The sequence below is a fragment of the Sparus aurata genome, chromosome 5 (genome assembly GCF_900880675.1).
Source record: "Sparus aurata chromosome 5, fSpaAur1.1, whole genome shotgun sequence".
In the NCBI taxonomy this organism is placed as follows: Eukaryota; Metazoa; Chordata; class Actinopteri; order Spariformes; family Sparidae; genus Sparus; species Sparus aurata.
The window spans coordinates 19,793,724-20,035,990 of NC_044191.1; the positions used below are offsets into that span (position 1 = coordinate 19,793,724).

Sequence of the window (242,267 nt, forward strand, 5' to 3'; positions counted from 1 at the left end):
CCGGAGCATCAGAACTCTCATCTGTTGTGCAATATGCCACTTCAAAGCTGCCGTGTAGGTCAGAATTTCAAAGCTTGGCTCAGGCATGGTTTCTCATGCAAAATGAAATAACGAGACAGAAATTAACTAACAGACAGGGGGAAGTGGCGGCTCAGACTGTCCTTTAAAAGGCTGGAGCCATCTGAGTTGATTGAGAGTTTACAATTCAGTCTATTTATCAGCCAGTATACTCCACTGAAGGTGAAGCTCAAAAGAGGGACTCACATGTCCCTCACTGCAAACTCACATGTCCACGGCTCGGTTCTCAACTGAAGGAGCGGGATTTCCTACTGTGAAGTTTTTGTTTATAGCAACATTTATTGTAACACAATCTAATTATGTTAACAAACCTTCACTAATGCTTTACCTTATAAAAGATGATGGTCAGAAGCTCGCTCCACCAGTTTTACCGGAACTGAAATATATGGAATATTTCAGCAACTTTTGGACGGACTGATGATGATCGATGACGGATGAAATGTGGTTCAGATCCTCTCCCTTTCTTTCTTTTTTTTTTTTTTTACAGCGTCTTGACGTCAACATTTTTAATTTGCCAAACATATTTTGGATAACAAGCAATCACCTGTTCAACTAATGACACCTCCATCTGCCTCAGCTGAAGTCTGTGTTTAGTTCTAATACAAATGCTAGCATCCTGAAATGCTAAACTAGACCGATGAGTAATTAACATCATACCTGCTAAAGTTCGGCGTGTTAGCATGTCGATGCTGCACAAGATTAGCGTTTGTACTGTATGATATGTATTTGTTGAGTTTTTTATATCTCAAAGGCCCATCTAGGGATCGATGGGCCTTAAAAATAAGCATTAAATAAATTGAGCAAGATGCCCTGGCAAAATTTGCATCAAGCATTTCGGCATCATTTTGGTGTGCAGATGTGACTTCACATCTGTATAATTAGCAACAATAAACTTCACTTTTTAGAGGTTGTCAATTGCTCATATTCACTGCTGCTCTTCTATGTTCAATAACTTAGTATCTTTGACATCTTTTGGAAGGTGATTAAACAAAACGAGCTGTTTATGGATCAGCAGATTTACTGAAACAACCTCTCTCAGTGAGACAGCAATCACCGAGCTGTAGCCGGAAAACTTTAGGCGTTCACAGTGTGCAACCAGCTGCTGCCTGCGGCCGTTCATCGGTACATTTCTGCACATTTCAAACTTCGCAACTCTCAACCCCACCGCTTTGTTCACTTTCATATTGACACTTTATGCTCTCAGGGGGTCCAGCAGCTGCGATCACAGCTATGTTCCGAAGCATACAGATATAATTCATGTTCAGCAATTCAAACGTTGTACCTTTCAGACATAAAAGCTAATTTAAAATCAAATTATTCAAGGTCACGAATAAAAAAGAGTTCACAAAAACTGAACCACAAGAAAAAAATGAACACTAATTCACAACTGAAAAATTAGAATCCTTGGAGGCAATAGAGGCACGAGGCAAATAGCCTAGATGAGATGATGGTTATTTAAATCTGACAGGCTACACCTTATATTAATTTGTTTAAATGTAGCCTATTGATCTAGGGGTTAATTGTCTGTAGCCCATAGTACACGCACCGTGTGTCCTAAGTCGTTTTTTTTTTTTTTTGACATATCGTTATAAATGCTCATTTTAACTAAATTACATTCTCATTTGGAGTTTGACCAGGTTTGGGGTCAACGGCGCGCTTCAAATTCAATTAACTTGTGCATTTTAAACTGAATCCTCAGGAGCGTAATGTGTGTGTGTGTGTGTGTGTGTGTCCTCAGCATCGGGTGTTTTTGCAGTGGGACGCAGTTCTGGCCGTACTGCCAGTGAAAACCAGTGAAATGCGCGCGGCTCCGAACATCTGTGACCTGCCCCGTTCACTGTCAGCGTCACATTAGACCTCGTTGTTGTTGTCGGTGTTTTTTTTTTTAAATAGCTCTCTTGACATTCCAAATAGAGCAGCTGGGAGAGATCACGGGAGGATCTCACTCAACCATTATCCTGTTAATCCAGCTCTCATCCCACCCCCTTCAGTCCCGACGTCACCGCATCAAATACGCACGGACTCGGCTGTAAACCGGCCACTCGCGCTCCGAGCGGCAGTCTGAGCGCATCCTGTGCCACATGAAGCGCTCCGCAGCGACGCACATGAAACCGGACTGACACTGCACACCGCGGAGTGGACGGAGCCTGACTCTTTATATATATACATATATATATATATATATATATCTCTTCTGTGTTTTGTCTTTCTCCTTGATCTATGTCTCATTCCGAGGAAAGTGGACGTTTTTTATTACTTTTATTTTCCTCAGAGCGCACAGCCCGCCGTCAGCTTGATTTGAAATAAACCAAGGTAAGACAAGTTTATTAGCCTTAATAACTGTCAACACTGCACGAGTTTTTAACAAATGGGTATTTATGGCATTCATCCCCCCCCCCCGCCAAAAATAAAAAATAAAAAATAAAAAATATTTCGATCTATTCTCAATCGGACTCCCTGAATCATTAAACAGCTTGTTTCAGGCTTACGGACTTTTTCTTTCGCGCGTCCACCCTGCGTCCCATCCAGCCAGCTTCCTCTGTTTGATGCGCCGATTTCTACTTGGACACAGAAACCTTTGTCCATAAGCGGTCAGTCGTGCGTGCTCTTGCGCGTAGTCAGCTCCCCAAGTTTGCATCTTGGTCACAATCACAATTTATAATACTACTACTAATAATAATGCATTTTATTTGAAGGCGCATTTCAAAGCCCTCAAGGACACCGCACATAACAACAACAGTCCAACTAAAAACAGGGGACAATTTAGTGCAAATAAACATAGATAAGTAAGAGGATGCAATTATATGGTGCCAGCTCGGTACAGAATCCAGACTCCGTAGTCCTCACCATATAGGAATTATATGCGCAAAGCTCCCAGAAGAGGAGAGCAATCGGAAGCAAAGCAACTCTAAAAAACGTTTTTTTTCCCCCCCATGGGCGCATGTGAAGTGCAGCAACCGCTATGCGCGCACGCTTGGGACAGAATTAATCTATATCTTCTCTGTTTCCCCTTAGAGCTGCTGAAGGGAAATTCAAGGGCGTAGGTACAGTACGTGTTGGTCACTGAAGGCTGGGGGCTGAACCTGGCTGAGGAGAATCTGGGGAGTGAAGAAAAAACCCACAAAAAATACTGTTCTCATCTTCTAGCGCCTCAAAGGGAAACATAGTGTAGGTCAGCCTGAGATATGAGTAGAGTTGATGCATGCAATTACATCTAAACACCCCCTGGCCATTCTCACTGCAGAGTCATACAGCCTGGGAATCACTGTGGTAATTTTTTAATTACATGCACGTTTTAAATTGATGCGAAGCTGAATTTGCAAGCAAGTGATGGATTATTCATGTAATTCAGTGTCTTCAGGAAAGTTTAAATTATTCAGTAGATTAAATGAACAGTGATTGCCGTGGATCAATTTTAAATTCGTCTGCACAGTGTTTGCTTTCAAGCCCGGTCATAAGCTGTTGGTGAAGTATCAGGGACGCTGGACATAATGAGGAGCATGTAGGAGGGAGATCATCCGCTGATGCCCTCTTATGCTGGTTTAATTACAGGATTTAGTCAACAGGAGTCACTAAGAAAGCGTTCTCAGTCCTGCGGTCCTGCTCTGGGTTTAATAGGTCTAATGACTGCTAATGAAAAGGCTCCAGTGGGTGATTTATGAGCTTTAACCGACATGCTGGGTAACACGAGTGCCTTCAGAGATCATACTGTGCCTGCGCAGGTACATCTCGTGTAAAATTTCAGTCTGCTCAAATAAAAATTCCAAAAACATAGAATGTTTTTGACCTCTTCCCCATGGAGCACAATATATGAGCGTAATGCCGCACTCTGACATGCGGTAATCTTTCATTCGTTAAGTGCCTCTGTTACCAGGATTATAATCTCCAACATGTTGAGTTTACATGGCTCTTCCCCCATTCCACCTCCAGATTTAGGCTGCCTATACAACCAGAATTTTCACTCAACCTGGACAAGTGCATAAAAGCTAAATGAAGGCCATGACTCCTTGATTACTCCTCTGAGGGTGAAAAAAGGCTCTGAAACCACCTTTACTGGATACTAATGATTTCCAATAAAGCCCAGGGAGAGGCACACATTACCACACAACACAGGGACCGATATTCTGAGACAACCATTACCATAACCCACTGTAATGATTTCTCTCTGGTCAAATAATTGGTATAAAAATTCACCAGCGGTGGGTGAAAGCGCAACCCCAGAAGCAACTCGCTGAATCTTATGAATACGAAAAGCAATGAGGAGAAATGTGGCAACGCAGTGACTTTAAGATGAACAAACATGAGCAAGATTGTGCTCTACAGTAGGATGCTATTTGATTGAGCTCATTGTATGTATTTGAATGGCACCCAGTGTAGCACATACCTCCGCCAATGCCCCACACTCCCCCTTTTCAATCAAGCCTAACACATTTTTACCGTCCATAACTGCGTAATCATAACCATTCCAGGAACCAAATCAGATTGTGCTCGCTTACTTGTGCTCGCTCACATGAACACCAGCCGCCCAAATACGCTCTCTAAATACGTCAAGATTCATCGTTCCCTGAGAAATGAATGAAAATGTTGAAAAAGTCCCTTGATCAGTCCCTTTTTCTTTTGATCAGTTTCCCTAAACTTCAAAATTACCAATCTGAGACATCAATCTTTAAAATTCCAAGTTAGGTAGTAAATGTACTTTGTACAGTGCTTTGGCTCAAGCATCCATCGACACACTAACTCTAGATTTAGGAAAAATACAAGTAAAGCGAATCCTTTTCAGTCCAAGAGACTTTCAGCCAGTGTTGAGGACAACTACTTTAGGTCAACTCTAAAAGCAGCTTAGTATGACCCATCCTTATCCTTCTTGTTAGGCGTCAAACTGTGGCTGAAGTCATATAAAGAGCTATAAAGAGACAAGGTTAAAGAAGCACAGAACTTTAAACCAGTGTCAATGGGGAGTTCTTTTACTTATTAACGTAGTGAAGTCATGTTACATGCATAAGCTGACTGAAGTTGCTGTGTAAACTGTGTAACTGAAGTCACAGACGCGAACTAGTGTAGTTTCCAGGCTGCACGAAAACAAGAGGCATATAACACAAAGAAACTCTATCTACTTGTGTCCAAAGGATGGAGCAGGCTTTTCTCAAGAGATTAAAAAAAAAATCTCTGAAAGTATAATGTTTTCTCACACAAATTAAGGCCTATCCCTTCGCCTCAGCTCTTCAATTCTCATAAACACAGCATCCCACTTAAAGACCGACAAGACACATCTACATTTCCATGAATAAGTCATTAATACAGAACAGTTGGGTGCACATTAAATAGCAACACATGACCTCTTTTCTTGCCCAGTCATGTTTAATTCAAACTTTGTTTTTTATTCACACTGTAAAAAGCAGCATGCAGGACACTGTGGTACAACTGTGAGGTTTATCACCGTCACTGATGTGAAGAAGCGCTTTCTTCCAACTGAATGTTGCTACTGTTCTCCGGCATTGGCACATAAGTAGCATCCAATCATTACCGCACTCGTGATCAGACATACTAAGCCCGATTCAGAATTGTAGCAGTTATACTTATTTGATGCAAATCGAAGCTCTTTCATTTGACAGGTAGAAACCATCACTGCAGTTTATTTTTCTATTGATTCGGAGGAGAAATCCACTTTAAATCATTTGTGAAACTTGGAAACTGCTGTTGGAGACAGAGAAATATTATTTTTCAGCTTTCTTCTGATATGTTCTGATGTGTCACTTTCACTTTTGACTCTACGCTCAGACAGACTCTTCACATTTTCGCAAGGACAACAGACAAGACTGTGAGAAAAATATGGCCATGTTGAAAGCAGTTTCAAATTCCTGAATAGACTGGAGTCATTCAAACATTGAATCATTCAATCTGCTTTACTGAAAGGAACTTTCATCAGAAGTTTGAGTCTGTGACAGACGTTGCCGTTCTTTTCTGCACATGGGGTAGTTTGAATGTTTGACATGCATACCAAGCCTTCCAGTGATTAACAGAAACACAATTAAAACAGACTTTTACTAAATAATCCACTGTGTCTCAAGAAGCAGAAAGTAGAATTTTTTACACAACCCCGGTTCAAAAAAGGTGTGGATGCTGTGTTAAGTGCAGATAAAAACAAAATGCATCATGTTTACCGACATTCCAGAGCCAGTGAACCCTTGCTTGTGAACCAATGACTCTTTTATTATCATTCATGATGCTATCACCCATTGGTGTCATTCACACTGGAGACACGTCCCCCAAAACCTTTTACAAACATAATTTATCAAAAAGTGTTCTGGACGATAGCTTGCACGGAGCAATGTTAACTCACCAATGAGAGCGCTTCATCTCCATCCTCACCTGCTGAAAGTGACTGCTGCTGTCTCCTGTTCCAGATAAATTCCTGTTTGCATGTTGATATTCAAATTGAGTTATGATTGGTTGAAGTTGATTAAAGATCTCATGGGTAAAAAAGAAAGTACATCTATATAGTATTGAAACAGGAGTTTAACTTACCAATGAAAGGTAAGGTTTCCTTGCTATCTGTAGCTGACATTCTGAACATGATTCCTCTGGTTGTGATATTGGATACTGTTATCACTGCTGACATGCACTCGTGCCTTCTGACAGTATAGACGTCATATTGCCATTGTTGAATGACAAGGTGTTGCAGTTTTCTACGTGATCCATATGGATGACTGTTACTTATGTGATCCTGTCCTGTCAGTTTATGCTGAGTGTTTTGTGATTTTCAACTCTGTATTAGCCTAGGCTTTGCCATTTTGATCTACTCTAGCTTCAAACGACGTAACCTTTCCGTCAAAGAAGCTAAACATTCTGTGTTCAAGCTTCTTAATTGTAAAGATTTGCTGCCTTTTTTTAAAATCTGTGTTTTCCGCTCAGCCTTCCCTGGGCATATTTACGGCTGTTGAAATATTTTTGGCAACCCGGGAAAGCATTTTTTCTTTTTCTTAATCTGTACGATACCATCCATGATCGATTAACTAGTGGACGATGTGCACCCACTCTACACCCAGAGAGAGAGAGAGAGAGAGAGAGAGAGAGAGAGAGAGAGAGAGAGAGAGAGGGAGTGAGGGAGAGAGAGAGAGAGAGAGAGAGAGGGAGTGAGAGAGAGAAGGAGTGAGGCTCTCTCTGGTATTACATCCCTGCTGTAAACACACCGATTGTGATGCAACCTCTCTTATTTAATGTGGCTCACATGTTTTTGTAAAACAGAATCGTGGGTGAAAAATCAATTCAGGACACATTTGGGAAAACATAGCCAAGGACAACTGAGCGCACACACAGGGAGAGAGGAGCAAAAATGAGGCGAGGAAAGTCAGTGTGTGGACAAAGCAACAATATGTAAGCAAACTTTTTCAGCGATTTTGGAGCCTCATTCCCGTGCCATCAAATACCATCACCTTTTGGTTTGTGGCTCGGGTCTGATAAATCAATCAAACTCAATTAAACAGATCAAAATGCGATCCAAAATTGCTGCACAAGTGAATGAAAAAGAAATAACATGGTATAAAAACAGGTTTAGAGACTAATGCAAACCAGTTGCAATTAAATAAAAACTTGAAATTATAAAAGATGAGGTACAAAATACAAAAACAAATACATATAAATAATGATAGACATTTCTTTAATATTGCACAAACATTTTTGAGAAAAAATGTTTTAAAGGCTCATTATTTTGAATTGACACTCAACAATCAAAATGGAGGCGAAGACACTGGTTTGTCTAATGATGGAAGATAAACCACAATGCGTCGCAGCCCTCCTCCCGTGCGAGTCTCTCTCTCTTGCTTCCAGTCTTCTCTCAGGGGAATAAACAACCCCACTGTGCGTTTGTTATGATTCTCTCTTCACCTGCACATACGCAGTAAACAAGAAAAGCTACTTCTGTGGAGGCTGGCTCATAATCCCAAAACAGTAGCATACACAGAGAGCTGCAGATGGGTCTCTGACATCACCCTCTAATGTGAGACATGCCGTCTGACATAACGATCTGCCAGAAAGGCTTTACTGTAGTATGTACCACTAAACGGCTTTGTCCTACGCGATTTAAGAACAAATGTAATATTGTCAGTGATCTAACAGTTGTTTGGACACTTAACCTTTGGCATGAACTTTAGATTGTTCCTACTATGATGCTTTAACTGTGACGAATGTAAATGCTGGGACTACATCATACTGTAATTAAAAACGACTTCCAGTTCAAACTTGAAGCTGTACTATTCAATATTTTTTATTTTAGCAGTGGGGTGAAATGACAGCCTTTAAAATGAGAGGCTGCTCAAGGCCACATACAAGGAGTTTTCTCCTGACTCTGCGGTTCTCAACACCCTAGTGTGTTTTAGTTTTACTGTTTTGGTTTATCCTTGCATTCTCAGCACAGTGATTTCCAGTCACAGCAGCCAATTGTCATCAGCAAAACTCCTCTGATAAACCCTCCGTTCACTCCCTGCCTTACCTAAGAAAGCAAGAAAATAATCTGATTCGCCACTAAGTCGTGTCTTCATCTGTCACTTCCCAGGTTTAAAATGAATGAAGGACTTGAGAACAACTTGACTCAACTCTATGACAACTGGACATTTTACAACTCCTCCCTGGTGTCCGTCATACCCAGGAGCAACATCACCTATGTGGGATTTTACCTTCACCAGCCGTCCACAGCAGCCATCTTCATCGTGTCCTACCTGCTGATCTTTCTCGTGTGCATGGTGGGAAATGGAGTGGTGTGCTTCATTGTGCTGAGGAGCAAAAACATGCGGACTGTCACCAACTTGTTCATCCTGAACCTTGCTGTGAGTGACCTCCTGGTTGGGATTTTCTGCATGCCCACGACTCTTCTTGACAACATCATTACAGGTGAGTAATTAGAAGCTTTCAATGCGATGCTCAGTGTCACAACTAGGAATTGAATCCATGCAGGCTGCACAGTCAACATCTCCACCTGTCCAACACTTCAACAACTTAATTGCTGACAGCCACAGTTGTAGTTCACTGTTGAGGTGGCATGCTAACATGCTACAAAATCTTATCTACGAACAGAAAAATTAGCGGATACTCTATGCAAAACATCAACGGGCAATGACGGTCCAGAGCAGAACCCTCCATCCATTCTTTGGAGATGCAGACTGAGGATTAATCAACTCTAATATCTTGCAGTCTGAGGGTAACAAGTACATAAAACACTGTAAGGTTCCTAATTAGGATATCCTAAACCATCTTATGTAAGCTTGTTGGCCTTGAGCGTGAACCACAACTTGGGCCTGCACCCCATTATCTCTAATTATTTCTCTTAATTTCCCACACTGGGAAGACCAAACAAGACAACATCAATTTTCCTGAAGTTACAGAGCGAAAACCATGTTGATGAAATATTATGGATGATCCTCGGACATCCCATTCCTGGGAGGGCAAAATGGAGCAGCTGCAGAGAGCTGACAGACACACCAAAGTAAAGGGCTGTTGCTCTGGGAGCAATATACCATCTCGTCTAGCTGCATTTCTGTAAACCGGAAGCTCTCATGTTCCAGGTCACAACTCCTTTAGCGTTAATCTTTGGCATAAACTCAAACGCCCAGCAAATAAACCTCAACAGCCCCTTTCAAAAACATTTCCTCCACCCAGTTCAACGTCCTCTGAACTTCCAGCGGAGGAACGCTGGTCCAAGAATTAGATCCAACACAGTACAAGCGAGGTTGATGGATGATGAAATGAATGTGACAAGGTCAAACTCTGACTAATAAAAGCTGAATCGAGGTTGATTCAGCAGAGCTGAGTCTAATGAGCTCAGCCTTAGGTATCCTAAAATGAATAAACGGTTATATTTTTCTTCTGGTGCCACCCTCAGCTCCACAGGACTGCTAGACTCGTTAATTCTCTGATGAACTTGACCCTTAATATCTTATCATTGATATCATTTAATTTACTGGAAGGTGAACTTGTTTTTCCAGTTTAGGCTCACATTAATGTGCACTACTACGGTGCACGGGGCCATGCCACAAAGCATGAACCTTGTTGTTTTCTTACCAGCCTGTGGCAATCAAAAGTCAAGAAGGCTCAGAGGAGCTGACTTTGTGATTCATCATGTAGGTGACAGTCTTCCCTGCATGCATGAACAAGACCAGGGCTTTTTACACATCGTGCTGATTGGACTTGACAGATGGCTCTCGATGACACAAATCTCACATGAGCAATTCTTAAGGCGAGTGATAGTGGCTGCCATTTCAGATTGTTAATATAGGCAATCTTCGGTGGCAGCAGTGTTCTCTTAAAGGTCCATTTTGTCAGAAAAGTAGATTTTTGAGTGTCATTCCCAGCTCATCATATTTTGACGCTTTGTGTTTCAGCGTCAGTATCTGATGAGCTGTGAATGATACTCAAAAAAAAACTTTCCTTATGGTGAGAAAAGTGTTTCTTCTCAACTGACTAAAATCAAGACAATAACTTTCAAAAGACTCACAGGCATTGTGAGGCTTTTTGAAATCAGTTTGATATTGATCAGGTGAAGTGAATGAAAAAGGAATTTTGCACTGACTGTGGAACAGCTTAACTGCCGTATTCAGAGGTTTACTTACGATTCAATATCTGATTAAAGGGGCTCTGTAGAATATCTGTGTTGTGCTGAAAGCCGGTCCTAAGTTTATGTAAGCCGCAGATCGACAACTTAAACAAATCATACACAGGCTTGAATAGGCAACCGAGAGAGATGGGGAAGGCCTAATTTTTTAAATCATGTTACAATCTGCTTACATATGGCCGATAAATACATGATTAAAACATGTTAATTGCTACAAAATGTTGACTATAAATTAGGGCTGTCAAAGTTAACTTTATAACGTATTAATAACGCAACATCCTCTTAACGCCGTTAATTTTTTTAACGCGCGATTAAAACTCGGTATTAAAAAAAAAGAAAGAAACGCGCATTGTTTGATTTACGGCTATCGGTGGCACCTGTAGTCTTGATCCAGAGGGTGGCAGAAGAATAAGAAAGGGAATCAGAAGAACAAGAAGCAGGGTTGGCGTTTGGGAAAAGTGGACTAAGAAAGCAAAAGTGAAAGTAAATGGAGAAAGGACTTACGAATGGCAAATTCTCTTTCAAAACATTGCCAGATGGGGCACGCAGGTGGTCGAGTGGTTAGCGTGCATGCCACATACGCAGCCGATCCCGGTTCGATTCCGGCCGGAGGTCCTTTGCTGCATGTCACACCCCCTTCTCTCTCCCATATTTCCTATCTGTTCTACTGCTTAATAAAGGTGTCTATGCCGAAAAAAATCTTAAAAAAAAAAAAACACTGCCAGATGGTTTGGTCCATAGGACAAAAGTTATCTGCACGTGCTGTCAACATGAGCCTTTTATTTTCCTGCATGATTTGAAGGGTTGAATAAACATTTTCATAAAGTAAGCATATTTGCCCTTTCTTATGTTGTTAAAAGTATTAAGAACATGAAAAAAATACATTAAGGTACATTTAGAACAGAAAGAAATGTGCCAGAAAAATTGCGATTAATCGCGAGTTAACTATGGACAAAATGCGATTAATCGCGATTAAAAAAATTAATTGTTTGACAGCCTTACTATAAAAATATAAATAATTATAGGCCATCATCCATCTATTGCCTCGTCACAGGAGCAGCAAATATTGTGTAATCAGTCGTTGTCTGAATGAGAGACATGCCCGACCCTGACATAGAGTTTGTGGAAATCCAGCTGGCAGAGTGCTTTGTATGATTAAATCCCCGCTGCAATGACGTGACAAATGGACAGCTTGCAGCCACCAGAGGTAAACATGGATGAAAGCTTATTAGCTCTGCAGTAGATTATCGCAAGTAGAATCATGCAAAGTACTACAAAACCCTCTTTGGCATATAACCATGTCTATAAATATATAAATATATCACCTTAGTGAAATCTACAGAAGGGTTCCATCAAATTTACCTGATCAGGAACAAACTATTGAGCAGGCACTTAAACCACCACTTACTTAGCACACAACAACTTTTCCAATCAGTTGCATTGACCAAAGTGTTTGACTATGGGGATTTCTAAAAGATAAAATCATAACAGACAATGAGCTTCCTACTAAGCAAGCAGTAGTTCTTAAAATGACTAAAAAAAGGCACAAGAGAGCACTGAACAGACTCCACTGGGCTGTAACAACAATCCTACTTTTAGTTTATTAAGTGTATAATTTTTCCTGACAGAATGCTATCAAATACCTCAACATTTTACCTGCCATATTGTTTGAGACAAAATAACACTAGAGCTGACCACACTCTACACAACAATATATTTGATGCACACAGACAGTTAAGTGAATCGTGGGGTCAGGGTAGGATTGGGATAGAACACAGACTTGACTTTTAAAGAAGAGTGGCAGACAGACACTATGATCTTAACAATATTAACTATAAATGAAACATTTTTGATGGGAATTGTTTGATGCCTCTGGCAGTTCACATTTCTTTCAGAATTTTTTCGGTCATGTGAGATTTTTCCATATTTTTGGAGATTATAGCTAGAATACAGTATGGATCGGATACCTTTGACACTTCATGCAATCGAACGGGTGAACGATCACATTCCTTGTATGAAACGGGAATATCTCAGAAAAACACAGGTATAATTAGAATTTCAATATAAGTTCAAGTTGACTGCGTGAGGATGGTTAGGCATGTTGAAGGAATCTGGCCCAGTTCACCTGTTTAACCACACTCACTCCTCTCATGTCATGTCAACACACACACACAAACTATTGACTCTTTTGTCTAGACATCAACATTCCTTCAAATTCCTCTGAAAGGTGTTGAGATGTTTTTTTAATTGGTGCTCAGCTGTGGCCAATTCCACTGTTGCTCTAGACTCATAAAAACCCAGCATGTGTCTGTTAAAAGGTCCACAGCTGCCAAAAGTATTTGCATATTCATGTAGTTTGGACTTTAAGTGAGCAACAGAAGATTAGGTGGTTAATTACATAGAAACCAAAAAAGTAATTACCTCAATATGTTTAGAAAAATTCCCCAAAATGATTTCAGAATAATATTTTACATGTCGATTGGTCAGTAAAGTAATTTTTTTTTATTATTTACATTTTCACCAATGTTTTTAATTGCAGTGTGACAGGGAAAGAGCCTGGTTGTTGGACTGGTGAGAATGTGAATGGTTAAAAGATGTACTAAAATGTCCTGACCTGCAGGAAATGAACAGAGACTATTTGGAAACTAAACTGAAACAATTCATCATGGTAATTTTGTGGTTAATTTCAAAGCAATTTCAAATATGTTGCTAGCTAATTATCCCCCACTTACTGTAACTTTTTCACTGTGAGTGTGTTTCCGAGATCTGTAAAGGAACATTAAAAGCCTTATCAAATAGCCATTTTTTTTGGTTCTGCCATTTGTTTGACATTCAGTCCAGTAAGTCATGTGGTATACAGCAGAGAGGTGAAGATTATACATGGGGAGGGGGAGTGTCATTGGTCATTCCAGTTGACTGACATTCAACGGATACTGAAGACCTTCCTCGGGGAGGAGAACAAGAAGTGAAGGATCATAGGCGAAAAATTCTTGCTGGAAGCACAACAGTCAGAAAAGCACTTGTGTTTGAGTAACAGTGAAAGTGACGCCTTGAGAAAAGGGTCAAGTCGAGTCAGGCTGCAGTTTCAAAAAGAGGCACATAAAAGACAGAGAGCGCAGGAGGTGAAATACTTGTTGGTGTCAAAGAGATGAAAACTCAGTCGCTCAGCTGGAACATGAAGCCCTGTGTCAGTCAGAAACTGGGCAGAGCTAATCACCAGTCTACAAGCATCCCCACTTGAAGGATTTGTGATGACAGGATCACGCTGCGCAGGGCTTTTCAGCAGCAGGGAGTGGGACATCCAGACAGTCGATGACATTTGATCGGGTTGTGAACCAAACATTAATAGGATGGTGACACTTGGGGACAAGTCTTTGGTTCAAAATGCAGTTTTCTAGACTTTGGTGCCTTCACAGAAGGGGTACAATTGGCATTTATTTCTGGGTGAAATGACTCTGCAGCAGTAAAAGTAGTAAATGTGTAAATGCAACCACTTTATACTGTCATTGGCGCTTTTTCGCACACCAGAAAAACAACAACAAAAAAATGAAAAGACAAACTCGACAGTCAGTTGCCTATTTTTAAAGGTACTCCAGTGTGGTTAAAAACACATATGTATATACTGTATGTATATATGCAAATTTGTGGGTAAAAATAGGATTTGAGAATTCAAATCTCATTTGTACATGTTAATCACTGTGGTGATGTGTGTGTCCTTCTGCCTCTGAGTGTTATTAGGGTGTCTCCTGTCTGCTCTTTTAAGAGTGGACAACTTGCAATCTGCCATTGTCTTTCAAAGACAGCTTTCATCTGATGCCCAATTTGGATGTTTACGGCGCATAATTGAAGATGATGGGGATTTGTCATCTGCATCAATGCTGAGTGGCCCGCCGTAATTTTTAAACCACTTGAAAGAAGCCTTGCAAGTTACTGAAGATGGATCATGTACTTTTTAATAAGATATTGTGGACAGTGGGACTGCATATCACGCTGCATATCTGCTTCAAGCTTAATAAAGATAACTCAATACATTTTTCTCAGAATAGAACCACTTTCCTATCAGTATTTAAAAACCTTTGCAATTATATATCTATATCTATATCTATATCTATATCTATATATCTATATATATATATATGTGGAGCATCCCTGTGGGCTGTGCAACCTCATAAGCACATATCTATAGTCAATCTGTTCCCTACCGTAATTGCTGATCAGCGCAGCCTCAGTCTGAAGAAGTAGAGAGCCGCTCCAGCCCAGACGCTCAGCTTTGTACTGCAGTGAACGGATCTGCGCTGATCGGTGATTACGGTAGGGAACAGACCAAATATAGTACTTTATATAACCCCACTTCAAAAAACCTGAACTATCCCTTTAACGCAATGGTAATGTGTATGTTTTTGCCTACAGTGAGGAAGACATTTCGTAAAGCAGTATGGCTCTGCTGTAAGTCCATGGTTCAGTCTTGACAATGGATAAAGAAGCTGTTTGCATTCCAGCAGAATAAAGACAAAAGAATAACATGCTTACTGTGAGAAAGAAAAAAAATGAATAGGATGAAAGTATAAACAACAGTTGAAGAAAAAATATCCCACATAACTCCCACCTCTGTGAAGCTTCCTGTGACAGTGTTGGTCACAGAGATAGTGTGTTGAGCTTGATACCAACACATCATCACATCATTTACATAATTTATAAAAAAAACATTGTTTAAAGATCAAACTGGAAAAATGCACACATGTACCTTTGAAATTAAACCCATCTATCTCTGGAAATTGGGAGATGATGTCTCCACCTTCTGGTTGGACATTCTCAGAAAGGTCAGCAGTGACCTTCAAATAATTTGAGCTGCAGAGCAGGGTAGTGGAAAAATATGGGCAGTGGAAACAGCCAAGCTGTGCTGCCTTAAGCTCCAGCATTATTACTCTCTGTATTGGAAGATAAGAGCTGAAGGCGACACAAAGCTCACATCGATTGATAATCAACTTAAATGATATTTCTAGTTACAGTTATGATTGTCCTGATACTGACAACAGTATTGGAAATACACTATACTGCCTAAAATGTAGGAATTGGTATCAGCGCGTCTTTGCACTGATGGGATCACACATCATTTACTACCAAACACCTGTATGCAGAGTTTTTCACTTCACAAGCATCAGCCGATAGACACATTCCATGTTGGAATCAGTATGGGTAGGGAAGACATTGTGTTGGAACATCTCTAGTAACAGGTTTGTCTTCTCAAGGGGCTCAGACTAAATGTATGCACATAGCTATGTAAAACTTCCCTCAACCACATAGTGAAAGACCTGTGTAGACAGCTACTGTTTTATGCATGGTCAATCTGATCTTATGATGGCGTGTTTGTTGTAGTCAGACATCATGCTGCTTCAGTTTGCAAACCACAGACAGGGATTTTAATAAACAGTGGGCAAAATTGAAACACTAGAGGCAGAGACTGAGTAATTATGTACTTTCTGTACCACCATGTCACCACGTCAATACCTGAAACCAAAAAGGTGCTAGTAAAAACATCGGTTGTCACTGGCGACAATAACCCAGATGCAAACCGACGCCTGAGCAGAAGAAAAACACTTCTCCAGTGTCAGTCAGTGATCCAGTTCACAAGAACAATGAGCAATTGGAGTTGCCATATGTAATTACACAAACACTTAGAATCATCCTAATTAAAAACACACACAACTCCAGCTTGTAATGCAGGCTGACAATGCTGAGTAGCAATGCGTGCAGCAGGTAAATTGAATATTATGTCTAAAATGTCTTTATCCCCTTCACATCTTCTCCCTATACTATATAAACAACATACAGTTGTATAACCACAGCTATGAGCTCTCAGAGTGCTAAATGTATACCCCCAGTCACCCTTTGTTAGAAAAGTGTATGGTAATTAATACAAGCCAGGGTTACACAAGCTGAGGGCCACACTGAGGAAAGAGCGCAGTCTGTATTCATTTTGAGACAATAAGACACCTACACTGTGAGCAGCTCTGCTACAAGTCACCAGCAGCCCTGATTAAGTGCTGCAAAGAAAAGGATTGTTCCCCCCTATGGCACAATACATCACATCAAATCCCTCCTGTACTCTGATGGGTTTGTGTGTGTGTGTGAATGTGTATGAGTCTGAACAGGTGTTCTGTCTTTATGTGTTGACTTAGCGGTAAATCAGCTGATTGCATCTCTCCCTTCGATAGGATGGCCTTTTGGAAGCCTGGTCTGCAAAATGAGTGGCATGGTTCAAGGGATCTCAGTGTCAGCATCTGTCTTCACGCTGGTCGCCATCGCTGTTGACAGGTACAGAAGTGTTTTTTTCTACTACCACTTGAACACAAAACAGTACAATTTCCTTTTCCAGGCGACTTTCACATTTGAATCAGACGTCACAAAAAAAGCACAATCCTATAAATTTATGAGAAAATATTTTAAAAAAAAAATCACAGTCATTAACGTCCTTCTTAGAGCTTTAATTCATATTGGAAGCTTCACCGCAAACTGGCACTAAATGTGTTTGTGTTAATGCAGCACGGTCCTCAAATATGTCATAGGATTAAAGTTTTGTTTATTTCTTTGTTTCCTCATTTGTGTGACAATACAGCCAGAGCTTCATCCGCAAGTTTTGCAGATTCAGATTTTACTTTCTGGAGAATGCACCTTATGGTATGGCCTACAAACACAGAACATAACAATATAATAGCAAACAACCAGAAACAATATTTAGCACAAACAACACCATTTAAAGAGAGGCAGAAAAGCATCGAGTTTATATGCTATCATTCAGTTAAGTTTTACTATGGATGGGTAAATTACAGAGTATTATGGCCGATACTTATTTCTTTTCTCAACAATGCTTGTGTTTTTACGCTCATGCAAAGCATGATAATCATCCCACAGGCAGTTGTCATCACATTAATTACTAAATCTTTTAATCCCTTCAGGACCTTTGTATCTTCCTGTTTGGTGTCATAATTATAATAATAATTTGCATGATGTTTTCCACTTTGCAGAAGCAAAGAAAAAAAAATGTTTTTTTTGTGCGAGCCTGCTGACAAACCAACCGACAAACTGGTATGATGAAAACACATCCTCCTTGGTTGAGGTAATAGCTGCCAAGCTCACTGACGTCAAGAGGGCATTCAATGCGTCAAAAGGACAGTGCATTTTAGAGACATCCATCCCTGAGATAAAGGCTATTATCATAGTCTATAATCACTATGGTGGCTAGAACCTATCCCAGCTAGTCCTCATACAGCAAGTGTACCTCTGGTGTAGAATATGTTAGCACAGATTTTTTGTCCCCAAGGTCATATGTCCTTGAATCTTGAAAAACAAATGACCAAAATCAAGTCACTTGATCTTTGACCATTTTACTTAATTTTCTAGCCCTTGTCAAGACAGACAAATGACCAGGATTGTGCAGATTTCTCATCTTTATCTGATACTCACCCTCTTTTTAACAATTGTGCTGAATTGCCCAGTTGTTCAGCGAGATGGAGGAGGCAGCAGAATCTCACAGCGGGGAGATTACTGTTTGTCGCTCACACTGGAGCCAGGCGAGGTAACACAGCCAGTAGAGTTTACAACCGCTCTCTAAGCTGTGAAAATGAGAGTGCTGGTATTTTATCGTCGTCTGGTCCTCAGGCCCCCAGCAAGCAGTGCAAGGCACTCTGTAACAATTTGTAATCGCTGGAGGGTGTCTGCGCCTCTGGAAAGGACAGTTGGAGTTTGAAATGCTTTGACATCCAAAAGCCAAAGTCACCTATCTATCAGACACATGATTAGAATTTGATTTGAAGGAAGGGAGGAGATCAAGAGCTGTCCCGGCCGCTCTTTTGGACAGTGTGTTCATGGCACGGATAAGCCAGACCACTAAAGAGTCACAATTTTATTCTGATGTGACCTTATTGCTCTCATACCATTAGCAATTATACTATTATTCTAAATAGTATGTTGGGATGGCATTGGCTTGATATCTTACAGTGGTAAAGAAACACCACAATAACACCAACTAAAGTAATTCAGGAATACATTTCTTGGTCTGGATGTCTCTGCATGACTCTGTTCGCAAACTAACAATCACAAGATTCCTTCTCAGTGAGAGCTTGTGTCAATCCGCCTCCTGCCTAACACGGGAGATGCCAGTCGAGTCTAATGATAATGATTCCCGTCTCTCGCCTTCGATGTCTCCAACTGATCTGCTCGAAAACAAGCAAATCTATATTCAAATCAAGTTTAAACAAGTGGTTTTTCCCTCGGCGTCTTCACTTCATCGCTCTCCTGCAGCTGCTTCACAGTGAAGGCTCTGTTTTCTAATACACTTCTTATCACACTGGTCAAATGTCAGTATGTTCCTTACAATCGTAAGCTAAAAAAATATACGTATACTTTACTTCAATATTTCTATTTTCTAGCTTATACTATAATACTCAACTACACTTCATGGTGAAATTGAAAATTTGGATATAAGTTACTGATAATACATCTGTGCCGTGGTTGAATTATGATGAATACAGGACTTTTTCTTGAAATTTAGTATTTTGTGTTGCTTCGGAGCTACTTTTACTTTAGTTAAGTCCCACAGCACTTCCTCCATCGCTGGAAAGTCGGATGAAATTTCGTAGTCCAAACAACATTTCTGACTATTTCATCAGCCTGGTTCAAAGAGGCTGACGCAGATTTTACAAAATGTTTGGCAATTCAAGATCAAATGAATAGATTATGAGCAGAGAAGTAACTAACTGTAACTAACTATTTATTCATATAAATTGTTGGTCAATAGAAGTCATAGACGACAGCTTGTGAAGGGCAGACGCATTTTTCGAAGGCCTGAGCAGTAGCGATTCACAAGAAGGAAAACAAAAATACCTTGACCAGAGGGTCACTGATTTGGTTAGTCATGCACATTTTCAGCACTGCACAGTGAGAGAAATGAAGATGGATGGATCCTACTTCAAAAGGAAGGCCAAAACGCGTATCAGCCACCCCGACAGCAGAGTCACAGCTACTAGGACGAGAGGTCACACGGTCCTCTCTTACTTCACAGATACACTGCTGATGGCCGGACAGTCACAGACTGCATGATACACTGCAAGAATAACATAAAGCACTTCTCTAACTGCTGATTTATAAATATCAAAATGTGAACTCGGTGCAAACATTTACATTTTTCAGAGAGATTCAAGTTTAGAAACGCTGTGCGTTCGTTGAGAAATCTTACAGACTGCAACAGAACAGTCCTCGAAAATCTCAAGTGCACAATGGCCTGTTCATTCCATCCGTTTGGCAAGCACAGCTTGCTGCTGTCTGTCTGGTCTTCTAAATAGGAACCACAAAGACAACCTTGTGCACAATTTGGCATGTTCATAACATACCTTTTGTGAACAGATGGCAATAAAGTTACAGATTACAATGAAGGTACAAAGGGGAGCTGTGATAATTACAACCCTTTTGTTTTGAAATTGATCTGCAGTCCTGCCCGAAGCTCTTATTCCTGCTCTGACTGGAGTGAGGCTCAAGGAGCGAGGAGGAATCTCTGAGGAATAACGAGCAAGGACACATGAAACCAGCTGACATGACCCCTTATGTAAAACAGTAACTGTTTGGAGTAAAGCAACAATACTAATAAATCATGAGCTCCATCCTCCAACTCTGAGCACCATTCATTTATTTTCAGTTGGTTTAATTTCTACTGGAGGGCTTCTTCTGACACAGTCACATAATTAGTTTACCCTTTATAAGGCATTACAATAAATGATTTGTTCAATGTATTATTATTATTATTATTATTATTATTATTATTATTATTATTATTATTACTAGTGCAGTGCCCATAAGAAAAATGTATTCCTATAGAAAAGTGGCAGGTTAAGTAGCTTTTTCATGGATGGCCAAATGAGGCTGTGTTTGAAGGTGGGACGTCAGGGATATTTAGGTTTGTTGTAAAATCCGATATTACAGGGTATAATTGGTCGTTTGGACTATTTTTGATTTTGCCATTATATTTCACCTTAAAAATTATTTACTTGGTGTCATTATTTTCAGCACAACCTCACATGTGTGACTGTACAGTTATTTTTTTATTTTGACATACTGTATTAACACAATGGACCTAAAATCACAAAAAAAACCATAAAATCTGAGTAGAAAGTTAGATTTGTTTACTGTGAAAACCACAAATATGTTTAACAAACCATTTTTTATTACTTATAATGCAAATATAAATTGTTGTTTGATAAATATGTGCATACATTTAAACAATTTACAAAGTTATATGTAACTATTTACATTTAAATGCAGGCAATGCTCATTCAGCAGTCTCCTCATTGTTTTGACTCATTAAACAAAAAAACGACTCCACTACACACTAAACACACTACACCAAACACTACATAACACACTAACTACACACTTCAAACACGCTAAATGTCAAAAATCTCTCAACTCTCAATATCGCTGTCTATACACCGACCGTCGTTGCCAGTCAATCATCCGCCTAGGTCCCTCCCACAACTTCCTGTTCCTCAACAACCAAACTTGCTGCTTGGACACTTTCGTGACAAAAGCCCGTTTTTACCGTTTCTTCCTGCACCAGACACAGAGCAAACGTGACGGCAATGTTCATGAAAAAGTGTGGTGGATTATTTACCCTAAGTCATGTTTTGGACGTGCCGGTGCGTCCAGTCTGTCGCCTCAGGAGGTGGGCCGTGTGGGTGGGCTAGCGGCTAGCAGCTAGCTACACACGAACATCCACAGATTCCGATTCCACTTTGTTGTCCGCGCGTCTCCGGATCTCCTCAGACCCGAACAGACTCGGTCCGGACTCTTTTTGTCTCATTAATACACAACAGTCAGTTTAGATGCACAGAACAGAACGGGACCGAACCGCCGGCAAAGTCCCGGTCCAGCTCGCGCTGCTGCAGGTATAAAACCGCTTGTTTCTTAAGGTGGGGGGTCACGGTGGGCTCTGCAGTGATTGGCTGTGGTGCGCATGTGACTGTGGTGGCTCTGGTGGACAACGCTTGCGAATTTGTAAAGCATTAACGGCATCATTGCAGTCCAAACAAATGCGAAGTCGCACACCCTTGAACCACGCAACAGCCATGTTGTAAGTCTCAGGTCAGTCTGATCCTGATCCGCAGAGATATTTGAGGAACACACAGACAGAGAGACAGACAGACAGAGATTCCTTGCTTTTATAGAGAGATTATTATTATTATTATTATTTAGTATTACTATTATTTTGAAAACATATAAAAAGTCCCTTCATACTTTTTTAGGGTTCACTGAGCCCCCTGAACAGGCGCAAATTTCACCTGCCGAGAAAACACTGCTTCTCCGTACTGATAACTGTGTGCCTCTATTAGCGTTAGCACAGTGCACATGTGTGCAGAGTGCAGACACAAATTCTTCACAAGTATCTACAGGTGTTATAGGTGAAAGACAGCTGATCCCAGCTGTGATCTCTTCATGTGATATTTCAGAGGCTGACATTTGCCATGGAGGTCAGTGTTTGTGAGGTTGTGCACATGTGAATGCATGAACAAGTCGATGCTGTGCTAGCTAGTAGCAGCTATTGCAAATTCATGCTTGTTCTCATGTGCACCTCTTTACCATAGGACTCTGTGGTCCCTGACAACATCCCCTCCATGTGATAAGAGCCTGGATGATTTACAGTAACTCTAAATATAAAATGTTGTACCATTTAAAGTAAATGTTCTTTACTGTCACTCAATTTCTTGTGGAAAAACAATATTTAAAAGTAGGTTCAATTTCACCTTGCATCTTTCTTATCCAGTCTCTTCTTGTAATCCTTTTGCAGATTCAGATGTATTGTCTACCCATTCAAGCAAAAGCTGACCATATCCACAGCCACCTTGATAATCGTCATTATCTGGGTTCTGGCCGTATCCATCATGTGTCCCTCTGGGGTGATGCTACAAGTGACCAAGGAGCACCGCATTCGGGTGTTATTGGGCTACGACAACAAAACAAGCCCGTTTTATTGGTGCAGAGAGAACTGGCCAAACCAGGAGATGAGGAAGATATACACCACTGTCCTGTTTGCAAATATCTACCTTGCTCCTCTGTCCCTCATCGTGATCATGTATGCCCGGATTGGCATTACGCTTTTCAAAACAGCCGTCCCAACGGGAGGAAAGCCGGGCCACGACAACCGCCACACTGTGTCAAAGAAAAAGCAAAGGGTGATTAAAATGCTTCTTATAGTTGCTCTGCTTTTCATCCTCTCCTGGCTGCCTCTGTGGACCCTCATGATGTTAAGCGACTATGCCAGCTTGACTGAGCAGCAGTACAGAATCATCAACATTTACATTTACCCCTTTGCCCACTGGCTGGCCTTCTTCAACAGCAGCGTCAATCCCATCATCTACGGTTTCTTCAACGAGAATTTCCGCAGAGGATTTCAAGCTATTTTCAAATTCAGCCTGTGCACGGCCGACGGACAGCGGAGGAAAACCTACTCACACAGGCTGCAGGGAAACTCTGTGCTCCCAGCTAACAATGCACAAACCTCCCTAGAGCCCATTTCCCTCAACAGCTTAGATAAGAACACTTCCAGGCGTCTCAACCATGTCACTGAACAGGACTTGGTCATGGAGGACCTGGAGAAGGCATCTTGCAGCAGCGGAGGTGTGACAGCAGTGTCTATTTGAGGTGACACGTAGAGACAGTCTTCTAGGTGATAAGTAAAGGTGTTCACACTACAAAGAAACAAGCCTCATTATTTGAAAAAAAAGGCCTCCACTGTGCTGATCATAAAGCACAATGTTTTTCATTCCCACAACTGTTTTTACATTTTAGAAAACCAAACTCTGCAGAGGCATATTGAATTTAAGGAACTGATCAAGGCTTTCATCCTGTTAAATCATCCTGTCAGCAGTTTGTCCAACAGACTACAAAGAATAAACCCAAGTTCATTTGATAATCAAAGGTTCTTCAGCACTGGCAATCCATTTGAAAATCATACTTTTAAAGTTCACTGAATATAACTAACCCTTGACAATGCAACCTAGTCTCTAGCTGGTCTGCTGCTTGCAAAGCATGCGGTTGAACAGCTTTTTAGGCTACTTATATTACTTCACAGTATTAAACATATTTTTTTTTTTTTTTTTTTTTTAGAGTTACTAGAAAATTTTTTCAATTCTTTACAAATATATAATTATAAGAAAATATGGCAGTCTAGTGAAGACAGTTGGGAAGTCACTGTTGTTTCATTGCCTTCAAAGAAGATCTTTTCAGTTTTTCCAAAAAGGTGAAACCTGCACCACTGGTTTTCTGTCTGAATTATTGGATAAAGCGGTCTTATCTGTCCATATTATAAGAAATCATTTTAAAATATGATTTCCTTTTCACACCATAGTTTTTTGTTGTTTGTTTTTCGTTGGCTAAACTAAAAATATTGGCAAATATGATTCCTAACACCACGCCAAATGCAGTATGGCAACTGCTGTAGTAGAAGTTGCTAAATGTCTCGCCATTGGCAAGTAATTAACTGTTGAACAATTAATATGGTCAATATTTGTTGAAATGCAGAACCTTTTCTTTGAAAAAGACTAACACAAGCCATTGTTAGTTGTTAGCCGGTTAAAACTTCCCCTAGTGATAAAATGATATCAGATCAGAAAGGCAGGAAACCAGATAAACTGTGAACACAAATGTAAAGGGCCAGACCTGCAGGTCACACAAATAATAACACGGTTTTATCAGTTTTCTCATTCAGGCTTGAAAGGCCTTTTCATGCAGAGCGGGCAGGGAAGCTATGATTGTATTGTACGTGAAGCATATACTGCACATACAAATGAACTCTTCATCCATGCTTTCACTCTGAAATCTGCTCTTCAAATACGTACATAAAATGTAACTATGCTGAATTTAATCTAATTTATTCATGATATCTCATGAGCCTGTTATGAATGTGCCATGTAAATCTCAGACGACAAAGTGTTTTGCTGTCATTTCATTTTTTATCTCTCTATGAACAGTCTTGTGCAGATGACCCATGTAGAAATTGGGAAAAACAAGAGGGCCTGCATTGACGCCAGAACATGTATCGTCTGGTGTAAGTATATGTCACTCAGTCTGAAGCTTAGATTACAAGTGATAATGTGAATCTGTCTTTGTGGGGTGGTGTACTAAAAAACCTTTGGTTAGGTATTTTACAAACTTTGAATCTCTTCTGTTGGACGGGAGCATTTTTAAACTTTAAATGGCTGATTTAGATGTAAAAATTGTGTACAAAAAAAAAGAAAGAATCATCAGCACCAGTACGGCTAACCTGGACGCACTGTTGAGGAGCAGTGTAAGGCCGTCACATGCTATCTCTATAAATAACATGCACACAATGACGCACATTTTACAGAGAGTGTGATAGATTCAGTAGCAAGGTTGAGTCTTAAAAAACCTGGCAGTCTCTTCTGAAAACTGACAACGTGCCATATAGTATATATACGTTTGTTTACAGGCCTGTAGTACAGTTGTGGTTGTAATGAGTGGTATGTAACTGGACGTGTGATCAGATCTGTTTGCTCCATCACACGTTCTACACAAATGTGAAAACAATGGCCGCTTTTTGCCGACGTTTCTTGTGTTACAAGCAGAAGTACAGCGGCCCGTGTGGTAGCTGACGCTTTTTGACTGTTCTTGGCTGATTACTACAACCTTTTTGTCAGGGCAAGGCTGCTCTCATTTACCTGCAATTGTGTTTATTTTTCGTGATTATAAAATAAGCAGCAGCTTGATAACGACTGCTAGTCATTAAGGTATGAGCCAGGACTCCATTTCATACTAATTATCAGACGGCAACAACAACAACAAAAAAGCAAGTGTAAACAAACATGTTGTGCATTTGGCTGCATTACAACACAGAGCAGCTGAACTAAACAGAGTTTTTGCTCTTCTGGCTCTCTAGAGGTGTGAGGACAAAGTCAGAAAGTAATTCCATGTATCATTAAAAATTCATTCAAAGTGGATAAATACATAAATACAGTAATTTATAAACATTCCAGCCTCAACAGCAGATTTTACTCGTCTGAGTCACTGAGAGTTATGCGCTGCTAATGCTCACACTGGGGGAAAAAAATATGTCTCAGCCAGCACTTAATGGTGACACTTGTCATAAGCGGATACCTATAATCTTGACAAGTTGTCCACTAAGATTCTCCAGGTCATTGGATATCTGGCCCTTTTGACACTCATCCAAATGGCTGCATCCCTTCTATTGACTGAAAGGGCCTCAGGCACTTTAACCCATGTGTCATTTTGGTGTCACATGAGATTTGCAGAGGTCACACAGACACATATAAGACTTAACTGAGTCACATGATGAGGAGTAAGACCAAGACCAGGTCAGTCTAAATGCTGATAAAAAAAACAAAAAACTGTTAAGTTAAGAAACAGCACAGGGATCACCAAACGACTTCCACAGAGGACCTCCAACATGGCACAAGATGTGATAGCTAAGAGATTTTTCTAACACCTGTTAGCCTCTTAACTGTATTCAGTTCTTTGTGCTTATAATGCTGGGCCATGTTTATGTGCTCTGATCTTGACCTCGCTGCTAAAAGGGTTCATGGCTTCCCTTTCAGTGTGTCTGACACATACCGAAGAGAGGCCCCTATGTGACCCTGCTTTGACCGCTCCTCATTGAACACTTGCAGTGAGTGTTCCCATCTATTATACATTCTGAGAGATTTTACTGTCCCATGATTTTTTGGCTGACTGACAATCTGGAGACCTTGTTCATATTATCTGGCTCATAATTAGATGTAATTCCTATAAGCTACTGAGCATTCTGAGTGCATCCATAAGTGATTTTCTGTATGCTGCAAAGCACTGTGGCCCACAGGTCATGCCTGTGAGTTTGACAGCCATTAATTGAATCTAAACTGAATTTTATTTAGTCCGATTTCACTGGATTTACTTTGTTTTAGCTTTCTGAAATTTTAAGATGAACTTGAGATATTAGGTATTTTACTAATTTAGTACCTGGATCCAAAGTGGGACCAGCAAGTAGAAACCCAGCCTCATTTACAAGTCTGAATTAGGAAAAAAAAAAAAAAAAAAAAAAAGTAATGTCACTTTGCTGCTCTGTTAGCCTCGCAGCTTTGGCTAGGTATTGTAAAAGAAAATGTGTTGGTACTGGTCCAAAGATGATAGCATTGCCAACGCCATATTTGGAGAAATGTATGTTTAAACCCTTTCCATCATTTAACAACCTAAGCCAAACTAAAAACAGCTTAAAGTTTCCTGATTTAGATGAGGAAACAAACTAATCAAATAATAAGTCAGCAGTCCCAAGAATCAAACCAACCACATGATGGCAACTTTTGACAATCGAAATCATTATTTTTTGGGACAGCTAGAAGTGTCAAGGGGTGAGAGACAGAGAGAGAGAGAGAGAGAGAGAGAGAGAGAGAGAGGGGGGAGGGCATGCAGCCAGAAGCCTCTGATGGAATCAAACTGATGCCGCTGCTGAGGACTAAAGACACAAGCTCTACTAGGTGACCTATCGGGTTGGGTGCCCCCAATCATCTGTTTTAACTCAGTGCTAATAAAAGGCATCAGTACTTACTCATATGGGAGCAACAAGGTTTAGTGCCCTGCTTTATTCACAACTTCAGCTTGTAATTCAGCATTTCTACACCGTAAGACCAAAAATTGTCATTTAAATCAAAACAAAACAAAACAAAAAATGTATTTTTGTTGTCTGTTTTCTAACAGCGGTGGTGATTTCCATGGATTTTAAGCAGCCATTTGCATTGACTTATTCCTGCCAAAGACGTCAGGGGTATCTACAGTAATTTAAACACTACAAGGTTCAAGATAGCATTTGAAACATTGCTCATGAGACTTTTGGCACAGGGAAGATGTGAAGAAGAAGTTTAACACTGAATGTAAAGAAGTTGTACTTTATGGTGCCTGTGGTGAAAAATGTTTTTATGTCTGCTTCAGTTTTCAAGTATGTATGTATGGACTAATTACTGTGAACTTTCTTTGGAAACTAGAGACTACCTTTGTATAGTCTGCATGTGAATATCTTGTGTACTAGCATGTGTGTTTTTTGTGTCTTCTCCTACATGTTCTGAAATAATGTTGAACAACAATTTTAAAGATTTCTTTGTTGGGACACAAATGTTGGCTACAGGTTTTACAGGACGTAATATTCTATAGAGAGTGAGAGAGTTAATGGTGTCCTATTTTATTTGTGAAGGGCTATTCATCACATTATCTCTTACCTCTGTGATTGTCTGCACAAAATATAATTACATGGTCTATAGTCAGGGTTCTGAGCATCAACAAAGGCTTTTAATGCCACTGCTTTGTGGCGTTCGCTTAATTAATATTTTCTCTGCAAAGAATCTGCCGTAATTTGCTATACAACTAGGGAATTTGAAATTTAATTACACAAGATCAAAAATGATTAAAAATGTACATTTACATACAGTGGCTTTATTCGGTTTGCCTGATAGAGGCAAGAAACTGAATATGATATCAAGGAAAAGAGCATTAATTAATCACGATATTGTGTCTATGTTACACACAGCAATCTAACAGTTTGAGAACATACAGTATGTTCTTTCACAGCTCCGTATTATACACTGCAGGGAGCTGTGCTGACCAGGGGGTGTTGTTTTGGTAGTGTGAGACAACGACATACATTACAAAACTATTACTAGCCAGAACACAACACAATGGTTTATATCACCTACAGACACACTCTCTAACTCTGGAATTGATGGTTTCGAGGTAAAAAGTAGAAATTCTGTCACCCAGTGCCATGTGAAATCGTGTTGAAGCAAAATTCGAGCCTGGGCGACCTTGCCTCGCCGTCCAAGCTGCGTAACTGAACAGACTCCTTTTCAAATGAATGCGAAGCTGTGTTTTATTTTCACACAGGCCACGAGACGGTCTGAATGTGGCCTTACAATATTTGCTAAAAGTAAAAAGAAAGAGCATTTGTGGGAGAGTACTAAAGGGTAGCTGACTCTGCAAGGAAATGTAGAGGGGCCATAATGTAAGCAATGCACAGTGAGGTGTTCTGATTCAGATGAGAATAACAGACGAGGTGGAGCGTGGAAGAAGTATTTCCTCCGACTGGATTCTTTTGTTCACATATCAGAGCAGTTCAGAGTGGATTATTGCTCTTTTAATGTGGCAAGTGACCAAAGAGAAAGGTGGTTTCTTTTTCAAACTGTGTGTTTGTATATGGCTTATTGTTTGTTTTGTCCGTGGGAGCTTGCCTGTGTTGTATTCTAATGAACTTCTAGTTGGGCATCTGCAGTTAAATAAATCTTGCACATTGATTTACACCAGCACTTAAACCATTATAAAAAAACACAACTCACGTGATGCCCGATATTTTATGTTAATTGAATAATTTAACAAGCATCCAATGTTAAGTACTTGGTAAAATAAAATATTCTCATGAAGTGAACAGTCAGTCCATGTTAATATCAGTGAGTGATTCACCCAGGATGTTTGGAAGCAGAATAGAATAAAAAGAACCATGTCTCCTAGTGACTTATTCAGGCCAAATCCTCTTTTACAACCCAGTTGTTCCGAAAAAGCATTTATGAATTAGAAGCCATTTTACAGATTATACGGTATTGTTTAAAAAAAAAAAAAAAAAACGTAGCAATTTCTCAAATGAAACGCTGAGATCATTTGAATCTTGGCCAAAGCAAAATAAACCTCCTAAAATGTATTGCATGTTACTGCAGTTTTGCTCAGAAATGTGGACGGGACAAACATTTATGTTCTTTCACTGTGGTGAAAAAGATAAAAACAAGGAGCCACATCTGTGCGCTGAATTCCTCCTGGCATGGTGCTTTCACTCTTTGAAAGAGTTTTTTTTTCTTTCAATATCTAAGAGAAGGTCAACACGGCTCTATCGGACAATTCCTATTGTTGTATTATGTGTTTTTATAAATTACAATGTTATTCTGATTTTTTTTTTTGTTTCTGAGAAAGGGCCCAATGTGTCATTTATCTCCAGGGGAACAATAAGGCTGGGCCTGAGATCTTTCACTATTCAGTCTGCTCAGTGCTTTTTGCCAAGTGGTGTCCAGTTGTGCAGTGATAATTAGTACATACCCTAATCGTTCTGACACTACCCTGCAGCATAACCTAAAAATTTGGGACATATGGTTAGTTTCAAAGCGCCATGTACCACAACAGAAATTACTTTCAACACGGAGCCAGGACCAGAAAATGGCTTATATGTCTCAAACAACCAACACATGATAGGCTTTATAGTGAGCGATTTCTGACTCAAGCTATTTTTTAAAAATTATTTCCTGCTTTCCTCTTAGTCCGCCATGTTGTAAAGCTTGGTGCTTGCTTTCTGTCCTTTTTTGTTCCATGTATATACACTCAGTGACGAGAAAAACAGACCCCTGTTTAGAACCAACTTGAACCACTTTTGGTCCTTGTGAAAGCTCAGAAGGATTGAACAAAACAAGTCTCCTTTAACATCCAGGTAACAAAAATGTTGCCTGCAACTGATGATTATTTTCATAAACGATTAATCTGCCAATTGTTTTCATCAGTGAATCCTTTAATCCATAAAATGGCAAAAAGAAAAGGTGGAGCACGGCCATTAAAAGTTCCGGGCCCAAAGTGACTTACTAAAACTGCTTCTTTTGTTTAACTAGCAGTCCACCCCCAACTCTCCGTTTACTATCATAAATGACAAAGACAAGCAGCAAATCTTCATGCATACCCAAGGATGAAGAAATATGAGAAAATTATGATGGTAAACCCATTGAGATTATTTCACATGAATGTCGAACCATTCTTTGGACACTGCTGTCTTAAAACAGGATCTGATGTGTTTTCAAAAGAAGATGATGAGATTTTCATTTGCTTCACAAGTTCAAATCATAACTGGATGTAAAATCTATGTCTTTTTCAAGGCTTATGTTCTGTTCATGAAAGATTCCTAAAGAGGCAATACAGTTTTCAGTCTTTCCTTGAGAAATACATAATGTTTATGAGTGGATGAACTTTGACAGATAACTGTCAGACCTTGTAGAGGAATAAATGGTCTTCTGTGGGGGAAAATGTTTCATTTCTCTGCTCACTGAGTGTATTTCCTATTTGATAATATGTAGAATAATAAAAAAAAAACTATTGCAGTATGCTTTGTATGCTTTTAAAAAATGTCAAGCTAATTTCTGTATTGCCTTTGTTATCAAGAGATATTTCAATGTGCCCAAAGTGTGAGAGGGTGCATATATGTTATTGTGAACAGCAAAATGTCCTAATGGTCATTAATAAAGATATTGGTCTTAACTCATTTACAATAAAGTACTAAAATCTCTTTCTGGCAAAGTTCTCTGGCCAAACAATACAAAGAAACTATGCAACACATTGCAGTTTATGCTCATTGTAAATTAACATTTGACCGGCGATATAATGTTTCTTACAGTATATATAAGGTAAGGTTTTGCATTTCCTCTAAAGTTTCAGGTATGGCAACCTACTGTGAAAGCTGATTTACCCCATAACCCTACAGAGCTGCCTAGTAATTAAATTTAATTCTAATGAAAGAGGTTAATTGTCACATAATCTGATGGCTTAGGCACCATTTTGACCCATATTTTAAAGGAAAGATATGAGTAGTATAGCCTAAATTTGAATAATACATTTGTGAATTTCAGAATTGCAGTTGTTAATTGTAGCACAACTACTGGGCACAAAACAAAAACAAAATAAAACAGGCAAAGGTTTTGAAGTGCCGTGCAAGGAGCAAGTCCAGATGGATCACATGAAGACTGAAGGAAAAAGGAATGGCTGGTGATGCTTCTTGAGAGAAGGGGCTTCACCGTAGGGCAGCTGCTGCACAGAAGTCAGTGAATGCAACTGGAAATTGACAACCTTCTGTGGAAAAGATGTGATCTGAACTCAATGAGCTTGTGAGAGTTATAATTTGCTTCCTCACAGCACATTTTTTTGATACTCACTTCGGTTTCAAGGGTCTTCCTCTTACCAGCAGGGAAAATGGCTGCTTTTGGCAGTTATCCATGGCGCTAAAAATGGGAAGGTCATGAAATGCCAAAAAAAAAAAAAAAGAAGGTTGCTGCATTGTTAACAGCGGTTTCTATAAAAGTATTTTTCTTTCTCAAAGCCTTTCCAGCTAAGATTTTTAGCTCTGTCTAGATGACACTTTTAATACAGATTGGATGGATTTTGCAAAAGTATATAAATGTTTGATTGTCAAATTTTAGTATAATAACATATTGAATAAATCTGCCTCACACTGATTTGATTAACAGCTGTTACTCCTGGAGCAGATCCCCTCACCCAGCGCGTTTAACATATGAATTATAATGCTAATATAGCTTTTGTTGACGTGTGTCGTGAGGTTGCAGTCAGACTAAGAGCCTTGGTACATAATGGCAAGGAAACGACTGTGTGACATAATGCAGAGAAATTAAAATAATTACAGTTCATTTCCTCCATTCATCATGGCTCCATTTTTCACCCAAAAGGAATCATACAATGCACTGAGTCACGCAGTTCGATGAAAAGGTTGTTACATCTTGTTCAATTAATTTATAAGCCAGTAAACAGTATAACTAAAATATTTGGGCCTCTCTGTTTCACAGATCTTGATTTGTTAAACCCTAAGATTATGGTTTGTGACACTAAACTACTGACTACTGGCAGCCATGTCTGGACCACAGCTACTCATTTTTCTTCACTGGGCAAACAAGTCCAGTTGCCTACGATACAGCACCTAGATGTACCGAGACCTGGATGACTGAGAGGCTCCATCAACATCTCACTGGGTAAACAAGGAACCTCGATGAGCTTAATATTGTTTCTCTGATTTGCATAAATGGATCTCATAACATCAGATCAGGAAGAAAAATGACATCATCTGCACCACACACATAAGCTACGTGATGAACAGCTGGTCTCTCCAACTATACACACAATTATGTGGGCTTTACAAAGCAATCTACGTACAGCTGAGTGTATTCCAGCTAAAAACCAACCTCCCACAGACTGAAACATTTACGATCTGATTCTGTCTGCTATCATTTTACCTGATAAACTAGGTTTTAAGTCTTCAGTCATAAAGTGTATCGTTGGTGCTAAAAATGATTAGTCGATTAATAGATAACGGTCTTTACAAGGCATCATTTGACACAACTTTTTTGTTAATATTGTTGCCAGTTTATCAAGCAACAAGACAAGACGACAGCCAGACTAACAGCACTGTGAGTGTGGACTTTGACCCAAATGCTCCTGTAAAGTCATGACAATGCTACGTGCTGTTGTTTAGCTTTAAAATTTACAATGTGAACCATTTAACATTTTGCATATTAGTGTGGGTATATTGAATAATAGGCACATATCAAAAAAAAAAGAGGAAGAGGAAGAGGAAGAAAGGAGAGGTAAGTCAGCGTATGTACAAAGGGCGGACAATTACAGCAACGCTATGTGATGTTGGCTTCTGAAAGAAGCAAGATAGACAAAACCTTGAATAAATCTTCCTTAAATTGCACATTGTGGGGTTTTGGGGTTGAGGTCATGTCAGGGTTGGCGTTGGGGGTGTGATTAGGAAAATTAGGGACAAGTGTGATGGTTACATTTCACTACTTTGGAAACTAGACTAAAAGATTCATGAAAGCACAATTGAAAACTCAAATAATCTTTAGCTTCAGCCATTGCCACCATGTGAGCAAATAGCAACTGATGTCAAGCCATGATGGTAAGCTTTTTTTCCTCCCAAGAGAGCGTTTTGTCTGTCCAACCCTGCCCAAAGAAGCTGTTTTGAATCAAGCCATTACACTCCAATTACCATAATGGTCTGACAGAAATCATGTTATTCTGCCTTGGTGGTTTTAAACTAAGTCAAAGACGATCCAGTGGCCTTTGCCCACCTGCTGCCTCAGCACAGAAGACAGCTTCCATTTGTCAGGAGATGGACAATGGAATCAGACCTGAATTTCTTTTTTTTTGCATGGAGAAGGGATGTTCCTTGTCTGCAAAGGAGTCCCCTGGGTGCTCCAGTCTCTCTATATTAGTGCTGAGATCTCTAAATTGCAGTGTGCCATAAAGTCAAATGGAGGTAGAATAGTAAATTGTACAGATGTGACAGCTCTGTGAAGCTATATAATAATAATAATAATAATATATAGCTACAGCATAATGTTCAGCAGGTGAAATCTCATTAATATGCGGGTATTCTGTCATATCAACCTATGAAATAGTGTTGTGATCCCTCTGATGATGAGAAATTACCCTGTAACAGCAAACCAGACCATAAGCAAAAAGACTGCTTTCATTCTATAGTTATCATTAATGCCTGTGCTCTACTCTGATCACATATAATGCATATAAAAATCACATATAAATATGTACCTTGTTGCGATCCATCCTGCGGTCTCTCTGTCACTTGCCTCCAAAACAAATGTATGTGTTGCTGGAACGTGCTATCAAGATCTTAACAACCGATCATCACGTTTCTGTCCAGAGGGGTGCTAGTATCAACAGAATCTGAATGTTCCTTGTAGTTACCATAATTAGTGTACTTATTTCTGTGTGTGATGTGCAACTGTTGGGCCATAGAAAAGCTCCAGCTAACTAAAAGAGCTGATGACTGCTGCCCTATAGGTCTCAGCATGACTTTGGTATGCATTAAACAAAGGCAATGCAGCAAAGCTAAACCATCTTATTGCCAGGTCATTAGGCTGACCTTGAATTAGCTGTGCTTTCAAGTGGGAAAATAAAAACTGCAAACAGATAAGTCTTCGCTGGCTAAACATCAACCCCAACCCTCTTTTTTGAACACCATGCAGTTGAATACCGCCACAGCCGATCAGATAACCAACCGCAGCTGAAGCAAGTATGTCTGCATGCAGCCACTGTGTCTAAAATACAACTGTAAACATTAGGAGTGATTCCTCATCACTGCACAATCCCAGCCACAGTGCTGAGGAGGAGGGAAAGCTGATGCCTCGAGTCAAACAGCATCCTGGGGAAACGAGCGCTGGAGGAGCTAGAGAGGCAGCAGCTAACCGTGTCCGATATGCAGATACTGCCCAGCTAGGCCTGGAGAAACTGCACCAAGATGCCACAACGAACAGGATCTAGCATGACCTGTGGCGAGCACTGAACCACAGTGATCATTGTTTAACACCATATCAGCATTTTGGTAACATTTTTGAGCAGAATTATCAGTACAATCAATTTCATACTAGCAACTCGGTCAGGGCAAATAAACAAAGTCAGGAATTTTCATCACTGTTGGAGAAACTTGAAAAATGTCTGCCACAATACCCTTTAACAAAGACCTACAAGAAATTGCCTTCCCTGTGTGGCCCTGTCTGTGCAATTTCCACAATTGGATGCATTCTGCGGAATACAATCGACAAAGCAACAACGGCGTGAGTGACCTCCAAAATCAAGATCTCATCCAGGACACAAAAGCGCATGTGCAATTCCACCAGAAATTAACTGGCTCAATCTGAAAGAGATTTCATTCCATTTGATGAGGGCTGGTTATGACTTTCATCCCATCAGAGGATCAAAATCATTCATAATCCAAGGACATCATTCCATTTTGGTAAAACTTTAATTGGAGAACAATTCATCAAGCAAAATATTAGGTATTATCAGTGTTTGTATAAATAAATAAATAAATAATCAGTCATAAGGAGAGTAAACCTGTCTACAGTAGGCTACATATCACAAGCTGTACCACCAGCTCGGCGAAACAGATACAGATTTAGCTTCATCTGCTGTGAATCTCTTCCAACAAGTACCTCAACGCTTAACTCTGAAAACATTTTCTTTAAGCGAAGATTAGCGGCTTCCTTTCAGTCATTCTGGGCAGACAAATTACTCGGTTGCAGGATTATATACTGTAAACATCAAACCACACAGTTAATTTACAAGCAGGGGAGAGCTCGCCCTCCAGCAGGCATACAGCCTACATTCTCCATTGTTATACAGTCAAACCAATATAATTGAAATAAAATTGGTCAAAGTAAAATGAAAGCAGCCTGACACTCTGTAAAGTGAAAACTGCCCAACAGTCCACCTTTAATCCAATCAAGACCATAATCCAATATCAAACTAAATAGCTCTGTATCACTCTAACTGTCAAAACACCAGAACTGCTCAATTATATTTTGCTGTAAACTCCTTCCCAAAGATCCTTGCATTAATCCCTGCAATCACACCACTTTGGTTGAAGTAACAATATATATATTTTTTTAAAAAGATATTTTTCAAGGTATTGTATCAAAGTGAGGTATTCAAGTATTGAAAATCAATATCTCAACAGAATAGTTAGTATTGCTTGGCTTCAGTCTCCACCATCACTGTGATTTTATTCCCCAAAAAGTCACCAGAGTAATAACTCATACTGTTTGCAGATGGAGGCGTCCTGTCAAGAGTTTTACAAACGTCTTGTTTATAACGGTGGTCTGCTGGAGGCTCTTTCAACAGCTTGCTGAATGTGGCATCAACAGAGTTTGTTGTTCTGCTTTGTGGAACAGCTTTATTAAAAGCATTGCAGCAGAATTTGGAATTAATCGATGTAATGTATATTTGCAGTATTCACAGAACAGAATGTGCTCGCCTAATGTACAAAACCGTCTGCTGCCGTCAACCTGGCTTTCAAAAATGCTCCTTTTGAAATTTGTGCTCCTTACACATTGCCTGGTCCGGCAATAAAAGCGATGCGAATTTGAACAAATTGGTAAAGGATTGTCATTGAGAGCCACCTCGCCCTTTTCCGACACAACTTGCAAGCAAAAAAAGAAAGGGAAATATCAAGTAAGAGTTTCCATTGCATGTGTCCAGGACTGTGTGAAAGTGCCTCAGACTCAAATTATGTGCAGAACTGTGTTTATAAATTACAGACGATTTAAAAAGCCATGTGTACTGTATGTAATGTAATGAGACACATTTTCATTTTTATTTTTCTAAAATATCCAAGATACAAGTTCAAATTAATTCGGTATCTTCAGTCACCTCATCAACACTCAAATCATTAACTAAAATAAGTTTACAAAGAATAGCAGGGGTATTTGGAAGGTGCTCAAATATCTTTGTGTTTTCCCCTGTAAAGAGTGTGATGTTTATTCCTTTTATCCTCATTGAGCCCATTTATCCCTGTAATCGTCCCTTTTTTTGCACCTTATGCACTCAAGTCATTGAGTGTGATTTAGTCAATTATTGGCCTTGATGACCTGTAAACCGTCAACAAGAATGGATTGCTGTCTTAACATATACGACTGGAAATGCACTGATTTGTAGCTAGTTAGCAACGGACCTGGGAGGAGGAGTAAAAAACATTTGTTTGAGTGTTGAACCACTCAGGAACCCACTTACAGCTCTGTACAGCTGCATTTTACACCAACTGATAAAACATTAATAGACTCAGTGGATGGAAACTTTTTCTTGTGCTCCCGAAACAGCGATGGATGACACCGCGATGCCCCAAGATACCGTATGACCTCATTCAATGAAACGGCTGCAATATTAAAGTCGTTTTGTCATGTTTTATAATTCAAAGGGATGTGCTGGAGCTGGTGCCCTTTTGAACCTAGAAGACAGAGCAAACATAAACCAAACCCACAAATACGGAAAATACACATGTCTTACAAACCACAAAGGGCAGTTTTTAAAAAAATTTGGCGGATTGACTGGAGCTTTACTGTTCTCAAACTGTGGTACACGTACCAACAGTGGCACTCGGAGGAATCAAACAAATATAACAACAATGAAAAATGAAATAAGTAACTGAAATATCATTTCAAATGAGTTTAACATTAAGTAAACATCTTTTAAGGTTATGATTTTTTCGACACAGTGTTCCTTCGCAGTTCAGTCAGAAATCCTTTCTGGTCACATCTGATTGTATTTCATTAATAGAATGTTTTTCTTCATGTAACTTCTCTAAAGAAATTAAGTGACAGATGAGGAAAGGGTAGGAGTTCAGAAAAAAGTGCAGATCTGAATTCTATAATACTGGTAGAGCTGATATAAAATTCCTATTATAAGAAGATCTGATTAATGGAAGTTAGATGAACCACCATGAATTGCAGAAGGAGTCTGAATCGTGTATATAGGGTCTTTTAAAAGCCATTACCAATTATATACTACAAAATAATGTGATCCTGTATGATTTAGTCTTGACCTCGTCTCTGAGCAGAGCTGCAACAGAGTGCAGGAAGAAAGTGCGGATGTGGAGCCTTCATGAGATTTACAAAAGGTTTACTTTGCTTTTCAATACATGTTTCAATTGAGTATGTTGTTCTGGGTTTTTTCAGGTGAACAGGTATTTTAGCTGAACAAAAAGTTATTGTATGTATGTTTATGTAATGTTTATGCATTTATGTGTGTTTTTTCCGTGATGGAAAGCAGACTTGAGGCATGATCATTAGCAAGACGTCTGATAAAACAACCCTTGTCTAATTTAAAAGAAAAAACAAAGTTTCCAATTAGCAAGATAGCCTTGAATAACAAATGTCCAAGATTTTTTGCAGGTTATGAAGAAAACTGTTGCCTGGTTCAAATTAAACACCTTTCCCACATTAGTGATTTGTCATGCTCTGCCATAAATCCCAACTAAATGTGTTGCAGCTAATAAAAATAAAGTCATGTACACAAGGACACACATCTTTGAAAGGATACATCATCCATTTCATACAGCTTGAAGCATTTATGCAAAAATAAATGTCAGGTTCCCAGCAGGTATGAAAAATTATGTTCACCACATGTGTGACCATGATGGTCAGTGCATCGCATGTCAGCTCGCCCGGATGCAAATGTGTTCAAATAGTTTTCAAACAAATGCTTTAATTCAAAATCATGTTACACCGAACAGACGTTTTAGGATGTAAGGGCATTACAACCGATGGTTAACTGTTTGCTCATAGTCTGTCTTGGTATTGAAGTTGCTCTCTTCAACTAATTAGCATTAACCAGGTTGATATATATCCTAGTTAACTTATAGCTGGAACTTTTAGTTCTAGAACTGGGCTTAATTCAGTGTACATTACAGCTGGCTAAGATTAACTTGCCTTAATGTCCATTAGCCAATTTTGACCAACTAAATATGGTTTATTTCTTTGCTAACAGATTAGGCTAGCCTTACCAAAGTAACCCAGTAAGAAGACTGACATTTTAATATGTGCATGCATTTAAGATTATAAATTAAATTATTTCTTATGATAAAACTTGAGAATACTGGTAGATATGTCAGGCAGGTGTGCAGATGTTTAGAGCTCTGGCATGTGCAGCAGATGACCCTCAGGTCACATCTGATTGGCAGCCAGATAGGTGGAGTCACCAGTTCATAAACATGTGGGTACATTGTCAGTTATGAACATCATCAACTGCTGAACTGCTCCACACAAGAAAATGATCCATTGTTATCCTTGTTACCCGCCTTCACATTGGCTTTCACATTTGGTGTGTCACAAATTAACACCACCTGCTTGAATGGTGAAATACTGGGTTCCCTATCTAGATTTTTCTTCAGGTTGGTCTACAGAATTTGCCTCTGTAATGGCAAATAGTAAATTAAGACCCCTTTTCTGTTACTTGTTCTACAGTTTTAGATTACAATAATAGCATTGTATGGTTATTGCAAAATCCCATGGAACACCTTTGTTACATTTATGGGGAGTACTAGATGAGGACCCAAATGCAGACATACACGGGAGGCAGGATTGTGGGGGGACAAAAAGCAGGTTTTGAATTTAGCAAAGCTGAATGTACAAATACCCAAGGAATCCGAACAAACAAAAAGCAAGTCAAAAGTCAAAAAACAAAGTATCAACAAAAGAGTTTAAACAAAGTACAAAAATCAATGGAAACAATAAGATGCAAAAACTGGTGCCATACCATGGGGGCATCACGGGGAAACATGGAGTATGATGGAGTGAACTGACAAAGACATGAGGGAGAACAGAAACTATATACATAGACACACTAACGAGGGGATCAGGAACACAGGAACAGAAAACAGAAAACACAAGAACCACAAGACACTAAACTATGACAGCCTTGCCTCTTGCCTCCTCATATCCAAGTCCAGTAATCATTATCATCATCTTTGCCTTATGATCTTATCTATGATCTGGCGTTATGAACTTCTGAATCCAGAACTTCTTTCAACAAGATAGAGTAAAGATTCTGGCACAGCTGTATAATTTGCAACATTCTGTAAAAATTGTGGCAGTGTTGCATAATCATTATCCCATTTTCTGCATTACCTCAGCTGTTCGTGCGCGACCCACAGCCGTCAGGATTTGGTTGAACGCTCAACTCCTCCTCGACATCAAAACTGAGCACCCTGGTGCGCATAACAAATCCAACCTTAATCCTTCTCTCAGTACACGCCCCAGCCTTTTAAATTTACATTCATGCTATTTGATATAATTATCTGATTACAAATGTCTTACACTTGAGCTGAGCTAACATAACAGATTCATGGTTATCAAATTAAAACTAATTTTTGAAGCCAATTGTATAATGTTGCATGTATTTTGTTTCATCACTTGTGTGTATAATTTCACACTGCAAACATTTCTTTTGATCCCTTTTATTACCTTCATAAAAATATAATGAATGTAATTAAAACATGCTTTTTTTTTTAAGAGGAGTTCAAACCAGGAATGCATTGCAGGGTTATCTTTTCTGTAATTCTACTGAACTCCCACTAATACAAGTGAAGCTTCATAACAGACTTAGACACAGTATAGTAACATGGCTCACTACAGTTCATCTAATAACCCAGATTAAAGAGAGGCTTTATGCTGCAGGGGACGAGGGTGGGTGGGGGGCTCGGTGCAGTGAGGCTGAATTGATAAACCGAGCGGATGAGCACCAGCTCTAATGGTGTGAAGTCAAAGCAGCCATGCAAGCAGGATTCCCAACCCAGCTGACACTCCCATGTAGACTATTCAGTCTGGGGCCAGTGGAGTTTACAATCACAGTCACGATTCAGTTTTGATGAGCCACGTTTAACAACGATCAAATGATTCTACATAAAAATGTCATAAGGCAGCTGTTATCAATATTTTTAATGAGCCGACAGAGAATTACAGCTCAAATCAACTCCCTTCAGCTCTATGGAGCTCTATAGTGAGTTGAGCTCATTGTTTAACTCTCCGGCCGCCAGTTTGACCTTTTTTGCTTACTCTCACTGCTCTCATAGCGTCATTTTCAGCAGCATCAGTTAGAGATGGCTAGAGGTAGCTTTTAGACGTAATGGAGCATTAAGCAGCTAAAGAGCTAAATATTTACTTCATGACTTAAAACAGAGCTAAACAGGTATATATATATGTATTGGGCTTACATTATTCAGTGGACAGAAACATGACGACAAATGAATAGTAAACTGCTGGATAAGTAAAAAGCTATTTACTGACAAGTGTATCCTGTCAACTGTCAAAAAGGGGATGATATGTCATCTAGATACATGTCCATTTCACCCAGGAGCATGGCCAAGTATTCTTGACACATTAATGGATTCTTGTTGAAGAATCCACTGAAATCCCATCAGGAAGTGATGTTTTAATGAGCAGTAGGAACAGAAGAGAAGGATGCAAGCAAGACCTGTTCTAATGCTCACAAGGGCACCTGACTATTGTTTTAAGACTTGAAAAAGTGTGAGCTTATCCTCCAGTTGAGGCAGACAGAATGAAATGAGACACTGGCCCGAATATATTTGGTGAATTTCAGCCCGATGACAACACAGCTGAGTAGACACACAACACTGTGCCCACCACAAAAACCACAATGGACCACAGTTTACTGCCAATGAGCATGAGAGTCAATGCCAGACCTCCCAGTCTGCAGGGGAGTCATCTGAGCACTGAGACAACAGGAGAACAGTACTCCCCGTTGATTTATAATTTTTTATAGTGAAGCAGCTTGTATCTTTCTTTTTGATGATGAAAATCTATACCCAGGTGCTTTGATGTCATCTTTGAGCATGCCGAAGATATGGCTCGTAATGAGCTGTAATTTATTTTTTATAGACCACTACATCAGTCACTGATTTCCCACATCAATCTCCCTGAATGAAATTTAACAACTCCCTAGGTATGAAAACAAAGCTGTCCATTTCAATAAAATGTTGATGCAAGAAGACATGAATATTTAATGAGCACTGGGGCATTTATGATTGCAGCCACACCTTAAGTATTGCATTATGGTCCACCGAGGCCACTGTGTGTGGATTATGAACGCTGATACTGTCATGACGAATTTCTTACCATAAAAAAGGGTTGCAACAGAGTTGATGGATGTGAGCTTAACTGCTGTGATCCACTAAAAATTGCATTTAAGTGAGCATCAAAATATATATATATTTTTTTTACATGCATTCTGCGGTGTGTGAGGCTGATCACTTATTAAATCCAACAATAACAGATGATTTTTGGAGCACGGTGAGGTGAGGTTACATATTGTAATGTAAGATTTAGCCAGAATACCAGTGTGAATATCCATTTTTCAGTCATCTTGGTTGAAAAAATTAATACCCCTTTCCCACTGGACACAAACCCACGAACACCCACTGACATCTGGCTTTTGCCTTTGTATTGGGGGACTACCATCCTTATCCGTCAATTATTCCACTATCAGACCTTGTAAATCTGCTCATAGGTTAAAATCCAAATTAAAGACAAACAGCTCTGAGTCTAAGTCCCATTCAGAGGAGAAATCCGCTCAGAACCTAAGTCCAGACCAGAGGTGAAACTGCTCAGAACCTAAGTCCCAAAATCGCTCCAGGGACTAAGTCCCAAAACAGCTCCAGAGCCTAAGTCCAAATCAAAGACAAGGCAGCAGGTCTTCAGTTCAAAAAGGTGTTTATTCCAAGAAAAGTTATAAATCCATGAGGTACCCCGGGGCAACTGAGAAATCTCCCCGGATCACCCCCTTTTATATCTGGGGTCAGTGTCACCAACGCCCCTCTTGGACCACCCCCCTCGTCATGATCACGCAAGACTTTCATCTTAATATTATTTAATATCTTCCCTAATGGCTGCAAAGTGTCTTACCCAGGCCTCTATCTTGGCCTTGGGTGGGCTGCGGCGTCACCTGTTGCTTCCTCACTCCAGCCCTGTTATTATAAAGGGAGTATCTGACCTTGGTCTTACATCAGGCTCATATTCACTGTTAGCACACAACTGTAAGTTGTATTTCTCAAATAAATGTATATGCATGATCATGACCCAGTTTATATTTGCCACTACACCTTCACTGGAAAAAGGTACAGTTAGCATTCACTCCAATGTCAAACGCCCCTGCAGGAATTACAGGTGTACATCGGCCCCAACTCCCATCAGCTGTGATGGAAACATGACAATTAACAACATGACAGCTCATTTTAAGCATTTTGCAATTGTGTGACATGCACTGAAACTAAGGAAACTGGAACAAACATACTTTTGCATCTGTCGCCTTTAAAGCAGAGACCGAACATTGTACAGTCAGTGTTGAGCTTGAAAGAGAGAGTGAAGTAAAAGATATAGAAATAAATGCTATAACATTACTGATCTCCTGGTCTGCACTGCGCATGTGCAACACTTAAAGGTTCTATATTATACTGTTTGTCATCAATTTCACACAGCTGTCAGAGGTCCAACAACACTGTATTTGATATGAATTGTCCCAAACCCATCTGTGGTCCTGAATTTCAGCTGTCTAAAAGTTGCTCAAGTGAGCTCTACTGAGAGCAGGCTGTTTCTGTGACTGTACCTTTAAATGCAAATAAGCTCAGTCTGTCAACGCCTGCCTTGCCTGCTATGTCCCTCTCAGGGAGTGGATGCCGCTTACGCTAGCGGTAGCATGTGCTAATGTTTATGGTGGATGTAACGCTATGGCTCGCCAAGATGCTGTCACTCAACTATACCAGTTTGACCCAGAATCGGACCCAGAAGGAGAGGCTCCTGAAGAGATACAGACTCTGCGGCTGCAGCAGGACGTTTAAAAAATGGTAAGTGTGTCTGAATAATATTAGTTTGTGAGTATGTGTTGTTACAGTTTCTACCATGTAGCTAATGGCTAATAGCTAGCGAAAGCTGTGTTTGTCTCCATCACAGTCTCCAAACTCTTGGACACTGTTCGCGTAGTCTCTGTCTCCAGTCTGCACGTTTCCAGACTTTTTACTGTGACAACCAAGCTCCATCGTAATATTAACATTTAACTCGCTTTAAACGCCATTGCATAGCGGACTGAAGCAGAGCTAACTAGTTAGCCAATTTCCAGCTGACTTCACCATACTTGCAGGCAACTGTAAGTGCTATCAAAAAGTGGTGACAATTACCTGTGGCTTGGGTGCAGTTGCTGGGTCCCGTATGGTTGGTACTGATCCTTTTGCGAGGGTCAGTGTCGAGGCAAAGCCAGCTTTGTACTGACCCTCGTTACAGAAGCAGTCCAATGTGAAGTGGTTAGCACACACATACAAGCTAACACGAACCGCAGCCGGCATGTTGTAGTTGAAAATTAAACACAACCACTGTCTCTTCTGTTGTTCTGTAGCTGGGACAGAATATATCTCACTGCTGGACACACCGAACTTCACCTCGGGATGAACACTGCTCTCTTGGATATCTCCTATTACCGCGCAGAGGAGGCCGGCCCATGAAAATGACTCCTTTTGTTACTTAACGAAAGGATCTGAATCTGAACAGCCTGTAGGAGCACCATCTTACCAGTGGGTGGGCTGCAGAGACTTTTGCAGGAATCGTTTGCTTTCCTCATTCTGGGAGTTGGCAGGCTTAGGGAGGACCAGTTTATACATGTAGAGACCAGAGAAAAAGTATTTTTTTTTTATAATAATAATGATAATAATAAGCAAGTTTTTAAACAAAAAAATTGAAAGAAAACAAAGTCATCAGCCTTTGCATGGAGAGTTTATTACAGACGAAGGAGAAAGGGCCTCTTTCCATCTTAATTGAGAGCAAAAGGACCTGTCAGCCTCTTCTCTCAGCAAACAAAGGACAAGCAGTCACTAGTCAAATCTCAGTTGCTGTACCACACGAAATGATCATTATCTCGCAGTGAGTTTGACAAAAAAAAAGAAAAACCTTGCGTGTCCTCGAAGCCACTCACCCTCATTTAGAGGAGCTCACACAATTGGAGTCACTGTCATGGAAATGTTCACACCGGCTGAGCCCAATTGGCTGCCTGCCACTAGGATGGACTGTTGCTACGGCTGCGAATACGAAAACATCTATCCATTCCCAACTGGATGCATACAATTACCACAGCAACCATCAATTCATAAGTAAAAAAAAAAAATCTTGGTAATTACATGGGTCACGTACATGTCAATGTGACATGTCGCCCTGAACAGCTGTGACAAAGTGTCACTGTCGTCAGTCTTCTTGTCCGACATTATTTGTTACTATAAAATGTGTGATGTCGTGATTGATGTGAATTTGATACTGCGGCTCCACAGCCCACATCGAAATTTAATCCAGCAAATAACATATTACAGTAGAAATGATGATTATTGTTGTTATTATTATACTTTCTGTACAACAATCCGAATCAGACAACAAAAACCTATTTTTTTCATACCCAGTTTTCTGACCTCACTATCATCGGGGACGAAGGCGTTCATCTGCGGCTTTTAAAAGACACGGTAATGACTTGCTCAAATTTCGAGAAAGGTTGTGGTTTGGGTTCGAATAAGGGAACAGGAAATTATATTTTCCAATGTTTTGCTGACCCTTACATTCACATTCTGTACACTTCTTTCTACCACGCACACTCTGCCACTCCATAACAACAACAACAACTGACTTCCTCCGGTGCTCTCGTCATTATTACTACACCAACCAAAGGGCTTCGTTTGAACATGTTTGAATGTAAACAGATGTGGCTTTGGGGCACTTGTTGAAACGACTGATGATGTCTTGCCTCACGCGACGAAAGACTTTTTTTTTTTTTTAAAGTAGTGACATTGAAAAAAGTAAAATTCTGTTATAAAATGCCATGCCATCGGTAGTTACTGATTCACTAAGAGCCATCTGTTTCTGTTATCTTGAATTAATGAAAGCTATTTTTCACAGCCTGAATAGTGATTTCTTGTCATGCCGAGTGCAGCTCCAATAAGCCGCCATTGATCACACGGTCAATATTGGATCTCTTCAGATCACACTCTTCGTAAATAAGGTCTGGATTGCAGTCAGCATTACTGACCCCCATGAATGAACCCCAGTCTCTGGATGGTGAGTCCAGTTACCCAAGCCATCCTCCTCATCCTCCCACATCAGAGGAGCTCTTCAAGAAGTGACGCTACAGGAATACCTACAGCATAGAAGTTAGAATTTAGAAGTGTAAGACCACTGACCAGGCTGCTGTATTTGACACGTTCGGAGTCAGAATGAGCTGTGCAGTCCAGTGGTTTTGAACATAGAAGTTTGGTTCCCTCCAAAGGGTCACAAGATAAATCATAAGGAAGAGAGAACAAAGCCTCCGCTACAGAATTTATATTCATTTATTTGTGGGACCTTTATGCTTTGGTTTTGCAGGAAATAGCACATAATTTGGGCCTCAAGGAATTATTGAAATATAGGTCTAGATGTCGTAAAGAGTAAGTCAACCATCGGTTAAAAGGCTCGTGGCTTTTCTACTGTAGGCTTTTGTCAGAGTTCCTCGGTAGAATTGCCAAAAGCAGCCACTCAAGTGCAAAGTAGTTTAGAGTGTGTCAGCTCAGAGGATGAGCCCTCATCAGTCATGCGGAGTAGCTGCTGGCTCAGTGTCAGCCGGCTGTTCTGTGAGCACTGTAGAAAAAAGCAACACTATGAAAGTAAGTTGTATAATGCATTGCTGGCTGCTCATTAAAAATACTACTCTTGATGAAACATAATTACACTGGAAGGGCCAAAAAGAAAAACTCAGCTGACTTTGATCAGAGTGGCCGTCAATTCTCTCTGCTCATCCCATTTCTCATCTTGAGAGATTTATATGCACTGATGTTTCCAGTGACCGGACCTCGCTTCTTCTCTGCCTTTTCTATTATCTATGGAAACGTTTTCGACATGTCGCTCATCCCTCCTCCACTTTTTGAAAGGAGCTGCCGATCAAATTTATAATGATCGCTGGAATTCTATTGTAATTTTTTAGTGTTTGTGTCTGGGCAATTTTGTTTTTTTCTCATAATCGTATCTTACGTAAATCCATTTTGCAGCAAATCTCTGCAGAACCAATTTAGAATAGCCGTCTGCAGCCATACAGTGAGGTGTTTGGATGGAAAAAAATGACATCGTTGCTGGAAATAATCTAGAGCGCTATTAAAAGGTTGAAATAGCCAACCAGACTAATCCAGTGGTGGATTATATAGTCCATATTAGCTGTATACTATATATAGGATTACAATGTAAGCAATTTCATGGAGTGTATGAGGATATTAATACCAGAGATATGCTTGCTGCTCTTTAGCATACAGGTGCACTCAGCTCTTGCTGCTGCTGACGGAATTTTAATAACCACAATCTGAATCTTGCTGTGCAGGCAGATGGAGAGATGTGCACACATCGTACTTTGTTGTAGTAGAATTAAGAAAATAATAATAATGAGGCACCGAAAAGTCAACAGCCAAATGTTGTTAATGACAGATCACTTGATACAGTATAATTCATCAGACAGTTAAATCTTTAACCTTTCACTTTAAAGAATAAAGCTGGTCATTCAAATGTCTGAAATGTGTCTTCGCAAGATGTAGAAAGCACAAACCGTGTTAAAGATTCTAAATGTCAGTCAGCCTGCTGTAATTATTTACTGTAAATGAATTAACTTATGTCTGAGATGTGATTAGTGGAGCAAATGTCACTTCATTTTGAAGAAAGGGAGGAACCTTTGTGTAATTATGTGAAATGATCCCTGATTTAACACTCATGGTTACTGATGAACTTTGCTGTTTATCTACAGCCCGCAGTATTCGTCCATGTGGTGCAGATGACCAAACAGGATGCTTTTTTCACATTTAATTCATTCTGACATTTTACTGTCCTGCTCCAACTGTACTACAGTTTAATAATGTGATGCATGCAAATGGAAAATGACAGCGGAGTAGTAGCTGAAAGGGCGTGTGACAGGATCTCATTTACATTGATTTTCCTAGTAATCAATCACCCAGGCTGGTGCTGGAAATAAGGATGCTGTGTGATTAAACGAGAGTCAAGGAGGATGAAACAGCCCTGCCAAATCACACTTCTTTTCATTTTAGAGTAAAAATGATGGTGCTTGAGTAATTATGTCTGACATTTTCATATAGACAACTGTCTTACCTCTCACAGCCCCTGATGTACATGACAGTGATTAATGCAGCAGTGTACCATCTATCAATCCATCCATCCACCCATCCATTAGAAGTGTCACAGGACTGCCAGACACTTTAACTGACAGGACCTCTTCACAGCTCTGAGTAATAAATTAAGAAGTAACTCACTATGTTACATTTTCAGTATATCAGTATATGAGTTATTTTTTAACCTTCTATTAATTTCAGTTATTGCTCGTTTAAAATCTTATTCTCCCCTTTCAGAAATAAAGTCTATTAATTAAACCCAGATCTTGTACGTCTACAGCAAATGTCAAAAGAAAAATGTTTTAAAATGCTCCATAGGACTTTATTCTTACAATTGTTTGGGCCGTCTCCAAACCCCTACGAGTTGCCATAAAAGAAAAAGGCTGATCTCTTGTTTTCTGAGTTTCTAGTTTTTGTTAAGAATTTGTAATAAATATTTTCAATGTTAATCTTCTAAACACAAGGTTAAAAGTGAACGTGCTCAGCCCCGAGAGGAATTTGTGTGTTTGGGCTACAGTTATCAAACTTAATTTGACTCAGGATGCAGTAAATAATGATGGAGAAAGCCTGAAAGCAGGAAATCAGAGTAGTTAATCAGATCTTTTATTGCTATGTGCTCCCCATTACAACAAACAGCATCAGTAGTGTACACTTCGATCTACACAAATACATAGAAAAGCAAATAGAGCAGAGAGTGACTGACAGTCATGACAATCATAATACTTCAATGCACGGATAGCACAGGGGTATTGATACAGTACATGGAGAATCCTATGCAGTAATATCTGTCTGAGGCTCAGGGATTGTCAATGTAACAGCTACAGCTACCCTATCTTTCATTACAAACTCTGCATATCAAGCAGCAATGTCGTTTAGGCAGCAGATAGGCTAAAGGATGTGAAGAGGACTAGGGAGGAAAATGTCAAATGGTTAGACAATACTGACAACTACAAACAGCATTAAAAACAACATTACTGTTACTACGCTAATAAAGTTTTATTGGTTAAAATAAAGCGTTTGTCTGCCAGTACATGTTCACTGATTTAACAGCTCTGTTAACAACCTCTACGAAACAGCTGTGAAAAGACAGCTTTCTGACGACAAGTAAAACATCTCAAAATTGAGCATGTATATTTACATCTAATTGTTTGCAAACAAAACAATGTCAATTCTAGTCTATGGTGTTTTTTTTTTCTCTTTAAGTAGAAAGCCTTTTACATTTTGAAATTGTGGCTGATAAAAAGAAAAGGGCATCATGAATGTGGTCAGTTTTCAGTTGTTTAATGGCTGCAGCTTATTGACCAGCTGGCACTGCACATACCGTAAAAACAAAGCAGAATCCTTTAACTCTCAATAAATATTTATGTACTCAATGCTATATACATGTATTATACATTGGCACACAGGAGTGAGTGTGAATAGTTGTGAGCTATTTCTTTGCTGAAAACACAAAACTGTGTCTTTGCTATTGCAGTCAGATGCATGGTGGTTGTGAGGAATGTCTTGAATTTCTAAATAAATAGCTTTTCTCTCCTGAACCTTCTTCTATCATCAAAAAAAAAAAGCCATTTAGGAAACACTTAGGCGGAAAATAACATGTTCCACATACAGTAATACTCCTCTGAAGGTCCAGCTTCTTGTGCTTTCAGTGAGGCTTTTCTTGCTGTAAATACAATATATTCAGTACAACCTTGTTCAGACTGAATGTGAAAGAATGTAATGAGCTTAAAGCTCCATTAAGCGAGATTTTTGATATTAAAAATTGGACTAAAACGACTCTGTGTAATGGTAAAGGGTCTCTCACAGTGATGAACCCACTGAGAATTAACACCTGACTCCGCAGCAGTACACAGCTCAGAGCACATTGGTTTCACCCTTGTGAACTCCAACAGATAAATCAAAAAGCTGAGTGTAAGTTAGTCAGCACCAAACAGCACCGAGCTGAGGAGACAGATTTCCCTCAGGAGTTGGTAAATACCAGATAGGAGTTAAAATGCGAGTGATCATTTATCGGGTGGACACACACAGGTTTCAATCAGACACTCATATTGCTGTGTTTCTGCTGGATGTGTCGACCAGTAACACTCTGATAGGTGAATGGGCACATGTGGACTGTACTGCAAGTTTGTTTGAGAGTCTTTCTGCCCCCTAGTGGTCAAAAAACGCTTAATGAAGCTTTAAGTTTTTGAAATCTAATTGCTAACTTAAAAAAACGTAAAAACCGGAGCACATTTCAAGTTGCGTGTTTGCTTCTTGTGTGGTTTCATCAAAGTAGAACAGAAGGACACATTTCAGTTGCATAGTGAAAAGTCACATCTGTCCAAGCTGAACAAGAGCCGGCTGTATCTAATATACAGTATTTACACGTGACACGTATTGTTAAATATGTTCCCTGGTTTGTTCTCTTCTTTGCCCTAACAACTTCAACCTTTCTGAGCAAAGACTTTGACAAGAGGGCAATACAAAGTGTAAAAAAGGTTGCTGGCTAGCACCATACATATTTCTGATTTAGAAAAATATAAAGGCTGTGAAGAAGTAATGGGAATAGTTTGACATTTAGGGGAGTGAACTTTATCACTTTCTTGCCAGATGTCGTAAGAGAATATGAAAACCACTTTTATTTCTGCACAACAAACATAAACTGACAGCTGGCCTGGCTCTCTCCAAAGATAACAAAATATATTTGTGTTGTTTTTAAATTTCAGTTTTGTACGGATTAAACAGAATATAACAGATTAATTATTGAACTAGTGCTTCTAGTCTTTATGCAGAGATAAGCTACCAGTCTCCAGGCTGAAGTGTTTCATTGACTGCACAGATGTGAAAGTGGTACCAATCTTCTTATCCATTCTGTGCAATAAGGCAAATAATCCTATTTCTTAAAATGCTGAACTATTCTTTTAAAACATTACCAAGAGCACCTTGTGCCAGCATTTGAGTGTGTAACAGTGACTGTTAATGTCCATTCAACACTGCTGCTGAAAATGTAAACGTTAGAAATAATCATATCACTAATTGATTAAAAGGGTGCTTGAACATATCCTTAGCTTATTAAAATAATACTGTTATTTTCATGTACAGTATTTACAGGAACCTTTATAAATACCCATTTCCATACAAACTGTGGAGTGCCACTAAACAGACGTCGCTGGTTATGAAACATCTATACAACTGAAACCATTTTCCTAATGGTTTTAACTTGTTTACCTCTGGCCACTTTCCATATGTGGCCACATAAAGTCCGGTGGATGATACTGTATATGCTAGGAATCCTCAAGTACTGGGAAAGCTGGATTCTATATGCGCCCAAGCTTAAATGTTGATTTTTTTTTGGCAAGACAAAGGCAGTTTGTTTCAAGTAAAAAGGGGCTTTTCAGCTGCATTAAATGATCTGTTGTCATGAACGTTCACATTGTCACTTTAATGACTGGACCTTTTCTCTCTCGCTGTCTGCAGAGCGTTTGCCGGAGGACCTGCTGCAACGCTACGCAGACATCAGGGCCTGATTCATTAAATGATAAAACCAGAGAAAAGACCAATCAGAGGGGAAATGCAAGGCTTCATGACTCACTTGTGTCAAAAAAGTCAAGAGTTCGGTTGGAATTACACAACCAGTAACATTTACTGACATGTTTGAAGTTTGGAGCAGTGTAGAAAAATAGATTCTGTAATTCAATTAAATCTGTCCTTTGGCTATTTTGAACCACTATAATTATTCACTATGAACTACTGCAGCTGTTTCATTAAGCTTTTCATTTGACACAGATGGAAATTACCTTTGGACCATTTCCCACTTTACCTTAATATGATTGTAACATTTTCTCCTCTTAATATCAAGTATGAAAGTCAATATCAGGGGCAAAAGGAAAAAGGGAAAGTCTTAACAACAAAGTGAACCAGCACTTTTTCTCTCTTTCTCTCTGTTTCTCTCTCTGTGGTGTTTTTGGTGTGAAAAGACTCAGGATGAAGCTGAATGATGATACTACTGTACATTAAGAGTTCAGATGGGAAAAGGGCATCACTTTCATCTCCCCACTTCAGAATATGTAGGCCACCGACTATCTGTCAAGCTGCTTGACCTCTGACCCTCAGCCGGGTCTGCCAGGGGGAGTGTTGTCATGGCAGGCAGCTTCCTGCCAGTGAGACCGATGTGTCGTGGTACCCGCCTTGGTGCTTTGGTGATCTTTGCTGGGGTTTTCTTAAGTGGAGCAGGGGTGGTGACCTGTTTCGCGGCTTTGCCTGTTGGGGCTGATCCTTTGCCTGAGCCTTGTTTCCCACCGCGGGTGCCGTTGGCCGCCACAGAGGCAGTTAATGTCTCAAGCAGCTGGGAGGCTGATCCAAATCGAACGTGCTCCTCCGTCTCAGCAGCATCTGAAAATAGAGACAGAGCTCCACTGCGCTTGCTGCAGGAGTCACAGCACAGTTTGTTGTAGCCTGGGATAGAGCAGTACCGTGCTAGGACCTCCATTTGGCAGAAGATGGATTTGTCTCCATTACACGGCTCATCTGAAAGGCACAGAGCATACGGTTTGAGCCAAACACGTGAGACACAGCACTGAAAAGTGGTGAGGGAAGGCCTTGAAAGGAGATCAAAAAAAAAGTGGCGTGGAAATGGATGCATTACTGAGCACTACAGCATTGCTTTTAGGAGAGTGACGGCTAAGTGTTTGTGCCACAAAAAAAAATTGTAGAACATTTCGTGCATAGCACATTCAGCAGAAGGTTGAACTCTCTGTAACGATGAGCGCTGTGATCCCAGATCCCTACCACTGTACATACCGCTGGCAAAGGGCAAAAAAAGTGATGCTAGTGCTCCCCTTATTCACATGTTGGCGAGATGCAGTGCAGTGATAGATAGGATCTCTTTTCTAATCACACATACAGCCGATCTTTAGAATGACCTCATGAATTTTTAACAAAAGCCTTAAATATGTTCCTGGATAAGCGGGATGTTGCTTCTTCTATAACAATAAAGGTAAAAAGGCCGTAGACTTGTGTGATGATTGGCGGGGAGGATTTTTTTTCCTTATGCCTGCAGGCAGCGTGTGTCTTCTCATTACTATACATCAAACACAGAAACAGCAGTGATACTATTAGCACATTTTCTTGCCCAACCCGCTTGCCGAGAAAATCTAACAGATGCTGAAGTTTGTGAAGTGCAGCGTGATCATAAGCACCGATAGTTAGTGCCTCTCATGTGTTGACATTAGCATCACATTCTAGTAACATTCATGAGCATCTGTTTCTCATTTGAAAAAGGTTCTTGAGGCTTACGCTCTGAAGGCTTCCAATGAGAAAATTATTTTGAACCTCTTAGTTGTGTGACTCCAAATCCAGACAACGATGGTAGCTAATGCCTGAAATCTTTTTTTTATTGTGCAGTGGACAGACACTGTTGTTGCTGAAAGAGTCTTTGAGGATGCTGATGCAAGAGAGGAACAAAGTGAGCGTAGTTATTATACACAATATGGCATAGGGACAGTTTGGTTGGCTTCTCAGCTTAAAAACAAAACACTAAGGAAAGTAAAAAAAAAACAAAAACAAAAGAATAATAAAAAACTACTGGAAGCAAAAAAGATATGTCGACATCTTGAGTTTTAGACTCCTCATTCCTCTGTTTTAAAATCTTGCTTCTTTTTATTGACCCTCATATTTTGGATGGTATGAATGCACCACAGTGTACTGCACGAGAAGTTGTTTGTTTTTAACTGAACTCACCTTGTCAGCATGCTCAGTTAAATGATGAAGTATCCACAATATATATGCACGTCTATCATGTATGGATTTGCTTTAATCATTACTCTATGTATATGTAGTGCCATAGTAATTTTAAAGCTCTCAGAACCCTGAAAGTAATATTTTTGAACAGCCACGTATGCTGTGGATCAATGTAAGATATACAGCGCGTGCTTTTATGGACAGGAGAGAGTGTGTGGCTTCTGCGTCGCCTTCCTAGTCTATCCCCGTAGCTCGGTTATGAATATCAACTCAGCATTTACATTTTAACGAAAGGATTGTATGTGCATGTGTAGACATTTGAGGATTACAATCATATATTAAACTGACACTAGAAAATCCTCTTTTTTAAAGGAATGCTAGAAACGATGTATAGGCTATTTAAAGTTGAAATGATTCAAGTTAGCTGTTTTAAAGCATCATCATTAGACAACCTGACTTACAGTAAGTAAACCTGTCTCCTGGTGAGGAGCTCTGTGTTTACTCCCTGTTTTACGGTTAAAACCCTTGATATTTTAGTTCTGTCCATGCTTAAATGTAGCATAACAACAGCCGAAAAAATAAAGTCACCAAGCTGACTTGGAAGACTTCAGTTACACAGGAATATCTACCTCAAGTTTGCATATTATTCCTTGTGTGACTATAGTTCTGAAAGGAGTGCAGGCTTTTCTGGTAAATATGTACTTGCACTACATTTACCATCCAACATTAATGGAAGTAATTAATGCTGACTTTATGTCCACTGTGATAAATCATGGGTCGGCCTATTTTTTTTTATGCCATACAGAAATGAATGAAAACCAAAGGCTGCCTGGAAGGTTGGAAAAATACATGATTCATAGTTAAGGAGGTTTTGACTTTTGGAAACAAATGACAAATGGTGTATTTTGTGGTTTATTTTGGAGAAGTGTTCAAATAAATGTTTACTTATTCTGAAGAAGCCAAAATGTGCTGAAATATTGACCCATAGACTTAAAAAGAAACTTCATCTGTGCTGCTTGAAGAGGTATTCATTTGTCCTCAGCTCTTAAGAGACGTTGTTTTTACCATGGCAGGGTCCCGGTCTGCACTGTCTCACATTTTCAGGTTTGTCTCCATTACACTGATCTCCAATCCGGCAAGTGACCAGACGCCTCTCCATTCCCTCTCCGCAGGTCACAGAGCACTGTGGAAGAGCACAGACAGTGGCTCACTCACATATCGTCAAAGAACAGAAGTGAAGGCAGCTCAAACAGCCAACAGGAAATGTCAGGATAGGTGGGTGGGATGGTGAATCGACTTGAGGTCCAAGAAACATAATGTTTGGCTACACAGTTGACCTGGCAGAGACATCACTGTATTTCTCCGTGAGTGTCAACACGGAAAGCTGCAAGAAGTAAAGTCTGTCGCATACTGCTGAAACATTTTGTCCCATGGTTAACACGAAGCATACTTTATTGTTGCTTGTTTGGACTGTCAACTTCAGTTTACTTCATTTTTTTGTAATGTCACTGTAGAATTAAAAAAAAGCTGCAATACATATTAATTTTAATATATCTCCATCTGGCAGCTCAGATTACACACACACACACAGTGATATCCCAAATCTAATCTGTGAAAAATAAAGCTTTGCACAAACATGAGTTGGGTTTTAAGCACATCCACCTCACAACCACTGATCCCATTTAAACGTATCATTTGCTTGAGTGCCAAACACATTAAAAAAAAAAACCTCCCTCAGAGTAGATGCGCCTGCCTCATAGATTTGGTTGTATTTGCACCATGCATTCAAGAGTTAGTACATGTCAGACACACCTACAAGAATTTGTCCTCCAACTTAAGCAACACATTTGGGCATCTTTAAAAACACTCATCCTAATATGCCATGTGCAAAATATGCTGGAGTCTGAATAAAATTTGTTGGAGGGATGATTGAGAATATCTGGCAGAAATGTACAAAAACCTATGCTGACAAATGTTGCTTCTCTTATTTTATTCTACCTTCTACTGAACTGCATGTTTCTTGTGTCCTGGCTGAAACCATCCCATTATCCATTATTTATTTCCAGTTCCAGCTTCAAATTCTCTCTGTCTTTCTTTGTTGCCACAGCACTGCTTCTGTCTCGTATCACTAATACCATTGACACACAGTCAGCTTAAAGGGATAGTTCGTTTTTTTTGAAGTGGGGTCATATAAAGTACATATCAATAGTCGATCTGTTTCCTACTGTAATCACCGATCAGCGCAGCCTAGGTTTGGAGAAGTAGAGAGCTGCTCCAGCCCAGATGCTCAGCTTTGTACTGCAGTGAACGGGGTTCAGCAAAAAAGCGAAATTAACCACCTATAACAAGGCTCACCTAAAAAAATTTACATCAGGTCAAGTGTACGTTGTATAGGTAAAATTCACACCGCTTTAAATTCACACTGCAGAACCCCCGTATCCCTACGCATGAGCGCTAATGTGGAAGGATACGGAGAGATAAGTTTCGTTTTTATCGAAAGTAAACCTCTCGTCCAGCAGCTGGGCCTCGCGCTGTATTCTGCCGCTCGCAGATCAGCTGTTGCCCAGTTACGCTAGTGCGTAGGGATACGGGGGTTCTGCGGTTGAGAAAATGTAGTGCCAAAAGAAAGCGCGGTCTGACTGCAATGTAAAGCGGTGTGAATTTTACCTATACAACGTACACTTGAATTGATGTAAAACATTTTAAGTGAGCCTTGTTTTTGGTGGTTAATTTCGCTTTTTTGCTGAACCCCGTTCACTGCAGTACAAAGCTGAGCGTCTGGGCTGGAGCAGCTCTCTACTTCTCCAAACGGAGGCTGCGCTGATCGGTGATTACGGTAGGAAACAGATCGACTATAGATATGTACTTTATATGACCCCACTTCAAAAAAAGCAAACTATCCCTTTAAGTGTTGATGACAAATATGAACACCTTTTCCCTTTTTCATTCAGACTACATGTATAAAGGAACACCATGGCCTTTTAAGAGATATCAATAGAAGAGTGTTACACAACACCGTTTGTACTGTGAAGACCATATCTTCGTTCGTTCGTTTTCTTTTCTGCTTTTCTGACAGGGTTGCGGGATGTTGCCGCTTTCTATCCCCCCGTGGGGGGTTGCGGGGCTTACTGGGGCCAAATCCAGTTCGACTTATGGCCGAAGGCCAGGGTACACCCTGAACGAGTCGCCAGCTCATTGCAGGACCCTTACTGATGGCAGTGGCTGCTCTACAGGGTGCCAACTGCACATCAGGAGCAATTCTGGGGTTCAGTATCTTGCTCAAGGATACTTCGGCATGTAGCTCAGTCCCACCCCAGGGGAGCAGGGGATTCGAACCAGCGACCTACTGATCACTGGTCCACCAGCTCTGCCCACTGAGCTACAGCCGCCCCTTGAAAATCATATCTAACGCTAACAATTCCTTGGGGTTATCAGTGAATGGATGTAGCAATCCAACTTTACATAGCGTCTTTCAAACAAATCAGCATGCAATTCCTTATGAGACTTACAAGGGATCATGTCCTTAGCTGTTTTTGTACCAGTTCTAGAGCTTCTTAATGTAACTTTGATTTGTTATTCTGGGTTGTGCAAATAAACTTGATTTAAAATTGGCCTACTCCTGAGCAGTGTTGGGGGGTAACGCAGTACAAGGTAACGCATTCCTGTAATCTGTTACATTGAACTTGTAATTTGCAACTCACATTACAACATTATTGTTAAACGCAGTTTAGATGCAGCATAAAGCTGATAAAAGGAGCATCTTGTGTATGTCCCGCCGGGATATGTGGGCATATATCAAGTTTAACATGAAAGTTGCAGTGCATACAAATGTGATACATAGTAATGAGTAATGTGTAACATGATTAAATTCAAAGCAATTGTAAAATGTTGAATAAACTCTGCTTTTGTGAATTATTAAAAGAAGAAAGCTAAACCCCTTAAGAAGTAAAAATCATTTTTATCATTAATTTCACAACAAACTACTATCATGCTTAAATGCTCACACATTCGATGAGTTATTCTCCAAGCCATGCTATCAGAAATCTGACCACAACTCAAAAATGAACTGCTGAAATGAAGAACTGCATCTTATTAGCTCTTATCTGCTCTTTGCCGCTAAGCTTGATGTCTGGTCTGATCTATTGGATTTTTTCGAACGGTTTCAAAGGTCTCATTTGGATGCAGGGAATTGGTTAACTGAGACCGCTGTGTTTCCGAATGAGATGCAACGCTGCTTCAAATAAAATATCGGATGTCTCGTGCTCTATCTTTATAAGCGGCCTTGTCATGTTAAGGATATCAGGCATGTAAAAGCTGCTGTTGTATTGACACCTATTTACAGGACAAATGGTGAGCTGATAGCGATTAAGCCAACATAAGTTGATTGGAAACAAGACTTGTTTCCAATCAACTTATGATGGCTTAATTGGATCAGCCAACATAAGTCCGATCCGATTAATCGGATGGATCTGTGGCTAAATCATCAACACCCAGGTGAAGGAAGTACAGAGTTTATACATAAAATCTCTCTTTCAAATAGATCATGTGGATGCTGTACCTCTGACCACGCTCCGGTCCTCCACTGGGCCGGACATGGGACTCTGTTACAGGGCCTTCGGCTCTCTGGCTTCTCTCCGCTGCAGTACTTGCTGTGGACGGAGCGGTTGGTGCCGTCGTGGAGGAACTGCACACACCGAACTGTCCGTATCTGAAAGCCCAGGGTGCCGCAGGTCTTGGTACAATGCTCCCATTCCTCTGAGATCCATCTGGAGAAATCAAAGTGAGGGTACTGCTGAGGATATGAGCTACTTTTAACTACTTCAAAAACAGTTAATTTAATGAGTCTAAAACCCTGCTAACAGAGTACAGCAGCAAATTCTCACGTTTGATAACCTGGAATTGTTTTTTTTGCATTTTTTGCCTTCGAACTGATTAATGGTTATTATAGAACAGATGCTGATTAATTTTCTGTTGATTGACAACTTGATTAATTAAATAGTCATTGCACTTCTCCTGGAGAGTGTCATCTGGCAGCAGGAACCAACTTCTCCCTGCATGGGAACATGAGTCTGATTCGCATCAATACAAGTTGTAGTTTCAGTAAAAGCTGAGAATAATCTACTCCAGTCTAAAGTGAGCAGGAAAGTTAACTTCAAAAGGCTGATCGAGGACATAATACAACTGTAAATATTCAGAAAGGCTCTTGGACTCCATGTTGCTACGTGCTTTTCTTTGTCTTCACGTTTGTTGTGTTTAATTTGATGGAATTTGCCTCTGGATGAATTCAAGATCGGAATCCCTCACAACGTTTATAAATCTACAATCACATCGCGGTGGTTGAGACGGTAAATGGGTCTTCCTAAAGGGCGACAAAAGGCGAGCACAATGGAAAACGATTCTTTGCAGGCCAGCAAAGAAGAATTGTTTGGAATTCAGGAGCAGGTGTGAAGAGCTTTAATCATAGCATTCACTGACGCAGGATAGAAATACATACGGAGAAATGGCATGCAGCTATGACATATTCACTGAGGACAAAGCCTGAGTGCTCTGAACGCAGATTAAAAATTCTCCCAAAAGTTTAGACTCACCCGACACCTCTCACACATAAAGCAACACATCCCTTTAAAATGGTGAAAGCTGTCATGCTGACTGACTTACACTCTCAAATAAAACATTTGTATTAATTCCCAGAAAAACATCAGACGCCATCTGTGTGACTGTCTTCTTCCCCCGAGTCTGTCAATGAAGTTGATTTTCCCAGAAGGACTGTATCTGTCTGTGTGGGCGTGTGTGTGTGTGTGTGTGTGTGTGTGTGTGTGTGTGTGTGTGTGTGTGTGTGAGGTGAGGCGTTAATATTCAACAGAGGATAATGACATGATGTGTAGGTAATGGAGAACACTTGAATATGTACTTGGTAGCACTGGAACTGACTCATTAGATTCTATTGAAATGCAGCTTGATCAGCTCCGGGTGTATTTATAACAAAGGGTTAGTCCACTCACATCAGAAATCCACTCCAGTGTATTTTCATCAAACATTCAGAGGCTGCAGTACTTTAGGGGTACAGAATGTTAACAGTGGTCAAAACTCCTTCAGACTGACGAACCCATTTGCTTAGTTGTTTGTGAGGATTAGAAGTGTTTGTTCAGAACTTCCTCTGAATATTTCAATTATGATGGCAAGTTTTTAATGCCTTACACGGTAGCCCCTTTTTCTCACAGGGGTTATACATTGCTGTGTGTTGGAATGTGCGTCATCATGGAAAAACATGGTCCTCCAACAGCTTTTGTAGCGGGAACTAACGCAGCTGCCGTTTTGACAACTTGCCAGGTTCGAAAAAATGTGCACAGTCCTACCCATGAGTGCTGAGATCGTCTATGGAGTGGTCGTGGGTCAGACCGTGGACATGTCGAAGCTAGTCGTGATCAGTCGCTTGCTGGTGTGTACAAAATGGTCTGTAAATGGTGTAAAATCTATATCCCTCGCACAGTATGCTGCTGCTTATTAAATCTGACAAACTGCTACATCTTTTTCACACAAACAAATGCAAATAGGCAGAACGACAGCTGGATACACACACACACACACACACACAGGGCAAAAACATCTCCAGCCGATGCTCTCCCAGCTGGTGGTACCCTACATCGTCAGGGTCCCACTTGAATCATTTTTAGGCACACGGCCCTACATCTTCTCCTTGACATTTCTTATCTCCTCTGCCTTTGCCTCCACTCCTCCTCTCCTCAAGTTTGCCTCAAATCCCAGTCATGATGCAAGGCGGGGAGTCTGGCAATGATGAAAAAAAAATTTAGGCTAGCTATTGAGGGAATTCACCTTTCTTTAGGGTCTGCCTCCTCACACGAACCAACTCAGATATCAGTACAGAGTACAAAGTCAGTGAAAGGAAAAGTAGAGCACATACCTCCACCCAGGCGGCAGCTCTCATAATCTCTCAAATTCTTTGATTTGCACAGAAACAGATTTTAACCTTGGTTTTGACATGACGCTTTAAGTCCAGGAGGTGCGCTCAAAGAGAAGTCAGTAAAAACATGAGAGAAATACAGTTTCCTTAACAGCATTGAGTGAATCCATTCCATCCAAAGTCAGATCTCTCTCCTCTCTCGCTGCTTCGGTTTGAAGATGAACAGGACTGCCCGTGGGTAACATTAGCACATGTGAAGCCTTGCATCATGGCTATGTATTGACCTAAAGAAGCTGATGCACATGCAGCTGTAAGATTTTGATGGATGCTCTTGGGTGCAGTTTTTCCTTTTCGTTTTTTCTTTTTCGGGCAGCTGCCTTTAAACTTCCCTCTCGTCTTGGTGCATTCACAGCCTGCGCCATCAATCAGCTTATGCAGCCCTCTTTAATCACCTGCAGGCCTTCTTTTTTCCAGACCCTGCATTTGGACACCCTCACCTCAGTCGGCACATACAGTGGAGCAGCCTGAATGTGTCCTCACCCAGAGAGGCCATGTCGCCCTCACAATGTCTCGTTTCTGTTCTTGTTTGGTAAAACTTTAAAGCAGACTGATATCTTGCAACAAAGCTCATTCTCAGTCAGGTCACACTGAAAGGATGTATTGATTAAAAAGTAGACCTGTCTAGACACACTGCACAGGAAACTCTGTGCAAACTTTGAGAGATTTACTAACTGGCTGGGTCTCACAAGGTTTGAGTCCAACTAGATTTAAAGCAGCATTAAAACAAACATTAAGAGGTGAGTATAAATAGAGATTAACACTGCTGCTTCAGGCGCAGTATGTCAAATGGGAATCACTGATATAATGTGCTGGAGACAGGAAACTTTCTTTCTGTTTTTGTCAGCTTAATGTCAAAAGTATAGAAGAGACAACTTAATGCCCCATGCAATGACTCCATTGAGCTAGAATGATTCGATTCGTTGTTTGATCACATTTTTTCCCAATATTTCTGATTTAATCCTTGATGCAGTTTGCAGGTTTTTGTATTATCAGCCTATTTTAACACCTTTAAAGGGGCACTATATATTTTAGGAGAACAAATTCAAACGTTTAATATTTAGACTGTTAATGAGGTTTATACAATCTCAGAAAAGTTGGAGAGGGAGTGCAAAGAAAATTTTGACTTAGATCTCTGAATACAAGACACACCTACTGGCTGACGGTCGCAATTTAGCAAACTTCCTCAGAAATTCCGCTGTATGTATATCTTCTTGTGAATTTGGCAGCAGTTACACAAGGTGTTCAAGATTTCTGAAACTTTTATCCCACTCTTTTATACTCTCAGTTTATAACCCCATAATGATCATACTTAACCTCTTGATGTAACAGGGCAGATTTTGGAGAGCCTTCTTTCTCTCCATTGCCTCTAAATTGCAGACACCACAGTGAAAAAGAAGCTCATTCAAATTCAGCTCACACTGAGAGGAGACGCTTAAACATTTTATCTTAATAGACTGCAGCTAAGTCCCAGTTTGAATCTAATCAGCACTTGTAATAACTCCTCAATATATTTTCCTGTGAGTGAAGTTGGGAAGTGTGCACTCACTGAGGCTGTGTGCAGTCCTGAAGATTACACATTCTGCGGATGGGCTTTGGCTTTTTGCTGGCGTCGCAGTAGCCTCGATGGAGCATCTTTGTGTCCCCTTTCTTTCGACAGCCATACTTGGTGTACTGATAACCTGCAAAGGAAGCACAGGTGAAACAAGGGAACATATAAAGAAGCAATTGGGTACATTTCGATCATTACCCAGCCATTTGCACAGGCTGGAAATCAAACCGTATCATAACCTTTCAAGTACCAGAAGCTGTGGAGCATTGAATGCTTGCTCAGATTTGTGGTCTTCTTTATTATTATTCTTCTTGAATGGCGCCGAGAACGGCTGTGCTTGCAACTGATTCTCTTAATGCCATTGTCTCGAGAAGACAAGTGTAGCCACTGATTGAAGCTGATCAACATTATTGCTCAACGCATCAGAACGTACTTAAAATCTCACTTGTGTGTACACATACTTAATAAAGCCATTCGCAGACCCTTCAGTGTGGGGAGTTTCTTCTCTAGTTCTCCTGTGCCAATAAGAGTTCTTTTGGCTGTAGCTTACTCAACAGTTTAAAATGACCACTTTATGTACGCCTATCCCTTACAACAATTAGCCATCATATACATACCCTCTTATCAAATCACTAGGTAAAACATCTTTTAAAACAAATATCTAAAGTTTATAAAAAGTGTATGTGGTTTGCTCTGTTACTCCCAAACCTGGCCTGAGGAGCAGTGTGTGTATTTCGCAATCCGCTCTTTTGAATCTAAAGAATTCATTTCCTCTTATCAAATTAACTTGTTATCTCAGAAAATCGGCTGTTTGTCTACTCAAGATAACAAGATAAATTAACCTGTTACCATGAGAAAATGAGCAGCGTTATCTTGAGCAATCGTTAACCCATGACGTTGAGATAACAGCTTACAAATAAAAGGATTGCAAGCGTGGCTGTTCTTAGCTGCTTCATTTACCCAGTTTCCGACTATATAATAATTTAGCTAAATAAAGATGTATGTTCAGCAACATTTAACACAGATAAATATTTATCCATCTAAAAGTATTGGAAAAAGTGCATTGTTGATCAAATGTTAAAAGAATTTCAAAAGGTACCTATTTTTCCCCTTGTTTCACACAGCTAAGTTACATTTTGTAGCAAACGTGGTGTCATTTTCATAAAACATTCATATAGACTCAAAGAAAACTCTCATTGTACTTTCGAATCATGTGTCGACAACTATCATCCTTACCAAACAGGGAATACACTGCAAACACTGTATCGACTGACTAACCTCTAAAAAGAACACATTAATAAGATTATTATTATATGAGTCAAGCAGATGTGTGGGAGTGTGTTCGTGGCGCCCTGCCAGTTGTGGGACGGGGGATTTGCTGTATCCAAAATTAACCAGAAATATATAAGGTGTCCATGTTGCAGAGAGATGCCACTCATAGTACAATCACTAATGTCAACACTGTAAAGACTGTTTTTTTAAATTCCTGAATGCAACCGCCATGAGCATGTGTCTACAGACATACGACAGCACCTCATTAAAACACACAGCTCTTCTTGTTTATTTCAGGTCGAATTATCGTTAATTTGAAAGCTGCCTACGCCTGTGATATGTAGAAAAATGTTTTTGTACAAGAAAAAAGAAAAGAAATGATTCATCTGTTCTCTTCTAATTTGATGGTAATTCTTCCCTTACCGCCGGCACAGGGTTTGGAACATGGAGACCAGCTCTTCAGAGCCCACTCATACGTGTCCTCCTGGATGACATTGTTGTTGTTGACAGGCACTGAATCTTCATGGATGATGTACTTGTACATTAAAGTGGACCGTGTCTCATTGTCCTTGGGTATAATCTGCAAACCAGAGGAAGAAACACATTACGCGTATATCATCATCCTCTGTGTGGTGTATTTGCATTAGAATACTTGCAAAATTATTGGATATAAATGAGTTATGTTTAATCTCAAGAGCAGGAATCATTTTCCATAAACCCCCCTCGAGGTTGTTATACATCTTAGAAGAGTTCATGGACAAAAGAAGACTGAACCCTGGTCAACAAAAAAAAAAAAAAAACCTCATCTGCTGTTTCTGAGCTTTTCTTTCGATCAGGTTTATTTCACAGGGTTGTTGCAGGGTTCAACTCCAAAAGGAAAACAACTGGCTGAATAAGACACTCTGCAGGAGTGCTTCGATTGAGAAACCTTAAAGCGGGTTTGGTTGTGGGTATTCGGTTTTAAGAGGTTAACACACATACAAATTACTTGAACTACTCTACCATCAATGCAGGCTGAAAAAAATATAAATATTACACATTTCCTATCAAATAACTTGGAATTATATTCTTTAAACTTGTACGAAGGAATTTCATCTAATGTCATATCAAGGTATTATTTCATGGTGTATATCATACATTTTATAACATGATATCGTTAGTCAGTGTCCAAATGACTGATAGGATCTGTCGGGCTGATGAGAGACAAAGCAAACACACTTGCGCTGTAGAAGCCAGAAACAATTTTCTTGTGGCGACTTCTAAGACCCCTTTAGCATCTCTCCGACAATTCCAGCAACATTTTGACCAGACCTTAACTCCTTTCCCTCAAAGAGAGTCGGCAATGGTTCTCAGTGAATGTGCTCTCATATGGCTGGCTCCGACTCTCAGTGGGTGAGAGGAGAACAACAGCATGCTAAGTTTACCAATTATCACCCAGACAGAATCATCAATGAGCTCCAATCACTAATCTCAATCATTTTTCTTCTTGCTTTCTGTTTTAAATGAAATAAACTGAATTTTTCTCCAGTGTCACATAATATTTTACTTCAACAGTCTAAACAAGAACCATTGCACCATTAAAGGTTTGGAGATCAGGTAGATTTAGATGCATTTTGATGAGCTGATAGCAGTTATTTAGAAACTTAAGCTATATAAGCTTGACATTGATAATTTTTTTAACTTTAATCTTTTAAAATCTTGTAAACCTTGTCTTTGCACAATCATGAAAGCAAAAAACCATACATTTCCATTTTTGGTTCTCTTTCTTTTCGCTGCAGTAAAACCACGTCACTCAACTTCAGTTTGACCGTTAAATACTGGGTGTGATTGATATGAGTAGCTCTGATCGCCACCGATTTCCTGAATCAATTCCATTCTGATTCAGCAGGTTATGTTTCAATTGCATTTTTGATTGGATTCGGTTTAAGTCATTATCGACTCAGTTTTGCTTGGATATTAAAGATATTCTGGGAGAGTCTAAAATGTAAATTGTACAAGGTCGGTACTCTCTAACCTGCTCCATTATTAAATATATTAATGTTACAGCATTTTGTGCCTGCCTGGTGCTCTCTTCGTACCCTGTACATAGTCACAAGACCATGAATATATTGAAAGATTCGTCTTAGAATTAAAAAAATGTATGTTGGATTATTCAAATGAATTAACCCTATTAACCCCCTATTAACCTTGCAAGGTATTGACCTTGAAGTAGATCTGGTCTCTGCAAAAAGCATAGTTGACTGTTAAATGCACAGGTGCATAGTAAACTGCTAATAAATGTTTAATAAAGTGCGGTTTCATCATTAAAAAAACAATAAAAGGTTTAACAGGTGACATACAAAGTTACTTAGTTAATGTGTTTGTAATATCATTATAAACAAGTATAAGAAACTCATAAGACTGTTATTAGTGAACTTATGCGTCTTTAAACTGTTGGCCAGTTTCTTTGAAGTGCTTATCAATATATAATATGATATGATGCCTTTATTAAAAGCTATATACAGTAGTCTTATCTATCTATAATACACGGAATCTCTGTCTGTCTGTCTGTCTGTCTGTCTGTGTGTGTGTGTGTGTGTGTGTGTGTGTGTGTGTGTGTGTGTGTGTGTGTGTGTCAAATATCTCTGCGGATCAGGATCAGGCTGACCTGAGACTTTAAACATGGCTGCTGTGTGGTTCAGTGGCGTGCAATTTAGCATTTGCTTGGACTGCAATGATACCGTTAATACATTATTTCATAAATGCTTTACAAATTCCATGAGCATTGTCCACCGGAGCCACCACAGTCACGTGCGCACCAGAGCCAATCACTGCACACAGTGGCCACGCACGCACCAGAGCCAATCACTGCAGAGCTCAAGCCCACGACATACCTGAAGAAACAAGCGGATTTATACCTGCAGCGGTGCGAGGTCCGTTCTGTGCATCTAAACTGACTGTTGTGGATTAATGAGATGAAACAAGTCCAAGTCTGTTTGGGTCTGAGGAGATCCGGAGACGCGCTGTGGATGTTCGGCCCACCGCCCGAGTCGACGGAGCGGACGCACTGGCACGTCCAAAACTGGATTTAGGGTAAATAATGTCCAACATGCTTTTTGCGAACATTGCCGTTACGTTTGCTTTGTGTCTGGTGCAGGAAGAAACAGTAAAAATGTGCTTTTGTGGATTTATACCTGCAGCGGCGCGAGCAGGACCGGGATTTTGCAGGCGGTTCGGTCCCATTCTGTTCTGTTCATCTAAACTGACTGTTGTGGATTGTAATGAGATTAAACAAGTCCAGACCGAGTCTGTTCGGGTCTGAGGAGATCCGGAGACGCGCGGTCAACAAAGTGGGATCGGAATCTGTGGATGTTCGTGTTTAGCTAGCTGCTAGCCGCTAACCGACCCACGCGGCCTACCTACCGAGTTGACGGAGCAGATGCACTGGCACGTCCAAAACTGGATTTAGGGTAAATAATGTCCAACACGCTTTTTCGCTAACATTGCCGTTACGTTTGCTTTATGTCTGGTGCAAGAAGAAACAGTAAAAATGTGCTTTTGTCACTAAAGTGTTCAAGCAGCAAGTTTGGTTGTTGAGGAACAGGAAGATGTGGGAGGGACATCGGCAGATGATTGACAGCCGCAGTGATGTGTTGGAGACGGCGACAGATATAGCGAGTTTTGAGAGTTGAGAGATTTGTGACATATAGCGTGTTGGGAGTGTATAGTTAGTGTGTTATGTAATATTTGGTGTGGTGTGTTCAGTGTGTAGTGGAGTCGTGTTGTGAGGCAAATCAAGGAGGAGACGGCTGAATGTGGAACAGGCAGGAATGAGCTGAGGAGCCTGAGGCATTGCCTGCATTTAAATGTAAATAGTTACACATAACTTTGTAAATTTCAAAAACTTATGCACCAATTTAGTAAACAACAATTTATATTTACATTATAACTAATGCAATTGGTTCATTAAACATATTTGTGGTTTTCACAGTAAAAAAACTAACTATTTCTACTCTGATTTTATGTTATTTTGTGATTTTAGATCCATAGTGTTAATATAGTATCTTAAAATGAAAAAATAACTGTACAGTCACACATGTGAGGTTGTGCTAAAAAAAATTACACCAAGTAAGGCAAGGTAAATAGTTTTTAAGGTGAAATATAATGGTATAATCAAAAGTAGTCAAAAACAGCCAATTATATCCCTGACGTCCCACCTTCAAACACAGCCTCATTTGGCCATCCATGAAAAAGCTACTTAACCTCCCACTTTTCTTTAGGAAAACATGCTTCCTACGGGCAATGCACTAGTTAAATTAAATGGACAAAAAAGAAAGGCCCTCATAACTAACACTTATTACAAGTAAATCAATATCAAACCTCAGCATAGGGGCACAAAGGTGAGATGATGTGTTTTGCTCAACAAACATTTAATAAGAATAAAACAGTTATTAAATATATTACATGTCTCATAAGGCATCAGTGGGATCAGAAATCACAAAGAAATCACAAAGCAGAACAAGAAGAAAACAAATGATTAATCCAGTTAAAGTTCGTCTTGTCTACTTCATCATTCTTTTACTTCTTTCACAAAAGAACCTTTGAAGTTTCCACTGATCAGATCAACAGGATGTTATGACAGATGAAAAACAGATCGGTTCTTATGGAACATTTGGCAGATGATGCACGGTGATAGCCACTGGGTATTTTCCCTATTAATAATTGTACTGATTTTTCTGTGTGTCTGCTGCTGGTTATAGTTTTATCAGGAATTGTACCTGGGGGAACTTTTCAAAGTGTATGATTTGAATCCTGTAGCAAAGCAACTGGTTTAACAGACTTTTACCTGAAAATCTGAAATCCAGCTCTTTTGGGCAGTAGCAGTAAGTTATGGCTTTTAAGTAACATTTTGCAGTTGTCAGGTGCTTCCTGCCCTTCTTCGCTTTATCTAGATAAGCAGCTACTTAGCATCTCCTTCAGAAGCCTTGTTTCGATTTATTTTAATTAATACCGAGTTTTTGAGAGTTAACATGCACATACTGTCTTAGTGTCACCTTGAGCTCCAGGACATTTGTATGCAACTTTTCATTGTTTTCTGATAACAGACAAACACATTTGACAAAATTAATTCATCAATCAAGGAAATGTTCTCCAGATTAACTGATAATGAGCATAAACACGAGTTGTGTCTTCCCTCATGCCCAAGTACCTGAAGTGATTTTAGTCATATTTCATTCAACAAAGACACGTGACCAAGATCAAGCCTTTTTTTCATTGGCAGACCTGGAGTAGGTTATCCATATTTCGATCTACCAGGTTTGATTAATGCAGTAACTCACTCAGGTCTCAGCGGGAGAAATACCTCCCGAAGTTCAGAGAGCTGTTGTCTGACTACTAACACGCTCCAGTAGAAGTGACCAGATTACCCCAAGACTCCACTTCCTGCCTGTCCAATACTGGATTAAATTCAAAGCCTTTACTGAAGGTTCTGACTCCTACTTATTCTATAGCTGTGATTTTGTGAGTTGTCTTAGTGTTACTGCTGCCTGATATTCTCCGGTTGTGCCCAAATCTTGCCTTTCATTTCCCTGGACCTGAGTTTTATCTTGTGTTTTATTTTGATAAAATTGTCCCAAAAAATTCTCTTCACTATTTTTGACCAGTATAAAAAAATAGTTTGTTATTACTGGAGTTTAATAAATTTAATTCATCCATATTTAACAGATAGTGAAAGAAAATGAATGAGAAGAATGGAGGGCTTGAACTCGATGGCTGACCTGATTCTTTTATAAAAATGAATACTGTCTGTTTGGTTTAATTTCAATGGAAGCTTTGATAGAGAAGGAGGTATCATTACCAGAACCACCACGGGGTCATGCAGAGGTCCGTCGGTGTGCAACGTCTCCACGTCCTCCTCGATGATGTAGTGCCACTCAACGCCCAAGTCAATGAAGCTTCTGGACTTGACCTCCTCTCCTTTTCCATTCAGAATGTAATGCCCCGTTGCCTGGTTCTTGATTGCTGTAATCAGTAACTTGTTATGAGATGCTGACAAAGTTGAAATTGCTTTCACTCTTTTGAAGTTTTGAATTATTCACAGAGAAAAAAGCCTCAATTTACGGTCTCAAAGGGGTGATTAATAGAATCCTATTACCCAGGGCACTTATTTGGAATAATTATGTGTTAACATTACAACCTCTGATTTGTTCTCTAATTCATTCCGAACCTGCTGCCAAACCACTGATAAAAGGAAACTTGTCAAAACCGTGAGGCTGAAATGAAAATGGGTGTGTTTCGTGTGCCAAACATGCCCATGGGGCAAAGTGAAAAGCTATTTCGACCCATGGATCATTCCGTCTGGTGGTCCAGTCTTACACTTCAACTGCATTTTACTGAGGGATAGCAAGGAGGGATTGTCCACATGTTAATTTCGAAGGCAAACATGACTCAAACTAACTGCAACTGATGACCCATTATTGGCATCAGGTTCTTGAGTTATGTCCTGTATGTCATATGATAAGTAAACACAGTAGTGTTAGTATCAGCCTGGAGCACCAGAAAATATGATTTTAAAAGCATCAAAACATTCTGCTTTCCTTCCCAACTTGTGCCTTCAAGTTTTTAGATTCCAATCTAACTCTGAAGTGATGATGAATACATTTATGTGGTTTTGCCTTAGTATACAAGATATGTTGAAGGACAAACTGACAGAAATGCAGAGCTAACAGCAGGAAACCTTGAAACGTAAGCAAGTCGGAAAAGTCTACAGTGATCCATCGGCACATGTCATTTCAGCTGATAATGACAGTGGCAGAAGGGCGGATGGATGCTGTTTTACAAAACTATAGAACAGCAGAGGATTCATTCGGAAACTTTTTTAAATAAACCTTTCTTCAAGCATAATATGTCAAATGGTCTGAAAAAAGCCAGACATACACAAAACCTTTTTATTCAGGGCTGCATTGTGTATTCTTTATCATTCTCTCTGTTGGGAACAGCATCTGCAGCGCAGACTTTATTTTTTTTCTCGTCCAGAGCTGCAGGGTTTGGTCAAAATAAAGCCAATCACATCAAACAGACATTTCTCGGTGAATGATGCTTTGTGATGATGGAGGCTATTTCATCTGGCACAGTCATGCTCTCTCCTGAAACACAGAGCCAATATTCCTTTTGCAGTAGCCACCAACACTGGGCCTTTCAGCATCACGATAAGGCAGGAGACTGCTCCATCACAGATGGCTTGAGAAAGCAACACTAGAAAAAGAAGGATGGATCAACAAGATCCGACTTTAACCTGCTGTCTGTGTTTGTGTGACAGTCACAATCGTACCTGTGCATTCAGCGTGACAACTTAACTTTCTGCTGCTGTGGGGTCAATTATATTTTTCTGCTATAGAATGTGTGCATCTTTTTTCAGCTGATTCCAATGAAATATGTTTTGCTATTTTTGTTTTGAAAGTTTTTCTCTCATAGAAAATCACTCCAACTGCATTAAAAAAGAGCACATATTTGTTGTTGCACTGTCTAACTTCTGCACATATAGTGCAGCTGGTGACGCTGGAGGGCAAAACTTAGTACATCTCCATTTTAACAAGCCACAATCCGTAAGGTTTGAATGCAACAGAACAAATTGCTCCTATTCTAGAGGATTTACATAATCTAATAAAGAGCTATTACCAGCAACTGCAGAGTTTTTCTGGTTTTCCCCCCAGTGATACACCAAAATAAAGTATTAACAAACAGAATAAAACCTGCCTTTCCTTCAAGCGTTCATCTTTATATACACAATAAAATCTAATGCACATCGACCTCCTACCCTGACCCAGCTGTTTATGGAATTTGATTAAATTGTTTCCGAAAGGTCAAGCTTTTTTTAAGAAGTAGTTTAGGAGGGATTTAAGCCTTCTTTAACATTAAACAGTCATTCTAAGGGTGAGGTTATTACTATAATCCCTATTTTCAAAAACCTGAAACAGAACTAGTTCATGGAAGACAATGGTTATACGACCCAACACAGGACATACATCAGCACATACATGCCTATAATACTTTAGGCATATTGTGAAAAAATTGTTTTCCTTTCTTCCCTTTTTTTTCATCCCTCTTCTCATGTCTGACATAAAAATCAGTGTCTCTTCAGTATATGCCAGCACACCCTGGAATTAACTTCTTGGAATATCTGTGATTGATTCTGATTGGAGATTGAGCTGGAAAACTTCCCCCTGTCTGTCAAAGCTTATCACCCATCTACAGTTAGGGTGAGAGCAGCTATTAAGGGACTCTGATGCATCATCTTCACCCCAATCAGCAGAGGTCAAAACCCTCTGACAGAGTTTTTGAACACAATAAACAATGAATTTAATTGCATATATGAAAAATGGAAGGTGACTGTCACCATGCCTTGGAAGTGGATTATCAAGGGTGGCAACAGAGTGGAGGGACACACTGTTCCTCACCAGTTGTTGGAAGAGATAATAATCCCAGAGCAGGGAATAATAAGACAATGTCGCTGGCTCAAGGCAGACATAATTCATACATCACTGCAAAATAGGAAGTGATTATTCAAATTTTGCAACAGTTAAAGTCCCTGGTAGCGAATTTGTGAAATGTGATTTTGGGATAAATAATTAAAACGGATTTGACTTGATTAGCAGTCAAACTCTGAGAAGGGAAAGAGGTCTTATTTGATAAAGCAGTGCTGGTACTGTTCCTGGAACATTGTTGTTGTTGCAAGTTGTTGAGACTGGGGTTTGTATCCCGTGTATAACATAATGTTTTACTGTTCAATTACTATTTTACAGCATTTTACTGATAATTCCCATTTTTACACAACAAAAATACTAAAAAAAGAATAAAATGCAGACAAAAATGTGCAGTTTACATGTCATCAAACCATAAACAAATTCAAATTTGTAGGCGTCATATGTACCATATTGCCATTTGTACAACACGTTTCCTATCACACGCACATTAACTCAACAGTATATGAGTTCAATTTTACTTAGGAGGTGGAGGGGTGGTGGTGGACCTACAGCTAGGTGAGGAGGCGCTGAAGCCAGTGACCACAGTTTAAAAGGTCACACCATTGGATATTTTTAAAGAGACTTTGGGGTAACTTCTTTGTGGCGACAGAACCAGGTATTCTACACCAAAATAGGATTTTTTTCTTACTCTAACCAAGTGGACTTTGTGCCCAGCTCTAACCAGTCTGTAAACAAGGCGTTGTGTCAACGTGAAATTGAAAACGGAACCTTAATTTGCAACATATAGAAATGAGAAGTTTCAACATTTCTGTGGTTTTTAGAAATGTACATTGCAAACATTTATTCTGGTTATTGCGTTGAGTTTTCATTATACACTACATTACATGCCGTGTGAACAGAAAGCTTGGCAGGCTTAGCAACAGTGACTCAGACCCCTACAACATTTATCCTTTCTAAACCAACCCTTTTATCTCAAAGACTCTCCACATCAGTTTGTTTTACTTCTTTTAGTTATGTGCAGAAGATCTTTATCTTCTTCCCTCCTCCCTTCTAACACCATCACAGGACAGGGGTGTCAGATAAATTACTGAAGCATAAATAATTATTTTACAGAGAGTTCTTTTCAAAACACACTGCCTCTGGCTGAGGAAATCATGCTGACCCGTTTCACCTGGTGCTGAATAAATCATGCTTTCCTCGGGCCACTCACAGAACAAGAAAGAAACAGATTCATCAGCTCTTTTATGTCTTCAATCGCCTGTCAGACAAATCTTTAGAGGGAACCTGGAGGGTTGTTTTCCATTCTCTACAGCTCTGCATTCTCCGCAACTTCGAATGCTTTTACTAAAACTTTAACCATTAAAGCCAGTGTCTGATTGGCCAACAGGAGTGCCTATCAATATATGGTCAGACGCAGCCTGGTACCCATGAATAGTATACTGCACCAACCACTTCTTCACTTCAAACAGCAAATAACATTGCTTACCCGTAAAGAAATGATCTTACAATGCTATGGTAACATTTTGGCTAGGTTCAGACACAAACTCTACAACTCTAGGGTTAAGGAAAGATCATGGTTTGGCTTTAAATACATGCTTTATCAAGTCAAAAATAACGACCACTGGGTCAACATGAGGAGTTGACTATTGGTAGGTAACAGGGCCGAATAATGCAAATTCCTTCTGAAAATGCCTGAGTATGACTATGACCTCACCTTGCATCGAGAAAAACTCAACACCAAAGAAAAAAATTAAATAATAATGCAGCCAGATTTGGCAGCAGAAAGAGCCCACTACTCAAGATCAATGAATAATGAATGAACAATATGAAGACTTATTTTCTCAGCCTGGGAGGTGACGACTATGAGAATACATTATTCATAGTCTATAATCTATGATTTTACACTATAGCCTGTGTTTTTCATTAGGCTTTAAGGGAAGCATGAGGAAGAAGGTGATGAGCTGTTTTATGGCATCCTCTGATTTCATGCATGTGATGGTGTTCGGGGCGTTGGACTTACCAAGAATTTGAGGGGAGGCCTCATGTTCTTGGATGATCACATGTCTAGCTCCAGGAGGAATGAGAAACATCTTAAGGTAACCTTTGTTCAGTTCGCAGCAGCGTCAGCAGAAGTAGAAGAGGGGGGTTAGGAAAGATGAGAAAGAGACAGGTAAGTTAAGCAGATACAGAAACAATCTTTTTCGTTTGCAGTGGTGGACATCACCCATGTTTCAGAAGTTTGGTCCACTTTGCTCTACGAAGTGGTTTGAGGGAGAAAAAAAAGAAAATGGTAAATGTCTACGTCAGCTTTCCTCTGCCCTGTAGAAGGCTGCAGCTAAGAGTTTCATTGAAAACGGTCACTCATTCACATCCACCTTTTACATAGAAGGACTTTCAAAATATAGAAAATACATATCTGTACTGCTACACATGTGAAAGCCATGACAAATAATTCCTTTAACCTTGAATTCATATTGAATATGTGCAGACAGGATGTGAATGAAAAGAGCCCTGAGGCATGTTTCAATGAGGCAAAAGAAAGAGGTTTTTCAGGCTAAAGTTCAGCAAAGTCACCTTCTGTCTGGGATGTCCACCACTTACAAACCTACCGTGACTCACCAAGTACATTTCTAGAGTCTTCTGTTTCATTTAAAAACACATTCCGTGCTCCTTTCGGCAAAGAGAAGGCTCCTCTGGTCTTCCCTTTAAAATAAAATCAATCAGTTAGTTAGTCACACAATGTTTCCTCTCCTCTCCAGTTGACCGTCTCTCTGTTTCTCTGCAACACATCACCTACAGTGGAGGCATATTTAATTGGCATAGCAGGGACCAGTGGAATTCACAATGGATGAGTAGCCAAACCATTTTGGCTGGCAGGGTGACGCTTGCCAATCACCAGTAGTGAACTACTGGTATGTAATTACTCGCCCTTAGACGTGACAGCCACCTGATGCAGACTCGGCGGTGCTGCAGAGTTGATTATGAATGCGACTGACACACTGTCCCAAGGTTCAACCAAGGTTACAATAGGTGGCAGAAAACCGGTGCTGCTCACTCTAAATTATATTGAAGACATAAATTGCAAGCAAAATCACAAAAGATGCTCTGTCATGTCTGGGACAACATGATTTGACAGCAGCCAATTTCAGAACTCCAAGCAGCCAGAAATTACAATCTTTAGAGTTTTTTTGGTAGACTGATAAGCTAGCTGTCTGAAGACCCTTTGGGTGGGTGCTTGGGTTGAACCGAATACAGCGTGCCAGTTGAGGTTCAATCAATCAGACTGTAAATTGCCAACAAAATCCCAGACTGCCTCCAAAGGTCTGCAGTTTGATTTGATGTGACACTTTTATCTGCACAAAGACTTTAAAGTTAGTTTGTTAGGCCGCACAGGAGACATTTACATTAAATGACCACACGTATCGAAAGTATTTGACAGTTTAAAGAACCCGTGACAGCTAAGGCCGTTGAGTCAGACCTAAACAGACACTTGATTAGTAACATGGGACAGCAGACACAGCAGCATATACAGTATGACTCGTGTCTCTAGGTCGCTACAGCGTTAGGCATCCATGTGCACTACAAACTAATGCTAGCAAAGAGGCTGTGAGGGATTCGGGGACACTGGATACTTGCATATTGTGTTTTCCAACATAGGAGTTTCTTTTTGGGCTCTCTTGCTTAACTGTTTCCCTGTTGAAAAACGTGAGTGTTTAAATGAGAGTGAGATGCTAAGGGAAATAAAAAAAAGGAATGATCACAGTTTCAACAAAGCACAACCTGGACCGGTTTTGATGAAGCCACCATGTCCAATATCTCAGAAAGTACATTTTGATTTTTCTGTGATGCTCTCCATGATGGCGTTATGAAATCGATTTGAGTTACTCCCTCCGTGCTGACGGTTTAGGTGAAGACATAGTTTCAAAAAAGGAAGTAAACCAATTTCTCACACTCATTCAATTTAACAATGCACAGCGGTGAGTTTTGCATTGGCAAGCGAAACATTCAGCTTGTGTTCGAGAGTTTATGTGTGTGTGTGTGTGTGTGTGTGTGTGTGTGTGTGTATGTGTGTGTATGTGCGTGCGTGCGTGCGTGTGTGTGTGTGTGCCGTGTGTTGCTGCAGAGGGGAGATAACCAGAAGGAAGACCCTTAAATTAAAGAAGTCTGTATAAAGCGAATGCATAATTTATTAATTTGCTTACAAGGATGATTAAAAAACTTACTTACTCCATCGATAGATAAATAAATAAATAAAACGGGAGCTTAATTAATTCTCTGCTAATTAGTCAGGGTCCTAATCCAGGGCAAATCCAGATGAAGCCAGCAGTTCAATGTGAAGGCTGTGCGAGCTGTCAGCACACCGCCGTGTCACTCTGCACCTTCCTTACAGAGTAATTCATTAGGAGGAGTGCAAACTCTGATATGATCAAATTGAAATGAAATAATCTACAGGAGGTGGAAGCTTTTTCGTCTTTCATCAAGCTCTACTGCAGCAGTTAGGATGACAAATGTATTCAAGAGGTTGTTTTTGTGTTTGCTCCCAGTTGTATGAGTGCACTGCAGAGTTACCTGGCAGCTCCCTCACAATTTCTCATTTCAGATAAAAGACAGATGGTTAAATTCTTTATTTCTGTTCAGCTGCACCTCAGTGAGCTCAATGATCAGCAGCTCATCAAACAAAGCTCAAATGTAAATTCTATGACAGGCAATGACAATTATGACAATTTTTGCTCTGAAAGGACAGGAATATTTTTTTGGTCCACGTCAGTCATGGTGACAGTGAGTGGGTGACAACAGCCTCATCATATGAGTGTAAATCAGGTGTTCTGATTGGTTGAATTTGCACATTTGTATGTCTCTTTGGACAGAAAGTTTAAATGCAAATGTACAGTGCAACATCTTCATGTCTAATTAAGGTTAATTACTCACTGTCAGTGTTTGTCATTGTTTATTAACATTCATAGCTGTAGACAGTCTGCTGAATGAACAAACTGAGAAAACATGCAGGGAAAGAATTAGGAGAATCTGTTCATACAAAAAAAGAAACTTTGGTCCAAAATGAATGTGTCTGTAGATGCTTTGTTACAACTCGTTCCAAATGCGCTTACCAGGTTTTTTTGGCGTTCTGGTGAAGGTTCCTTTAACGGTGCGGCAGTGGGAGTTGTCTCCACCACAAACGCCACATTTGTCCTCAACTTTGATGGAGCCAATCTCTCTGTCGCAGCCGACTTTCTGGAGGGCAAGAAAACAATTAGCCAGATGAGCTGAGATTCAGTTTAAGTCTTGGAAATGTAAAACTCATCTTTAAAGAGAGAACGACCTGTCAGTTGACTTCATCAGTTATGTACATCCTAAGGACTATATCGTAGGCAACTGGACTTGTTTCAGTTTCTTGATGACCTTTCACCTCTCATCAGAGATTCTTCTTCTGTTCTAACTCACTGACATAGATGGATTCTTTTACTCCTCTTTCAAATCATCTGTCTTCTCTGGCCAAGATGTTTACATTGTTGTCCTCAAAGGAATGATTTTTCTCCTTCAGATGTAAGTGGACAGCAGAGTCTTGACCTGAGGAGTTGACCCTCCTGTGTTGTGCTATTCGATTACGGAGAAGAAGAATCAATCCATGTCAAGCTGGAACAACCTTCTTTGAACAGAGGAGGTGGCCTATGACATTACTTATCATCCACTGACAATGCAGTGCTGAGTCTCTCGCTTTAAGACTTCTACTCAAGGACTATCCACACGGGTGACTTCAATTCTTACCAAAGTTATATGTAATACATTCACTTTTACTCAAGTATAATCAGACATTCAGAAAAAGAGTGAGTGCGTCATGATCTTTCTTAGGCTGGATTGTTTTGTGTTAGGGAGTGTTTGCTTGACAGCAGCATATTTCCAAAACGTGTTGACATATATTAATCACATTTTACTGTTGGCCAATAAAGAAGTAATAAAGATCCAGTTGAAATGACACCAGTGTATGGGCATTCTTAAGGTACTTTATATCATATATTGTAAATTATTTCCCGTCTCCTTCCATAATGATGCATCAAATCATCTTCAAATTTTGTATTCAACATAGCTGGTATTATTTCTGTTTAACTGCCTTGAACACACTGTATACAAGCAGTTGCACGAAAAAAACAAACAACATGAATAACATCTACATACAAAGGAATCAAAACATGATCATAAAGCTTCTATATAATAATGTTGCTTCTAAAACAGCAGTGAGCGAACACTCAGGATTTTATCACACCAAGTTTGAAGCCGTACCGAACAGTGACCGGTGACCAGTGTACCAACATCACCCTATGTCATTTAATGGAGTCCCGCAGTGCTTTGAAAACAGACTGCAGCCGTTCATGTCCATGTTAAAACACTTCCTTACCACACATTCTCCACGCACGCAGATACTGTAGGCGTCTTTGTAGGAGCATCGTGTCCCATCATGCACCAGCTGCTTCATGTACGCCACGTCTCCCGTCTCCTTTGACTGGCAGTACAAGTGGCATCTCTTGTTGGCTACAAGACATCAGATTCGATTATTAGGTTATTGGATTGAAGATGCAACTGGGAAAATCAAGAATATCATGTCCTTTTTAGATAATTTTTTACATACTTTAGTAAAACATACTGACCCACTTGAACCTATATATGTATATGTTTCTAAATCAATGCATTAACTTTTATTTGGTGATGCTAGACTGACCTACAGTTGAAATCTTTTTTCCCAAAATCCCCAAAAGATTTTCACCACTATTGCTGTTAAGCTAGTTGTTCACACCAACGAGTGGGTAATGTTGTCACGGCTGAATTTTTAACTTTGATATATGTGCCTGTTGCTTGTGTACTGTGTGTTAAGCACATTAGCATCCAAGTCAGTTCACTTCTGGAAGAGGTGGGACCATGTAGGCACTACAGCAGTGCATGTGTCAACCTGCTGTCAGAGAGGACAGTCAAAAAAAATGAGTATTGAAACCCTTTTAAATAGTCAGTATCCATACTTTGCTATACATTTCGACACTTTTGACAACACTACTAGCAGGCCAAATGCATGTCAAAATAACTGTGGACACAAGCTGGCTTGAGAGACATCCACCAATAAACCTACATTAAAAATGGGTTTTAATCTGTTGTGGTTTCAAAATTTCACAATGACAAAGCAAGAAAACGCAACACCACACATATCATGCAGATATTTTCCTTTCATAGAGTAATGGGCTCCCACTTCCACTACTGTGTTGTGTCTCTGCAGTTTTTCTGTAAGATTTCATATTTCTTTTTCTACATGAAAGACTTTCAAAATCATTAGGTTCAATAAGCGGCAAGCAGCTCCACAGAGCGAGGCTGGATCTGGGTGTCTGAAACAGTGCAGACTTTTGAAATAGGATACAAGTTTTGTATCTACATTGTGGACATGCATCGCCCATGCAGAAAGGGCACATTTTGAGCTTGGATGGTTTAAACTCTGACTATTGGCTCAGTGAGTCAAAGTGAGTCAGTGAGTCAAAAGAGAAAAAGAGAAGGAAAGGACGGAAATGAAAAAACCCTAAAAGCAAGACACAAAACACAACAAAAAATGCTCTCTCTGCACAAACTAGCGTGGTTAGTATGCGGAAACTGTCGAAAACAGTTGGGAAAATTCCTGTTTTGGATATATAATATGCTTCTTATGATATTGTTTTCTCTTGCTGAGCGAACACAGAGCCCATGCCCTTGTTGACTTTCATTGTTCTCTCTTCTTGGCTTTAAAAAACAAAGCAGCCTCACACGGAACAAAACAATCGGCTGGCTTTTTTTTGGCATACCGTCAGGATGCTCGTAGGGCAGCCAGTGGTGCTTGGCATTTTGGAACTCAAAGTGGGAGTTGCGTAGCTGGCACTGCTGGGCTCGGAAATCTTCGAAGTGCTTGGGGCAGTCGTCTGTGTTACATAGCTGATACTCGTAGTTCACCCCTGGGCAGTCCTGGCCACCGTTGGAGGGCCTGGAGGGAGGAAGAGGATGAACATCAGAGGAGCCGAGCACACAGTGTACACTTCTTTGAGGCCGAGGATCTGGAAATAAGTCCTGCTTAAAAAGTGATGCTAAAATGAATAATTCTAATGAGGGGCTGTCTGTCATGGTGTACAGTACAACTAATTGATCATTAACACTACCACACACTAGTACTGGCCACCTTTGTATTCATTTTTCACATGTCTGTTTTCTGTGAGGTGCTTACATGATGTATTTCAGCCCTTCATATATCTTAATGTGTAATGAATAATGCAAACCGCAAGCCTGTACGCTTACCTGCACCTCCAAAGCTCACGTTCTAACCCGTTTGTTTTGTTTTAACTTTAAAATGAAGTTAACTAGTAATATGTAATGTATTTAATTTTCAAGTTAACTTACACAGCACAGGCAATGTCACAAAGGGAAACGGCTTTCAGCAATGAGATACAATAACGTGACCATCTGTTTTCAGTTACAAAATAACATTCAGTAACATGATAAAAACATTTCTTGACAATAGACTGTGCCCCCAACATCACTGCTGTGGCCCGATCCTGCAGGAAAATGTGCAGTTACAAACAGTTGCACACTTGTACAAACATGCCTCATTGGATTGAGGCTTCTGCTTCAGTAATGTCTTATTAAAGCATTTTTTGTAGAGTAGGCAACTTTTCTACTGCACATTTCTACATTCCTCGTAGATGGCACCTCTCTTACATTGACATGCATACCTCCTTGGCCTCTTCTGAATTGTTTTTTTTTTTTTTTTCTTCAGGAGAGAAAAAAATCTCTTAAACTCAGTAATAATAAGGCAGAATTCTTTCTAGGTTACATAAAACTTCAAAATAAAATTATCTGGATTGTCACTGCCATTTAAGATCAGAATCCACCATTACTTCATTACTTCATTCATGATACCTCACAAAATCCAATCATGTCATTGTTGTGTTTTCTACTTACGCTGGGTTGTTGCACTGGCGTGTCCGGAAGCGAACTCCAGTTCCACACGAGCGCGAGCAGGAGCCAAATTTGCTCCAGGAGCCCCAGACGCCGTCTTGCTTGACTTGATTAGGATTCTTCCACATGCAGTGACCTTTGTAGCACCACTAAAAAGGGATAGCAGGGTTGAGGAAAGAGGAAAACACAAAAAGCAAAAGCCTCCTTTCTACACTCAGTAAATAATAACACAGGGATAAAATGTAAATATACAATATGTTTAGTTTGAAGCTGTCTTTTCTTTTTTCTTCTTGTGATTTAGGCTTTGTGCCTTGGTTCTAGTTAAGGAAAATGTATATTTTACATAATCCAAAGAAATTATATTGTCTTAACATTGTGCTTCAAACTTTAGTGTCGACGGTTCAGGAAGGGCCCTTTAAAGGTCTGTAATAAATGCTGTCCCAGTTTGGTGTGGATGAACTTCACTGGCCTGCCCAGAGTCCTGACCTCAACCCGATCAATGTTAGATCTTTGGACTTCACTGACCTCACTTGCTTGCGGCTGAACATATGGTTGACCTTCCCAGAAGAGCTGAAGACCATTGTTTTGGAACAAGATGTTAAAGGTCATAGATCATATCTTTAAATGTCGACCAGTACATATATATATTTTTAAATCACATCAACAGAGGTTGTTGAAAGGTGCAGAATAAAATTATCTATTTTCCTCAAAAACATGATTTTGATTGTGAATCATTACTGCTGGATATAGGCTCATGTTAATGTCTTATTTACATGTTAATGACCTCTGTGCCCAGGTGTGTATGAGGGGTGTCCACATACTTTTGCTGTAGTACCATATGTACACAAAACAAAAATATAAATGCAACACTTTTTTAGCTCCCATTTTTCACAGGTTTAAGTAAAAGATCTGAGACTCTTTCTGTGCACACATTTGTTAGTGAGCACTTTCTCCTTTGCCAAGATTAACAGGAAAGGAGAGGTGGTCACTAACCAGACAGTATCTGTTTGGAAAGAGATCACTTTTCCATTGTGCCTTTTATCTTGATCAGTCCACTGTACACCTGTGCAATACATCATGCTGTTTATTAATAGGTTTTATGCCACACCAGCCAGATGGCTGGATTAATTGTGTTGATATTTTCGAGTGTGACTGACTAACTTACTTTTCCAGGAGCGCACTCAGTCCCGTCGAGAGGGGGTCCCTTCTTGGTTTTGCAGAAGTAAGGGTTGTCCGGATGACTGCACCACAGCTGCTTACATGGGTCGAATGTGCGAAACTGAATCATAAAAATGAGGAAAAGCTAAGTGAGCTCTATACTGTGTATGCAAATGAACAATAGTTATTCATATCTTAATTACAACACATCTATCCATCCATCCATCCATCCATCCATTGTCAACCGCTTATCCAAAGTCGGGTCGCGGGGGCAGCAGCTTCAGAAGCGAGCCCCAGACTTCCCTTTCCCCAGCCATGTTGGCCAACTCTGACTGTGGAATCCCCGGGCACTCCCAGGCCAGAGAAGAGATATAATCCCTCCACCTGGTCCTGGGTTTACCCCTAGGTCTCCTCCCAGTTGGTTGTGCCAGGAACACCTCCCTAGGAAGGCGCCCTGCTGGCATCCTCATCAGATGCCCAAACCACCTCAACTGGCTCCTTTCCATGCAGAGGAGCAGCGGCTCTACTCCGGGTCCCTCCCAGATGACTGAGCTTCTCACCCCATTTCTAAGTGAGACCCCAGACACCCTGCGGGGAAACCCATTTCGGCCGTGTGTACCCGCGATCTCGTTCTTTCGGTCCTGAGCCATCTCTCATGACCACAGGTGAGGGTAGGGATGAAGATTGACCGGTAGATCGAAAGCTTTGCCTTCCGGCTCAGCTCCCTTTTCGTCACAACCGTGCGATGAAGCGCATGCGACACCGCACCCGCTGCTCCGACTCCCCGGTCGATCTCACGCCCCATCGTCCCCTCACTCGTGAACAAAACTCCAAGGTACTTAAACTCCTTCACTTGGGGCAAGGACTCATTCCCCACACGGAGTAGGCAACCCACCGGTTTCCTACTGAGTACCATAATTACAACACATATTTAATAGAAAATGTCCAGCTGTGAAAACAACAGGAAGTGAATGTTATTTCCCACTTTGCACAGCTTCAACCAAGGTGCTCAGTATTGTGAATTTTGATGCTGAAAATGGTCTTGATACAAATAAAACTGATGTTATAAAGTCTGATAGAAAAGGAAGATTGACTTAAAACATATGTTAGTATTCCACAGTCACAATCTTACCAACAGGTGACACCTGAGAGTCCAAATTGTTGTTTAGAGGTTCTCAGGGCTCCACAATCAGAGGTACTAAAGAAGAAGGGATTATGAAAGCTTTCTGTGAGAACAGTTTATTGTTTGACCCTCCTTAGAGAAGTAGGTCAGACATTATCTACAGGATTAGAGGAGATTATCAGACCGATTTAAGATAACTCAAAAATGGGTCTCTTACGTTCCTGGTGCATCGTTATACCACAAGGCTTTTTGAACAGCATGAGCCATACAATTTGAAACTTTAGACCTGTCAGGTTGGGACGCAGCAGATTTTACTACCATAATAATAATAATAATAATAATAATATACTGCTGGAATTGGACGTACATGTTGTGCTACAAAATGTGTTCAATTACATCAGCGGTCTTTGACTGGCAGGTGTATCAGATGATAACTTAAAACTTACATAGCTGCAGTCTGACTCACTTTTGACTCACTTACACTGTTAACACAATTCATCCTTGATCAAATCTCTAATGTCACTGGATAAGATTGAAATACTCCGCTGGCCATCATCAGACAATCAGCATCACTATTTATTGTCAGGTGTAATCTTGCACCTTGCTTAAAGTCTTTGAGTGCTTTCTAAGTAAGCCTGTCATCACTCAGGAATTCTGTATTAGATGTATTTACTTCAAGTGAATTTCTTCCCATTTGTGCAGTAAAATACTGGCATGACACTGCTTCAAATGATCTTCAGTTCACTGACTGATATTGATAAAGAAACAGTTCATCTCTCCAGCTCATCTCCAGCTCATTTATTAGGACTTAATAGAAAGACATAAAGCACTTGAACATTTGAATTGAGCAGAGTTTAATACGAGCCTCTGAGCGTGTCTGACGTGGCCTTCTGGATCAGTTACTCGGGCGAGTGGCCTTTTGTTTCAGAGGCACACAAGGCAATTAGCTAGATTGAATGAATTTTTTCTACAAGAACAAAAACCTTTGCAGATGGTAACATAGAAAGGATTCCAATGGGCTGCGATACACAATTGCTGTAAAGAGGCCTCCATGACTTCCAACTGCAGCTCTGGTTCTCTGTTGTGCTGTGCTCTGAAGCTGCCTTCTAAAAAAGCTCAGGTAACTGTGTGTGTGTGTGTGTGTGTGTGTGTGTGTGTGTGTGTGTGTGTGCACATTTTTGTTACCTAGTGTGGACCATTTCTGAAAATTCATGTTAGGCCCAACAGTCCTCATAGTGACCAAAGACTGGTCTTAATGTGGCAAAACATGATTTCTGAGGTCCTGGATAAGTGTAGGGTAAAGTATGAATTGAGTTAAGGTTAAGGTCAAGGTAGGGTTGAATTAAGGTCAAGGTAGGGTTGAATAGGTTAGAGTTAGGGTTAGGGTGAGGTTGTACAAATGATTGGAAGTCAATGTAAAGCAGACCAGTGATCAATGGTTGCAGGTTTGGGTTTTAAGCTAAGCTAGTTTTAAAGGAACAATTACCTGTTTGATAAAGCTGGAGTAGGCAATTCTGATGAACTGACCTCAATTGATGCTTTGGGTTGGCCAGCAGTGGCAAACCCAAATTGTCCCAAATCCCATATCAAGTCATTTACTCTTGATCTGGTTTAAATGTTTTTTCCTCCCTTGAAACAAGTGCAGATCTGTCAAAAAGCTTTTGCATCATTTTGCTTGTTTCTAGCAAAAATGTTCAGTCAGTGGCACTTTATTACGGAGGTAAATAGAAGGACATTGATGTCACTACTTAATAACTACTACCTAAATAACTCACATATTTAGAAAACATAAGATTCACTGTCTAAATGACTTGTTACAGTTGATTTTTCGGTAAATTCCTTCTCTTGCATACAATACATGTACTGTATCATCAGAGCGCATTCTGATGACTGTATCATAATCTCTCTTTTCTTAGGAATTCAGCTCCTCTCTGACGCAAATGCAAAAATGATTTCAGGCTTATTTCACCTATTCAAATGGATTTAAAAAAGGGAAGCAGTCATTTAGTTCCAGCATAGCCATTTCCAACTGAATACATGGGGTCACACACACACACAGACACACATACATTTAGAAAGTCTTTAAAAGTGCCAGGTGCTGTCTCATTCTACACAGGCAAGTTGATGTTCTGACGACAAACGACAAAAAAATACCTTTTTTTTCACTATTTTTCAAAAAAGGAGAAGAACAAGGAATCTCTTGTCTTTTTAGTCTGCAAGGGTCTGGTGCTTTCATGTACATGTGTGTAGGCTTGACTTTGTTCATGAAAATATCAGTATATTAGAGCCATAAGTATTAAGAGCCAGCAGCTGAGGTATTTCCACCACAGCAGATAGGCTGCTCCTGAATTAATCAACAATGTGAGTGCATAGGACATAATTCAAGAAATCTATCCAACAAAATCCTGGGAGATGCCATCATCAGGTTTATGTAGAAGAAGAGCAAACAAGTTTTTTAAGGGAGTTCCTGCCACCATTAGTCACATTTGCAAAAGCACTCAGAAAATCAAGAAGTGTGACTGCCAGTGTTAATAGAGTAATCCCAGAAGAAGGAGATCATTGCTGTCATACAATGATATCCCACAGCTTCCAGGATATTTCTGGTTTTAGTCTGCCTATAGAGAATGAACAACTGGAAAGATTTAAGATTAGGGTTGGACAATAAACTGAATTCATCAAATTATAGACATTATGCACGGTGCTCTTCCCATCCTGAATTGACTAAAATGCGCTTTTTAAGCAAATAAACCAACAACAGTCAGAACAGCCAACCAATCAGTCGACAGTCTGGTATCTTTATGTGGTCATAATGGAGCATTGTGGTGGTTCACATCTACATCGTATCTCTAAATGGCCTGTAAACATTCAGAGCTTATTCTAGCTCCAAACACTGACCTTTGTATCCATGCTGCTACACCACAGCCTGCTGTCAGCAACCATTTATGAACCAGACAAACATGCATAAATTGGCCACAAAGTTCCTGAAATCAAACTGTTCTCTGTGCAGTGAGATATAAATGCCAGTAATTTGTGCATCCTGTGTAGTTTGACCAATGCTTTGGAATTGACAAGTCAAATTAATTTACCATTAAGTCACTTGAGCCTTGTGCCTGCTAAGTCTTTGAGGTTGGTTTTGCGAACACAAAGTTAGCCTTTGAATGAAGGGGCAGGTGTGGCTCAGGGGTAGAGCCAGTGTCTTGAATTCCCCCGTTCTGCATGTCGAAGTGACCCTTGGGCAAGATACTGAACCCCAGACTGCTCCTGATGTGCTGGTCGCAACCTTGCATGGCAGCCACCGCCATCCGTGTATGTATGTATGAACATGGACAAAAGCGTCTGCTAAATGCCCTACATGTAAATGTAAAGCCATCTACTGACATTGGCAATTAATGGAATCTACTGTACTCAAATATTTTCATTCTATGCTTCTTCATACTTCTGCTATACATTTAAAGCCTCTATACTTACTGTATATCATGTAATTTTGTGTGGTCGCATTTGAGGGAAATCTGTTTAGCTGCTAAATGCTCTATTGTGTTCAGCGGGGAGTTGCAAACTCCTATTTCGTGCTGGGCCAGTGGCCTACATTGGGTTTATAAGATATTTTTCGCTTAAAACAGCAGCAAATGAGAGCAGGCAAATCAAACAAAAAGGTTTTGGGCTGGAAAACCAAAACAATGAGCTGAAAGACGCTGGAATGCTGAGTAGAACTGAGGAGAGCGGCAGGGTCAGGGGATAATTCTCTGTGTGTTTATCATTATCAGCGACCACTCTTACATACAGTACAGTACAGTTCAAGAACCCTTTTGATGCGTTCTATGTCTGCAATGTAAAAACAGACTACAGCTCGAAAAGAGGATCTTTATACTTGTAATGGATACTGGACTTCGAAACATGTTATCATACTTCCTTGGTAATGGCTTGTCTTAGCAATTTTCTGTTGGTGGATCAAAAACTACCCTTCAAAGTAATTAGCAAGGACAGCCAATGGCAATAAAAACCCTCCTTGTCAACTGAATGTACAGCAAGTTGTGATTATACATCAGATGCAGCCGTCTGACCTCCTGATTCTTTGGCTGTATTTGTGGAAATCAAACAGTGCAGCCTTCATCCCCAGTGAGGCAGGATAACAAAGGAGTCTGTCGAAATCAAAAATGCTTTCAAAGAGATTCTGACCTTGATTTACAGTCAAGAGCTTTACCCATCAAGTCAAGGTTCTAGTCAGACCCCTCGCCTCTAGGTCTCTGCCAAGTCCTTACAATATGAACACATTCTCTCTGCAAATGTAGTACCAGGATGACTCGTTCGCCTGCAGGTTTTGGAGGGTTTTTGAAAATGTAACAGCAAGAGGTCTTGATGAAAGGACATGTTGTTTTGTGAATGGCCTGATCAACACATCCTCAAATCAATTATTCATCAGGTGCTGCAAGTTAAACTCACATTCGTCACCTGCACTCTGTTTTAGAAGTCATAGATAGGATAGGAACAGTTTCAACCATTCAGCATTCAACCAATCCAAGTCACAACATATTTTGGCATAATGTAAAACTTGCCCCAAAGTCTCAAAGGAAATAAGAAATAATACTTTTCTGAAAATGAAATTGTATCTATTATTAAAAAAAACATTTATGTACAGAACTAGCCGGACAGCGGATGTGACAGTGTTTAAATAAGCATAGGTCTTAAATTCGAACTAATCTAGCACTTGATTCTGTTCGTATAAGTCCGATGATATTTGATGGACGTTTTCTCAGGCGGGCTGATAACACCCCCTGCATGTCCTTCTGCAAGAAACTCACTTGCTCACTTCAAATATTATTTCTACAGCCAGAGAGCGTTTCAGCTGGATGCCATCTTATTTTTCTTAGCTATTTGAGAGTAAATTAAGTTTCTATGGATTCCATCTTTTCCATTTTTCTCTGCTGAGTCTCACTTACGGATGTATTTCTGTGATGGGGCTCACTGTAGGTAGTGTCTGTCCACTAAATGGAAGCCCTGGAGGCTGTACTCACTGAAGTGCAGATCTTATAGCCCACTCCAAAGTCAAATCGACACTGCTCATCCATCGAGTAGTTGATGCCAGGTAGCTCAGGAAGCTGTGGCCAGTCGTGTTTGAAGGGGTCATCCAAGAGACAGTCATATGTGCTGTCAGAAAATGAAAAAGAGGCGACAAAGGTGTCAAAAACTGAACAGAGATTCCTAATATAGATTTTAACATAATTTTTTAAAATGGATTTGCCACCTGGGGCCTTTATTCACCTCAATGGCGGAGAGATCCAGACCTTTAGTTTTAAATCTGGACAGGTTATGGACAGGTTTGGCTGCATGTGTTGGGTAGGTAGCTGTAGTAAGTCCCCTGATTCTTTTCATGGCGAGGTGCACAGTTCAACTCTGCCCAGAGTCAGCGAGCCATCTGTGCCTTTTGTATGTGTGAAATGATTTCAATCATCCTATAAACTTCACCACAGCTGTAACAGCAGTTACAACAACTTTCTCTTTCTCTTGTATGATCCTACATTATCGTAGTGCAGCAAGACTTGTCATACTATATTAAATATTACTGTATAGTGATTGATTGCACATTGTCATCTCCTTTAATGCAGCCTAGTTGTGTGGTGACCACGCTCTGCTGGGCTTATCAGAAATTGATTCCTTCACAGCTGACCGGAAAACCTTGATGCCTGGGAACCGAACACAGGCCAGGGATGCATTAGCTGCGACTCATACTGGCTCTTTCAGTGTCCTGTCTGAAGATGGCATGATGCTGTTTTAATTAAAGGAACATTCTGTATTTCACAGCTTTAGCTACTTTAGTAGCGCGATAATGATGTGCATTTCCTCAGAAGAGAAGCAGTAGAGTTTTGAGCAGAGCTTGTTTTTAATGTGGTCTGTTCAGATGTGAAAGGCTTTTGATGCTTTACCTTTTTCTGCACATGTAAGCAAAGACACATTTATCAAATCTACAAATCCTTGTATGTATCCTTGCCTGTGTTAAAGAGCAACATCCAACACAATCTCTGTACATGAGGTGCATGTAGGTGAGCTACTGCTGCGCCCCAGATAAAAAGATCTATGAACATTTTCTAGCACTGATATAATCAATTTGAATGGACGGGTGGCCTTGCCCTCCATGTGAGACTTTCAGCGTCATTTTATGGCTCTGACATTTTCCACCAATTGTATTAGGCAGTAAAGACAGAAATGCAATCAAATGAAGTCAATCATAGAGCAGCATCCCTGCTACTTTATGTGACTTATTAAAGCATCTTTGTTAACTGAAAACATGAACTCACTGGATGTATCTCTTCAGCTCCTGTCCACTGCACATGGACCAGTGGTATCGATGGAAGGCCGCCTGCACCAGAGGAGCCATAACACTCCCCATCGCTGTTTCATCCCCGCAGCGGTTGCCTTGACCATCATGCTCCATGCCCAACCTGCTCCCACACGGACAGTCAAGAGACAAGCAAATAATTACAAACCTGCAGGATGTCAAGATCAATCTCCATAGAGTTTGGATCAAATAAGCTGCTTTTGAACCATTGGATCATTATACACAATCTTGATCTTTTTCATGGACAAAAGAGGAAAAATACTTTACTTATATAAGGTACTGAGACCAGTACGAGGAATCTTACCTAATTTGGATTATGCCACACTCTGTCTTAAAGATCTTGATCTGGCTGACGCATGCATTTGTGTCAAGTGAAAGACAGATGCATTTCATATTCTAAATCCTAGTTTCTTCTATTAACACAGCTGTTTGCAGGATGAATTGTGATAATGCAAAGTATGTTTTTGTGGATAAGTAAACATCAATAACTGGAGTATGATGATGGTGAAAAAAGTTAACTTTGTTTTAGTGTTGTACAGCCAGACTACAGAGCAGCTTCTCACCTCGGGCTGTGAGACTCGTTTTATCCTCAGCATTCAAGGTGATATTAAGAATAATTTAAAAAAACTATTCAGAAATAGCTAATCTCCTCATAGTAGTACATTAACATAAGGATTTATGGTATAAAATAAATACATTTTTAAAAAATTGTATTATCTCCCCTTGTCTTTATTTCCTTCTTCCCTTAATTCTTGTCAAGGTGCATTCAGGTGCATCTCATCCAGAATGTAAATGACAGATGTCATTTTTTTTCCATCAGTGGACTTTGCAACTGTGTGGATTTAATTACTTGAGTCATTACTACTAAACAAATAAAATTTTTCCTGCAGCAGGTAGACTTTTGAAAGGTTGGCACACTGTTGTCTCAAGGCGGTGTGCATCTAGAAAAGTACAGTTCTTCTCCATTTAAGTTTCGCAAAGTATGTAGTAATTCTCAGTCGGCCTTCTGTACTAAAGGAACAAAACGATTCACCGGAGGAAGTGAAGAACAAACACACATTTCGACTGAACAAAAGTCTCTGTATGATTGGAAAGAGATGATGTTTTGGTTTGTTGTTCTCTATGTGACAGTGGCTATTATAAGGCAGGTGTCACACCTGCTCAGACGTCAGTCCAGAGGAAACATCACAATGAAATTATAACAAAGATGGAATTTTAAACATGACGTTTGCCTAGATCAACATGTGTTGTAACTATTTAATCAGTGCAAACAGAGCTCCTGATGTGTTGCTTTCACACCTGTAGTTTTGTTCACTTTGTTAGGACTGAGGAAAACAATTAAACGTTGTTGCCTTTTAGTTCTGGAACAATTCACACTGACACATTATCAACAAACCTAAGAGCCTAAACAGTAAACAGGTGAATCCTGTGTCAAGATGGACCCACAGATGAACAAAACATGTAGACAGATTACATCTATACTGACTACATAGTGTATTATTGGAGCAAGTGAGCCATGGAGTTTAGCACAGCTATGATGGGAGAGAAAGAACTTCTGCTGGATGGAAGCAGGGTAAAAAATGTGAAGAGACGGTGTCCAGGGTTGTGTGCATTACAAGTGATGGCTCTTCTATTTAGATAAGGGAGGCTGGGAGTTGGGTGACTGATGAGAATGAGAAAGTTTTCTGAGCATTAAAGCATGTAAACCTTTTTTTTAAGTGGTAGCCCAATTAACATTATCTACCTGAACATGAGCATAATGGGTCTCTGTTTAACTTACTTTACTTAACTTCAATGATTTCCCTATTTTTTCAGTGAGAAATATTCTATCTTTGATTGTTGAACTTTTACATAATCTAGTTAACACCACCAGTGTAAACGCCTGCAAGAGGAGAGACATTTTGTGCTCCGATACAGACTTGCAAAACAGAAATGATTAGATTCCTGTACAGCCAGGAGATATCATGCAAAATTCAACACTCATGAATAACCAAAATTGACATTCTGATCTGTATTTGTGAGTTCCACAGAACTTATTTTAAGCATTTAAATTGTAGACCAAATGCTACAGTGCAACATTTCAGCTCTGAGATGTTAGTGGATTATCAGGTGGAGGCCATAAAATCTTCCTCACTGTCTTATTCACTTCCAATTCATTACGAGCAGCTACTCACAGTGAGTCTGATGAAGTCTTTGCAGACGCAAATGTGGAAAGTTGAAACAGCAGAGAGTTCAAATTGAGTTGAATCAAATGTCGTGTCATTTTTTCAAAAGTATTCCTTCCTTTTTTTTGGACATTTTGTGCCTTCATCTGGGAGTTGACAATGGAGAGATGATTGGAGATGATTTGCGACAAAAGTTTCCAGCTGGAGCCAAACCAATGTCATAGTCACCATTTCTTATTTGCCAATCTCAAAAAGCAGGTCTTACCAAAGAGACGATAAGTAGAGGAAGAAGAGACTGAAAACTCTTCAAAACTCTTTTGCTGGGACCTAATATGACCCTGTAGTTCAACTCTGTTTTTCGATTTTATCAAGTTGATGTGGCTTAGTAGAAATAAACCTCAGAGAACAAAACAACAAATAATTTTAACATTCCTAACAGTGCTGTTACACCAGGGACATGGGGCTGAGTAGACAAGCCTTAAAACCCCAGCCACCTTAGTGCCACATGCCACACTGTAGTTAACTGCTGTTGATGGTTATGACATCTGTTTATGTTTCTTTGATCAGACCTGAGCGAACCCCATCCGCTGATGATGACTGTGATATTGTTTAATGTTTCAGAGAAGGCTAATTAGTAGACCCGAAACACTGTTTCCAAGGTCAGGAATGAACTTTCATACTTCAAAATGTCTTAATAAAACAGAGATTAAGCATAAATAATACAAAACTAAAGTAAGATCAACCCCTTCAAACTGTGAAGGAACATTTCCGATGAAGTTCTTGATTTTCGCCCTGGCTTTGAAGGGGAAAAAAAAGGCTTCAGATGGATTTTAGAGGGTAAAACACCGACAGAGTAGCACTTGAAAGTGAAAACTTTGCTGCAAACCATGTATGACGTACTGAGGCACACAGAGTACTGCTGCCACCATGTACTAGAGAATAAACATTTTCCTATCATGAAAATACATTGGACCTAACAAACTTTATTTGTCAGATGAATAAGCAAGGTTGTTTATGGAACGTATCAATACCAGACAACTTACAAAACACTGCCTTGAATTGCTACAAAGAGCTAGTTTAGGAGAAAGACACTGAATTTAGTGATTTTTTACTGTTTTTGGTTCCATTGGGCCTCAGCAGTCACTACGCAGACATTGTTTTTATGTCTATAATGTCTCCATAAGACCAAGTAGACATAAAGATAACATTTTTGTATTTGAAACTGCATGTGCTGTAGATTATCAGAGTTTTTATGGAGACATGTTATTTTTTTTTAATCACCATACATTTTGAATTACTACTGATGCATTTCTGCTGTTCTTTAATGTTCGACACACAGCCGGATTGAACAGTGAACAATAACAACAAAAGGTTGCACGGCAGCTGATGTGTCCGCTACGCACTGCTGTACATCCTGTACTGTCCCTGCTCTGAATGAGGGCATGTGTTTAGCATACAGTGCGCATCAATAATTGCCTGTGTCGGCAGATGAGGCATCAATACTGTGTGTTCCAATGTCACAAATTCCTGTTCACATATTTAAAGCATGCATGAAATGCTAAAGAGTTTGAGCAGCTGCTGCATCGGCTTGTAAAATTATTACACACAATTCTACTTAATGCTGATCAGCATCATCATTAAATCAGCTGAACATTTACATTGTGTGTAGGTGTGAGTTGAACCTAACTGTTTTAGTTTGTTACCTAACTTTTGTTTTTGGTCTACTGGTCTTTAAATAGCTCACATTCAACAGCTATCTAGATACGTGATCAGGTTATGTAAAATGGCAGAAAATATCCTGATAATTTAACTTAATAATTATCCATTTTGTGTTTATTTGGTGCAAATAAAGGGGGAAATATATCTGGAAATGTCCAGCTTTATTGCTGAAACATGTACTGCATCGGGCAGGAAGATTTATCATCATCATCATCATCATCATCATCAGAGAACAAAGGAGGTGTTTTGGATGAAGAGTAGTGGATTTGAAACCATCACAGCCTGCGGCATCTTTCGACCATCCAACCTGTCCGGACCGACAGAGTGCAGAGCTATAGCTGGACAATGCTTGCTGCTTACACACAGTTCAAGTTGATGGACGGTTTCCTAGATGTCAGACTTTTGATGTAAAGATGCCACCCACATAATCATGACCATCTCGTTGCATACTTATATAAATAGGTATATTTGTATATAAATTACTGTATATATGTTGTGCAGTTTGTGTAGCATGCAGGAGTTTTTTCTTTCTTGTGTTGTATAACGGCAAATGAACCCAAACAAGGGGAAAGTATGCGTGTAACAATGCAGGTCGTACTACGTGGTATATGGCCGAGTCTGAAGGAAGAAGAGTTCTCAGACTTGAAGGCTAGATGAAAAGCAGACCATAATAGCCTCCTTACTGCAGCATCACGAAGGTTATTTGGATCTTTGTTGTGCTGTTGCGATGAAATTGTTTGTCTTTTCTCATTCTTACAAACAGATTGTGACAGAGGTAGTGTGGTAAAGGACGCAAACTTAGAGCTTGGGAAAGTTTAAATCTGATTCATCAGGCTACCATACAAATATAAAACAATTATCAATGCACCTGAATGCCTCTCAATAATTGATTTCTATGCATCATTGTGTAACCAAAGCCTATTTTTAATTATCCTTAATTAAGATGAACACATTAATTAAGTTGCATTATCTTTGCCTAGAGAGAGAGAGCCAAGATGGCGTCCCTGTAACACTTCTGTTGTGACTATAGATTTAATGTTTTTTTGATCTCAGCTGGCAACTTCTATGCATCTCTAAAAAGGGCAAACCTGTGTAAACCACACTGTGGCGACACCTCGTCTGAATGGACTGACTTTTAAGAAACAGGTGTACACCAAGGCGTACATAGCCGAGCTCAGAGCATTAACATGAAACACGTGTTTACATCCGTTATGTTTCACCTTCCAATTGGTTTAGCTGCAAGGAGCGCACTGCCTGGTCCTATAAAGTTGTAACAGGTGATCACAATACTGGGTTTCAAATTTATCATGATGCACCTAAAAAATGACTTTTTCTCCCACTCATTCCTCTCCCCCTGCCAATCTCTTAGCTAAGTGGATGTGCTTATTGGTTCTGGAAAGTTAACAAAATCCTTGACATCTGACAAGTGTGGGGGCTTCAACTGGCAGGAGTGCTCTTAAGCATACTGATGCCCTAAAACTGAATACTCACAAGCTATAAATAGGGTCTAATAATCTGAAAAGGTTCTTAGATGACCATGCTACAGTATAAACAACAAAACACTTAAACACTTCGAAAATAATCCACTCTGTTTCAGGTTGTGGGATTCAGAACCTCTATTCCACATATCAGACCACTTTATCAGATGCCATCATGTCATGTGATGAAAACATCTTTCTTACAACAAAAGGACAAGTATGCACTCAAGACTCATCCTGCCTGTGATCACGATGTGAAGGGTGGGTGAATGCGAGACATCTGGTATCCTCAGCGCATCTCTTCACTGTTACGCTGTCGGTCTGACATCTGATTGCTGTTAATTAAATCAACTTCTCCTTGGACTTTCAATTTGCTGTGAGAAAGATCCCCTGTGAGCCTCTGTTAAATGTAATATAGTGGCATATTAACATAAGATTGTGAGGATGTACTGTGTATGTGTATGTTTAGACAAACTGAAAATAACTGGGCCATATTCCTTACTGTGAGTTACATCTGAAACATTTTCTCTTTCTGCATCTATGGTTGCATGATTCATTTGATGTGTGGTAACCAAGAAACAAGGGGTGGTTTGACTTACTTATACATGCAGGCTGCCCCATTCTCCCCACCAGATTTACACCGTGTGCCTGCTCAGATAATGATTTGACACTACGAGGTTTTTCACAAGGTCACATTAAATATCCTAACCATGGCAATGGATTAATTAAAAACATGATGTCTGGACTTCATATCTGTGATAGTGGTCGCTAACGGTGACTGCGGGAGTCAAATGAGGAGACAGGAGATCCTGGAGCTCCACAGGCTCATCTCATCACCCCCGTACGGGTATTTTGCAACTGTTAGCATGATATTAATAGTGTCATTATGATCTTCAATTAAAAATCTCCTTATACAGATGTTCAGGATGGGTTTTACAAGGGTGCATGTTCACATTGTTGTTGAACATCGGAAACCCTTCTCAGCATTAGACAGCTGTGTGTGTACAGCACAGCTCCTGGTTTCCAAACAGTTTTTATATGACTCTTTGCTTTTATTGATCCCTGAGGATGAAACCGTACGCTCGCTTCTCTCAGGGGTTAGGCACAAAGCAACAACCGTGAAGTTGGAGGATTCTGTGTCTCGCTCTGGGACATTTCACAAGGATCGATCCTTGCTATCTCAGCTAGTTTGCTCTGTGACGGACAGCTTCCCTTTTTTCGCTGTGTAACCTCCCTCCCTTTCTACTAATTTCTTTTTCAACAAGCTTAAACAAATGTGCTGCAGCAAATTAAGACTGTTTGACCCTGGAGATGGTGGTCCAATCAGCTGACTGATCATTTTAAACCTGATCTCATCAGAAATGGAGGTTATTTAAGTGAAGGCAACAGCTCCCATGACTCTACTTCATCAAAGTAGGTCTTTGTCTGTAAGATGTGTACTGGTGATGGAGGACTCCTTGTGCTTTTGGGGATATGCTCAATAAATAAATCATGAAAATTAACAAAGGCTAGTATGTTCACTGTCAGAGTGCTAAAGGCCAATCTGCTGAAAGGTCTCTCCTGCCACTTAACATAGAGATCAAGGGGAAAAATATGCCTCAGGAGGATGAACTTGCAGACTGACACTGTGCAGCAGTTTTGTTTTGTTTTTCATAAGGAAGGACAACAATCTCCTTTGCACATAACAGAGCCACTCTGACGAGAGGAATGTGTTTGGCTTCAAACACCTACACAGACATAGAAGACAGAACATATCGAGAACCTACACATGTCCGGTCTCGTGAGCCACGACAAAGGCCGAGGAGAAGCCGTCTTCATGGTTGAGAGTGCAGCTCCGGACTGGGTGGCACATCCCTGTGACTGGAGCGTAACCTGAAGAACAACATGGAAGAAGGATGAAGCTTGTTGTCAAAAACTGAGTCACGTGAGTGTGTTTCCTTGTGCATTCATGTCCTGGTAATGATCTTTTTATTACATCTCTAAAGACTAACCACCACACTGAGGTTTATATGACTGTACCTACACAGTACTTATCCTCAGAGTCTCTAAAGAGTTTTGGTGTCATTTACAGGCTTACTGCTTCTGATCTCTACTATCTGTCTATGTAGACACTGAAAATGACAGCGGCCTGTATTTTCAAAAAACTATGTCCTTGTAACTTTGGATAATCAACAGGCTTTGCGGTTCTTTAGAGAAAATATTACTACCAAAGACATAGTCCCATATATCTAGGGATAATTCAGAGAAACTGGGACATTGTGTCACAAAAAGATGTTGCTGCTAAATCTAAATTGTCAATTTCCAATGCACGAGCCCCACAAAAGAAAGCCCCACTTCTCTACATTGGAGTGACGGGGGGAAGTTTCACAGGTGGATATCTCAAAATTTAAACACATAAAACCGACAGTACCTATGTTTTGGGGTGGAGAGCTAACTTGTACTTTAAGTAGGACAGATATGTGCATATTCCTTCCTGTTCGTATTGTGTGCGTTTTCAGTGTGTTACATGAATACGAGGAGTGCAACAATGCATGTGATGATGAGCTCTGCAAACACGGCAGAAAACAGATCCTACAAACGAAGGACAGGGGAGCGGCACAGTGGGAGAGTCAGCAGGGAGGGAAGCTCTTCTATGTTTGTCACCTTCATGATTATTAATAAATAAAAAATATGAAATAAATTCATATTTTTACCCGCCCACTATCTTCTTGCTATAACTTATTTGCATGATGTTGCATGAGCCATGCCGACGCATTGTTGACATTAATAACTGAGTGCACGAATACAGCAGATGGTAGCACTAATGAACCCTAACTGTGCCAAAATTAGAGCAAACATGTGCTTCCTCATTTAGTCCCTGCTCAGTGCTGTTGTCCCGCCACTTCACTGACAGTAACACACCTGTAGCTGCAACATAACGATTAACCCTCTTTGGCACCAAATCCCAAACGCTGATAGATTCAACAAGAACGCACTGCCAGGCTAAGACACAGACGAGTGAGTCTGGATTTTGATGCAGCACTGGGATTATACACAGTAGCAGTAACTATGGCTCATCCAGACTTTGAAATAAATCATTTAGCGTGTAGACATTCAACCTGCAAATTAAAGTGGACTTTTCAGCATTTCTCATTCTGAGCAGGTTTTTGCGAGAGCCAGCTATTGTCATGGTAAAATAAAGATGCAAGTATGAAACCTGAGTTAATTGTAAAGAAGATCTCTGCAAAAATACACACGCTGATTTTTTTTTTTTAAATTGAAGCTAAATTTAACAGTGTCTGTGCTTTAAGAGACTGAGAGAGTTCATGCTAAGTTTCTTGCAGTCTAAATGAAAAATCCATCCACCTCATTACCAATTAATGACTTAATTAAGCCTCAGACAATATATCTTTTGCACAAAAGAGCTGTCTTTTATTAGGTATTAATCATTAATATAACTCCATCTCCACCAAAAATTCAAAAACCGCAGCTGAAATTTAGGCCAAAGTATAGAGACCAAAGAAAATGACATTGAAGTTAAACTAAAAAACATGCAATACTGATTGAAGACTGAAAGAGAAAAACAATCTTATGGATTGACTCTGCTGTGTGGCATTCAGGATTAAACACTTGCTCAAACACTCTTAGTGATGCCTCAAACAAACATAATTGACTCCTCATGCGTTATGCCTCCCCATGGGTGTAATTTACCTTGGGAATTGGGAGGGGGTGAAGTTCTCTAAATCTAGTTTTTGTTTTAGAGTTTGGGTGACCCTCTAAACAGTGCCCGCTTTCGGTCCAGCTGTCCTAATCTAGATGAGAAAACTCTCATGAGAGTTTATAAATATCCAGATTAGTTCATCTGATTGCACATTTTATCATCACTATACACTCACACCAAAAACTGCAGCAGACAGCAACAAAAAAAGCAGTTTTAAGGCCAATTTGGCATTAGTTTTGCTGTGCCATATTATGTAACCAAAGTTGCAATCTTAATATCTGTTTAAAACTTAATTCACGTTAAATATCAGCCCTGTACAAGCAGACAGTAGGACATACAGTACAAAAGGACAAGAAAGAACAACAGGCAGTCCACAAGACGGCTATGCATTAGGACCACTCTCCAACAAAATCTAAAAAAGACAGGAGCTATTATCATTACTGTGCGTTGTTCAGAAGTAATGGTTGAATAACAATACAATTATTATGAAAAATATACATATCCTGTTACTTAGGCAGGTGTATTTTGAGGTCACAAAATGGCTTTCTTTTTGCGAGGTGCCTGAGTATTTCCTCAGAAAATCATGTGTTACGAGTTAATTTTTAGTGATTTTGTTGTTCAATTTGAACTTAGATCATGTACAACTATATGATATGGACCCATTGTGTTTTGCAGCTAATAGTGGCAGCTACAGGTAATCTGTGGGCTTATATTTACATTAAAAACTTTAGGTGAGAAAACCAAATAAATAATTCAGTGGATCTAAACTCCTTTAGATAAATGATAGGGGCAGTTAGAGAGCTTCTGACATTTTGAAGGAAAAAAAACAACTTGTAACCTTTTAAAAGAGCCCCAAGACTGGGACGGGTCTTTAAGGATCATTTTATAGGAAAAGTTCAGAGTTATGAACTGAAAAATGAACTCTTCAAATATTGAGACAGGGTCTAAGAAAACATGTTTTTCTTCTTATCAGTTTCAAATGACAGATTGGTTTAAATGTTATGATACCAATGAGCCTCAGCTGGCTTTGCTATGCTGAAAAAGCCAGTCTGGCCTGAACATAATATATAAATCTCTGTTGTGAACAAAACACAGCTCTATAGCTGCTACATCTGACCAAAAATATACCCAAAATCCAAGGATGTATTCCTTAAATAAACAAATTAATTGACGTCTAACAAGTAGAGGCTCTGCTTGCTGTCAGCAGTGTGGCCTACATACCAAAATATTATGCTAGGTAATTGGACATTTCTTACCAAAATGCCCCTTGACAGTCATGAAACAGGCGGATAATTTCTGACGCAGCAGCTATCTTTTGCACCGATGACTCAGCCAGCAGTGTTTCATGCTTATCTTAGCTCTGGATGTCCAAATGCTTGCCATCTACAAACATTAATGCAGAAAAATGAATGGACTTCTGGAACCTTTTTGCATCCAAAATGTCTGCTTCGCACTTCATAGTGTATATAGAATTGTGCATGCAAAAGTGCTCTAAAAAGGAAACTCATTTTCTTAATACTTTGAGAGCATTATCCCGTTTGACAGTGACACCTGCTTTATTTTCAAGCACATTTTCATAGCTCAAATAGACATTTCCTACCTTGTGTAATGAAATACTTCACTTCAAAGCCAATAACGCTTTGCTGAAAACTCTCAACTCTTTTTGTTCACATAAAATGCGAGAATATTGCACCGAAAATATATGATCTGGCCGTTAGGACTAAATCCGATATTTAATTGACTTGTAATCGGTGCTGTCTGAATGAAATGTGTCACACAAACATTTTTGGTGACATGGATGAGTCAATGCGTTGTTTTGATGTCAGTACAGTGGACGTGTTTTATCTCTGATACAGTGCCACTTTGATTATGCTTGCTCTGCATGGCACTGTGGATTGTCTGTCAAGCTTAAAAACAAACTGTAGGTTATGCAAAATAATGTTATCTGGTACTTGTTGAATGTATAACGTTGTAAATGGCCATGCTCCCAATTATACATGTTCCAATATTAAAATGGTTCACACTCAGCACAATCAAATACCAAGGGCCAGCGTTTGTTCATGTAAAGTACCCAGAGTTAAAAATGCAGCCTCAAGTACCTTTTTCAACACTGGTATCTTGTTATGGAACAGTTTGCCACCTGTCACCAAACTATTAAATTGTTGACGGTCTTTTAGAAATCAGGTTAGGGCCTTTTATGGAACAAGGTGACGAATGTATGATAAGTCATGTGTATGCCCTATTTATGTTTTTACTTGATATGTATTTTATTTTTCATAACTTTCAGTAATTAGTTTTTTCTTTGGATTGTGGCTGATAGTATGTCACAGTGCTTTCCACAAGCGCCGGCTGCCGGCCATATAGCCGACTACACAGTTAACTCCAGCCGGCTACTTTAATGACTATTATTTTTCGATTTTAATAAAGTTAAATGTTTTTCTAACAGACTGACAATAATGTCAAACTGAACCGCACTCATTAAAATTGTGATTCGCTGTGCTTGTACTGATAATAATCACAAATTACTCCGATCATCGCCGACTTCATTGATCACAAGGGAGAGAAACTCATCCGCGGCCCTGACACGCGGTGTGTGTGCGCGCGCACTCAGCGGAGTCAGTGTGTCGGCCGTCGGAGGCGAGAAGCAGGGCTCACCATAATACGCTTATTTTGTCACCGGTAATCCACTCTTCTCTTCCAGCGTCCATTTAGCAATACCTGCGACACGTGCTGGCATCAAAAAACACTGTCGGTTGTACAAATGAAACCAAACGGACTCTAAGAGTGTATTTTCATTAGTTGCTAAGGGAGAAACGTTCACTGAGTGTTTAATTGTGTAGCCACCACTGCAGACTGTGCAGACCCCCCCCCCCCCCCCCCCGGCTGGCTACTTATGTATTATGGCTGGCTAGTCTGTGTCTTAGTGGAAAGCCCTGATGTCAGTGTGTTTCTGTGTCTTTGTTGTCTTATGTGTTGACACCAAGGACCATGCTGGAAATGAGTGTTATAACTTCAACATGTTTTTTTTCATGTTTATTTTTTCTGTCTTCAAATCCAAAAATCAAGCAATTAATCAATCAATCGCTTTAACAAAGCTTCAATATCTTAAATAACAAAACCCAGATGAGCATTTTCTGCAGAATAAAAAACTGTGTCTTAAGCCTTGAATCATGATTTCAAGCTTGAAGCCACATCATATTTTTTAACAAGAGGTTTGGGACGTTCTTTAGCTGTTTGTGCTGTTTGTGATATTTTTGATGAGGCATAGGGACAATTTCCAGCTGCGTTTGTGTTGACAGAACCAGGTACTTTAAACCAAAACTTGATCTTCTTCTAAACCTAACCAAGTGGTTTTAGTACCTAAACCAAACCAGACCATAAGCACAGCATTGCCATAACATAAATTTGAGGTAGTAAAATTGAATGGTAATTTTGTTGATTTCTGACCTTCTGGGATATTGTTAACATATATCTATAATTTAAACGTTTTTGAGAGGACTGTCTCTATAGTGTCTTAAAAAAGGTGTGAAGGGTGTTTGTATGTTTATAATGTCTTGAGGCAGATTTACTGAAGGCTTAGGAAAGGCAGAATCACAACCTTGACAGAGGATCCAGCGTAATGTGGAGGGAATAGGTTTTGTTTGTTTTGATGGTGTTTGATGGGTTAGATTTGCTATCTAGGGAAGGCGCTCCGGCTTCATCTTCATCAGCAACTGTTTCTTTCAACCTCTTATTGTCTGTTCACTGTCCGTGGGGTGAAATCTGGTCAATTTTTTTGTTTATTTTAGCCTGTGAAAATGACTCAGTTTGGAAACATGTCACACACAGAGACAGGCATAATGACAGCGTGCTTATAGCATGGCTCTGTGCTTAATACAATCTAAGATTGGCTCAAGAGAAGACTGCAGAGAACTGATTGTCAGATATTTTCCCCAGACGGCATTGACATAATTCTGCCTTTGATGATTGGAGTCCTACAGGAAGCCATGAAGCCAATCATGCATTAATATCCTAGATAGCATCATAGAAAACTCAGCGCTGCTTGGTGTGGGTATTTGATTGTTTGGTTTATCTATCTTAACAGTTTTCATTTTGAAATCTCATTTTAGAAATGTGTTAATCTGCAGTAAAAGATGCCTGAAAGAGGGCAATAAACAAAGAATAAATTTAAAAAATATATAAATAAATATATATATATGAATATATACAAATATTACTAAAATAAATTCCCCCTAGTTTTGTAAAGTAACTGTTGGTTGTTGGCTGCTCAACAGCCAATCACAAAGAATAACAATAACCTTTACCAATATTGTGTTTTTTAGAATTTTTTTGGTTATATAAGACAACATATTTGTTGCATTTTAATATGGCATACCCTGGGTCTCCATTTAAAAAAAAAAGTATTAAACATTGCTTTTGACAATTTATTCGCCTCCATGTCTCTGTTTATATCCTAGGTATGTCAGCATCCTTGCTAATGTTTTTACGTTTATTTCATATTCCCTCTGTTAGTCTAGCCCATTGTACCATAAATGACTGCAGGCAATAAGACATTGGTTGAATGGTAAAATGTTTCGATGCAGCCTTGAACTTGGTTCAATTACAGAGTATCCCTACAGAGAATGGAGCATTAAAATACAGTGTCCCCTGGCGTTTATAAAGTTCAGGAGTCACCAGCTGATCTTCTCACTACTGCTTCAATTCTCCTGTGCACAGTGTGAAACAGATGCATCGCCTGCTGCAGATCAAAAATGAACAGACACTGACCTTACTCTATTTGTGTCAGGCCTGGCAGGGGGAGGAAGTAACTAACACATCCCTTCTGTATTTCTATTAACGTAATCCTTTTCTTTCGAGGCAAGAGCAGAGTGAAGATGAAACACAAAAAAGGTTTTCTCTGTATGGTACAGCACCACATTAAACCACTTACAGTACGCAGGCATGCACTGATTATTAATTAAGCATGAAGTGTCAGCTTGTGTCCCTGAAATCTTTCAATTTATTGCTTGTGAGATCAAACAAACTGGGAAACAGGGAGGAACTGTTTTATCACAGTATTTCATTATTAATCGCTATTGACTGAAGTTGAGAAAAGCAGACGTGATGCATAAAATAACCAGATTTGAATGTCCGCTCTGTTTCTTCGTGAATCATACAGCCGCCCCAAACAGAGCCACTTCAATAAGGTACTTAATTCCAATGACGCAGAAACCCCATGCAGTGACGTTGAAAAGGACAGCGGCCTTGGTATGAATGTTTTACAGACTTACTCCATTTACAAACCCTAAGAAAGAGCTACTCCATGTCCGCATTCAAATAGTCAGAAAGAAGAAGATCCTATGTCTTTTTATAAACACTTTCCTTCACATCGATGGAAAAGCTTTTGAGTCTAAGGAGAGATGTGAAGGACGGATGGTGATAAGTAACTGCAAATGCAGAGAATCAGTAGCATAACATCATGGTGATAGGCCCCAGTGCATATTTTTTTTTTTGCCCCTCACCCCCACACTTAACAAGAGCGCACGCTTGTGCGCACTGCACGCACGCACACATGGACACACGCTTGGACACACGCACAGCCACTCGAGAGAACTGCTATTGCAGGGGTGGACTGGCCATCGGGAGTAACAGGATTTTTCCCGGTGGGCCGATCAATAATGGGCCGATGGACGGCCGTTTTTTTATTTTATTTGTATCTATTTATTTTTTCTGCTGCGCCTTCCCTTGGTAACTACTGTATATTACCAAATAATAGCCGGGTTTCAATTAACCGCAGGTTCCACGGTATAATCAATTTTTTTTCAAAAGTCAAGGAAGAAGACGTGACCACTGACACTGCACGTTTTTCTTCTTCACCTTTTTCATGTTTTGTGCTTTCTCCCAGTCAATATCACATTGATGATCACTATGGCTCCAATGCAGCAAAAAAATTAAAAGTACGACTTGAAATTCAAACTTTCTGTCGTAAAATATGCAGAGGAAAACTCTCTCAACACAGTGAGAGATTGGTGACCAGCAATCTGCTGCGAGTGCTGGTTGGCTGAATCGTTTCATCCTGGAATTAAACGCCTGTCCCAAATTGCTGCCTGGCCCCAAATAAACGCCTGGTCTGTTAAGTGATTGAAACAAATAAATGTCCCGGCTATTATTTGGTATTGTACGGTATGATAACTCTCCTGGCCCGGGGAGAGAGACATGCATTGGCTCAGCCCACAGTGCTCAGCTGCAGACACAGCAGAGAGGTGACGAGACACGACTCATCATGATTGACAGGCATCAAGGTGATTGGACAAATTATAATTTCCTCCTCCTATACCAGCCAATCAGCATTACCTTACCGACCTGCCCCAAGCTATTTCATTTACAAAAACAGGGGCCTGTGGCAATTCTGGACAGCTTTTTTTTTCTTTTTTCTTTTCTTCATTCATGGGCCCCTGACGGCGTCTGGGCCCCGGTGCAGCTGCACCAGTTGCACCGCCGATACTTAAGCCACTGCAGAGAATCTGACTTTATTTGTATTGAAGGATGGTGTATCTCTTTTCTTTTTTGTAAGGAGGATCCAGTGGGAGTGAAAATGTAAATGTAATCACAAGGATATGCTATGTATTGTTAAAATCAAGGTCTGCTATACTTGAGTCACACTGGAGGCTAATGAAGCTTCAAAAATACAATCAAGTATAAGATTCAACAACCAAGTCCAGTTTAGCCGTTCCGGGATGAAGTCGAATACAGTATCTCAGATTTCAGGAGTGAGCGTTCCAGTGAACACCAGGGTTTATGGTCTTTTTAGCCTCAGCTGCATCACAGCACGGTGTGTACTTTTATCTATTTTACACATGAACAAGCTTAATGCATGAAACCACGTGTATTGCACAGACTGTCTTTAGCCACAAAAAAAAACAGCAGAACACTTTCATCTGTTGTTTTCTCTATATTTCACATTCCCACTTTGTGAATGAGAGTGTCATGGACCAAGCCTCAGTTCGACTGTATGTATTTATTTAGTGCCAATTAGCAGATTACAGCATGCCAACACGTAACTAAGACGTATCATTGCAAATATACTTCCTAAATGTCAGCATACAGCATCATGATTTCAGCAATTCTTCCACAAAAGAGTTATAGAGAGAACATTATTGTTAAAACTAAACTGACACCTAGTCTTTCTCCGTCCTTCAAAGGGCCAAATTCTGTCGTTTTTGTTTCTCGAGTTTAACTGACGGACGCAAGATGTCTTTGTAAAGTCCATTCTCTGTGTTTGTGTACTGGAGGCCTCATGTTTCCACATCGCATTTGAATACTTTAAATATTGAACCAAGACTGGCTTAGAAACTACTTGTGATGTCACAAATCAGGCTCACAGGCCCACGCCTCTTAAAATCAGATTATCAATGAGCACCAAGAAAATTTTATACTTTCAACAATGAATGTGACAACAGCCTTCTAGTGTCTAACTCTACACAGTGAAGCTCAAACATTCAGCGGTAAGAACAAGAAGATAAACAAATGTTTGACTTTAATGTTTCTATATTATATATGTTGTGTTAAAACCTCAGTGTATCGCGTCATTGATAATATGATAATAATAACACATCTACTCCACCGTGAGTAAGGTTATTTTTCCTATATACTTTCAGTCCTCTTAGCTTTTATGGAAGTTAAAATGTTCAGTGCTTCAGTCCAGAGTGTGAAAAAGATTTGTCTGCCAGTCAGCCTCCTCAAATGTCGAACGCACACACTCACTAACATCAGAACCACCACCCACCCTACACAATGATAACCAACAAACAGGAGACTCTATTATCATCAGATGGCGCAGTTAAGCTGCTGCGAAACCAGCTGCTTCTGTTGTGTCAAAACATATACGATTCCAGTCTGTTTAACTTCAAATTCATAGACAAAGTCTGCAGCGATTTACCTCCTCCTTTGTTTACCTTAGATACAACTCTGTCTTCCAGTTGTGGTATTCCGCATTTTAAGGAGTTTCTTTGTTTTGTTTTCCTGTAAATGGCTCAAAATGTGTTATCAATCTGAACACAGAGCACTGTGTTTGGCCTGAAAAACATTTATTTTATTGATATACTTGTTGGCACAGCTTTTAGCAGGCTAAACAAAGCAGTAGCAATTAAATAAACTCAGCTAAAATGTGGCTGTTGTTAAAGCAGCCCGGAAAACCCAGTAACTTATAATGCCACTGCATCAGCGAGGTCTACAAAAGCATTGGGCCTTGTCAGGTACTGTAGAACGTGTCTGGTACACGCCTGTATACTCTGGATAAATCCCCTCCCATTGGTCTCCACAAAAAAGACGTAATTAACGGGTTAGCCAAAGTGCACAGTTGTCTCTTCCAAGTGAAAATTACATGCAGCTGCCGCTCAAAGGGGCAAATAAAAAAGACATAAAAAAAGCTGAATGGCCTTTTTGAACGGACCGTTCGTCACTCCCATTGTTTCAGTTTGGCTGCTGTAGACAAAGTAAGGGGTGGGGCGAGCAGTCAATTTTAGGCAGACAGTGCAGATTGCCTTCAGCATCGAGCCTTTCCAATCACAAGAAAAGAAATTAAGAGTAGGTGCCAAATATGATACACAAAGGGCATCGGGGTGGTACCTGTACGCGATCGAACTGGTTATGCTGTTTGAGCTCGATATTGGTGATAAAGAGGCTTGTTCAGGACTCTTTTTCATGGCTTCCTTTTTTTGCGTGATTTACCTCGAACGACTGGGGCACAAGGAACTGTTACAGCTTCAATCAGAGAAAATCTATACAGTTTACGAATGAGAGCTGTGTCTTACTTTGAAGGTTTCTGGAAAACAGCTTTTCAAATGTGCAATAATAGTTCAATTTTCAAAATAAAGACATGACGTGCAATACCCCCTTAAAATGAATCGAGGGCAGTCTGAGCTTCCCACGACCGTTAATGTGGAGAATAAAAAGATGAGTCCTGATTAACAAGTTGCAAATTTTTTTCTTTTACCGCCGTGTATCATGTTGAATAATCTCCTGCAACTGTATTCAGATCACACGCCAGGGTCAGGTCAAAATGCTGAAGGCAAGAGCACAGCTTTATTGGAACCACTGCGTCCTCCGGGGGCCTTACCCTGCATCCCTGTAGGGCCGAAGCCTTGGCGAGTGAGGAATATCGCGTGGTCGTGGTGTTCGGCGTGATCAGGGTCGCCTTTCTGTTGCACAAACGCCCAGCGGCACACATTCTCCAGGCTCCGTGATGGGTTACCTCTTTCAATGAGGTTGATGGACTGACAAGCAAGAGAGACAGAGAGAGGGAGAGAGATATGCGTACAAATTAACCTTGACTGTTTGAAGGAATTCTTCAGTATACGTAAGTGTTCTGTCAGCAGCCCAAAATTGCATAGATAGTTTTCCTGAGTGGATTAGGTTGTGCTCATTGTAGACACAGAACAAACACAGGTGCTAAAAGTTGGGTGTCGAACCGAATCTCCTCTCTACCATCGATACAAAAACTAAGGTGAGCGAAATGAGATCAACCCATCTGGATACTTTGCCCTTGGATCACTTCTATTGTTAACATTAAAACAGCCTCTGCTTCTGGACCTAAACCACACTCCATTATAAAAGCAGGTTTTCTATAGCGCGGCCTTTTTTTTCCAAAGTAAAAACTGTAGTTACAACATCACATAACATCACAGATTACGTTGCGTACTTTCTGCATGCAAATGTGCATTTTTTTTCACAGTATGTTCTGCAGGGAGCGGGAGTAGCTGGCCCCTGCAATCTGCACACATTCACTTCCCCATTTAGCATCACTGCTCCATTATTAATGGCTGCGGATGTGTCCATGAGCGTGAAAAAAAAACACTTTTCTGAAAGGTCTATGGAAGAGCTAATGAATACAGCCAGGAGGAGGAGCATCTTATCATCAAGCTCTTGTTCTTCGACCTGGTTGCCGTACTAAAGGTAATTATAAGGAGTCTAAATCAGCATCTAAATGATAGAGATTGGAGTTTGTGCAATTGCAGGCTTTGAAGAAACAAGGCGATTTTGGTTTGATATGCGTCTGTGTGTGTGCATAGCTGGCAGTTTGCAACATATAACACTGTAGGCAATATGATTGCAATCTATCTAGAATATCACATTCCTTTCTTTGTTAAATATGGGGTTATAATAATATGATATCAAACTGAATTTTCTCAGAAAACTAAAGGTCAGGCAAGCATACATCACCAGTATACCATTACAGATGTCTTGACTTTATTTCTGCATTCAAACAGAATGTTTTCGGGGAAAGGGAGAGTAGCTGACCCCTGTAATCTGCATACATTCGCTTCCCTCTTTAGAATTACTGCTCCATTATTGATGGCTGTGGATATGTCACTAGCACGCTCCGCGAGTACGAAATACAAACCCTTGCGAAGCTTTTACACACCTACAGTATTTGAAATAAAAGCAGAAAGAGCATCAACGCTATAAAAGTATGAAAGGTTTAGACTCAGCGCTGTGTGTTTGTTACTGGTTTTATATTGATATTGCAGATGAAGGCACGCGGACTGGTTTTAATTGCATAATACTTGAAAAAAATGAGTTTAAGCACTGAAGGCAGGGTCGGACTGGGATAACAATTCAGGCCAGGAGTCTGAGGTCAGTCCCAAGATCTTTTTTTCTCTTTTCTGTTTATGCCAGCAACATATCATTTACGTCATTTAAAAAATCTAATCAACTTCCATAGCTAGAAAAAACGATTCATGATTGTCTTTATATCATTTTTGATTTGCAGCTTTCATTTCCTCAGAGCTCTGACTAGACTTATTTCAATCATCATGAAGCTCTGGATTAACTGGAAGAAATCCACCTGACAGTTAAGATACAGGTCTTAATGGTGCATTCATGGGCTGTCGGAATAATCAGAAAAACAGTTTTCCCACTGGTAAAAATTCACATGAATGCCATGCTGGAACAACTTGAAAGACAAGAAAGTTTTACCAAGGTCATGTATTTTATAGTCATCGTTATCATGTGGACTATGAATGATACCATTATCTGACGACCATGGACTACTAATCCCTGACCATAACACTGTGATTTAAAAGGATCCCCACCAGAGGGCACAATTAAGAGACATGTTGCTGCTCAGTGCACTAACATTACTAGTGCATTGCCTGTAGGAAGCATGTATTCCTATAGAAAAGTGGGAGGTTAAGTAGCTTTTTCATGGATGGCCAAATGAGGCTGTGTTTGAAGGTGGGACGTCAGGGATATAATTAGCTGTTTTTGACTATTTTTGATTATACCATTATATTTCACCTTAAGAACTATTACCTTGCCTTGTTTGGTGTCATTATTTTCAGCACAACCTCACATGTGTGACTGTACAGTTATTTTTTCATTTTGACATATTATATTAACACTATGGACCTAAAATCACAAAATAACATAAAATCAGAGTAGGAAAAAGTTAGATTTCTTACTGTGAAAACCACAAATATGTTTAATGAACCAATTGCATTAGTTATAATGCAAATATAAATTGTTGTTTATTAAATTTGTGCATAAGTTTTTGAAATTTACAAAGTTATATGTAACTATTTACATTTAAATGGAGGCAATGCCTCAGGCTCCTCAGCTCAATGAAGAGCTGCACTGCCTGCTCCACATTCAGCCGTCTCCTCATTGTTTTGACTTACAACACAAAAAAACGACTACACTAAACACACTACACTAAACACTATTTATACCATGGTCTGGGGGAATACTCGATTCTGATTGGCTGCAGGGTGTCCATTAACCCCGGATATATGGACACCTACTAAGTAGTTCCAGTCAAATTGACTGTTCACCGCTGTAAATTAATGTGCTAGCTGGCGTATCAAATCTTAATATTTTATTTCCAGCACTGAGTGCAGTCTGACTGTCAGTCCTTCAGTGTCTTATCCTCTGAACACCACAGGGTGGCGACTGTAACACACAAGCTGCAGAAAGTACACTTCCCCTCACATCCCGTTCGCTGTTCAGCTCTCTACTTCAGGCTGCGGCCACAGTAACGTTACACACGGCCGGTCATTTGTTCGTGAAAATCTTGCTATTGATTTGGGGACAATGACATGACTGGTTAGTTAGCTAATCGTGTTAGCTAGCATACTGTCAAATTATATTTACTGTTTGTCAACCGTATGCAATGTTATTGACTTTGAATCTTGCTAGCATAGCGTTAGCTTTCTGGCTCATCACTGAGCGGACTAGAATATCTCCCGTTGCCAAGTCGTATCTATGGTCCGTCCTATTTACTGAAGGAGTGAACAACGCTTCCTTTGCATAAGAATCTTACGGGAGAGTAATGATTGTTCTAGGTATTAGTCAAACCCTCAGGCGTTACCAGGGAAACTAAGTTATGGCTTGTGAAAAACTTTATATTTTGATTGTAAAACGCATGAAAATGTAAATTAATGGTCCGAATTTCTTTTCTTTGGCAAGTGACCATGGTATAAGCGGGATAATGCCCTTCGAGGTGTCCATAAACAGAAGTTAATGGACTTCGCGGAGGCAACCGTCCTCCGCGAAGTCCATTAACTTCTGTTTATGGCCACCTCGTCGGGCATTATCCCTTACATAACATACTTACTATACACTCCAAACACGCTATATCTCACAAATTTCTCAGCTCTCATCTCTGTCACTGTCTGTATCACCGCCAGCGTCCCTCACACAACTTCCCTGTTCCTCAGCAACCAAATTTGCTGCTTACGGTCACTTTCGTGACAAAAGCCTGTTTTTACCGTTTCTTCCTGCACCAGACACAAAGCAAACGTGACGGCAATGTTCGCGAAAAAGCGTGGTGGACATTATTTACCCTAAGTCCGGTTTTGGACGTGCCGGTGCGTCCGGTCCGTCGACTCAGGAGGTGGGCCGTGTGGGTGGGCTAGCAGCTAGCTACACACGAACATCCACAGATTCCGATTCCAGTTTGTTGTCGTCGCGTATCCGGATCTCCTTAGACCGGAACAGACTCGGTCCAGATTTGTTTAGTCTCATTAATTCACAACAGTCAGTTTAGATGCACAGAACGGGACCAAACCGCCGGCAAAATCCCGGTCCAGCTCGCGCCGCTGCAGGTATAAATCTGCTTGTTTCTTAAGGTGTGTCGTGGGCTTGAGCTCTGCAGTGATTGGCTCTGGTGCTCAAGTGGCTATGGTGGCTACGGTTGACAATGCTAGCGGAATTGGTAAAGCATTTATGAAATAATTTATTAATGGTATCATTGCAGACTAAACAAATCCGACATCGCACACCCTTAAACCACGCAGCAGCCATGTTGTAAGTCTCAGGTCAGTCTGATCCTGATCCACAGAGATATTTGAGGAACACACACACACACAGACAGGCAGAGACTCCTTGCTTTTATAGAGAGATGTCTCCATGTCCCGTTTGCTATTTTCTTATTTAACAAGTTTGGCACACCCAAGACACACGGTTAAATTTGTGGCAGCAGTATTTCTTTTCCTGTGGGCTGCTGTTTATCTCAGTTGTGCCTTTTTAATATACAGTTTTCTTAGGTTGGCTTCCTAGGGTAGTCAGTAAGCAGTGTTTTATGCTTATGAGGCTGAATGAAGACTACGGTACGAACATGTGGTATGGAGAGGAGGACACTTTTAAACCTAGCACAAGGATTTATGACGGTGGTAACGGAAGACAGTGAATTCCAGACAACTGAAGATTGATGTCGGAGCACCAGTGGGAAACAGTGACGGCTACAGTGGTGAGCTTATACGCAAACCGCTGCCTTACGACAACACTGAGTGGACATGCTGCCTAAAATTGATGAACAAATATGTCACCGTCCATCACAGTGTTTCACTGTAGACATCACATGTCACATGCCAATTCGGCACATTTTTCTTTTCTTTTTTGCTATAACCACGTCCCCCACTCATAAGTTTATCTGTGATTTTATGGAATTTATTGTCACTCTTCTTCCATGCTTTTCCTTCTCAGCCTTATCTTTTCTCTTTCTCCTGTGCTCTCCATTTTTCCTAAACTCATTCATGTCGTTATGATTTGTATGTGGTTGTGACCAGTGATGTGGGATGACAGATGGAAATTAAAACACCATCTTAAGAGCAGACAGGGGGCTGACAGTCGTCAGCTCTTACAGACTGTTGCCACCCTGTGCCGTTTCGTCTAGAAAATGTAATGCTTTTCAGGAGCGTTGATATTGTTTGGGATTCGGGTGCTGTTTGTCTGTTTGCCAGTGATAATGGCTTGGTGCTTCACCTCTACGTTGAAGCCAGCAAACAGGGCACATAACAAATTGCTGTGCACAGACCTTCGGCAGGGGGGAGCGTTTGTGCTCAGTGCTTGGTCGACTTTTAAGCAGAAAAAAGGCTCAACATCCAACACAAATCACAAAGTTTCTATAGAGAACAATCTTCATCCTCCTTTCCTTATGATTCACAGATGAATAACTAGAGAAAATTATCCCTGGCTGCAGCTTATGAAGACTGTTTGACTGTTTCAGAGCAGAGACGTCAGTATTTTATTTTGTGTTGTGATCAAAATCAGAAGTGTGAAGGAGCAGTTTTCCATCTCAGTCCTCTCCCACACACTGTGCTCTCTCTCTCTCTCTCTCTCTTTCTCTCTCTCGGGGGCAAATTCTGTCTCAACTGATCTATCGTTAGAAAACAACTGTGAAACTCACCTTGGCATACCCCAGCATGATCATCCTCACCAGGACCACATTGATGTGGACTCCGAGGGACTCGTCGTGGTAAATCTCATTGACCTGAGAAGCAAGCAGTGTGTCAGTCAGAGGACTAGCAGTAGTTCAAACACACACACACACACACACACACACACACACACACACACACACACACACACACACACACACACATTTAAATACAACAAACAAATAAATGGATAAATAAATAAATACTTAAATAAATAAACAAGAAATAACATTATCTTAAGGTATCTTCATCATTGATGTTACAACCCCTATCTTGTTAATTCTGGCCTTCTGCTCTCTGCTCATCAGAGGAAGAGAGGGCGAGAAACAGACCAGCCTCTACAAATCACTCCATGATAACCGTAATCACAGACCAGTGCAATCACTGTTCTGCGTCTTCACGCCGGTTAACACGGTGAGGAATGTCCCATCATCGTGGGCTCGTTCCTCGCAAGACCCGTTTGCCATAACAGATATATGAACAAAAGGAGAATCAGCATCCAAATGACAGAGCCTGCAGTTGTGCACTCGCAGGCTTTGAGGAAGAAATTAGTGTTTCGTTGGATGTGTACATAGAGTATGTGCAGATGTATAGCTGGGATGTGACGATTATACCTATTTCAAAATCTATATATCATTATAATGTACATCCCGTATTTCAGATGGATCCCTCCTCGGAGGCTTCTCCTATATTTTCCTGTTGTTTCTTATCCGATAGAGGGGGTCATATGCTCCCTAAGACCCTTGAGGCAAAATGTGTGATTTGTGGTAATTAGCTATATAAATAGGTCGGACTTGAACAATGGAACATATGTTTCATTAGAACAGTTATAATGTGCGAGTTGGGCAGCATCACACACAATTGCGCCTATAAAATGATAAGAGACTGCAGAGGAGGAAGAAAAAAACGAAGCATAGAGGTACAGAAAGAGCAAGAAAGAACCGTGTTTAGTATTCAGACCGGCAGAGCTCCCTGCAGCCTCTGAAGAAACGTAAAGAGAACTGTTTAAGTCAGGGAGCCTGGCCGGTGAAAGACTCTCTACAGATACCCTGAGCAACGCTTTCCCTCGGCTTCAATCTGTGAGCTTCTTTCAAGCACACAAGCTCCAGCTGCGGCCCCGTTTCAAGCAGTCATCACGCCGGTTTAACACCTCCTTTCCTCAAAACTATCTTCCACAAACCTGCTGGGTGTTTGTTAATCGTCTGCAGGAGATCAAGTTTTCCCCTCAAGAAAAAGTGTCACTCACTGTACCTGCAGGTATCAAGGAAGAATGAAATGCACTGAATGACGGGTTGTGAGATTATTCTGAAGATGGAGAGCACATGGGCCTTCTTCTTCTTCCTCGTCCTCTTTTTTTCTGATTCCTATTCTTCCTCCTTCTCTCCCTCTTCTTCATATTCTTCTTTTTCTTCCTCTTCCTCTTCTACGTCTTCATATTTTTCTTCTTATACCTATTCCTATTCTTCTTCCTCTTCTTTTTTCTTTTCTTCTTCTTCCTCTTTGCCCTCTTATTCTTCCTCCTCTACTTTTTCTTTTTCTACCTCGTCTTCATCCAATTCTTTTTCTTCTTCCTCCTCTTTGTCTTCCTCCTCCTTCTAATGCCAGCCAACGTCCAAACGTATTATTCCAATATAGAAATTAACAGACACAGGCAATGATGGAAATTGTATTCTATTATACTTTATACGATATTTGATTATATTATAACATTACTAGCAATAAAGGAATGCCCGGAGAAACAATCTCCCCAGACAAACACAGGAATGAAGCCTTATTTCAACACAGTAGAAGTGAGAAGTGTCAGGTCACCATGTACACCTGCCTGAATGTGATTGGATCTTACTGGTGAGCTCGTTGTCAAAACAGCTGGAAGGAGAGAAGTTGTGAAAGTGAAGCATGACTGTAACTGCTGTAGGAAGTTCAGTGTGCTGCCTTTATATAACAGTGCCACTCAGATTTCTAGAGAAAAAATGATTGGATAGTCAAGAGTATGACCAGGTATGTTATGGTTGATAAAAATAACTTTGTCAATTATGATGGAACACTTTGGCATTTTTCCAGGTTTATATGGTAAATTCTGGTGAGAAGTCATGCCTGTATCAAATGACCACTAAATTCGGTGACAGACATGCATCCTATTGACAGCTGAACTTTAAAAAGGCTCAGTGGTTGTTCTGGTTGTTTTGTCACTCACTGATTGACCGAACAGTTAGTACCAATCGAATCAATGAGCAATCCAACATCTTGTCGATGCAGCTCACTGACACTATGTGAGAAGACCTCATTAGCATTTGGCCTGAAGCGACATTCAGCCTCACAGTGGGTCTCATTTTCTTTGGGCCACTGATTTCTCACTGTGCTTATCCGCCACATTGCACAATATGTCAGTGTTCTCCACTCAGGGTATCTGAAGTGGAAAATTATATTCCAGCAGCAAATAATCTTGTTCTAAATTGTCCTCAGAGCATTGGTTTTGCCGTATCAACTTTTTCGGGTGCTGCGGCAGAGGAACAGGTCAGAGCTCCGCCTTATGAAACCTAAAGCTTCATCAAGTTGAGTTTGTTGTGGCATACTATATTATTTCCAGCGATTGCTATGTGACAACAGAAACTTATTTCCCAGGTGCTTAAAGTATATTTTGTAGTTATTGTACGTTATTTGAGTATTTATATTTTCTGCTACTTAATACTTCCACTTCCACTCCAACACATTTCAACACTGTACTTTCATATTTTGCATCAGAGCTAAAGTAGTTCATTGCTAAATTAATTTATTTTATCTGCAAATTAATCCAAAGATAAAAAGTTTGCAATAATCAGGAAAATGCTGAATATCTGATCCCATAATCTGCCATTACTGGTCACCCCCTAATAAAGGGTGTATACATTCATGTAAATATATTATAAGCAGAATTGACATTAACTTAACATCAACTAAAATTACTTTTGATACTCAGTAACATTTAAAAGAACACTACATAGTTTAAGCAACAATCTTCATGTCAGAAAAGACGACGTTGCTGATTCTAAACGTTCATGTCGTAGTGGAGCAGCTCTGCTCTGCTGACAGTAGCTGCACTCTGAGCCTCTCCTTCAGGGCTGGCTAAAATTAAACCTTATGTTATCTTTCTCCCACACACTGAACTGCCTGCTATCAAACTAGGTTGTGTGATAATGATGTACTAGACAGCGACATCTGAACAGTGTCCTCCACACATTTACAGTCAGACTTCCTGTGACTGTATTCAGCCTCACATTTTACTCATTCTGCTAGCGCAACCATTGAACAGCTTAAAATTAGCCACAATGCATCTCCTCTGAGGGATGCTGGGGATTGATCGGGTGATCGATCTATAGCACTATTATACTTGATTGCTTCCTCAGCTGCTAGTCCCAACACTTATGTGTAATCTGTTTAAGAATAACGGTGATTTTCTGCTGTCCTCTCAAGTGTTGTCTTCATGGTGGAGGTTTTGTATTAAATCTACTAGTGCATTGCCCGTAGGAAATATGTATTCCTATAGAAAAGTGGGAGGTTAAGTAGCTTTTTCATGGATGGCCAAATGAGCTTGTGTTTGAAGGTGGGACATCAGGGATATAATTGGCTGTTTTTGACTACTTTTGATTATACCATTATATTTCACCTTAAAAACTATTTACCTTGCCTTGTTTGGTGTCATTATTTTCAGCACAACCTCACATGTGTGACTGTACAGTTATTTTTTCATTTTGACATATTATATTAACACTATGGACCTAAAATCACAAAATAACATAAAATCAGAGTAGGAAAAAGTTCGATTTTTTACTGTGAAAACCACAAACAGTTTAATGAACCAATTGCATTAGTTATAATGCAAATATAAATTGTTGTTTGCTAAATTTGTGCATAAGTGAAATTTACAAAGTTATATGTAACTATTTACATTTAAATGCAGGCAATGCCTCAGGCTCCTCAGCTCATTCCTGCCTGCTCCACATTCAACAGTCTCCTCCTTGTTTTGACTCACAACACAAAAAACTGACTCCACTACACACTAAACACACTACACCAAACACTACATTACATTACATTCTATACACTCCAAACACGCTATATGTCACAAATCTCTCAACTCTCAAAACTCACAATCTCTATTGCGGACACTTTTTTGACAAAAGCCTGTTTTTACCGTTTCTTCCTGCACCAGACACAAAGCAAACGTGACGGCAATGTTCGCGAAAAAGCGTGGCGGACATTATTTACCCCAAGTCCCGTTTTGGACGCGCCGGTGCGTCCGGTCCGTCGACTCAGGAGGTGGGCCATGTGGGTGGGCTAGCAGCTAGCTACACATGAACATCCACAGATTCCGATTCCACTTTGTTGTCCGCGTGTCTCCGGATCTCCTCAGACCCGAACAGACTCGGTCCGGACTCTTTTAGTCTGATTAATCCACAACAGTCAGTTTAGATGCACAGAACAGAACGGGACCGAACTGCCAGCAAAATCCCGGTCCAGCTCGCGCTGCTGCAGGTATAAATCCGCTTGTTTCTTAAGGTGGGGGGTGGCGGTGGGCTCTGCAGTGATTGGCTCTGGTGTGCGCGTGACTGTGGTGGCTCCATGGACAATGCTCGCGAATTTGTAAAGCATTTATGAAATAATTCATTAACGGTATCATTGCAGTCCAAACAAATGCAAAGTTGCACACCCTTGAAACACGCAGCAGCCATGTTGTAAGTCTCAGGTCAGTCTGATCCTGATCCGCAGAGATATTTGAGGAACACACACACACACAGACAGGCAGAGATTCCTTGCTTTTATAGGAAGATTTCCATTTTGAGTCAATAAAACCATTACTTTTCTGGTTATTTTGAGTTGGTAATAAGACATTAATACAGCAGTTCACACTAAGCAGGGTTTCCGGAAAATGGTGCCATCCATGGTGTATAATATGGCACATAGTAATATAAAATCACATTTCTTAATTACAATTCGGTGTTCCATCACAGCTGACTTGGCAGCATCAAGCTCTGCCTCCTGCTGTGTTTTCTGTCCATGAGATACACATGAGTCACACAGAGATGAGTAGCTGGAGACAGGAGAAACAGAGAGTGTCTCTGCATGTGTGCCGATCAAACAGTGGGAAGCCTGTTAGGACTGCTGTGTTACAAGGCTTTCTACGTTAATACACCCACCATCCGAAAACTAAAGGAGAGAGCAGAGACAGTCTCTGAGAAACCAAAGATGGTTAAAACCTAAACAAATATCAAAACTGACCCAAAATCAGAGGGGGGGGGGGGGGGGGAGACACATTTATGATTTATTTTCCAGATACTTTCAGATTGTGTTTTACCATTAAACACTCAAACACTCAACATCGCTGACATCAAGAAACCTCCCGAAGACAACAAAACAGCAAGAATCTAAGAATATCCAGGTGGAGGGCAGGGTTTCTGCACCGCTACACACTTCTAGTGAGTCATAAGTTATGACTGAGATGAATGATTTCCTTTTTAAAGGAAAATCCTGCATAGTGTACTAATACATTCATATAAAGGACCATAGTCTTCCTCGAATGCCATGATGTTCAAAGTCATCAGATTACCATACTGTTCACACCACACACCTCTTTTAATCAGGAGTTAATCTTGCAGTTGTTGTGGTTTGCACACTACATGACTGACCAGTTATAGAGAGTCAAACATTACAAAAATCACACACTTATTATTATGCTGTCCAAGTTCTTTGTCCGCTGATTTGTAGCAAAATAACAAGGACTTTAAAGAAAAGAATATGGGTAGGAGACTGGATTAAGATGCGAGGGCAGGAATGAAAAAACTGCTAATAATATGTAATGGCAGGCTATTATCATCGCTAGCTCCCTCCAAGATGCATGATAAGTAGGAGTTCAGAGATTTATTGTGGAGAGAGCAGAGTCTGCTCTTACTGGCTGTAGCTCATGTTTGGCTTCCCGACCCATCGGCCAGTAAACCAGATATTTAGACAGCTATATATCCAGCCGGCGTCTGCAACGCGTAGGCAAGCTCCTGGATCCCATCGGTGATTTAACTCTGATCCGTCTGCAATCTCAAAAAACCATCAGCGAGTGGAAGAATTGGGCCAAAAGCCCTGCAGTGAGTACTCTGCTGAAAGCATGTTTCTACTGAAAGAATACATGATGTGTACAAAAGTATAAATACACCCTGTCTGCATCATTTTGGTTAATTCCACCTGGGGCTTGTTCCACTTAAAGATTATCTTAATGTTACAGCATTCGTTGATGTGTTAGACCTGATTGAGTTTGCACCTGTGTGGTAACAGTTTATTTCCCAGAGTTGTATTGCAGATCATGACTGCCTGTAGGGAGCCCTGACCTCAACCCCACCCGACACCTTCAGATCGCTGACTGTGAGCCAGGACTTATCTCCAAGTGCCAGTGCTGGACAACACTGGATTTATCGTGGCAGAATGGAGTCAAATTACTGCCGCCAGGTTACAACATCTGGTAGAGCAGATAAATAAATGGAACGAAAATTAAAAAATCATATTTGACTGTAATGTTCAGGTGTCGACCTGTCTCTGGTTGTTTATGAGAGAGGACATATTGTATATTTTGTTCTAGCTGTGACTGCTACCCCAGCACTTGTTTACCTGCTGTGATAAGTATCCTTTTTAAGGCAGGACCCAGTTCTACAGAAACAAGCATGCAACACTTTCTCCTGCATTTTCTACGTGGAATTACCGGCTTAAATCTATAATGTTTTTAAGTCTGTAGTGAGACGCGTTGTTGTACTAGACTCCATCACAGTGACCAAAACACCTGAGAGATAAGCAACTGAGAGATGGATTTTACTACAAAAAGCAGTGTGAAATCATAGAATAAACACTTAACTGAAACAAAGCTGTTGTATTGGTTTGTATTAACTTACACACATGCATGACATCAGTGTTGCTGCAGTACCTAAATATCAGCAGGGGGTCCATAAAAGTCATTCATTCCTTTATGTCTCATCAAGAGGTCTCATCAATGATTTTAGTACTGTGCGACCTCTGCTTCCAGCTTGATCTACTGGGCGGTTACTACTGTTTATTTTCAATGGCTATAGATTCAACAGTTTGACTTCAGTATTTTCACACATAAAACTCAAGATATGTACACAATTTTGTATCTTTTTTTCTGATTGTTAAAGCAAAAAACGCCGATTACAATCTTCTCAAAGCGCTTCAAACTCCCCACTGGCTCTTTTATGTCAAAGCTGCTAGGTGTCATCTCTGGAGATACCAGATTGTGCAGGACATTACATTTTTCATTGGAGTCCGATATGGCAACTGAGTCCAGGTGGAATAGCTTCCGTCTGGGACTTGCAGGAGGAATGTAAAGCAAATATGAGTTTATTATTGATCTCTGAAAGCCTGAGACAGCGGAAGCTGATGCTACCGGGAGAAGCAATTTCTTATGTGTACACCGAAGACTGAAACAACCCGCAGCAGACACAATCTTTACGCAAGTCTCCAGTGAAATAAAATCCAAAAATAGAAGTGGTCTGAGACATTCAAGGCACAAATCTCCTGTGCCTTAACACCCAAACTCGTCAAAACAGTTTGCCAAAGAAGAAAAAAAATGCTCGGCTAGGCTCAGTTCCCGTGACGAGTTGTGATTAGAATGAAAATCTGCTGTGTTCGCTAATGTAGTCTCATTCATTGTGGAGGATGTGATAATACAAGAGAGGAGATAAGTCTTATCTCAAAGTGATTACAGTATGTGTAGGTTTGTCTGTGTCTGCAAGGTTTTCCCTGCAAAATATTTTGTTGTTGATCACACTGTTGACCCAAGTGTCACTGGTAAAGATGCACGCAAAGGGAAAAAGAGAAGATTTGAGGATGAGGAGATAGGAGAGAAAGGAATAATAAGGAAAAAGGAAAGCAAATGAGATGACACACAAAGTGAGAAGGACAGAGGGACAGGAGGAAGGGAGAAAAAAGAGAAGAGAAGAGAATAGAAGAGAAGAGAAGGGGGAGTAGAGAAGAGGAGAGAGAAGACGAGAGGAAAGGAAAGGAGGAGAGGAGACAAGACAGCAAAGGAGAAGAGATGAGATTGGACATGACACCAAGAGAGAAGGGAGACTAGCAGGGAAGGGAGGTAAGAGGAGAGGATGAAGGAAAAAAAGGATGGAAAGGGACAGAAGAAGAGGAAAAGCGAAGAGAGGGCCGTTGGAGGAGAGAGGCAGAGAGGTGAAAGAAGTTAAGGGGAGGCTAGAAGGGAAGAGGAGAAATGAGGAGACGAGAGGAGAGTTAAGGAAGGAAGGGGAAAGGCAGATGAAAATAGGAGGGGCAAGAAGGGGAGAGAAAAGAGAAGAGGTGACGACAAGGTAATGAAAGAAAAAGCGAAGAGTAAAGACAGAGAGAGAGCGAGAAAGAGAGAGAGAGAGAGAGAGAAGCAGGCAAAGGTCATGATAAACAAATATTTGAGGCTAGAAGCAGACACTGTCAGTCACAATCAGTGTTCAGAGGCCACAGGATCAGCAGCCTCCAGTCAGAGCCAACTGGGACCTCTACTGGAAAACACCATAAATAACCTCAGAAATCTCCACTGCCGGCCAAAGCAGCAGAGCGGTCACTACTCATCTGGGGAAGTACAGACAGAAAAATGCACCGTCTCCTCCACGGTGAGAAGTTCTCTTCACTACGAGACCTACACTTTTTTTAAAAATAGTCACATGTGGTTCATGTTCTGTAAGTCACTACCATCATTTAATCATCTTTTTTTGAAACTATAGAAGCCCATTTACACCAGAAAAAGGAAATAGTGGACAAAAGGTTGAGAATAAGATAGAAACTTAAATTATGCGCTTTAGACACAAATTGTTGAAAGAGTACTTTTCTCATTTTTCTCAGTGAATATGTATGAACATATTGAAACGCTTTGTATGTCTACATTTTCCAGTGGGCCAACGTGACAACAGCAGGCATGATAGCATTATTATTGTTCTCTGTAATTAGGTGTGGTAGAAAATGTGCATATATCAATAATAAGCTAATTTGGGCAAGAGAAAGAATCCCAAGTCTTTCCACGTTATGAGAAAAAACACAAACACAAAACAGACAAAGGCAAAGGACTGCGGGGAAAGACTGTAAAGAAAATTGTTTTAGTGCGAAAGCTCTGAAACAGTTATGGAACAAATTATTCTTTGCAGTTGTGGCTCAAAAGGGTCCTAAAACATTTCTGGATGGGAGCCTTTACAGAAAACCCATGACAAGACATCTAGGAACACAGCCAGTCCTTTCTGCAACCAACAGAATCAAAGCAAGTTCAAACTCGACACACTGGATAAAATAAAACCAAATGCAGCACCATCCTGTTCATGGGTGGTGCAATTATGTCCTGCTGATACAAAGAGGCGTCCCGCCTCAATACTGTAACCTGCATGTCAACGATTAACTTTGTGTCTTTGATTCTGTCACAATTCCAACAACATGTCATCAAAAAGGTAAAAAAAACAACATTGTCCAGTGCCTTTGTGTGTATCTGTGGCACACAATACTCTTCCACCCATCCCGAGTCCCTCAGGGAAGCTTTGATTCACAGACATGTTGCTGAGAAACAGCAGCAGCAGCTTCCACAGTCAAGCCACTATCCATGGGAAGCATGAAAACAGTGTGGCGAAAGTAATGTGCCTGCTACTCCATTGGTATGAAAATGCCTCATTAAAGGAATTCCTGGCTGTGAAGTCGGCAAATGGTGGCACATATGGCCCATTTCTTCTGTGAATAGTGAGGCGTTTCTGTGGCATCTGCTATGGGTAATCACTGCAATTCTAATATTCCTACCGAGGCAAATGACCGTCTGAATCAATTTTTGAATCCCAATAAAGAGCATCTTAATTAAATGACCCTGCTGAGGTGCAACTACAGCCAAATCAGATGTAGGAGGCAGTGCCGCTGCTCCCAGCACGCACGTCACGCGCTGTGCGTAGGGCACCAAGTGCTGAGGGGGCACCAAAAAAAGCCTAATGAAAAATCATCATAGTCATAATAGTCATAATGCCGAAATTGTTTCAGTATAGAAATACTAGGCACTTTTTTAGGCAAAACAGGCAGAACAAGAGCTATATTTAATTGCTCCTCCCCCCAAACACACACACAGTCAACTTCCCAGCTCCCCGTGGGTGACCCTCCCCTATCTCAGTGGTCTGTTGGATTGCGCCTGACGAAGTCAACTTTTTTGGAAATGGGCCTGAAAAGACAGCAGGGGTTAAGGAGGAGAGAAAAGAAAGAAGAAGAAACTGCGAGTTGATGCCCGTGCATCACTTGCAGGTAAGTCCATGTTTAATCATTCTTAAATAAGAGAAATGTGCTGCTAATGTGATGGTTAGCCCAGCATACACCTCGAAATAGCAGACGCTAATGATGCTACTGTTAGCAAACTCAAATATGTTATAACTTAGGTGCAAGCTAAAATTAGATTTTTCTGTTAAACATTATCTATGCATTTTACAAGTAACTGACGCCAGCTAGCTGTTACTTTACTTTAAAGCCCCTGTACAGACTTTTCATTTAGTGTTGATTTTGGCGGCCCCGCTGGACGAAAGCGGTAGTGTTTTGCCGGAATGAAGACTGCATTTCCCATGAGCTCTAGCGCCCACTGTCGTGAAGACGTTTGTCTGGCCGGCGCGTGTAGATTTGTTTTGGAAACGTCGGAAAGACGACGGGACTTGCTTTGAAAACTTTTTTTTTTTTTAGCAGCTATCTGCAGCGTGCATATGGACGAGGTAATGTGTCTATTTGTATTTCTACTTAATATAATATGCCGCCGGTGAAACAAAGTAATGCTGCTGTTGCACTGCAATTTCCCAGCTATATATATTACCCACGGTGCTACAGAGCTAGCGTTACAGCAAAGTCACAGTGATTGTGATGGATGTTTTGTTCTAAGTAAGAAACTGAATCATTTATAATGACAGAGGATATTACCGATGCATCGTTGCAGGTCGGCTGGGCTGATACACACAGCTGAAATGGATGCGTGATCTAAGACGTTTGTTGTCGTTTTCACGAGTGTAGTAACTAGAGCTAATCTAGTGGTAATGTTAGCCAGCTTTGTTGTAACAACATGAATTCATGTATTGCTGTAAACTACGTCCCGCATTACATTTCATAAATGAAATAAAATTTACAAACCTGTCTAGGAGGAATCGGGCGAATTATGGATCCGACCCTCCCTTCAAGCCCCGCAACTCTCTCCATCTCTGGAAGGAATCGCCAATGTTTATCCGTGATTTAGCCCTAGCTCGATCAGATTCCCTCTCTGCCTTTCGTTGGTCTTCGGTTCTAATTCTTTTTCTTTTCTTTGTCTCATTATCAGCCATGACAAAAGTTTTAGCTCGGTTAGCACTGGCTAGCGTAGCAACAAAACAGCTATGCCGTATCACTTTGGCCGTATCCTGAATGTCGTCAGTTCCGGTCTGACTGCCGTAAATCGTTTCGTCAGTGGTCCGACCCGACCAATGCCTTTCAGAGGTATAGAATTAGACTACTTAGAAAAAGCGTATCTTCACGCTGATGGGCTCATTTGCTGTTGTAGGTAACAGAGACACATCATCAGAAACCAGAGACTTTTCTATATCCAGTTAAAAACTCCGTACAGGGGCTTTAATTATAGAGCAGTAGTTTATGGTTTATTTTGATGTGACAGTGGTCAGTACTTTCTCAGTAACAGTTAGCGGTCAATGCACAAGGTCGGCTAACAATTCCTCTTGCTTAAGACCATTTATTACCGTGTAGCATGCGATTATTAGATCTCAACAGTGACCGCCCACTTTTTTAACAGCTCCGGGTCCGGAAGTGAATCTGCCATTCATTCACTCCATTGATGTTTCATAAAATCCTTATATTAAGAGTTTTAAGCCTGGAACCAAGCCAATAAACTATGAGATAAAACATTTAATTTGGCACAAAAAAAAAAATGGGAAAACTGAGAAAAAAGCAAAGGTACAAGACTGTGTACATGATTATCTTAAGAGTAAAGGAACTACTCATCCCATAAACCATTGCGAATGTAACAGCGACGTCTCTGATTAGTGGAGCTCGCTGTTACCATGGAAATATTTACCAAACCCGCGAATTTCATGTTTGCTAGTTACTGCTACCACTGAACTCTACGATCATTTACCACAGAGCTAGCATGATTTCATTTTCTGACCTACTGCGTTTTTTTAAAAGATGAGGAGAAGAGTGTCGAAAGAGGTGAAAATCACTACAAGTCTCAGTGGTAGCAGTAACTGGCGAACATGAAATTTGCAGGTTCGGTAAACATTTCCATTGTAACAGCGAGCTCCACCAATCAGAGACGTTGCTGTTACACTATAGGATTGTGGGTGGTGTAGTACTTTTCGATGACATCGCGAATAAAACGTGTTTTTCTTAAAACAAGGTTGATCATACAGACTTGTGGCTTCTGCAGGATCATATACCATCGTTTCACAATCTCATAGCTCATGGCGAGTCTACTTTGGATGGTTACGACATTATGGCCAATAATCAAAATCTCTGTTCAGAATATGAACAGCATTTTCACTTCTAGAACCTCACTGTTGAGCTCTATAGGCTTTAGCCAGGCATTTAGCAAAGTGTACCTAGCATAGTGTCATTTGAGAACGCATATTTTGGTGTTTGCAATTCATAATAAACCCACAACTATCTTTAGTATTGTCATTCAGTAGAATTCAGCAGAATGTAGGCTACAGTCTGTCACACAAATAAGGTGAGTTGTCGGATGTGCATTGGGACAGAAAATGGCTTCATAATGTGAAGTCTGAAGAACTCAGACTTTTAGTGTTACCGCTATAGCTGGCTTAGCTACATCTGAATGCGACAGAAGCTACATGACAAAATGAACTGGTGTTCATTGCATTTATGTCATGATGCAAAGGCATGGACAACATCTGCCAGTGAAATACAAAAACATTTTGTAGTAGAGAAAATGCTCTCATAACCATATTTAAGTTGTACTGAATTAAATGGTAAAATAATGTTTAAGATGTAGTCTTGTGTATCATTTTGCTCTTACTCCTGTATGTAAGATATAAATATAAAATGTCATTATGAATGATATAAAGCAAACATTATTGTTGAATTGTGTGCAATATTGCAACTCATTCTATTATGCTTTTATATTAGATTAGATTAGATTTATCCAATAGTTGATACATAAGTAATAAAGGGGAGAGCTCTTTGGCTGCATGCTTTCAGTTATAAATGATAACAATTTTTTTCAGTATAAGATCCTTTGTTTGAATATTATGTCTCTTTCTATACTGATCCTTTTTCTTCTATGGCTAGCAGCGGTACTGGTAGGAGGTATAACGCCTGCTTGGGACTTGCTGGCACACTCCTTTGTGTTGGATGCACGGATGCAACCATATCTGCAGAGGGCAGTTTGGCTTTCAGATGCAGACAGATGCATTAACTTCCAAAGCCAGCTGTGTGCTGTCTATGATCACCGTGGATCTGTCGATAAAACAGTTAACCACAGCAGAGGACTCACAGGGCAGAAGCTGTTATCGATGCTGACGACTCATAAATTCAGATCATGGCCACTTGCAAACAGTATGGGATTGTTGTGTCAGATTCAGGGGTAGTCTAACCTCGTGTGTATTGTTTCTGACCCTGGGAAACAGGACTAAGCGCTTACTAATAATGAGTCAGCTCTCAAAAGACCTAGAAAAAAAGTGAGAAAAGAAAAGTTCAAGTTGCTGTGTAAACTAAAAAGACTTTTAATGGACATTTGGATAGGTAGTTATCACTGCCTCTTTTGGGTTTTACATAAAGATGGATTTAGCGATTCTAGAGTTGACTTCTTGCTCTGCTCTGACCTCCATCAGCTCCTGAGAAAAAAAATATCCTGCTAGATGTACCCCTTCCTTCACCATCTATTCACTTACTTTTTTTGCATGCTGTTTGGTGCAGGGCAGTTAGGGTACAGTGTGTTTATCAAAGCTTAACGGCTGAAAACAGCAGCCTGCTGCAGCTAGAAGCAGGACTAATGCAAGTACTGAGATGTACCCACACGGTGAACTTTATCATGTTTTATCTACCATCGGGGTATCCAAGAGGGCACTTTCTGAGGTGGCTTAAAGGAAGTAGACAACTCTTTTTATGATGATATGCTGGTATACCTTCATGTGCGCTGTAGTTGTTTGTATGCTAACAAAATTATTGTTGTTTCATGATGTTAAAAACACTAAGGTTTCAACTTCTAAAAAACAAATCCTTTTAGTAACCATTTATCTTAGACAGCGGCTGGCGATAATAAGGAACACTACGAGCAATTAATGCAGTCTAACAAACCTAATAAAATCATTGTACCTTATATACTTGATGAAAGGCCCACTCCTGTTAAAATTCTGTCCAGCACAAAAACATTCAAAATACGAAGTGCATTTATGTAGGTGTATTACACTTAAACTGGAGAATTAAACTTATAACGAAAACAAGCGTCAGCCACTTACGATATTCATGAGAGTGAGGAGGTAATTCTGCACATGCTCCTTGCCGTGAAATCGAACCACAGAGTCATCAACTCCAAGCAGGATTTCAATGTTGTAGTCGTCCTCCCCGGCGTCACGGCGGCGACGGCGGCGTACAGTCCCATTGACCTGCTGGGATATAGAGTCGAGGGTCCCGGGTACATTCAGCTCTGGTTCTGCAAAGGGATCAAGACAGGGGTGACAGGAGAGTTAACATGGACAAGCAAAAAGCTGGAATTCATGGAAATCTGCATTTTGTTTTTGTATCAGTCTCAAAATAACATATTGGATATGAGGGACATCACAAACTGTAAGCAAAAAGCTAACAAACACCAACTTTTATGGCATTGATCAGTTTTATGTCATGTAGGTTTTAGACTGCTGGTCGAAGAAATCACACAATGATTGATGCTCCAGAAAACTGTGTTGGCATTTTATTTTTAGTTTTTTTCTGCCATTTTATTGACAAGAACAAAAATATATCAGAAAGTCAATTAGGAAATAATTGAAAGGTTAATGGACAGTTTATAAAGGTCATTAGTGGAACTCCAAAACTTGATTAGAAGCACTTGAATCTAAACTTCTATGTATAACTCACATTAAATAGACCTGACAGAACATTTTTCATTTGACAATTTAATGAGTCAATCTTTTTTCTTTTTGAATTCATTTTATTCATTTACCTAAGTAACTGCACTGTAACAGTCGAGTGCATACCTCCGGTAAGGCCCAATAGTCCCCTTTAATTCTATCAAGCCAGATTTTTATTTGCCATCCTGCTAACAAACCAACCAACTGATCAGACAGGACATGATCAGGACCAAGTTCATCCGATTAATCTTAATTTGTAACATTCTGACTGTATTTTCTATGCAGTTGATAAGAAACCACTTATATAGTAGTTAAGTCCATGCCCCAGAGTAAATGAAAATACTGTATGTGCTTTCACTGATAATGAAAGATTCATGCTGTCTGCTTAGAGCTGACAGCATGAGCTGTGCTCTTAAAAGCCTTGAACACGCACAGCTCATATTCTTGTGAATAAAAGTCAATTCAATGCTAGTAGTGACACCATACGAACAACTATATCAGTAGTTGTTTTAAAGCATTTTTACAATTCACAGATAATCTGCTGTAGTTATGTAACAGGAAAATCAGATTGGACTTCAAAGCATGTTTCTGCCTACACTTGATATGAAAATGAAGTGAATTATCTGACTTGACAGTACGGTCCCCTCTGAACTTGCTGAATCAGACCATGAAATTGCTAATACTTGCCATTTTTGATGGAGCGGCGTCCCAGTACTTAGCATCTCCCTAATACTGCTTAGCTTTACACTCTAAAGGCTAAGGCCGTCTCTGTCAAACTTCGCTGGGAGCGCTACTGATATGAAATCCATCATCTGGTCCCCCTCGGTAATCCTGCCCAGAGTAAACAACGCCTACCCGGAGAACTGAAGTGACCACAGATATCCCTTACATTACACTTTGCTGCTTTACAGTAGGAGATTACCATTTTCGACTTTAATAATGACTGAATTATCAGCAGCTTGGTCGGTCATAAAAGCAGCCAGCAGGAGAGCTGCAGGTTGAAAACCCAGAGGGGAAAACCTTGGCAAGGATGTGAATGAATCATCAGGGTGTCTTTGAGCAGCACTGTTTTGCTTTGCTGGAGCCGCTGGCCAACAGTAAGGCTGTGATTATGCCTACTGTTTGTTTCGTTTGGTCTCAGCCACAGTGGAAAATTACGCTTTTGTTGTAAAGTTTTGTATTTAGTTCATTTTAATTTGGTCTGACATAATCTCAAATGCGGCAGTTGAACCTTCAGCGCACTCTTGGTGGTTGAAAATAGAGTTTCTCAAGTGTTCACAGGCGGAGGAGACTGTTTTTCATAGACCTACCCTATCATTGCAAAATAAAACAAGCCAGTGTTTAGTACTGATTGCGATGAACAGAGCTTTTCACTGACACAAAACACTGCAATTTGGGCCTTGTTAATGTGACCAACACCAATTTTCTCTTAGCTGTTACTGTATGCTAAAGTATTTAATCCCTGTAATGCTTCTATAACTCCCAATCGCTAAAATGAACTTCAGAATCTTGTTTTATGTTAATAACCTATCTGGCAGTCACAGAAAAACCAATTGAATAAAATGATACTCATTTGCTTTCATCATAGGCCCTTTCAAAAAGCTTTGTATTGCACTTTGAGGACTTAAATCAGCACTCTGATCTTTGTAAGCTATAGCTAATTACTTATGAGAGCTGAACTGTTTGACTTACGCACACAGTGGTGCATGTTTTGTATTGCACAGCTTGGTGCAATGGTCCGTTTTCTGAATAAATCACACATCAGACCCCCGGCTGTGTGGGCAATGGACCCCTGTGGTCCCTTTGCATTTGTTTAACCTCGGGACATCTCTGTTCCGTTCCTCACGCTGAATATAAAAACCCAAAAAAACGATGGGAGTCCATAAAACTGTAGCTGTAGTCTGCCAGAGAGACACTACTGCCCTTGAAATAAAAAAAAGTGGGTTCATGTAGGTCCATGCCACCCATTTACAAACAAACCAGGGTTGGTAAATAAAGGTTACATGGGCTCACAAGTAGCTTATGTGTTACGGAGGGTCCTCTTCCTGCCGTGTTAGAACATTTGGCAGCAGGGAGTCAAAACAAACCATGTTCCAGCGCCTGTGAGTTTAGCTAAACCTGACAGACATGTCTGCGCTCTGTACTGGGTTTAACCTTTTGTGGTCTACGAACCGGTTAAGATCACATGACGAATCGGATTAACACACGCGTCTATTTGCTGTATAGCGATTCAACCTCATGTCCCGGTAATGACCTGCGGCACAGTGCTCTTGGGGGAAGACAGTCTCAGGTGGCTCAGTGCAGTTTTCTGATGCTCCCACCTCCCCAAAATAATCAAATGTGAAACCCAAACCACCCAAAGTACTTTTAGAGTGAAAGACTGGACTATATGATTCGCCTGAAATCTTCTAAGCATACATGTCTACACCTGATGAAAAGGAACGGCCGAACATTTTACTGAAGAAAAAAACTCTGGGCTCAGTGACCGTCCGCAGAATAAATGAATGTTTAAAGCAAAGAAATTCACAGTTGTAATATTCTATCCACATTGGGAGAAGATACTGGCGAATACTTGGAAATTTCAAGCCATAAATAAAAGCGCAGGCCATTTTTCATTTTTCCAGGGATGCTCAGGGCCACAGACAGGGCCAGTGATTGAGTGGAGAGGGAGCTTAAATAAATAGGAAGAAATGGCTGCCACCTCAGCCCTGGCCCGGCTCCGACAGTGTTGGGATTGTGGAGTGCATTCCTACTCTCCCCCGCTCCCGTCATGACACAGGCATTCTTGTGCAGTGGGCCAGCTTCCCCCTCCCCCTCCTGAGTAAACAGGCTTTCTGAGGTCCCTACTTCAAACGCACAGGACTTCCCCTCAGCAGCTCTCCTTAAGACCACTAGTGTGCTTCGGTCAGCGGCGAGCCCCCACCTCCTCCTACTCCTCCGCCTCCGCCTCACCTCCCCTCTCCCCACCCCACCCCAGGCCCACAGCCCAGTCCCAAGGGAGCCCCACCAAACGCCAGCAGCAGTAGCAGCCTGGGAGATGGGAGAGGCCCCCAGCCAGCCAGCCAGCGCCTGCCCACACGTGGCACTGTGCCGCAAGGTGGCAACGAGGCCAGCCAGAGCCGCCGCAAGCTAAAAATGGCACAGAGGCAGGCGACAGGCAACTCGCCATCAGCCTGGAGTGGAAATCTACTGTGTCTGCTGTGACGGCATTTATATCCACCATTCACAGACACTCGCAGTCCAGAAATGACGCAGACGTTTTGCCGGACTGACATATCGTAACTTGTAGAACCCGGAGGATAAAAATGAGGAGTACAACAGAATTTGTTTGTTTTCAGGCAAATGCATAAATACTTACGGCATAGCCACCTCCTTAAGACACGCAGATATGTATGTTTATTTTCTAATCCAAAATGTTAGTACCTAACAAAAAAAATCATTATCATTTTATGGGAAAATGCCAAAATATCCTAGGTATTTCACCCACAACAAGTAGCATTCTGGCATTAAAATATAGCCTTTAATCCTTTTATCTCATTCTGCTGTGAAGCAGAGTGGCAGGATTGGCCTATATACTCTACTTTGTGTATAAAATGATACAATATGCACATTCTAACTGGTTATGGGAATTTGCATCAAATATGCTCTGTAAGCTGATAGTAATTTGTCTCACGTGGCAAAACTAAAACAGGGTGGACAAATAGACCAAGTGAGGGAGCTGGATTTCTTTGTGTTGTTAGAGCAGGGTTCAAATATCATAAATTCAACAACAGAGAGACTGATTGCATTTAAGTCCGAAAAGTTATTGCAGGTTTAAGTCGAGAGTGACCCTCGACTCAGAGGTACTGAATTACCTCTCTAAGGACAGACGATCGGATATATGCCATGCACTCAAACTGCTCCCAGAGAAAGAGTGTTTTGATCAGTGTATATACCACACAGATCACACATGGCTTCCCACGCGAACAGAAGAGAAAATAGGTTTCAGCGCGATCTGATGCAACTGTGAAAAAAGCAGCATCGTAGGCAGGTTTGAGCATCGCCCTGACTGCTACTGCTCAACGGAGGCGATCTCAAAGGACGCAGGCCATGAGAAACCTCATCATAACCATGTTATGTCATGTCAGGGGGCAAGTGATGACAACAATCCATTTGAAAACACACAATCCAATGCAGTGCTGAATGTCTTGGGGAAAAAAAATAAAGTTTTTCTTTTCTAAATCACATTTTTTTTTACTTGAGGGAATATCACTCAAACTGCTGTTTGATTGTGCATTTTACAGTGTTTATCTGTTTTTGCAAACAAACTCAATTAACTTCCAAAGAGGGCTGAAATTATAAAACTCTGGAAAAAAATCCGAATGATACCTCTTCACTTTTATGGCCAATTTGCTTTAATAGTTCAAACAAGGTGCCATCTTTGTGGCATCTTGCCTCATTACTCTATGTCACATCCAACACAGGATATGAATTTTTAAAAATAAAGTCGTTAACAAGTAGGTAAGGTCATCAGTCTTTCAATCAGGTTGCTCGAAACGCATTTCCACTGCATTTCAATCACTGATGCAACTAACCTGAATTAAAACAAAACCAAATACTTGACAGTTTCATCATAGGAGGCATCAGTTGCAAGACTTAAGTTTGGATAAAACACCCTCCCCATTGGCCAATCCATAAGGATATTGTCACCATAAAAAGCCCGGGGACCCTCCATCTCTCTCTCCTGCTTAGCTTACTTCTCCAGAGCCGCACAAGCACACATTTGATGATTTGCAGTTTTTTTTGGCTTCATGTTTATTGACCTCAAATAACTTGGCCACACACACTTAAACACACTGTACATGGAGAGCACAATCCACCAATCAACCAAAGGCAGCTGACATTAATGGCTGCTTGGCCAGCTTTAATACTGGGACACCGCCTTTTTTAAATCATAACAGCGATGTGTGGAACATGGCGCTGATGAGGAGTGTATTCTCTTCACGTATTTCTTTGTATGAAACACTACAGGAGGTGATGCATGTTCTCTTCTTGAGAGTGAATGAGGAAAACAATGAGTGAAAAAAAAGCCATTACTGCCACATCTTTCTTGGTTGACATCTCATTTTACAGTGGCCTATAAGAGAATGTGTTATGCTGTTCCTGAACAATATGGCTTTCACCGAAATATATGCATGAGTGAACAGTGGCCTAAAATCGGGTGCCCTGTTTCAGTAGGAATTGCCACATTATTATTGAATAGAAAACAAAATTAGCATCATTTCTAGCTCAATCATGTTGGTCGGGTAGCAGTTCCAGTGTGAGGGTGTTCTGAAGCTGCAGCGGATTTAGCGCTGGCAATGTACTTCTCGTCGTGTAAGGGGATTTCTGACCCCCTAGGGCACATAAACCCTGCGATAATTACACTGGATTTTTACGAGTGAGGCAATATTGTTTTAGCTTTTTTTTTCCTCCCGCCTCAATAGATCTGAAAATGAGCGGTGACAGCAGCAACAACAGCAGTCTAATTACCAGCAGCGCACCGCAACAGGAGAAAAGATGCTGGCCAAGGCATTTCATGTAGTGGAGACGCCATGCAGGTCTGCGGTTCTGCGTTGATGTGCATTCTCCATAGCCCACCTGAAGCTTCTGAAGCGCTATGAACGGGCTCGTGGGGAGTTTTAGCCCTACAATTAAAGCCAACACAGCTGCTCCCACTGGGATTTATATTAAAGCATTACTAATGATTCCAAGTCTTGGCTGCGCTGGCAAAGAAAATATATACAGGCACACTGTAAAAGAATGGGTCAAATTTTGATTTTAATGTGTATAGCGCTTAACTGAGGGTTGATATTGCTGTTTGGACACAAATACAGACACAAAGTGTAGACATTGGAGGATGATTTGCGTCACTGATAGTGCTTACTACACAAAACACACACCAAAGTAGCGCTGGATATTCAACTTGACAACAGTTCCCGTCTGAGACAAGGCTTTTAAGAGGCACATAAGCTGCTCTAATCAACCATTTCATCTTACCACAAGGTAATATAACCACGTTAATGTGAAAGGTGTCATTAATAGCACTAGGCGTATGTTCCCCTTAACCTCTCGTCAGCCCAGCTTTGTAGCATTTTCAGTTCATACAGTAGTCTCTGTTTTGCAGTCCACATCTTATCCCTAACAGTCCCCACTGAGCAAAAATAAGAGTCGATGTTGGACTACCATTTGTAAAGTTGTCACAAACATTATTCCAAAAAGGAAAGTTAATGTTGCTCTGTGTGAACCACAGCAACTTCTAAAGGTGGTAATAAGTGGATTTTAAGTTTGCTCTGCTACTCCCAGGTGGCTATAAAAAAAACAAAAGAAATGAATCAATTAACAGCTTTCTACTTTAACAACACCAGCAACAATACTAGCCGTCCAGGCAGACCAGTTAGCGAGCCTGGAGCCACTGGAAACCTGCAGGACAAGAAAAAAAATCCTTTTTTTTTTTTTTTTTTAGTAATTAAATAGTGGAAAAGAGTGTCAGCAGCTGAAGTCACACATTTGCTAGCCATTGATGCAGCACACCTACGGGAGAAGCCGGGAGAGTAAAGGTGGATTGTTTGTGATTTGTTTGAGTTGGGCACCCACCATTCAACCAATAAAATAAAAATCTACACTGCCAACAAGGAGCAGGGATGTTTCCAAATTACCTGCAGCAGCCGAATATTTTGAAACACATGACACCATCAAGCCTCGGGACCAGTTTGCAACGGACTATATGTTAAAATCCAAAGGAAGAATTAAGAAAAAAAATAAACACAAACACAAAGCTTTAATGTTTGTGCAAGTAAAGCCCGGATGGTTCCTCATTAAAAAAAAATGTCACCCCCTCATTAAATTTCAATTTAACCACCTGCTGGAGGAAGTTCAAAGTTAATATCTGTCGCCTCCACAGGATTTTGGTGAGGAATAACACATCAAACATACTGAAGCAAACAGGCCGAGATGGTATCTGAGAATTTTACAACATGTCTGCTTCTAAAGGAGCAACTCTGCATGTCTAGAGGACCCTGAGAGCTGGAAAATGAACTTGTGGATGCTGCCGGTCACACTGGGGAGCCAACTCACCCAAAATTGAAGGTTGCGCTTTCTGGAAAAAAAAAAAAAACATCTTTCACCAAAGTAAAATAATGGTGTGTGGTGAGTCTTCTCGTTGCAGAATTGGCATTTACAACCGCTTTGGTATGACAAGCATTGCTTCTGAGAACTTTGGTTCACTATATCACTATATAATACACTATTAAGACACCATTTTGGTGCGGCCGTTTGATGGGCTTTACAGTCCCTTTTATGGCTTAGTCAGCTTGGACGAGTGCAGTGACGACTGCACAGTAATTTCAAGTCAAGTTTAAAAAGTATCTCAGGTTGAAAGAACTCCAGCAAATGTTTACAGTATTTTTTGTACTGTTTCCTATCAAATCAATAAAAATACATTAGCAAACTAGATCAATGTATATCTCATTAATCTGACTATGTAAAGTAGATTTATCTTAACATGTGAAAATCATGGCCAGAGTCATAACTACACAAACATATCCCAAAATACAATCACATGAAGCCACACAAAGTTTTAAGGCAGCAAATTCGAGTCATCTTTTGGTGTGAGTAACATATACTCTTACTGAATGTTGGCGCTAAATTCCTAAAAAAAACCTGCCTTGAATTAATGGTCCCATATTATGCTCACTCTTTAGCTTCATACTGTAATTTTAGTTGCCTCGTAGAAAATGTTGACTGCTTTAATGTTTAATAAAACAAAAAACATATCTATTCACCCTCTGTCTGAACACTCAATTTTAGCTCCTGTCTCTTTAAGGCCCCTCTCCCAAAAAGCCCACTCTTCTCTGATTGGTCGACCGTCACAGGCCTGAGTAGGCATTGCACGCCATGTTTTTGCTTCAGCTCCACCAGTTTTTTGCAACCATGGCCATACAGAGGGCATGGCTGAGAGCAGTGAGCGTACAGTTGTGACATCACACCCTTACAGAATTCGTGACGGCACATTTAAAGGCGCAATTTCTGAACTCGAGCTGTGTGGAGTCTCCATAGATTAAATGATACTTTCGCAATACTTATACTTACACGATATGTATACTAATCTTAAAAAAAAGACAGTTAATCATAATTTCAGCAATAATTTCAATCATTAAAGGCACTTGTAATGCTTCTAACATGTGAATAAATGCTGTCTTTCTTCAAGTCTTCTGTGGTAGTAAGTTGAATATATTGTGGTTTTGGTCAAACAGTCTGACAAACCTGACCCTGAGGAACAAAAAGAAAAACCCAAAGACAGAGCAAAACTGCAAGGGTCAGGCTCAGTTCCATAGGTCTGGGCATGCTCGCCTTAATGCAATTTCTTGGCCCTTTTGGCATCTTTTTTGTGATGTTGCCATGTTCCAAGATGTCAGCTATTACATTAACAGGAACAATAACATACTTTTGCCCAAAATTAGATTCAAATTGATGTTGCAAACTTGATGTTACAAACCAAATGAGTGGCTTGATGAATTAATAGCTTGGGTTATTAAACAGAAAATAAAGAAGTCAGTGCTACTGCAGATTTGATAGAAACATGTCAAAAGGCTGTGTCATTTTAACAATCAGGATTGAGAGAGATCTTGCAGCTTGACTTGCACTGTGCCTCTGAAATCCTGAAGGCACTTGACTCTGACTTGACTTAAATCACTTAAAACAGGTTACAGAAAAGAAAACGTTGTTTGGGCACTCCTAGGCAGAGCAAGGAGAAAAAGTATATCAAAGTTCTTTATTTAGACGGCCAATAATTGTTTTAATCACCAGCGGGCCCCTGTGTTCTGAACCATTAAACCTTTTTCTCTTTGTTTTGCTTCAGAGTGCCTGAGGAGCAGTTTTGTTTTTGTTGTGACCTGTCTTTTCAACCTCAACACCACCTTTCAGCACCCTGGAGTGATGGAGCTCTTGTCCCTTGCATTTTTATTTGTGTTTGGAGGAGGCTCTCAAAAACAACACTGATTACTGGCACCAGAAAAAGCAACCCGCACTCAACCCCACGAGTGCTTTATTTCTGTGCAACTGTTTTCACACAGAAAGCCTGCTGTCTTAAAGTTTTTACTGTCTCTCTGTTGAAAAGCTGCTTATCTGAGAAACAGACTATCAAACATGTGTGGAGTGTGTGTGTGAGTTTAGAGAGGCAGAGAGAGAGAGAAAGAGAGAAAGAGAGAGAGAGAGAGAGAGAGAGTTGTGAGGCAGACAACGGTACGCCTTGTTGGGGTCGGTCGGTTACAACATGAGGCAAAACTTAGGCTTCATTCATGGTAGGGTGCAAACTGCCTTTTTGGAAGAAATGCTCACTGTATTTCCTTTCAGGGAGTTCAATATATTTTGGTGACCTGCATCCGCTTTTTTCTTTTCCCCCCTCTCTTTCTCTCAAAGAACAAACAACCCAATGTCACCATCTTAAAGGTCAAGTGACAAACTGTTTCCACTCTCCAGCCGCCCAACGTGACTGATAAAGAAGCAGAAATATCAGAGCTTAAAATACTAAGAAATTACTTAAAAGGTTGAGAGAGATGTAAGATTGTGAATGGAGCTGATTATTACCTCCGCCATGAATGTTTTGGTCCTGTTTGTTTTCATTCCAGCTGGTAGAAAATGTTAAAAACTACTAAACAACAACTACAGTTTCAGCACTGTGTAGACCCAGATGGAAATGAAATAACGCTCTCAGAGCATGACTAGAGCTCTCTAGCTTTTTTTATTCTTTCTCGTTCATCTTTCATCTTGCGGTCATGTGCATTTTCTATCTTACAATCTCATGATCCAATGCAACATTCATCTAATTGTGATCCACAACATAACCTCCTTGGGTGGTGAGGGAGGTGATAATAGAAAGAGACAGAGAACAATGAATCACTGAGGCATCACTCATAGGATTGAAAATCAGCCCTTTTTTTTTTTTTTTTTTTTTTTTTTTTTTAACAGATAATCACTACTTTAGCTGATTTCACTGATGATGATTTCCCTGATGAGTTTTGTTCAGCCTGGCTGATGAGATTACAGTCCGGCAAGACCAAAAGTGGTGAAGCAGCCAGATAACGTCACCGTCTCGCACTGCCACTCCAAACTAGTTATTGTACTTTCAAAAGTAAGAGGACAGTCCGACTGCTTCCTACTTTATTCAGTTTCCTTGCTAGAGACCTGTTACTTTTTAACAAATTTGTTTTTCCACCCACACAGAGTATTGTCCTTGTGCTGCCTTGTTCTTGATTGATGTGTTTTTAGGAGAAATCTAACTATCAATTATAATAAAAAAAAAACATCCAGTAAAACATGAAGGACATTTAAATTAGGTGCTTTGTTCAGCCATGAGTAGTTGTGGATTCTTTCTTTTTTTCACGAAATACATCCTCTTAAATATACAGATTCAAACATATTTTTTATATTCAATTGACCTTTTTTTTTTGCTTTTTCTTGTTTGATTTCCTCTGCTCCAGTGTTTTATATATTGCTATAAGACTAAATGCCTATACATAATATACAACCGTATGAAACCAGCACAAGGATTTCGATATAAATATACATCTTTTAAAATCAAGGGCACCCTTGTAGCTGTGACCCTTTGCTGCATATCATCGCTGTCTCTCTAATCCCGTTTCCTGTCACTCTTCAGCTGTTCAATTAAATAAAGCCTTGAGAAGGCCAAAAATATAGCTCTAGTTTTAAAAAAAAAAAACAACTATTAAATTAAAACCTAGGCAGGTAGAAGAGCTGCCTAAAGCTTGTGCCAACAAAAGGATTGAAAGCTTGGTACAAAATACTTGAGGGCAGTACAAAAACCCAACATTTCCACATAAACAAGTGAGAAAGCAGCACTTGAGATAAAATCACAGAAACAACACTTAATCACAAGATGAGTTCTGGGCTATTTCTCTGATGTGCATGGTGTAACTTCCAGGAAGTATTATTTCAGCCCTCACATTCTTACACAATTCAAAAACATTTGAGTCAAGCAAAGGAAATGCAAAGTTTTGCAATACTACACACACACACACACACACACACACACACACACACACACACACACACACACACAAATCTCCTACGTGCCCCACAAACAGCTGTTGACGTCGCTTTCCTACTTTTTTGGGATGAGCTTTTCTCTGTAAAGCACACGGTGGATGTAGTATCGCAACAGGCAACAGGAATTTTAAGTATTTGGCTCCAGCGAGCAGGCAGACTGGATGGAAAGAAGAAAGAGATGCTCAGGAGCCCCTTCCAGCTGCCATGTGACTTTTGGAGAGCAGTGTGATGAATCACAGCGAGTCGGTAGAGAACAAAACGTAGCGATTCTCGATTCAAAATATTGCTCAATGCTTCCAAGGTCTTTTCCACCCTCGCTTCAGATCCTTGGCTTGGACTGGAGTCGCTAATTATCACCAGGTTTCAAATGGAAAGAAATCCTCAGACGCAGGCAAGGTTCATATTTCCAAAGAGGCGAGGGACTGTGGATCATATCTTACCAATCCGCTGGTTCATCATGCAAATAGGGATGGGTAGATATCAGATGGAGTGTGATCAGCTTCATTAATGAATTACGTAGTCTACTGATGACACTGTTGTTGTATTCAGCACGTGTCTGGGTCCACGCTGCCTTGATTTGGAGCTTTGAGATTTGGCAGAAGACTTCAAAGCTCTCTGGGGTCGGCTTAAATTTTCCCACACACATATGCACACCAGCAAGAGTGTTCCCACCTCTGACATTGTTGAAATTGCTTCTGTTTATAAAACACAGGAGGATCAATCCTAACCAACATGCATGAAGCAAACCCGATAACCTTCATCCCCCTAACCTTATCCTAATGTTTCATTACTCAAGGTAAATTGCTTTCCCTATCGTTAAATTCTCTCCCATCCTCACACCGTAATTTAAAACATGTGTTTTTATGTTTCAAGGAGTAGGTACCTGTGCAAGGAAATTAAAACACTGCTGAGGGTGGAAAAAGAAAAGCCAGTAACTGTATCTCACGATTCATTTTCTGCTATCACAAGTCGTCCATACAAAAGCTACTCATTAAAGGAAGCTGAGGGCCGCAGCGAATTAGCTCACAGGTTTGTGCAGAAGCAACAGCATCGTCTCATAAAGAGCGTTCATTTGCTCAAACCGTGTTGGCATTTCTTGGTATCTAAACTGATGATGTCTGACTTTGTCTGTGTTGGATATTAGCTGTCGCTGTGGAGAGAGGCTGGAGTTCATCAGGGCACATAAGAACCAAAACAAGCAGGAAACAGGTGGCAAGCACTGCAGAAGCAGCTGTGTACGAACAGCTGCAGAGTGATATCAGCCCTTCACTGGCAGACCTGGATTACCTGCAGCCTACTTTCTCTGTGTGAGGAAGATTCAAGAGGCTTAGGAATATGGACAGTGCAGCTCTGTGAAGGGGCTGGTTAGCAATCTTTTAACAGCCAAATGTGGTTTGTCCTCAGCTGGTACCTTACATGTAGTTGAAGATGTTCTGACATAAGTCGGTGGCTGTGTGAGTCGGTGAGATGCTGAGCTGGGAAACTCAATGAAGTTGTGAAAAATCGTAGAAACAATGTGAATCGCGGGTTCATGATTAGCTATGAGTGGTGATTTGAGAGCAGTGAGCTCTTTGTTGGACGCAATGTAGATGCTTAGTACAAACAAAGCTCATTGCATCACAACAATGTTATGTGTTGTTGATGAAGGTTCTCTGTCATCCAGGTCATTGTGATTCAAAGTGCTGTATCGTTGGTAACTGGACTTGTTTCAGTATCTTGACATTTCACCTCTCATCCAAGAGGCTTCTTCAGTTCCTTGGTGTCATCGAAGGAATTATTTTTCTTCTTCAGACGTAAGTGGACAGCAGAGGCTAGACCTGAGGAGTGGGCCCTCTATTTTGTAATTGAAACACCAACAACTATGAATGACCACTGAGCAGTCTGAGGTGACATGGATCGCAATTAGATGCTAAAAATGACCTGATGAAGCTCCAAAGTACCAAAATATTGTTGTCATTAAACTACATTGCAAGTGAAGTGGAGAGTGTGTGGGAATGTTTTTTCCTGACGGAGCCAAAAGCATCAAATTGCTTCTTTTGTCCAAAAAACTGTCCAAAATCCAAAGACCAAAGACTGATCATAAAAGTAATTGCTGATTTATTTTCATTCAATCCACATCATTGCTGCTCCAGTGACATACCTTGCTCAATTGCAAATAAGATAAAGATAAGTGAGCTTTTATGCTTCCTACAGACTTTCATGTCCATACACTAATCTAAAATCTTGCGACCCTCCTTCAGGTTACAACCTTCCGGATCACAGCACTCCATCTCTTACAACACCCAGCAAATGACAAAGACCTTCCAGTCCTTTTTTTCTTCTTTCAATCCAGTCTTTGGGACAAGGTCTTGGCAGACACAGAACCCTCTCCAGAAAGAATGAAGCACAACCTCCCTAGGCTTCACGTGGAAACACATGGTCAAACAGCATCATTCATCTTTCACCCACTTCACTGGGTTGAAGCAGACCCTCGGAAGGTTTCCAGAGCTTTTGCTCTGAAAATCAAAGGAATCGTGAGCCTGCTGAGACAAAATGACTTTTTTGATGCTCCCACAAAAAGAAATACAGTATCTGGAGAAGGGGGGGGGGGGATAATATGAGAGAGCAGTGCATACAGGCACCTTGCATAAACCCTTTCTTCCAGCCGAGGTTTGCTGAGCACACATGCTTGCGTTTAGCAGTGCCCTACTTTGCACCGCGCACATTCACTGAGCAGCTTAAGTCGTTCATTTCTCTCTGCCCAGACAAACCAGAATTCAAGAGGAACCTAAACAAAATGAAGCAATTACATGACCCAACCCCAAAATCAGTCTCCTAACAGCTGCTGGTGAAAAAGCGTTTTGCATACATTTTCTAACCAGGCTGCGGATTCTGCTGTGATATTTAGGTCCAACAGGGGGAAATAGGAGCTTTTACATTTAATCAGTACTAAAAAGTACTGAGATGAACCTCTGCTTCAGATGCAATAGTGAATAGCTTAATAATTACGGCAGTAAGAAGCTTGGCAGTGGTGAAAACACCTTACTCCAACCTGTCTTCTATTGCCAATTACACTCACTGAGTCTTTCTCACTCCCCTCCCTGATAGATCACATTTTCAGGTTTTAGCAGGATTACAACTCAAAGACTATTCTCTTCTCCCTTTTTTGTATCTTCCCTCCCTTGAGTGTGTTTTTCATTCCTGCCAGCTCGCAAAATTCCTCTGCACTCAGCCAGCCCCCACTCTGCTTAACACATCTGTGTGACAAATATAAATCACTGTTTTCTTTCAGGATCTCTTTCTCTCTCGTTCTCTCTCTCGCTCTCTCTAAGTCTACCTTTTCTTTTTTCTCTTAGTCTGTCTCTCTCAGAGCTTGGGCTCAATTTCCCAAACTTCACCCTATCGTGAAAGTCATTGATACGCCCTCTGACATGAGGCTTTTCACTAGTTTCTCACTCTATTTTCACTACCATGTGAAAATAAAACCTCATATCCAAGTGCTGCTGAGGGTGAATCCTGCACCTGGGCGTCAGGCCAGATAACAGCAGATCTGATCTCAGGGGCACAGAGGAGTCCAGACATTTGCTCCCAGTGTAATTCTCATTTCCCCAGGATCACGCACACACACACACACATAAATGCACACAAACATATTCATCTGTCAACATAAATAGCTCTGTATTTGTGAATGAATGAAAGGTTGAAATAAATATAGTCAAATGCTCATCATGTGAAGGTAAAGAGTGTGGGCAGTGCGCTTAAGAGATTCTGTGTGTTTGTTTTCGTGTGTGTTCATCAGTCTATTAAGGTGTACCAGGCAGCATTTTAAACCTCTATATATCATCAGAGCCGAAACTGTTTCTGATTATCTGATTTCTGGACTGACGGACAGTTAATCGCCAACAATTTCAACGATCATCATCTATCAAGAAGAAATGCCAAAAATATGCAGGAACCAGTTTCCGAAGTGGGAAGATTTGCTGTTTATTAATTGTTTTATGCTATTGTATAATAGGTAGACCCAGACCGACATCTCTGTTGGATGATATTATCAGTTAATATTAGCCTATCATAAACAGTATATTTGTTGTCTGCGTATATTTAACGATAAAACTTAGATTTTACATAGATTATAATAAACATGGAGATTCTTGGGATGATTTGATTACATTCCAAGTAAGTTTACTGGGTGTCATTTTACAGGATAAAGTTTAACATTTAACTGTAAAATATCCTTCCTCCCTTACACATAAGTGTTTAATAAAAACATTTGAAACAAACGTGTGTATATTGATGGATATATCGATATCAGTATTTTTTTTCTTCCTGATATCGGCCGATATCTGGCCCCCATATTGCATGGAATTATGGCACTTGGGCAGTCTGCTATAGCATGGTCAATCTGTTTGCTCTTGGCTGACACCTGGTCACACTATGGCCTGCTTATGGCAAACAGGAGCGGACCGTCCAAGTACCGTCATTCCATGCGGTATGTTGGACCGATGAGGGCGTCTGGTACAATTCTGCTATCTGAGAAAAATAAGGCATTAGTCAGGCTCTAATAAAACCAAAAACAAATTTCTTGTGAAAGCTTTTTTTTCCTCTTTCTGTTTTATTAAAGGACGAAAGGGATGATTAATTAATTCATTGTAAAACATTTTAACACATGAACAGATAAAAACAATAACTTGTTGCAGCCCTTTGTATCATTAACTGTTACCTGTACTGTTTGTGCTGGTTTCCCTCAGAACTAAGACTACATTACGTGATAAACTTTCTTCCTTCACGTTGCAGCATATCACAAATCTCTCTTGGTTGTGTTATGTCTTGCCTGCTGGTCTTTGAATTTTTTACCATTATATATGTATTGCCTAACAAACAACAAGGAATTGCAGATTAGAAATGCCACACATTAGATGATTGATATTTGGTGATTTAGAATAAGTGTTTTGATTACATTATTTGTCCACCAGAGAGCACTGACAAGTATCAGTACCAATCATCTCTCAACTGCATAATATCCCTGTCAGTTCACTCAGTATCTTGGAGACCACTTTCATAACCAGCTTAAAGGAATCCTGGTCAAATTTGTTTTGCTCAAGTTATGCAGTTATGTCAAAAAATTAAAAAAGAATGTTGGTGGATATATTGTGATCAAATTATAAAAATAGAAAATATTGGTATTGGCCGAAAAGATTCTGTAAAATTCATTCACTTTGAGATTCCAGGCACGTTTTCCATTTGTTTGAACCCGAGTGATTTTGGTTCCAGGAAATGTATTTGCTCAATTTGAACATTTTTACTTTTTTGTTTGCGGGTTCCTTTGAGCCTTTGTGAGTATTCACCCACAGCGAGAGTGCCATCAGGTTGGGATCCTTTGACTTCTGTCAGGATGGATGCAGGACTGCTGTGTTATCAGAATTTGGTTATTGTTATCTGAGTGTCTTTACAGATGGGAAGTGTGATTACACTTTACAACTGATGTACAAACACTATTTGGTTGAGCAAACAGTCTCTCTCCACAAGGTCCATTGAGTAGCCACCATGGAACTTTTCATGTCAACTGATCTTCTTAAGCAGACAGAGTTTGTTTGTTGACATTAAATTGTAGATTTGCAACTTTTTGTTAAACTTCTACTTCCTTTTAACTTCCACCCCTGGGGGTGCAAAGACGACTGAATGTGTCTGAGTCCCAGCTACCAACAACACAGCATAAAACACGAGATTATTCATTCACTTCATTCTCTAATGGAGGCAAGAAAGCAGGTAGAAATGGAGCCAAGCTGCCAGCCTGACTGGATCGCCAGTCAGCCTTAATTGTCCCTGGAGATTTGTGCCTGATGGCAGGAAAAACTACATTGAAAAAGCGAGGTTTATAGGGAACCAATCTAAATGAGTATAGGCTTCACACTATGCAACCAACATTTACTTCAGAATTTTTGACACGTTTGGCTGTACAAATGTGGCTTTTACAACTGACTGACGCAGTAAGAGTCACAACTCATGTGGTACAGGTGGTTTTTGATTCAGTGTGACTCACACTTTCGAGAAATATCAACATCTCTGATGTCAACCAAGATATTTTTTTAAATACACTTAAAAATCACAGAAAGGGACACACCTAATGCTTTCTGACTTTAAGAATCATCTTCTTTGGAAGCTTTTCTCAGTAATCCACCAATTACAGTCATTTTTATCTTCACATCCATCATGTAAACAGGAAATGCCAATATTTATTTCAGCATGACTTTTTCAGGGTGTGAACTTAACAAAACATAAATAAAGAAATTATTATTTCCCAAATGTAGGACAACAATTTCACTTCCTCAGTTGCACTACATTTGTTGGCTAGAACTAAGTATATCTAGTCAACAATGTCTAGGAACCTGTCAACATAAAAGGTAAATGTTCATTTTATTCACTTAATATTTTCAAACTGTGGTGGTTCTACTGGAAATTTTACAAAATAATGTTCAGTTAGCACCGTTTAATGGAACTGTATGACACGTTAACCTCTTAAAAATATCAGGAGATATGTCCAAGTGAGAAAGTCTTATGACAAATTTCTTAACCTTCAAAGATGGAAAACATTAGGATGTTGTGAGAATCCCTTTCAGATAAAAACTGTTGATCCGCCGGAGCTCTGTAAAGAAACAATGTTCTGGGGGATTATTAGCACCTTTCTATGTGTAATCCTCTGGCTCTTGTTTGCTTTTGTTGGCATCTCAAATCACAGAAAATGCTCGCAGCTGTTTTACTTAAAGGAGTGTCAGCAGAATCATGTTTCTGCACACTGAATTGTTAATACTGAGAAATTAAGAAAAGACGTGGAGAATTATTTATTCAGAATCTTGTTCCACAAACGTCAGGATAATCTTTTGTTATAGGCGCGGCCGTAACAGGCGCAATTCCCACAGTCGAGGTGACCTTAACAAAAGTTGAGAGTACCGCCTTACCATCAGCTGATAGAGAAAGTCAACCCCATCAGAAACTATGCAGAAACACATATGGCCGTAAGTATGTGGACACCCTTGAACAATTCTACAGTCTCCCAACCAGGTTCAGAGGAAATTATTTTCCTATTCTGGTGTGTATAAGCTTGCCTGGCCAGCTCAGGGCCCTGGCCTCAACTCCAATGAACACTTATGTGATTAAGCTGACAGGAATTTGTTAAATGACGGTCAAATGACAAAGTTAACATCAACTTTTGAGACAACGTGTGTTAGACGTGTTAAATAGACCGTCTCCACCTGCTGATGACGAAAGATCAAGTTATATGGTTGGATGATGTTGCATTGTGTTGAGGGATAACACTCTATCCTTTACCTGTGTTGGGAACATCCTCTGTATCATTGCTGTGTTAGTTATTTAGGAGAGGCCCTTTCCTGTTCCAACATGACGGAAGTGGGCAGTGCTAGCGCGCAGATAGTAGAGTGGTTAAGAGCGCATGCCACATGCCACATATGCTGCATGTCACAGACCCCTCTCTCTTCCATTTCCTACCCATCCATTGTCAAATAAAGGTTCATGCGCTCTGGAAAAAAAAAAAAAATAGTGGGCAGTGCTATTGTCCATCAGAAAACAACCTTATCGCGTAACAGCGGTGTTGGACCTCACTGATGCTCTTGTGGCAAAATGGGAGCAAATCCCTGCAGCCAAGTTCCAAAATCTGGTGAGACTGAGTCCAGAGTTGAGACTTGCCGAGATCTTTTTGGAATGAGATGCTCGGTAATTACGTGTCTGCTCCAGTTTCATGCATGAAGTACTTCTTCAACGCATCAAGGATTTTCTTCAGCTGTTACCAGTAACTGATTATTTACCTGCTTCTCATGGCCAGTGCTAATCAGATAACTAATAATTTTACACTATTGTATTTTAAAGCGAAGCTACAAACCTGTAATTTATGCACCACTGACAGGCAAATTATGGTATGAAAAGATTCTTCTTCATCTTCTTCTTCTTCTGTTCTTCTGTCAGTCTGTTGGTGCTGCTTTTGGTAAGTCAATAAAAAAGTATTTGGCTTCATATTATGGGCGCTCTATTGGCTAGAATTTCATCAATATCAGTAAATGGACGATAATTTGCTGTAGAAGCTTTTAATATTTTATCACAGATAATATACTTAAAGTGTTCTTTTAGCCATCAGGTGTCTTTGTATGTATCTTTGTATGTGTCTTTGTATAGCAAGTTAAAGGAAAAACAAAAAAAACTGTTACTCTCTGAATAAAATTTTGTTGTTCCAAGTTTCAAGGTTCCATTTCCTCAGCACCTTTGTTTTTACACAGCTCTGCTACTGTTAATCTGACGCTCAGGCCCCTATAGGAAAGGCAAGGTGCTGAAAAATACAGTACAAAGTGTCGTAACCACACATACAATACTGCGCTCAGGTGGATTGGAAGCAAGCAACAGCTGCAGCACTTTCTAGCCTTGCCTCTTCTTCTCTGTTCCTGTGAAGCCCATTCACAGTGGATGCTTTCTTATCTAACACGGCCTGCAGGAAAACTAGCACTTGGGGTGTCAGCTCATGAAAACTTGTCAATACCACTGACATTAAAGGGCAAAAATATCAAAGGCTGTAGAGTCAGCTCAAAGTGCTGTGAACAAACATAGACAACGCAGCCTTGTCTGATCAGTAGTGAAGATGGCGTCCGAACAAATGCATTATTCCAAACCTTTCACATGTCAGTTACTCAAGTCTTTATATCAAAGTACAAGAAATGCGGTGAAAATCATTGTGTGCATCCAGGGATAATCATAAACCTCTACAGATTACTGATACAAATGCCAGGAAGACACACCTGGAGCTGCCGAGGACACCTGCTGGGACAATTTCACCTGCTGAGCAGCTACTCAAAGGCAAGATGCACCTTGCTCAGAGACATTGCCACAGTGCTTGCTTGTCAAGAGAAGGGAGGAATTACTCATCCCCTGCCGTCACCCACAGTGAGTCCAGAGAATCAATCTTACAATCCTCTAGTCACTGGGTATTATCGACGTGAGATTGGTTCAAGGTATGAAATCCAATCAACACCAAAAAATCACAAGGGGGGAGCATGGCAGAGAATCAAACAGTTGTGATGTCTCTGCTGCACAGTGCAAAAAATCTTTCACAGCACCTGTGAGGATCAATGTTAACCCTTTATCCGCCAAGACAGGAAGGTGCAGTTGTTTTTTAGTTGTTTGTTTAATCTTTACATGTAACTCTGCATGTTGTTGTCATGTGATGCTGGTTAAATACGCCGTTCCAAAAAAAAAGCCCTTATCAGAGACATTTTGCAAGCTTCACAATGTAGACATCAAGGAATACAGTTCATATAAAGAATTAGGTATAGAAGAACTATGCTCCTGGCTGATTATCCGGGCCAGTATTCGGCATTTTTTGTTTATTTGTATCTTGGTTTTCTGTTAGATTGCTGATAAATTATACAAATTTAAAAGTTTGCTATTTTGGCTTTGATATAACATCCTCTCACACAATGTCCCATCCACAACCCTGTCTGATAGGTAACACATCACAATTAACAGCCTATAAACAATATAATAATATGAATCTAGTAAATAGAACCTAACTTTATTAAATAAATGTAGTGTAGAGGAAGTATAATGTAAATTGAACTTAGGTTCAGTGGTTGCTCTTACCTTTCACTGCAAATTAGTAATAGTTCCAAATATTGGTAATCAGCCTCCTGGACTTTAAATAATTGGCACTGTATCAGTCCTGACAAAAGCCATATGGGTCCACCCCCTATCTAAAATATTATTGAATGTCAGTGTTCAGCATTTATTAAGACAGAAAAACAGACCAAAAAAAGGACATGATGCTACGGGCATCTGAAAATGTCAGTGTTCACAGAGCAGATAAAGCCGCCAATGTTCCAAGAAGCAAAGACATCTCCTTGATAAATTCTGAGAAATCACATTTTTTACATCAGTTTGATGTGGAGAATTGCTCTAAACACAATGATATCCATGAGCCTCAGCTATTGTGAAGAATGCAGCCAGAGGCAAAAATCTGAGAAAGCTGTATATTTTTTCTGTATGTGACGTCGTTGCAATCAAGAAAAAAAAACAAACAAAAAACACTGCGATGGCATCACTGAATTAATCCAATAATGACCTAAAATCTGAAAGCAAAATAATTTAAATAAACTGTTGTTGCATGAAGCATTGCTTGCTGCCTCACAGAAGTTGAAGTTATGCTAGTAGTTTATGTTCACAATAATTTATTTTTACATTTTTATTCAAAAAGAAGAGAGCTTCATGTCAATCTAAGCCCAATGCAGCTTTACTTCAGATATCATGGTTGCCTAAATAACCTTTGCTTGTACCTTGCACACCAACAATACAGACTGATAACCACATATATCAGTCACCTGGCCTCCATTTAAATTAGTTTTCCTACCCAAACCGCACAACATCATGGTCGAACGGAGAGCAGTGCAAAGACATGGACCCATGCTGTCACACTGTTGTGACTTGCAACCTGGTAGCCTAAACAGTGCATTATAGCTGTGCTTCTTCTCTTATAGGTGATAATTCATATGGATTGGTGTTGAGAGGAATTTATTTTTCTGAGTAACTGACACTGAAGCGAAACACAAATCTGCTTAAAGTGGAACCAGACGTTCAAGAGGGTTTGTGTCGCATGCAAGGTCTCTCTAGATATTGAGAGATTGAGGCACAGCAGCACATAAACATATTGTTTACCATGCCACACACCACATGCTAGCTCTTCCGCCACGCTTCACCTCAAAGACGTGAGTGAAGACGAAAAAGAGATAACCGAGGGGAGTCCAGAATTAGATGAAATATCACGTATACCCAGCCCCATTATACATTGTCAGAATGTAGACTTACAGTGGTGTCGTGGGCTACCGCTACATTGCAGACATTTCCCTTTCCTTTGGTGATTTGAGAGAAATAAATGTGGGGAAACGGTGTGCCACATCTTAAAACAGGATAATATGATCACACATCTGCCTGCTACTGGCAAGGGACAGAAGTATGACCTGAAGAAATGGCCGAAGGTAAGCTCACTAAGCCAGCGCTAGCCTACTTTATTGAATCTCTTACTTTCAACAGTGAAGCAATTAACAACCTGAAAAGCTCTGAGGCTTATCAGTACTTCCATGGAAATAAAGTAGGGCACGTTTTACCAAAGGAGGTGGAACAGGACCTTGTCTGTTTCGAAGCAGACAGAGCCAAGTCCGATCCTCAGAGTCCCACAGCACTTAGCTAATGGTTAGCTTAGCCCGGTTTGGACAGGATTAAGACTAAGGGGGAAGGATCGACATTTTTACTGTGCTCCCCTGTGATTTAACTCATTGTTCCGCAAGGCTTTTCAACTATCAGGAAATTACCAGATGTGATCTGTAATAGACAGTGATATGCTGAAGGACAATTTGAGTCAAACGTCCCTTCTCAGAACCATACCTCAGTCAGATCTTAACTTCCAAACATGATGCACGCATGTTAAGATTCAATGTGACTTATACCTCCCTAGGATTGCCTGTCACTATCTCTGATGTCAACAAAATAAACACAAATAGTACAAACATCATTCTTAGAAATCATAGAAAAGAGACACACACTTGAGAAATTTTCTGAGAATCATAAAGTTTCTAGGTGTGCTTCAGTATTAAAGCAATCCAGTAATAGTTGTCTATAGATCCATGGATCTGCTACAAAAAACAAATCTTTAACAGTTAATTCAGCCAAATTGACCAATTCGACGAAATGTAAGGAAATATCGATTAACACCTTTCAGACCCCCTGGAGAGAAGAAGTTCATGTTTCTTATTGAAAATTTTAAAGGAAAGGGGCTGTAAATTCTGCCATGTTGGTACTTCTTTCAATCACGGGGATTGGACTGCGGCAATCCCCATTGAGGGGCTGACAAACACATGGCAGTGGCAAAAAATCAATGACTGAATGAAAAGTTATTTGACATAAAAGTGCTGTTTCATTTTATTTATTTTCATTCTTCACATGTCACCAGATCGCAGGACACGCAATCCTTGAATAAAAGAACAATATACTGTTGTAGGAACTCTTTTAAGTTTTAAAAACCCCTGGGCTACAACAACAGCAATGTCTAAGTAATTCTGAATCCCGCACAGCGTTCCTGACTGGACAGGGCAGTGACCTCGGTTCGCTCAGCATCAAATTGAAGAGAAAGTACGACTGTCAGCAGCTAATGTTAGTTGGCTAATTCAGAATTGCCTTCATAAAGACAAACAACTTTAAAGAACAAAAAGGCTGCAGTTTCTTTCTGTGGTCGCTCCTGCTGTGCAGCCAGACGTCAGTTATTATCTCATCTGCACGATAATTCTGTACAATCAATAATTCAAGAAAAAGCTATTATGTATGATCATTTGTTTTGCTTGGTTGGTTTTAGTCTACTCTGTCAGGATCACAAAATGTGGATCCTAGGTCTCACGTGACCTCTTAGAAGTCAGTCATGCTTGGTGTAGACTATGACGATGAACATGATTCATGATTAGAGGTGAAGCTTGACTCACTAGAATGTACAATCTGTTCAAGCCGAGTTGTTTCCTATGCACCCGTAAGCCAATTTGTATATTTCATTTGGTGAGCTTATGGCCTTAACTGTTGTCATGCAGAAAATGAACAGCTTCCCTGCATTCTGTCCCATGGATATGTATGTGTGTCAAAAATATTTTAAAATAGATGTTCTGTAATGTTACTTATTCAACCGACTTTTATAATGGTTATGACTTACGTACATATGATGACTTCATGCTGAGGATGAAGATTTGTAGCCTTATTAGACTTTGGGTGGAAGACCTTTGATAATAGATGTATATGAGCATTAATGGTTGCTCCTTTAAGTGTTGGAGCTATTTTGAGACATGAACTTCTGTAGTAAACTATTTGAAACCGCCAGGCAAATTAATATTCATAGAGCAGTTTTCACAACTTGTGTGCCAGAGAGTGGAGGAAAAAATGTAGCTGTGGATTTACAAATTGAGCAGCTGATTGCAGAAGAACTATTTGCTCATTTTGGGGTTGACTTTATTCTTGTCAAGTTTCAGTCCTCAAAGGCGTGAAATCAGAAGAAAAGAAATGTTGACATAACAGCAATCAGGGAGGATATCACCAGATGGTAGATGATTTTATGTACAAATGTCAGAGGAAAAGCAAAATTCAGTGACCCCGTCTGCAGATGGTTTGACAAGTTAAAAGCATCACAACAGTATACACATGCACATCATGCACATGATGATACAGCCTGTCTGGCTCAAAACCAGTATTTCTGCTCTGTTTACACCACAGCAGAATCCAGACTGACCACGACTCAGCAGAGGACATTTGCCAACTAACTGTGACTCTCAGTGGAAGGTTTATTTATATTCTAACTCAGAGGGAAAACAATTTATCTTGTAGTTGATGAAATAATTATTTTTTTAATTGAAAGATCTTAATATAAATATATTTTCCATTATCACTTCCCCTTACAGCCACACAAACCATAGAAAGAGACTCAGGGAAGTTCTGTTTGTTGTTCCTGAACACAAAGTGATTAACAGGAAGAAGTCCTGACACAGGTCTCCTTCACATTGGATGTGATGCATTACGCTTTCGTCAGCAGCAATAGTGACATTTGTTTGGTATAAATAGAGGGCGAGCTGGGTATTTAGTGCAAGCAGCGACAGCTGTTAGCATTAATGATTATAATAGTAGCATCAGCGGTGGAAGTGAAAGCAGTAATTTGTGTGCCACTCACTTTTTCTGAGGCTTTAACTGCATCTCACAGCCTTCAATGGCAAACTGAAATGAGTTTGGTTTCATCATGTGAACCATGGAACAAACTCGCAGAGGTGATGAGGACCATGAAATGCGAATGAAATCTAAAAGTTGACCTTTAAGTTGCACATTTGTGTCAGGTCAAGTACAACCTTCCAATAACTGCTACACTTCAGCTGCGTTAGAGGAAATAATTTCGGATGCAGGAAGTTGGTCATAGTGATAGCAACAGTAGCAGGAGTACACACGTGCTTGTAGTAGAAGCAGGTACAGCAGTTAATGTAGCGATAAGAGAAGTTGTCTTCACTAGTAACTTTGAGACTGCCTGGTGGTAGAGGCTGCAGTAGTAGTAGTTGCAGTAGTAGTTGAGGCTCAATTTGAAAGGGAACCCTGATCATGTTAGCTGATTTCTGTTTGAAAAATAAAACATAAAAAAAACAACCTCTCTCCCAAACAGAAATCAGCTAACATGATCAGTATTTGGGGTCCAATGTTAGCAGATTTCTGTTTGGGAGGGGGGTTGTTTTTTTGTTTTGTTTTGTTTTTCCCTATGCAATCAGCAGCAACGCATCATTTTTCAGTCAACACAGAGGATATGAAAGTGATTGTTAGGAGCAGTTAGTGTCACAGGTGTAAATTGGTTGAACTTGTTGTTTCTGTGTAGCTGTTTCAATCTCATGTCAAAGATTTGACGATTTCAGGGCAAATTTTCTTGTCTCTATTTTTCATGAATGTAGCTATTTTCTTGGCTCTGGCAGAAAGATGATGTGTGATTTCAGCTTACAAAGCCATCAACCCCAAACCTGAATCTGAATCAATCAGGAACTCCAGGCACCATTGCTACGCCACTTCTTGAAAACTTTTTTTTCTTTAAAAGTTTTCTATTCCTTTGTGTTCAGGCCAAGTCAAGTACATTTTATTTATATGGTGTCAGTTCACAACAAAAACGTTAAATCAGGACACTCTTATAAAATTTATTTTACAGAGACACAACATCTCCCTCATGAACAAGGGCTTGGTGGCGAGAAAAATACTGCCTTTTAACAGGCAGAAACGCTGGAGCAGACCTGGACACATGGCAAGCGGCCATCTACCTTAACCGGTTGATCTTGACACTTCAAGTATATCAACATGCTTTGCTGTATTAAAAGGTTGGGCATAAACTCGTCTGGCTTGCTCCAAGTTTTTTTGCTTTCCATGAGTGTGGAAGAAGGATGAGAACTTGTTGATGTCCCGTGTGCAGCCCACATGGGTGGTGGCACTCCTTTCAGTCAAGTTTATCTGGCTGTACACACATCACTAGGGACTTCCTAGAATGAAAAACTAGAATGGCACTCAGTAGAGCACATACCTCTGCCAAGACGTACAAACTGTAGCCTTCTGTGAAAATAACTCAGCAGTTTTTCTCTAATCCTGCTGGAAAACCAACCAACCGAAAAACAAACTGACACAGTGAAAACATGAACTCATTGGTGGCAGTAACAATTCCTTGTGATATATGTGAAGAAGGCAGCAGGACCATCATACATTTTGATTTTGGTTCTATTTGATGTGAAGTGTAGAGTGATTTTTGGTTCCTTCCTGAACAGTTTCAGAGAAATTGGTAGTTTTTCTTTTTCACATATGCTCTCGATGTCTGAACTTGGCAGCAGCTGAAAGTAAATATCACATGACACAGCTAACTGAGATGAATAAGCATTGATTATCGATAGAACATTTAATGACCAACCATAGAACCAACCTCACTTCACTTTCAAGATAAAACTACATTTCAACCTGACCACTGGCTGTATGAAAAGTAGGGTCAGTGTAGTCATAGCGGTGGTAGGAGCTGTAGTAGAGGTAGCAGCAGTACTAGTAAAACCCTCTGGACTGCTTTCTGTTGCATTAGCGGTAAACGTCATGGCTGTGGGTCCTACCTTGTAGCTGGTAGTCCACAGAGATGTCGGAGGGGGCCTGCAGGAGAGCCGACCTGCGGTAAACCACGTGAACCCTGCCCTGGTCTTCCAGCTCCTGGGTCCCCCTCTCCAGGGGCTCGATGAAGTATTCATCTGAGTCAGTGCGGATCATCCCGGCCTGAAACACAACAACAGTTCAGCCATTAATCATAAATGACAAAGAAAGGGGGCAAATCCGATTAACCATTAACTGGATATGAAAATAGTTGGTATTAACGTTCCTTCATTGGGCAGTTTTTTCTTCTCAAATGTCTGAGAAGCATTATGGCTCTGACATCACCAAAAAGAGGCATTAGACCTTTTAAATGTCCTGCCAAAATGAACCGTGATCTTTTGTGCAACAACTATTCTAATGGTGCTAAAGATAATCATTGCATTAAGCTGATAGCATGTTAAACATAGTGTTTTTATTTATGTAAATGTATTCAACAAGGTTCTTATAAATCTAATTAGACATCTCTACAGGAGAACCTCTGGAGAACGTGAATCTATTTCATCTTGTTTGTCTTGACACAGACAGACAACAACATAATGACACCATAATGTCCTCCCTAATAATCCTGTAAACAAACATGCATATTATAGATGATAATGAAATGACAGAAGTGCCAACACAGAGTGCCTGAGCACTAATGTATGATTAAAAGGTATTTGAGTCTCTCAGCGTGACACTGTGACATGTTGTTTTGACTTTTCCTGCAGCATATAGTGTGTCTGCGATTATCCGCTGGTCACAAAAAAGCTCCACATCATTAGTGACACATTAGAGGGAAAATTGCTTTGTGATTGCTACCTGCCACCTTCAGATTTCCTCCAATAAGGAGCTGGTCATGCCCGTAGTTTAGGGCGGAAATAAAGAGTTGCAGAGTCCGGTTAACACAACAAACAAACTGAATGTACAGCTCATCCAATCCCAATGGCGTGCTAAAGCAGGTGTCACATGCATGAAGGCTGTGGAAAGCTGCAACAAAACACCTGTTAGCATCATAACCTGCTATTGAGCAGCAAGTGACCTTGCTAAACCATCTACAGGCACATTCCTACAACAATAACACAAATATATGCCCTTAAGAGCTATCAAAAATGTAATGCAGAAAGCTAATAAGGGCCACATGTGTGAGGTCCTCATCAAGGACATGTAAAATGCAAATACCGTCCATGCAGCTCATAACATTTGCAGCATCGAATGAGACGGGAGGAACACACTGATAACTTAATGTTTAACAATCACATTCATCCATTAGCGAACGGGTTGCCTTAGCAGAGAGAAATGCTCTCACAGAGCACCAGAGGACATTTGTTTCAGCTCTCTGTCAGCCCATAGGTCGGTCCAGCTCCACTGCTGCACCGCTCAGGCCTCTTTACCAACACTCTGCTGGACTGTGCACATATGGTGCTTTTAAACAACATGCACACTGAACTCATTTCCAGCTCCCATAGTCCCCAATCAACTGAACACTCTCCCCTCCTTCGCCTCCTGTTTACACGCACCACCGGCTAGAATCCAATTTAGGTTCTCATTCAAGTTCACATGTAACTGTGATACTGGGCGACTAAGTTACCTCGCTGCAATTTCCTAAACTCATGAGCAGGACATTCCTGCCCTGAGGTGTACTGCACATAGATAAACAGTCAGCCAGTGAAATAAAATAAAAAGATTGAGCCTCCAAAATGACCTCTTTCAAAAAGGTTAGCACTTCTTAATGCCACTTTGTCTCATCAGAACATTACTGTATGCTGTGTTAGTTAGATGTGATGCAGTTTGTCTTTGGACAACACAACCTGGTTATGCTGCTGAAGGAGGTCACAGAAACTGGACCACCTGACTTATGATCAAACCTCAAACTTCTGCTTTGCCATACACTTGATAAAATGAGTTTATGACACAACCTGGAAGTACTTCTTTAATCTAATCGCACCGCTTTCAGTGATCAGGCCCCAATTGTGTTTGAATAAGTGTACAGTCAACTGAAAATCTTCGTAACATAAGAATGACCCCTTTACATCTTACCATTCTCTTCCAAACACTGGATCTAGAAGCGTTGGGGACACTTTGGGGAGCAAGCAAGCTGGTTCAAATCCCTGGAATTTGGGAAGGGAAAGTAAAAGGCAGCACTTGCACCACCCTCATTACCACCAATGGGGAGCCCTTGAGCAAAGAATAAACCCCGACTGAGCCCTCATGGACTCTGTTGTTTACTGTGACACGTTAACTGTCATCAAATATGCAAAGCTGTAAGACTGTACAAGCTGCTGAGAGACAAGAGCACACCTCTACAGCCTATAGTTGTGGGTTAGGTAATGGGGATAAAAGTGTATCAGGGCTTCTGGAAGCCCAATACAGCATTGGCTCAGGTCTCTCTTTGCGTTATCTTATTAAAGACCTGAAATCATAAAAGGTCACAAAAAGAGGGGGAAAAAAGGAGACAGAAAACAAACCTAAAGGGTTAGGGTGTGTGGCTGGGAAATATTATTTGTGGCCAACATGCTTCATGTAACAAGTTCTACAATGTTATGTTTGAATTGCAATGAATTGTGGGTAATTAAGTCAGTGAAGACCAGTGAAGTCTGCACCCCAAGTCTGCAGAAAGTCAACTTGAGGCCCTTTGTGCAGATCTCCCCGAGAACGCAGAGTCTGCAAGAGTGGTCACGTCGGGACATTTGGAAGCAGCATTTAACTTCCTGTTTTTCATGTTTTATGCCTCAGACGCATAACACATTCGCAATACCACCTTCTACAGTTGGTAAGAATGCGTATCATACGTACTCCCTTGTGTATGTTCTAGCATTGCAAAAGGAAACGGATATGTTTATTAAGACATTATTTACTATTTGCCAGGAATAATCCACAGGTTCCCTTTAAGATCTCTTCCTGATTCAGCAAAGCCAAAATTGAAACGTTTTTGCATTCGACAAATGTTCGGGAATAGTTTCTGCAACCGCCTCCAAGTTTCAACCCCGAAATTACACATCTAGACGACTGAGAATTAAGAGTGTAAGATCAAAAAGAGATAGCAACATATTTATTCACATGGATGAAGGGCATCTCTAATCTCTATTTCAAGGTTATCTATGCCGATCTTTTACTTGAGAAAGAAGCTTACACACACGTGAGATCGAGAATGGCGGATCCAGAGTCATTCAAAATCCCTGCACATCTGCAGGTAGTACAAGAGCCATGCAAACAGCTTAGCTCAGAGTATGTTTGTTCACAGCTCCCTCAGTTGGCAAACAAGAATTTGACTATTGCACATAAAACCTCAGATTACCAGTGAAGCTTTCTTCTGTCCACACGTTGCTATGCAGTCGAATCACAAATGCATAAATGTGTGTTGCTCACAGCAGAGAGGATAAAGCATACTTAAAGAATATCTGTATCATAGGGACATTTTACCGCAGGATATTGTGTTCATTCAAGTGAAATCTAGATTCAGTTTATCAGGACATGAATGGATGAGGTTCAGCAGAATAAAGGATAAGAGGACACTTAGATATGCCACATAGTTGCGATAAAACATGCATAACAGGCAAAATAAACCAAAAGCTCATGTGACAGAACATTTTAAAATTCACAATTTTCGCATTTCCTTGTTAGCATCTACATATATACACAGCAGGGATTTCCTCCTCCCTTTATCGTGTGCATTTATCTTACACCTGCAGGCAAACACGGATTAGAAGTATTCTGTATGTCAGCATACATTGCTGGGCGGTAATGCCATTTGCTTTTTCTTGTGCCAATTACTGTATTCCTCACATGCACTATTATTTCTTAGACAAATTCTGTAGATTATGCAGCCTAAATTAATCCTGGCATTAAACGCATGACCACATGCTGCATCTTAGTTTTTTCTTCCTTTATTTATTCTGAAAACGTCTCCTACCCTTGTTGTCTCCCAGCTGGTGGCTAAACAAATTCACCTTGAGACAGGCACGTTGACATCAGCTAAACTTGGAAGCTTAATGAAACTGAAATTAATTCAGCAAGACTCTCACTCATTCGCTGATTAAGAAAGGAGATCAAATTCAGCGTCTCAGATGTAAATAAGCTTAGATATTAATAATGTTAACAAAAACCTTGAGAATCAAGCCTTCAATAGATCAGTTATGGTCAGTAAAGCTGAAGCATGTCTCTCACAATACAATGAATCCCTCACACACCATGAATTAGGCTGCTGGCATTCCCGAAGCACCGCCTTGGGCTTCGGAGGCTGTGCAGGCAAACGGACGGATGGATAATTGGATAAAACTCTTGAAACCATTCAGTGTTGCTGTTCAATACTGAGAAGTTTTGGGAACTGAAGAGCTGAAAAAGCCACCTTCTTGTTAAGGCTTGACAGACACAAACTGTGAGGAGTCATGGTCTAGCTTTAAATCACCAATGTCATGCAATAGTCCACATAATGAGAATAAGAGCTCACATCTTAATATTGATCAAAGCTGCTTCCCAGCATGGCGCACAACAGGGAACTGCTTAGTCGATATCAAAGGTCTTTCTATGTGTAAGACAACAAGGAACTCTGTCTGCACTTATATTACAAGATGCTGTTATTTTAAAAAGACACTTTTTTTTGTGCAAGTCTTGGGGACAATAACTGGGCAAGCACCGCAAAGCTCTTGATCAATTCAGTCAATACTGTTTTTTTGGAGAATCTATAAACCTTTCTTTATTTTAGTCTAACAAAACGCAAAAAAAACAGCTCATTAAATCCCTGCTTTGCTTTACGTAAGACCATAAAAAAAGAGAACACTGTGCTATATGCATGTAAAACAGTCTGAGCGTGCCAGGCGTTTCAGCAATCTGTGTCGACCAAAGGAAGTGCTGAGCTCCAACTAATTTGAATGAATGGAGACACAAGCAATTAGACACAGCTGTCCTGAAATTAAATTTCCACGTATCCTTAAAGCAGAGATATGATTAACATTCTCAAACACTCTGAGGAGAAAAAAAGCTTAGACACACATTTCAGCTTATTGCAAATTGTATCTTCTTCCAGGCCAGGATGAGCTGAAAATCAGTTGAAGCATTCATGGCGTATTCATGACATGACTAAGGATGTGACAATATTTTTATCATGGATCATGATCAGCAAATTTCCATTATAGAGATAATCATGAGTCAGGATAATCTGTAAATATTCTTAAATGCATGACTTTGTCATGCCACAAGATGTGTATCATATCTGTGATACAATCAAAATATTCCTTTGTTAACAGGATGTAATATAAATATATAAATATAAATATAAAAAGTTATCCCAGTACCTTGCCAATTTCAGAGTTTAAGACCAACTGTCATTATTATAGGATAATATCTTAAAATTGAAATTATTTTGGTTGCGATAATTGTGACCTATAATTCTTCAGTTTCAGTTTCAGTTTATTTTTTTATTCATACATAGCCAAGAGATAAACATATACAATTTAGACCAATTGTAACATCTGTAATGGTCCTTTGGCATGTATGAAATGGGTCCCCCAAAGTAAGCTATTGAAATTCTCATACTGTCTGATGCCTAGACATGACATCATCTGACAATACCTAGCCCCCCCCCCCCAATCCCACACCAATGCTTACATCATTACCACTGGTGGGGTAAAAAGGTAGTATTTGGTCTGAGGGCGGTGCCAGAGGGATGTATATGTTGTTGCGTAAAGGAATTAACATTTAGCATGTTAGCATTGGACTGGATTGGAAAGTCCTTATTGTCTCCACGCAGCAATTCAGTTTGCAACAGTAGTAGACTAAAGCTCCAAGAGTACATCAGTCTTTTGTTTAGTGCATTAGCAACTAGTCCTATAGCCTTTTTGAAAACCCACCAGCCAAAAGGACAAATCATTTCAAAAATCTGTTTGATTTAAACCTCAGATGGAAACAATACCTCCTCTCTGACTGCAGGAGTCAAAACTCTGCATGGAGAGGGTGATAATGGTCTGCCAAAATGGCCTCGGACCTCTGAGTGGCTCTGACTTTATGAAAATGGTCCAGATCATTAAAATTCACCACCAATGGTTTTTTGGCAATAATTTCCCACCCTAATATAGTTAACCATGCTGTGGTTACCAAACCAACAGATCATTGCTCAAGTTTAAATTAACTTGATAAATGATGAATACGACATTTTTAAGATCAATTTGTCGACATGAAATACCTCAACTTTCTCCAGTGGAACAGTCTCCGATTGGCCTTTTTGCAAGTCAATGTTTGCCTCAAAAGTCACATGAAATGGGTATTTGATCTGACTCATCCCGCTCTAAATGTATTACAAAAGCTTTTCCTTTATTTTATGGGAACCTTTAATAAGGCTGTGTTCACTACAGATTGATATTTACCCACCCATTAATATCGATGAGCCTACCGTGTTGGCACAAAGAGTCGGCATTACAGAAACTCAGGCAAAAAACCTTTATCTGCAATGTATGGAACATTATCTGATCCTTAATGAGTTCCTGATGATTACTTTGGAGGGGCGGGGTTGAATAAAAAGGGCACCGACTGTATGGTGTGGGGCACCAGGGCACAGAAAGGGCACTGGAAGGGCACTTTATCATGTTTTTTCTGCCATAGGGGCGTCTGAGAGGGCACTCAATTTGGGCACATAGGTTTTTTTTGGTTTTGTGACTATCAATACAAACTAACATTTGGAAAACATTTCATTACAGACCTCATTATGTTACATCTCGTATCCAGGGGGGAGCCGATCACAGCTGCCACAGCAGATTTTCCAAGTGATACTGCCTCCATGATACAGTAAGTATTGAATAATAGTATTAGCTTGGCCTTTGGAGGGATACACAGGAACCTTTCTAAACAAAAGGACATGGGACTGCATCAATCAGCCAGAACATTAAAGCCACTGACAGGCGAAGTGTATAACCTTGATAATCTTGTTTCAGTGGTGTCAGTCAAGGGGTTGGATATATAGACAGCAAATGAACAGTCAAATGTTGAAGTTGATGTAGTGGAATGAGAAAAAATGGGCAATCATAACAATCTGAGAGACTGGGTTGTGATGGCTAGAAGACTCCGAGCAATTCCAATATCACAGGTCTTTTTTAGCAGGTCTTTTTTTTTGGATTGCAGAGGATAATGTGCGATAATGTGTTGTCGGAATTATCAGAAAAACCTTTTCAGACCGGGAAAATTCACCTCTGAAGTTGAAGCAACAACTCGCGTTCCTGAGTTGACGTCGCATGTCGGAATATAGTAAACAGCTGTCAATGTGTTGCTGTGTTGAATGTTGAAATGCAAAAGAACTTATTTTTGGCGTCATTGTTGTTCCCACATTCTGACATGAACACACAGTAGATGAACAACTTCCAAACTTGGAGTGGAGCATGTGACTGCAGCATTCATCCAACAAAAGTGGTCAAAGGAAGGACAATTGGTGAACCGGCAACACCAGGTTGCACTGTGGGAAGAAGGCAAGCCAGCAGAGACAGTGTGACGCTCCTTGCAATGCTCTGCTGGAAAACCTTGGCATTGACACGTACTAACTACCTCAACATCATTACAGTCAGCAGCAATGGTATTCCTCAGAGGCACTGGCTTCCTTCAACAGGATAATGCACGTTGCCACACAGTTGTTCAGAAATAGCTTGGAGGAACATGACAAAAAGTTCAAGATGTGGATGTGCTGGTAGGAGGTAGGAGGCCCTGGTTCACAGCTTACAGAACTTGAAGGATGTGCAGCTAATGTTTTGGTGCCAGATACCACAGAAAACCTTAGAGGGTTTTGCGGAGTCCATGCCCCGATGGGTTAGAGCTGGGGTTTTTTGGTACAAGAGGGACCTACAAAATATTAAGATGGTAATATTAATGTTGCGACTGATCAGCTGTGGGCTACCGTGAGTTAATCTTCAGATTTGGTCATTTGGGAAAATAGTATTTAAGTGCTATCTTTTATTCATCAAGCTGATATTGCTGTGTTTGTAGTGATCATACACAGACAGTATTGAACACAATATTGACCATCGATAAGAAATGCCTTATCCAATTTGGCTGTTTATGCTCTTTGTAACAGTGAAAATCAAAAGGTTGAGAGTGGCATCGACATAGTCTATTATATATCTTTATCTCAGCATTTTTGATTATCTATGTGTAAGTGGCTGTTCGAGAAAGAAAATCAAAACAATAAAGAGAAGTAATACGTGAAAGAATTGTAGTGAGTCTTTGCACAGTCAATTTCTCTCTTACACACACATGCAGACACATCTTAATAAAGATGGATGCTGTATGAATAATTGAAGGACATCCTTCAGTAATTATTTCACCTACAATAACAAAGTAATTATCTATAAACAAGAGAACTGAGCAGTGTGATTAGTACTGTCGCCTCACAGTCAGAACTATTGAGTGGCTCACAGGACGAGACAAATCAAGTGAACGATCCATCCAGATAAAATGTGATAAACGTCCACCTCACCAGCAGGATATTAGAAGAACTGTGAGACGGAGAGCTGCTTATATTTGAAACAGCAGGGTTTAAAAGTAGAGTTGAAACTGCAACAATGCCTCTTTTCTTACATTCATGAGTCCTAAATCCCCAGAGGAGCACGTTTTTAGAGCTTAACATATTTTTAAATACATTCTGAGGGCATACAATCACTCATGTAACCACTCAGGACAGTTCTCTGCCCGTTTAAAGTATCTGTGGTTGAGTTCCAGACAACAACAAAGAGAAGCTGACACTGGGAGCTACCGTGAAAGATATTATTTCAGTTGAAATACTAGATGATATGAAGTAAGAAAACACTTTTGACAAAAGTGGCAAAGCTATTTCTAAAGATTTCAACAGCTTGACACATTTATACTTGTTTAATGTATTTAAATCATGTATGTATGATCAGCACCTCAGAGAAAGAAATGCAATTCAAAGAGTTTTTCTCATGGGTTATCATGAAAGTTTTATCTCCAGGGCGCTAAATGTATTCAAATAAATACACAACCTGTGGAGATAAGTGCATACAACTGGTGACAAGGCGTCTCAGCTAAAATGGCAAATGAGCTGAGCAGCCGAAGCACTTTGGCTCTCATTCACCTGTCGACAGACCGCTGGCAGTGAGCAAGATGGGGTTCATTGTGAGGTGTGCAATATTGCATCATTCACACTGGTTTAGTTTTTAATAGGATAAAAAATAATAAAAAACATCATATTCGCGGTGGAGTGATTTCGGTAGTGTGAAAGAGGTGTCGTTTCAAAAGATCAGCTGTACATCAAACCAAAAGTATTTCACCACCTCTTGCACAAGTTGTATAAGTAGGAGAAGAGCTCACCAACTACTGCGTCTAAATGAAAAAACTATTATTCAGTGTTATGTAAAGAATATAGTTATAGCAAATATACCCTGAACTATCTGAATATTATTCTAGGACCATATCACCTTCCTTTTGTTCAGCGTCTTTTGCTCGAGGGACACAATAGGCGCACAAGGAGCCATAGATTGAACCACCGACCCTGTGATCAATGAGATGTCTCCCAGAGTCACCTCTAAAGGAGATGCCTCAGCAGACAAAGCTTTGATTTAAAAGGTCACAAAGCAAAAGAGGCCGGGAACCACTGGACATATGGATCAATTGGACGATGAAAACAATCATAAGCCGCAGCCTTCAAAGTGATCGAACCCACAGAGATAAAGGTCATGTTGTGTCAAGGTTGTAGACCTATTGCACTGAACAAAAGGAGATACTCTGCATAACCTCTAACTACCCTTTTTTTCCAGTGATTAAAGCCTTAATTTAATCTGCTGAATATCAGCGAGATCATCTTGAGGTGAACTGATGTGTGGACCAAGGCATGTGTGTGATAATCCCAACAAAACCAGCATGTTCAGTATTCACGCGTTGCGTCACCCTCTTCCAAACTACTTTAAAATTATCTTCCAGGAATCTCTTTCACAAACAGAAAACATCAGGAAAATCCTTTGCCAGCTGGAAATGATATCTCTGAGAGGGCATGTCTGTGAGATAAAATGCCTTGTGGATGATTAATCGCCAACAATCCCATAATTAGTGTTACAAAAATGTAGTGCAACAACCGGCTTTAAAAACACTTTCACATTACGTCAAACCTGGCTGCCATCTCGAGTTTGCTTCCACAGCAGAGGGGTTTCTGATGGCACATTTTTTTGCCACCCAGGTGTCGGTGTTATCCAATATCAGGGGGGGACAATGGCAGGTGTCTGACAGAGACTCTAAACACAACCCTCAAAAAAGGGATCAAGAGTGCTGTGTTCCATCAGTTTAATATCCCCAACATCAGCCTCAGCCAAGCAGACAGCAATCGTCTGCCAAAGAAAACATATGGGATTCAGCTGAAGGGCTCCAGTTTTTCAAAAACAGTCTCTTTCAGTCTAAACTTCTTAAGGAGGTCGGTATGAAAGTGCTTTCGTTTAAAAAAAAAAAAAAAAAAAGCTGAGGTACTGCAAGGATGAAAAAAAGGTCTGAATTCAGCCAGGACACTGCCACCTTTCACCCTCGGTGTTGTTCAAAGGTGTGTTTGCTTTCAAAAATGTGAGCAAACCTTCGTCATCATTACCTGCCATTTTCATCCCCAGGCCTTTAAAGAAACTTTAAGGGGAAAAAACACACAAGTTAATTTCTTGTGATTTGCAGGGACTAAAAGTCTTGGGGGAGAAGTCTAAACTATATTTGAGGTTGCTTAACAAGTCTTCTTAAGGGAAATAAACATTGTAAATCATCTTATCCATGTCCTCAATACACTGCGTTTTTTCTGTGTTTATGTTTGAAGTTGAACCTCAAATGTATTCAAGCAGATTCTGTTAGAATAAAATGAAACATCAGAAAGTCAAAAACGTTTGCTGATAATAAACTCAAATTAAAGAGTTTTTGGTTGAAGTGAAGGGCAGGCTGCACTTTCAGGAAACAATATCAGAATTTATTTCAGCCGAGTCTTTTTGTGCTGCTCGAGCAAACAGAGCAAACATTTACATACGGCTTTGAGGAGGCGGTGAGGAGTCCGCGCTCGACTTAAAATAAAACCTCTCACTGCTGAAAGGCTCCCAATGTCCGTCTGTAACAACAACAGAAAATGTGGGCTGCTCTTGAGTTAATATAGGTCACGATTAAAAATGCTTCAACACATAAATATCAATAAAAGCACGCCTGCAGTACACACTGAGCTGAACTCTCAACTGCTGAGGAGAGATCTTGGAAGAAACAGCTTTGGCTTTGCACAGCCTCCCCTCCTGTACCTCAAACCATATACCAAAACAGCTCTGGGGTCAAGTCTCTGCAACAAGCCTTGGCTAAGTCAACAAGGAACATTAAGAACTATTAGTGAATAAAACTCTTGTGCCCGACTACAGTTCACTGCAAAGAGGAACTGGTTCACTTTCTTTTTCTAATCAAATAGGATATTTTCTTTGCTTTTTTTCCCCCCTCCACGGCAGCTCCAGATATGTCAAGAGCTGTGCATGTCCAGAATGCTCTTTTATGTCTCCAAGGCCAAAAGTTTAGGCCACTGAACACACGTAGCTCTAAGCAAAACATTAGCATATCTTATTTGCTCATTTTGTCACTATTCATGAATCTCAGCGTTGTAAATGCTTCCTGCAAGGCAAGGGGATCAGGAGAGCGTTTCAGCTAAAATGTCCTCCATCATGCAGGCTTTTGCTCTGAAAGGACACTAACTGGTGCCTTACCCATCAAGCCTGCAGTGTGTTTACAACTGCGAGACCCACATGACACAGACACAGCAGTGCCTCAGCCTTTTTGGTTGGCAGAGCTGATTATTCAACATGACACACATAAAGAGGTGTCCAAGTTTAACAGAGCCACTGGTGAGGTAAAGGTTAATATCAACAGTCGGTGCTGCTCTCAGGTCAGCTCTGCCTCTGACTGTCTGTATCTGTCAGTCAATTGGTTGGTCCGTCTGCCAAGGCCTGCTCACAATTTTTTTATTTTTTTTTTAAATGATCTCCTTTATGCAACACGGGATAAGAGTTGGGTTTTGTTCCAGCTGCCCTGCCTCATGGAAAACAAATGAGTTGGGCTGAAGCAGTAGCCTATTTCATTGTTGCTTTAAGGCATTTCCAGTTAGGTTACACTTTGTTTGTCAGGATGAAATAAAAGCTGCTACCCTTCGTCTAATTTTTTCTTTTTCCCCTCTCACACGTGACGCAGAGCTGATGATCTGTGAGCGGCTGAAATTGGAAGAACCTGATTGCTGTTCTGAACCACATGGATATACGGCACTAAATCGAACAGATTTCTATTTGAACACTCAAGTCACAATCTGTCAGCGATTAAATGACAATAAGAAGGGATTTCACTTTATTTCGTACTTTTTTTAAATTTACTGCACATTTCCCTACATAATACAGCTGTAGCTGTTGATAGTCCGCCGATAGTCACACCAATATATTACATTAGCATGTATGCAACAGCTCTCAGTTAAGTTAATACAGCGTGCATTGCTTTTACATCTTTCAAACACTTCCTGTTGTGGGTCATATAGTTTCTCAGCCACCAAGTCTGATAAAGTCACCAGGATAAGATGTTAGCAGTTAACATTTCTGCAAACCACTGATGCGTTTGTGTGTGTCATTGGCTACCATATTGGCGTGTCTATAATACCTGTCATATCACATTCACATTACATGTCCAGGTTCCGACTTCCGTATCAGAAGTTGAAGGGGAATGGAGTTGAGTTACAGGCGAGAAACCTAGGAAGCCAGTGACCACGGTTCAAGACTGCGTTTCAACATTTGTAAGTGTGAATACAAACAGGATATTTTCCTAACCCTAACCACACAACACCACAGCACAGTCATGAGATAAAATAAAAACCTTTCAACGAGGTGAATATACATTGTCAACATATATTGTAGCGATCGGGTTACGTTTTCTACAGTACCTCTAATAATGTCATTGAGATCAAAGAGGATCTGTCATTTTGGATGGGATATTATCAGCTTTTCTTGATCCCCAGCATTAAAAAAAAAAAGTGAAAGTTTTTCACCAAAAGAATCAGAACTTAACTTGCTTTTTGCCTAGAAAATCTAGTAATTTAAAAAAAGGAGGTTAACTAAACATTCTTTAATAAAAGCATCACATCAGATGGTTGGCAGCTATTTATTAATTTGTTCACACACGGATGTACAGATGTACAGACTCCAATGGGGCATGTATGATAAGTGTTTTTTCAAGGTAGGTCAAATTATATCTGTAAACAGTGAAACTGCGTTGCACATTTCTTGGGAATCAATTAAGAAACACTTTATATGAAGCGCGGACAAAGGTTCAGACTACTCTGTTGCATTCTGAAGAAGGTAGTTTATTTCTCAAATATCCTGTTGTTCAATCCTCTCACACACACACTCATTCATAATCTCCTTGCTGTCACACTCTGGAGGTTGTTCTCACCAGCAGGTCACATCTATCCCATAGCACAGAGACACACCTAAATTGTTAGCCTATCATCTGGCTCTCCTTTATTTAATATATTTCTCTACCTGCCTTTAATTTGTTCATGCTGCCGTCTTGCATGCCCTCCTCCATCTCCTCCCCATCACCACCCAGTCTTCACAGATTTATCAGCTTCATTATTTCATCAGTCTACCAGTCCCAGCAGCGTTATCTGCCACCAGCATCACCAGAGTCTGGACTCCATGGGGATGAATTATCTTGCTGCCGCTCAGGGCAGACGTCTCAAGATTATAGTGCCGTAAAGCAGTCCTGATCATCTCTGATTTGCAACATTACCAACAAGGTATACCTGCAATGGTAACAAAATCTCTTTACCCGTTTACAAATCTATATTATAGACCCAACACATGCTCGTTTGCTATTGACTTCCGAAAACAGCATGACACTTGGAGTGTACTTGGAACAGCAAACAGGACCTTCATTGTACATTCACAGTTTGGGTAGGTGTAGGCAAGAACACTTCTTGGTTTGGAAACATCCTTGTTTGGGATAAAATAACTACATTATTATTAATTTCAGTTACGAACGTACCTACATTGAGTGCATGACTTCAGTTGTGTAATGCACATGGCGTTACTCCATCACTATGTTAAAACAACTCATAATTCGCTTTTGCTTTCACACTGGACAGTGTGACAACAGTAGTTTGACCTGATGGTGGCGCTAGATGAAAAGACAGATGATCAAATAACAATCCATCCCGATTCAGTTCAACCAAACTCCATGGCAACCCATCCGAACAGACAATTCACTCAAATTCTCAAACCTCGACCTCATGGTGGCTCAGAAACACAAGTTAGATGGATCACCAAAGTCACCAGGATTCACCCTCTGTAAACCATTTAAAGGTTAACTTCACAAATTTTACACGTTAAAGAGTACTACTGCATATGTGAAATAAGTAGCACTAGATACTTAATTATGTACCAAATTATCAAATCATCATTGCCATCCCTACAGCCACACTGTTAGCATGGCCAAGAACATCCAGAGAAGATGACGACATAAGGTATTTAAGATGCATTGTAACGCGCCTGAAACTCCATACACACCGTAGAAGAAGTTTTAAATGAATTCCTACTCTGTAATTGTTTGATTTCAACATGGCTGGTGTCAGACATGCTCAGCATCGGAGTAAAAACAAAACTCAATCTCACTGGTGGCTTCACATGTATGAATGTTGGCCTCTGAAGACTGTTTGTTTGAAGTCAACGTTGAAATGTTTTTCAGGCCTGGGGCTTTATTACGGTTCATGCCATTTATGACAGCATGAGGGAGATACATATCTCAAATCAGATTATTAGCTTCATACTCCTCGATCATCTCCCCTGCCCTGCATAGCTGGATAAGAAACAGACGCAGAGATTATGTCCTCAGTCCTGAAATCCAAAAATACATCAGACATGAGAAGCTTCCTCCCTTTGCCTTTCAGGGTAATGTCTCCGCAATAAAAAATATCTGCAGTATGTGAACCATTAAGTTTGTGACAAGGGAACCCTGTGAGCACATGAGGAGAGGCCAGACATGGGCTTTGAGACATGTTAGGGGAGGAGGAGGATGGGAGTGATACAGTACACATCCACTTCTGACATCTCAAGGTCAGTAGCATTCCTTCATTGTTTGCTTTTATGCGCTTTTTTTTTGCAGCATGCTTCACTTTTCATCCACGTGAAAAAGAAACAAGACTTACGTGACCAACCATCCCTCCGACCATTTACGATGGACGTACTGTACTTGTAAAGCTACCGTCGTTTCACAACAAACCTCTGCACAGACCAGCTGTGTCTAGGATCAAACACTGTCATTATATCCCATAAACGGAAGCAAATTCCTTCACTGAGCCATATATTACCAAAAACAGTGACAAAGTTGAAAAGACAGTCCATGTTTTAAAGATTTACACCAGCTTGTATGTCTGCTCTTTGATCTTTACTCAGAAAATACAGAAGATAATAACAGGCTTTTTTTTGGGATCTTTATCAGTGTAATCAATCTTCATTAAGCTAGGAAGAGTTTGCGAAGCACACAAGGCTGCAGTGTTTCACTCAATCAACACTTCAATTTCAGCCAAGACACCAGAGATTCTTCTTTTCATGCATAAGTCAAGGAAAACTAGAGAGAATGTGTATCCATATGCATCAGTATTATTTTTGCAATCACAACATTAAAGGTCACATATTATGAAAAACACATTTTCTCTGGTCTCTACATATAAAAACTGGTCCTCCCTGAGCCTACAAACTCCCAGAATGAGGAAAGCAACTTGCATCGTCTCTGCAGCCCACCCACTGATAAAACGGTGCTCCTGCAGGCTGTTTAGATTCAGCTCCTTTCATTATGTAACGAAAGGAGAGATGTTCATAGACAGGCCTCCTCTGTGCGATGATAGGAGATATCCAAGAGGGAGGCTTCCATCCCCAAGGTGAAGTTCGGTGTGTACAGCAGTAAGATAGCAGTGTTTCGCAATGTCGTCGCTCAGAGCTAGACACGCAAATTGCTCTGTTGATGGTTGTATAAATCAACATAAGTGCCTATATTCTGTCCCAGCTACAGAACAACAGAAGAGACAGTGGTTGTGTTTAATTTTTAACGATAACGTGCCAGCTGCGGTTCGTGTTAGCTTGTATGTGTGTGCTAACCACTTCACATCAGACTGCTTCAGTAATGAGGGTTAGTGCAAAGCTGGCTTTGCCTCGACATTGACCCTCGTAAAAGGATCAGTTCCACCATACCGGACCCAGCAACTGCACCCAAGCCACAGGTAAGTGTCACCACATTTTGGTAGTATTTACAGTTGCCTACGAGTATGGTGAAGTCAGCTTGAAATTGGCTAACTAGTTAGCTACGCTTCGGTCCGCTACGCAATGGCATTTGAAGCGAGTTTAATGTTAATAATATTATGATGGAGCTTGGTTGTCACAGTAAAAAGTCTGGAAACATGTGCAGACTGGAGACAGAGACGATGCGAACAATGTCCAAGAGTCTAGAGACTGTGTTGGAAACAAACACAGCTTTCGCTAGCTGTAAGCCATTAGCTACATGGTAGTAAATGTAACAACAAATCCGAACAAACTAGGTAACATATTCGGAAACACTAACCATTCTGAAACTTCCTGCTGCATCCGCAGAGTCTGTATTTCTTCAGGAGCCTCTCTTTCAGGGTTTGAATCTGGGTCAAACTGGTATGATTAAATGACAGCATCTCGGCGAGCCTTAGCGTTACATCCACTATAAACATTAGCGCCTGCTACCGCTAGCGTAAGCAGCATCCTCTCCCTGAGAGGGGCGTGTAGCAGGCAAGGCAGGCGTTGACAGCCAGAGCTAATTAGCATTTAAAGGTACAGGCACAGAAGGTTACACCCCGCTTTTCCGAAACCCCGCTGTTCCGAACATAGACTTCAATTCATCGTAATGGCGGGGTTTCCCTTTTTTTCAAAGACCCCGCTATTCCGAAAAGTCTATTGGGGAAACCCCTCCATTCCGAAACCCCCCCACTCCGAACGGACTCAATCAGAAAGGAAACGGAGGCTGCGCATTTATCCTTTTTTTCTTTGTGGGTTCAAACGGATCAGGTGGCTGATTAACCGCAAAACAAGCCTACTTCATATTAATGACATAAAGCTCATTATGCTTCAGCTGGACAAATGGCTATTTTGAATTAAAATTACTTTATCTCTCGAGCCGAGCGGGGAGAGAAAAAATGTGTATTACTTTTGCTCTGTGGGAGATCTCCCACAACAGAGTGGATGAGAAAGCAAGGGGGACAGATCTGCCCAGCAAACATCAGAACGCAGAGTGCAGCCTTTGTCTGTCACCTGGTTCAGCACCCTGGACAGCTGCCTGCGTAACTGGATGTGGGAATTTGATGCATTTGAAGCCGCGACATTTGGTCAGAAACGTCATATATAATAACATTGTTTCGAGTCGTAAACAGTTCTGTAAGTGTAAGAAATAACAATCAATTAGGCTATTAGTGTTAGTCCTTCTTCATATAAAGTTGTGTTACAGTCGCACAGCTGGAGACCGCTAACAAAGTTTTAGAGACAAGAGAGACAATGAATGAAATCCCGCGAAATGATGTGCGGTCAATATGACCGCTTATGGCTGAAATAGGTAAAACAAATCATATTTTCTTTTCCTTTTGTGTAATTTATATAAAAACTATTCTCAATTAAAATACAGACACTTTTAGAAAAATGGTTAGAAGTCTGTAATGTTTGCATTTTGTTTACAGTGCAGATTGATAACTTAATTGTGATAATGTTCAAAGTTATCATTATTATTATTATTATTATTATTATTATTATTATTATTATTATTATTATTATTATCATCATTATTATTATTATTATTATTGACTGTGCTAGGTATTATTTTCGTGGTTCTTGGTGCTTGGAGCAATATTGTTGTTGTGGCATTCATGCCAATAAAGCGAATTTGCATTAATAAACCTTTAGATTCTTGCCTATAGACTGACAAGTGTTGTGTTTACAAATGAGCAATACATCCAGATTTCTTGAGATTTGTACTTTCAATGGGAATTTAAATTTAAATGTCAGGCGATGTTTTCTTCATGGAAATTATTTTTCGGGCAAGAGAGAGGGAGCGCGGACGGGGGATCCGTTGTGTGACAGCGGAGCGGAGGGTCAGCAGTTGAATTTTGCACGCACGGTCAGTAGTATTAGTAGGTGTTTGAGGTTTATTACGTTTGCGGACATTATTACATTCAGTGTAATTATGTAACAGCCTTTGCACCCTTGCCTTACAGCGCCTTTGCGTGCGCACAGTTTGCGTGTGTAGGCCCGTGGTCATGATAGTCTATGGCTATAAGAGATGGATACACAATCAATTTCATGTAATGTTTATTGAATGCTTTTTTGAATTGCTTTTTTTTTCAAAGACAAACTGAGCAGCAGTGCTCAATCCACTCATACATTGTTAACCTTCCACAAAGACAAGTTATGTTAAAACGGACGACCAGAGGGGTCATTCCCCGGCAGATCGCACCCACGGGCCACAGTTTATTTCAGAATTGTGCGAGTGCGGCTGGAAGTGGGGATTCCAGCACCACGGATAGTGCGTGTAAAAAGATTAGACAAACGTTTAAATGTGTTTGCTGCAAGCGAAAATATAGCCTACTATATAATAAATGAAGATAGTGACATAGGCCTATTAGCAATAAAAAGCAATGAGTTGTGTGAATGCGGCCGGTGAGCGGAAGGCAGTGTTTGATGTAGGAAGTAATGTAAACTTGAAAATCAATTTCGGAACAGCGGTGTTTAATTTCGGAACGGCTGTGTTTTGAGGGGAGGGTCGGAACAGCGGTGTTTCGGAGTGGGGGTGTTTCGGAAGGGTGGTGTTTCGCAATGGAGGTGTGTCGGAATGTCACGGCGCCCCCGCACAGAAACAGCCTGCTCTCAGTAGAGCTCACTTGAGCGACTTTTATACAGCTGAAATTGAGGCTGTATAAGGCTGAAAGCCTTGATTTTCTTGACTGGACTTTTTCTAGACATCACTATCTAGAACTCTCTTAGAAGTTACATAAACATGAACATGTAAGCGCAGAGGGGTTGCAACTAACGCATTTCTTTTGGATACTAGTTTCTCAATTTGTCCATCAGTTGTTTTGCCTGTGAAATGTCCAAAAAGTGGCTGTTAAAATGTCCCAAAGCATTTTAAGACTCTTCGTTTGGTCTGTTCATCTGTCAGAAACCCAAATACACTACGTTTAGAATCATGTAAGAAAAAGAAAATCAGCAAATCCTCACATTCAAGGAGCTGGAACCAGGGGATGTTTGTAATTATTGCATGAAAAAATATAGCTGCTAATAAGATTAAAGTCATAAAATAAATATAAATATATGTATCGAGACATGAAATTCTCTTTCCTTAGTCCTTTCCTTATCTTATTTTCAGGTCCAGCTGCTGAAGGCCCAGAAGTATAAATGTAGCACACACACAAATATTCTGGACAGAGTTGACTGGGAATGAAACACAGTAGCCAGTCCCATATTTAGGATTACAGGAGGCTCCCTCTCCAAAAATCAGACTTAACATTCAAAGCCTTAACTTTGGCACGAATTATTCAGGTTTTGTATCTAAATTCTTATCACAAAACATTGGAGTGAACTTGACTAATCAATGTGCTAATGTGCTGACATTCTACACCTGTTTGAATGTGCCCTCTTTTCCGACCCCGACGGATTAACTTAGACATCAAGAGGCAGAAAGCAGAGCTGAGCACTGGTATACATCATCTGCCTTTAGCAGAAAAAAAAGGTTTCTCTGACATGCATGCAACATGAAGGCTGTCTCCCACACAGGCCGGCAAGGATTACCCTAACTTCACCCCCACACTGCTGCTAAAGCAGAGGAAGTATCTGCCTCATAAGCATTTAGCAGCCTGCCTGCCTCCTCCAGTAAATTCTTCCAGACAGCAGCCTGGCTATAATTAAGAAACAGTAAAACACACACCTAGCGAGGGGCTAGGGCTACCACTTGAGATCAAAGACCACTGGCCCTCAACAAGAAGCTTTTTCATCAGAAACCACTGGTTTGTCAAGTGTTTGATCTCCAGTAATGCAGTCTTGCATACTTTGCATTTAGGCTGCAAACAACGTGAGGAGAACAGATGATAATGTTCACAATTAGAGCCAGCACAAGTCCAAACAGTAAAGGTTCAGAATGTAGGATAACGAGAATGATATGGTACTTTTTCTGGTTTTCACATATGTTTACCCAAAATAATCCCAAGTCTTTCAAAGAGGGAGCGGACAAATTATTTTTACAGATCTTACGTGTGTCCCCGAACATCATTAGTTTGTTTTTGGTTACTATTGTAAAACAACACTGATCTTGACATCAAAATAAATCCTTTTATAATGCTGACAGTTTATGTTTCATGTCCAGAAATAACATGTAGAGAAAAATTTTAAGAAAAACAACAAAAGGTTTTTACCTGGTCTATCGTCCCTGAGCATTGCATGGTCCCATTTGTTTGCACAGATTTCCACTAAACTCAGCAGACTACTCTAAAGAGCAGATCACTGTTAACTGATTATTAACCAATATTATGAACCAGCACAACATGTGTTGTTTTATTGCCATAACTGGGCACTGATATTCACAGTTTGCATTAAATTAAGTCTTCCAGTGATGTTTTCAGCTCAGAAAATACTATTCATAGAAGTGCCAGTGTCAATTTGAACAAAAAAAAAAAAACATTAGTTTTATAATTGGATTTTTTTCACTTTTACGACTTTTATGATCAGATTTTTTCCATACAAACAAAAATAACATTACTTTTACAATCCTTTTTTCTCATATTTCTTTTAAACAAGGCTAATTGATTCATGGATATTTAGCTGTATAGTATTTTTGGTTGTCACTGTAAAAAAAACATTCTTAAAAAGGTGCTGAAACTTTAATTCAGTGCATTATCATAACATCCCATATGCAAAATGTGTTGTTTCCTGCAAGAGCAAGATAAATCCTCTTGAGATGTTGACAGCTTAGAAAATGCTTAATATGCTAATAAAAGGTGAAGAGAATAGCGGAGGAAAGAATAAATAAGAGGGAACGCAGGGACTTGAGCTACAAAATGCAACAACTTTTAAATTCAGACTTATTAGTTGTATCATTGATTGTTTTTTGTCAGATTTGAAGATCTTTCCAAAAAAATGGTGTAGTATGACACCATGCTGTGCTGCAGCAGCAGACTTTTCAAATCAGCCTTACACTGACTGACCCTTTGATGGCTGCTGGCGTCTTTAAAGTGACATCCTGCCACAACAGTATTTACAAAGAAAAACTCTCACATCCTGTGTGGCCCCCTGTCAGGCCAGAATCTCCTTTGAGATACAACTATTAATGTCTTAGAGGGACTGAATCTGCCCGAGTGATGAAGTGCTTCCTCCTGCTCCAATCGAAGGAAATGGCCAAATCCTGCGGCTCGGAGGAGGGATTTAAAGGTCAGACCGGTATTATCTTTGTTGAGGACATGTGCTTGACATTGCCATTGTATTTATTGTGTTTATTTTTGGAGACTATTTGGGAGTTCACACAGGAGACACTGCAGTTACTCAGTTTAGAGGGAGTGAAGGTGTTTTGATAATCTGTGAGTTCACTGTCAGCGGATCTGATATTCAAATATCACAGCATAATAAAACACAAAGAGTGACAAATAAGATTTCGAATTCTGCTTGAATGAATGAAAATACTTCTAGTGATATGAACATATTGTTCCATGAGCATCTTGACTCATAAACTGGCTTACAACAGAGGTTGAAAAGGAGCTGGCTGTCAGGATTTCCTCCAGTACACCTGATGGCCTGCCAGCCTATGAGACTATGTGTGCATCCTTGGATACTGTCTCTACTTTTTTGCATCGCACAAACAAAGAACTTAAAGTGCCGGCAGGTTAAAGCTGGCAGGCAATAGTGGGAAGGTAAATGTCACTTATTGCATGTAATGGTAATGCAGTTTATTTAGGCCATTTACTGCCCAGTAAACTTGATATGGAGAAGGCAGAAAAGAGCAGCTTGTGCTTTTGTTAAGCAAAATGATAAAAATTAGCCGATATAATTTTTCTCAAATGTGAAAACGTCAGTGTTTCCCACACATATATTTAACTTAGGCCCAGGCATATACATGGGCGCCCAAGTACATCTGTCCAACCAATTTGAGCATTTTATACTTTTACAGCCATTCTGTGGAAAACGCTGAACTTGCTGATATTCTTAATAGCAAACTGACTATCTTTAAAATTCAGGCTGGACAAACCAGTAACTCAGATGTCAACAAGCATTCTGGGAAACTGCAATGGCTATTTTCATTGACCAAATGATTCATCTACTAAGGAAGCATGAGGTCACCATTGAATATGAAGATGTTTACCAGGAAGTGTAAGAGCCTGTTTCAAGGAATCTTTCAAAACAGGAAAATGGTCATTTACCATGTTAGTCATCTCTCACTTGGACTTTATTTCTATTGTCAGGAGCTCTTACTTCAGTCTGATTACTGTAAGATTTTAGCCTGAGTCTGTGAGAAAACACTGTGCACTGTTTGTCTGACATCATATAGTAGATAATAAACTCACGTTTCATGCAAAGCCCAAAACAACAGCTGTCAGATTTTTGCTTGTGAATCAACCTGATGGCCCTCCAGGGAAGTCAGCCCATTTTTCATAAAAATCTCCTCCCATCTCTTACAAAAAAAATAGATAAACATCACACACTAGCTTTAGCTTTTACTGGCCAGTGATTGCCCCTGCCTGCGTGTGAGAATCTCTGCATGTGCTGCCCTCTTAAAAGCGTTGTAACCTGAATAGAATAAAGTGAACCCCTGCCGAAGCACCTCTGGCCATCCTCTGAGAATAAAACCCTGAGGGGATGCACACACACACACACACACACTCTCTCTTTGCCTTCTTGCTTCACAGGGATTTAAGTCCCTGAGGCTCTGTCGCTCACTATCATCATATCTATGTGTCACTCTCTAAATGGCACCAGTGCAGTCACAAACTCTGGACAGTTACATCTTAGTGGAACAGTAAAAAGTAAAAGCATACTGAATGTCAATGAATTATGAGATTACCAATGAAGACACGTCTTTGGGAGAATGGTGGTACGTTATTTTTTGCTTAAAGGAAGTTCCTCAGAAGAAAGACAGAATTGTCTGTGCAGCCACAGCCTGGTGAAGCCATAACCTTACCACCGTACACCTCTATTGTTATCCAAGACTCTTTTAATCTGTGTTCTTCTACGTCAAAGTGGTGCGTTTAGCTTAGTGCTACAATCAGCATGCAAACTTTGCTTACAATGACAGTAATAACATGGTAATGTCTGGCAGGTATATTGGTAGTTCTGTGTGTTGTTGAATGTCGTTCATTTTGTAGGCATTTGGTCAAAGAAGCAGCAACGTATGAAATGTCAGACCAACTAAACATTTTGCCCAGTGACTTGGGCTGGATGAAAAGTCAGAGGTTTTAAGGAATGGATCAGAATTCACCCTGCAGGAAACATTAATTTGCGTATCAAATTTAAGAGCAATCCATCAAGTTGCTGGAGAGACATTTCACTCAAACGCAAAAATGTCGACTTGCTGGTGGTGGGTGAGGAAATGAGCATCACAAAAGTCAGTAGGATTCATCATCTGGGAAGTGTATAAGTGATGAATTTGTCCTGCAATAGTCACAACACTAACAGTTCTGCTCTGTGAACCATGAATTGGTGCACAAAAGCATTGCTAGGATGGCGACGAAAACATAAACTTTGTCAATCAAGATGAGTCTGAAACACAATGAGGATGCATTTTGATTGGTGAAGTTATGTTAGCTATTATTTTTGTGGTGAAAATTGAATAAAGTGCACAGTTATCTAATTAAGGCTTCCGTTTGAAATGTGCCAACTTGCAGAATTATCAGTCCATTTACCAAGAAATCAATGATCAATCAATCAGTCAATGATTGCCCATACCCGACTCATGCTGCATTGCAAGATAAATTCACTTGAGTGATATCTGGCAACAGACCGTTCTTGTTAGGATTAATCATCACAAAGTTCCTACACCACGTTATCTTTTTAACATGTTGAAACTTTGCTCTGTCTTTAAAGACTGCAGCGTTTCAGCCTAGAAGTTCTTTGTTTTTGTCTAACCGAGTATTTTCCTTGAATGCAAAGATGTTTCGTTGGCGTACTCTGAGAGATTCCCCAATTACAGCTCAAGTGTTTTAGGAGGGGTGATGGGGAGGATAGGATTGCAGACTTTTGTGAAGCACAAAGGAAACTCGTGTTTTATGTTGGGAAAGGGTTTGGGGGGAAAATCCGTTGGGTTTGTGGCTGCAATGGTTGGCCATTCACCCGTGACAAACCTCTGTACAAAAAGCTATTCCCTCTGACCGCCTGAGGAATATCTCCAAGAACAATGTGCTGTAAAAATGCCGTGAGTGCTGACGTAAAGAAAGGTTAAACTCAGGAGTTACGGACATCTTAAATCCATTTGTGTCAGTTGATAAGGTCATGGCACTTTTGTAATGAAGAAACAGGGTGTAAGGGGGTGGGGGACTGTGAGCTTTATGGATGAGAAGGACTTACCAGTCCGTCACAGTTGTTAATGGCAACGGCAGCCCCGGGGACGTCCGTGATGTCACCAATAAAGGTGCAGTCTGTCTTTAGCAGCTCACGGCGCAGTATCCTCTCCGTTGCTTCAGTCTGGTTGGCGCCCTCGCTGGCATCACCACCAGTGCTGTTACTGACATTCCCGAAGCCTTCGACCTCATCGTGCCACTCCACCATCGCACCCGGCGCCACCAACTTGTTGTTTGGGTGCAAACGGAGGTGGAACTCCTTCCCGAAGGCGGTGATGTTGAAGAAAAGTTTCTGTTCAGAATCACCAGAAGAAAACACCTCCCTCTTGACACGCTGCTTGTGAGTGGCGGAGAGGAGGTGCGACAGGTAGTGTCCATGGGAGTCAGTGCTGAAGGGAGTGACGAGGCCATACTCCTTCAGCCGACTCCTCAGCTGATCTATAAAACAACACAATGACAAAAAGAGCTTTTTTTTCAAGGCAGTAGGGAATGAGAAACATCAACAACAATTAACCTTTGAGGCAAATCTGGTTGACTGCCATGACAGCAGTAGCTTGCTGCTCTATCTTGATACATGAAAGGTTAGCACAATGCTACACCACAAAGTATTCCAACTGGAATTTGCTTGCATGTATTTAAATAAGCCATTACGGTGGGTCTTGGACAGCTCTAAAGCAAAAGTTTAGCCTTCACTGTTTTGCCTGATCACCCTGTGCCTCAGGAAATATATGTCTTTAACATAAATGTAGAAGCTGTATAGCCTTGTTCACATGACGTACTTACAGATGGGTATGGTCATAATTTAACCAAGACCTCATGCCAGTGTCTCTATCAAACCATGATGCTTTTAAATCTGACAAAACATCTACAGGCTTAGTTAAAGAGCAGAGAGCAGAAAAGTCTTCCCTCCAGATGTTCTTGATAAGCTGTTGTTACCAACGTCCAAAAAACATACCTAGCACAAAAAATATGCATCCTTTACTGGATGGTGATCAATATTATCTTGGCATAGTGCCTCATTTGCCCTCAGGCCCTTGTTCACTGACTAATTTGTGGTCAGCTCAATTGTACAAGGAAATCTGTGGGCCTTGAAACACTCTTGGTTTGAAGGAAATTTCCACCCAGGCTTAGTTTGCTTTTCCAAATGTGTGCAACGGCAGACACATTATAAATCTTTGGGTTGAGTTTTGGTTGGGAAAAAATGTAACATGAATATCGAAACCCGGTAATTATCTTGTAGGTTTTGACTAGAAGACATTTAAACAGGTGTCAATGGTGAAACTCAAATTACATGGCTGAGGAAATTACATGCTTTACAAATCACAGTGTGCATGCTCTGGACAAATGTGATTTAAAGAAAGAGAGCATGCAGTTACAAATCAGCCATTTTGATGATGATGATGATGATGATCAGATACCGACACAACACATTTAGCTGCGCAGGGGCATCCTGATGGCGTTTCTCTGAAACTTTGAACATTTTTGTCATAAGACAAAAACCAAAGCAAACTGCAGGCACGTGTCTGCTTTTAACATGCAAAGGCCTTTTTTAAGAAGGCAAATAACTTGCAGTTACATGCAGTTAACTTTACTCTTAAACACGAGTGACACACAGTTATTTGTTTGATACAAGTACATGAAAAGGTTGTGCAGGACATGTGTAGGACTGATTTAAGTTTGGACCATAGCATTGCATATTTCCCCAGAGTTTGCTTTTTGCGAGAAAGCTGGTGAGACAAATCTTTAAAGGATAAAAATAGTAAAGAGTCAAATGGGTCAAAGCGGAGTCTGGAATTAGAGCCGTTCATTAGTTTTTTCAGAGTTGGGTTTAACTGCTTAATCCTCAAGAATCTCCAGAACCATTTCTGTCACTCCTGAAATCTGACAAAGAGCAGATTTCTGTGACTACTAATTTTATCAGGCCAGCATTTTGATCTTTTCTTGAAGCTCCTGAAAATGTCAATCAATGTCATCATTCAAGAGTAAAGATGCATCCGATTTTCATGAAAGCAAACCCACTTTTGATAGGCCTATACATATGGTGGCCAGTTTCTGCGCCATGGGCAGCAATAAATCATATCTCACGACCAATCACTTTTAGTGACATCATTGGGACTTAGTTGGGCTGCCCTGTAAACCAAAGGTGACTGTTTGTTGAACAGTATTTAACCACCCTTGCTATTACCATGGCAATCTCAAGTTGTGCAGTCAACTGGATCTGAAATGTTATCATGATTACAACTTTAACCCCACAACACTCATTACAGTGCATCTGATTCAAATCTTGCTAAATCGTCATTGGTGCAGTGAATTAGATGACATCACGTGTTTCCCTTAAGCCCAACCCAGGTTATAAAGGCTAAAGTGAAGCACAAGCCGTTTTTAGACAGAGCACCAAGCCGCCAATTTGCCCATCCTTTTGGCGGCTTGGTCCGCGGTTTTAGACAGAGGCCGGCAAATTGGGGGGCTGTTTTGGTTTGCCGATTTTCCGCCTCGGAGGGTACACTTATTTCCGCCTCGCTTGCTATCTAAAAACGAGGCGGCAATGTGCCGGCCTCTGCGTGAGGTGGGCGGAGGTGTCAATGACCTGCACTATTGTGCGACCCACAGTCGGGGAGTTTTAAAACCAAGAAACAGCTGATCATAGCAGCCAGTCCATCATCCAATCCGCAGACATTAAGAATAGCAACTGGACAGCCGTTGAGATCCAGGAGATGCTAGCATCTCCTCGGTCTCGGTAGCTGTTTGGTTGTGTTAGCTTGTTGTTGTACCAGCAAGCTAAGACCGGTCGCTACTTTCAAATTAAAAGCCCCCCGCTAAGAACCCAGTTCTAAACTCCAATTGGGTGCAATGTAAAGCTCTTATTTTGAAGACAAATTCGTTGTCAACTGTTCACAGCCGAACTTCGAGCTTCACGTCACATGTTTATGCCTACCCCAGAGGTGGCTATTAGAAAAGGAGTAATATCACGCCTCCGTTTTAGAAAGACAGGCCGGCACATTGCCGTCCTTACCTTGGAGCAAATGTGCCGCCTTTTCTATCTAAAAAGGGCAACAGACACAAACATGGTTCCTGGAACCTTTCATGAGAAATAACGAAAACTGATCTGACCTAGGACGATATCAGCGTGTTCACAAAGAAGCTTGCTGCTCTAAAGAATCTAAGAAACTACTGATTAAAAAAAATATTTCAGGGCCTTTAAATTCTCTTCTATCCAGCTATCCATAAAAGCAAGGCCTAGCAAGTGTAATGGGATTCGATTAAATTTAAAGAAATTATCTGATTGAAGTGTGGAGAGAATTCTAGACAGCCTTACGTTTAAAGAGGCATTGACTTTGACTGGGCCTTAAAGGCTTGGCTTTGCTCTAGAGGAACTCTGCAATATTAACTGAACTGAGCTGCAAATGTTGAACCTTGGATTGGAAGCCATTATTTTGGAAGACGGATAAGAGCTTATTTCAAAGGAGTACAATTGGTCTGACAAAGTGAAAAACCCAGAAGTTGGAGGTTTAACAAGGTTACATTTCAACCGTGAAGCTGTTCTCAAAAGAGGCACGACTCTTCTCAAGTTGGAGTGAGAGATAAAATACATTCAGTGAATGTCGAGAGTAGACAGCACTTGGGTCTTCACATTATATTATTCTAAAAGATCAACCACTCTGTCACTGTGTCACCCAAAAAGTAAAAGAAAAAGGATGTGGCACTTTAGTGCTACAGTTACATGCTCTCAGAGTAGCTCCCATTGTTTCTGAGTCTATTCAAAATGACACATTCTGTCAAAGTGAAATGGCAAGGACAGAAGATGTGGAAAGTTTTTGACTCCCTCAATGACATCCACAGTTAAAGTCAAAATTCCATCTAACATCAATTGAATCAGAATATGAAACACTAAGGACACATCGCTGCAGCCTATTATTATAAATTGTTGACAGGACTAATGATAAGGTTGGGGTCATTATGTTTTTATCCCTTGAATGATTCAATTCAAGGACGGACTGAATAGTTGGAACATTGATTTTTGGCCTAATCTAACCTGGACATTTCAAACCTTTCTGTCTTGACATTTGAGGATCAAACGGCCGTGAAAATAAAAGGGTTTGCTTGCCGCCACATATCTCTGCTTTCATGAAGTAAACATCCGACTGTTGCAAACCCTCAGAAGCGTCAGATAGAGATGACAGGAGTCAGTTCTATCCGACTCTGTCACATTTATCAGTCCCGTCAGTTCACTTGTTTGTTTTAGCTTAGTTTGTTGTCAAAGAGATTTCTGTATAATTACTTTGTGTCGCAGGCGGCACCACCATGTGGTCATTTATGAAGCACATAAGCTCATGAATCTTGAACTGAGAGGGGTAGATGTAAAACCCTCTCCTGGATTTTGTGATGTGAGACAAAACTTAATGTAAAAACATGATCAATTCTTGCCTGAACCAATTCTGTGCCATCTATCTTTTTCTTAGAAAATCAGTGAATCCCACGACAAGTTTCACATGACCTTCACGTACTCTGGCAACCATTTCCCATTAAGTAATCACAAAGTCATTGCAAAGGTTGCTTATCTGACAGGGACTGCTATATCTCCTATATATAGTGCAAAATGTTGATGACCACACACAGATGTTTGAGCAATCCTCCATGATTTGATGGAATTCCAAATTTAGATGAATACAAAGAAAACATTTAAAGAATGAATTCATTCTAATTTAAGCTTTATATTCCCATACATTAATTCATTTAGTTGGGCGATTATCTGTCGCTATATGTATTCTAATGCAAATATGGATCTGGTTTCTTTCCTCTTTTATCTTTCTTCTATTTTTTATTTTTTTTGGGGGGGGGGGGCAAATACCAACTTCACAGCTGAAATATGGCGAGCTTCATGATTAAATCCATTGCAGCACATGACGGCTGGTTTAGCAGAGCGAGTGTGGAAAAAGTATGAATTGAATTCTTAAGCACTGCGCTCCAGTCTATTTTCTGCTACCATGAGTGGACAAATTGCTCCTTCTGTTTCTGCTCTGATGGATTTGTCCATCTGCATGACTGCTGTACTACAAAATGGCAACTATCCAGGGACACACTTGTTCTTTGATTCTTGGGTTCTTTGATTGTGAAGGTCTAACGCCGAATCCTGACATTTATTGCAGAGGTTTTTACTCGCTGGGACAGCTGATGTTATCAAACCAGCAAACATGCATCTGCCTCGGTCTATCTCAGTGCAACATCTGTATCCTACAAAGGCTGAGGGATCTGCAGTGTAAAGAGAGCACTGCGACTGTCAGAACTACTATCAGCAAACTATGAAAAATACTGCATTCACTTCAGCCATGCCTGGTAACAGCCTTGTGACAGATTAAAGTAGAAAACCTGAGTGAAGTACACTGACATTTGTTCGTTCTTTCTGAGAATGTAATGATTGTTCAATGTGGGCAGACACAAACCCTGTGCTGTAGCCTTCAAAGTCACCATATCTCAAACCACTGGGATATTTTTGGATACTGATACAGTTGCCGATAAAATAAATCAAATTTCAAAATGCACTTCTTTTGCTCTGATGCAGAATCATTTCTCTGTCTGTAGATACTTCTCTGTGCTCTCACTCAACAATCTGAAAAGTAACTAGTACGTACATTTATAAAATAAATGTAGTGGCGTGAGTAAGTAACTGTAGCTAGTTACATTCCAGAACTGGTTATTCTAAACTTCGACAATTTTATTTTTACTACAAATGAACAAATGTACACAAATCAGTAATCATTCTCCATGACTACTAAAAGATCAGGATCCCTGAAAAAAAATCATATCGGTCGACCCCCAGTGTACATACAATGATTAGCGCTGACAAAAACTGCCTGATGCCTCACTTAGTGAACCCTGAAGGCACAACAGAGACTTCCGCCAACGAGGGAAGACAAGACATGCAAAGTCAGACACAGTCTCACTATATGCTTCAGGTGTCGGTATTCAAGGGGATTAGCCTGTACAGGTGTATGTGTGTACCTGTTGTGTAACCAAGTCTAAAAACAAACGCGAAAGCTTGAGATACATAAATCAGAACATTTTCAGTCACAGCTTCTGTATTCTGAGGGCAGAATGTGTGCCGTGAGCTGGATATTAGCCCAGACACTATTCCATCAGCCAGAAGGGACTCGCAGTGATGCAACACTTACACTTAAAGCTTGTGAACTTGAACCGCTTTACCACCGGGAAGATGGAAGATGGTGCTGTGCTGACGTGAGGGGAGGAAACTAGACTGTGTTTCTACACACATGGCCAATCACTATAGAATAAGCATGACTGCTGAATAGTCTGATGCTGATTTCTAAACGATAAAGGTTGCTTTAGGGGCTTTTAGAACCAACCAACAGTTAACCCTTCAGGTTTTAATTAACGGGGCACTGTGTAGTTTTAGATAAGAAATTCAAAATGTTATATCTAAAAACATCAATGAGGTAAAAATACTAACTAATTCATCTTTGCCATAACTGAATAAACAAGCTGTTCTCAGAGGAAAATAAGATCCCCACAACACTGTTTGAAGCTAGAGAGGTGGCAGGGTCCGCCACATATAAACACAGTAAAAGTAGAGAAACTGTGTTGTCCTTTAAGGTCGCTTTGTTTGTTAAGTTTATTCAGTCACGAAAATGATGAGAGGCCTCATGAAAGAGTATTCTCATGTTCTTATCCCAAACCCTCTCCTACTTTTTTTCTGATCCAGGTCAGATTCAAGAAGCTCTCTCTTAAATTACCCTGAAGAGTCATCTTTTCATAGGAAGGTGACTGTTCATGAGATGTGATCTTTAGCATAATTAAGGCCACCTCAAGCTGCTATACCGGGCTGCGTGCTCCCTGCCCAACGTGGAGATGTTTTTACCAAAATCAGATGCAAAGTGGTCAAAGTATTATGACAGTCAGCGAAATCGATGTCGGAATATTAAACCATATCGGATGGTGCACTGTTGGGTGCAACTTGCCTGAGATCTCATGCCATAACATGAGAATAAGATCTTAATCGTAACTCTCCATATGGTTTGTACTCTGTTTGTACTTTAGAATAAACTTAATATAAGAAAACTGGTGAATGCAACAAGTTGTCATCACGCATTGCTCGTGGACAAAGTCTGATCATACAGGTGCTTCTTACACGAGCCCCGCGGACAAAAACTGGTAGGTGAACATTTAAGAGAAACCGCAGTATAAGGGGCGAAATGGCTTCTTTACAAGGCCGATAATGGCCAGGGAGAGCCTACAGTGGCCATCTACAAGGGATGGGACGACCGCAGACGCCGACCGCGACCCGACAGGCAGCTGACATCTCGCTGTGCGAGGGCCCTCGAGGGGCTCAGAAGATAACGGCGGGTGTAAAAGGATCCTTCGTGGACACTGTTGCAGCTCACTTGTTCCTTAACCTCAGAATGGAGAACAGATGTGCAGGATTTAGAAGTGGAATTCTCTTTCCTGTATAACAAAGCCCTTGAAGCAGTTTTGTCACTCGTGTAATAAGTGTGTGTGTGTGTGTGTGTGTGTGTGTGTGTGTGTGTGTGTGTGTATGTGTATGTGTATGTGTATGTGTGTGTGTGTGTGTTCAGGGGGAATGGTGGGTTTAGTAGCTGGAGGAGGGAGGTGTATCACAGAGCTCCTCTCTCTCTCTCACACACACACACACTCCCCTCCCACTTTGATCTCACTGCACAGGGGTGACTCTACAGAGCTTTCTGTCAGCGCCTAGACAGGAAAACCCCTCCACTTTTTATTTATTTTTTTAACTAACAGCTCACATCTGATTATCAACTAAAAAGATGAACAAAAAAAAACGTAAAACAGGACTTACCCTCTCTATCTACTTCACCAGCCTGCAGGAGGAAAAAAAAGAAAAAAGCTCGTTAAATTGCGGTTACAAGCAGCAAGAAGGAAATCATAATGTGAGAGTCTGAGATGTATAGCGGCAGCAACACAACCGCCCTGCAGCAGTTTTACTGGATGGGCTTGTAAAACAGAAAGAAAAATGTTTTTAACAAAAATGCCTCTATTTCACATGTGTTATGTAACAGGCTAAACTCACGCGTGTGCAGTGTCAACACGCGTTTTTCACAGAGGAGGCAGTGTGCGCGTTCACACAAGTCAGGCGTGACAGTTTGGAGACAGTTTTTTTAAAAACCTGTTGCTGTGTCGGCCCCGAACTTTTTTTTATCCGCTCCGGGGCTGAATTTAACTTCACACAGTCGGAGATTCATTTTGAGAGGCGATGTCGCGCACACACACGGACACACACAATACCCGAGGCGACACAGACACTTACCTTGTCAGCTGAAGTCAACACAAATCCTACAAGCAGCAGTGACGCTAGTGACAGGACAGCCATCACGAGTCTTTTAAATGACACCAAAAAAAAAAACTTTATCCCAACGTGAGAATTCAAATAAAGAAAAAAAAACAACAACTCTCTACGCAAGCGTGACCCGGCTCATTCAGAAAAAAAAGGTGACCGAAGTGGATGTGCGGACTGTGCCTCTGTTTGAGTTCAACAAAAAGTAGTTCAAGTTTCATTGAAGCAGGAGTGAGGCGAGTTGCGACACTTTTGTCAGTCAGTCAGTGCTTTGCTGTTGACTGAGTTTCTAGAAAGTTTTCTTGTTTTTTTTTTTCTTTTTCTTTTTTTTTTTTTTGTTTTTTTTTTGGTGGAGTTAGTAGTAGGACATCCCCTCTGCCGCCGGCCCGGACAGAGCTGCAGTGTGAGAAGCTCTTGCAACCTGGCACTTGGTTCCCCTGGCTAATAAACGGTGAAGACCAGCCCTGCGTGACGTCACGCTGCCTTCTCTTCGAGCCCGAACACATGGAGGGACGGAGGAGGAGGAGGAGGAGGAGGAAGGAGAAGAAGAACTCCCCCCTCCTGAACCTCATCTCAGGACGGGACAGGATGAGACAGAAGGCTCAGATCGTTTTTACTCAAGTGAAAGTTTTAACTCAACAATGAAAAAGTGCTCCACTACAAATAAAACTGATTCTGATTCTGGATTAATGCTTCACAACAACACTTATTACTATTGAATTTAGGCCAAATATGACTAAACACGACCTTTCCCTTAATGAAGAATCAAGAATCTTCCCGTGAAGCCTCCATAACTTGATAAGATAGTATAGACTTAATAATATAGCTGTAAACATCATATATTACAAATATTTTTACATTACATGTGAACTTGTTTGCATGTGTCTCACATTTAAAGTGGCTTTCCTGTTGATAAGACCTAAAATGAGACCATCTCAATCTCTCTCTGTTGTCTATTCAAGCCTCTGGATGGTTTGTTAAAGTTGTTTAACACTTCCGGACTGTGGATTTCTTTCCGAGAGACTCGTATTTTCCACTATAGCCCAAAAGTTTTGACATAAATCACATTCTCAAGTGCCTAACATTAGTTTAAAAATGGAGTCCGCTATCTAAAGTAACAACCAGCTTCCAGCACAGAGGAGGTTCCACAGAGCCCCTTCAATTTGTGAGATATCAAAAAAATCACGTGAGTACAATGTGCAATGTCCAAAAACCTCACTTCACTACATGTGAAGTGGTTTTCCACATTTGATAAACAGGTGATAGAAGATAGGTTCATCAACGTGATAATCCGATTGTCCTTTTTGTCACATTAATTTATTGTCTGTGGTGGGATGTGATGAGGTACATTTACTTAGTATGCTACACATTTGAGGTACTCATACCTTACTTGAGTCTTTCCAATTCATGCAACCTCATACTTCTTTTCCACTTCATCTCAAGAGTCACATATTGGACTTTTTACTCCCATACATTTGTCTGCCAGTGCCAGTTTCTACTTTATTTCCAGATTATTATTATTCATACGATATGTGTTCAGTGATAACAACTTATCTCCAAATGTGGTGATTATGAACTAGAATTGTTCTGACAAACAGAGGGATAAAGTGTTCCTCTATTGGTTGGGGAAGTTCACATATTTCTTACACTTAAAGTATTTAAAAGCCCTCATCGGAAATACATCATCATAAAGCTGAAAACAAGCTGTTGAAGAAGGAGCTGACTGGACAGCGAGGCAACAGATGCATTGCTGTAGATGAAACTACTCCACAGTATTTAATGTAGTTAAAATGAGCTCAACTTTAAACTTCTACAGCAGAGAATTGCAACCTGCACATTAATGCAGCAGTGATTTTAACAAAAACGTGCATGTTAATACTGATCCCAGTGTTACTGGCAATAATGATTAATGCCTACCCTTCCTCATCTGAACACATGGTGGGACAGGAGAACAAGGAGAGGCACTCAACTTCTACAACCCAAACTGATTAGGAAACCTGAAAGACAAACGCATACCAGGGCAGATGATATTAAGGCCATACATATACACTATAAAATATATGTGAATCTGTATTAAATCAAATGTATACACTAATTCAAACTTTTAATTTTGAAAGAAATGTGTGTTTTTGTTTGGCAGAAGTTGCTTTTGCTTCACAGTAGCTACTTTTTTTTTTTTTTACAGCTGAACTTTCCTTTCTTCTCATTGTATGTGACATATTAAAATATTCCAACAACTGAATACATTTCACATGGACCAGTTGGCGGAGCCGCAGACTTTCTCTCTCAGCTGACTGACACGCTCTAGAGGGTGAGAGCTGCATGTAAAATGAGGTTAGGTGGCAAAGCAATAATCTGCAATGATATGAGCCGTAGTCTGTTTCATTATTGATTGCACATCATTTACTTCTTTCTCTCTGGGTCTCTCCTTCCATGTCGGGGCTCTCTCTGAGGCAGAATTGTCATGACTTCAGATTCGGGTCCAGTCGGTCATTTAAATATTAATACAGAAAGCCAGCACGAGCAAATAGGGACACTTCAAGCCAGAGCAGCAGAGACAGCTATAAGACTTTGGGGGGAATACATGAGTTTAAATGTCTTGGTTGAATTTTCAGCAGAACAGACAAATGTTTTCCGGACACACTTTCTGAATAGCAATGACATTTATAAATATCCATGGATTCAAATGAACAAGGAATATCCTATTTAAACCCCTTCAGTCTTCAAACTGGGGTACAAATGGCAGTAGGATGGTGTAGGGGGATCCAGTCTGGCATCACCGGAGAAACATCCACAGAGGTGAAGCCCGTTATTACAACCCACATATACATTTACTGTTAGGCGGAAACCTATAGTGGCCATCGTAATTATGATGAAAGCAAAGGAGGAGGTCAACTAATGTCGTATAAACAGCAGCAAAGTCTGCATATGGAAGTTGTTGGGGTGGATGGTTGGGTCGAACACACTGAGACCTTCACCCAAGAGATGACTTATTTTAACTTATGCAACATACCTAATTTATTTCATGTACATTACATAAGTCAAGTTACACATGTGAATAAAGTTAAGTATATTACATAGTTACTTAACCAAAACAAGAACTTTTCCTGAACCTAACCAAGATTTTTATTTTTTGTGCGTAACCTTAACCAAACTGCTTAAATTAAAGTTACACAGCCACTGCACTCTTCAACCCAGACCATGATATTGTCCTAAACCTGCCCAACTGGTTTTGGTGCCTAACCCTAACCTAACCTAACCTAACCTATATTTTATGTTAACCACGTGACAAAGACAGTCTGTTAGGAAGGAGGTCCTGTACCGATGTCACTGTCCAACAGTCACATGTTGCTTTGGGAGGGATTGCCAGTCGACCTATTCAGTGATTTGGGTATGAGGATTCTGTTTTGGGTATCTGTTCTGCAGATAATTCCCCCTTGACATGTATTAGTAATACTCTACATTTTCTCTATTCCATCAGTGTTGAACCCAACACATCTTTATATCAACACAACAGAATAGGTAGCTTGTCAGTGACTCCCAAAACAATATGACCATTGTAACGGAGCAGCGACAGGTGTACGGGGCCCACGTCGTTAGGTTAGGCTGGGACAACAAAAACATTTTGGTTAGGTTCAGACACAAAAAATACTTTATAAGGTTTAGAAAAAAACAATGTGGTTTGGGTTACTTTTGGAACTTCAGTTGCAAACATACCTACGCTACATAAATAACTTACATTATATTATTACTGCAACAAAACTTCACTATGATAGTAAGTTAATCCAACTCAATGTCAACTTTCACAATGGACATAAACAGCAGTCTCCTGAAAGTTTTATCATTGTTTGAAACAGCCTTCATCCCTGAGCTTGTTCCAGGACGGAGGTCTCTCTCTTTGTGCTATTTATCCTTATTTCTTCTTTTACAGCCAAACAACATTTTTTTTAAAGTAGGTCAAACAACCTGCCTCCATAGTTGACGTATATTATTGTTTTCTGATGAGGACAGGCTGGTTGATCTAGCAGTGGACTTTTTTAGTGGACTTGTTTAACTACTTCAAATTACAGCTGAATTGTTTAGCCTAGATTTATATACAGTGAGGTAGGTTAGACCAGAGGTTCCCAAGCACGGGGTTGGGCCCCCTCCAGAGGGTCAGAAGATACATTTAAAGGGTTAAGTAGGTAGTAATGAGGAAAAGGAAAAGTTCTTCTACACAAATCTGTATTAAATTTGGTTTGACCTCTTTGGACCTCGAACAATTTCAATAAAACCAGATGAGTTCAATTATATTAAAAGTTTAGAGGGGAGTGTCTGTTGTAAAACATTTCAGGCTGGTTCCACTTAGGCATGTAACTTTCCCCGATGCCCTGAGACAAGATAATTAAACAAGTTCATTTAATTCAAGAGATTAAGTTGTATCAACATCTGTTGAACATTTTCTCAGTTTTAGAAGTCACGCAAAGATCTGAACAACTGTGTGTGTCATTGAGGCCACTTGATACCAGACACAGAAAAAGGCAAACAGTAAGACCTTGTACGGTGACTTTATCAAGCATGGAAAAAAAAAAAAACATACACTGCAGGTTTCCATCATGTATGTTTTCTACAAATTACTAAAATACTGCATGTTAGGAGGTCTGTAAATATGGCAATCATGTTTGTTTAGAAATTTAATTTAATGCGTTCAGTGAACTCTCAGCAGTTCACCTCATTAGTTTTGAGTTAAGAAAGTAGTGCCTCTGAGATTCAACTCAGAACTTGACAGGAACCTGACACTTAGTTAAACTCTTAAAAGATTAATTTGGTTCCACTAAATTCCTGCAAGACTTTTTGCAATAGCCATGTGAAACGTGACAAGAGGCAGACACTGTATTTTTGCGAGGGGTCACAAGTCAAAAAGTAAAAGAGGCACTGGTTTTATCTTATGTTTTATAAGTTGCTTGTGTGCTTTTACTTTTTAAAAAAGAAGAAGATGAGAGAAGAAGAAGATATTGGAAATTGATCTAAAAAAAAAAACCTAGGTGTCAATTACATGCCATGGAGTAATCTTTCAAATATTATTATGTTTTACATATAAAAGGAAAATTATGTATGGCTACCTCAAAATTATGCAGTGGTAGAGCTGATACTTCAGCTTAAATATATCAGCTAGACCTGCACAGAACCAGCTGACCCAATACCCCTACCCACCAGGGGATAAAAGCAGTATCAAAACATATCTGTTAGGTCAATTCTGCTGCCAGTGACATTGGCCTGGAACTGTAGCTGGTCCCCAGGCACACTGCTTCTTCTGCTTCTATTAACCTCTCTGGAATGGCGAGTAAAGTACATTATATGTAGAAATATTCCAAAAGCTTCTTTAAGCCCATTCTCACCTTTGACCTCTACAATTCTTACTGTTTGCAGCTTGCGTTGATATTTTATTCTGACTAAAAGCTGGAATTTTCCACTCACTTTCAAAAACCTAGGAGGGTATTAGCCCCAAGTGCTGAAGTAGCTTTAACTCATAGCCAGAATTTGCTGTATGATTTCCTTTCCAAAGAAATCTCAACACTGACACAAAGATCTTTACAGTAATTTGCTGACTTTGGTGTCTTTGGAACTGAAAGGCATTTCTGTTGAAGGGTTAGAGGGCTTGTTGAAGGGCATCAGCATAAATGGGGAATACATAAAAGGCAGTCCTGCAGACAGAAAGCTCATATGCCTCATTTTATGTTTGAATTAAACAGCCAGATGAGACAAGACAATCAAAATGATGCGATTGTTATCCTCTAATTAGACCACATTATACATCAATCTTGTCTCAATAAGCACAGTCTGTAATATGCTTCAGAGATGCGAGAATAAAGAGAAACTATAATAATTAGAGAAATAAACAAAACAAAAATAGCGCTGTGTAGACACATTTTAAGATTTGGACAAAAGCCATGACAAAGTGAGTTTAATTCAGTGTTGTGTGGTTTCAAAACTTGGTCTTCATGCTGGTTGAAGATCTGCATACATTCTGCAACAGTAATCCTGCAGCCTTGACTTATGTCATGCTGTGTGAGACTGATCAAATGTACACATTTGGCATCAAGCTGTGTAAGACTTTCTGTTGAGCATTTTCAGGCAGGTCACATTGCGTGATGAACTGGCGCACATGAAGGAAATAAAATGCAACATAGGTCTGCGAGGCATACTGTGTAGATTCATTCTGTATTTAAGTGTCCTGTTAAAGTATTTTCTGTGGATATGAAGTGACAACTCCAACTCCCCAGAAAGTTAGTTCCTATATCCGTACCAGTCACCAGGATCACATTTTGGCAGTTAACCTTTCTGAAAACGTCACATTTGTGCATGCCATAAGGCCACGTACCATGTTGATATTTCATATGTGTCATATTATATTCACATACTGACCTGACCTTCATATCAGGAGGTGAAGTGGATGGTTGCATAGTTCCATACGACTAGGCTGCCTGGCCAGTGACCACAGTTCAAGACTATTTTTCGGTATTTGTGAGTGTGAAACAACTGGATATTTTTAAGGAAGAAATTTCCAGACCAGTTTGTAATGACAAAAAACAAATATTTCTTACGGTAAGTCGAGATTGATCGGTTGGGTTATACAACTGATTTACAGCAGAAAATTTGTTTTGAAGGAGACATAAAGCGGTCAGATTACATTTTTTATTAAACACTGATTTGATGGTTATGTGAAGGGATACGGCCTGGTCTCATTAAGTACTGAAAACGTTGGAAATGACCTGAGACACAGCATTTCACCAAAACCAAAGTGCTTTTGTTGTCTATACCTTAACCACAGATGGTACCCAAGATGCAAACCTGGACTCTTGGGCAAAAGTCTTGCACTCTGTACGCTCTCCCTCTATGAAGACCTCCCTGTAACTCCTGTATGGTACTTATTTGTGGGACAGGGTCAAACTACAGATGGTTTTATGTGCTCTACAAATTGCAAAGCTTTCTGAGGCAAATCTGTCATTTTGAGCTATGTAAACAAAACTGACTTAGTTTGTCGATGTGGATCATAGCAGTAATCACAATGTGAGACTTTGGTCCGACCCTGTTAGAATTCTGATGCAGACTGAATCAGCCAGCTTCACGTTCTGATTGATGATAATGATCATGCATTTAATTTGTAGGGCGCTTTTCAAGATCTTTCAAGATCCATGCACATTTCTCTCATGACTGGACAAAATCACACAGCATATATAGTTTTAAGTCACTAAAATGAAGAGACTTGAGACTTCACACAGTCGTCATGTGGTATGACTTGGTCAAACACCTTTGAAAGTACAATGTTCTTTGTCATTTTAATGATCAGCACTGTTTGGTTGTGACATGGATTTTCCCCAATGGGACTTAGATTAGAATTGATTTGGGACTTTTTTGTGGGACTTGTTTTTTTATGTGTATTAATGTTCAATGTTTACACTGAAATATCAGATGTTGAAACACATTTCAATATATACGTTTAAAAAATGGCCACTTTTGAACCCAGATTCTAGAGAAATGCTGGGCTGTGAGCCCTCTTTGGTAATGTTTTGTTGACATGCCCCACACAGTCTCACCTGTTCAGTGTAAACAAACCAAAACAAGACGATGTAACACATTCATTTCCAAGTTTGTGGTTTCTCCCCCCCCCCTCCCCCCATGGTTTGTACCAAGAGAATGAACTGTCAGATTAATAGAGCCCTGAGAGCCTTCACTATGTGAGTCTGTGCTCAGACTGCATCACACATGGAAGACACATGATCATATATCACTGCTTTTATTGGGCACAACGAAAGGGTCGTTAGAGGTCTGTGTCAAGACATTCTGTTCATTTTCCTCACTCTCGAAGCCTCTCTGCCCCCCTCCTTTTTTTCTCCTCCCCCCTCTCTCTCCGTCTGCACAGTGATGACATGAAGCTGCCTTCTCACTCTGCCGCAGGATTCATTAAATGACCCGATAAGAAAGAGGAAATATAACAAGGCTTCCGTCGCCGTTGTTTGCTCCTGCTTGGGTCTGTGATTGAGCCCTCCCAGACCTGGCTCAGCTGGCCTGTAGGTGAGCTGCCTGCAGATAAGGAAACCTAATTAACTTGCACATCTGCAAGCCTCATGGCCTCACAGGCGAGGGAGACGAGTGACAGACAGAGAAAGGTGAGAGAAACTAGGTGTAGGGTTGAGCAGAGGCGAGACAAGGGGAAAAGAAATGAGGGGCCAGAAGGCCCATACTCAGAGGTGAGGGATGGAGGGAGAGAAATCAGAAGAACTGAGAGATGAGGGCAGCTGGTAGGAGAGCGAAATTGATTTTCTTTTGAAGGAGTCAAGGTTTCCTAGTTTGCTAGTTTATCAACATCCTGTTCATCCTCTATCCGCCACAGAGACACAGACCCTCTGACTTCCTCATCTGGCCTCAGAGTCCAACATCTGGTCTTTCTCACAACCACAGATCCAGACAAATAAGTTGCTGTTACAATTGGCAGTGAATCACATGAGGCAAATTGAAAGCAGGCCTCTGCGGCGAAATTGGATTTCAATGCAGATAGCGCGATAAAACATTTTACTCAAGAGGTTACAGGAAAAGATTTCTATTGTTTCTCTTTCATATGTTTTTTGGGAAGAAGGTCTTGAAGGATACGCTTGAGAGAACAGATGTTTTCTGCTTACACAGGTGTGGGTAACAAGTCCCCTTTCACTTATCGTCCATCAGTCAAGCAAGAAATAGGCTTGTATGATTCCTCTGAGTGGGACAAATTTAATTAGTGCAGAATTGTCTCACTGTAAAAAAAAAAAAAAGTCTCACAAGATTTCCGCGTCATTACATTTTATATAGGCTTAAAACAAACGGCAGGACACCCTTAGTTTCCTGTTTTTCATGCTGTGCCTATAAAACTCCCTTCCGACTGCCATGAACTTCTTCATTTATCACTAAGGGCCCAGTGGCGCTGTAATTGTGCACAGTTGTCCCTCCTCTCCAGTCCCCCACTGGCCTGCACTCACATTGCTTAGGCCACAACCCAGCCTGAGCACAGTAAGCTCTTGTACATACGTCATCGTGTTGTAGAAAAATTAAAAACACACAGAAAACATGACTTTACTGACTTTCTTTTTTGTTGTTTCGGTCATTGACGGCCATCTCACATTCCTGGTTTTCTTGATTACGCAAGGCGGCATTGTGCACATGATTATCCTTCATGTCCACCCGTGATTGTGAGCAACCAAAACACACCTCTTCCAACCGTCAAGTAGGTTTTTCGTGCTTGAGCGCTGTATAGAGTGCTCACATTGGTCCAACAAACTGGACTTTGTGGGTCTAATAATCAGTCTCGGAATGTAACGAAATACAGTTACCCAAAATACAGTTCAATTTGGAGTGTTTTAATTTCTTGCTGTATTATACTTATACTCCACAACAGAGCATGAGACAAACATTGTACTTAATACTGAACTATATTATAGTGAGTTAGAAACTTCAGCGAGGGATTTTGTTTGCTCTCTCTCTCTTCATTTTCAGGACTGAATAAACTGAATAAACAAAGAAATTAAAGGACAACACAACTGCATGCTGTTTTACTTTGTTGATATTTAAACTTAATTTTCCTCTGAGAACGGCTTGTTTATTCAGTTATGGAAAAGATAAATATTTCTGAGTTTGTATTATTGCTTAGTTAATTTTGTAAACATTAAAATTCTGAGTTTGAATTTCAATGCTGGAGAAGTCTAGTCGAGGTCCCTTGCCCTAAGATGTCGAGGTGCAATTTCATGCCCTTGATCTTATAAGAAATGTCACTTTGTGCAAACAAAACTGGATTGTATCTAAACATGATACAAATGTAGATATAAACATATAGATATATGTGTGCGTGTACATTGGGCACATATTTTTGTGTGTATATATAAAATACACACGCTGTAGCTCAGTGGGTAGAGCTGGTTGACTGGTGATCAGAAGATTGCTGGTTCAAATCCCGGCTCCCCAGGGCAGGACTGAGCTGCATGTCGAAGTATCCTTGAGCAAGATACTGAACCCCAAAGTTGCTCCTGATGTGCAGTTGGCACCTTGTGTGAAGGCAGCCACTGCCATCAGTAAGGGTCCTGCGATGAACTGGCGACTCATCCAGGGTGAACCCTGGCCTACGCCCATAGAGTGAAACTGGATTTGGCCCCAGTAAGCCCCGCAACCCCTTAGGGGGGAAAAGCGGCAACATCCCGCGACCCTCACGGATAAGCGGAAAAGAAAACGGAACGGAATATATAAAATAATTTTAAAAAGTGTTTTTAAAAGCTTCTCTCCATGTTCCCGGACAGGGAGCCAAATGTCGCAATTGCTCCTTCAAATAATTTTATCAAATCAAATAAGTTTATAACTGAATGAAATACAGCTGGAATTGTCCTTAAAAAGACAATTTGTCCTACTCTGGGTTCTCATATACTATTTATTTTGACGGAGATGAGAAAAAAAAAAATCTATGTTTATAAAGAGAAGAGAAGAAAAACAAATATTATATCTGTGGTGGGAACCCATTGTTTCAAATGTCTCTAATGACAGCCTGTGCGTGCTTCTGGTCTGGGCAACTGGTATTCAGTCAAAGAAAATGAATACATAGCTCCAACACATGCGTCTAATTTGTATAATTTTGCCAAGTGAGAGTAATCCCCATGAGAGGACAGAGCCATCAGCATGGGGAACGGCTAACCTAATTACAAGATGTAGGTATGTGCTTTGAAAGTAGGTTTCTCTAAAACGACAACTATCACCGCGTTCGAACAAAGCTGACCCCCACTTGCATTATAAAAGGGGGCACGCTGAGCCATTTCAGAGAAGGCATCTGGATTGTTTTCTTTTCTCTCTTTCACGCTTTGTCCCGAGACACAAAAACGCACCCACACAATGACTTGTGACGTCTAACGGCAAAGTTATGCGAGAGTCACAATGTGCATCTAGGTGGTGAGCTGAGCAGATGCCCCCATGGGGTCAGCGCTGGTTTTAGTCCCCCAGTGTCACCACAACAGAGGAAAGGTAGGGTAATAAAATTCCTTGGCGCTAAAGGAGACATTCCAACAGAGGGAGGGGAGCGTCGGGATTTGACATAATTTAAAACATGGTTGTCATATTATGAATGGGAGCCCCCGCTCCCTCCTCCACAGTGGAAACCATCTCTTTTTCTCTGTTTTGTTTTCTGCGGCTCTTACGTAAGCATGAGTGCCTCTAAATAGCTTTGTTTGGGAACAGGACAAAAACAATTAAATTGAGGGCAGAAGGGCAACTGTAGTGTGTTACAATATGCATGAGAAGAGAGGGGAAGTGATTGGACACAGAATCGACAAGGATGAAAAGCACTTAATTTATTCAGGCGGGCGAGGTGTACGAGGCAGCACCATTTTCAGTGTCGTAATCGGTCTCTTGCATGATTTTTGTTCATCATTTTGTTCTCTCTTCAGATTCAGGTTGAATTATAAAATATATTTTTTAAAAACACTGAATTTCTAATCAATATATGTTGTTTCTCTTCAAGTGCCACCGATCCCTCCAGGTTTATGGTGCACTATATAAGAGAGCACTTCTTTGGACAGACCGATGACCTACAAATCACAAACCTACCTCTACTTGATTTAAGAATCTAATTTGGTTTTCATTGGAAAGTATCTGTGCAAGTGTTATGACAATGGTAGTCCTTAAAGTATCTGTGTTGTCTTCTTATCTTCTGTCGTCAACACTACTTCAACCCGCTAAGGCTCGTAAGGACGGGGTATAATGCAGGAAGGCACAAGTTTGTATGACTTGTCATGACTTGTGCAGTGAAACGCAGGGTGAAAACAACTTTTATTTTATTCTCAGGATATTAAGTAATGAATAGATAGCTATTGATATTGCAATGCAGGTAGATGTCTATTTGCTTCATCGCAGCTCTTCACAATTTTACTTTTGAACACTTACTCCATTTGAGTATTTATAACTGACCATTCAAAGCCCCCGCCTACGTAGTTACTACTTCTAGGTTGGACAAGCTTGACAATACAAAAAATAGTAATACCAATTCCGTTTAGCCGGGCGCTGCAGTGTTTATTAGATGATAGTTTTCTTGACATTACTATAGTTTCAAGAAGTCGAAAGTCGGACTGATATAGTCACGGTGTGAAAAAATAGTTTAAAAAAAAGAAGAAAAATGTCACCAAAAAAAAGAATCATTGTTCATCCAAAAAGTATTTCATCTTACAGTTACGCGATTAATCTAGCAAGACTGCTTAAAATCCAGTCAAAACAAAAACTGTGCCGACCGTGGATAAAAGTTTTAAACCCTCATGCGTTAAACTTGAATGCATGTTTGTTTCAGTTGCGCTCGTCTATATATATGTATTCTAGAGTCCCTTAAAGCCCCAAATTTCTGCCTTTGGGTGAATGGATCCTTTTCTGTCTGCACTCCCATTCAACACTAACTGTATAAAAGAGATCATCCCTGATAGCAGGCATTAGCCAATTATCTAGTGAGCCCAAATCCAGGCTGTAGCAATTTTTGTCAGTCAGCTATAATCTCCATCTAAGCTTGGCAGAACCTGTGAATTCTCTTTATTTTGTTCAATTTTTCTCTCTTTTTCTCTCCTTGATTGTTTTTGTTGGTCTTGTTTGTTATTCGGGGAAAAGCACCTTTAGGTTTTTTAGCACTTTGTTTTTCTTATTTAGGACATAACTATCCTGTAATGTCTCTTATTTGAAATGACTTAGCAGGTGATGTTTCTTGACTCCACTTTGCTGTTTCTTCTCCACTAACTGAAGAAATAAATGGATTCCTTTGCACATGGGAATGCAACCACTGGTGTCCTGCATTCCTTGATTCCCCACCATCCCTCTGCCGTTTCTAGGGGAACAGAACCAGCAGAGCCTCTGACAGTCTGTGAATTTCAACAACCCTCGGCAGCAGAGGATTTGATGCAACCCTGGCAGAGGCAGCAGCTTCTGCAAAGACTTGCTGACCAGGGACATCCTCATATGTCACTGGATATAGCTCACAAACAGCACTGACAGTCGCTGTTTTCTGTTTGTCTCCATAAACACTGAATAATGCTTGTTGGGTTCAGTGAAGCTGAGGAGGACTTTTCTTTTCTTTTCTTTTCTTTTGCCAGAGTGACGTCAAACTGCCTCTCAACACTGTGACATCAAGCATTGGTGTGAGGCCAGAGGGTCCGACAGAAGTGCTGCCATTGTTGCTCTGCCTGTCAAGCTTTCCAGACTTGCTCTAAATGTATGAAAATAACACACTGTGGCAGATTCAATGCTGTAAAAAAAAAAAAAAAAACGTCATTAATCTAAAGAGGGAAACAACAGCAGAGTTCTCATTTTTAGTATGTCAGCCATTAATTTTACCTGCTGGAAATACAACTGTTGCAGACAGGTTTTATCAGCTGCAGCTAGCTAGCTAGGTAACATAAATACTGTGAATTGGTTGAAAACACTTTCTCTGGCTTAACTTTCAATGTTTCAGAATGACTTATGAATATGCATTTGATGGCTACATACATGACACAACGCTAACACAGCATTTTGCAATGATGATAATTTTAGGAGCTCTCTGTTACGGTGGTCTATGTCAGATTAGGCGTACATTCTTAACATGACCTTAACGAGAAAGCTGGCAGACTATACATAGGTCTCATACCTTTTTTCATGACCTTAATGATGTCATAAGGAAGGAAGTCCAACAGATCACATGACCGTGACGTCGTGCCAACAACTACCAAGCCCCCAGGACAAGCAGCAGGTCTTGAATCTATCTTGTGTTGTGGCCAAACTGTGTAATTACAACGTCATGTGATGCTCTGGGGCTTAAAAATACATATTTTCCTCAAGCTATCATTGTTACAGAAGCATCTGTAAAACGGTGGATACCTTTTTAAGGAGCCACATGGAAAATGCTATGCGTCTTGTCTTTTTTTTTTCTGCTGTTCTTCTTGTCAAAACTTCTGGAATTTTTAACATGGAGCATTTTAATGCGGAAATTAAACTCTTTTATGGAAAAATAAAACATATCAGGCAAATATTACTGTTCCACGCAGAATATTTTTCATTTTCATTTATAAGAATTGACGCTGTGATGCACTAGTAGGGTACTTTGGCGCGTCCTACTGGTGATACATGGTTAAAGTGCATCTGACCAATGATGACCCCCCCCCCACCCAAACAAATGTCACCAGCCAACACGGGTTTTAGGGTATGTGGGGCTGGAGAGGGCATAAAGGGATTTGCTATTATTTGATTCCATTCACTACTCTAGGAATAAAAAACAGGAACGCCCATGGAGGCAGGCATACAAAAAAATGCAGAATTGTAATTTGTAATTTGAAAAGCAGCCCTGTAGTCAGCAAAAGTCTGCCTGATGATGTGAAACCATGCGTCATTCAACAGATTTTTGCTGAAAAATCTGCAAGCAGGCAAGATGTAGGGAAGTTAGGCACTGGTCACTTTTGTAATACCACCAGAATCTGCAAGATATCAATATAGCTGCTTTGTGCTAACAGCATTTCTCACATGATGCTTCAAACTGACTACAAAGCTTCACCAAAGACTCAAACATAAAATACTTTTGTATTTGAAGAACTTCCTGGAGTTGTTTCTCCGACACACATAATTTACTTTGCTGTTTTAAGAGTGCTGAATTCCAGCGTGAACTTTCAAAAATTGTTTCGAATTAGTATGCAGTGTTGGCAGATAATTAAAAGCAAAGGATGTGTTTCTCTGTCGGGCTTTAGATATGCCTTTAAGTGGCTCTTTAAACAAAGGATGCACTCACACCTCTAGTTTGGTTCATTAGGTCCAAAACAAGGGGGAAAAATGTGTGCACATGAGCTCTGCTCTGATTTCTGTTCACACTGACTTTTTACAAATGCACCAACAGGTATAAACATTAAGTAAAACAGGTAGCTCGTCTATTAGAGAGTTTAGGCAATTCTGCATCACCAGGACCCACTTGTATGTTTCTGTGATACACTCCAGTCTTTACGAGCAGCCTCGGGCCACTGCCATGTGTGCGTTCATGCTCTCACTAATGAGGCCAAAACAGGTGGTTGAAATCTGTCGCCTGTAAATGCAGGACTGCTCTAAATTTTCAAGTACAGTTTGGCTTTTTACCTTATCTTACGTGAGTATAATAATGCTTAAATAATGGAAAATAAGAACAAGAGTATTTTGTCATGTATAGGCATGTACAGAGCTTAAAAGAAAACAAAAACATGTAAGACACACATTCAGCTGTTTGTTTGTACCATAATGAATAAATGAGGTCATTTTTATTCAGCATAATCGTCTAATAAAGCATAAAACAGAGCTATATTTAGCTTTCCCCTGCCATTATTAATGTTATTCAGAAGCTCCGCCTTTTTCATTCAGCTGCAGGTTTGCTTCCCAGAACACGTACAATAGGCTCCACATGCTTTTGCAAAATCCAATAAAAACAGCTTTCAGGGAAATTAGGCTCAGCATCCAGTAAGTTTAATCATGAACGCTGTCTTGATGCTCATTCCTGAAAATTTCCCCTCTCTCTTTCATTACTTCTTCTTAATCAGCTGACTCTGGGCATTTTTCCTCTATGAGTTAAACTAACCAAATATTGTGTGTGTCCTCATTAGGATGGGGACTGGTGCTGAAATGTAAGGTTTTAACATTATATTAACTGGTGATTACACGACAATGCATCCAAGGTAATGTTGCCGAGCTACAGAAAAGTTAATGTAACCAGGAGTGTAATAAATTACTTCCTATAGGGAGAAAATTAGTGAAGTTATGCATCACTTTTTCCAAAGGTAATGAGTAATGTGTGATGAGTTACCTGTTTTGAGCAACTAACACCCAATTCTGGACACAAAGTACTGTTCTTGAAATACATGGTTCACTGGATCGAATGTGAATCACAAATATTAATGTTGAGCCGGATGACTCCAGGTGTTGCTCACAGTGAAAAATATGCCTCTAGAGAAGAAGATCCAAAGATCTATAGTTCTTTATCAGTCCTTTGTCTCTTTTTCTGTACAGACGAAGCGACGTCTCCTTCCTCTTCAAAAAGAACCACAAAAGCTTTCAAATACTGATTTGGACTACCATGGCAATAGTAGAAGCATAGAATTATCCATTAATTACCACCATAGTCGAATTTGTCCAGCTAATGAACCAAAAATACTCTTCACTTTAAATAACTGCATGATGTTTTCTTTTTTATTATAATTATTTTTGGGACTTTTTAAGGCTTTATTGATAGGACAGCTTCAGAGATGACAGGTAAGTGGCCAGGGGGATGAAACGCAGCAAAGGGCCCCAGGCCAGGACTCGAACGCAGGGCTGCTGCAGCGAGGACAAGGCCTCTGAACATGTGACAACCACTCGACCAACTGAGCTTATGGGTGCCATTCAGCGATGCTATTGCTGTTGCTTCAAGGAAATTATTTTGTTGGCTCTCGGTCAAGTTTTAGTCACAAATCTTAATTAATGTTCTTATGGTAGAAGCATTTGGGTAAGTTGTATGTTGTATGTTTTTGCTATCACATTAGCCATGAGGACGTTTTTAAAAGCAACATAACAGAGGTGTGTCAGCTTGCTGTGGAGGTTTCCTGTCTTCTTGTGGCAAAAATTCAATAAACATCTCTCTATAAAAGCAAGGAATCTCTGTCTGTGTGTGTGTGTGTGTGTGTGTGTGATTCTGTTAGTCAAATATCTCTGCGGATCAGGATCACACTGACCTGAGACTTTCACTGAACCATGGCTGCTGCGTGGTTCAGTGGTGTGCATCTAAGCATTTGCTTGGACTGCAATGATACCGTGAATAAATTATTTCATAAATGCTTTACAAATTCCGCCAAGCATTGTCCACCGGAGGCACCACAGTCACGTGCACACCAGAGCCAATCACTGCACACCGTGGCCACGTGCGCACCAGAGCCAATCACTGCAGAGCTCAAGCCCACGACATACCTGAAGAAACAAGCGGATTTATACTTGCAGCGGTGCGAGCTGGACCGGGATTTCGCCGGCGGTTAGATCCCGTTCTGTTCTGTTCTATGCATCTAAACTGACTGTTGTGGATTAATGAGATTAAACGAGTCCGGACCGAGTCTGTTCAGGTCTGAGGAGATCCGGAGACGCGCGGACAACAAAGTGGAGTCCGAATCTGTGGATGTTCGTGTGTAGCTAGCCGCTAGCTAGCAGCTAGCGGCTAACTACACTGCCCACCTCCCGAGGCGACGGACCAGACGCATCGGCACGTGCTGAAAATAATGACACCAAGTAAATAGCTTTTAAGGTGAAATATAATGGCAAAATCAAAAATAGTCAAAAACAGCCAATTATACACTGGAATATCGGATTTCACAACAAACCTAAATATCCCTGACGTCCCACCTTCAAACACAGCCTCATTTGGCCATCCATGAAAAAGCTTCTTAACCTCCCACTTTCTTATAGGAATAAATTTTTCTTATGGGCGCTGCACTAGTAGCTTTAATGTAAGAATTATGTTGGAATTTAGGATGGTGCTGAAACAGGCAGAAACATAGCAGACTGTAACTTATTGAACAGTGCAGAAAATGTGTTATAATACTCAGTAGCTGCTTCAATTAACAGTACTCAACACCTCACTCATGTCTGTTGAACTTAAAAATCAGCGTATAAATAGAAAACCCCTCAATTATTGACTTTATTTTCTTTGTCAACTTAAAGTTTTTATCACCTTTGTTTACTTCATCAGTCCAGTACATTTTAAAGTATTTTGACTTATTTCAGAGTTTTGTTTCATTAATGCGCTAACTCTTGTCAGAATACAGTTCCTGATGTTTTTTTGGATTCTAGTTAAACACATTAAAGACATCCCTCCCGCTGTCAATCAGTGGCTTTTTTCTTTTTTTTTTTTTTTTTTTTGCCGAGCACAGCCATCTCTTACTTCCTCTGCCCTGTCACACAAACCACTTAGACAATGGTGAATAATGAGAGTTGAGTGGTGCACTCACAACCCCTGTCTCGCTCTGCTTTCATGGGTCTCACTTCAACAGGAGAAACCCAGTGGAAACAGCCATAAACTGTGCCCAAACTGTGCGGGAGGTGAATTAGTGGCCCCCATATGGAGATAGAACTGGGTCATGGTGCCCTGTCTGATCGTTTTACACGTCACCTTGTAAACAGCAGATGAAAAAGACTACCACCCAAGCATTACTCATCTCTTCAAGCTGCCATCTTGTGTATTTCCTCTGCTACTGTATAACACGTTGGCAGTTGATGTTGACAAGGCATTTACACTCAGGTTTTATCGTGTCAGAAAGTCTTTTTAAGCCTGTGTGTGTGATGGGGCTGAGTAAGGGTGTTTTCAAGTCCTACCACCATAATAGTGTTCCTTGAACTGCTGTTGCTGCTGCTGCACACGTGGACTGTTCAGCACAGTGCTCTGATACTCCCCCAAAATACTTTTTAATGATGTGACTTCAATTACCTGTTACTTATAAACACTTGAAAGAAATATGTATTTGTCAATGTTTCTGATTAAAAATAAATAGGTGTTAGACCACCGTGCAAAACAAAAGTTTTTGACTCTAACATTTGGTGCATTACTAAATGGGTATTTGAATTATGTAATCAATTTATTGTCAAAAAAGGGTCAGAAAACAATAAAATCTGTTACGTAAGGGTTCCCACAGTGGAAGGCGATGGGTGGATTTGAATTACAATGTTTAAAAAAGAGTAAAGTGGCATTTGAGTAGCTGAAACTTGCTCATTTTTGTTAGTTTTGCGTCATGAATGGGTCAATCACTTGTAATGATGTGGCACTATTGATTGGATAGCAGTGTATTTGTGCTGAATATATAGACAGGAGTATTTGATAACATACTGGACATTCTGCCTAGGTTATGGGGTAGTTGGTAAATGGATCTGCATTTATAGAGCACTCTACTGGTCTACCAACCACTTACAGTGCTTTACAACACTTTCCACATTCACCCTTTCACATACACATTTACAAGTCAATAGCAAAGGCAGCCCACTTCTGCATTAGGGGTGATATAGTGCTTCCTAATCAAAGCGCCCTAGAATATGTCTATAGTATACCACTCACATACTGATGGAACAGCCATTGGGAGCAATTTGGGGTACAGTGCCTTACCCAAGGATGAGGTGACATGTAGCAAGAGCCGAGAATCGAACCACTGACCATCTGATTGGTCGACTATCGGCTCTACCTCCGCTGCCACAGCCACCCTCTGGGGTGTAAATCATATATGAAGTTTATTAGTGCAAAATGAAAGCCATGGAATGTCACTTTTACTTAAAATAACAGCTTCGAAATCATTTTAATGGTACAGCATCACATAATAGGGTGAATGGTGTTTCTATCTCAGCCACTCCACTTGCCATCACTTGTTTCTACTCTGTGTAACTTCCGTGAGAGGGTGAGATCACAGCGTTCATGTTTATTTCAACATGCATGTTTTCAACACAAAACATGGTTATGACGTATGACTTTTGTTTATAGTAAGCTACTACATTACATCTAACAAATAACAGACCTGGGATTTGTATTTACAACAGTGGTGTCACACTCAGAAACTGTGGGCACTTGGTGTCAGTTTCTGCACATTTCTGTTTACACATTTGTTCTATAATAATTATTCAGTGATACTAATACCAGTTGTTTGCTTTTGTGTAACTAATTTCCCTAAAAATAATAATACGAGTATGTGTATGATCATTTCTTTAACAGTGGGTGTTTCTCGGAACAATTGGTGTAAATAAATAGCAGAAAATGTTATTATCATTACATTCTGTTACCTAAGAAAAGCCTTTTAGCCTTTGTGCTGATGGCAGATAGACAAAGATTAAAATCAATAAAAGAAAGGAAAACCTGTGCAAGAGCCTGTACAGAGGTCACTACTCAGGGGTTGGAGGTGGTTGGAGACTTCAGGGTGGGCGGACATATTAGCTGCTGAAACTACAAAAACACAAAAGTTAATGACGTCACAGCGATGTTGACAGCACCATGACTCATCTTCCCCTCAGTGTCTGACCACTTTGTTTATCTCTATATATCTTACATATCGTATAAGGGTCTCTCTGATACTGTCTGTTGTGTTGTGTGTACAGTCTTATTTATCCCTGGTCCAGAAGACTTCCCACACAGCAAACCTTTGAGAAACAAACATCTCGAGCAGGCCTGCCCACCTTCCACCCCAATGGAATATTTACCAAAAGCAAGGAACATTTTTACATATAACCAGCCAAGGGCTATGTATTCAGGCTGATGTTTATGCATACATTAATGATGTCCAAGAAAGAGGGACATTATTCCTTCTTTGACTGGAAGACAGTGCAAATGCAAAACAAGGCTCCTGTCATGAAAGGCTAAAATGAGTAAAGGCCACAGCTTTAATAAATAAACATACCACGTAATCACACACACAGCAGGAAATGCAGTCAGCCGGAGAGTGGAAAAGGGCAGGAGTGATTGCCAGCCACCTGGGTTATTATAGTTTGAATTTAAGTTTTGAATAATGTGTTGTTCCCATACAGAGTTTAAAGTTATTATTTCATTTTCAGTTTAGTGTTAATGTGAGATCAGTTGGCTGGTTTTATATTATATTTGGGCTTTAAAGTGCCTGGTAAGGTTTATCTGTAAAGGTAGTTCACTAATAAAAAAAAATCATAGGTTTCTGTTCCAACTGTGCCAAGAGGTGTTGATTCAACCTAAGTCTTTGGTTCAAATATTTTATTTGTAATTATTACTTAATCAAAAAGAACATGATGGGGGTCACGTGATGGCGGTGAGCTGAGCAGACGCTTGTGCCAGAGCTCCGTGTCACTCGGTGTCAATTCTTTCATTATCCTGACAACAACCGGCTTTTGTTAATGAATATAACAGGCTATGTCCTTGGAAGACTTTTGGCCACAGTCTTTTGACAATATGGGAAGAACGAGAGGAAACGAAGACAAAAAAGACGTCCCGACCGAGCCCGACGGCGACACACAAGATGGCGACCAGGCCGAATTTGCAGCCGTAGATGGGCTTGACCCTGGCCTTGCTAAAGCTCTGAGCGTAATGACCAGTAACATTATTAAAGTTATTGATGATAAACTTAGCCCTCAGGTCGAGACCATCTACAAGAATACCACGGAGATCCAGGCCGCTTGCAAGCGGCTGGATGAAGCAGAGGCTAGGCTATTAGCAGTTGAAAACTCCGCCGAGACACAAGAGCCGAGGATTGTGGAGCTGGAAAAGCAGGTCAGCGCCCTCACGGAGAGTCTGGACATGGCCGAGAACTACAGCCGGCGCCTAAACATTCGAGTTGTCGGCCTGCCGGAGGATACGGAGACTGGGCTGCCGGTGGAATTTTTCGAGTCATGGCTACCTCGCGTCCTAAAGATGACCACGAAAGCAGGCCGCATAAAGTTGGAGAGAGCCCACCGCACCCTCGCACCGAAGCCGGACCCGAACAGGAGCCCCAGGTCGGTGCTGCTACGATTTCACGCGTTCAGAGACAAGCAGAGGGCTATGGAAGCGGCGCGCCGGTGAGCCAGGACGGGGGCTTAACCTACAATGGAGCCAGGGTCTCTTTCTACAGCGATTTCTCCTCGACGGTGATAAAGAAACGCAAGGCATACGATGCGGTGAAACAGCGGCTGCGAGAGCGAGGGTTGCCGTATGCTATGCTGTTCCCGGCTACTCTACAGGTGACACACGGGAGCTCCAAAAAGAGGTTTTCCACACCGGAGGAGGTACGCGCCTTCATTGAATCCTTGCCAGGATGATGACATTGCGGAGCACGGAGTATCGTTTGTCTGCTCTGGGACACTCTTTCTGTAACAGCCGTAGCCTCTCTACTTATGCTGGTAGGTTGTGATCACCCTAAACAACATGAACATTCTCCAACCGAGTGGCGCCGCTGCTTGTAACGTTAATATTACGTTTTCACCCTTTTTCAATAACTCCCACAAGAAGAGGGAGGACTCTTTTAGTTTTCTTGGAACGCTATCCATCAGATGTCAGTTCGCTCTTGATGAGTCTGTGAGGTGCTTGTATGGTGAACGGTCCCTGTTTATTTGGGGAAAGACCCTCAGCTTGTTTTTCTTTGTTGTACATTTGTTATGTTTGTTCAGTGTGGTTCATATGTTCAGCTCAGGACATGACATGTCAATAAGTTTTATGTGTTTTATGTGGGTTATTAATGTGGCGTTTTCCATCCCTGCTAAATGTAACTGTCCTATGTATTTGATAATAGTATCTTTCGGCTATGTCTATTTTATATAATATCAAGATGTGTTCTTGGAACATCCGTGGCCTCCAAAAACCTGCCAAGAGGATGGCAGTATTATCATTTTTGAAAAAGGAAGATGTATCTATCGCCTTCCTCCAGGAGACTCACCTGGAGGACGAGGATAATGCTAAATTGCAAAGGAGTTGGGTTGGGCAGGTCTTTGCCACTTCATATTCTTCTTTCAGTAGGGGTGTAGCCATTTTGATCAATAAAAATCTGGCATTTAGGTCTCTTGACTGTGTTAAAGACAGCCAGGGCCGGTATATAATTGTTAGAGGTATACTTGAAGGAAAAGAGGTAACATTCATGAATCTTTACTGCCCCCCAGCCTATTCCCCTGATTTTCTCACCAAAACCTTTGCAGTTTTTATGGAATATGCTTCAGGGGACTCTTTTGTGGGAGGAGATTTTAATTGTCACCTCAATCCCTCTCTAGACAAACTCCCATCTGCTATCTCTCACCCCTCTAAGCAAGCGAAGGTGCTCGCTAATATATGTCATGATATTGAATATTCTGATGTATGGAGGCAGCTTCACCCTACTGATTCTGAGTTTACTTTTTTCTCAGCGCCACACAAAAGCTATACCAGAATTGATTATATCTTCATCCCCTCATCGAGGGTGTCCCTTGCTTTATCATGTTCCATGGGCAACATTGTGTTATCAGACCATGCCCCTCTTTATTTGGTATATTCTCTCGCTGAGGACAGGGCATTGTCACGACGCTGGAGATTTCAGCCTTTTCTCCTTAAAGACGACAAGTTTATTTCTTACTTTACTTCAGAATTTAATATTTTCTATTCTATTAACTCACCATCCACGGACAGTCCCTCTGTCCTCTGGGAGACATGTAAAATATATTCCCGTGGACTGATTATGTCTTTTGTCGCCTCCAAAAGACGTAGGAAGAATGAGCAGCGTAAACTTCTTGAGTCCCGACTAGCTGATTTGGAGAAAAATCATACATCTAGCCCGAGTCCTGATTTACTCAAGGAACTGTTATCTGCACGTGCTGCATTGAATACTTTTCTGATTCAGGACTCTGAGCAGTCGCTTAAATTTGCCAGGCACAAACTATATGAGTTTGGGGACAAACCTGGAAAATATCTTGCCAGTCTTGTTAAAAAGAGGGCAGATTCTCAAAATATAGTTTCTATTACTGACCCTAATGGTGTTAGATCGTTTGATACTAGAACCATTAATAAACACTTTGCATCATTTTATTCCAACCTTTATAGTTCTGAACAGCCTGACAATGCCCTAATCCTTATGCGTCAGTTTTTTGCAGATTTGAGACTCCCCAAAGCTACAGATGATCAAAAATCACATCTAAATGCCCCAATTACTAGAGAGGAAGCGCTACTTGCGTTGAAATCTATGCAGTCTGGTAAGGCCCCAGGGCCAGATGGATTTGGATGCGAGTTTTATAAGGAGTTCAGTGATATTCTTTTAGACCCTTTGTTGTCTATGCTCAATCATTCGTTTGAAAACGGGATCCTACCTCAGTCCCTCAGGGAGGCCAATATTTCTCTCATCCTTAAAAAAGGAAAATGCCCAGAAAGCTGCGCCTCATACAGGCCAATAGCCCTACTTAACTCTGACCAGAAACTGCTCTCCAAAATTCTGGCCTCACGTTTAGAGAAGGTGCTGCCCCATATTGTCAAGGAGGACCAAACCGGTTTTATCAAGGGCCGGAACTCCTGTGATAATCTGAGGAGGCTCCTTAACATCATCCAACTAACCCAGAGCCGTCAGGACCCTGCTCTCGTGTTGTCTCTCGACGCTGAGAAGGCATTCGACCGGGTCGAGTGGTCGTATTTGTTCTATGCTCTTGAAGAATTTGGCCTCGGCGAAAATTTTGTAAATTGGATTAGGGTTCTGTACAATACTCCAACGGCAGCGGTTCTGACTAACGGGCTGAGATCCGACAATTTTCTCCTTCACCGCGGGAATAGACAGGGCGACCCCCTCAGCCCCTTGTTATTCGATATTGCTATTGAGCCGCTGGCCCAAGCAGTGAGGCAAAACAATTTAATTTCTGGTATCTTCGTTGGTGAAAGGGAACACAAAATCACCTTATACGCGGATGACATTTTGATACATCTGTCGCAACCCCAAACTTCTGTTCCCTGCCTGATTAAGGTCATTTCATCGTTCAGTGTCTTTTCAGGATATAAAATTAATTTTGCAAAATCTGAAGCTATGCCCCTAGGATCGTTAACTTGTGTTCCAGATATGACTGAGCCCTTTCCGTTCCACTGGTCTCCCACCGGTTTCATTTACTTAGGAGTGCATGTAACACCTACTTTTGGTCAGATGTTTAAGTCGAACTTCCCCCCCTCTTGGACGCTATAAGGGCTGACTTAGACCGCTGGGCCCTTCTTCCTCTTTCCTGGCTAGGTAGGGTTGCTCTCATAAAAATGAATGTCCTGCCCAGACTGCTGTATCCATTGCAGATGATCCCTATATTATTGTCAAACAAGGTTATTAAGGTGCTTGAAGGCTGGCTAAGCTCCTTCATTTGGAGCAAGAGGAGGCCCCGTCTCAAGATGACAAAACTTCAAATGGCAGGTTGTGATGGAGGGCTAGATGTACCCAATCTTAGATTTTATCAACTGGCTTCACACCTGCGAGTGATTTCAAGCTGGCACAACTGTGATCCTGCCTCGATTTGGTATGATATTGAGTCCTCTCAGTCAAAGTGTCCCTTGGTTAATCTGTTGTTTATGAATAACCCTGTATCTGTCAAAAAACTCTGCTCTAACCCTATTACTCTCAGTACCATCAGAGCCTGGAGATCTATTCGCTCTATAGAAAGCCGGGCTCAGTTAACATCTCCTCTCACTCCCATTCTTGACAACCCGGACTTTCTGCCAGGCTGTAAGGACCAGGGCTTTAAAGTGTGGAGCACTCTAGGGCTGAAGAAAATGGGTGATTTATTTAACAGCCAGATTTTATTATCATTTCAGCAGTTGCAACAACAATTTGATTTATTTAACCAAGGTGACTTTTACAGATATTTACAAATTAGAGACTACATAATTAAAAATACCACCTTAAGGACTAATAATACCACTTCATGTGTTGAGAAGGCCTTGTGTCTACAGATTAGTAAGAAATGCATCACTGTCTTTTACAAAGCCCTAAACTCTAATTCTCCTCATAGCTCACAAGCCACCAAGCAAGCTTGGGAGAAAGATCTCGGCATCGCCATAGATGATGCTGACTGGCGGGAAGTCTGGTCTCAGGCCATGAAAATCTCTGTGTGTAATCGCACCAAATCCATACAGTTCAGAATTGTACATCGCACGCATATAACACCTGTTGTCAAGAACAAAATGGACGCTAATATCTCCCCGCTTTGCTGGAAATGCAATTCTGAGACTGGTGACTACTTTCACTGCCTCTGGTCTTGCGTGAAGTTACAGAGGTACTGGTCCAGTATTGTGAATGAACTGACTGCTATCTTTGGTGTCTCAATACGGATGGACCCTATGTGCCTGATACTTGGTCTGCCGGATGAGCAGATCACTGACAGTAAACACAGGAGACTTTTCAATATACTGACTTTTGCTGCAAGAAAGAACATTTTACTCATCTGGATCAAGAATGTTGCCCCAACAAAAAAATCATGGCACAACCTCGTTATGGACTGTATCCCTAGTGAATACATCACATGTATGCTTCACTCCAAAATAGATGCTTTCTATAGGGTCTGGAACCCTTACTTGCAGCATATTGGTCCCTCGCTGTCATCCTCCCTGCTTCGTGGATTTCCCAAATCAGCCTAGCCTGTTTTCATAACTTTGTTTTAAGTGATCACTTTCTAACAAACACCTTCTGGCCTTGTTGTGTTTCTATGTTCTGTATTGATTGTCATCTGGATATTGCCATGTCTTGCCACAGGAGATTGATAGAGTAGGGGCTTGGTAGAAATTGTGCCCATAGTCATTTATCATTTCCATAACATTTCTTTATTTACTGTACCCACATGTTGTTTTGTTTTTTCCCCTCCTTTTTGTCATGTCTGAGCAGTTCAGTGCGTTTTGTGTTTCGGAAAAATCCATTAAAAATATTTTGCAAAAAAAAAAAAGAACATGATACAGAATATTATAATAGAAAGGGTGAACATGATTTTGATGACTTCAAAGCTATATAAAGGGCAACAATTGACAAACTGCATGTTAAGGGGTTAAATAATACAATACAGATAAGAGACACTAAGAGACACATTTGAGTCTCCCTCTGTCTGTTCCCATCTTGCTGAGTATTTCACGCAGTTGCATCTTGGTACATCTGCCATGCTTGATATGCACTGATAGGTTGAAATTCATCTTGTGATGATGGGAAGGTGGTGTACAATGATGCAAAATGAAAATGTAAGGAGCAGAAAATACATCGAGATTATAATGTGAGGAGTAAAAGTACAAAGTTGTCAAAAACTAAATACAGCGTAAGTACATTTAAAAAGTATTTGTACTTCACCTCTGAATACACATGATTGCATAAGTCTGCTACAGACTAATTTAAAAAGACTTTTCTTTGGAAGATCCTTGTCCACTATGAGTCACCTTATATTTAATTGTGCTTGAATTTGAGTTATAATGGAAAATATTCTATTGCCTGCCTCCCACTGGATCAATTATCCTGTCTGGATGGTGGTCAGAGATGACGCGTGTAGCTTCCCCGCCTCACTCCCTGTTTGAAAAAATGACATGTAAACACATGAGGAAGTAAAGTACAACAGTTGAAAAACTTATTCATAAGGTCAGGAATATGACATTTTTAGTAGACAGAACATGAGGCTCCCTGTAATACTCAGGTGGGATGTTTATATTCTCGCTGGGGATGGCACTCACCAGTTCTCAGCAGGAGTCCAGATCAATGGGTGCTAGATTATTAATTATGTGAAAGGGTTCAAAATTAGGATTTGGGGCTGTACAAGTAAAATTGACAAGAATCACATAATGATGCTCATACCAACTAATATTAAAGCAGCGATAGCAGTAAGAATTGGAGCTTTGGACCAGGACTGGATGGGGCTAGCTGTATAGCACGCTGACTACAGTCAATGTTTCTGCAACACAATACACAGACCTTCTAATCTCAAAACTGTTATTTCCTCACAGTCTGTTGATAATTCAAGGTTGTTTTTTAAACTACTTCTTACATATTGCACCTTTAACATCATGGCTACTTGCGAAGGTGGTTGTCTGCACAGATATTATAATATATGATATAATGATAATCATATAATAATACTCATATGAGTCGACAGCCCCTCTTAGGATCGGACAGGATTCTGTTTTCTGTCAAAGTCTGCTAATACCTTAGTGTGGTTATGTGAAAGAATCATAAATCTTCACCTCACCCTATTTCCGCGTATGAATGTAATATATGTAAATGCTGTGTTTACCTCACAGCCCCATAGTGGTAATAGAAACAAAACAGTATTTGTATGCCTGTTCTTATTCAGAAGAGAGACAGCATGATTAGTGTGGGTGGAAAAGTAAAATTCATTTGTGGGTTTTAATGAGGGAGAAAACACACACAAAGTTTATCCATTTTCCTATTATAGTTCATTTCCTATTGGCCTTTAGGCCAGCACACATCCTTCCAGACATTATTAAATCACTCATGAAAGCTTAGGTTACTGATAAGTCATGCTGCTGTGAACAGTGCATGTTATTTTATTCTGAATATTCCCTCTAAATTAGTCATTTGTGTGCATTATAATGTGCCAATAATAATGCACACAACTCACCACACCGCAGACTCTGAGTCCCTGGTGGAATCTTCCAGGGAAATGCACACGTCAAAACTCCAATTATGAAACACAGTCATGGACAAGTAAAACAAAAAAATATAAAGCATGTCACCTCCGGTGTCCTTTTTTGAAAAAGCTTCAAATGAGCAAAGAAAATGCATCAATCCATTAAGTCTCATTAAGTCTCATTAAATCTAGTTACTGCTGTTTATAAGCTTGGACATGAGTAATTGGATTAATTGAGAATTAAAGACAAACAGATGAAAAGGCTGGAGACTGGAGAGGCTGAGTCATGGTTCCTCCCCTGATTTCACTGCAGAGGACAAGTGGTAGGCAGCCCTCTTCATAGCAGGACCCCCAGCTGTCAAAAATAATTGACAACAATTTTGATTATCGATGAATGAAGAAAAACATCTAATATTCTTATGTTGCAAATTCTCAAATGTCAGGACAGTCACAATGTGGGGACCCACCTTAGATATGCATCCAAAGTGCATGTCCCCATAACGTAACTAAGTTTTAGGACGAAGACTTGGTTGAAGGTAAGTGTAAGGTAAAATTTTGGTTCATGTTTGGGTATGATTCACATTTTGGTAAGTTGTTGTTATAGTTAAAAGGGATAGTTCGTTTTTTTTGAAGTGGGGTCATATAAAGTACATATCTATAGTCGATCTGTTTCCTACCGTAATCACCGATCAGCGCAGCCTAGGTTTGGAGAAGTAGAGAGCCACTCCAGCCCAGACGCTCAGCTTTGTACTGCAGTGAACGACTATAGATATGTACTTTATATGACCCCACTTCAAAATAAACGAACTATCCCTTTAAGGTTGGGGTAAGTCTCCAGAAAATTCATGTCTAATGTCCCCAAATGTGATAGAAACATGACTTTGTATGTGTGTGTGTGTGTGTGTGTGTGTGGGTGTGTGTGTGTAGGTGTGTGTGTGTGTGTGAGTATGAGTGTGTGTGTGTGTGCGTGTGTTTCCTGAACCAAAACCATAAGAGCAGAGATGTAAGGAATTAATTCAACAGTATGTTTTTCTGCTTCAGTGTTAGCATGTTCCACTACCTAGCTTGGACTCCACCAAATTTAATCTTATGTCAAATAAGAGGAAGCCACAAAGCCACAAGATTTTTAATTGTATTTAATATTTTTAAATGTTTTATTCTTAGGATTTTGAAAATTACTTTGGTTAATAAATTGTATGTATGTAAAATGTATTTTTTGGTGTGGAAACAATTCATACTTAGCAAAAGTTTTAGAAGAGGCCTGGTACATCGTGCCAGCTGGCTATAATGGTTGCAACGTAAACCTTAGAACAACTCTGACCATCAAAGTAACATCCACTGAAAGTGCTTGTTTTTGTCACTGACAGCCTCAAGTTATTGTTCTAAGTGTCTGACAACATTACAAAACAACTCCTACACACAGAGACCATTTAGTTAAATAATAAGATATTTTTTGTAACCAGAAACACAAGTCTCATTTAAGTCTCAGTCTCATAAGAGGTGAGTTATTGCCAACGAGAATTCAGTCATTGCTGAATATCTTATTTTGACAATCTAGATGTGGCAACAACGATGACAACTCATCTTGCAAGATTTTAATATGAGACTTCCTCAACGAGACCTGTGTTTCTGGTTACAAAATGGATCGTCATATATAGAGAAAAATGTCAATCTCCATAGGAATCGTTTCCGTAATGTTTTCAGACGCTTAGAATAAGAACCATGTTGCTTAGCTTGTATGCTTAAACATATAACAAATGTTAGATCCTTCTTAATTTTTTTTTGATTTTGTTAAAAAAAAAAAAAAATTGTTTCAGATGGTAATTTTGGCTCTTACTGTCACTACAGTGAGGGCTTTTGGGATGAGGACTAACTAATGGAAGAATTCAACTCTTGTTCCCAGGAGAACTTTCCTTGACTCCTGGTTTGGACCTGACAGGTGATGGATGCCTTAGGGAAGCTTGTATGCGCCCCCGGGAAGCTCCTTGCTAAAATCCCTATGCAGCAGCCGAGAAGAGCAGAGAATGGTTTATGAGATCCAGGGTCTAAAAACTCCAAGACTTATAAAGCAAGTCAAGTATTGCCATGGATGAGCTTTCTATTTTTTTGTGAATTTACCCCGCAATAAACACAACACTCCATTTGGTGTGAATGAGGTTTGAAGACCATATGTGATCTGAAATTAATTAGCTGTGACGAACAGCTACACCATCGATAAATAAGTTGTTAATTGGACACAAGAACTTTGTGCAAATGTGTAAAAATAAATCATTAGTGGCAACAGCTTCAGCAAGTCTGAAGGGTTACATTCTCACATTTTCTCTCACTTCTCAAGCTGTTCAGGGTTTGTATTGGCAAGGGGGTAAATGTATGTGTGTAAGTGTGTGTGTCTTTGAAGAAGAGGATGAGGAAATAAATTCCATGTGGAGCCAGAATCGCACACATGATCCCATAAAACATCCTGTCACCAATAATGATAACAATAACCCTGACAGGGAATTATGAATTTTCACGTGTGAGGCCAACAGAGGATCACGGCTTCACACTGATGTCGCTCCTACATCCACAGACCGGGCAGAGCCTCTCGCTGCCCTTGTCTCTTTGTGCTGATGTTGACACAGAGCAGTCATCGCCAAACTGGCTTCACAGGAAAATCCAATATTTGAACTTTTCAGTCTCTCCACAGTAGTGTGGATTGACAAAGAGTGGGTCTGACTACCAGACAGAAGAAAAAACAGACTTGAGTGTCAGTGTTATACCTACACTCACTGCACCGCTCTGGGGAACAATAGTTTAAAATTAGCTCAAACCAGTTTTGTGTTAAATAAATAGAAGCCTGTTTTCCTTCCACTAGTTTTACTACTCTGCAACATTTTGCTAACTGGGTTAGCATACCACAAAAGGTCTTGGCCTGACTGAAAGGATGGTGAAAATTATATGACACTGAGTGTATTAAACTGCTGACACAACTAGATCAAAGAAAAAAACTGAATGTTATGAGTTAAACTATTGAAATAATTTGAGAAGAAACTAGAATGGTCCTAAGTTGAATGCCTTCCACCGCCAAGGCCCGACAGTCCTCTTTCGGGATTTTTATTTGGATCTGCATGAAATTTTTCTCACTAGTACATACCAGTCACCATACCTGGTGTTTTCCACCCAGATCCATGGATTATTCCCTGAGAAATTAATGACAATGTAGTTCTCTACAAATGCTCTATCTTACAATATTTAAGAAAACAAATCCTGGATCTGTCCTCTTATCTGTTACCACAACAAAAGTTAAAGGGGTCTATTCCTGGCTGAGACCCATCCTCCATTAAATTTTCATAGAATTATGTTCAGTAGTTTTTGTGTAATCCTTCTGACAAACCAACCAACAAATCCACATAGCGATAAAATACAGTCACTTTTGCATAGATTGCAAGATATTAGAGTAAAACAGATATGATATTCAGACCAAAAGTCAAGGGTTTGTAGAATACAGATGTCAGTAATAATTTGAGAATAAAGTTTTCTCACCCTATTCATTGCGGCAGAGCAGTGCTAACAGCTTTTCAACAATTTGGTATTTTCCTGACATTGAAATTTGCTTCCCCAGCTGTGTGATGTTTTAAAGTTAATAGTGATTCATACAGAATCTGTTGTCCAAGGCTGCTTTATGAGCTTTATTTGGTTCATTGAATCACTGCAGACATCTGGACATAGCAGCACAGATAAACTGATGGACCTGCCAGTGCCATGCCAGTGCACAGTGCCATGACACACAGCTGTGTAACAGTGTTTACCATCATTAAATCATGTGCAAATGACACCCCACTGCAACAAAACAAGCATTGTCTTTAGACTGGTCTTTGCCAACTCAGAGCTCTGGTTTGTGAGAGAAGCTCATTGATTCTGCACGTTACATCTTCCTTTCCAACACTGCTGTCACATTTTAAGATATAATTTAACCATTTGCAATGTAAATTACAGTAACATCTATCGATAAATACAAGGAATCTCTGTCTGTCTGTCTGTGTGTGTGTGTGTGTATGTGTCTGTTGGTCAAATATCTCTGTGGATAACGATCACACTGACCCGAGACTTTCAACATGGCTGCTGCGTGGTTCAGTGGTGTGCATCTAAGCATTTGTTTGGACTGCAATGATACCGTGAATAAATTATTTCATAAATGCTTTACAAATTCCGCCGAGCATTGTCCACCAGAGCAACCACAGTCACGTGCGCACCAGAGCCAATCACTGCACACCGTGGCCACATGCGCACCAGAGCCAATCACTGCAGAGCTCAAGCCCACGACATACCTGAAGAAACAAGCAGATTTATACCTGCAGCGGCGCGAGCTGGACCGGGATTTTGCATTTAGCGTGTTTGGAGTGTATAGTTAGTGTGTTATGTAGTGTTTGGTGTGTAGTGGAGTTGGTTTTTTGTTTAATGAGTCAGAATAATGAGGAGAAGCTGAATGTGGAGCAGGCAGTGCAGCTATTTATTCAGCTGGAAGGAGCTCAGGCAGACCTGAGCATTGCCTGCATTTAAATGTAAATAGTTACATATAACTTTGTACATTTTTTAAATGTATGCACAAATTTAGCAAACAACAATTTATATTTGCATTATAAGTAAAAAAAAAATTGGTTTGTTAAACATATTTGTGGTTTTTACAGTAAAAAAATCTAACTTTTTCTACTTGGATTTTATGTTTTTTTTGTGATTATAGGTCCATTGTGTTAATACAGTATGTCAAAATGAAAAAAGAACTGTACAGTCACACAGGTGAGGTTGTGCTGAAAATAATGACACCAAGTAAATAGCTTTTAAGGTGAAATATAATGGCAAAATCAAAAAAAGTCAAAAAAAAAGCCAATTATACCCTGGAATATCGGATTTCACAACAAATCTAAATATCCCTGACGTCCCACCTTCAAACACAGCCTCATTTGGCCATCCATGAAAAAGCTGCTTAACCTCCCACTTTTTTTATAGGAATACACTTTTCTTATGGGCACTGCACTAGTTATGACTGAATGGCCAAAGTGCTTCATCAATCTATTCTTTATTGTTTGCTTCTATCATCATTGCACTGATTAGCCTCTAATCAACCCAACACCTGCGTCTGGTTGCAGGATTGTGCCTGTGTGTGTTCATGTCATGCTGCTCTGCACCATCCAGACAACAATATGATTCACCGAGGAAGCCAGTTGAGTGTTTGTTGAGCTGCCGTCTTCATGCTTCACCGCGATTAGCTGAGTTATTTCAAAGTGATCACAACCAGTGATGTGGCAGCTAGGCAGGAAGACACCCACATGCAACCTGTGTGCCAAAGACCTGGCATTGATAACGGAATTTTTGATATTTTTTTTATTTTGTAGAAATGTATTCAGACAACTGTTTCACCACAAATGGATCCATTAAATTCAGTGTGTCACAACCCATCATGGTGACCTCATAGTGATTTGTCTGGATCTCATTTTCCTAGAAGACTGGATGTGACTGTGAAATGAAACTGTATTTACAGGGACGCTTCCCATCCCATTATTTCAATAAACCACATAGCATGAATGAAACTGACTCTTATTCTGAGAGAGTTGCATGTTTAATAAAAACAGTTCTTGCATCTTAAGGGAATAGAGTTTCATGAATATATTTAACTGTGGGAGTACCAATTTGTTTCCAGAGTACCTGATATTGTCTGTACAAAGCTCAGGTTTGAACAATCACTTTGTATGACGTGATCATGATTATGCTGATACACCCCTTCATAAGTACTTTAGGTTCTCAGGCTTCCTCCAGCGACACTCATACAAAAAGGCCAAAAGAAAGCCACAGGAATGTGAGATGCGAAAAAGAGAATCTAAGACAAAGCCATAAATAATGAAGAACAGTGGTTCCCAAAGTTGCAATAATGGAGGGGGCATGGCAAGGTAACTAAACAAAGACAAGAAAATATGACAAGGCATATATCGCCTGGGGCTTGAAAATATTGTTCTCTACAAAAGGACAGCCCCCGCAGAAAAAAGTTTCAGTACAACTGGTGAAGAATTTAAAGTAAAGGGACGAAGTACATACTGTATACCAAAGAAAGAGGTTCACTGGGGTTCTGCGATGGATGTGTTCGATGTTTCTGTTCCATTATTCATATACGTTTTAGAATAAGAAATCAATTACTCTAAGAAATTCACATTACATCCCTGTTCCTTTTGCTGCAACAAAAAACAAGAAAAGAAAATCCCTGATGCATTCTCACCCTTTCTGTTTTTCTCCTACGTATAGCCTGGCAGTGCTCAGCCTCCTCTGGATGTGGATGTTTGCTTGTGTTGTGTCAGTGTGCAGGTGTAACTCAGCTGGCGGGATGGCTGGAGCAGAGTGGTAGGACGCACCCTTCAAGTCATGCACGCTTATGTTCCATTCCATCCGTTTAACTAATTAAATGATTTATTAGTTGCATGCATGTCATTAGATTGCAATATAATGACATGTGGTAGGAACTTGCTTTGTGCACCCCAGTCTCCACATTACGTTTTGTAATCAAACATATCAGATTTATAAAGAGCTGTTATGGAGATAATGCATCGGTCATTATATTTATTATGGACCTGCAGAGTAACAGATGATTGATCATAGAACGTGCTATACAATTTTCAGCAGAAAAGACCTATATAATCTGAACAGGAACGTGCTGGGAATCACAAAGGCATTTCAATTTTTTTTGGAATAAAAAGTACTATAACTAGTTTATTTTTTCCTCAGAAGGTAATGCTATAATGTAAAAAGTAACATTTGAAGCATTATTATGTTGAAATTGACATTAGCTGTTATTCTAACCTAAAAAAAGATACATAATGTTGCTTTAAGTGGCATTAAACTCATAATGGAACAAGTTCCTATCAAAAGCAGTTTTTTATGAATATATATGTGGTGTATGTGTTTTTTACAGCAGCGGTTACCTGCATTATTATATTTGTATTCGTATTCCCTGCTCTTGAGGAGAGTACCTGCTTGTTAAGATTGACGTTGAACTTTGCTCCCTCCCACACATAGTTATCCATCCAATGCTTGCGAGGTAACAGAATATGAGCTGATCTAAAGTCAGAGATAAAAGGGATTTCTGAGAGTAGCAGAGAGCAGATATATAATAATTCCACTGTGTAGATGAGAACACTTCTTGAAAATCTGAAAGTGTTGTCTGTTGAAAATGGAGAACAACTCTGGCCTTTTTTCCCACTGCCTTTGAAAGCTGCGGCTTATTGCACATCATATTTCTTGATTATAATGTGCATTAATGTGTAAATGGCGACCTCAAAATGTGAAGGGTTGAGTTATTGCATTATTAGAAAGTAAATATCCAGGTTCAACATTCAGTTGGGGATAGGGCTGTCACTTTCTACTTGATATATTAAAGAAATCGCCAAATGTGGAGAGCTTGGTGGCATAATAACACTGGATAAAACATGATTTGCCATCATTTGGTCAAAAGGTGGAGGAATGACGTGACTAGGACAAAATGTTGCTTTTATTTCATGAAGCTAGCAGATATTACTGTCTTTTGTCAAAGTGACGGTTGAATTGGCACAGACACAATCAATTCTGCTTAGTTTGGTGATGCCCTGACTCTTCCTCTGTTGCCACCATGAGGTTAACAATGCAATTTGGTTCACCCATCTGCAGCCCAGTCAGGATAAACTGAGGTCAAATCAACTGACATTACCTGTCAGCCTAAGCAGTGCTTTAAGTTTAACAGTCTAGATGGCAGATCATAGTAAGCTAATGCATTAAACACTGGAGCAAGAAAGGGGGATCGATATGTGGGAGACAGCAGCCAGGCGGATCAATGGCAGGACTTTCATTCACAACTGGCAGCACAGATGACTCGACAAACAGCTGGACTTAAATCCAAACTATACCTACGAGGTGATGAGAGATAGGCAGTGAAGCACAAGTATGGGTAATGAAAGGAAGAAAACGCAATAAAAGGAGACAGGAATGACAGAGCCGTGACAGAAGGCATCATCACTAGAAGTATTTTACCATCCTGGTGTAAACATTTGGCTCAAAGCAGTGCTGTGCCTTGGGTTGATTGAAAAAAAATGAAATTACAGAGCGACTGCTGTTTCTCATGAGCTAGATTGGGTTGAACATTAACCAGAGAGTTTGCAGTTCAATCCCTGGCTGTGGCTGCACCTCGAGCAAAATACTGAATCCCAAATTGTTTCTATCTTTGTGTGAGAATGTGTGTGAATGGCTAAGCAAAGAAATATCGTGGGGCGGGTGCCGTTTAGCTCAGTGGGTAGAGCGCGCGTCCCATGTGCCAAGGCTCTGCAGCAGACCTGGGTTCAACTCCCGGCCTGGGTCCCTTTGCTGTGTGTCACTCCCCCTCTCTCTCTCCCTGTTTCCTGTCATATCTTCAGCTGTTCTATCAATAAAGCAATAAAAGGCCCCAAAAAAAAAAAAAAAAGAAATATCGCGGGGCGTGTTGGTTAGAAACCGGCTTCTGAGTAGCAGGTCGGCACCTGCTTCAAAGTCTCTGCCATCAGTGTATGAATGTGCGTCTGAATGGGTGACTGTGATAGGTGTTGTAAAGTGCTCTGAGTGGTCCACTGAGAGGTAGGGAAAGAATTATATGACTGCAATTCCATTTACCATTCCGCTTACATTAAGTAACTGTACCATTAGTAGAGAGTTGTCATCATTAACTGGTTCCTCACGCAGCACCAGTAAACCACAGCGGAATGACACAGAAGCTGAAGTCAGAATGCATGTTTGGTCTTTCTCATGCAGTCTCAACATGAATCAGTGCACTAACAAAACCACACCAGACATCAACTCACCCAAAGCAACCACAAAATAAAAGAATATTATCTGAACAGCTCAATATTAGATCAGTCCTAAAACAGAGGTAAACACTGGTGACAGTGACATGATAGTGAGAGTACACATTCCAAGGACTTCAGCTGGACAAAGATTTGAATGTACAGATGTAGAATGTGTTTCTTTGTTTCTCTCTCTCTCTGAGGAATAAGGATGACATACTCCAACCTCAAGCAAAGCTGAATATCAGTAACAAGGCATATAACTGCGTTGTTGAGGAATTACCTTTTGCTGGTGTTTCCCTGACGTGCTTTGAACTGACACAATGCCTCTGTACACAAAGGGTTTGGGTCTTGGACAGCTGAGAGTGAAGCAACTGAGTGACATGTACTGTGAAAGACACTGGAAAGCTACTTTGTGCAGGGCTCTAAATTTACCCTGCACATACTCAAGCCTGCCTGTCATCCCCCAGTTGAGCCCTCTGCTAAAATCACAACAATTTCCCTTCATAAACTGTAATTCACAGCTGCAGGCGGAGCATTTTTTTGTCATCGAGCTAATGTTTTTATCTATAGCCTGTCTTTCAAAATAAACCTTTTTGATGGTGATTTGTTGTTCTTCTTTTTTTTATTTTTTCGTCTTGCAGAGCAGCATTTGCTCACAGAAAGTCTTCTTTCACAGTCCTCATGTGATCTCCATGAAGCTCGCCTTTCTGCAGACCCCAGAGGTTTGCAGGAATGCAGATGGATGGTTTCCTTACATGCCTGCTGAATATTTGGTCAGGAGGGGATGTGTGGGCAGGCTGCAAAATTAACTTCTGTCTCCTGTCCAGAGGCAGTTCATCTGCAGTGAGCCACTCACAGTCAAGTCTACTAGACAGCTTCTCTGATTACCTTTATTCTTCAAAATGTTCTCCCTTTTGCTATAAAATAAAAAAAAGTGTCTTTTTGAGAGAACTTTAATTGGGGAGATACATGAAAGTGTGTGTGCGACCAGTTTAATCTGAAACAACTTGTCATTTGAAGTTCAGTGATGAGTCGCTGGCATAACACACTCCGTGTTCTTCTGCCCATAGCGAGTGACTCAGAAATACCTGTTTTATTATGACCATGGCACAGATCTCGTCCCTGCCTGCACATATATTTAAGCAATATTACCCTCGAGGGTGTGCTTTAATGTCATTTGAGAACGACAGTGATGCGGTCAGCAAGCAGCACTGAAGTGCTCAAATTACCTTAAAGCACACCCTCGAGGGTAATATTGCGATTATACAACTAATACCAACAAAAATAAGATGTATATTTTTTTCTTTTATATTTTTTATAAAACGTTTTCACCGCGGTCACAATAGTGTCTCTCACACAGAAAGAAAAAAGGCTACTCTCTCGGCTAAAACGGGACATTTTATTCTATAAATGTGACTTTGGCAGCTGACAGGTGTTTTGTTTCTCATCCTCCTCTAACCATTCATCCAAACTGAGACCGCCAAATAAATCAAAATTAACAACAAACCAATCCATTTTGTAGCCTATTTTTCCACCTTTTCCTACTCCAGCTCTGACAGTTACAATGTTGCCACAGACTTGGCGGAGTAATATTTTGAGTAATGAGTCAGGCGTGCTGTCATGCTGATTTGAGCACGTTCTAAATTTCTTGTTGACCAATCAGATCGCTTGGTTGGAACGAGTTGTTGTATAATGTTGCCTTGTTCAGTCTGCACTCACCATTTGAAGAATTTTAGTTTTTGGGACTCTTCACGACGGCTCTCATTCAGCCTCTGTTATCGAGCACAAAATTGCGACTCATCCCTTTTTGAGAAAAGATGAAAAATTGATCAAAGCAGGTAGACTACGGCAGTCTGAACACTTCCACACTTTCAGTATAGCTGACTGACATGGCCAAAGACATACGCGTGGCAGGCTTTGTGTGAAGTGTAATGATTGCAGGGGGATACATCTGGTGGAAAACAATGCAAGCTGCTTCACTCTTGTAGTCAGAACAAACTTTAACTGCAGACACTTGTTGACAGAATTCTGGAGCTGCCTCTTCAAACTCCTGAGAAACTTCAACAGCCTGAATGTGCCTACTGACTGATTCTTATTGTTAAAATACACTAATGAGATGATTCAGTGGAGGCACAATGCTTTACGTCAGCTTCCGTATGGTGATATGTTTAAACATTGTGGTGGTATTTCAGCATGTATAATGTCAAGAAGTCTGAGGAGCTGGAAAGTTACTGAGTGTGAAGTAATAAAACACTAAAAAGTTTCCCTTTCATGTAGCTTTTTCTTGCCGTCCTCTGTATCTGTCTATTCTTTCTTTACCACATGTATTCCTCATTTAATGCCTTCTGAATATTCCTCCTTCATACCTCCTTCCCTCTCAGTTAAAGGCTCTACTTCATTTGATTTAGCAACTCAAAGCCAGTTACAGTTACAAAATCAGTCACAAAGTAAAAAGCACATTTACCCAATTCACGATACGATGTCACTTGTCAAAATTCCGCCCGTATTTAATTTGAATCTGGGATGAAATTGCACGTTTTTGCGTTTTTATGTCATTGTAGAATTGCACACGTAATGCTGCCTTTCTCCCTTTTTGTCAGCATTGTTCCAGCCTGGGTTTTCTTGTTTGAAAAAAACGACAAAGGTCAACACTGTGAGCATAAAAGCTGCAGGCCCTGGCCTTGCAGAGAGGCTTGTCTAAAATATGTGAGGTACAAAACTTACGAGATGAATTAAAGACAGGTTGATGAAGGTTCACAGTCATCAAGGCCATGGTAAATCTAGGTGCTGTGTCGTAGGCAGCTGGACTTGTTTCAGTTTCTTGAATATGTTTCACCTCTCATCCAAGAGGCTTCTTCAGTCCTAACTAACTGGAGGGGAGTTGGCTGGCTTTTAAACTCTGTGTGGGAGTCTCCTTACTGAGACGTTGAGAAGATTAATTTAAGTGCACTCTCTGCCAAACATGCGCTATGGAAGTTCAAAGGACTTTATATGCCAGTTCATTAATGCCACAGTCCTATAAGCTTTTATATTCAATTCATATTCTCCCACCTTCCTGTAACCCTGTCAGTAAAGTTCCGACCTTAAAAAGTTCTTGTTCCTAAATTTAGTACAACCAGTGAGATAATTCTGACCTCCTGTCTTTGACTCTAAAGGTTAAAACAGGCTCCTGGCAGCCCAGTGTGATGCTAATACGGACCATTTATCATCGAGAAGCTTCACTTTAAAGACAAACTGTCGACTTCTTTGTGTTGGAAATGTCACTGCGACCCTGAAGCTGGTTTAAATTTTCATTTTTATAACTCTAAAAGGAGGCAAATACAGAATCATTGTTTCCCTTCCCTTCCAGTTATTAACATTATAAATGCAGGGATATCAGAGAATTATGTCACCCACAATTCATAAGGAGGAAATTGTGTTTGTGAAATCATTTAAGCGATTACTTCTGAAGGAATGTGTTTCTCAAAACTCATTTTCTGACCCTTTGCATAGCAACACATTTTGCTTTGAACTCTAAAGAGGCTTATCACAGAGCAGTATATCTCACAAAAGGACAAATTATTGCCTCACTTTGTCTGTTGTGCCAATACTCTGATTGCTTATACCTCCCAAGTTCTTTTCTTGTTAATGGATCCTTTCTACCCCTGTCCATCACAATTAATGAGGGATGCATAATATGTAAAGGGAACTATTGTAAACGATAACATTATCGCCATTATCGCTATCAGCAGATACTGCAATTATAGCTGATAATTATAGCCAACTTAACATGTGCAGCATTTACACACAGTCTGGGGCGGTATGTGCCTTTACATTTGGTTTGCCAGCTGCAAATCAACACAAAGAAGATGAACCATGTTATTTTAGCATTCATGACTTAGAGCTGCTGCTCCTCTGTAGAGCCACACATGTCATCACTGGAGTGGTCGTTGTTTTTCAAGTTCAGAAGAAGACAACACAATCGTAACCTTCAATATCAGGAGTCTGGGGGTGTGATGTTAAAAAGAAGTGATTTCACACTTGAATTAGCCTACTCCTCAGTGCTGCTTGAGGCAATAGTGTACATTAGTTGCTACTGGCAATAGACATCCAGACGCCAGACTCAACCATCAGTAGTTGAGATGCATTGTGGGTAGGGGTAGGTTTGCAAAGAAACACGTATGAGCTGTATAAAAATTAAGATCTCTGGTGGTGCTGCATCGATTTTACGCTAAGTATTGTCATGTTAAATCAGTGACTTCAGTCCAGATATAAAAAACTCTACCCATGACATCTCAGGCACTCACTTTGTCTTGGCAGAGGGAAATATGGTTGAGTAGTGTTTTGTTTTTTGTTTTTTTTTTCGGCTCAAGGGCATTTGTGGCGCCACTGTAATGACAAGAAAAAAATCAAAGCCCAGATAGCGCAGCTGCAGGGGAAATGTTATCAAAAGGTTGAACCACTGAGCCTACAAGCTGTGATCGTTTCTTTCTACAATCCGGCCACCTGCTTCGGGAAACGTTTCAAATCCTGCTTCTCTTTTCAGACCTTGAATTCCTCCTGAGCACATCAGGGTCAAACGGCTGAATGCAGAGACGATTTGAAGTCCGTCCACATGCCAGACCCTTTTCTGCTCTTCATCTCTCTCGCTGCTCGCTTTACTTTGATCCCGCTGCTGTTTTGCAGGTAAGAGTTCAGCCACTTAACATGCTGCACCTTAAGCAAGTCTCATTCATGTGAATATTGTTGCCGAGGGGATCTAAACAAACATATCTAGTAGGAAATTATTCCCATTCATCACAGATGTATCATCTGTCCATAGAAAATAAGACCGACATCTCAGCTGGTGTGGTTTTAATCATCAGCAAAAGGCCCTTGAACGCTCCATAAGGAGTGCTGTTCAAACTGTCAGGTCACGCAACGTTTCTAAAGAAATCTCAGTGAAATCTGAATACCTTGCAACACTTTCTGTGCACTGCAATGGAAAGTTCATTCTTGAGCTTCCTCAGCAGGAGTTTACCCAGTGGTCAGTTGCTGATGTTGGCATTTCCATTTTCTTGCACTTCAAGACTGGAGTCGAGATATTCCAACAAGGATGAGTAATCAATATTTTTTCTATCAACAACGTATAAAAAGACAATGGGAAAGGGGTCGCTCATAGTGATGAGCAGAGAATGGCCACTTGAATCCGCACAGCATTATGGAGCTTCATTTCAAGTTCCAGCTCACTGTTCAGCCGTCCGGCCAACATGATCACCGCTCTCACTGCATCATTTTTAGCCACAGCGGGCGGTTGTTTTCAGAAAAAAAGGATCTGAAAAACCCAATGTGCTGCAGCAAACATCAGGCAAACTCTGTAAGAGACTAGCTGGTGAACAAAGTCAAACATTTAGTTGTTATAGAGTCAGATGTCTCCCTCAGGAGATGGTGGAGACAAAAAAAACAGCTGAGAGAGCATAAAGATTAGGAAGTCAATAAGCTCAGTTGGTAGAGCGGCGTCATGTACAGAGGCTTTGTCCTCGCTGCAGTGTCCCTGGTCCCTGTTCAAGTCCCGGCCTGGGGCCCTTTGCTGTGTGTCACCCCCCTCTCTCTCATCCCATTTCCATCATCTCTGAAGCTGTCCTATCAATAAAACCATACAAAAACCAAAAAAAAAAACAAGAAATAACAAAAAAAGAGCATAAAGAGCATAAAGATTAGACTTACATTCATCAAGTGGCCAAAGACACGACAGGTGAAGGATAATGTTGCTCTGTAACTGTTGAATGTTTAACAGGCAGCTGTTTGTGAAAAAGTTCAATTTATCTGATGGTATGTGAATATTCACAGCTTACTGCAGGTTTTAGGTGTTGTGAAAGTGATCAGCAAAATGGCTACGGAAAATGGGCGGACACCATCCACTGAGGAAGATTGTGTAATCTGACTGAAAGCTCCAGAACAGCGACTAGATGGACCTTGTGGCAAGATCTATAATGTCAAATTTCATATCTTATTGACTTATCGGCATACAGCCCTTTATTATTCCAAACTCCCTATAAAGTGTGTTGTCTACTACCAAAACTTACTTCTTCAGTTTGACCCACTGTATCTGAGCACAGTTTTTGCGCAGTTTGGTTCAAGCAAGTGGTAGGATAGTCTCTCTTAACTGTTGCCTTGTTTGCAACCTGTCAGGTCGTCCGACAGCAGCTGTTTCTTGACCCACTGGTCTAGTTGTAGAGATGGCACTTTGCAATTTCTTTGGGAAGTTTAACAAGTGGAAACTACTGCTAAAAGTAAGAAATCATTGCCAGATTAAAAAAATATACCACAAATATCCTTTGTAAGGAGGTATAAATCGTGGGGATCAATGTTAAGCGTGAAGGCAACTGCCATAGTATTGGTCGAGTGCTGAAATAAACAAAAGTCAGAGTGTTCTTAACTTGAGAAGATTTTATTTTTTTTTAAAAAAAAACAAGTGTTGGAGCACTTCAATAACAGTATTTGGTGATTTTTTCATAAATATATGTATTATATTTCTTACAACAGAAATGAATATGAATGTGCTGCATTGCCCAATTCTGAATGATTAATACAAGCTATATGCTTTTTTATTTTTGAATCTCCCCTCTTTGTTTCAAGAACACGACTGTGTTACATTTTTAATGAATTTATTCTCAGGTCAAATCTAAACATCAAAATTTTAAGCATGTTTTCAAGGAAAGTTATTTTAAAGGACATGACACAAATGACTTTAAAAGAAATAAAGAGAAAGTGTGTGTGTGTGTGTGTGTGTGTGTGCGTGTGTGTGTGTGTGTCATTACGCACTGTGATGTTAACCAATCACTGAATTTACAAAGTGCGAAAACAAGTGATAGGGGACATCCGGATACGTTACATATAACCATCTGGGAAGGAGCCTCAAATACTGAGCGAACCATCAACCAGAGGCTGACTCCTACCTATCAGATCATCAGAGTGTTATCACCACATGAGCCAGTTGGTGAATCAAACTCTCCGACGAGAAAAGCCACCAGTGCAGTTCTCTGCTCTTTATTCACTGAAATTCTCCCATTCTGAAAGATGCTAGCAGCTACACCAGCCTCCTGAGGAGGTGCCGTTATTCTTTGAACACCTAAACCAAGCCAATAGTTGGCGTCTCCTGTTGCCGCCAGTTTCCTCAAAGGGTGCTGATTGGTTTAAGGCCAGCCACGAGCGTGTAGCTTGAAGCCTTGCAGCGCAACACACCACTACATAGCTGATTCCTCTTGTTGTCAGTTTATTACATGGCTCCTACTGCCTGGCCAAATGTCACAGCCTTCAGAAATAATCATCTCACCATCTCCTACAAGTGGTCACCCATCATGTTGAGGTAATTGATGTGGGCGGCATTCACACTTTCGACACCAGCTGAAGGTTGGCACATGGTGTTATATGAAGCCTGATATGATCCGATTACTGCTCCAGTGCCTCGTCAAGACCAGGGGTCTAGTGGTCATGTCATATATGAAATTTCTCTTGCTGTCAATCGCCGCACCAGAGAGGCCCAGAAGCCAGCAGTCGTCTGAATCACTCAAGTCACTCATCTGCCATTTAAGTTTAAATCACTGAGGTTTTTTTTTAATCTGTTATATTTGGTGGATGCTATTTTCGATGGTTTCTATCAATTTAGAAAGAACATGCCGTTATTACCGTTCCCTGCAATAATGCCATTTGTTATGTTTGTCGACAGATGCCTCATACTCTAGGATAGATGCATAATGTTTACATGCATCTTCACTAGGATGAGACTTCCACTTATCAGAGGATCAGGAAGGAGCCTGCTTGCCACCTGAAAGGCAAAACCCTGGACAAAAAAAGAGCATGACGTCAGCTGGACTGAGAAGATTTCTGTGAGTAATTCTGGCTGAAACTTTAGAGTTGATACAGAAGTAATGGGATGCTGAAAAGCATTGCCCTCTAACGATCGCAGAAATTATGCCATGTATAGATGAAGACTTTTTTTGATCCCTTAAGAACACATGGTCTTTATTCCCTTGTCTGTTTTCAGTCAATACTACTGAACACCACAGATGGATTGCCGTGAGTACCTCCTCTCTCTTTTTGGGCAACATATGCTTAAAAAAAAAATAACACAGGTAGGGTACCTGTAGGGCTTTAGAATTGAAAAGTCCTCACAAAACTCTGCCGGCACGAATGTCTAAAATGTGTACAACAGCTTTTATCTCTGAATGGCTGCCTGACTTGTTTAACAGGCTACAGTTTTTCACACTTTCACACTAATAGGATACATTTTCCAGAACCAGAGGCTGTTTTTCAGAAAGATTTCAGGTTCATCTGGGGAAGAGCAAAAGTTATTATCAAACCGAAGTTTCCTCCTTGAACAAAATAACTGTTCTACAGTACACAAATTAGCACCATACTTCATAACTCACAGCACAAACAATACATTTTTTATGATTGTGCTGATGCCAGGCTCTCACTCACCTCTGCCTTTTAATGTAGTCAAGGTCACAGTCCCGGCTACTGTGCATTGACTGCATCTGACCTCTGTCTAACTATGTCTACTGGGAGGCTGCTGAGCCCAGCCGAGCAGAGCCCCATTGGAGATTGAACCACAGCCAGAGTTAGCCAGCAAAGAGTATAGAGGGCAGCCGCTGTGCTCAATACTAAGAGCACAGTTGCGCAACAATGATGACGTTTCTATTAAAATATAGCAGACATTTTAACTGAATTTTCAGGAAATCAGAAAAGGAAAATGAGGATACACGTTTCTATTAACATTAAGAGTGGGGAGCTTTGAAATAAACAATTGGTCATGTTGATTCTCCATTCAAGTGGGCATGCAATTAAAGGACACATGTGATGCACTTTTTTAAGTTCAGAATTTCATTTTGGGTTACTACTACGATAGGTTTACATACTTTCATGCTCAAAAAACACATCAGTTCTCTAATTCTGTAAAGTGCTGCAGGACCATATTCCCCCTCTGTCTGAAACACAAGCCCGTTTTAGATAGAAAAGGCGGCACATTTGCTCTAAGGAAAGGACGGCAATGTGCTGGCCTGTCTTTCTAAAATGGAGGCGTAATATTCCTCCTTTTCCAAAAGCCACCTCTGAGGTAGGCGTAAACATGAAGTGAAGTGAAGCTCGAAGTTCGGCTGTGAACAGTGACAAAGAATTTGTCTTCAAAATAAGAGCTTTACATTGCACCCAATTGGAGTTTAGAACTGGGTTCTTAGCGGGGGGCTTTTAATTTGAAAGTAGCGACCGTTCTTAGCTTGCCGACACAACATCAAGCTAACACAACCAAACAGCTACAGAGCCCGAGGAGACGCTAGCATCTCCTGGATCTCAGCGGCTGTCCAGTTGCTCATCTTAATGTCCGCAGATGAAATGATGGACTGACTGTTGTGATCAGCTGTTTCTTGGTTTTAAAACTCCCCGGCTGTGGGTCGCACTACAGTGCAGGTCATTCACACCTCTGGCCGCCTCACGCAGAGGCCGGCACATTGCCACCTCGTTTTTAGATCGCAGGTGAGGTGGAAATAAGTGTAGGCCTACCCTCCCAGGCGGAAAATCGGCGGACCAAAACAGACCCCCAATTTGCCTCTGTCTAAAACCGCAGACCGAGCCGCCAAAAGGACCGGCAAATTGGCGGCTTGGTGCCCTGTCTAAAAACGGTTAATTGTTTTAGCTTCTGTCACTTTAAGGCGCCCCCTCCGAAAACCCATTTTCCTCGGATTTGGTCAGCTCAGACACACCTGAGCGAACAACAAGGAAGCAGCTGTGCGAAATCAATTTTTTCATGCTGAAATAGCCGCTAGGCAAAAATGATGCAAATGTATGACATGGTTACATATAGTGTGCTGTCAGAAAGTCATGGGATTAAAGGGGAGATGAGGCGTTTCAGGAGCAGTGTTAACTGTGGTAGAAAGGAGCGTCTGTTGGTGTAGTGTTTGACTTATTCGAAGTCAAACTCTGTTATAAGATTTTTCACATTCACAAGAACATAAAACATTGAAGGTAAAGGAAATAATGAAAAAGCATACCAGGTCTTAAGCATTGAAGAGGTTAGGGATGTAAAAAGCCGATGGCATTGAAAGAGCTCCAGTTAAACTTCAAATGAACAAAAACAATGTGGAATTCTACAATTTTGTTCACATCAAGACCAAGTGTTGAATCCGTTTTGGATATTATTTTAAGTGCTACTTTTGTGATTTTCTTTATCCTGAATTTTCTGCATTTTCACTCAAGTGTTTTTTTTTCATGTGCAAAACAGAAATGCATCTAAAAACAAGGGAACAAGAAACTCACTTGGTGTCTTGTATTCAGAGCGCAGACGACTGACGGGAAATTAGGCACGGAAAAAAACTTGGTATGTGTTTATCTGTCCAAGTTTGTGAAAGCAGAACTCCAACCTGACACTGATGGGGATCCAGGCCCCACAGGTTTTAATGGAGTACTAGAGTGATAGTTTGGCACAGCTTTAGCACATCTGCTTTTCATATCATAGGTGTGTGTGTGTGCGTGTGTGTGTGCATGTGTGTGTGCGTGTGCGCGTGTGTTCAGAATGACCTCCAGCCCAGACTTTGTGGGGCGTCCTTCAGTATGTCTCAGTATCATTAAATGCCTCACTAAATGTCTAATTAAATAAACTTTGACCGATTAAAGGAGCACTACATAGTTTTCGGGATGAAAGATCTATACTGACTGATCTTTTTATGCCTAAACAAACTACATAAACAACAATCGACTTTGTTGTCATGACTGACTAAACAGACTGACCCTAACGGACAACACAATTTCATACTGTTTTACTTTGTTTATGTTTGGCGGACCCTGCCACCTTTGTAGCTTCAAACAGTGTTCTTGGACCTTATTTTCCTCTGAGAACAGTTTGTTTATTCACTTATGGAAAACATAAATATAGTTAGAATTTCTTCTCCAAAACTTCATAGTGCCCTTTTAAGTATGGAATCACAAAATAACTGAACTAATCTGTGACTAATCCACAACTTCAGACAAGATGACGGATCAATTCATTAACAATAATAAGTGATGATAGGAAGCTAATACAACATCGCAACAAACAGCTTATCTGCTTTGGGCACAATGAGAATGTGAGCCAGCTGGGTCGAACCAGATCAGGCTACTTATCTCTGTTTATTTACAATGCTGTGCTCTGGGATTAAGGGAGCTCCTTCCTTAATCAGTGTGTTTTATTGAGTTAACAGTCGAGTTTGAAATTCTAAACAGACCAATTTATTCATTTAAAACACTTGATTTTCAAGTTGACATTAGTTATTTCACGCAAGACTCTCTATTTTCAACATCCCACAGCTGCAAGTGGACAGACTTGATAAACCTGCCAGCTTCACCTTCAGTGTTCATCAATTCTGAGACACACAAGCCTGGTCAGAGAAATTGATCGCTACCCGGGGTCCTCTTGATTGTAGGTCCTGTCGAGGTCAAGACGGACCAGAGTCAAACTGACTTTAACCCGAAGAGAGAAAAGTAAAAAACAACTGTTTTATGTGTAGCACTGACAGAAAAGAGACTTGTGATGAAGTCTGAAGCTTTTCTAAAAATGTGTTAAGTTGGAATTGTTCCAACAGATTCTGAGCTAATTTGTGAAGATGTCTGCTTTGTGGTATGAGACATGTGTACCTCCACTCTTAACTTTTTGAATCTGCAATAATATACCAAAAGAGTATTTGGGTACACTTTGGATAAACTAAAAGATATTTTTTGTCAAGTTATGTAAAACAATTTGATAGGTGACTGTGAGGAAAGGTTGGATTAACAGATTGTGACATCTGACATAAACACATATTTCCAGCCCTTTTTGTTGTGAAACAAAACAAAAAAATGCTTTCTTAACCCTAATCAAACATTTTTTGTGCCTTAACCTAACCAGAGCATAAGCACAGTGTTGTCATGACAGAGACAAGGAAAATTCAACCCTAAACAAGCGTAAAGCAGCAACATCAAAAAGCGAAAGTGACTTCTTTAACGTGCACTTTAAGAAGTAACTGCAGAATTATTTGGAAATAAATATTCATCATAAAAATTAAATATCCCCAAACCGGAAAAATACTGACGCTTTGGATTGGTAGGTCGGGCTGGCTGCCAACCCAGAGTGTCAGTATTTGTTGAGTTGGGGACGAAACTCAAAAATCGTACAAATCTTACCTTAAGTGTTTTGGGGCTTGTTTTAATTCCTTTTATTATTTCAGTGGATGCTGTATTTACCTGACACATAACATCAATGAAATGACATCAGCTACAGCAGTGAGGCCAGGTATAATCCTGCGAGCACTGCTCAGTTACAGCAACATAAAACCGAGCTGCCATGTGTCATCTGCTGTGTGCACTGTCCCTGGTGGACAACAGACAAGTAAAGATGAGGAAAATTCAAACAACATAGAGCCTGTGATTAAAATGCTGAAAACACAATGTTTATTCATGTGTTTGGGTGGTTTGGAGCTCAAATTAAAAGCTAACACTTCAGCCAAATTGTCATAGTTCACTATGTGTGCCTGCTCATCCTAAATTATGTTAAAATAAACATTGTTCTCTGACTCATTATTTCAGAGCAGAGGTGTGGGCTGTGGTGACAATTTTTATGGGAAGAAATTATTCATGGGCTCTCATGAAGTGGCAGTTCAAAGACATTACAAAATCTGTTCATATGCTGTGGCAAATTAGCTCTCATATTGCACAACTGCCTGCCGGTGGGACTGATTCAAGCTCCAAGGATAGGCTCATCCGATGACAAAACACCCAGCGCTCTAAGCAACAGAAACACTTTTATTTACATCACTTCCACTGGCTAATTCATCCACATCTGAGGACTTCAGGAAAATTCACTTTGCGTTCTTGCTGTTACTAATCTAACAAACATGAAACTCATTCATATGAATGTTCTACCCTGGGAAAATTATGGATTTGTTCCCTTTGAATGCATTCATAGCATGTTGTCGAAATTTGAAACATTGCCTCTCTTCGTGCAGCTGTCGGGGGAAAAAGAGTATCGCATCACTTTTTTTCTCAGTGAAAGCACGCTGAGCTGCATTTGTATGGAGAATTGATGTGAAACACTTTTTTTTTTTTTACAATAAACTCACAATAAAACATTGTTATGACAAAATGAGTTTTATTTGTAGTTAGCACCTACATTATACCTGACAAACTGTTACAGACCTGGGATTTGTATTTACTACAGCCAATTTCTACACAATGTTGCTTTAAGAGCAATATTGAGATTGCATTAGACAATCTTGGTTGAATCGTGCGCATAAGATCTCCATTTCTGCTCAGTGCCAACAGTTGGACAACCTCATAGCAGCTTTAAAACCCCTTTCTGCAAGCCCCAGTTTTTGTAGATATCAACCAAGTACCTCAGTAAAGAGAAATGACATCTGAAAGAAAGTCTCGAAGTAATCACAGCCTCATTATCGGAAATACACACTAATGACACTAATGAATGAAGTTAGTATATATGCAGGTTTTGGAATCAGTTGAATATCAACAATCCAACTTTCAACGGCACAACAACCAAACCTGTCATGCTCAATGTTACCAGACTTGTTTTTACAGCTGCACACAAACAGGGGAAAATATTTTCTTGAGTCATCCAACAGTATTTTTTCAGTCAATTAGTTAAAGTGAAACTCTCGCCTAAAAGCAACCGAAGCTTTATTTGTGATTGAATATGAGTCAAACCTTCGTGTAAATGCATAATTACGACGAAAGAGATCTACCGTAGTTTCGTTTTCGGGCAAGCTAATTTTCAATGGAGTGCGGGGGTACTTTTATGCTAGCATAAGATTTTTTAAAACACTAAGAAGGCTCGACACAACATGAAACTTTGCTCGTAGTGTCACCAGGGTCTCTACACATGAACACGAGCATTGAGAACATTGTTTGTGTCGCAGTCATGGCAGACAAAAAGTGTCGATCCCCGAGTGCGACCTAACAGGCAGGAAACTAATGGTGGACCTCCTACCTGTTAGGTCTCACTCGGGGATCGACATTTTTGTCGGCCATGATGGCGAAGCGCTCGAGATCCGGCTCCTACGGTGAGTTGTCCAAAAACTTTCTTTTTGGTAAACTTTGTGTACACAAACAATGTTCTCAGTGCTCGTGTTCATGTGTAGAGACCCTGGTGATACTACGAGCAAAGTTTCATGTTGTGTCGAGCCTTCTTAGTGTTTTAAAAATAGTGATTTTGATGCTAGTGTACGAGTGCCGCTGCACCCCATTGAAAATTAGCTTGCCCGAAAACGAAACCACGGTAAATCTTGAAAGTGCCTCTTTTGTCGTAATTATGCATTTACACGAAGGTTTGACTCATATTCAATCACAAATAAAGCCTTGGTTGCTTTTTGGCGTTTCACTTTAACTAATTGACTGAAAAAATACTGTTGGATGACTCAAGAAAATATTTTCCCCTGTTTGTGTGCAGCTGTAAAAACAAGTCTGGTAACATGGAGCTTTACTTTAAAGCTGATAAAATTTACAATCACATTCATGTTGAAAACCTTTGTTCAATCATAAACTCTTTCAGCTGATCAGAATGGATCAATTGAAAGATCAACGCACCTTTGGACAGTGATTCAATGTAACTATGTACATTTTCTCAAGTACTGTACTTTCACTTCAAGTAATATGTGAACACGATATCTTTATTTTACTCGAGTATGACTTTAGTGTACTTTTTACAACACTGCTTGCGGGCATGACATGAAACCAAAACATCTTAAATTTGACTTTAAATATAAAATTGATCTTTACAATTCAAAACTTTGATCATGACTGAGATATCTCAACAACTATTGGATGAATTGACATTAAATGCGGTACAGAGATGTTTGGTTTCTAGAAGACGACTTTCCATCTAGTGTGATGTATGTGTGTATTTGTTCAATACTACGGAAGTTTATATGATCAAATGCCTAGAAAACCGAAGACATTGTCATTGGCCTCAGTTATACTGGTTTTTTTTAGTGCTAATTGACTAATGATACTATGTATACACACAAAACTAAGATAGTGAGGAGTGCAAACATTATACCTTCCAAACATCAACATGTTAACACTGTCATCGTGGCTTGGGGATGTCATTAAATAGAACACCAAACAAGGTGGAAATTGGTTAAGACCAATAAATAGATCATATACGGCAATATTCTGGCAGATAATGTAATAATTTGTTTAAAGAGTGATAAAATAAGCCGTCAGGCCATCTCAGCTGGCTGCTCCGACTGTTAAGAAGACACTGAGGTTCTGCTGAACCTGTTGATCATTATTATCACCAGTGAGTGAGTGAGTTGCCCTTTTAGAAATGATCATCTTGAGCTTTCCCATGCGTTCAGTCACCGCACAAGCTGTCACAAGCTGACTTTTGCTCACCAGCAACGGTCTGACATATGTTCCTTTATACATTCATGTGTCTAGCATGTGTTAGACCTTGCCCCATCCTTGTGCTTGTGAATGACTGAGCCTTTTCGAGGATGCTCCTTTCATACCCAATCAAACCTGTTACCAATGAACCTGTTTACCTGCGGACTTTCCCAGTCTTTTGTTGCCCAGGTCCCAACCTGTTTGAAACATGTTGCTGACATCAAGTTCAGAATAAACATACATGCAGCACTGTAGCTGTTGTGGCTATCTAAGGGTTTGCAGATATATCAAAAAACAGTCCTCGAAAATGTCTACAGCTGGAATGAATTATCAATCAGTTGATTATCAGATTAACTCCAACTATTTTGACAAATGTTTATTGTTTTACCTCATTCATCTCACAAAAAATCGGAAAATTTGCTGTTCTTGGCCTCTCGAATGAGAGGATTTGCTTCGATCATTGTAAACTGTAGACAGTCAGTTGGACAGGGTAACTATTTAAAACGTCACATCGTTGATGTAACGAACCATGAACCCTGTTTATTACAGAATCTTAATCTGACTGTACACAGTTTACTGTATTAACAAATGCTGAAACAATTATTTTGATTAATGAGTCAGTCATACACCAATGTAAGCACTGGCTGCTTTTGAATTGAAATGTGTGTATTGAAATGTGTCGCCAGATGCTCGAACAATTAATATCTTGAAGATGTCACCTTAGCCTATGAAAACTTGCAATGGACATTTTTCACTGTTTCTTGACATTTCGTAGACTGATTGGTCAGTGAAACAAAAGTAGACGTTTTCATCAGTGATGCAGAATGTTTGTTGTAGGAAACAGGTACCTGTGCTTTTGGATATGTGTATGTGTGTTTTTCTGTTTCTTCACAAACTCCCATTGTCCTTGTGTCTGTGATGCATATTTTCAGCTTACCGTGACTCAGCGCTGCAAAGAAAAACGAGCCTTTTCCTCGATCATGCGTTAAACTGATAGTGAACCCCGGAATCCAAAGGGAGACAAAGCCTTTTCCCGCTCTTCCTTTTAAGTTGTGCAAGAGTTAGCATTGATAGCGCCTTGAATGCGGACGGGTTACAACACTAGATAATACTGGAATCTCTAATAATAGAGAGCACCTGGCCCTTTCAGATCACCATTCATGAGCCATCAGGAAGGAAAATTCCTTGAATCAGTTTGCGATTGGAAGGACCTGCATCTGCTGCTTGGAGAATGTGATGATTCCGGACAAAAGCTACAGAGGAATAGCAGAAATGGCACTGGCACCTGACTTTTTCCAGCTGACATCTCTGGCCCTAAGACAAGGATTAACATCCAATTTGGCCCTCTCTTCCTGGGCTCAAGTCTATCCCAACAGCTCGGCACTTCAAAGAGGGAGATAAAAAGAGGGCGATGGATGGTCATTCTTCAGGGGGAATTGGCTTAGTGAGGCTCTGTTTAAAATGGCAGGAATACAAAAAGGAAAGCTGTTTTGATGTGCTGCGGAGTGTGAGGGTCGGCCAGCTGTACAGTGTGATGGCCCTTCTTCTGCCCTCCAGTGTCTGAGCGGCACAATACAGCCACGATGCCATGAAATACAGTATTAGCCCACCAGTATAGACCAATCACTGCAGTGGTTTGGACAACTGTGTGGAAATGGCGGCCTAGGTCTTCAACAGTAGGTCATCAACCCAAAATTATTGTTTGATTATATTTAATTTAGTTCCTGTCATGGTCCTGTCTCCTCAGTTTTGTATTTTTTTTTTTTTTCGTTTTCACTGGCCCACTACAAAATTCAGATGTAGGTTTAGATATTAATTCAAACTGTACTCACTACTCAATTCTGACTTTAAAGTAACTGGGTAGATAACATGATGTAATGCATACTTTAGTATGAGGAAAATAGACTTTAAAAAAATAATAATAATACTAAAAATACACAAAAAAGTTACTTGAGTAGATGTAATTAGCTACT

General features: G+C 40.3%; 2 protein-coding genes across 5 annotated transcripts; one reads left to right on the forward strand and one right to left on the reverse strand.

Annotated features, from left to right (window-relative positions):
• Positions 1-2,087: 2,087 nt before the first annotated feature.
• npffr2a (neuropeptide FF receptor 2a) lies at positions 2,088-31,037 on the forward strand. Its single transcript, XM_030418127.1, has 4 exons — positions 2,088-2,391; positions 8,630-8,964; positions 16,897-16,996; positions 22,518-31,037. Exons 2-4 carry the CDS (start codon positions 8,637-8,639, stop codon positions 23,368-23,370), a joined length of 1,281 nt encoding a protein of 426 aa, XP_030273987.1. The 5' UTR covers positions 2,088-2,391; positions 8,630-8,636; the 3' UTR covers positions 23,371-31,037.
• Positions 31,038-48,595: 17,558 nt separating this feature from the next.
• On the reverse strand, positions 48,596-188,431 carry adamts3 (ADAM metallopeptidase with thrombospondin type 1 motif, 3). 4 transcript variants are annotated; one of them, XM_030418204.1, is made up of 23 exons: positions 188,048-188,430; positions 187,580-187,601; positions 179,756-180,186; positions 155,174-155,330; positions 127,815-128,008; positions 113,298-113,381; positions 107,730-107,886; positions 96,699-96,804; positions 89,530-89,673; positions 88,249-88,381; positions 82,121-82,234; positions 80,959-81,104; positions 79,812-79,987; positions 78,392-78,525; positions 77,106-77,229; positions 75,634-75,690; positions 74,018-74,098; positions 69,372-69,535; positions 63,959-64,115; positions 62,261-62,393; positions 58,291-58,498; positions 54,798-54,915; positions 48,596-52,520 (listed from the first exon to the last, which is right to left on the reverse strand). In XM_030418204.1, exons 1-23 carry the CDS (start codon positions 188,108-188,110, stop codon positions 52,039-52,041), a joined length of 3,585 nt encoding a protein of 1,194 aa, XP_030274064.1. In that variant the 5' UTR covers positions 188,111-188,430; the 3' UTR covers positions 48,596-52,038. The 4 variants fall into 4 exon arrangements, with proteins under 4 accessions (XP_030274064.1, XP_030274065.1, XP_030274066.1 ...); XM_030418205.1 differs by lacking the exons at positions 74,018-74,098; positions 75,634-75,690 and adding an exon at positions 74,617-74,700 and having other exon boundaries at positions 188,048-188,431; XM_030418206.1 differs by lacking the exon at positions 75,634-75,690.
• Between the last annotated feature and the right edge of the window lie 53,836 nt (positions 188,432-242,267).

Coding starts and splice junctions, on each gene's coding strand:
- npffr2a (XM_030418127.1), top strand. CDS start 8,637: ATGAATGAAGGACTTGAGAACAACTTGACTCAACTCTATGACAACTGG. Junction 8,965..16,896: donor TCTTGACAACATCATTACAG/GTGAGTAATTAG, acceptor TCCCTTCGATAG/GATGGCCTTTTGGAAGCCTG. Junction 16,997..22,517: donor GTCGCCATCGCTGTTGACAG/GTACAGAAGTGT, acceptor ATCCTTTTGCAG/ATTCAGATGTATTGTCTACC.
- adamts3 (XM_030418204.1), bottom strand. CDS start 188,110: ATGGCTGTCCTGTCACTAGCGTCACTGCTGCTTGTAGGATTTGTGTTG. Junction 78,526..79,811: donor GCCCTACGAGCATCCTGACG/GTATGCCAAAAA, acceptor GATGTCTTGTAG/CCAACAAGAGATGCCACTTG. Junction 52,521..54,797: donor CAGACCGGGACCCTGCCATG/GTAAAAACAACG, acceptor TGTGCCTTTCAG/ATGAGCCGTGTAATGGAGAC.